This window comes from Quercus robur, chromosome 12, assembly GCF_932294415.1.
Source record: "Quercus robur chromosome 12, dhQueRobu3.1, whole genome shotgun sequence".
Taxonomy (NCBI): domain Eukaryota; kingdom Viridiplantae; phylum Streptophyta; class Magnoliopsida; order Fagales; family Fagaceae; genus Quercus; species Quercus robur.
In genome coordinates this window covers 12,960,933-13,196,467 of record NC_065545.1, presented here as the reverse complement: position 1 = coordinate 13,196,467, position 235,535 = coordinate 12,960,933, and the positions used below count along the sequence as shown (strand labels likewise).

General features: G+C 36.6%; 17 protein-coding genes, 1 non-coding gene and 4 pseudogenes across 28 annotated transcripts; 4 read left to right on the top strand and 18 right to left on the bottom strand.

Moving 5' to 3' along the window:
- Positions 1-17,708: 17,708 nt before the first annotated feature.
- LOC126710135 (desiccation-related protein PCC13-62-like) lies at positions 17,709-19,643 on the bottom strand. Its single transcript, XM_050410517.1, has 3 exons — positions 19,258-19,643; positions 18,894-19,119; positions 17,709-18,277 (listed from the first exon to the last, which is right to left on the bottom strand). The coding sequence occupies exons 1-3, from the start codon at positions 19,569-19,571 to the stop codon at positions 17,900-17,902; spliced, it is 918 nt and encodes a 305-aa protein (XP_050266474.1). The 5' UTR covers positions 19,572-19,643; the 3' UTR covers positions 17,709-17,899.
- A 14,970-nt stretch (positions 19,644-34,613) lies between these two features.
- On the bottom strand, positions 34,614-35,018 carry LOC126708150 (uncharacterized). Its single transcript, XM_050407960.1, has one exon. The coding sequence runs from the start codon at positions 35,016-35,018 to the stop codon at positions 34,614-34,616; it is 405 nt and encodes a 134-aa protein (XP_050263917.1).
- An 18,196-nt stretch (positions 35,019-53,214) lies between these two features.
- On the bottom strand, positions 53,215-54,736 carry LOC126709737 (heavy metal-associated isoprenylated plant protein 36-like). Its single transcript, XM_050410069.1, has 3 exons — positions 54,630-54,736; positions 54,441-54,516; positions 53,215-54,256 (listed from the first exon to the last, which is right to left on the bottom strand). The coding sequence occupies exons 1-3, from the start codon at positions 54,678-54,680 to the stop codon at positions 53,496-53,498; spliced, it is 888 nt and encodes a 295-aa protein (XP_050266026.1). The 5' UTR covers positions 54,681-54,736; the 3' UTR covers positions 53,215-53,495.
- Positions 54,737-61,812: 7,076 nt separating this feature from the next.
- On the bottom strand, positions 61,813-73,124 carry LOC126710445 (dephospho-CoA kinase). The gene is made up of 3 exons (XM_050410903.1): positions 72,957-73,124; positions 72,628-72,773; positions 61,813-62,520 (listed from the first exon to the last, which is right to left on the bottom strand). The coding sequence occupies exons 1-3, from the start codon at positions 73,062-73,064 to the stop codon at positions 62,061-62,063; spliced, it is 714 nt and encodes a 237-aa protein (XP_050266860.1). The 5' UTR covers positions 73,065-73,124; the 3' UTR covers positions 61,813-62,060.
- A 74-nt stretch (positions 73,125-73,198) lies between these two features.
- Positions 73,199-73,269, top strand: TRNAG-CCC (transfer RNA glycine (anticodon CCC)). The gene has a single exon. It is a non-coding gene; the product is annotated as a tRNA-Gly (tRNA).
- Positions 73,270-73,301: 32 nt separating this feature from the next.
- Positions 73,302-115,540, top strand: LOC126710443 (pentatricopeptide repeat-containing protein At5g56310-like). 3 transcript variants are annotated; one of them, XM_050410902.1, is made up of 3 exons: positions 73,302-74,854; positions 74,958-75,130; positions 75,218-75,510. In XM_050410902.1, exon 1 carries the CDS (start codon positions 73,385-73,387, stop codon positions 74,780-74,782), a length of 1,398 nt encoding a protein of 465 aa, XP_050266859.1. In that variant the 5' UTR covers positions 73,302-73,384; the 3' UTR covers positions 74,783-74,854; positions 74,958-75,130; positions 75,218-75,510. The 3 variants fall into 3 exon arrangements, with proteins under 3 accessions (XP_050266859.1, XP_050266858.1, XP_050266857.1); XM_050410901.1 differs by lacking the exons at positions 74,958-75,130; positions 75,218-75,510 and adding an exon at positions 115,125-115,540; XM_050410900.1 differs by having other exon boundaries at positions 74,958-75,510.
- LOC126710448 (glutathione S-transferase-like) lies at positions 75,548-76,957 on the bottom strand. The gene is made up of 3 exons (XM_050410914.1): positions 76,613-76,957; positions 76,436-76,484; positions 75,548-76,302 (listed from the first exon to the last, which is right to left on the bottom strand). The coding sequence occupies exons 1-3, from the start codon at positions 76,760-76,762 to the stop codon at positions 75,854-75,856; spliced, it is 648 nt and encodes a 215-aa protein (XP_050266871.1). The 5' UTR covers positions 76,763-76,957; the 3' UTR covers positions 75,548-75,853.
- Positions 79,659-81,012, bottom strand: LOC126710449 (glutathione S-transferase-like). The gene is made up of 3 exons (XM_050410915.1): positions 80,727-81,012; positions 80,550-80,598; positions 79,659-80,416 (listed from the first exon to the last, which is right to left on the bottom strand). The coding sequence occupies exons 1-3, from the start codon at positions 80,874-80,876 to the stop codon at positions 79,968-79,970; spliced, it is 648 nt and encodes a 215-aa protein (XP_050266872.1). The 5' UTR covers positions 80,877-81,012; the 3' UTR covers positions 79,659-79,967.
- Positions 85,236-86,896, bottom strand: LOC126710447 (glutathione S-transferase APIC-like; annotated as a pseudogene).
- LOC126710446 (glutathione S-transferase-like) lies at positions 101,661-131,751 on the bottom strand. 9 transcript variants are annotated; one of them, XM_050410913.1, is made up of 4 exons: positions 131,530-131,751; positions 116,647-116,695; positions 116,286-116,515; positions 101,661-102,127 (listed from the first exon to the last, which is right to left on the bottom strand). In XM_050410913.1, exons 1-4 carry the CDS (start codon positions 131,677-131,679, stop codon positions 101,909-101,911), a joined length of 648 nt encoding a protein of 215 aa, XP_050266870.1. In that variant the 5' UTR covers positions 131,680-131,751; the 3' UTR covers positions 101,661-101,908. The 9 variants fall into 9 exon arrangements, with proteins under 9 accessions (XP_050266870.1, XP_050266866.1, XP_050266868.1 ...); XM_050410909.1 differs by lacking the exons at positions 116,286-116,515; positions 116,647-116,695 and adding exons at positions 130,636-131,057; positions 131,296-131,344 and having other exon boundaries at positions 101,661-101,935; positions 131,530-131,747; XM_050410911.1 differs by lacking the exons at positions 116,286-116,515; positions 116,647-116,695 and adding exons at positions 130,828-131,057; positions 131,296-131,344 and having other exon boundaries at positions 131,530-131,745.
- A 3,245-nt stretch (positions 131,752-134,996) lies between these two features.
- LOC126710451 (glutathione S-transferase-like) lies at positions 134,997-136,659 on the bottom strand (annotated as a pseudogene).
- A 1,608-nt stretch (positions 136,660-138,267) lies between these two features.
- On the bottom strand, positions 138,268-139,738 carry LOC126709496 (glutathione S-transferase-like; annotated as a pseudogene).
- Positions 139,739-143,941: 4,203 nt separating this feature from the next.
- Positions 143,942-144,679, top strand: LOC126708149 (uncharacterized). The gene has a single exon (XM_050407959.1). It carries the CDS (start codon positions 143,942-143,944, stop codon positions 144,677-144,679), a length of 738 nt encoding a protein of 245 aa, XP_050263916.1.
- An 888-nt stretch (positions 144,680-145,567) lies between these two features.
- LOC126708147 (uncharacterized) lies at positions 145,568-146,980 on the top strand. Its single transcript, XM_050407958.1, has 2 exons — positions 145,568-145,995; positions 146,548-146,980. The coding sequence occupies exons 1-2, from the start codon at positions 145,568-145,570 to the stop codon at positions 146,978-146,980; spliced, it is 861 nt and encodes a 286-aa protein (XP_050263915.1).
- A 19,146-nt stretch (positions 146,981-166,126) lies between these two features.
- On the bottom strand, positions 166,127-167,139 carry LOC126708146 (uncharacterized). The gene is made up of 2 exons (XM_050407957.1): positions 166,993-167,139; positions 166,127-166,849 (listed from the first exon to the last, which is right to left on the bottom strand). The coding sequence occupies exons 1-2, from the start codon at positions 167,137-167,139 to the stop codon at positions 166,127-166,129; spliced, it is 870 nt and encodes a 289-aa protein (XP_050263914.1).
- Positions 167,140-169,128: 1,989 nt separating this feature from the next.
- On the bottom strand, positions 169,129-170,543 carry LOC126710106 (glutathione S-transferase-like). Its single transcript, XM_050410484.1, has 3 exons — positions 170,311-170,543; positions 170,120-170,168; positions 169,129-169,760 (listed from the first exon to the last, which is right to left on the bottom strand). The coding sequence occupies exons 1-3, from the start codon at positions 170,458-170,460 to the stop codon at positions 169,306-169,308; spliced, it is 654 nt and encodes a 217-aa protein (XP_050266441.1). The 5' UTR covers positions 170,461-170,543; the 3' UTR covers positions 169,129-169,305.
- Positions 170,544-177,690: 7,147 nt separating this feature from the next.
- On the bottom strand, positions 177,691-179,485 carry LOC126710156 (glutathione S-transferase-like). Its single transcript, XM_050410533.1, has 3 exons — positions 179,270-179,485; positions 178,920-178,968; positions 177,691-178,285 (listed from the first exon to the last, which is right to left on the bottom strand). Exons 1-3 carry the CDS (start codon positions 179,417-179,419, stop codon positions 177,831-177,833), a joined length of 654 nt encoding a protein of 217 aa, XP_050266490.1. The 5' UTR covers positions 179,420-179,485; the 3' UTR covers positions 177,691-177,830.
- A 5,352-nt stretch (positions 179,486-184,837) lies between these two features.
- Positions 184,838-191,165, bottom strand: LOC126708145 (glutathione S-transferase-like). Its single transcript, XM_050407956.1, has 5 exons — positions 190,885-191,165; positions 190,728-190,788; positions 186,396-186,441; positions 185,217-185,414; positions 184,838-185,097 (listed from the first exon to the last, which is right to left on the bottom strand). Exons 1-5 carry the CDS (start codon positions 191,163-191,165, stop codon positions 184,838-184,840), a joined length of 846 nt encoding a protein of 281 aa, XP_050263913.1.
- Positions 191,166-200,897: 9,732 nt separating this feature from the next.
- On the bottom strand, positions 200,898-202,134 carry LOC126708144 (glutathione S-transferase F13-like). Its single transcript, XM_050407955.1, has 3 exons — positions 201,988-202,134; positions 201,765-201,813; positions 200,898-201,349 (listed from the first exon to the last, which is right to left on the bottom strand). The coding sequence occupies exons 1-3, from the start codon at positions 202,132-202,134 to the stop codon at positions 200,898-200,900; spliced, it is 648 nt and encodes a 215-aa protein (XP_050263912.1).
- A 471-nt stretch (positions 202,135-202,605) lies between these two features.
- On the bottom strand, positions 202,606-209,273 carry LOC126708143 (glutathione S-transferase PARB-like; annotated as a pseudogene).
- Positions 209,274-216,386: 7,113 nt separating this feature from the next.
- LOC126709628 (glutathione S-transferase F13) lies at positions 216,387-218,485 on the bottom strand. Its single transcript, XM_050409935.1, has 3 exons — positions 218,208-218,485; positions 218,015-218,063; positions 216,387-217,025 (listed from the first exon to the last, which is right to left on the bottom strand). The coding sequence occupies exons 1-3, from the start codon at positions 218,352-218,354 to the stop codon at positions 216,574-216,576; spliced, it is 648 nt and encodes a 215-aa protein (XP_050265892.1). The 5' UTR covers positions 218,355-218,485; the 3' UTR covers positions 216,387-216,573.
- Positions 218,486-223,703: 5,218 nt separating this feature from the next.
- On the bottom strand, positions 223,704-225,820 carry LOC126709627 (glutathione S-transferase F13). The gene is made up of 3 exons (XM_050409934.1): positions 225,510-225,820; positions 225,313-225,361; positions 223,704-224,332 (listed from the first exon to the last, which is right to left on the bottom strand). The coding sequence occupies exons 1-3, from the start codon at positions 225,654-225,656 to the stop codon at positions 223,872-223,874; spliced, it is 657 nt and encodes a 218-aa protein (XP_050265891.1). The 5' UTR covers positions 225,657-225,820; the 3' UTR covers positions 223,704-223,871.
- Between the last annotated feature and the right edge of the window lie 9,715 nt (positions 225,821-235,535).

The following is a 235,535-nucleotide window of genomic DNA, read 5'->3' as shown; positions in this document are numbered from 1 at the left end:
AGTAGTAGAGCTCTCGGACTCCGACGCCGATTTAGACCGTGCCTCAGCGGCTCCTGATACTGGTTTAGTCATCGCACAAGCTGATATCAGCGAAGAGACTGAAGAAGAAGGAATGGATTTGCAGCCAAGGACTGGCCTCAGGGGCCTTCTATCTAACAGGAGCAAGGGGCAGTCCTCCAAGGATGTCTCGAAGGGACAAACTGCCCCTAAGGCTCCTGCTCCTCCTCTCCCTCTCTCGTCGGATGCGGCGCTGCAGCCTATGCCTAACTTAAGGTGAAAAAGGCCTGTAGAAGAAACGGAGGAGGGAGAGATTGGCCGTGAAAAGGCCGGGCTTAAAAAGAAGGGCAAGGAGACGAAAGAGCCCCAAGAGAAGAGGACTAGGTCCACTGATAGCCGAGACGAGGCGGCCATTCTTAGGGAACAATGAACATGGTCACCTCGGATTGAATTAGACGGCGCCCCAATCCCTTGGGATGCGACCCTATGGGAATCCCAACGAGGGCAGGCATCATTCTTGGCTGAGGCCCTGCAGCAGCCTCTTCTCTTGCCTCGTGATATGGAGGGTCTCAGAAAGACTCGTCAACCAGACCTTTTCATGTCACTGAAGAGGGACATGGCCATGATAAGTGGAATCTTCTATCTCGTCTCTATATTGTGTACCCTCTTATCGTCATGTTTTAATAGGGTTTTTATTTCCTTTTGAGCGCAGGTCACTCAACAAATTTTTGTTGCTGAGGAATGGGCCAAGAAGGCTCGTGAGGACTTGCATAGGGAGGCTCAGTCCCGCTCTGCCGCTGAGAAGGCCGCTGGCGATCTCAAACGGGATTTTGATCGTCAGAATAACGAAATAAAGGAGGTGAAGAAGGCTCATACGAGTGCAGAAGCCGGCCTTAAGAATGCCAAAAAGCAAGTTGACGATTTGCGCGTACAGCTCCGCCAATCTGAGGAGAAACTTACAGCGGAGCAACAGGCGGTTTCAAAGCTCAAGGCTGAGCTTGCAAGGACCAAGGAGGAGGCCCGCTTGGGTAGGGAAGTTGCCGAGAAGGCTGTGGCGGCCTCATATGAATGTGGAGTCCATGATACTGAGGTTAGGCTGGCCGAGGAAGTTGCCACCGTCTGCAGGGAATACATCACCACGTCCTGGGGTGTAGCCCTTGATCGGGCAGCTGTCCCAGCAGATTCTGACCTCAGGAAAGCTGAGAACATCTTTTTCTCGGAGGACATACGCGAGGTTCCTGACGAGGTTGCCTCCACAGAGCCTCTTCCAACAGATTCCTCTATTCTCGAGGCTGGGGGCACGGAGCAGGCCACCCAGGGCAAGTCACCCGAGGACAGCCTTCGTATCAGCGAGATCCTTGCACAGGCCAAGGAGATTGCCCCGGAGAACCAAGCAGCAGATGATCAGCCCGCTCCGACTCAGGGCTCTTAGGAAAGTAGTATAGGAATTTATTTGTTTTACTTTTCGTGTTTTGTTCTGTTTTGCGTTGTTAATGTTTGTGAACAGAACCGCTTTTGGGCTTGAATGATAAAGGTTATTTCTTTTCAGATATCGTTGTTTTATTCCCTTTTGTCTTCATCATGAATGGATATCTGTTCTGCCATTTACTGTTGAAAGTTAAGTATGAATGAATGAATACGTGAAAACAACGATAGTTCAAATTTAGACAAAAACGGCTGCGAAATTAATTTCCTCCAAGTCTGTGGCCGAGAAGCCATGCAGGACTTGGGTTCTGTTTAATACTTAGTGAGAATAGTATTCACGGTTAATTTCCCTCAAGTTTGTGGTCCGAGGAGCCATGCAGGACTTGGGTTCTGTTTAACCCTTAGTGAGAATCGCTTCGCGGTTAATTTCCCCCAAGTCTGTGGCCGAGGAACCATGCAGGACTTGGGTTCTGTTTAACACTTATTGAGAATCGTGGCGTGGTTAATTTCCCCCAAGTCTGTGGTCCGAGGAGCTAGGCAGGACTTGGGTTCTGTTTAACACTTATTGAGAATCGTGGCGTGGTTAATTTCCCCCAAGTCTGTGGTCCGAGGAACCAGGCAGGACTTGGGTTCTGTTTAACACTTATCCCAAATAGCTGTATAGTAACACGGTAGCAAGCGTGGTGTCTTTCATTAATAACAATACATTTTCAGGTTATTTACATTCCACAGACGTGGCACTACATGTTCGTCCAAGTCTTCCAAAAAGTACACCCCAATGCCGGCTACGGATGTGATACGGTATGGGCCCTCCCAGTTTGGTCCAAGCTTTCCCCATGCAGGGTTCCTCGCGGTGCCCAGGACTTTCCTCAGCACTAGATCCCTGGGCATCAAGGGCCTTGACTTCACCTTGGCGTCGTAGCCCTGTTTGAGCTTTTGTTGATAATAAGCTAGGTGCACCATCGCACTTTCCCTTCTCTCTTCGAGGAGGTCCAGGCCTTTCTCTAGAAGGCCGTTGTTAGCAATGGGGTTGAATGCAGTAGTCCTCTGGGTGGGAAAGTTTATCTCTAGTGGGATGACAGCTTCGGCTCCGTAGGTCAATGAAAAGGGGGTTTCTCCCGTGGACCTGCGAGGCGTGGTGCGGTACGTCCACAAGACGTGGGCTAGCTCTTTAACCCACCTCCCTTTTGCGTCATCCAACCTCTTCTTCAGTCCATTCATTATGGTTTTGTTGATGGCTTTCGCCTGTTCGTTACCCTGCAGGTAGGCTGGTGTGGGGTATCGGTTGACAATCCCCAATTCATTGCAATATTCTCTAAAAGCCTTGCTGTCAAATTGGAGGCCGTTGTCCGAGATCAGGGTGTGCGGGGTCCCGAATCTAGTGATAATATTTTTCCAGATAAATTTCTTAACATCGACGTCCCTGATGTTTGCCAGCGCCTCAGCTTCGACCCATTTCGTGAAGTAATCGGTGCCGATGAGAAGAAACTTCTTGTTCTCGGCCGCTTTGGGGAACGGCCCTAGTATGTCTAGGCTCCATTGTGCGAATGGCCAAGGGCTGGACAACGGGTTAAGTACTCCGCCCGGCTGATGTATGTTCGGGGCGAACCTTTGGCATTGGTCACATTTCTTCACATATTCCAGAGCCTCTTTATGCATGCTCAGCCATCAGTAACCCAGCGTCATGGCACTGTGGGAGAGGGACCGGCCCCCCGTATGGCTTCCACAAATCCCTTCGTGTAACTCCTCTAGGATGCGTTCCGTAGCCCCTGGGTGCACACACAGCAAGTATGGCCCTGAGAACGAGCGTCTGTAGAGTTTGGAGTCCTCGGACAGCCAAAATCGAGAAGCTCTCCTCCTGATTTTGTCAGCCTCAACCTTATCGTCCGGTAAGGAGTCGTGCTTTAAGAACAACACCAGAGGGTCCATCCAGCTAGGTCCTGCCTCGACGTTGTGTACCCGAATACCGTTGGGCTCCTCTTCCGTTGGGCGGCGGAGGTCTTCAACTAAAATAACCCGCGGAAGGGGCTGAGCCGAGGAGGTGGCCAGTGTTGCGAGGGAATCAACATGGGTGTTGCCACTTCTGGGTATATGCGTTAAACGGAAGTCGTCGAAACGGGTTTGCAGGTGTTTGGCCTGGGCAAGGTACCTTCGCATTCTTTCATCCTTCGCCTCCAATTCCTCATTTACTTGTCCCACTATGAGTCTCGAATCCGAGAATATGCTCGCGCATTTCCCACCCAATTTCCGGATCATAGACATCCCCTCCAACAATGCCTCATACTCGGCTTCGTTATTCGTTGCCGAGAATCCGAGCCTCAACAACTTTTCTACGGTTATCCCTTCGGGAGAGACTAGAACGAGTCCCACCCCGGAGCCCCTTTGGTTTGCTGCACCATCGATGTATGCTCTCCACCTATCGTGCTCTTGCTGAGAGACCGTGCCGACTAGTTTCCCATTGGCACTTGGTGATCCTGACACTTCCACCCCTTCTAGGGTGGACTCCGCAAATTCAGCTACCAGATCGGCAAGGACCTGACCCTTTATGGCGGTGCGTGGCATGTATCTAATGTCGAAGGCACCCAGGATTGTTCCCCATTTAGCTATTCTTCCTGTGTAGTCGGTGCTACGGAGGACTGATTTCAGTGGAAGTTGGGTTAGCACAACTACTGTATGTGCCTGAAAATAGTGGGGGAGCTTCCGCGTGGCTTGTACGATGGCCAATATAGCCTTTTCGAGGGGGAGGTACCGGGTCTCTGCCTCCTGCAGCGATTTGCTTACGTAATACACGGGCTGCTGCGTGCCATTGTCCTCTCGGATTAGCACTAGGCTCACCGCATGAGGGGCGACTGCGATGTATGCGAACAACACCTCGTCGGCGTCGGGACTGGACATGATCGGTGGTTGGGCGAGGTATTCCTTGAGCTGTTGGAAGGATAAAGCACACTCTTCAGTCTACTCGAAACCCTTCCACTTGTGCAATAGGAGGAAAAAAGGCCTGCATCTGTCCGCTGAGCGGGAGATGAAATGGTTTAAAGCAGCTATCATGCCGGTAAGCTTCTGGACCTCTTTGGGATTCCGAGGAGGCTGCATGCTATGAATGGCTCTTATTTGGTCAGGGTTAACCTCGATTCCTCGGTGGGTTACCATATACCCCAAGAATTTTCCTGATCCCACCCCAAATGAACATTTGGATGCGTTCAGTCGCAGCTTGTACCTTTTCAAGATTTGAAACACTTCGCCGAGGTCTCTGATGTGGTCGGCCACCAATTTGCTCTTTACTACCATGTCGTCTATATACACTTCAACGGTTTTGCCCATCTGCTGTTCAAACATCCTAGTCATCATCCTCTGATAGGTCGACCCGGCATTCTTCAAGTCAAAGGGCATCACCTTATAATGATAGTTGCCAACTGGGGTGACGAAAGCAGTTTTTTCTTGGTCTTCGGCAGCCAGGGATATCTGATGGTAGCCCTGGAAAGCGTCCAAAAAACTCATTCAGGGATGTCCGACAGTCACATCTACTAGTCGGTCTATCCGCGGCATTGGGAAAGGATCCTTCGGGCAGGCCTTGTTTAAGTCCGTGAAGTCCACGCAGACCCGCCATTTCCCGCTCTTCTTCTTTACCACGACTGTGTTTGCCAACCATTCGGGGTAGAATACTTCCTTGATAGCCCCAGCTCTCTTCAATTTTGTGACCTCCTCTCTCACAACGTCTGCATGTTCCTTTGACGGGCGCCGAGGAGGTTGCTTCTTCGATGTTATAGCCGGATTAACATTAAGGTGATGGCGTATAAGGTCTGAGTCAACCCTGGGGGCTTCGTAAGGATCCCAGGCGAATACATCCTCATTCCGTCGAAGAAAATTAATTAGCACTGACTTCTCCTATGCTGGTAATTCCGAGCCGATCTGAAAAAACCTCTCAGGGTCTGATCCAACGAGCACTTTCTCCAGCTCCTTACAGCTCACCTCCATGGCAGGTCCTCCATTACTCGCAGTTGGGACCGGGGTCATTGATTGCTATAAGCTATTCCCGGCTGAAGTGGAAGGTTCGCTGCTTGATCGTCGTGAAATTGCTGACACCATGCATTGTCTGGCCATTCCTTAGTTCCCTACTATCTCTTTGATTCGACCTTCTGACGGATACTTCACTTTTTGGTGCAAGGTTGACGATACAGCCCCTAGTGCATGAAGTCATGGCCGGGCCACAATAGCTATGTAGGGGGAGTATGCATCTACGACGATGAAGTCCACTTCCACTACTTCTGAGTCTGTTTGCACAGACAGCCTAATCATGCCTTTCGGGATGACGATTTTTCCTTCAAAGCTAAGCAGGGGTGAATCGTATGGTGACAGGTCTTCCTGCTTCAAGTTCAGCCCCTTATACAAATCTGGGTACATTATCTCCACGACGCTTCCTTGATCAACTAACATCCTTTTCACGTCATAACCTCCTATTTTGAGCGTCACGACTAGGGCATCTTCATGGGGTTGAATAGTTCCTTACTTATCCTCCTCCGTGAACCCGATTAATGGCGAGGCACTCACTCTGGCTCTCTTGGATTCCCTTTCGCCTGGCTCTGTCGGGAACCTACCCACTGCCATTACTCTGAACGGGCTGGAACCGATTCTCCCAGGTGCGGCAAGAATGACGTTTATCGTGCCTATGGGTGGCCTCAATGCGCCTTGTCTAGTTTCGACATTCGACTACTCAGGGTGGTGCAATAGATGCCTTAGCTTCCCTTCTCGGACAAGCCGATCCAAATAGTTTTTCAGGTTCCTGCACTCGTTGGTGGTGTGACCGGGCTCTTGATGGTACATACAGTATAGATTCTGATTGCGTTTTGAGGGGTCGCCTGCCATCCTGTTCGGCCACTGAAAGAAAGGTTCGCACTTCACTTTCTCCAGGATCTCGTGCAATGGTTCTCGGAACACAGCGTGGACTACCTGAGCTCCAGTAGGTTCGGACTGTTCCATGTAATCTCTTCTCGACTTGTTACTGCTGCTAAAGCGGTCCGACCTGAAGTCCCTCCTCTCCTGAGGGACAACCTTCGCCTTTCCCTTCCCAATCTGCTGGTCCTTCTCGACCCTTTTGTACTTGTCTATTCTGTCCATGAGTTGTTGCACGTTGGTGACTGGCTTCCCAGTGAGAGACTTTCTCAAGCCATACTTTGTCGGTAGGCCCCTTTTGAATGTACTAATGGCGACATCATCGTAGTTTCCTTCTATCTCGTTGTATGTTTCCTAATATCTGTCTGAGTAGGCCTTCAGCGTTTCTCCTTCTCGAATGGATAAGGATAAGAGGGAGTCGAGGGGCCGAGGGACTCTAGTGCTAGTGATGAAGCGGGAACCAAAAGCCTACGTTAGCTGTTTAAAGGAATCTATGGAATTCGGCGGGAGGGCATCAAACCATCTCATTGCCAGGGGTCCCAAGCTGGATGGAAACACTTTACACATTAACGCCTCGTCCCTGGAGTGGACGGCCATCCTCTGGTTGAATTGGCTCACGTGCTCCACTGGGTCAGTTCGACCATTGTATATGGCAAACGTTGGCTGATTGAACTGTCGAGGAAGCACTGCCCTCTCTATTCTACGTATGAATGACAACTGGGAGATGCGATCCAGGGCCTTGCTCATGGCGTCATTGGCCAGGCCTTGGTAAGACGGGCTTTTGTGGCCGCGTTTGCGAGGCCGTTCTTCCTCATAGGAAAACGTCTCGCTCGGAGGGGTTCTTGACCTTCGTCTGTATTCACCATCCTCACCACTGCTAGTGTCCGAGCCGGGTGAAGGACGTTTTCGCTGGGCTCGACGAAGCTTCTTCTTCAAATCATCAATCTCTTGCTGTAGAGCCTTTCGCTCGTTGTGCTTGTGGGACGCGTGATCCTTCCCTTTTGAGCGGCTTCTATTCGTGTGAGAAGTGTTCACACTCCCCTCTCGTTGATTATCTTGGTCCTTCGCTCGTTTGAGATTTAGAAAGTTGTCCTGTCGTTGAGATTCTGCACGTCCGGTTTGGCGCGGACCTGATCCTCCCATCCCTTATTGTTTCACTTGTCGAGACACAAGTTCTCCCCACAGACGGAGCCAATTGTAAGGGCGGTTTTTGGGGCCCAGGCCCAGTAGGCAAGCGATTCTGGCCCAAAAGACCCTCAACAATGAATTTATAGAAAGTAGGTCACAGAACTAGATCTTGACAGAGTGAACGTAGTTATAAGCAAGCCATGCAACCATTTGAACGTGGGGATATTCCATTAAGCTTCCTGGGATAACAGTTTATGGGGTGGTATCTTATGCTTTGTTTACAGAACTCCTTTCTCTTTCTCTCTTTCTTCTCCTTTTTCCCTCTCTTTCTCCGATCCCCTGGCTATGGGGATTTTCTTCTCTTATATAGCATCCTTCGAACGATAATGACCCTACACTTGTTAATCATCTGGGCCTCTACTTGAGTGTTTGTCCCATAGGACATCCTTCTTCTTTTTTGTGAGTTGCACTGGCCAAGATAATTCTGTTCTCCTGTCCTTTCCACATTAATGCGGCTGGAAAAGTAGCTTCCTTGCATTTAATGCGGCAGTTGTGGTTGCCCCCTGAACGTCCTGCATTTTCCCTTGATTTTGGATGACCTTTCACCATGTAAAGGGTGTGAATCGGACTCCCATTTGGTGCGTCTGAGGAGGTACTCCTCCTCGGACGCCCCTTAAGCAAGCCCGGCCCAACGTGATTGGGCTAGGGGGTCCTCTGCCCGTGTCTTCGCTTCCTATTATGGTTGGGCTTAGTACGAGTACCATGGCCCAATGTTGACTGGCGAATTTTACCCCCACACAAGGTTTTTATTTTTGTGATTTAAAAAAAATATTAATTTTAATTGATATAATGTGATCTTAATCTACTCAATAGTTTTATAATTCAGGCCTAGTTCAGATGTTTTATGGGCTCCGGTTCTTGGGGAAAAAAAAAAGAATCAGGCCCGGACGTACTCATTTAATTAAGTCCATCACAAACTTGAGCCACTATTATCCAAGCCATGGCTATTTTTACTAAGGGGCTATGTTGGACAGTGGGCAATGGCCAGAAAAATAAGATCCACGGTGATAGGCTCTTCTAATAGGGAAAGAAAAAAAATTATTTTAGCTATTTAGATTTAGATATTATGAGTTTGAAATCTATATATATATTTTTAATAAATTTGGATCCGAAAGTGGACACAAATGGACATAGTACCAAAGTAGACCGAAGTGACCGCAAAAGACTAAATAGATTGAATAGGACTAAAGTGTACATAATGGACTAAATAGAACTGGAGTTGACAAAATAGGACCAAAGTAGACTGAACAGAACAGAATGGACCGAATTGGACCTAAGTAAACTGAATAGGACCAATGTAAACCGAATAGGACCAAATAAGACCGAAGTGGACCGCATAAGACCGTAGGGGTGTGCACAAAATCGAGAAATCGAAACAACTGCTTCAAACTGACTGAACCGTAGCCAAAATTTCAGTTCGGTTTTGATTTTATTATATTAAGAACTGAAATTTTTGGTTTGGTTTTGGTGGCAAGTTTGTATGCACTGAACTGACCAAAATTTTCAGTTTGGTTTCGGTGGCAAATTTGTATGCACCGAACCGACTGAAACCGAACTGAAACATATTATTATATATTTTATATTAAATATATAATATAGAGTTTGTAAATATTTGGGGCTGTGGGCCTCCGTTAGTTTATATATTCTTTGGCCTCGGGCCTCTTCATTTTATTTTAAAACATTTGAGCCTTTTTTTGTTTATAACTTTATATGATCCGGCCTTTTCATTTTATCTTTTTAAACATGGCTATTTAAAACCCATTAGATTAACAAACTATAATTAAACTAAGTAAATATCTAATTAAACTAAAACTAATTAAACTATAAAAACAAAAGTTAGAAAACCCTACACTTTTCACTCTCACACTTTTCACTCTCACATTCAGACAACCTCCACTTCACAGTCCCTCTCACAGTCTCATGAGTCATGTCGAATTTGCCTCTGCCGCCTCCTCCCCACGCCGGCCTCCTCATGCCGGCTTGATCATCAACCTCTCAGTTCTTAAAGTGACTGTTTCTCTTTTGAAAATCTCGATAAACCTCTCTTTGTTTTGTATTTTGGGTTTTTGTTTAATACTGAATCAATGCTATTTTTATAAGATTAAAGCTAATAGCCTATAAGTAACAACATAAGATGTTTATTTTTTCAAGTTTTATATGCAAATAAAGTTTGGGTTTTGAAAAAATCGATAACCCATGTGCTTGACTGCTTGTGTTGGTTGGTTTCTTTATTAAAGTTAGCTGCTTGCCTTTGTCTCATGTGCTTGTTGACTTCTGATATATAAAGTTAGCTGCTTTTTTATTTATCTATTGTTGGTATATTTGTTTATTGTTGTTGACATGCTGTGAATTTGTGATTGTGATGTTGAGTTGTTATTTTCTTATTGATGTTAGAGTTTTGAAAAAATCAATAACCCCATGTGGTTAACTGTGATGTTGGGGTATTTGTTTATTATTGTTTTGATGTTGATGTGTTTATTATTATCTTATTGACGTGTTTATTGTTGCTGTATACTAGAGTCCTTCTCATTCTTCTTCTTCTTCTCCTTCTTTTTTTTTTTTTTTTTTTTTTGGGTTTCTTTCTTGTTGACTTGTTGTGTTATTGTATACTAGAGTGAAGAGTCCTTTTCATTCTTTTTTTTTCTTTGTTGCTGACTTATTGTGTTATTGTTACTGCATTTATTTATTGTAAACTAGACTCATTTTGGTGTTAATTTTTTTTAATTTTTTATAGTTGCTATCTTATTGTGTTTATTGTTGTTTTATTTTATATTTTAGATGAATGACAAAAGAGAAATCCCAGAGGGTCAAGACAATGAAGTAGGTCAAGGGGCAACCAATGTGCATGAAGGCAAAGGCAAACCCCCACTCCCACCAAAAGCAGGTAATGTTGCTAAAAAAAGATCTTTTGTTTGGGGTCATTTTACTACTATTGAAGGGGGGGGGGGGTGGAACCTAGGGCAGCTTGTAACTACTGTGGCACAACTTATGCTTGTGATAGTAAGTTGAATGACGCTACAGCCATGAAAACTCACATACAATCACAATGTCTGAAATATCCTTATAGGAAAGAGGAAAAAAAACCAATCAACCCTAGCATTCAAACCTAATGAAGAAGGAGAAAGTGGTGGGAGACTTGTACCTTATGTGTTTAATTTTGAAGCATGTAAGAAAGCATTGGCAAAGATGATTATTCTAGATAAGCTGTCTTTTAGTTTTGTGGAGGGTCTTGGTTTTAGAAGGTTTATGTTTGTTGCCCAACCTAGGTTCCATCCAATCCCTTGCCGCACAAAAATGGCCAAAGCTTGCTTTAGGGTGTTTTTGTATGAGAAACAAAAGTTGAAAGAAGCCCTAAGAGAGTAGCGGGTTTGCCTTACCACAGATACATGGGCATCCATTCAAAATTTGAACTACATGTGTCTCACTGCCTATTTTATAGGTAGTGATTGGAAAATACACAAAAGGATTCTTAGTTTTCGTTTAGTGGAAAATCACAAGGGTGAAACACTTGGGAAGGCGGTTGAGATGTGTTTGCTTGATTGGGGGATAGACAAGATTCTAACAATTACGGTTGTTAATGCTACTTCTAATAGTGGGCTCATTTCTTTTATTCAAAAAAAGACTAAGCATAGGAAGGCAACAATTTTAGGACATAAATACTTGCATTTGAGGTGTAGTGCTCATATCTTGTACTTAATTGTTCGTGAAGGGTTAACTGAAATGGATGAGACAACAGTGAAGGTGAGGAAATCCGTGCGATATGTGTGAGATCATCTCCACAAAGACAAAGCACATTTAAGTTATGTGCGGAGAAGGAGAAAGTTGGCTTTAAAAGTCAATTGTGCTTAGATGTGCCCACTAGGTGGAACTACACCTATTTGATGTCGGAGAAGGCTGAGAAGTATCAAAAGGTTTTCGAGAGATTGGAGGAAGAAGATCCAAATTATCTTAGGACAATTAGAGAGGAGGCAAAGGAAGAATGAAATGATAGACATGAGGTTGCTTGGGGAATGGATGATGTGGATTGGGAAAAGATTAGGATCTTTTCGAAATTTCTTAAAATTTTCTATGATGCAACCTTGCAGTTTTTAGGTGCTAATTATGTCACTAGCAATTCTTTTTTCTTTTGGAGCTCATGTCAATTCATGACACAATTGACTTGGAGTATGAAAAAGATGGTTATTTGTTGAGAAAAATGGCTAATTACATAAAGAACAAATTTGAAAAGTATTGGGGGAATTTTGATAATATGAATCACTTGTTGTATGTAGGGTTAGTTCTTGATCCTCGATACAAGTTGCGGTATCTTGAGTATTGTTTTGGTACTTTGTATGAGAACCAAAAGGTTACTGATATGGTAGAAAGAGTAAATGTTGTTTTTGGTGAGTTTGTATGATGCTTATACTCAAAATCAAGTGGGAAGTAGTAGTGCTAGTGCTGCTGCACAAGCCCAAGGCCAAAAACCAAGTGGGTCAATGGAGAGAGATGATTCTAGTGTGGTTGTCTATGTGAAGGCAATGAGGATAATGAGATTTAAGAAGCACTTGAAGGGTATTGATTATTCAAATACCAAATCAGAGGTTGATAAATACTTGGCAGAGAGTTGTGAAGATGTCTTGGATGAGAAGTTTGATATTTTGGCTTGGTGGAAGGTTAATTCTCCACGATACCATGCTTTCAAGAATTTCACGACATGTTCTTGCAATTCCAGTATCCATTGTGGCCTCAGAATTTGCATTTAGTACAGCTGGTCGTGTTCTTGATCCCTTCCAAAGTTCATTGTGTCCACTTATGGTGGAAGCCCTCATTTGTGGTCAAAACTGGCTCCGTTCTTCATCGGCTTTGATTAGCCTTCAAGATGTTATGGATAATGTTGAAAAGTTTGAAAAGCTTGATGGGGGTATGACTATTATTTTTTATATTAAAAAAAATATGAATGTCTATTTCTTTCTTTATTTTAAAAAAATATATATGAATGTCTTGGATTCTTGGCATATTTATTGTTTTATGGTATATTCTGCATGTTTATTTCTTTCTTTATCAAAAAAAACTGAATGTCTTGGATTCTTGGCATATTTATTATTTTATTGTACAAGTGACTTTTATGCTTTTTTCATTTTTTGTTTGTAGAACTTGTGAGTGATGCTGCATTAACATCGAAACTAGACATGTCCACACCAACACCTATTGAAGTTGATGATTGAAGATTGCTCTTTACTCTTTGGATGGATGGTATTGATGATGATATATTGGGTTTTGTTAGTTTTTATTTTGACAACATATTGATGTGTGAACTTGACATATTGATATGTGGACTTTGTTAGGACATATGTGATTCAATGATAGGAACATATATCACTATTTTATGTAATTGGCTAATCCTTTGACAAAATGCACTTTACTTGTAATTGGGGTAGATCTAGGATGTGCTTAATGCTTCAAGAAATAAGGTTTTAAGTTCAAGTGTTAAAGTTATGCAAGTTTGTCCAAGAATTAAGTTAGAAAGTGTAGGATTTTAAAGTTCGACAACTAGCATCTATCGAGGTTTAAAGAGAGCTGTTTCAGCCCGAGGCTCAACAGCTGCTCAACAGATAGGGTATCTGTCGAGATTTATGAAGTTCTGATTTTCAGTTCTGATTTTCATCCAATCCGTGAATGTATGCTTAGGATTTCTTTTCTCACAACCCTAAACATATATAAGGATTATTTTAAGGGCCGTAAAAGGTGACACAAGTTGCACAAGAGCAAATTTCACAAGTGTGAAGAAGAGTGTGACCGGAAACCTAGTTTGCCCTAGTTCTTGAAGAAGCTGTTGTGTTTGTACACCATAGGGTTTTGTGACCAAGCAACTTCATGATCTTCATCGTGTGATGAACTGAAGAACTTTGCAACCAACATCCTTCTCAAGTTGGTGATCAAGTCGCGTACTGGGATCCGCGCAATTGGTTAGTCACGTATTGGGAGCCGTGCATTGAAAAGAGGGATTGTCACTACAGAACAAGTCCAATTAAGTATTGGGGTAAGGGTTCAACTGTAGGTTGGTAGAAGGTACTGAGATTCTTTTACTTGTAACTGCTTGTTATGATAATAGTGGATTCTCGGGAGTGGTGATCTTAAAATCACCCGGTGGGGTTTTTGCCGTGTAGGTTTTCCCCATTCATAAACAAATCATCGTGTCAATTTATTTTCCGCTGCATACTTTAGTTAATTGGTGATTTGTTTGTGCTACCACGCACTTTGCATGTTAATTTGATTAATTAATAAACTTGACTAATTAATCAATTAATTCATCACAAGGGGTTAATACGTTTTTGGCCTATCAGACTTTTTGCTATTAGACACTAATAGACAGTAGTCTACATATAGATATGGGCTTTTATTTATTTATTTATTTGGTGAAAGATATGGGTTTTTATTTTGAGCTTTGACAGTGGTCTATACATAGACAATATATGATATTAGGCAATAGGCAATGACATATGGCCAATTTATTTTGAGTCTTTGGCCAAATATTAAATATAGACAGTATATGTTGACATTGACATATGGCCAATTTATTTTGAGTCTTTGGCTATAATGCTGTTATGTAGGTATTGACATATGGACAATATGTGGACATTGACATATTACTAATGAAGTAATGAAATTTGCACTAGTTATTTTATTTTGACTTATACAAGTTATTCTTTAATCTTGTTTGTATTTGATGGGTACGTACCTGTAACAAGTTACAAATTAGTTTGAGCACTGGAGCAATTTTTTGCTCTAGATTATTTTTGGATTTATGAATTTGTGTTGACAAGTTGTGCAAATGTATTGTTGACAGATTATATGGTTATTTTTGGATTTATGAATTTGTGTTGACAGGTTGTGCAAATGTATTGTGGACAGGATATAAACTATTGACAGGTTATTTTTGGATTTTTGAATATGTGATATGTGTACTTTATGATAGAAGCTCTAAAGCAGGTTATGAATATATGACAGGTTATGATTTATGAATCTACTATAATGTGTATTTTTGGATTTTTGTTGTTGAGCAAAAGCAGGTTATGAAAAATGTAAAATGCAAAAGCAGGTTGTGATTTTTTCTTGTTTGTAAAATGCATTATGGATGTGTAAAAAGGCCTAAAACAGATTCCTAAAAATTTTTGGGCCAAAACAGATTCCTAAAAATGGCCCAAAAATGGCCAAAATAGAAAAGGCCTGAATCTGGGCCAAAAATGGTACCTAAAAAAGGCCTAAATCAGGTTTCTAAAAAAAGGCTTAATAACAAAGAGTATAAAAGGCCCAAAAAGGGTAAAAAAACAACTAGCTTGAATACTGCATTTTTTTTAAAAAACCCAAACAAAAAATTTTAGGAAAAAAAACCAAAGGCCCAACCAGCCCAAACTCAAGGCACAAAAAACCGACAACCGAACAAAACTGAAACAAAACCGAAAAAGATTAAGTTCCAACCATTTCAGTTGATTTCGGTTGAGAACTTCACAAACTGAAAATTTTGGTTTCAGTTGGCTAGCCCTAAAAAAACCAATTGAACCGAACCGATTATAGCCCTACAAGACCATGTGGACCAAATAGGACCAAAGTATTCATAATGGACTGAATAGGACCGAAGTGGACTAAATAGGACCAAATAGGACCAAATTAGGCCAAATAAGACTAATGTGGACCGAATAGGACCAAAGGGGACCGAATAGAACATAATGGACAAAATAGGACCAATGTGGACCGAATAAGACCAAAGTGGACAGAATGGACCGAAGAAGACCGAAGTGGACCAGACAAGACCGAATAGGATCAAAGTGTATATAGTGGACTAAATAAGACCGAAGTGGACAAAATATGACCAAATTGGACGGAATAAGACTGACATTGACCAAATAGGACCAAGTTAGACCCAATAGAACCAAAATTGGACTAAAGTAGACCAAATAGGACCAATGTTGACCGAATGGGACCAAAGTGGACATAAAAAACTGAATATGACTGAAGTGGACATAAATGGACATAGGACCAAAGTGGACTGAATAGGACCGTAGTGGACAAAATAGGACCAAAGTGGACTAAATAATACCGAATAGAACCAAATTGGACTGAATGGAACGAATAAGACCGAGACTGAATAAGATGAATGTAGACCGAATAGGACCAAAGTGGAACCAATAGAACCAAAGTGGACAGAATGGTCCGAATAGGACCAAATGGACAGAATATGACCAAAGTGGACCGAATAGGACCTAAGTGGACTGAGAGGACCGAATGGACTAAAATGTTAGGCTAATGTGGCTCAATAGGATCTTAGCAATAATAAGCAAGTATACCAATAGTTAGAGAAATATATGGTGCAATCAAACAAATGGTGGATTATTTAATTTGCAATTTTTACAATTTATAATCACATATAAAACGTGAAAACAAACAGATAAAGAATCAAAACGATTTCTAATGATGAAAAATATAGGAACCAATGATTGTTTAATACTCCTTTTGTTCCAGTTTGTTTGTCCTCTATTTCATTTTGGGATGTTCCAAAATATTGTCCTGTTTCTAAAAATCAAAGTCATTAATTTACTAATGTTCCTATTATATCCCTACTTTACTTTCAAAACTTTTTGAAAAGAAAACTAACAAATATTTAAAAAATCAATTTAATTGTGATACTTTTTTAGTTGCCTCATTAAGAATAACTCTTTTAAAAAAAAAAAAAACTGAAAAATTTATTTAAGGATGGTTTTGTAAACTTATACATTTTTATAAAGCAGATAAGATAAAAAATGATGTTCCTTTAAAAAGTTTGACTTTTCAAATAGGATAAACAAATTGGGATGGGGGAGTATAAAATTGTATATGTATTTTTTTTAATTTATTAATATGTATCAATTTTGGACTTCAAATTTAACTTGAAAATGTATAGCAATATTGTGAGGTCAAAGCCATCATTAGCCCTCCATCAATTCATAACATAACCTACAAGAAAAATTTTATTTTATTTTGCATAATATCTAAAATTGAGCATTGCGAAATTGCATATTAATTCAATATCTTAATCTATCAAAAGTCACAACATAAAATATTTAATTAGACTATCTTGCTTAATTTTAAAGGTTCACATTTTTTGGTAGTTCTATTGTTAAATGAAACTGTAATTGAAACTTTGATAAATTCGGGACATATTGAAGTGTAGGATTTTGGAAAAGTGATGGGATTAACATATTGAAGTGTTGATGCCATTCAAGGAATTGAAGTGTAGGATTTTGCCTAGCTTGGTCAATCAATTTGCCCATTAATGGGACGCATGACCCAATTCCAGCCAATATGTCTCTATTTAATAGGATTAACTCAGTTGTTGGTTTCCCATCAGAATTAAGAAGAAAGTGAGATGGACATAATTAGTTCGATCAAAAAAACCAATAAAATTATGAATTTTCAAAATAGGGAGGAGTTGGGCAATCCACAAATCATAGCTTGCTTGATCAACACAATGTGAGAGACGTTAAGAAATAAGGAACATGCCATAGTCGCAAGATTTAGGGAATTTGATACCATGAAAGCAAAACATAAAGGTTGTGACTTATGAGGTGGGTTTTCCAAACTTGCCCGTATACATATTTAATTATATACAAGTTATGTACAACACATGTACATCGCTTTAGCTTAAGTGGTTAATTACAACATATATTCAAATTTAAATTATACAATTAAGTTCTTCTCAAAAAAAAAAAAAATTATATATATATATATATATATAATTAAGCAAAGCTAGCTAGCTATGCATGACAGTGGACAAGGATTTGCATGATTCTTTTTCATGTTTTAAGGTTTCATGATCGATGGCTCATGGCGTCCAATATGTTACAAATTTTTTTTTTAATTAATTGATAAATTTTTGGCTTCAAGAGAAGAGAAGAAAATGGATATTCCAATTAGTGCCTTCCACTGCATGAGTTTTTACAATCTATAAATTATCATAAATATAACATTAGTCAAACCTAAGCCTCCTCCTTTACAAGAGAAGTATCATTAGTCTACTACCTAACTATTAGTATTACATTTATCTTAGTATTTGTTTGGATTTAAAAATAAAGATGGATAAGAGTCTATACATAAAAGAATTAATTAAATTGAGACTTTAAAATTTTAAATATAAACAAAATAAGATGGATAAGTTGGAAACAAAACTCTAACAAACGAATGAACAAACCAAATTCAAAACAGTCTAAGCTCCTCATTCTTATTCGATATAATAATTTGTTTTTCTTACAACACATGGTAGAGGGGATTCAAATTCAAAACATATGTTGTTTAGCATATATTTGAATGTTATTCCAAAAGCTTCATTCATTGGAAGCTTCTTAGTGTTATTCTTATTGTTATTAGATCTAATTAATGGAATCTCTTATGCTGGGCTAAGATATCGCCTTGCAATGTTCCCACCTGCACAATTAGGATAAAACCCACCAGGCTTGTTCTCACTACCAGTTCCATACACTATCCTTAAGATCTCAGGTGGTGTCCGAGCATACGAAAGGGAATCTGTATTAGCTGAAAGGATGTTATTGTTTGTACGATTCTCTGCACCAAGGGATTGAGGTACTATTATGCCTTCATCTTTGATACCACAATTGGCTAGCCTATTTTTAAGCTCAGCAGTACGGTTAACGAACTCGGCCACGGTTTTTCCATATGGCAGCACTATTTCGTTGACTCTCTCATAAAGTAATGCTCGTATAACTGCATCTTGTCCAGCCTCCACTCCTAGAAGCCCAGCAACCAACTACCAAAACAGATAAAAGGGATACATACGATAATTGATTAATATATATATATATATATATATAAAGTATATTTTATTTACTTTTTTTTTTTTTTTGAGAAACCAAAAAGGGTGGCTCACGTGTGTTATCACAGCCGACCACACCCCACAGATACATCGCCTGTGGGTACCACCAGCACATAATGGTGCCCGCGACTTGGACTCCACCCTTGTGCTTTGTTTTTTTTTAGAAACCAAAGTCCAAACCCCACACCTGTGGGGTATGAGGACTCGAACCCGCACCTGGCACAGCCATCAAGAAGGGGGCAACCACTAAGCCACACTAGCTGGTGGTTATATTTTATTTACTTGAAGGCGTATTTTATGTTTATTTTAAGTTTTTAAAATAAATAACAACTATCAAAATGGTTAAATATATATATATATTTAAAATCAAAGGAATTTTAAAATAAAAAGAATTATATCATAGGACGTGCATGTAAGAGTATTCTGTCTAACACAAAGATTAAGGGATTTTAAAGTGTCTGTACTTCTTAATACGTATATGTATATGTATATATATATATGTTCATAAAAGGAGTAATTTGACTTGTGGGAGGAAGTTGCGGGTTCTTACCCTTCGAAAATCACTGCTTGTAAGGTCTGGAATGGTGCCAACATAACCCACAAGCCCTACGTAAGGGATCAAATTGCTTGCTAACAAGTAATTGATTGTGTTAAGATAAGGGTCAAATGGAGGGGTCAATTTGAAACCAAAAGCTTGGTTAAAAATGTTTGCGAAAGTCTGAGTGCTGAGATCCAACAGAGGCCTTGGAATTCCACCTGTTGCGTTAATAATAGCCCTGAAAGTTATGTTAAGCGAGCATCAATGAGAGTGGGCTATATATGGAGTAATTTCTTTACTATGGAACAATTACAACAAGACGGAAAGGAAAAATTCCAATTATATATAAACATGATTGTATTATTTGTTTTAGTACCTAAGATGGCCAATTTCCTGATAACCAAATTCCTCGATGATCTTAGCAACAAGAGGGTCAAGATTGGCCTTCTTGGCACCAATGGGAGGCGGACCTCCCTTAGCAAAAGATGGAGCGAAACTGTCAAGTCCACGACCAAGTGCACCATTCAAGAAAAACTCAGCTTCTAGGAATTCAAGGTTCAGAGCAAATTCAATCCGATCAACATCAGTGGCTTGAATTGGTCCACAGTCGGGAGCAGCCATGACCTGGCTGGCATCTAGTTCTAGTGTAAGAATAAAGAGAAAGGCAGAGAAGAGAATTGGACTAGCCATTGTGTAAGTGTAGCTAATTAGCAAAATAACGAAGTGATTTGTGGTACGTACATGTGCATGAGGTTACGATTAATTACTACGTACCTTTTAGAGAGAGAGAGAGAGAGAGAGAGAGAGAGAGCATGTAAATAGATCACACATTTAAGGTTCGGGCGTCACATGCACACAAAAAGTCAATAATCTCAAATTACCTTCTCCTAAGGCTAAATACAGTAATCATCGCTGTCAACTTAAAGAACTCTTAATAAGAAGTAAATGTAGGAACATTTAATTCTCTGGGTTTTCTTGATCAGGTTTTATCTACAAGAGTACGGAATATTTCTCTTTTTAATTTTCAATATAATCTTTTTTTTTAAATAATATTAATAACAAAATCTATTGTACTGTTGGTGTTACACACAAAAATAAGAATTCTCTACTTTTTCCTTTCTAATGTTGCAAATTCCTTGTTTTCCTTTCTAGTTTGGAGGAAACTTTATTCTTAGTTTTTAATTAGACAAGGAATCCCTATCCTCCATAAGAGGTGATGAGATCGTGAAGGCAAACAAAGCTAAGGTGACCAACTAAATTATTCATGGAGCCAGGGAAATATGGTTATTCATGAAGGCAAGCAAAATTTAGGTCACTAACTAGAGCAATCCACAATTAATAATCGAGATGATCCAATCTTAATTACTTATCCGTATCCTTATCCATGAGGTAATATCTAGTGAAACCTTCCACTCATAGTACATGAGATTCAATTAGAATCACTTGCAGTAAGAGGGAGGTCTCATGAAATCATCTTATTAGATAATTTTCCTTCTCCTCTTTTGCCTTCTACCATATAACAGCAAAACATTCAAATAGTTTAGATGCACAAGATTTGTGTGTAATTTACCAATTAGGAAAATAGTTCCTACGCACAGAATATATGTTAGAAAATTTTGATTAATGTGGAGATTAATACAAGATTTATTTATTAATTGGACCTCCTAAGAAAAAAAAATTAATGAATGTCAAAGCTTAAGGCTGAGTTTCTATCAAAGTTCGAAATCACCAAAAAATTCTAATTGGGCTTTTCAATAGTTGAGATGGTTATGCCTAAGTATAATCTCAGTAGGCTTTTTGATAATTGTTACTCAAGTTTGCAGAGACGTATCTACAACCATGGCCCCCATCCGGCCATCCCCCCTATTTTTAGTAGTTATTACTAATACCAAAAATTATAAGTATTTTGGTACCCTTAAAAAATATGAGTGGGCCTACCAAAAAAATAGACTAGTAACAATTATATATATATATATATATATTTATAGATATAATACATAATTTTCAACACCACTCAAATTCATTATCTTTTTGAAACTTAATAATTCGTGACAGTTTTTTAGTCACTCTTATACAATTATATTTAAGTCACGTGGTTAAAGAAAATTCATTGTCAAAATTAGGGCTATAAACAAGATGAACTGAGCCGAGTATTAAAAGTTCAAATTGGTTCATTTAGTTTTGTTTTGAACTTGAGCCAAGCTTGAGTTTGTTACCAAATAAAATTACATATTCAAACTTGGTTCTTTTTCTTGTCGAACAAACTCGTGCTTATTTATAAGTTACTTGATTAACTTATTATTTTCCATTATGTAGTAAAACCATAACAAAAAGTTTTTACCCCTTTACAAATTTATGAATTTTTATTACAAATGGATTGTTTATATTATCAATAAGATACAAATAATATCCAAAATTGTTTATATTATCATATGCACCTATTTATAAAATTGTACAATCCAATTTAAAGTCTATATAAGTATATTTTTAGACAAATATACATATAAAAATGTAATATTATATATAGTTAAATCAATCCTTATGTTTAGGAACACATTATTATATTTGAACTTAGCTTGTTTAATAGTTGAGCATTAATTTACTTAAACTTAAGCTTGACTTATTTACTAAACACTTAAACATAACAAGACTTTTTTTTTTCAAATCGAGCCCAAGTTGTAATAATCAATTTGATTCATTAATAACCCTAGTTAAAACCAAAATAAAATTCTTTTTTGATAAGAGTGATAAAAGTTGTCTAAAATGTTTTATATTTTGTTTTATGTGCTGGATATGCTTAATTTTTGTAATTCTCTTGATTACTCTAAATATTTCCCCCCCTTATTTTATAGTGTTTTGCTGATCTTTGGGATAAGAAAGAGTTCAAGGTCCTATGAGATAAAAGATTTAATTTTTTTTTTTTTAAGAGAATGATTGGAATAATAGTTTCCTAAAAGGATTTTTATTTTATTTTATTTTATTGTTGTGTTACTTTGTTATTTGTGGGACAAATAATTGATATATATATATATATATATGTACGTATGTATGTATATATGTATATATATGCTAACTAGGCGCGGGAGTATTTTATAAGTTTGTACTGTGAGTGGTAACTAATTCAATTTTCTAAGAATGATAATATCTAATCAAATTGATAATGCTAAAAGTTTAAAAAAGAAATTGTCTAAAAAGTTTTTTTTTGGATAGAATCAAGGGATTAAAAAGTTCCTTTGTGACCTTAGTTTAATCATTTCTCATAAAGTACGAGAGTTTGGTCCCAAAAATAAAAATATCTGGTCTAGTGACTCTAGTTATAATGAAAAAGATGCGTGATTCAATTAACTTTGAAGAGACGCTGGCTATCATAATTTCTCTATTAAATAGTTATCAGGTCTAGTGACTAACACTTTCTTTATCACCAAATAAGTGAGTTGGTTTCTCCCAAAAAAAAAAAAAAAAGTGAGGGGACAAAGTACATGGTTCTAGGAGCGCCCGACCTATGGGCTATGGATAAATCGTATTGTACAAAAAATAAAGAATTAATTTTATAAATGGTTGCGTTTAATATTGCCTAAAAAAAAAAAGTGTGTTTTTTACTATTTAGTTTATTTTTATCCCAATTTAGCTTATTTTTGTTATTATTTATAGGTTCTATTGTACGTTTTGGTACTATTTATGGGTATTACTGTACTATTTTAGCTAACTTTTGACTTTATTTACAATTTTTTTAGCAAAAAATTTTCAATTTCAACTAAATAAGTTGTTTCCAAATAGATACATAGTTATTTGATCTTTTGGGGAAAAAAATTGTATGTAGTCTGCTCCATATAGCACCAATTTCCTTAATATTTTGGGAAAAATGCACTTTACTAGTTTAAATTATCCCAAATTACACTTTGTGTCATAAATTTTCAAAATATACAATTTGCACTATAAATTACAACTTATGTTACACTTTATACTTTGTTGTTTGTCGTTATCTTAAATGGTATCATGTGAAAAAATCCAATATATTGTCAATCTTTTTAATCTCTTAAAATAAAAGATAAATTACACTTTATTACTTTAAACTATACTTCCAATTACAATTTGTATCATAAACTTTAGTTTTTCATTCAAAATAACAGCAATGTGCAAAGTGTACATAATACATGTTATGGTTTAAGATGCTAACTGTATGTTCTAAAAATTTAAGGTGCAAAGTGTAATTTAAGATATAATTTAAGATGGTAAAATGTAATCACAGCTAATATTTTAGGACCAAAATATGATAATACACATTTCTGGTTTGATAGCAGACAGGGAAGGCCCATTATTTTAGACATTATCAACGTCTTTACTAGATTGTCTTTGCTTTCATAGATTAATACTGCTAGTACTTTCGCCGTCCTAAAATGTGGGTCTCAATTCTCAAATACATTAGACTTACGCACATTAAATTTTGAACAACCCCAACAATAATTACACAAAAAAAAAAAAAAAAAAAAAAAAACTCAACAATAATTTCTGAAACTATTGCACGAATTACAAGATGAACTGATATCAAATTCAGGTACAGAATCCAGATACAATATTATTTATTAACTGAATAAACGTATACATTAGGGTTACCATTTAACTTTATGAACATTGCTGACCGACTCTCATAACATAAAAATTCTTTATTTTCTTGTACCTATAAGTGAAATCCCAGCCAACACACACACACACGCACACACCCAAGCTTTCTTTTTAATTTAATAAAGACAACATTTTTAATAGGTAGTTCCTGATTCTTGATTGATACAACCATGTTGAATTTTCATTTATACATGAATTTTCTTCTTTTAACATAAATCAGCAGCTAATATAATACATATTGTAGACATATTTTTCTCGTGAATGTTTCAATCATCTTCCAAGCCAATATTACCCGAATTATTACATAGTAATAGATCAAAGCTTAAGTGTGACTCCAAGAACCCAAGAACATCAGAGTTTTAATTGGGTCTTCTGCATGGTAGTTCCACTTTCGTCTCTCAATTTCTTTGGAAATTGGAAGACTAGTACAACCACCATATTCCCAAGCTCCATTCTTGGCCATGGCTATTATAGCCACCTTATAAACCTGCCTGAACTTTTCTCCGACTGTTCTCTTCGATTCTTGAGCAAGAGAACCATCCTCAGAGAGGTGTTCAGGTTTCATCGTTATCCTTAATAATTGATGCTTCTTTTTTTGACCTCAAAAAGAAGCAAAAATATGGTGTTTGCTGCTTCTTAGGTTACACTAACATATTAGAATTTGAGAGAAGAGCTAGCAAGGGTACATATATAGAAATAGAACAGGCAAAAAAGTCATGAGTATAGGGCCCAAGTGTCCTGTAGAGATTGGTTTGATTCCTCATCTTTGTGGATGACAGTTCAGCCAAATAGTTGATGCGATGACCCAACTAGTGTAAAATATTCGCCACCTTGTCTGTTTATTTTATCCTCAGATTCGATTCGTCTGCTTCCTTCTTATTAATTTGTTTTCGAAATATTAAAAAAAAAAAGTTTTTCTTTTGCCTTTTCCATTCATAATGATAATTTTTTTATATGTAAACTTAGCAAAATTGAAATCCTACTCGTTAGTTCGGGGGAAAAAAAACATTGATAATTGGAATATAAAAATATATTCTTGTCCTACTCATACTTGATTTTGACCAAAAACAATTGGATTTAGATCCAAACTCGGTCCATTTACACATTCTCTTATTTAATTTTTAATTGAGGTATTTCAATATATGTTTGTTTGTTAATTAAATGAAAAAAAAATTATGATATTACTCTTCAATTTTACATGCAATTATCAAATATAAACATTTCTAGTAATAGATTTACAAATAATATTGTCTAATACATTTGTAAATTATAATATTGTCTTTCAAATTATTATTATTATTATTTTGTATCTAACATGTTATATTAGCTATAGATTTATTCATTCTCAAAAAAAAAAAAAAAAAAAAAAAGCTTTAGCTAGATTTATTGAGTTATTATTGGACAACAAACCATAAAAAAAGATTTCGCTTGTGTACTTGGGTGAGTTAATTTTCATTTATTTATTTTTCTTTGACATGCAAATAAACCTGATAAAAGTACGTATGATCACACTTAAAAAGTGAGACTTTAAAAATTTTCATATAAGCCAGTGGTGAATAGTAAACTCATTCACGAAAGGGTTTAAATGATGTTTTGAGAACAACAAGAGCTTGGTTTGGTTTGGAATATAGAATATTTCCTCTTCATTCTGATGAAATAAAATTTATACCCTACAAACAAAAAAAGGAAAAAAAAAAAATTGATAGCCGAAATTTTCACAATGATCACATGTTTTGCATGCCTAGAACTTGATGCAATTTGTATAGCATAATTCTGATTTTTGTGCATGCAATAGGTTAAAATCTTTTCATGTGCCTGGAATTTTCTAGGATCGATGCATGCCCACTTTCATTAACGAATTTACTTTTAGGAGATCAGATTCTAATTGAAGCACAATGAGGAATATGTCGATGGCATACACAAAGAGGGAACAATACCTTTTCTCATCCTTACAAACTAAGAATTAAGATGCTTCCACTCAACGATAATAATACTGGTCGAATGAATCACAAAAAGAAAAAAATGGATTCGATTAATAATGAGTATTCTATGTGTGTATATGTATATAAAATTAAAAAAATAAATATAAAAACAAGCATGAGTTTCGTTATGTTACTATCTCATGGGAGTTGCCATTTATTTATATATTTTTATACTTCGGAAGGGATGTTGCCATTAATGGTTGAGTAGTGTTATTTTCACAACCATTAATATAGGTCCATTATAATTGGAGAGAAATCACTTTCACCTAAGTTTTTAGTTGAGACAATTTTTATTATGCACCAATTAAAATTAATCATGTTATTTAGCAATTATAAAATATAATATTGTTTTAGTTTTAACATCAATACTTAGGGTTAGAGAGATTTGAACTTTGGATTTTTCCATTGGAAACACCAAGAGGTGTCGATTAACCTATGAGACTCTTGGTCCCTAAATTTATTATTATTATTGTTGTTGTTGTTGTTGTTGTTGTTGTTGTTGTTGTTGATGTTGTAAGGCTACAATTTGGTTCCTAAACCCTAAACCCAAAAGGTAATAGGATCTAGGCCCAAACTGCCCAATACAATGAATTTGTAGAGAGTGGGTTAGAAAACTAGGTTCTAATGAGTTGGATAACAATTATAGTGGATCCAGATGACAAGAAAGCAAAGAAAAACTAGTTTTACCCAAAAAAAAATCGTCCTCGGCACAATCCAAGAAGGTTAGTTCTTGTATATATTTCTTTTGGATTTGATTACAAGTCTAGTTCCTGTTGTTACAATGTTTTTCTCTCAATTCTCCAATCCCCTTCACCATAGGGCTTCTCTCTCTATTATATACCCCTCTCTTCTTCATCTCCACCGTCCACGTGTAGGTCAAGTTGTTGGCTTTGGTTCTTGTCCCATCAGTACATTCCTAAAGTCTTTGGGAGTAGCTGTAAGACTGTTTGCCACTGTTCAGGCATCACCTCCACATTAATGCAGCCAGAGGATTAGCTGCAGAGCATTCAATGCGGTGGTAGTAGCTCTCCTTTAGATATTTCTTAGCTTCCCTTTGTCCTATGTTTCCCTGATGTTTATTCTTATCAGTAGAACCTTTCGAAGTGTCACCCTTCAGGGCGGACCAATCCTTCTGACCTCTGCTTTGCTTAGTCGAGGAGGCATTCCTCCTCAGACTACCTTCCCAAACCTTCGCAGTCATAGTTTGTTCATAGCGCTCTAATTCTTACGTCTTCCCTATCATTTAGCTATTTTTGGACCACTAATCATCCTCAGACAAAGGCCCACAGCCCAATACATAATCTTGGCCCTTTTATCCTTACGATAGCCCCTCAAAATTTCCTTCTTTTGCTCCTCGGAAAAGAAAGAGATTTTGACCCCATAATCCCAATTTTGATTTTCCCTCATATCATTTCTGTTTGCGTAGGTCTTTTTAACTGCCTAGAAGCATGCTCCTGACGCTTCGGCATCTAGGGTATGCCTGCAATTAATTCTTGCGGCTCTATATTCCCCATGTTCTATGGTACGATGGGGATCCAAAGGTTAGGGATTTTTACAGGAATTCGAGCAGGAATTTTCCCGCTTGCTTTTATCTCTTATATATATATATATATATATATATACTGTTTAGAAGCTTCATCTACTTCACTTTTTGCACTCTTAAAAGTTCAAGAGCTAGTCCGAGGAGCCTTTCTTCCTTCCCGTAAGTTATTCTTAGCAATCTTTTATTTCTTTTCTCTTTTCGGTCCTTTCCTTTTTTCCGGTTTATTTATATCTCTCTTTTCCTCGGCCTATCCACTTTCACCTTGTCTCTTAAGTTTCTTTAATTTTCTTTGCATATGAGGAGATTCACTTACTTAGTAGACGCCCTAGAGGGTCTAGAGAGTTTCAAGACTCTATACCGAATCCCACCAGGGGTTGCTATTAGGTACTGTAAACAGGGAGAGTGGCACACCATGAGGCAGGAGGGAGAAGTCGTAATTCCTATGATTGCCTTTATAGAAGGAGGGATAAGAATCCCCATGGATAGAGTCATGAGGGATTACCTAATAGCTCATAGGCTTTCTCCCACCCAATGTGCCCCTAATATGTTTAGGATTTTAGGTAGTGTAGACGCCCTTAACGAGAGAATGCGCTTAAACCTCACCCATCACGATGTCAACTAGATTTACAACCTTCACCATTTAAAAGGGTAGGGATATTACCTAAAAACTAGGATTCTTGAGGTTAGGCTCATCTCATGCCTCCCTAAATCCAACAAAGGCATGAACAAAAACTTTCTAATCATCTCAAGGGAATGGCACGATGGCCTCCACTGCCCGACAAGAGATAGGGTACCAGGTGGGGTTTTTAGGTCTAGGTTTATTACTTTAAAGTCACCCCTTTTTCTCTTTGACATCTTTTGTACCCATTTCTTTCTCTTTCTATTTGTGTTTGTAATTGAATTTTTCTTTGATTTATGCTATTTTTCTGACAATGTTCTTTTTTTGTTTGTTTTCCTAATTGTTTTGTAGATAAGCACATTGTCATTTCGAACCTGAATCTTATCAACTAGCCAGACCTAAACAAAATACTTAAAGCTGAGGTCTTCGTTCACAATGACGGCTAGTTAAGAGCGGCCCACCTTATCCTCGGCTACAACCCCCTTTCATCTAGTTTCTAGGCGCCGAAGTGTGTGATCAAGGCGAAGGACCCGCACATGCAACAAATGAAAGTTCCCGCCCTAGGTTTCCTCAATCCAGGCCTTGTTCCAGAGGGGGTACTAGAAGTAAGCCTGCCGCTTCAGTATACAGCCGATGAGGCCACCCCTTTCCAGCTTACTATCAAAGAAGAGGACGAGGAAGAGATAGTTGAAGTCTCGGATTCTGAAGACTACTTCGAAGTTTTCAACTAACCTCCATCTCCAGAAATCCTAGCTAGTGACCTCAGCCACCTTCCCCCAGCCTAAGTAAGTCACAGCCAGGAAGGCCCTACCATCTTGGATGCCATGATGCTGTAGCACAAAACCCGATCAAGCCTTTGGGACTCAAGTAGGAAGCAATGTGGCAAAAAAGGTTGCCCAGAACAAACCTCTGACCCCTCCATCCACCCAAGCTCACCGACTTGGCTCTGCTGACCTTAAGAGGAAAAGGGATCAGAGAGGTAAAGAGGTGGTGAAGGGGGGGAAAAGCCACTCCTCCAAGGAGGCCGAGCCCTAAAAGGGGGCCAAACAAGCTAGAGTAACATAGACGGATGTGGATAAGAGAAGCGGTTTCCAAGTTGGGGTTCCAACCTGGACCCTTGCCATAGTGCTAGACAGAGCTCCATTGCCTGCTGACGCCTCTATTAGGGAGTTTTAGGAAGGAAGGGCTGGCTATGTGGCCAATGCCATTGAATAGGCTTTGCTGCTACTTGGGGACATGGTCGATCTGAGGTCAATGAGAAAGCTTGAGATATTCCTCAGCTTGAAGAGAGACCTCGCCTTGGTAAGTCCACTAACTAGCTTGTTTCCTTTTTTTTGTTTTTTTGTTTTTAGAACTATACTTGTTCTCTCTAACATTTGCACTTTTTCTTCCTTGAAAGAATGTCTAAGCTGCACACAGGGTCGAGGAAATAATGACCAATACCCACCAGCAGATGAAAGATGAGAAGGCCAGGCGTATAGCTGCTGTGGACACCTTCAAGGTGGCAGAGAAAAGGATCCAAGATCTAAATACCCACTCATTGAGGCTAACAGAGCTAGGAAGAGTGCTGAAGCTGTTTTGCAAAGGGCAGAGAACCAAGCAGAGACTTAACGCAAACAGCTCCGTCAGGCCGAGGTTGCCTCCAAGGAAAATATAAAGGCCCTGAAAAAGAAGCTGGAGGAGGCTGAGAAGGTCAAGGACCAAGTTGAGTAGGACGGGTATGATGTGGGAGTGGCAAAGACTGAGAAGTCCCTCAGGGTTGAAGTCTCGGAGGTGTGTAGGAGCTACTGCCTCCAGGTGTGGAATGAGGCCCTTAACCAAGCCGAGGTTGAGGCCTCCTCTGCCTTTAGGAGAGCAGAGAGTGTATATTACCCTCCTCTCATCCGAGCATCAAGCTCTTCCGGCTCCAAGGCTGGAATTGCCTCTGAAGAGGTAGATACCGATAAGGATAGCCCGACCAAGGCCCTTCTCTCTCCTGATAGTCCTTCCAAAGAGGCTGAGCAGCCTGGAGTTGCTGAAAAGGAAACAAACACAACCAAGGGAGTGGCCCTTGATGATACCAAGCCTTCAGCTGCTACTGCTGCTACCAAGCCTCCAACTGCCCCCAAGGACTTCCCTAAAGAGAAAAAGGCCTCCCATAAGATGGAGATTGTCTTGGCAACTCTTCCTGTGCCTACCAAAGAGGACCTCAAAGGTAAAGGCCCAAAATCCTCAGCAGTAGCACCTGCCCAAACCACCAAGGCCCCAGCAAAAGACAAGCTTGTAATTGAAATGACGTAGTTTTTAGAGCAGGTTTTTTTTTTTTTTTTTTTTTAAATTTTTTTTAATTTTTTTATTACTATTGTCTCTATCTCCCAAATTTGTAATTAATTCGCCCTTTTGTAATCAATTTGCCTTTTTCTAAGGCTTAGCTTAATGATAATTATGAGCTTTTCCTTTACTCTTGTGATATTCATACAAATCCTAACATAGTTTCTATCGCATTTAACACTTAACCAATATGAAAATGAGACATGACTTCATTTAGTTATCTGCATGAATGATAATATGTTTACTACACCCACACAATCAGCAACAAGAGAGGATAAACCTTCCAAGTTTACAATCTCAACAAAGTATACCCTTCACCTCAAAGACATGCCTTAAGTAGAATTAGCTCATGAGCTGATCATGAATATACTTGCAAAGGCTTTATCTGATGCTCAAGAGTGTCCTTTTGACTAAGTCCCTACAATGAGAGTCTTTCCTACTCAGCATGGCAGGGCTGAGCACTAGTTTTCCTAAGGCATGTGATTCAAGGAACCTAGCATGGCCAAGGTACTGTTTAGTGTTCTCATAGTCAAAGAAATGTTGGCTTACCCTAGGTAAGTGGTCTGAGAAATCGGACAAAGCCATGGTTCTACTTTACACATAGTCAAATAATAGGAAAGATCAATTTACCTAAGGTATGTGGTCCGGGAAGCCAGACATGCCCAAGGATCTGTTTGATACTTAAGTAAGTAATAAGAAATATTAATTTACCCAAAGTATGTGGTCCAAGGAACTAGACATAACCAAAATTATGTTTAATACTTAAACAAATAGTAAGACATATGAATTTACTCAAGGTATGTGGTCCGAGGAGCCAGATATGACCAATGTTCTGTTTGATACTTAAATAAATAACAAGAAGTATTAATTTACCCAAAATATGTGGTCCGAGAAATCAGACATAACCAAAGTTCTGTTCAATACTTAAACAAATAATAAGACATATCAATTTACTCAAGGTATGTGGTCCAAGGAGCTAGGCATGACCAAGGTTTTGTTTGATACTTAAATAAATAATAAGAAGTGTTAATTTACCCAAAGTATGTGGTTTGAGGAACCAGACATAACCAAGATTCAGTTTAATATTTAAACAAATAATAGATGTAATGCATAATGTCATAAACAAAAATATGGTAGAAATGACTTTCATTAATAATAATATATTTGCAGGTTATTTACATTCCAGGGGCATGGTACAACATTTTCATCTAGATCTTCCAGGTAATATACACCTATTTCAGCCATTGAGGTGATATGATATGGCCCTTCCTAGTTGGGCCCTAACTTTCCCCATGCTGGGTTCTTTGCAGTATCCAAAACCTTTTTTAATACCAAGTCTCTAGATGTTAATGGCTTTAACCTCACATTTGAGTCATACCCCTGCTTGAGCTTGTGTTGATAATACACCAATTGAACCATGACATTTTTTCTTCACTTTTCAATTAAATCTAAACTTTTCTCTAACAGCCCATCATTGTTGCTCGGAGTGAAAGATTTCGTCCTCAGTGTTAGGAATTTGGTTTCCAGAGGAATTACAGTCTTGGCCCCATAAGTCATTGAAAAGGGTGTTTCCCCTGTTGACTTACGAGGTGTAATTTGATATGTCCAAAGGACATGTAGCAGCTCTTCCACCCATTTTCTCTTTGTATCATCCAGCCTCTTCTTAAGTCCATTCACTGTGACCTTATTGACAGCCTCAGCCTGTCCATTCCCCTATGGATAAGTTGGGGTGGAATACCTATTCTTAATGCCTAGGTCATAACAGTACTTTTTGAAGGCTTTGCTATCAAACTGAAGACCATTGTTCGAGATGAGGGTATAAGGGATCCCAAACCGAGTGACAATATTTTTCCAAACAAATCTCTTAGCATCCACATCCCTAATATTTGCTAGTGGTTCAACTTCAACCCACTTGGTGAAGTAATCCGTGCTGACCAGCAGCCATTTCTTATTCCCTGCTACCTTAGGGAAAGGCCCTACAATATCCAAGCTCCATTGAGCAAAACGCCAAGGGCTAGACAAAGGATTGAGGACACCCCCTGATTGATGAATATTCAGAGCAAATCTTTGACATTAGTCACACTTCTTCGCGTACTCTTGCACTTCCTTCTGCAAATTCTGCCACCAATATCCCTGAGTAAGGGCTCTGTGAGATAAGGATCTGTCTCATGTGTGGCTTCCATAAATTCCTTCATGTAACTCTTCTAGGAGTAGCTTTACTGTCTCGGGGTGTATGTATAGCAAATATGGCCCAGAAAAAGAAAAAGAGTATTTGTACAACTTTTGGTCGTTAGACAGCCATAATCGAGGAGCCTTTCTCTACATTTTATCAGCCTCGGCCTTCTCCTCGGGCAAGATATCCTCCTTAAGGAATAGTACAATAGAATCTATCCAGCTAGGTCTTACCCTAATTTGATGAATTTGGACCATCTTTCTCTTCATCTCAGTAGGTTTGCACAAGTTTTTAACAAGGATAACCCGTGGTAATCTCTGCGCCAAGGAGGTTGAGAGAGTGATAAGAGAATCAGCATGTGTATTCCTACTCCTAGGGATTTGCAATAAGGTGAAAGACTCTAACCCTAATTGCAAGTGCCTAACTTGATTCAAATACTCTTGCATTCTCACATCCCTGGCCTCCAACTCTCCCTCTACCTGGCCTACAACCAACCTTGAATATAAAAATATCTCAATTGTTTTTCCTCCCATTTTCTGGACCATAGTCGTCCCTACCAATAGAGCCTCATACTCAGACTCATTATTTGTGGCCAAGAAACCCAACCTTAAGGATTTTTCAATAATGATCTTCTCAGGAAAAATTACAACTAACCCCATTCTAGATTCTCTTTGATTTGCTGCACCATCAACATAACCCTCTAGGATAAAGGCTCTTGCAAAGAGACCAAGCCAACTGATTTTCCATCCATGTTCTGCTTCTCTACTTCCTCTTCCAATGGGGATTTAGCAAACTCGGCCACTAAATCTATGAGGATTTGGCCCTTGATAGAGGTGCGAGACATATACTTGATATCAAAAGCCCTAGGATTGTACCCCACTTGGCAATCCTTCCTGTGTAATTAGCACTCCGAAGTAGTGATTGAAGCAGAAGTTGGGTTAAAACAACAATTATGTGGGATTGGAAGTAATGGGGGAACTTACGCATAGCATGCACTACTGCCAAAATGGCCTTTTTCCAATAGTAGGTAACGAACCTCGGTCTTATGCAGTGACTTGCTCACATAATAAACTGGCCTTTGTACTCCATTATCAACTTGTATCAGTACTAAGCTTATCGCATGGAAGGCTACAACAACATAAGCAAACAAGACTTCCTATTTCTCGAGTTAGGACATAATAGGTGGCTGAAAAAGGTATTCCTTCAGTTGTTAGAAAGCCAGGGCACACTCCTCGGTCCACTCAAATCCCTTCCACTTATGCAACAACCAAAATAAAGGCCTACACTTGTTTGCTGACCGAGAAATGAATCGGTTTAGAGTAGCAGTCATCCCTGACAACTTTTGAACCTCTTTGGGATTCTGAGGAAGTTGCAAATTGTTAATTGCCTTAATCTGATCAGGGTTGACTTCAATTCCACGGTGAGTGACCATGTAGCCCAAAAATTTACCTAAGCCAATGCCTAAAGAACATTTGGAAGCATTGAGGCGTAGTTTGTGCCTCCTCAGTATTTCAAAAATATTCCTAAGGTCTCCCACATGCTTGGACGCCACCTTACTTTTCACCACCATATCATCTATATAAACCTCAATATGTTTGCCTAGTTATGGCTCGAACATCCTGGTCATCATCCTCTGACAAGTAGACCCTACATTCTTCAATCCAAAGAGCATCACCTTGTAATGGTAATTTCCAGTAGAAGTAACAAAAATTGTTTTCTCTTGATCACCCAAAGCCAATGGTATTTGATGGTATCCTTGAAATGCATCCAAGAAGCTCATCTGAGAATGGCTTACAGTTGTGATCTATCTGAGGCATAGGGAAGGGGTCTTTTGGGTAGGCCTTGTTTAAATTTGTGAAGTCCACACATACTCACCACTTTCCATTCTTTTTCTTCACCACCACAGTATTGGTCATCCTCTCAGGGTAAAACACCTCCTTAATAGCCCCAGCCCGCTTAAGCCTAACCACCTCTTCCTTGATAGCATTAGAATGGTCCTTAGATGAATGTCGAGGTAGTTGCTTTTTAGGGGATGATGGACGGATTGACATTCAAATGATGGCAGATGAAGTTTGGATCCAACCTCGAATTTTCGTAGGCGCTCCACGCAAACACATCAACATTCCTCATGAGAAACTCTATTAGCACTTCCTTCTTTTGGGGAGGTAACTGATCTCCGACCTGGAAAAACTTCTCCTCATCACTACCAATGATGACTTTTCTTAATTCCTTACATTTGGCCCCTTCCATCACCAAATCTGCAGATGACACTGCGATCCTTGATTGCTATAGACCTTGCTCACTATAGACCTTGCTCAACTGAGGTCGAAGACTCAACTTCACCCTGATGTCTGATTGCAGCTACCAATCATTATCTAGCCATAGACTGGCTCCCAACCAGCTCCTTGACTTGGTCCCTGGACGGATACTTCACCTTCAAGTGTAGGGTGGAGGAAACGGCCCCCAGGGCATGAAGCTAAGGTCATGCCATAATGGCCGTATAGAGAGAATAAGCACCCACCACAATGAAGTCCACCTTCACCACTTCTGAACTTACTTGCACAGGTAGTTTAATCTGGTCCTTTGGAATAACAACTTTCCCATCAAAACCCACTAAGGGTGAATCATAACTTGCCAAATCTTCAAGTTTCAATCTTAGCCCTTCATACAAATTAGGGTACATAATCTCTGCACTACTGCCTTGATCTACCAACACCCTCTTCATATCATACCCTCCTACCCTAAGGGTGACCACTAGGGCATCATCATGTGGCTGCACGGTTCCAACTTTGTCTTTATCAGAAAAACTCAATGCTGGTCGGACCTTCATCTTACCCCTCTTTGGCTTAGGGTTGGAGTCTTCGGTAGGTGGCTGAGCTACAGACATCACCCTAAAGGGATGAGAACTGGTCCTTCTTGGAGCAGCGAGGATAACATTAATTGTGCCCAAAGGTGGCCTTAAAGAAGTATCTTTTTGAGATCCCGATCCTACCTGGCCCCCTTGCCCGTTAAGCTAATATAGAAATTGTTTCAACTTTCCACTCCTGACTAGCTTCTCCAAATGACTCCATAAAGTTTTGCAATCCTCTGTGATGTGTCCTTGCTCTTGGTAATATTGGCAATGAAGGCTTTGGTTGAGTTTCGCGGGGTCTCCTCTCATCTTATTTGGCTATTTAAAGTATGGCTCATTCTTGATTTTTTCTAAGACTTGATGTACTGTCTCTCGGAACATCGTGCTAACCACTTGAGTAGTAGTAGATCCAGATTGTCCAGCAAAGTCTCTCCAAGGCCAGTTACTGTTATATCTATCCGACCTAAAATCCCTTCTATCTTGAGGGACCACCTTAGCCTTCCCCTTCCCTTACTGTTGGTCTTCCTCGACCCGCTTATACTCGTAAATACGGTTCATGAGCTAATGTACACTCCTAGCCGGCTTTAATGAGTTGGATAACAATTATAGTGGATCCAAATGACGAGAAAGAAAAGAAAAACTAGTTTACCCAAAGAAAATCGTCCTCGACACAATCTGAGGAGGTTAGTTCTTGTATATATATTTCTTTTGGATTTGATTACAAGTCTAGTTCCTGTTGTTACAGTGTTTTTCCCTCAATTCTCCGATCCCTTTCACCATATACTGTTATATCTATCCGACCTAAAATCCCTTCTATCTTGAGGGACCACCTTAGCCTTCCCCTTCCCTTACTGTTGGTCTTCCTCGACCCGCTTATACTCGTCAATACGGTTCATGAGCTAATGTACACTCCTAGCCGGCTTTAATGAGTTGGATAACAATTATAGTGGATCCAAATGACGAGAAAGAAAAGAAAAACTAGTTTACCCAAAGAAAATCGTCCTCGACACAATCTGAGGAGGTTAGTTCTTGTATATATTTCTTTTGGATTTGATTACAAGTCTAGTTCCTGTTGTTACAGTGTTTTTCCCTCAATTCTCCGATCCCTTTCACCATAGAGCTTCTTTCTCTATTAAGTACCCCTCTCTTCTTCATCTCCACCGTCCATGTGTAGGTCAAGTTGTTGGTTTTGGTTCTTGTCCCATTAACACCTTCCTGAAGTCTTTAAGAGTAGCTGTAAGGTTGTTTGCCATTGTTTAGGCATCACCTCCACACTAATGCGGCCAGAGGATTAGCTGCAGAGCATTCAATGCGGTGGTAGCAGCTTTCCCTTAGATATTTCTTAGCTTCCCTTTGTCCTATGTTTCCTTAATGTTTATCCTTATCAGTAGAACCTTTCGAAGTGTCACCCTTAAGGGCGGACCAATCCTTTTGACCTCTACTTTGCTTAGTCGAGGAGGCATTCCTCCTCAGACTACCTTCCCAAACCTTTGCAATCATAGTTTGTTCATGGCACTATGATTCTTACGCCTTCCCTATCGTCTAGCTGTCCTCGGACCACTAATCGTCCTCGGACAAGGCCCACAACCCAATACATACTCTTGAGCCTTTTATCCCTACAATTATTATTATTATTTGGAGATAATGAAAGCTAACTTGGACTGTTCATATTTCATACTTCATACTTCATGTAAAACTTTTTAGATATAGGCATATATGATATATCTATATTTTTAATTTTTTATATTGGTTTTTTAAATACAAAATAAAATAAGTTCACTAAAATTGGTTCCTCCAAAAACAGTCTAAATTGATTTATAAATTAAGGGTCATGCTAACGAGTGTCCTTAGGACATTGGTTAACCATCAATTTTAAGAAAGTTTTGACACAACTTTTATGGAAAATGAAAAATGCTGTCAAAATATTAATTGTTTTTTTTTTTTTTCCGTAAAATTTTTCTTTGAATGGATTATTAACCAATACCCTAACAATATTTGTTAGTATTTCCCCCATAAATTAATAAGGGCAATCCAAAGTTCCTAACAACTGTTAAGGGTTATGAACTAAAAACCAGAGCCAATTGGGCTAGAATTTTAACCACTTGGCCTAGAGGCCCTAGACCTGTACCATTCCTTAAAGTAATTTTTCTTTTTTGACGTAATTCTTTACAGTATTAATATTGTGTTTAATGGTGATAAAAAGAAAAGAGAACAAATAATAGAAATGAAGATTAGAAACAGATAAGAGAAATCATAGGAGGGGGAAATCCATATTAACTTTATAAGCATAGCTAGTTCTCAAAAAAAAAAAAAAAAAAAAAAAAAAAAAAAAATTCTGCTTTTTAGAACATTAACAGTGAGGTGGAGATCTACTTTACTTTTTTTTTTTTCTTTTTTCTTTTTTTTTTTAACTTGATACTTTTTAAAGATTATATTAGGATGACAATTTTAACTTGTTAAGAAATTGTAACAGACAGATCCTTAATTCAACTTTTTTTTTTTTTTTTTTGGGTTAAGAACAGCGTAGTTGTTTCACAAGGGAGGAGTAAAAAAAAAACGATGTAGGTGATTCTATGCGGGCCTCGTAGTGTCAAAATATATGGGCCAGGCCTAGTATATAATTCAGACATCTTCTTGTGGTCTAAATCCCAACTAAATTATCAGGCTCTGTATTCTGAAATGGATTTACAGGCCTTTGCAATTTGCTCAAACCCCAATGGGTGAAGAAAGTGTTCTTGGGCTGAGAGGCCCCAGAACTAGCAAAAAGTAGAAACGACATGAGCAGAAAAAAGGGTAGAGAAAACTTCTAGACCTGTCCATATTGTTTACCATTTTTCTTTTATAGGTAGACAATGAAAGAGGAGAGGTAGGGTTTGAGCTAGACGGGGCAAAACGGACGGGTCGGGTTTGGTCAATCGGGTTTGTGGGTCACGGGTTAAAATGGGTCATTTTTAAATGGGTCAATTGGGTTTCGAGTTTACCTGTATTTTTCAAACAATTTTTTTTTTTTCAATTACAAAAACAAATCAATGACAACCTGTTTAGAGAGAACGAATAAAATCAATTAAGCAAATGAATTGCACTTAATGCTACTTGTTAATATTCTTCAAATTCTGATAGTTTTGAGCATGACAAAAATTATTTATAGTCATAAATTCATGATGGAAAAAGTCTACAATGTTAATAGTTCACTGTCAAAATGCATATAATTACAAGTTTACATCTTCAAAAAGAGATGGATCTTAAAACAAACAAAATAAGTAAGCCAACAAAGTAGCAAGTTATCGGTCTTCAATAGTGCATATGTTCCTGTTGCATTCAAAATAATAGTAAAGTTAAATTACTTAGAAAGATAAACTAAACAAAAATAAATAAATAAATAAACATAACATATTAATTATTAAATAAAGAAGAATAAGTAAATATTTTATAAGAATTACACCTCAATCTCAATCTACTCAACGTTGGTAGCAGATTCAGCACTGCAAATATTCATACTTGCAAATTGTAACTCAAGTTGGCCAATTTCGTCAGCATCTTCATCTACAATACAATATTTTAATATAACTTAATGTACCATGAAAGCAAATCAATAAAGAATTAAAATTGTATAATTATGATTATAAAAAAAATTAAATTACTTTCAAATCCATATAGCCAACTTTTAGTATAAAACGTAGCTTCCACATTCTCAGGCAAAAGACGTGATTGATACGGAGTAAGAAATTTTTTTCCCAGTGCTAAAACTTGATTTTGAAGTAACAGTGGTTATCGAAATGCTCATGAGATCCCGTGTGCAAGAGAAAGACTGAAAGAGTAGAGAAACTGGGAAAGGAAGCTTTGTGGGTTTCACTGGTTTGGTTTCACTCAACTTTCAGCTTTGTCGTTTGTGGCTTTGTGGCTTTTGTCCTTTGGAGTTTGGACAATGCACTATAGCTCAGCTAAATCCTGAATGAGATATATATAAATATATATATATATATATATTTTTTTTAATGGTTGTCTTGACTGATGAGTGATGACTCTTGACAGCCTTGGCCCTTGTGTAACGCGTTGTAGGCAATTGGCATTGGCAAGCACAGAAGCTAGGCTAGCTAGCTCTTATTGGTACTTTTGATGATTTTTTTTTTTTTTTTTTTTGCTTGGTGATACTTTTGATTAATTAAATATTCATTCTCTATAATATATTAATTATTAGTTTTGATACTTTGTGCTTTATGCACCTAGTATTAGAACGTAATTAAAATATTTTTTTAGTGAATTTTTTAAATGGGTCGAGTTACGAGTTATCCGGGTCAGGTCGAGTTGACCTGCAAAAAATCGGGTTAGGTCACGGGTCAACCTGTTTTTGCTTTAGATAAAAAAAATTAGGTTCGGGTTAGGTATTTTTTGGGTCAGGTTGAGTCGGGTCAAAATTTTCTGACCCATATTGCCATATCTAGTTTGAACTACAAACATAGGACATTGCGCAAAGGATGTCATTGCTGCTGGACAATCACATGAAACCCTGTTCACCATATTTCACAGTCATTTGTTGCCACTTTTTAAAATGTTAGGCTCTAGTAAAGGGTATAGAAAAGTGCTCCATAGAATTTTGGTGTAAGACTTCAATGGTTGATTTGGATAAAAGGATCTAAAAAGAAGTGATAGGCCAATAATGTATTGACCCCTTGTGATAAATTAACCAATTAATTAGCAAAGTGAATTAATTAAGTTAATTAACATGCAATACACGTGGTAGCACAAAGAAATCACCAACTAAGTTAATATGCAGCAAAAAATAAAGTTGACACGGTGATTTGTTTAAGAATGGGAAAAACATCCAAGGCAAAAACCCCACTAGGTGATTTTAGGGTCACCACTTCCGAGAATTCACTATTATACCAACTTACAGTTGAATCTTTACTCTAATACCTAATTGGACTTGTTCTGTAGTGACAATCTGTCCTTTTAATGCACGGCTCCTAGTACGTAACTAACCAATCGATGTGCGGATCCTAATACGCGACTTACACAACAACTTGAGAAAGATGTTGGTTACAAAGTTCCTCAGTTCATCCACACAATGAAGATCACGAAGCTCCTTGGTTAAAAAACCCTACAACGAACAAATGCAGCAGCTTGCAGCTTTTTGAAGATAAAGATGAACTAGGGAAAATTGTCTCTAGTCACAATATGCTTGTGTAAAACATTTGCATCAAGTTGTAATCACTTACATCAGCTGTGACGGCCCTTAAAATTATTCTTATATATGTTTAGGGCTGTGAGAAAAGAAAGTCCAAACATGTATACACAGATTGAATGAAAATCAAAACTGAAAATCTGATTTTTATAAATCTCAATAAATAGGGTATTTATCGAACAACTGTTGAGCATTGGGCTAAACTACCTTTTAAACCTCGATAGATGCTATCTATCGAGCTAGCTGTTGAGATTTAAAATCTAGCACTTCTTCACTTGTTTCTTGGACAAACTTGCATGGTTTTAACACTTGGACTTGAAACCTTGTACCTTGAAGTATTAAACACATCCTAGATCTGCCCAATTACAAGTAAAGTGCATTTTATCAAAAGATTAGTCAATTCTATATTGACATATGTTCTTAACATGATTCACATATGTCCTAACAATCTCCCCCTTTGGCAATCCGTGACAAAACCATAACAAACAAATGAATATATGAGAGAAGTCATAAATCACTCAACTCATATTCACTTGTTGAATACAATAAAATCTATCCTAATACAAACTCTTGAAAATTTTTGCAAGAAGGGAGTTCATGGCAAGAAAGACTTTGACAACCTGTATTTTTGAAACATTTTAAACAAAACTCATCACGGCATCTTAGTATGAAATATAAATAAAAGATTGCAAGCAAATTATAAGAAGCATGTGCATAAAGAGAAGAGAGAAAAGAAACAACAAATGAAAAGATAGATGAATAACATACATCAACATATATATATATATATATATATATAACAAAAGATAAGTACAATGTATGACAAATGGTCATAAGATTGGTGTACATGAGGTAAAAGTAAAAGAAAGAAAAGAAAATACAAAATAACCTCACTACATCCCTCAAAATATAAACACTCCCCCTATCACAAAAATGTCCTATGTTAACTCTCTCCCTAAATACAAGACTACTCTTATCCCAAAACTACTCCCCCTTTTTGTCACCAATGACAAGGGGTAAATAACTCAAGCAGTCATCGTGTCATCACCAGAAGAGCTAGCATCCTCATCCTCATCATCATCATCATCGTCGTCAGAGTCACCATCATTGTCTTCGTCCTCAAATGCCTCTGGAGAAGGAGAGGGAGACTCTACAAAGCCACCAAGGTGAGCCTGCCGTCTAGGAATACGGCCGACATGGGTGTTCACTTGACACAACTCATCACTAAGTGTGTCAAGACAAGCATTCATGTGCTGAAACTACGCCATGACTGCCTCGAAGGTCACACCACCCGTCGATGAAGAAGGAGCGGATAAAGAGGGAATGGAGGAAGCCAAAGGAGTCGTTGTCTCTGTCCATGGCCACTTCAGTCGAAGCTGGGCCTCGCTTCGTTTAACGGTAGTAGCGTCTATGACACACATGATCGAAAAATGAGGAGACTTGGGATAGGAGACAGAAAAATGGCGAAGAAGTCTTATGATAGCCAAAGGAAAAATGAGTTTATCACAAGTCGTCGTATCCCTATAGACATCAATGAGGGATATAATGAAGTGAGAGGGAAAGTCAATAGTGAGTCCCTCAAGAAGGGATAACAAAAATCGGGCATGAGGCTCTATGATAGAGTTATAGTGAGACAATGCATGGAGAAAAAATGTCATCATCATGTTAAGGAACCTCGGATCTTTTGCAAACCTCGAGCAAGGGGTGTTTTGACGATCACCCCAAGAAGAATGTGTCTCACGGAAGTGAGACAAGAGATCATCTTTGGACACAGTCCTAAGATGCTTATAATTGGGGTAGTTAGCAAACTCTACCCTTGGTACGTGTAGTACCTTGGATATAAGATCCGGAGTGACTACTATGCGCGTACCTCGAACGCAAGTGACAAAATGAGGTATAGAATAGTCAAATCTGTGCATATTGGAGTAAAACTCCTGTATGATCATGGAGGGACAAGTGACCAGAATGCCACACAATGACAGTGGGAAGGTCAGTATCGGAAAAATCCGAAAGGATGACTTGGCGTTCAGAATGAATGCCGTGTCGAGAAAAGTTCTCGAAACCGGACGTGAGAAGGAGTAGAATCAACGGGGGAAGTGGAAGAAGATGCCCCGGAATGAAGAGGGTTCTGGGACGGAGTGGATTTTTGCTTAGGTGTCATAGAGCAACTAACGAAAGAAAGAGAGAGAGAAAGAAACACGTAGAAAAGCACCAACAAGATCAATATCATGATATAGAGAATTGAAGGTACGTATGTATGAAAAAATGCATGAACATGTGACATGCAAAAGTAAAAATATCATTGGCTCAGCTTAATCCAAACCTACCAACACACATCATTTCAACATATTAAGCACGCATCTAAATGCATGAATCATTGTTAAAATGCAAATGTGATGCAATGTATGATGATTTAAAATCATTTAAACAAAAACCAACCCAAAAATTTGTGAAAAATTCATCAATTTTGAAAAAACCCAAAATTTTCAAAAAAATCCCAAAAGTTAGGTAAAAAATCATGAAATGCATGATAAGAATAGAGAAAATAAGATCATAGCAGATGAAGAAATGATCTTGAGGCCGAAAAACTTCTGGGTTTGAGGTTTAGAGAGAGAGAGAGAGAGAGAGAGAGAGAGATGAGTTTGGGGAGGTGAAGAGATAAAAACTGTCAAGAGAAATCGGGGAGAAATGAAGAAAAATTGCATTGATACTATATATAGAAACATATGCAGCTTGATGGATCAGCAAGTGTCGAAAGGTGTCGAGAATTAAAAAGTGACAGACAGAGTTATTGAAGAGCTATCGAGAAGCTATTGAGAGGTGTCTAAAGCAATTTGACCTCGATGGATCGAGAAGTTATTGAGAATCTATCGAGCATACAGAAACTTCCTCGATGGATCGAGAAGCTGTTGAGTAGCTATCGAGCCTGATTCTTGAAAACCTCGATGGATTGAAATTGCAATAATAGCTATCGAGAAAAGAAGCTCAAGAGGCTTGATAGATAGCCTAGCTGTCGAGAGGTATCGAGAAGTTGTCGAGATTGCTTAAAAACAGTTTTTTAAAGAAGAGAAAAACACAGACATGAATGCAATCAAACATGATGCTCAACCAAAGATCCAAACAACATTTTAAGCTCTCAAAAACATTTCTCAACAAGAAAATGTCAAGCATTTAGATCAAAACACACACACACAACAAATCTAACAAATTTTATATTTCAAAAACAAGTCAAAACAGTTTAGTGAACATACATTAATACATGTATTTCTTGTGATGGTCAAATCACATTGTACTCACACATGTATCAAGAGTAGCAAAGAATATTTCATGTTGTGTGTAAAAAATATCGCAAGATTGCACAAGTGTCTATATGTTATGACGATTTGAGATATGAGAAAATCACTTTAACCCACACACAATCATAACTGCTTGATGGAGACTATCACTTTCGAGGTACATCCTATAACTCCGATATCCCCTAGAAGACATGTTTACAATCATACATAAAGCATTTTGATTCTTTTTGCTTTTATTTTTCTTTTCATATTTTCTTATAAGCAAATCATGCATGGGCATATAAGAGAGAAAAAAAAAACCCAATTATGTTAAGCTTTTGACACTGCACTTTTACTATGTCGAAGCATACAGATCTCATTTTATGATTGGTGGGCAACAACGGTGAGATGGTTATTTATACATTTCTCTTAGGATTTTATAGTCATTCCCATCAAAAAGAGCAATATGAGTGTTAAGTATAAGAGATTACTTAATCTTACTCATCACAAACCCGAGCCACAAAACTCACTTGCTTAGTTGTGCATAGAGATGCTCATTTAAATTACAAAAAATATGAAGTTTAGAAAATTTTGTTTCAATGGCCATTCAAGGTACACAAGTACCAATGTACACAAAACACACTGTTTTTGTATTTTTTTGATTTTTCCATTTTTTATTTTTTATTTTTATGAAACGCAAAATAAGCCAATACTAAAAATAAATAAACAAAAACAGGATAAACAAATCAATGCATAAAACAAGACTGACTCAAAAACAAGAAAGCAAAACACACAAGTAATGCATACTCAAAAACAAGAAAGGGGGGAGAGAGAAAAAGTGACTAAATCACTTGGAGCCTTTTTCCTTCCACACCTTGGAAGAACCTTTCCGTTTAGCAAACCCTTGATTCGACAGTGAGGGGGAAGAATTGAAACCGTTCAAGTTCGAAAGGAACATGAGGGCTTTGAGTAAATCTCCAAGAGGAGGAAAGGAGGATGGAAACTAATTTTGGTTTCCTGATGAGATCATATTGTTGCTCTGTTGAGTGGTTAACCACTTATAGCAATTAGGTCGAGTATGTCCAGCTGCTCCACAGTGATGACAGAGATGTTGCTGCTTCTTTTGTTTAGGCTTTTGAGTGTTTCCCTTTTTAGCCCTAGGTTTCTTAGTCTCTTTCTTATCCAGCTTAGGGGGTGCTCCTAAGATAGATTTTCCTTTGTCTATGTTTTCACTAGCTAAAACAGTTTTGACATCATTGTTCTCAGATTCAACATTATTAGTAGGAGAAACAAACACAGTAGTACTAGTAGAAGCAATACTAGAAGAAGAGAAATCATTCCCTAAATCAGTTCGATCGGAAGCAGATTCCTGAAGGCAGAGCATCTCGTCAAGCTTTGCACTTGAATCCCTCTCCAATTGAGATTTGACTTGAAACAGCTCTGCTTCAAGCTTCTTGGTCTTCTCAGCCAAGAAATTATTCTCAAATTTTAATGCTCCAATGGTCTGATTGGCTTCATCAAATTTCATGGAGATTTCTTCTCGTTCAAGCTCCAAATCACTAAGCTTCTTGGTGTCCAACCTATACAACTTCTTATGCTTTTCTGAGGCCTTATATAATTTTGCATAGGCTGTGTGGATGTCATCTTGTTCATCCATCTTCTAAAATTTAGACTCCACTAAGTTCTCTTTTTCATCCACATCTTCAACAATCCCCTCAGTAGGATTTACAGTGACAGTGAAAGCATTTAGGATTCCATCATCCTCATTATTAGAATCATCCTTAGGCTCAGTATTGCTTAAAGTAGCAGCAAGTGCCTTGCTTTTCCCAATGGCCTTGAGATATGTAAGGCACTCTTGTTTCATGTGATCGAAACCTTAACACCCAAAGCACTTTGGTCCTGAGAGAACAGTGTACTGACCTCTATCCCTAACATCCTTCTTTCCTTTGTCTTGGTTCTTGAACTGAGACGAACTGGACTGCTTGCAGTCTTTGTCAAATCCTTTGGCATTGGCATTCTTCACAAACTTTTTGAATTGCCTAGTGATATAGGATTTCATATTAGAATCTTCATCGTTTGAAGACTCATCAATATCACTGCTCTTAGCCTTCAATGTCATGCTCTTGCCCTTACTAGATTTCCCAATCCTTGTCAAACCCAACTCATAGGTTTGCAGATTACCAACCAGCTCTGTTATATCAATTGATTCCTCAATTGCGGTGATCTTGGCATGGAATCCCTCAGGTAGAGATCTAAGCACCTTTCTAAAAACCTTGGGTTCGGGAATGGTTTTCTTAAGATTAAAGGCTGAGTTCACTATGTCGTTGAGTTTGACATAGAACTCATCGAATGACTCATCCTCCTCTATCTTGATCTCTTCAAAACTTGTGGTAAGCCATTGAAACTTTGAGTCCTTGACAGCCTTGGTTCATTCATAGGTTGTTTGGAGGATGGTCCATGCTTCCTTTGCAATTTCAGTGGAGGATATCTTCTTAAACTCCTCATTCTTGACTGCACTGAATAAGGCATTCAATGCTTTGCTGTTGAAGTTAGCCACTTTGATCTTTGCATCATCCCAATCAGTCGATGCTTCCATAGGCTTGGCCTAGCCTATCTCCACAGCTTGCCACACTTTTTCATCTAATGACTGCAAGAAAGCTCTCATGCGTATTTTCTAGTATGCATAGTTAGTGCCATCAAATAAAGGAGGTATAATTAAGGATGATCCTCTATCCATGACAGCAGGGGTCGATGGATCACACAACAAAGATTAACCCTAATTAGAGTGTGCCTACTCTAATACCACTTGATAGGTCAATAATGTATTGACCCTTTGTGATAAATTAACCAATTAATTAGCAAAGGGAATTAATTAAATTAATTAACATGCAATACGCGTGGTAGTACAAACAAATCACCAACTAAGTTAATATATATATGTAGCAGAAAATAAAATTGACACGGTAATTTGTTTACGAATGGGGAAAAATTCTAAGGCAAAAACCTCACCGGGTGATTTTAAGGTCACCACTCCCAAGAATTCACTATTATCATAACAAGCGGTTACAAGTAAAGGAATCCCAGTACCTTATACCAACCTAAAGTTGAATCCTTACCCCAATACCTAATTGAACTTGTTCTGTAGTGACAATCTCTCATTTTAATGCACGGCTCCCAGTACGTGACTAACCAATCAATGTGCGGATCATAGTACGTGGCTTACACACCAACTTGAGAAAGATGTTGGCTGCAAAGTTCTTCAGTTCATCCGCACGATGAAAATCACAAAACTCTTTGGTTACAAAACCTTACGGCGTACAAACGCAACATCTTCTTGAAGATAAAGATGAATTAGGGCAAATTGTCTCCGGTCACAATATGCTTGTGCAATACTTTTGCATCAAGTTGTAATCACTTGCATTAGTTGTGACAACCCTTAAAATAATCCTTATATATGTTTAGGGTTGTGAGAAAAGAGAGCCCAAACATGTATATACGGATTGGATGAAAATTAGAACTAAAAATCTGATTTTCATAAATCTCAATAGATAAGGTATCTATCGTTTTGCTGTCGAGTATCGGGCTAAACTACCTTTTAAACCTTGATAGATGCTATTTGTTGAGTTAGCTGTCGAGATTTAAAATCTAGCACTTTTTCACTTGTTTGTTGGACATACTTGCATGGGTTTAACACTTGGACTTGAAACTTTATTTCTTGAAGTATTAAACACATCCTAAATCTACCAAATTACAAGTAAAATGTGTTTTGTCAAAGGATTAGCCAATTTTATATTGACATATGTTCCTAACATGATTCACATATGTCCTCATAAAAAGGATTTTGATTTCAATCTTTCATTTAAATGACTTGAATAGGGTATGAAATAATAACTCTTGTTTATTGATAAAATTTATGGAGAAATTTGAGATTTATTAATATGTGAATTTTAAATAATTAGGAATAAGATGTGATTTCAAATCCATTAAATCACAAATAATTTTTTTCGAGTAAAATCTTTTAAGCCAATATCATTATGTGTTGTTAAATTTATATCAAACAATATATTCTAGTAATTATTTTATAAATCTCGGGATTTGAAATCCTCAGATCTAAAGGTAGAGCTTGAGCTATTTCATATTCATTTGACCCTTTTAGTACAAATCACGAAAGACATTTCATTTATAAATTTCCTTCGAGAGTGTTTAACGAATATCTTCTTATTGTCCTATTAAACACACAAAACAAAAGGGGAACAATGGGCAAAAAAAAAACAAAAGGGGAACAAATATTTATGCGGTTGTATCTATTGAGGTACTTGGTGCATTCTTTCTGATTTTGGGGAAAAGAAAAGAAAAGAGGGACTCAAAAGATACCTACTTTGGAAATCTAAAAAAGGAGTGGCATGGTATAAGGTAAAAATATTTCACTATTCTTTTTCTTTCTTTGTCTTTTCCCAAGATTTTGATAAACAAACAACTTTCAGCAGCAGTTTGGCTGCATTTGATTGGTAACTCTAAAAGATTTTCCAGGAAAAATTCAGTGGTAGAACAAAGTTTTTATTGATTTAGACACATGTAGATAGAGTCCTAGAAAAGACAAAGGGTGTGGATCATTTGGTTTCCACTTTCCCTCTTCTTCCAAAACAAATCACTTGGGGTGTGGATCATATGAACCCCGACTTAGCTTAAAATTGAGTTAGGTACATACTGCTTGTAACAAGGGGCTCAGTCAATTGGTGCACTTTATGGCCGGTGTGGTTCATTCAAGATCCACCACTCAAGTGGGCTAGTGGTGCAAAAGTACTTGCTTGTGACCATCTATGATAAGGCCTAGCCTAGGGTCCCCCCACTTACTGACATTTAACATGATCATAACCTACCAACACACAGTAATTGTTAGGTAAGTGATTAAGTGCCAATGACAAGATTTATCCACCAAGTGCGCCACCATTTCTTACGAAATTAATGTTGTACTATCGTTTTCTTCTCTTCTACGCCAATGAATCTTGTTAATAGGTGCCTCAAAGAAATTGTTAATAAATAATTTGTTTATGAAAATTTTAACAATACTTTCATAAAGAATATATAAAGCAATTAAAAATTAACTATTTTTTTTCTCATAAATAATTTTTAAAAAAGGAAAATGCTAACGAGTGTCTTAAGGGCACTGGTTAAGAATTCAATTAAAGAAAATTTTTATGGAAAAAGAAAAAAAAAACAATTAATGTTTTGACAGTTTTTTTCATTTCTCATAAAAGTGATGTCAAAATTTTTCTAAAGGAGATTCTTAACCAGTGCCCTTAAGGCACTCGTTAGTATAACCCTTTAAAAAATAATCCATAAACTAATATACTTAGAGTATTCATTAACTTTTCCTGTCTTTAATCTTCATCAATAACAACAATCATTATTACAGTTAAGACAATTATTATTTTTTAATAAATGAGAGATTTTATTTGCAAACAAGAATTATAATTTTAGACACCATAAACTATAGTAGATATCCATGTATCTTTCTTAAATGAGAGATGCTACGTCTACAACATTTTTACAACAAATCACATGTGGTTAATTGTTATTAGTTCAAATTTGAACTTAACACTAAGATTACATTTTTGTCCCAACAATAACTAAGAGTCTTGTTAACGGGTGCCTTGAAGGCATTTGTTAATAGAATTTTAAAAAAGTTTTAATACTACTTTCATAAGAAATATAAAAGATTATAAAAAAAAAATAATTTTTTTTCTTTTCTCATAAAAATTTCTAAAAATATTTACTAAATCAATGCCCTTAGGCATCTGTTAATTTTTCTCAATAGCTAATGCCTTTATTTTAGATTGAGTTCTATTGATTTTGCCAAAAGAATCTAAATCATCTATTGTCAACTGGATAATATCTCGTTAAGACATTGTTTTTATTTAAATTTGGAATGTCTCTAATGTGTATTATCTTGTAGTTAGCATATAAAGAGTAGGAAAATATTAACGGCCCTAAGGGCATCATTATTGAACTATTTTAGGAAAAATTTTATGAGAAAATAACAAAAACAATAATATTTTGACAATTTTTTTTATATTTTTTGTAATATCAAAACTTTCTTAAAATAGTTTATTATTAACGATTGTCTTAAGAACACTATTTAACAATGAGAAATACTACCGAATGTCCTTAGGACAATAGTTAATAATCCATTCAAAAAAAAAATTTATGGGGAAAAAAAAAAATTAATGTTTTGACAACTTTTTATATTTCTCATAAAAGTAGTATTAAAACTTTCCTAAAACATATTGTTAATCATTACTCTAAGAATACCCGTCAGCATGACCCAGTATCAAACCCAATCCCAAAAGTATATTGGATTAATTAAGGCACTCTTTCTATCCAGGCATCGCTATTGTTTTCCCAGTGTGGCAATTATAAACAAAGTATTTAAGGATCGAGGCAGTCTAGAGGTAGGAACCACTAGGATACCATCTTTATAGTCTAGACTCTAGAAGTCATTACCAATCATGTACCTTAAGATCTTATTTCAATTATTTTATAGGTCACAGACTGAACATATTAGAAGTTGCATTCTACTTTTGGAATAAGATTCTCTCTTCAATCTTTTCATTATAATGAATAGTGCAACATAAGTCGTCCCAATTCATTTCACCTGAACACCAACAATACCAAATTAAAATATCTGCATTTTGTCCCAAAGTTTTGCGACCCACCATTTTTTTCTTCATCTTCTATATATCATCAAATTATGAGAATAACACAAGAACTAATACTAGAACTTATGGTCCTAGGCTCATTTCAGAATTACATTGGAACCATTATCTTGTTTAATTTTGTCCCTATCATTTAATAACTGAAACTGGTAAAAGTAAACCCGAACTCGTCAATGTCCAAATCCAAAGGGAAAAGAAGTTGGTTTTTAGCTAAGAGAATGTTTGACATGTGAAAAGCAGTCAACTCGAAAACGATGCATGAAAACGGGCTGGGTATGGGTTTGGCTAGGGCCGGAAGTAAATTGTGATGTCCCAATTTGATTAATTGTGTGATGTGTGTGGATGTGTGATGAGTCTCACATCGGGTATTTATTGGATTGAGTTAGGCTTTATTAACAACTACAAGGAGGCTCAATTGCGACTAGTTCTTTTGAGGTATAGCGCAGATGTGGCTAGCGCTTTTCCTTGGGTCGTTACATATGGTATCAGAGCCGGCCCGGTAATCTCGAATGGGTTCAGAGACACTATCCCACATAGTGGGCCCTAATGAGGACGTTAGGGATTTAAGTGGGGGAGATTGTGATACCTCAATTTGATTGATTGCGTGATGTGTGTGGGTGTGTGATGAGTCCCACATTGGGTATTTACTGGGTTGAGTTGGGCTATATTAACAACTACAAGGAGCCTCAATTGCGACTAGTCCTTTTAAGGTATAACGCAGATGTGGCTAGCGCTTTTCTTTGGGTCGTTACATAGATATTTTTGCTTAAGGGCAACTCCTATTTTTATAGGTTATATTTAATAGATATTTTTACTTGAGGGACAACTGCTATTTTTATAGGTTATATTTAATAATAATAAAAATGTTTAATAGTTATAAGTATTATAAAAAAAATTTAATAATTTGGAGGGTCATGGCCCCCATACCCTTGGCTGCAGTTTCGCCCATGGATGTGACCCATTAATCCGACGAGTTAAAATATAATTCTACCATAAATCTATTAAAAAGTAAGTTAGCAAAAACTCCCTCATTTTTTTTGAGAATGTTTAGTACTATCTTCTTATTTTTATTGTAATTGTTAAAGTTATGTGATATATGAATGGTAGTATATTGTATTAATCTTGTGATAGGTGACCTATTAATAGGAATTTTTATTTGTGTTTGCATGGTGAGCATCTTACAATTTGTACAAAAACTGTTCAACCGAAACACAATTCAGTGTCACAAATTTGATTTTATATATCATAAATATATTTTCTAAATTACTTACATAATTTGTTAGATTTGTTAAATTTTATATACATAATTGTGTAATTGAGTATATCCTAAGTATGTAATATATATACCTTATAGGTATTTATGCTTTTTTAAAGTCTTCATTTATCATATAATTCAAAACAATATACGACATATCAAAAAAAAAAAAAAAAAAAATCATTTCACGATATGATTCACCTTTTAGGATTATGTTTTAATAAATATGAAACATATTATTCTCATTTTGATTGTAATTTGTTGAGGTGATTAAACTTTAATGATCATGAATTAACTAGAGACTTCAGCACTTTTAGTACAAATTAAAAAAGTTGGTGCTTACTAGATTCTATAAATCCAAACGCCATCAGGGACCCAAGAAATCATATCATTTCAACTTTGCATCTAAAGGGTACGTGCATGAGAATATCTTTTAATCATTATGTTTCAGGCTTTCAGCATTATGATCAATTGAAAAGAGTTTATTCAGTTTATGCTAATCTTATATATACCTCCTTAAATGATTATAGCAACCATGTTGTATTGGAATCAAATCTTTGACCCGTCCTTGAATCAAAATCGATAGATCTTTCTCGAATTCAAAAAAGATGGTCTCTTGGTGAGCTAGAGAGTTGGTAAGTTTCAGGGCATAAGATTTATATTTTTGATGAAGAATATGTGAGGGTATAAAGCATGCAAATAATCATTCATTGTTGAGAAAGTGGTATAATCCATTGTGAATATTCTAGTCCGGATAAAAGGTAAGGTTAATGGTCGAAAGTCCATTTGATTCTATAAAGATGATTGAGATTGAAGGGTTCTACTTTTTCTATTTGAAGCAAAACGGAAGCAGGCTCATTTTCTAGTAGTTAATGAAAGCTGCTTTTCAGCTTGGTTCATATTCCTTAAATAAGTTTAATTAGGTGCATACTTAATTTGTGTAACCAAAATGATACTTTCTCATTACTCAACAACAGCAACAACAATCAAGACTTAATGTCAGAATTTTGAAATAGGCTATCAATCATATACCGATTAATTAGGGTTGGCAACATCAAATGATAACTCATATATCTCTTAAAACAGAAGTGCATAGAAGACAAAATCGAGGAAATTTTGTAACATGACATGATCAATGTGGGCATAGGACTAAGCAAAAACTCTATCAATTCACAACTTCACACCCAAGTCCTGAAGTATCACAATCGACATATTGAATATGACTTCTTTCTCATCCTCACCAGATTTAATTTTCAACTGAAAAATCTGACCTAATAGAAAATGAAAGAATGAAATTAAAAGTGAGCAACTGAGAAAAGCACTTCTTATGTACGTACGTATAGGTTGGTTGGTCCCCATTATAGAGATTAGCTAAAAGAGAAAAGGGGGGGGGGGGGGGGGGGGGGTGGTGGCAAAAAACAACCACAGACTAGCTTTCAAGGCAGAGTGGGATACTACTATTACTCACATTGAAAGCAAAAGACATCCACAAAGATGTTTTAGTTTGCTTTCTTAAAGATGCCTTTAAGCATTTCCCAAAGGAAAATACCAATTTTCATGAAATTCTCAACCATAATCATGCATGATATATGTATAATTTGCACATTTAATAATGAGAGATGTAATAGCATTTATATTTTAAAGCATTAAAAGAGAGGCTTCACTTAGGAACTTGAAGCTAATCCGACTAGTTGTATGACATTGAACTCTTTATTAATTATCATTTCCTTAAAGCCATTTTGTCATTACATTGAAAGAAAAAGAGATAGATTGCCATAAACAAAATTCTACTTTACACATAAGGTTGAGAGGGAAAGGAAGATTTTTTAAATGTCCAACAAACAACCAAATATTACAAACTATTAGCTTAATTACTTAAGCAATAACACAAAGAAATTAATAAAGCTAGATAAGGACAAACCACTAAAAACCTTCCAAACCTTTAACCATTTCTCATCTTATTGCTCACTACTTTTACACTAATCTCTCGTACCTTAGTGCATTTTTACAAAATTTAGTCGCTTCCTCATATACTCTTAAATTCTTAGGTACAACCCTAATTACCAACAACTCCTCACAATTTTGTCACATGATTGAGCAAGCACTCTCATCATCATCATCACTATGTGTATAAATTGGATTAGATGGTAGTGGTGGTGGGGCCGGTGGCCCATAGATACCATGGTGAGAGTACCTATTAGCATGCATGGGAGGTACATAATATGAAGCGTCACTAGCACTAGGGTATGCCATGTTGTAACTCATACTATATGGTACTTGCGGTGGATAATTCATTGGTGGATATGGGTACATATGTTGATGTGGAGGGCTAAGATTCATCGCGGCCATAGGAGGGGCCATGTCATGAGGTGACATAGGAGAACCACCGCCAGGTAGTACATCGCCGAAATTCTCACCGCTGTCACCGTCGCCGCCCCTGCCACCATCACCATTAAGAGAATTACTATTTTGTCCTTTCTTCTTCTTCTTCTTTTTCTTCTTTTTCCCTCCACCACCACCACCACCACCACCATTATTTCCTCCAACATTTTCTCCACCAACCTCCTCACTTTCTTCATCTTCTTTATCTGTGTCACCGCCATCAGTATCTTTACCAATACCACCATTGCTACCGTCTGTATTTTTTTGCTCACCATCACCATCTTCTTCAATATTTTTCTGGTCCTTGTTATTCTTTGATTTTCCAGACTTCTTTTCCTTTTTCTCAGGCCAAAGCTCAGCATGTTTGCCTGATCTCAAAAGCTTCTTGATAAGGGTATCTGCCTCCACGTTGCCAGTCACTGTAACCTTGTGCTGCTGTGAATCCACAGTGGTCTCATAAACACCTATTCAAACATTGAAGAATATAAAAAAATTGATGAGAATCACAGCCAAAATATACCAAACTTATCTTGTACGTGTTAGAATATTAACTAAGCCAGCTATTAAATTCACAATTTGCTATCAGTTTAAAAAAGTAACACATGTACGTACTATTATTATTAGAATTAATTAGGCCAATATCCATACCTTCTATGCTTTGAAGAACTTTCTTGACTTTCTTCTTGCAGCCTTCACAGTGGATTGAAACTCTCAAAACCCATGTCTGCAATATTATTTGGAGGAGTTAATTAAGTAACTCAATTTATGAGAGAGAAAGAAAGAAAGAGAAGAAAAGAATTATGTACTTGGACATAGAAATAGTATTTCTTTGTTTACCTGGTATTTCAGGGTGTCTGCGCCTTGATATTCAGGTGGTTTGTTTGCCATCTGAGAGAGAGAGAGAGAGAGAGAGATAGAGAGAGCCTTGAGTTTGTGTGAGTGTGAGCAATGTGATTCGAGAGGGAAGGAAATGAAGTAATATAGAACTTTTAAAGGCGGAGGTAAAGCAAGATTGTGGATGCCACGTCACCTTCACATCCCAAGTAACCACTGACCATTGTGACTAGGACACGTCATCAAAGTCACGTGATTAAGCCGTGACCACCATCTGACTAATTTTTTTTTTTACCAACATAGATAGAATAGAACAATAGAACATGTTCCTAAATTTTAAGGAAATTCATATTAAATACTTTTGTTACAAAACCGAACTTACAAAATTCTTATACCCAAAAAAAAAAAAAAAAAAAAAAAAACACATGCTTTCTTATCAAAATTAATATCGTACGTAAAGTCATGCATTTGATGTGTGGTACATATTCATTTTCCTTTTCATATAGTTCATATGAACTAGCTAGTTATCTTGGTGGGTGTCTGATTTAATGGTTTAAAATCTTATTTTTTAAATTACAATTTTCTAAAACCCTACCTCTCTTTTAAGATATACTATTAACTTTCTCGAACAGTTCCTTTTCAGAAAGCTATTATAAAATAAAAATATGTAAATTTGTACAGGCACTTTAGTGTGAAAAGAAGGGAATTATTGGGTTTTTTTTTTTGGTGCAGTTACTTTAGGTATGTCTTTGTAGCCTAAGATATATTATTTAAGATTTGTTTGGATATCGTTTATTTTGTTAAAAATTAAAAATTTATTATTAAAAATACTGTAATAAAATAATTTTTAAAATACAAAATACTGTAGCAAATGAGTGATTGCTGCATTTTTTTAATGGATTTAGTGGTTCATAAACAGTGACGTGAGACCATAAAAAACGGAAAAGGCGACTTAATTGCTGGGCAAACGCTTAAGGTCTCTGTCTGAGTTTCATTATTTTTTATTTTTAATTAAGTATTGGGGGCCACCAGCATTTTCTCTGGGCTGTTGATATATACTCCTTTAATTTTTATTTTGACAGAGAATGGTAATTCTATTGATATATTCTTGAAAGGACTAGAACATTCTAACTAGTAAACCTAACCCAGTTGATCTATCCGATTCCGAGGTTAATTCAGATTGTTTTAAAAGCAAAAGCAGTCATAATCCATCCTTGCTTTGTTTATATATGGTACGAGTACAAGCCAATATTATTTGTGCTACAAATAATATATAAAATACAAAAACTATACGGAGGCCTTAAAATCCATATTTTTCTGGTGTTTTCCTTGAAAAATAAACGATGAAAAAGATGACATTGTGATCAGCATGTTTGATTTCGAGTGTTCTTATTATGAGTAATAAATACATCCATTATTATTTATTGATTATGTTCATTATCAGGATGATGTGTACAGTGTACTAATGCTTGTTGTCTCGCATATATGACTAGTACTAGAGCTGGCAATTTATAGTTGAGCTTGAGTTATTGAACTGTTGGGGTTTGAGTACAACTACTGAGTATTAATAGAGACAATTAAATGCCCAAATTGAATAGGATTGAAGAAGCAACCTAATCCGATACCTATTATGTTGGTGCTTTTATTCTCTCTATACCAGCCATCACAATCAAAAATTTAATTTATACCATCCCAATATTTTTATTTCTAATAAGTTAAATGCATGTTTCAAAAGATCAAGTCATTAATCAAACTAGTAGTTCCTATCAAAAAACAAAAAAAAAAAAAAAAAAAGAATCAAACTAGCTAGTTAAGTTGCCCCCCGATATTTTAAAATTGCCCACTTCACCAATTAAAACACTTGCAAATATATAACTTTATATGCTTTTTGGAATGATACTTTATATACCCCTTTTTTTTTAGCATCAATCAATGACATTAGACCAAAATATTAATTAATTAGTTTTTGGTGTATGTGATGATTGAATTTCAGATCTTTTATTTGTTTAAAAAAAACTTTATTAGTTCAGTTAACTGAAACTTACATTTTTTATATGCTTTTTTCTTTATACTTTCAAAATGTAATTTGGGTGCAAAATTGACATTAACAAGTAATTTTCCATTAAATCCCAAAGGTAGTGCAACATACTCTATCCACTAGTGATCATGTTCAATCCCAAACACCACCTCACTCAAAAATGAAAGGAGAAAAATGAATGCAATAGAGAATGGTCTGGTGGTTGCCTTGCCTGAAGCTCTAACCATGTCCCTATTAACAGACACGTACATTGTTTGATGAGCAATTAGGTACATATATATGACAACATATTTTCCATTGTAGTACATTTTCATTAAAGCGTTACAGAAACTGAAGAAAGTGAAATCAGAATTTACTAGAACGTACGAATAATGTTCTCCCTCGTAATATTAATATACCACGTACCTACTGCCGCGTTAAAATCATGTGTGATGGTACATAATATAATTTCTAGTTGACACATATCTTTGTTTTGTTTTGTTTTGTTTTTGTTTTTGTTTTATTGACAAACAAGAGTATCCAGTACTTAATGTGCATTTATCACTTTGATACAACCAACTTCCATTAACTAAAAAATTTATGAGTTATTTCTTGGCCATAGCAAAATCTCACAACGTTTGTATTACAAGCTAAAGTTATATCAGAAATTCAGGATCTACTCAAATACTTTTAGGTATTGTAAAAATTTTGTAAGATTTTGTTATGCAAATAAGCTTTCCCCAAATTCTTTTTGCTATTTGAATATAGGTATCCTCAATGGGTTGACTTAGTGGTTCATAAGGTTTCATGATATTCATGAGATTCTGGGTTCGAAATCTTTTACTAGCATATTGTGGCCACTCCTATAGAATTCCTCCCTAGCTATTGTGTGTAGAACAAGAGGATTACATACACTCAAGAAAATAGTCAGATACTTAAAAAGCTCGGAATACCATCTTTTATTAAAAAAAAAAAATAGAGATGAATATAGGTTACTATCTATCTTCTCGAATACGTATATATAGATTTCAAAATAATAATTAGCACAATTTCAGCAATATATTGATTTAAAGTTTAAAGTTTAAACATCACAATCCAAATTCAATATGACATAAAAGAGTTACGATATTGAGATTGACTGAATTCTGTACGTGGACGCCCAATATTCCCAAAGAACAAAAAGTTTAACGTGGAACGCTGCAAAAGATATTCTATAATTTTTTTTTTTTTTTTTTTGAAACTATATTCTATAATTTTCTTTGGTTGATAGGCCGACGAAAAGATATTTTAGATCAACGTAAAATGTCGCCATGAGCAATTTACGCAGCAATGTATCTTTGGTGCCGGTTCAGGCCATTTGTGTAAATTCAAATACAAAGTCATAAGCATTTTAATGTGGGTTCCAGTTAGTTCAACTAGTAAAGTCTTTGATAGTTGTATAAAAGATTTGAGATTCAATCCCCGCCTATACCAAAAACTAATTGGTGTCTTGGCTTGATGATAAAGAGCTATCATCAGGAGCGGACGTCATAGGTTGAAATTCTCTAAAAAAAAAACTCTTTTTTAATAAGTGAGCTCAACTGGTAATGTGGGTTCCAGTTAGTTCAACTAGTAAAGTCTTTGATAGTTGTATAAAAGATTTGAGATTCAATCCCCGCCTATACCAAAAACTAATTGGTGTCTTGGCTTGATGATAAAGAGCTATCATCAGGAGCGGACGTCATAGGTTGAAATTCTCTAATTAAAAAAAAAACTCTTTTTTAATAAGTGAACTCAACGAAGTGAGGCCTAACACAATATTTTAAATGGGAAGTGGAGAAGAGACAGTTATAGAATTTAGGGTCTCTTGTTTTGATACTATAATAAATTACCGATTCTTCTAAAAGTTTAATCTATTATAAAATAACGAATTTGATTATTTAACTATCATTCTAACGTTGAGTTTAATCTTCCACTCAATTAATTTCACAAACTAAACTTAGAAAAGAAAGCAAATTTATATATCTTATTGGAGACCTTTTTTTCTCTTACGCAAGTCAATATAAGTAAACAATACTCTGGGGAGCTAGGCCCAAGTGGCCATGTCAGCCCACTTGAATAAAGCCCAGCGTGAAGCCCAAGGCCCATCAAGCGATTTAAGCTTGATATGCACAGGGGGAGTTAGCCTGAGGCCTTATCACAGTGGGCCTAACCCCGAAATAGGGACTATGGTTTAGGGGATGGCACTCGAGAGGTTCCTAAGGGGTTGACTAGACGTTGACTGATGACAAAGGTGGTCGAGGTGAGACGCGACCTTAGTGAGATCGGTAATTGAGGACTAATAGTTCTAGTAGGGATCCACTTTCGAACACTATTTGGTGTTTGGAACAATTTCCAAGAGAATCCTCTAAATTTGTGAGAATCCCTTGGGGTTCTGATGAATATAAGAATATGTGTATAAGTGGGGGGATAATGATGACAACCCCACTAAGAAGAGACTATAAGAAGTAGAAGAGGGCAGAGGAATAGGGGTTGAAAAAATTTAGGGGGGTAAGAGTGTTAGAGAGAGAGAGGGAAAACATTGAGAAACACTGGGGGAAACACAGAGAAATCAAGGCATGTTTCGGGCCTAAGTCATAGTATTGAGAGTGATCCCACATATAAATAAATTGTGACCCCATTACTTTGGTGAAGATCGTTTTGGGTGTACACAAATACTATTTGGGAATTACTAACATACACAAACTCAAAATAACTTCATCTAACTTAATATTATTCTATGAACAGATTTATATAATTTTAATTCAAAAGAAATTATTCTTCCATGTTTAAGAAAAAAAGTGATTTTTTTTTTATTAATTGATATTAGCTAAATTAAGCCAAAACAGTTGGTATAAACTAAAAGATTAGTGTTAGGTTTTAGTTTTAGGTTGGCAAACTATGAACAAAAATGTCTTGTATTGAGTTTTAGAAGTATGTATTCATAGACAAGAATAATGTCTAGATTCTGAAATTTGTTGTGCAAATATCAGGTTTAGTTTTGAGCTGTTTGATTGATCAAAAAAGATAAGTTTTCGATAGATCAAGCTTCAATTCAATTGATTGAAGTGCGGGATTTTAGAAATGTAAATTCAACCCATCCAACCCATCAAGTGTGTATACAAGCCAAAGGTATATAAGAAAACCTAATACAAGTGAAAAAGACTTTGAAGTTCTACTAAGTGTAAATTTGACGGCATTGTGCCTTTGGCTCTCAAAAGCCTCTACCAGTTGTTAAAGTGAAGCATATTTAGTACTAGTAGTGTTGAAGTTGTTGGAACGAGTACTTCGTATTATAAAATTTTTATTCAATTAGTGGATTTGTTTTTGTCTTGGGGTTAACTAGGTCCCCACCCCCCCCCCCCCCCCCCCCCCCCCCCCCCCGGCGTGCGATTGGTTTTGGGTCACCATAGTATTGTACTCTGTATTTTCTATTGTTTTTACTTTTTACTTTGCTCAATATTGGTGATTATTTTGCATAAGCAAGGACCATCCATAACAGTAACAACTTGGTTAACAGGGGTCTAAAAACCAACTTGGTTAACAGGCAATAGCTTAGCAAAAAACAAATAATAATAAAAAATAAAAAATAAATAAAAACCCGATATTGCAAATAAACTAATAAAGTATACTGAATTATTGTCCGGTATGACTATCCAGCCAGAATGAGATTGTATTTGTATAACTTTGCCATAAAGGCAAGCACAAACAATATAAAACCATTTCTATTACATATATTAATTAAAGCTAGTGCCGGTATTACTTGACTCCCCAACGGTAGTCTAACATTTCAATGAAACAGCAAATTTGTTAAGTGGTTCTGCATGCTAGATAATGAAAACAATGGACAAAAACAGCATGCTAGATCATGAAAACAATGGACAAAACCATGACAAACGTCAGAAGACAGACCAATTTCAAGCCAAGAAGAAGAGAACAAGAGGATTTGGAAATAAACAATGTTAGAACTTTTAGTGGAATGATTTAATTATATTGCAGATACCCATTTACAGCTTTGTTTATGCCTTGGATGAGATCAAGAGTAGAGATGGCATTTTTGTTTTGATATGAGTATAAAAACAATGTAGCCAATCCAACTTATCTCCCACTTTGTGTCAGCCTATATTGTCTGGCTTGTCAGGCCTTAAGAGTGACCTGTTAGAGCACTAGGCACTAATAATAGTTCTTGCTTTACATTGTTCCACAAAAATGATATAGATTATTAAATATATATCTGTAAAACAAGTCAATAGAATTTGATGGCTAGAATGATATTATTGCGGTACACAACCTCCATTAAATGGACCTGGCTGGCTTATCCAGAACATTTTTTTTTTTTTTTTTTTTGAGAAACACTTATCCAGAACTTGACCACCCTTGAGAGTTTTAAATGGTCAAGAATAAGGTACAAGTATGGTTAAATGTAATTTTCATATTGGGTTTGGCCAATTGAAGATAAGAGTAAAATTCATATGAAGATTTCAAAGTTCCCATATTCATGGATTAATGATTGCAGACTCGAAGTGGAACATCGTCTCAGATTATGCCCAATGAAAGCACTTGTCACTGGTCAGTGATAAGGCAATGGACATTACAGCACAAAATAAACTGAGATGATAACTAGACTACCCAGTGAATCAAAAAGACTAATAATAAAAAATTATGGGAACAGATTAGTGCTCAACTTTAAAAAGTATGAATAGTTCTAGAGGTGTATTATAATTACAGAGTAGATGCTATATTTTTCTACAACTACATGTAAATTTGCCTCGTGATCCAAGCATTAGGGGCATCAATTGTTTTCGTAAACTTTAAAGGATGAACAAAGCTTTGTAATAAAATTATGTAAGTACGATGTATCTTGGGTAGCCTTCCTTTTGAGCTTTTAGCTTCCTCAACAATCTCTTCCACCATGAGAATATAGATTTCTTTAGCTCCATTGAACATATTTCAGTTAAAGATGCAATAATACTAATTGTTTAGGATTTGGAATTTCAAATTAAACACTATCAACAGAGCACTTCTGTGCCCACCTCCAAAGTGGCTCTTGCTAACATCACAAAAAAGTATGTCCTGCTCTTTAAAGAGCACTTTGATTGGAAGAACTAAGAAATTATAAAATGAGAAATGATCAATAAAATTTGGAAGATCTAGTAGAAAATATATCAATATAAAGATTCACAAATAAGTCAAGTCTTCATTACATTCACTGTTAGACCCAACTGATGAGTACTTGAGAGGAAAGCAAAAATGCTTTTCTTTTATCTCAAGGCTGCGGCCTGTAAAATTGCAGGGTTGCTTGAAAACACAAAACAAACATTTTCCTTTCCAAGAACAGATGAACATGACTGTAAAGCACGGATACACTGGTGAATCTCAAGTGCAAGAGGTTTTGATAATTATGATGGTTCCAAACCATAACCACTAGAGACTTTTCGGCATATAAGAACACCTACAATAACAGAAACAAAGACTGACAACGCTCCCTGTCTAGAAAGCCCAAATTCAGTCCACGTCAAGGGCTTTTTGATCTCAAATAATACCTTCTTAAACTGTTCATTCAAGTCTTCTAGAGATCCTGTGTTATCGATCACTATGTCTGCCTTAGTCCTTTTCAAATCCAGAGACATCTGAGCACTTATCCTGTTTTGAGCATCTTCCTCACTTGCTCTGTCTCTTGCCATGAGTCGTCTAAGTTGTGTTTCAGGATCAACCCATACAACTATAATGGGTTTCGTCCACTGGTCCATCTTGGCTTCAAACAACAAGGGGATATCAAGAACAATTACCTTAAACCCTCTTATCCATAGCTTTGCAATTTCCCAAAAGATACCAGAGGATATATAAGGAGCCAATAGCCTACAAGAAGATCACTGCCCAAAACTCAGAACAGATTGATATGCAATTTCTTCGACAACGTAGTTCAACACAAATCTCTAATAATACATGACCAAGAATATTGTAGCAAAGGAAATGTTGATAATTGTAATAGGCGTAATTTATCCAGATATATAAAAGATTATATTTCTGAAACTTGAATTTTGCAAATGAGAAGTCATAGCAGGTACAACTTCAAGGATACCATTACATGATTGAAAGTTGCTAACGACCACTAAAAATTAAATGTGACCAGCTTGGCAATCATGAAATTACAGGTTATTTCAAATCAAGTTAGATAACCAAAGTTTGAAAGATAACAATTTTTTATAATCTACATTTTGAGAACCAAATTTCATCCATCAGAAATTTAATCAAGTGGTGTGGCTCAACTTGGAACAAAAGTTGATCTACTAGATATCAAGGAGGGAACTAATGTAAAATAAGAAGCCTACAAGGTAACAAAATCTCCTTGATGTAGTAGGTGATGATTTAGACCACCATAATGAGGAAAAAGAGCTTTTTCTAATTTTGGCTTGGAAAATCTGGACTCATCAGAATGATGTACAAAACAGGGAAACAATGAAGGAGGCTCAGTTATTGGCAAGACTAGCAGTAGAGTTTAAGAAAGAAATTGAGCTGAGCCAGGACAGGACAGAGGTTCTGACAGGGGAGAGAATTCACAAAGGGCAACGATCACCAGATGGTAGGTATGAAATTAACTTTGATGAGGTTTTAGGTCAGGACACAAGTTGACTGTTATTGGATTAGTCATTCAAGACAATCAGGGGAATGTAACTGCAGCTGCTAGCAAAAGAAGTAACATTGTGCATGAGCTGGGCGAAGCAAAAACAATATCTGCAAGACTGCAATGAGAGCTCAGTTTTGCAGAGAGCAGATAGAATAGGATTGCAGGAAGTTGTCATTGAGGGAGATTCCACTAGCATTATGGCGGCAATGAAAGTGATTAGACAACAATGATCCATTATGTGCCATCTCATAAAAGATGCTGATGAATATGCCAATTTAACAATAAGAATGATTGCATTAATTTAAAACCAATTTCCTATGGAAGTTCAGTTTGTCTATCATGTCTTTGTTATCATTTGATATGACAAATCCATACTATATCACAAAGCCGCAAAAGAAAGAAAGAACTATGACCATATATGATTTGAACGAATTGAAACAACACAATTGCATAAATGATAAATTCAATTCAAAATTCCATATTTAGGAGATAGACGAATAAAAATAAAGAAAGAAAGATGTGAAAAACCGAAAAGGAAGTTAGCACATGCCATATCCCAAAAGCATTGGATTTTTTTTTTTTTTTTTTTTTTTTTTTTTTTTTTTTTTTTTTTAAATAATTTAATTGTTCAAACAAGTATGGGAGGATGAAACAAAGAATACTTAAGCTCTAAAATTTATATATTAAAAATAAGCATGTTGGATGAATAAAAAATTGTGGGTTCTTCAAGGTAAATACATCAAAAAGGGATAGGAACTATTCTGATTTCATTGATATTATTGGTGCCTAAAGTTAGCCAATGAGCAATTTTAGTCCCTAAAGTTTAAAGCAATTACTTTAGTCCCTTAAAGATCGTAGCCAAACAAAAAAACTAACACATTATGACTCCATTAGAAACATTAGGGACTAAAAGGCTAAAAGCTATACCACCGAGAGAGGTGGCCTAGCAGTCTTGGTGTGAACGTAGGAGCACCATGTCCCATGTTTGATTCCCAACAGCCGAACTGTGGGATTTCTGCCTCCAACTAGCCCAAGCTTCTAGCTCTCTTGTGGGACTAGGGTGAGGTCTGTGGTCACAGTAGCTATAGCTTAATCCAACATTCTCTAGCAAGAGTGCCCTTATGGTCACACCCAGGGGGGTGAGTCACAATGGTCGCTCCCACCCCCCTTTAGTTCATTAAAAAAATAAAAATAAAAAGGCTAAAAGCTATCACTTTTTAAGTTTTTTTAGGACTAAAAGCAACCCCTTTTAAGTTTGTTAGGAATAAAAGCGAGTACAGTAAACTTTTGGAACCCAAAAAAAAAAAAAAAAAAAAAAATTCACTCACGGACTAAAGTTTAAGGACAAACAACGTACGTTGGCCAATTTAAAAAATCAAACTTTTTCACAGTATAGTGCTAAAAAATGAGTACCGATTAGTGTATTTGTTGTGAAAAAGTTCTCAGTGGGTTAAAGTTGGTCCCTCCAACTCTTGCCTAACTATAGTAGTTGGTTCCCTTTCTCCTCTGAGAAAGATGAGTGGTTTTCTTTGTTGGTTACGATTCTTTTAGTGTTGGTGTATTGCAAGTCTTGCTCTTAGGATGGATGATCTTACACACCGTTGGACTAAATTATCCCTTTCTAATAAGGAAGGTAAGAGAGTCATTCTGTCAAAGGGTAAGCAGTCTCAAGAATTTGGGTTGGCAGCGAAATCCTTTACCAAGAGGGCGGTGAATATTGATGCAGTAGCCAAGACTTTCAGGCCTTTATGGAGAACAAGACAGAGTTTTAATATCAGGGATGCTGGAAACAACTATTTGGTGTTTGCTTTTGAAATTGAGGCAGACGTGGAAAAGGTCCTACTGGGCGAGCCTTGGTCTTTCGATAGACACCTTGTTGTCTTTCAAAGGTATGAAGGAAAAATGCCAATGAAAGAAGTGGATTTTGGCTTCCCCAAATTCTGGGTCCAATTACACCACCTTCCTTTTAATCTCTTGACACCTGAGGTAGCAATGGATATTGCACAAACTTTAGGCATTGTGGTATTATTTGAGGATACCTCTGAGATGATGGGAGGAAATTTTATGCAAGCGAGGGTGCTTATTGACATCTCTCAACCTCTTTGTCAAGGCAGACAAGTTACTTTTGAAGATAGTTCAGAAGGTTGGATTGCTTTTAAATATGAGCGCCTGCCAAAAGTTTGTTATTGGTGTGGACAACTTTCCCCTGATGATAAAGACTGTACTTCGTGGTTACAAAGCAAGGGATCTCTGAAGACTGAGAATCAACAATTTGGGCAATGGCTTCGTGCATCTCAGTTCAATCCTTAGAAGAAGATGGTGATTGATGTCAAGGGATATGGTGAGGATTGGAGAGTGAGGCCTGAACCTGTATAGTTTGAGGAACAAAGAGCTCCTGCTCTGCCTAGCAATCTAATGATTCTTCAAGATGATTCTATTGGAAGCACTCAGGTGATTCTTCATGATGATGATATTGGTAGTTGGAGGAACCGTGAGCAATTGCTGGTTGAGGAGCCAACGGTGGATGCGAAAAATCAGTTCCAAATTTTGAGGAGACACTTCAGCAGTTAGATAAGGATATTTCCAAGGATTATGTACCTCCAAACAAGGATCTGAGATATTTGGTTTCTAAGGATGTTTTGTTGGGTAGTTCAAGTGCAGATAAAACTAAATGAATGCTTATTTCTAATTCCCAAAATTCTTTTGTTGGGGGAAGACAGATTCTTGACTCTGTTCTAATCGCAAATGAATGCTTGGATAGTAGATTAAAGAGTGGTGTTCCGGGTGTGATTATTAAATTGGATATTGAGAAGGCTTATGATCATGTGAGTTGGAGTGCCTTATTTTACCTTATGGAGAGGATGGGTTTTGGGGAGAAGTGGGGGAGATGGATGAAGATGTGTATTTCTACTGCCCGTTTTTCAGTGCTTGTTAATGGGTCTCCAGCTGGTTTCTTTGGCAGTTCTCGTGGTCTTCGCCAAGGGGATCCTTTATCTCCACTCCTATTCTTATTGGTAATGGAGGTGTTGAGTAGATTGTTGAAAAGGACAGAAGATGGAGGCTTTCTCAGTGGTTTCCAAGCAAGTCCCAATGCAAGTGGTGGTTTGCAAATCTCTCACCTTTTGTTTGCTGATGATACTATTTTCTTTTGTGATGCATCCGAGGAACAATTATTACATATTCGTATGGTTCTAATTTTCTTTGAAGCTATCACAGGACTGAAAGTAAATGTTGGCAAGAGTGAGATTGTGCCGGTTGGTGAGGTTGGGAATTTGGATGCCTTAGCTCGTATTTTATGTTGTAAGATAGGCTATTTACCCATGTCTTATTTGGGTATGCCTTTGGGGGCACATTATACGGATTCCTCAATATGGAACCCTATCATTGAACGGATGGAAAAAAGGCTTGCAGGTTGGAAGCAGTTATATTTGTCAAAAGGGGGTAGACTTACTTTATTGAAGAGTACCCTATCAAGTCTACCTACATACTATTTATCTTTGTTCACTATTCCACAACATGTGGCGGACAGATTAGAGAGGATTCAGAGGAATTTCCTTTGGGGGAGATCTAATGATGTTTTTAAATTCTCACTTGTTGCGTGGGAGAAAGTTGTGTGGCCCGTGGAGGTAGGGGGCTTGGGGATCCAGAAGATTGGGCTATTTAACCAAGCTTTGCTTGGGAAGTGGCTATGGCGATTTGGGAATGAGGTCACACATTTATGGAGGCAAGTTATAGCTTCCAAATATGGGGAGGCCAGTGGGGGATGGTGTACTAGAGTTGTTAGAGGGACGCATGGATGTGGTATGTGGAAGAACATTAGGAAGGGGGTTGAGAGCTTTTTTGGTCATGTGTTGTATGCAGCGGGTGAGGGTTTTCGTATCAGATTTTGGTATGACCCTTGGAGTAGCCCTATTGCCCTGAAGGATTTATATCCGGCTATGTTTGCTATTGCTATGGATAAGTCAGCTATGATTTCTGATATGGTTGACTATGCACCGGATGGGGGTGGTAGAAGTTGGAACTTACGTTTCCGTCGTGCTTTTCAGGATTGGGAGACAGGGATCTTTTATGATTTTTTTGCGCATATCTCATCCAAGCTACCTAGAGGGGGTGATAACACCATGATATGGCAATTGAATAGTAGTGGTGTTTTTGATGTGCGCTCTTTCTATTTCTCATTGCTAGCAGCCCCGTTGGTGTCTTTTCCTTGGAAGAGCATATGGTGTGTTAAGGTCCCTAAAAGGGTGGCTTTCTTTTTATGGACAGCTGCTAGGGGTGGGATTCTTACTATAGACAACCTTGTTAAGAAGCATTTACCTCTTGTTAATTGGTGCTGCCTTTGTCGATGTGAAGAGGAAACTGTGGATCACTTATTGATCCATTGTAAGTATGCTCATACCTTGTGGAGTGAAGTCCTTTGTTTGTTTGGGGTTCAGTGGGTGATGCCGAAGAACGTTGTTTCTCTTCTCTCTGCATGGTGGAATTGGTTAGGGAGTCACACTTCAAATGTGTGGAATATGGTTCCAGCATGTCTTATGTGGTTAATTTGGAAGGAGCGCAATGCCCGAACTTTTGAGGATATTGAGAGACTTGTAGATTGTGTGAAGTCTTTGTTGCTTAGGACTTTGTTTGAGTGGTCTCGTATTTGGGGGTTTACGCATTGTCATTCTTTGTTTGATTTTCTTAATTCTGCTAGTCTTTCTTTTTGATTGGTTTGTATTTTTTTCAGTGCAATGAGTTTACTATCGTAAATCCATTGTACTTCTATTATCAATAAATTTGTTATTACCTATCAAAAAAAAAAAAAGTGCAGATAAAACTAAAGATGATTTGGTTAATAATGCCGACTTGGATAAGTCCAAGGTGGATAAGTTTCCTCAGAATGTGGGAACTATGAGTAGGGATATACTGCATAAATATAATGTGGGCTTATCTGGGGTGAAGCCCAGACTTTGTACTTGGGTTAGAAAGTGTGGGAGGTCAGTGAAGTCTAAGTTGGGGAAATCTGAGTCTGAAACAGGTTTTAAGAGAAAGTCTCCAAGGAAAACTCCTGTTCTGAGTGTGGAAAAAAAAAAAAAGCAAAGCTTGAGGAGGACACAAAGAAGTTTGGTGTGCTCTTGGCTACACATCTGGGATCGGTGGAGGTTGCTAGGCAACCCTGCCGGGAACAATGAATCTTTTGAGTTGGAACTGTCGGAGGCTTGGGAACCCTCAATCAGTTAATGCCTTAAAAGAGGTTATTGGGATAGAGAAGCCCAAAATTGTCTTTCTAATGGAAACTAAATTGGATAGAGAATGGATGAAAAAGTTCATGATCAGTGTGGTTTTAAGCAAGGTTTAATTGTTCCTAGTAGAAATAGTAGTGGTGGTTTGGCTTTGTTGGGGAAAGATGATGTTAAAGTTAATCTCTTAAAGTATTCTTTATCTAATATTGATGTTGAAGTGTTTTGTGGTGAGGATGTTGGTTGGTGGCATTTAACTAGTTTTTATGGGAATCCAGTGACTGCAAAACGAGTTGAATCATGGTGCCTTCTTAAACTTTTAAGTGGTCTTTCTCAGTTACCCTGGTTAGTGATAGGGGATTTTAATGAAATAAAATGACAGTCTAAGAAGGAGGGTGGGCAGTACAATCTGCCCAACAGATGCAGGAGTTTGTGGATACAATTAATTGGTGTGGTTTAAGGGATTTGGGTTTTGTTGGTCCTAAATTTACTTGGCTATATCAGCATAGAGATGGGGTTCAAATCCGGAAGAGGCTTGACAGAGGGTTTGCTACAGTGGATTGGTTAGATAAATTTCCTATGGTGAGACTTTATCATTGCACATCTTCTATTTCAGATCATTGCCCTCTTTATTTACATCTCGAAGAGAGGAAAAAGACTCAGCGTTTTGGAAAAAGCTTTTGTTTTGAAGCGATGTGGCTCAAAGAAGCTAGCTGTGAAGAAGTGGTTACATCAGCATGGGAGGAAGCAACAATCAATGAATCAGATTTCCCTATGGTGGAATGTTTGAATAATTGTCGTATGAAATTGGAGGATTGGAATAAAAATGTGTTTGGCCATGTGGGGAATAATCTCGCTAGACTTCAGAAACACTTACAATGGCTAGAACTACAAAGTGCCACACCTGAAGTTATTGCTTCTTTGAGGGAGACTAGGGTGGAGTTGAATTGTTGGAGAGATAAGGCAGAAGCTATGTGGCATCAAAGGTCTAGATTAAGTTGGCTACAATCTGGAGATAAGAACACAACCTTTTTCCACTCCAAAGCTTCTTCACGGTTTCAAAAGAATTTCATTGAGGGGCTGCTAGATTCGAACGACAGATGGGTGGAAGATCAGCATGAGATAGAGAATGTGGTGCTCAACTACTATTCAGAATTATTCAAGTCATCTAACCCCACAGAATTTGCTAAGATTCTTTCCTCTGTTCATCCAAAATTTTCCACAATCATGAATGAGATGCTTACCAGGGATTTTCAAGAGAATGAGGTATGTAAAGCCCTTAAACAAACATATCCTCTAAAAGCACCAGGTCCAGACAGGATACCTCTATTTTTTCAACATTTTTGGCCTACTATTGGTCGAGTTGTCACTAAAAAAGTTTTGGACTTCCTTAATTCTGGTGTTTGTCCACCAAATTTTAATGATACCCAAATTGTTTTGATCCCCAAAATTAAGAACCTGTTACGTATTACTAATTATAGGCCCATAAGTCTTTGTAATGTTATTTATAAGCTCGCATCCAAGACGCTATCAAATAGACTGAAAAAGATTCTGCCTTCTATTATTGGGGATAGTCAAAGTGCCTTTGTTCATGGTAGACTCATCACTGATAATGTGTTGGTGGCTTTTGAGACTATGCATCACATAAGTCAAAAAAGAACTGGAAGGGTTGGAGAGTAGACATTGAAGTTAGACATGAGCAAAACTTATGATAGGGTGGAATGAATTTTCTTGGATAAAATTATGGAGAAGCTGGGTTTCAATTATAGGTGGTGGGGTCTTATGATGCAATGCATTTCTTCTGTTACTTATTCCATTTGTATTAATGGGAAGTTTCGTGGCTGCATTGTTCCATCAAGGGGTTTACCTCAAGGAGATCCTTTATCCCCATACTTGTTTCTGATTTGTGCTGAGGGTTTGTCTGCTGTAATAAAAAAGTCTGTGCAGCGTGGTTTTATGGAGGGTGTTGTTGTTTGCCGTGGTGGTCCTAGTATCTCGCACTTATTTTTTGCAGATGATAGCCTTATTTTTTGTAAGGCTAGCCTAGAGGAATGTGATGCGTTGCAGCATATTTTGAAAGTATATGAAGAGTCTTCAGGTCAACAATTGAATAGGGCTAAAACTTCACCTTCTTTTTTTTTTTTTAAGTTAGAATACAACGGATGATATTAGAGAAAAAATAAAGAATAGATTTGGTGCCCAGATTATTTGTCAGCATGAGAAATAACTTGGGCTTCCTTCTTTGGTTGGTAGGAATAGAAAGAATACTTTTAATGATATCAAAGAAAAATTAGCAAAGAAATTGGCGGGTTGAAAAGAAAAATTGCTTTCTAAGGCAGGAAAGGAGGTTCTAATTAAGGCAGTGGCTCAGGCAATCCCAACTTATTCCATGAGTTGTTTTAAAATTCCTGACTCCCTTTGTGATGAATTGGCTAGTATGATAAGGAATTTTTGGTGGGGACAAAAACAAGATGAAAGAAAAATGGCTTGGTTGAGTTGGGATAAAATGTGCATTCCTAAAGCTTGTGGGGGGATGGGTTTTAAACTCTTGAAACATTTTAATTTGGCACTTTTGGCAAAGCATGGTTGGCGGCTTCAAGTTGGTCAGAATTCTCTAGCATATCAGGTTTTCAGAGCTGAATATTTTCCTACCTGTGATTTTGTTCATGCTTCTTTGGGGGAAAAAACCATCTTATGTTTGGAGGAGTATTATGGCTGCACAAGGAATTGTTCAAAAAGGGCTTTGCTGGAGGGTGGGAAATGGTAGGCAGATCTGGGTTTGGGAGGATATCTGGGTACCTACCTCTTCCACTCATAAAGTAATTTCACGAAAAGGTATGCTTCCATTGGATTCTAGAATTTGTGATTTTATCGATGTGAATAATAAGTGCTGGGATTGGAACCTTTTGAATAGAACTTTTCTTCCTTTCGAGGCTGAGGCTATCGCTGGAATTCCCTTGAGTGTTAGAATGCCTGATGATAGGCAGGTATGGGCTGAAACTTCAAATGCCTTTTTCTCTGTAAGAAGTGCTTATAAGCTGGCTCTAGAATTAGAGACAAATAGGGAGATTGGCTCTTGTTCTGATGGGATTAATATACGCCGTTTTTGGAAGAGATTGTGGTCAATTCAAATTATCCATAAAGTCAGACATTTTGCTTGGAGAGCTGCCCATGACATCTTACCTACAAAAGAAAATCTGGTCTGTGGAAAGGTTCTGGTTGACAGTGTGTGAGGAGTGCGGCAATGCTTTGGAATCTTTCTTTCATCTGTTTTGGGAGTGCTCTAAGGCTCGAAACACATGGATTTCTTTGTCTCTCTTCTCCTCGCTGTCATTAATCCCTTTTTGGACCTTCTTTGAGTTCCTATGGTATATTTTGACGGATGCACAGCGGGTTATGGAAGATGCTGGCCTTGCTATCACTATTGCATGGGCTTTGTGGACTAATAGAAATGAGGTGATTCATGGCAAGCCAAGGAAGACAGGTCTGTTACTAGTCAACTGGTGTAGATCATACTTGAAAGAGTATTGGGCTGCAAACAATACCCCTCTGAAAATACAAACACAGGTGGATGTGAAGTGGTCTCCTCCTATTTTTCCATCATACAAGATCAATGTGCATGCTGCTATATTCTCAACTCAAAAGGCTGCTGGTGTTGGTGTTTTAATTCGTGACCATGAAGGGAATTTTATTGCAGGTTTGAGCAAGAAAATCCATGCTCCACTGGGGATTATTGAAGGTGAAGCAAAAGCATTTGAAACCGGTATTATTTTTGCAAAGGAAGTGGGCATCAGAGAGTTTGTTCTGGAAGGAGACTCCTTAACCATAACCATTGTTCAGGCTCTTACGGAATGTTCACTTGCTCCATCTTCTGTTTCTAATCTGGTTTATGGGATGTTAGCTGAATGTAATGAGTTTAGAAATGTGAGTTTTTCTCATGTTAGACGACAGGGCAATAGGCCGGCTCATTCACTTGATTGACTATTGTGCTTGAATGGAGGAATGTCCTTGTTTCTTAGAACAAGTCCTCATCCATGATGTTTCTTGTATTTGAATTTAATGAATAAAGTTTTAGTCTGTTCATCAAAAAAGAAACAAAGAAAAAAAAGAGAGTACCGATTAAGAATTTGGCGCTTAGCAGGATCAGAGAACACAATTTGGCCCAATTGAGCCCTATCAACTTCTCCATTAGCTTGTAAAATCTCCTTTCCAAATGCTGCGACTACCTTTTTCCACCCACCAGTGCCCTTCTTCAACACATCCTGGAAACACAATCCAGTTTTATATTTTTGTACAAAATCAAGCTCATTCATTAACTTGAAAATAAACAACTGTTAGACCTTTTAAACCAAATTGATATGAATAATCGATTAAAGGTACGCTAATTCGTATTGCAAATCTTTGACAGTTACTAAAGAAACAAAGAGAGAAAAAAAAGAACATACGCGAGCGACGAGGTCGGCGTCTACGACGGGGACACCATGGGACTTGAAAAGATTGGAGACGGTGCTCTTCCCCGATGAGATTCCACCTGTTAGTCCTACCATTCTCATCTTCTCTATTTTTTAACGCTCAACTCTGTCCCTGACTCTGACTCTGACCCAGATTGAGTTTCTTATTTTTGGTGAGCGACTTGGGTTATAGATTTATATTATACTATATTTCTGTTACATAGTAACACAAAGAGGCGCAACTGGTGTAGTGGTATCATAGTACCCTCCCACGGTACTGACCGGGGTTCGATTCCCCGGTTGCGCAACCCTTTTTTTTTATTTTTTTGGTTGGCTGAGATAGATTCTAGAAGAATAAAAAGCAACGAAGATACTTGTATAAATACTCACTCATCCTGGAAGTCAGTTTCGTTTTGCAACCAATGATGATGAATACTATTACAAGCAAGATTGTGTATCTACTAAGCAATTGCACGTCTCTTAAACACATACACCAAATTCAAGCCCAACTCATCCTCCAAGGCCTATACTCAAACACCACTATTGCCCACCACTTCATCACTGCGTCCCAATCATTAGGCGTGTTGGATTCGGCTCTTGCTCTCTTTACTCAACTACACAGACCCCATGTTTTCATTTGCAACACTCTCATTAGAGCCTTCTCTCACTCTCACATCCCCCACACCCCTCTCTATATATACACCCACATGCATAGAAACTGTATACTTGCTAATAATTATACCTTCCCTTTCCTCCTCAAGTCCTTGTCTGACTCCCATGATCTTAAACAAGCTCAATGCGTACATACCCATGTCGTGAAATTGGGTCATCTTTATGATATTTATGTCCAAAATTCATTGTTGGATGTGTACGCATCGTGTGGACAAATGGGGTTATGTCATAAAGTGTTTGACGAAATGACTCAGAGAGATGTTGTGTCGTGGACGGTTTTGATTATGGGGTATAAGAATGCTGGGAAATATGATGATGCTTTGATGGCTTTTGAGCAAATGCAATATGCAGGCGTGGTGCCAAATCATGTTACTATGGTCAATGCATTGGCGGCGTGTGCAAACTTTGGGGCCCTTGATATGGGGGTGTGGATTCATGATTTTATAAAGAGGAGTGGATGGGAATTGGATGTGATTTTGGGGACTGCTTTGATTGACATGTATGGAAAATGTGGGAGAATTGAAGAGGGGTTGTGTGTTTTCGAAAGCATGAAGGAGAAGAATGTGTTTACGTGGAATGCACTTATCAAAGGACTAGCACTTGCTAAAAGTGGTGAAGAGGCGGTTTTGTGGTTTAATAGAATGGAGCTAGAAGGGTTCAAGGCCGATGAAGTGACTTTGGTTGGAGTGCTTTGTGCTTGTAGTCACTCTGGATTTGTGGATACCGGAAGATGGATATTTAATTCCTTGATTGGTGGGAAGTATGGGTTTTCACCCGGTGTTAAACATTATGCATGTATGGTGGATCTGTTTGCGCGTGCTGGATATCTTGAAGACACTTTCAAATTCATAAGAGACATGCCTTTTGAGCCTACGAAAGCTATGTGGGGATCGTTGCTTGCTGGTTCTAGAGCTCGGGGGAATTTGAAATTCAGTGAGTTTGCAGCTTGGAAGCTTGTGGAACTGGAACCAGAGAATAGTGGTTACTATGTTGTGCTCTCTAATCTGTATGCAGAGATGGGAAGATGGAGTGATGTTGAGAAAGTGCGGATTATGATGAAAGAGAGAGGACTTATGAAGGACTTGGGTCGTAGTTCTGTGGAGCTTGAACCTCAGGAGCATGTTTATGAATTATTAGTAGCACATTAAGTCATATGCATGCGGAGAGATGATTATCCTGTTTGTTTAATAGATGTGCCTCTATGGTCTGATTTGACCCTGGTAATTTTACAACTTTTCTGAACACTCTGACTTAGCACAAATATTTGGCCTCAGTATTAATGATTTAATCAATTTGCATCTTCTTACTTAAATGGCCATACAGATGCTCTAAATAGCTTACTTAAGGGAAGGAATAAAAACATCCGCTTCAAAGCTGCGATCTTTTGGTTGTTGAATCACATTATTTGCTGTCAGTCGAAGCTACACTTTAATTGAACTTGATGTGCCTGTTTCAACCTTCTACCTCAGCATCCCAATTTTGATTTCAGTTCAAAGGTAAACACTACTCTATACTTTTTGTTGAGGATCTATAGCCAGCCCCACATATTTTGGGACTAAGATTTGATTGTTGTTGTTGTACAGTAGGGACTAATAATTCATTTATAGCATTGTATTGGGATTTTCAGCAACCAGAATAATTGGAAATGTTCAAATTAGCTCCCTGTTTTCACTTCTCAGTGAGTGAACAGGGCAGTGGGCAATTATTTCCACTTAGAGTTGAGGACAAGCTATTGCTTATCTAGAATTTTTTTATCTTAAGACTCCGGATATGTCAATTCCCTCTAGTTCCTAGTTCAACTAGTTACACTGTATAAGAAACTACAATTGTTGAATTGCAATTTTCGGCTTTTAAGAGAATAAGGATGAATTGTGCAGTCGGGATCGTATAATCTTTTGTTTGAAGCATATGAATTGGTGATCTCTAAATTGTGCAAGAGTAAACATTTAATATGATAAAGTAGTACACACTTTTTTTGATAGATATAGTACATAAACTTCATGCCTCCAACTTGAAGATTGAAGGCAAAACACCATAAACTTCATGCCTCCTACTTGACGACTGAAGGAAAAACACTAGTAACAACTCGTTAAGGCTCATAAAAACAGTCTCCCACATTGAAGTAGGAGATTGTAACACTGAACTCAAAACACACATAGGTCAAAGGGCATGCTTATTTAATAAAAATTAAAATAGAGTAGCAGGCTGCAGCTAACTCCTTAGTGCTTCTTTCGCATGGCTTGGACCTTCAACCAAGCTGGCCTTGCTGTGATATCAGCTACCCATGCACTGACATGGGGGCGTGAATCAAAGAGCTTTTGAGATTGTGTGCCCAACAAGTATTGAAGAGTTGGAAGGTGATGTAAATCTGCCAAGGTGAAGCAGTCACCTCCCAAGTATTTTGAATGAGCCAGTCGTTTCTCATAGACATCAAGAACCTTAGCCAGCTTAGCTTCATTTTCCTCCACAATTGCTTTGTCTGTAACCATGCCAACCAATGGCTTTATTCTCAGCTCCCAGACTAGCTTTGAAGCTACTGGGTCATACTGTTGGGCCTCCACCTCCATCCAAACCAATGTGATTGCCATCTTCTTGGAGTCTTGGTGTATCAGTTGGGTTCCCTTGTTAGCATACTCGCAGGCAACGAATTTGGTAATTGCCCTTGATTCTGCATTACAAAAGGCCGAAGCATGAGGATCATACTAATTATATGCATCCATTAAGAGTATGTTTGATGGTTGTAATATATGTATAATATTTTAGTAAAAAATTAATGTTTGCCTATTTCATGTAAACTTTACCAAAGAGCTTCAGATCTCCATGTTCTAAAGCTGGAACTTGACCAAATGGCTACATAAACAAGTGTATGTTAGATTAAAAAATATTATAATAATTATGTTAGGAAATACAAAGATTGGAAAGGCAATACTATACATAATCCTAAATTGTTGAGATACATGAATGTTTAGTTTCCTTACATTGAGGGACAGGAAATGATCTTTTTTATGTTCACCAGTACTCATATCTACAGAAACAAACTCAAATTCAAGCTCTTTCTCATAAAGGGTAACTAGAACTCGGTTTGTAGCTGTTGAGATAAGGCTTCCATGGGCTTTGATGGCTGCCATGACTGCTGAATTTGAATGATGAGAAACAAAGAGGAGATAGAGAAAGGAATAGATAGCTTATGGCAATGAGGGAAGTGGTATACTTTATACTATAATTTCCAAGTTGGGTAGGTTGCAAATAGCTTTTCTAGAATGCTCTATTTGAAAAGTCTTATCAAACTGTGAATTTTCAACCTAATCCTGAACAAAGTCGGGGAAGCAGAAATTTCGTGGCAGCTTATTACATACACAATGATTCAACCTGCCCCCTCCCGTCTATTTTATTTGGATAGAAAAAGAGAAAGGTACAACTTTATTAGTATGAATGGTCAAAGGTGTCTGAATCAGGCTCTCCGTGGCTTCTAGGGCATAATGGACACGTTTTCTTCAGCCTAGTGCAGAAGATAGTGTTAGAAAAGGACGACTTTGTAGACAGAAGCAGAGTAATACAGCCAAACAGATAGGCAATGACTTTATGTCCGTTTCATTAGAGAACCGAGAATATAATGCGACGGCAAAAGATTGGTTGGGTTTTGATCGGTTATTGGTCCACACTGCTGTTGACTCGTTTATCTTTTAGTCTTTTGGGGTGCTCCATCCATTCAATAAACTAATATAAAAAAGGATCAATAGCGAGAAATAGAGCATATTCGTAGCATTTTCTCAGGTGTATAGCATTATTCCTAGCAAAATATATTTATCCTACCATCAAAAAAAAAACGAAAAGACTGATTTAACCTTTTCTTGTCTACAACTTGATAATTTCATTAATCTTGTAGATAAACTTAGACACTTATTACCAATTCATCGAGGTTCTCTTGCTTTGAAAATGGTGCTATATTCGGTTATTAAAATCGTGTTATTAACCAGACTTTGTTTTCTCTGTTGACAAAGTTTGTATCTTATCATTCATTGGTTGGGATTTGGATCATATGGGGTAGGTATAAACCAAGGGTTATGTTAAAAATTCCATGTGGTTATTTGGCTGTTATGTAAGAAAATCATCATTATTATTTTTTTCTAAACCCTTTTTTTTCATTACTTTTATTAAAAATATGTTTTTCTTTTACTTTACTTACATTTTTTTCCCATTAAGAATGTGTTTTTTCTGGTACATGTTATTCACTTATGACATGTTATGTTAATGATAATATTAAGAACATAAATTATTTGATATTGAATTATTTTGAGAGAGAGAGAGAGAGATAAACTTTGTTGAAAAGTGGGACACGAACCTAATGAGCACATGTATGGTTTATTAGTGCAACAAGTGTTACAAGTCCCTTTGCATTGGAATGAAAGACTTGCTTTGTATGTTTTTAAGTTAAGCTGTCACAGTTGTTTTTTCTCCAATCTTCCAGTTTGAGGTATCAAGTTTATGCACTATTTTAAATTAGTGAGTGAAAGCAACTTAAAACATACAAGTAACAACTCGTAGAGCATTCATAGTAGATGTTGCAAAAATTATGTTATTTTACCACATCAAATGCCTACTTTATTATTTTACCACATCATTTTACAACATCCTATTTATCAGATGTTTTATCATTCAATTCTATATATTAAAATAATATTTACTACATATTAAAATAATATTTACAACTCATCAAACACAATCAACTGCCACCACATTGCTGCCAACAACCAACAACCACCACCACACAACCACCACATCCTCCACAACCAAAAACACAACTCAAAGAACACCTAAACAAATCCAGCCAAATTCCACAACAAACAACCATAACCCCAACCCAAACAACCCATCAAATCCCAGCCAAATCCTCCACGACCCAAACAAGTCCCAATCAAACCCTAACCCAAACAAATCCAGCCAAACCCCAGCCAAATCCTTCGCGACCCATCAACTGCCTCAACCAATCACCGACCCAAAACCTTCATCACCACCACCCATTGATACTATAACCAAAGCAAAAGCCCCAGCTTCAACTGAAAACCCAGCTTCAAACGAAAACCCATTCAACCAAAAACTCACCTTCAGTCGAAAGCCCCTTCCACTGAAAACCCACCTTCAACCGAAAACCCAACAAAGAAAACTCACCTTCAACTGAAAACCTAGCTTCAAACGAAAACCCATTCAACCAAAAACTCACCTTTAGCCGAAAGCCCCTTCCACCGAAAACTCACCTTCAATCGAAAACCCAACAAAAAACTTGTTGGTGTAGGTGTGTGTTCAAAACTCTTTTATTCTTATTTATTTTCTAGCCGTTGGAAATTTATGAGTAAAATAGCCGTTGGGCAATTATGAGACTCATTATAACACATTTTCTAAAAGGATCTTTTTACTACTCTATGTTTTAAATATACACAATTCTACTATTTTTCTCTTCCACATATTTTTCTACAAGAATATTTGTTCTAAGGAAAGACAATAGAGGGTTGTTCTTAAATCTTTTGTGAGTGGAAGTGCGTACATCACAAAGGTTGACGCTATAGTCTAATCCTGGGGGATTGTTTGGCCAAGAAAACCAATCGCATCAAGTTTTACTTTGGGTGGCACGAATCAATCTTTAAGAACAACGCTTTCACAGCGTGATTCTATAGCATTGTGAGATTATTCTAAATTCCTTTTTTTATTTTATGTTCTTGTTAATTATTTGGGATATTATTTTTGTATCAAAACTAGTTTATTCACTAAAATATTTCCAACAAAACTCACCTATCGAAACCCAGCTCTATCGAAACCCACCTCCGCCAACACCCAGCCCAACTGCCTCAACCAAATCCTCTGTGACCCATCAATTGCCTCAACCAGTCGGCGTTAGCGTCGGCGTCGGCGTGGAAGAGCAGTGAGGGTTGGGGTTTAGAGGAGAGGATTGGGGTGAGAGAGCGAGGAGAGGATTGGGTGGAGAGAGTGAGACTGGCGGAGAGACGAGAGAAAAAGAGGAATAAAAAATTAATAAAAGTATTTGCCACATCTGTTCGTACAGTGGCAAATATGTGATGATACTGTAGCATGTTGCAAAAATTATAACATTTGGAACATCTGATAAAGAGGGTTTTTTTGTGTTTGGTGTGGCAAATGTGCCAAATATTTGGCATTTGGCACATTTACCACATCTAGTGTGGACTCTTAAGGCTCCTAAAAACATAGTATCCCACATTGAAGTAGGAGATCGTAACACTGAACTCAAAACACATATGGGTCAAAGGGCATGCTTATTTAAGAAAAATTAAAATAGAGTAGCAGGCTGCAGCTAACTCCTTAGTGCTTCTTTCGCATGGCTTGGACCTTCAACCAAGCTGGCCTTGCTGTGATATCAGCTACCCATGCACTGACATGGGGGCGTGAATCAAAGAGCTTTTGAGATTGTGTGCCCAACAAGTATTGAAGAGTTGGAAGGTGATGTAAATCTGCCAAGGTGAAGCAGTCACCTCCCAAGTATTTTGAATGAGCCAGTCGTTTCTCATAGACATCAAGAACCTTAGCCAGCTTAGCTTCATTTTCCTCCACAACTGCTTTGTCTGTAACCATGCCAAGCAATGGCTTTATTCCCAGCTCCCCGACTAGCTTTGAAGCTACTGGGTCATACTGTTGGGCCTCCACCTCCATCCAAACCAATGTGATTGCCATCTTCTTGGAGTCTTGGTGTATCAGTTGGGTTCCCTTGTTAGCATACTCGCAGGCAACGAATTTGGTAATTGCCCTTGATTCTGCATTACAAAAGGCCGAAGCATGAGGATCATACTAATTATATGCATCCATTAAGAGTATGTTTGATGGTTGGAATATATATATAATATTTTAGTAAAAAATTAATGTTTGCCTATTTCATGTAAACTTTACCAAAGAGCTTCAGATCTCCATGTTCTAAAGCTGGAATTTGACCAAATGGCTGCATAAACAAGTATATGTTAGATTAAAAAATATTATAATAATTATGTTAGGAAATACAAAGATTGGAAAGGCAATACTATACATAATCCTAAGTAGTTGAGATACATGAATGTTTAGTTTCCTTACATTGAGGGACAGGAAATGATCTTTTTTATGTTCACCAGTACTCATATCTACAGAAACAAACTCAAATTCAAGCTCTTTCTCATAAAGGGTAACTAGAACTCGGTTTGTAGGTGTTGAGATAAGGTTTCCATGGGCTTTGATGGCTGCCATGACTGCTGAATTTGAATGATGAGAAACAAAGAGGAGATAGAGAAAGGAGTAGATGGCTTATGGCAATGAGGGAAGTGGTTATACTTTATACTATATTTTCCAAGTTGGGTGGGTTACAAATAGCTTTTCTAGAATGCTCCATTTGAAAAGTCTATCAAACTGTGAATTTGCAATCTAATCCTGGACAAAGTCGGGGAAACAGAAATTTCGTGACAGCTTATTACATACACAATGATTTAACCTGCCCCCTCCCGTCTATTTTATTTGGATAGAAAAAGAGAAAGGTACAACTTTATTAGTATGAATGGTCAAAGGTGTCTGAATCAGGCTCTCCGTGGCTTCTTCTAGGATGTTACATAAGCTCTTAAAGTCAGTCACAACCCCAATGTGAGAGACTTGAGTGTCCAGTTAAAGACTAAATATAAAGTCTAAATTTTGCCTATTCATATTAACTTTAGTTTAGTTTAATCACAATTAAATTATTTAAGCAGTTAAATTTTAAATGAATTGGCAAAGATTAGCATGAATTGATCAGAAAGGCTGAAAATAAGTTAGCTCGATTGGCTCCCTACCCTATAAAGCCGTTCAAAATTTTGCGATAAAGTAAAAAAATTGATATATAAAGCAATTTCTTAACCGGTAGTTACGGTGTCGACTATATATTTTACTTTGAATTACATGGACACTAGGATCCAAATCTAGTCGAGTCCTCACAGCCACAGGGCATAATGGACACGTTTTCTTCAGCCTAGTGCAGAAGATAATGTTAGAAAAGGACGACTTTGTAGGCAGAAGCAGTGTAATACAGCCAAATAGGCAATGACTTTAATCTTTTTGTCCATTTCATTAGAGAACCGAGAATATAATGCGAAGGTGAAAGATTGGTTGGGTTTTGATCGGTTAGTGGTCCACACTGCTGTTGACTCGTTTATCTTTTAGTCTTTTGGGGTGCTCCATCCATTCAGTAACATTCGTTCCTTTCTTGAATAAACTAATATAAAAAAGGATCAATAGCGAGAAATAGAGCATATTCGTAGCATTTTCTCAGGTGTACAGCATTATTCCTAGCAAAAATATATTTGTCCTACTATCCAAAAAAAAAAAAAAACGAAAAGACTGATTTAACCTTTTCTTGTCTACAACTTGATAATTTCATTAATCTTGTAGATAAACTTAGACACTTATTACCAATTCATCGAGATTCTCTTGCTTTGAAAATGGTGCTATATTCAGTTATTAAAATCGTGTTATTAACCAGACTTTGTTTTCTCTGTTGACAAAGTTTGTATCATATTATTCATTGGTTGGGATTTGGATCATATGGGGTAGGTATAAACCAAGGGTTATGTTAAAAATTCCATGTGGTTATTTGGCTGTTATGTAAGAAAATCATTATTATTATTTTTTTCTAAACCCTTTTTTTTTCATTACTTTTATTAAAAATATGTTTTTCTTTTACTTTACTTACATTTTTTTCCCATTAAGAATGTGTTTTTTTTGGTACATGTTATTCACTTATGACATGTTATGTTAATGATAATATTAAGAACATAAATTATTTGATGTTGAATTATTGAGAGAGAGAGAGAGAGAGAGATAAACTTTGTTTAAAAGTGGGACACGAACCTAATGAGCACATATATGGTTTATTAGTGCAACAAGTGTTACAAGTCCCATTGCATTGGAATGAAAGACTTGCTTTGTATGTTTTTAAGTTGCTTTCATAAGCTGTTACAGTTGTTTTTTCTCCAATCTTCCAGTTTGAGGTATCAAGTTTATGCACTATTTTAAATTAGTGAGTGAAAGCAACTTAAAACATACAAGTCTATGCATTGAAAATGGCATATTGTTAACATTAAATTCAATTTGAATCCAGTTAACGGTTGCCCTTATGATATTTGTTAATTCAAAATTTTAGAAAAGTTTCGATATCACTTTAATGGGGAATATAAAAAATTGTCAAAAATTAGTTGTTTTTTTTACTTTTCCCATAAAATGTTTCTAAAAATATTTTTTAAACCAATGCCCTTAGGGCATCTGTTAACATTTCACTATTTAATATACATAAAGTCAAAGCACACACACTCCATAAATGACCCGCTAGAGTAGAAGGGGCTATTTGTTGTGTCCATCCCATGGAGGACTTATGAGATATTTACCCTTTATTTTTTTGGCAAGGCAAGGACCTTCAACCAAGTTGTTTTTGTGGTTGATATCCACAAGGATCAAAATGAAAATTTGTTGAAAATTCAAGGACTAAATTGAATGTTTTCAATACATTAGGACCAAAATGAAACAAGGCCTAAAATATGAGGACCAAATAAGCGTTTTTGCCTTTAACTTTTTTGTAGTTAAAAACTTATAAAATTGGATTTAAACATAATAACCTGTTTGAATTTGAAGGAAAAAATATAAATATTGTTAGGAGTTTTTTAACTAGTGGAAAACGAGTCGATGCCTACCTAACCCATTGAAATGGTGGGTTGAGTTAACCCATGGGTCACACGGTTGATATATATATTGGTTGCTTTCTGACCTTGTTTAAAGTAATGTTCAAACTTACACTTATTGCTCCAATGCTCTTTTCTTTATTTCCTTTCTTTTTTATTGTTTTTTACTCACAGGTTCTTTCTTCATAATGTCAAGGCTTGAAATAAACTTAAGAATTTATATATTATTTAACTTTTATTTATATGTTTTTTTGTTTATTTATTCTTTTTATTTGTATTGAAAGGATGATAAAGACGATAACATTGAGTTTCTTTATAATAAAAAATACATCCGTTAACAAAATTTGTACTTTGTATTATTGTGATTGCCTTATTGGCTGGGAAGTGGATCACATGGAGTAGGTATAAATCTTGAAATGAACCTGAGGAGCATGCATATGGATTACTAGTGCAACAAGTCTCATTGCACTGGCATAGGAGTTTTAAATAGTGCATAAACTTGATGCTTTCAACTTGAAGATTGAAGGCACAACAACAACTTGTTGTTAAGAATCCAATCTATTGATTCTCAGTTTAGTAGTTCTTCGAGGGAACTAGGCCTCCATTGATTGATTCTTCAAGGGAATCTTCCTCCTATAGCAATTCAAGAATTAGCTATTCAATGTATTATTCTTCAATGCACTTCTTAGAGCATCCGCAGTGGGCTTTTCATATGCCAAATGTAAGATACATTTGGCATACAAGCCCAAGAAAGGCTCAGCAACTGAGAGGCCATATGCGAAAAGCCTTTTTTTTTTTTGAGATTTAGCTACAGTACCATCTCAAATGTAAGATGGTACTGTAGCTGAATGGTATAAAAAAAAATAATTTTTTAATACTCTTTTTACCCGGCAATTCCTCTCTCTCCTCTCATTTTTTCTCTTTCTTTTCTCTCTCTTCGTTTTCTCTATTTCTCATCCCCTCTCTCTCTCTCTCGGAGGTCACGCCGAATCCCCAACCCAGATCGGAGCTCACGCCGGATCGGATTTCTAGATCGGCGTGGTGGCGAGGCTGGTGGCGCGGCTGCCCTGGTGGCTGGAGGTCAACGCGGTGGAGATCGGCGTGGAGACCGATGTGGAGATCGGCATAGAGACCGGCGTTTGGTGGATTTGGTGGTGTTAACATGGTGGCCGGTTTTTGGGTTGGTGGACGGCATTTGGTTGGTTGAGTTGTTATGGATTTGCTGGGTTTGTAGTAGGTACTTGGTGAGTTTTGTTTTGTTTTTTTTATTTTGGGTTTTTGGTTCTGGTTTCCGGCGTTTGGGTCGGATTTGGGTGGCGTTTGGGTGGCGTTTGGGTGGTGTTCGGGTTGGCGTTGGGTGGTTGGATTTAGGTTCGGTGGTTGTGATTTTTTCCGATGGGTTTGATGGTGGGTTTCGGTGTTTACGGGGTTTGTTTGGGCAGAGGGTAGTGGTGGCGTGGTGGTGATCGTTTGTTTAGTTGTGGCCGGTGCTAGAGGTTGAGATTGTTTAGTTCTGGTGCTTGTTTGATTTGGGTGAATTTTTGTTGTGATTTGCTTCTTGTGATTTTGCTGGGTATGGGTTTGCTAGAGGTTGAGGCCGGTGCTAGAGGTTGAGGGTGAAAGAGAGGAAAAGGAGGAGAAAAAGAGAAATAATAAAAAAAGATTAAAAAATAATATTTTAATAAAATGGTAAAATAATAGAGTTTTGGAATGCTGGGTATATTGTAAATGGTATGGTATAATTGATAAAGTTGCTTTTTGAGATGGTAAAATAGGATGAGATATAAAAACCGGCTGCGGATGCCCTTACAATCTGAATTGTAGCTTATATCCTATTCTAACTAACTAGGTACAACTCTTCACAGCTTAACTAGCTAAGCTCAACTAACTAAGTACAACACAGCACAGCTTAACTAACTAAGCTCAACTAACTAAGTACAACACTTAATGCAATACAACGATAGTACAACAGTACAACACTTTAATGCTACTGGTTACAAGCCTCCCTTGCCACTCTGTCACAACAGCACATCCCAACACACTGCCCTGCACTCTGCACTGTCTAGTCACAAAGCCTCAATGCACCTTAGTAAGGGTCCTAACACTTGTGAAATCAAACTCTAGAAACATACAAGGCTCCACATTGAAAATGGCAGACTCTGAAATTTTTTTTTTTTGAAGGCTGCAGACTCTGAAATTTAAAATCAAAATACATGGAGTAAAAGCACACATACATATGGTCGATAGCAAAGAGTAGTCGCCAGGGTCAATAGCAGTCCATTCCTTACTGTTGGCTTTGCAAGGCAAGGGCCTTCAACCAAGCTGGCCTTGCTGTAATGTCTGCTATATCCAAGCACTCACATGGGGGCGTGAATCAAACAGCTTTAACTTGTGTCCCAAACAAGTAATGCAAAGTGGGCAAATGGTACAAATCCGCCAGGGTGAAGCAATCACCTCCCAAGTATTTTGACTGAGCTAGTCGACTCTCGTAGATATCAAGGACCTTAGCTAGCTTAGGTTCATTTTCCTCCACAAGTGCTTTGTCTGCACTCATGCCAAGCAGTAATGGCTTATATACCAGCTCCCAGGCTAGTTTGCAGCTATCTGTTCATACTGTTGGCCCTCCACTTCCATCCAAACAGACGCAATTGCCATCTTCTTAGAGTCTTGGTATATCAGCTGGGTTCCCTTGTCAGCATACTCACAAGCAATGTATCTAGTAATTGCCCTTGATTCTGAATTACAAAAGGTCAAAGCATGAGGATAATACTAATTAAATGCATCCATTATGCTTGAACGGATAGAGAGGAGAGTGACAAACTAACACTCGTCCCAAAAACTAATACTGCTAATGAAAGTTTCAATTTTACGAGTGAGAAAAGGGAAATTGATTGAGATATATTAATGTCTTTCTCCCCGGTCCAAACAGGAGCAAAACTATAACAAATGTCTACCAATTGCATATAGACTTACCAAAGAGCTTGAGATCTCCATCTTCAAAAGCTGGAACTTGACCAAATGGCTGCATAGCCATAGACAAGGAAATGTTAGCTAGACTCCAAAAGATTATAATAACAACAAAATAATTGAACCTATTTCATTGTTGTTTTTCTTGATGATTATAATGAATACTGGGCTTTTGGTACTTGATCCTAAAAAAGTTGATACATGAATGTTTTTAGTTTCCTTACATTGTGGGTCGACAGGAAATGTTCTTTTTTATGTTCACCAGCACTCATGTCTACAAGAACAAACTCATGGTCAAGATCTTTCTCATAAACGGTAGCGAGAACTCGCAGTGTATTTGTTGAGAGAGGGCTTCCATGGACTTTGATCGCTGCCATGATGGGGGAGAATGGTTATATGATCAAAAACAAAGAGGAGATAGAGCAAGCAATTAATGTACCACAGGCCTTATCTGATCCATTTATATATTGGTATTTGAAAGAATAATTTAAATTGGTATTTGGAAGGAAGGGTAAGATCATAGAATAGTCCCTTATTTATTTTGGCCGAATGAGAATTCTTAATCCTGGCAAAGGTCCATAGAAACAGAAAGTTGAAAGTGGCAGCTGACCAAAACAGAATTCTTTATTTTAGATGATTTGTTTTATCAACCACTATTATTGGTTTGGTGGCTTTTCAAGTACTATATTATGCCGACCAAAACAAGTATTACTATTTTACTGGTGAGCATGAGGACCAAATTAGTAATATTTTACTTACAAATTGATAAATTTTAGCCAAAGCTCCAGTGGCTTAAAAAATTCAACGCTCTACTTTGTGGAAAACGTTTATCTCCGTACTCTTTTTATATATTTTTATTAGATGTAAATTTTGAAAATTTAATAGTTAAATTACATATTTTTATTATATCCTTCATGTTTATAAAATTTCAAAAAGATAAAAAATTAATAACTATGTCATCAACCACTTGTTTAAATTTCAAGTTTTTGTAGTATAAATTTATGCATAAAAAATAAGTTTATTGATTGAATAGTAAATGATTTACAATTTAAACAAAATTTAACATGTATATTAAGAATATAAAAAATATGCAATCCAACGGTTAGATTTTTAATATATATATATATACATAAAGGATAAATTTGAAAGGTTTTTCTCCAAACAAGTTTAGAGAGAAACATTTTTCCCTATTCGTTACATACGCTCTAATATGATAGCAACAACCTCAACCCCCGAAGAAAATAATGTTAGGCTGATGGCGATGTAATCATCAAAGTAGCCTATAAGGGGGCCAAAACTGGCTAAGCCCACTTAGTATAGTGGAGTTAGGTTTAGAAGGCCCAAAACGATTAATTTGTTAGAGTATGGGCTTTCGAAGTTAATTTTAATGCACCTTTATGGTCAAATTGCCAAGTTAATAGCGAAAAAGCTGAATGAATCACAAAAAAGAGACTAAATTAGGGATTAACACTCCCTCAGATTTGGCCAAGGTACAGATGTTCATATAAAGTTCAAGTCTCAAATATAGGATTGTGTTACAAAGTTTATCTGTTTTCTTTCAATTTCTCATCCCTTAATCTGGAGGGGTTTCCTTTCCTTATATAGTCAATTGGATTGCATCACAGCCTTCCACTTGTATGATCATGGGCCTTCCTTTGGATGCTCTTTCCATCAGGGTTGTGCTGGAGGTAGTAAAGTGTGCTGCAAGCTGTGAGACCACTACTCAAGAGCCGTTCCTTCATTATTACGGCCAGCTGAGTTGGTACAGTGCATTAAATGTGGAGGTGATGGCTACTTTATCTGGATATTTCCCTTTTTCTTTTCTTACACGTCTCTACCATGTTCCTCGGTATATGGTCTCCTAGTGCAAGTGGCTTGCTCAATAATTCCCGAGGAGCGCTCGCTATTCGGGCTCATTGGAAGGTTTGCCTCTTCATCTTTCCTCCTCGGACTCTTATCCATGTGTTGGGTTAGGACTGATGTATAAGTGGGCCCTTCTCCCTTCTCGGATTGGGCCCACGAGCTCTATTCCATACTCGGGTCTTACCCCTCCCACACAGCCAATTGCTTACTATCCATTTATTATTGAAGAGAGAACAATTAGAAGACAAGAACCCACTTAATATAGGGCAATGACTTGGTTTGCATTCATTCTTCCAATGTAGTGAACCCGTACATCTATTACTCTTGTTCTCTGATCATGAAATGTTTTTACACTCTTTCCTTTAATTTAATTTAATTTTTTTTTTTATAAGTTGTAACTCGTACTTACACTTAGAAAAATATTTAATAATAATGGTGCTGAGATGGTATTCTTATTTAAGTGAGTGATATGGTCATTTTGACTTTCACACTAAGTAATGTGAATGGGTTACTTGGTACTAAAATTGAATAAATTAAATTAATTAGACTAGGTAGAGCAAAATTAGGAAAAAAAACTAGAAATTGAAAATTAAAACTAAAAATTAGAAAATTTTCTTTCAACAAAAAAAGGCAAAAATTAGAAATTAATTTGAATTCAATATAGATTCTAATTATGCTTTGACTTTAATAAAACTAGAATACAACCCTAGGAGTGGCAAAATTGGACACGATCCATGAACTCGACACGAAATTAGCAGGTTATGGGTTGAGGTTTAATGGGTTTGTGTCATATTCAGGTTGACATGACTGACCCGTTTAATAAATGGGTTGGGTTAGTGTTCAACATATGGAACTCATTTGACCTGTTTGACCCATTTAATTAAATGACATTTTACTAATATATAAATTAAACCCTAGGTACATAAACTTATTAGTTGTTGTGATTTATTATCTTTAACATATTGTGATTGATTATTTAAGATATTTAGATATGCTTTAGTTTTGAATGATTATTTGTGATGCAATTACTCGTTAGTTCTGAATTTTATATTAAAAATATTTTGTAGGGGCTAGGGCCCAAAATAATGTATTGGGCTTTAGGCTTGTCCAAGGACACTAACAAATCCGAGGAGGAGAAGATGACTTAAATGATACACATTACAAGTCTCATCAGTGGGGGATGAAGGGAAGAACGTTCGAGGAGGAACTCCTCCTCAGACACGACAACACAGACCAAGTGTGTACTTTAACAATTGGAATGCGCCTTATGAACATGTGAGAGGGAAGAAAACTCAAAATATCACAGGAAAAACTATCACCACCACATTAAATGCATTGCAGTTACTTTTTTTGCCGCATTAATGTGGAGAGGACCCCTGAACAATGCTGTCTTGGCTGCCACAACTCACAGAGGGCTAAAAAGGGTGTCTGATGGGATGGGTACTCAAGTGGGGATCCAGATAATCAACAAGTGTAAGGTCCAGATGATCAGAAATGAGCTATATAATGTGGAAGAGTCCCCATGAGGAATTGGCGAAGAAAAAGAAAGAAAGAGAGAATACTGTAGCATACTAAAAAATCTTAATATTGTAATCAGTATACATTAAATTTTGGTCTCCTCAGACTAACATCCATTGGCACTGATGTCTTTTATTTGTGCTTGATTGTCTCTTAACTCCATACTAGCCGTTGCCCAACTCATTAAGATCTAGTTTTTTAACTCATACTCTACAAAATTCATTGTATTGAGCTTATTAGACTAAGATTCCATACATTTAGGCTTGGGCTCCAAATCTTGCCCCTATGATTGGCGCTGTCTGTGAGGAAGAACTTATATGCTAGTGAGTGCAACAGTTAAACATGGAAGGATCAGGTTTACACCAGGATAACCCGTGCTAGGTAAGTCCCCAATGGACAGAACTCGTAGGGTCTCAATGACAGGATAATTCCCCTGACCCTGAACTTGAACAAAATCAGGAAAACGAAAGAAATCTAGAGGGGAGTGTGCATGTCACCTAGACAAATAGAAGCGCCTTTCAAGTGGGCAGTTGCATATCCCAAAGACAAAACAACCATCGAGCCATGCAGCAAGAGATAGATGACTTAAAAAAGAGACTGCACCATGCATAATAAAGGCGGTCCCCTTCCAGCTCTAACATATCCTCTAATGATGAAGAGGACGGAAATTACAGGTGGAGATCAAGAACTCCCCCAAGCAAGACCTTCTCTTATGAAGACGAGCACCGCCATAGACGGAAGCACAAGGGACCATCTAGTAAGGGCCTAGGTAATGATGCCATGAATAAAGCCCTGGATCAGGTCTCTAAGTCACCCTTCACAAGCAAGATAGAAGGGGCTAGACTACCTCAGCGTTTCCATCAACCTACGTTCACCATTTATAATGGTCGAACGGACCCCGTGGAGCATGTGAGCCAGTTTAATCAAAGAATGACCATCCACTCTTAGAATGAAGCTTTGATGTGCAAGGTTTTCCCGTCCAACCTAGGACCCGTGGCGATGAGGTGGTTCAATAGCTTGAAAACAGACTCCATAGATTCCTACAAGCAGTTCACCCAAGCTTTTGGCTCTCTTTCATTATGAACAGTAGGGTTCCTCTGCCTCTGAGTTCATTATTATCATTATCCATATGTGAGGGAGAAACTTTAAAAGCATACTCAGACAGATATTGGGAAATGTACAACGAGATGGATGACAACTATGACGATGTCACCATCAGCACTTTTAAAAGCGGTCTCCCCACCGAGCATGGTTTGAGGAAAACCTTGACTAGTAAGCCTGTCACTAGTGTTCGTCAACTTATGGACTAGATTGACAAATACAAAAGAGTGGAAGAGGACCAGTTGCAAGGGAAAGGAAAGGAGAAGATCATCCCTTAAAAGAGGAAAGATTTCAGGTCGGAACGATACAACAATAACCATCCAAGGAGAGATTTCATTAGGATCAGCCAACACGCAGATGGTTAAAGCCGTATTTAGAGAACCGGTACACCAGGTTTTAGAGAAAGTCAAGAATGAGTCATTCTTTAAGTGGCTGAATAAGATGGCTGGAGACTCCACAAAGCGCAATCAGAGTCTGTATTGTCAGTACCACCAAGATCACGGACATACTACAGAAGACTGCAGGAACCTATAGAACCATTTGGATCAGCTGGTCCGAGAAGGGAAATTGAGGCACCTTTTGCATCCTTCCAGTGGTCATCCGGGCTAGACAAACCAAGAACCCCAGAGAGATATATCTTTAAGACCTCCAATGGGCATGATAAATGTCATCCTTGCTGCTCCGAGAAGGGCCAGCTCTTGTCCCTCTCGAGTAATGTCTGTGGCTTAGCTCTCCACCGAGGACAACGATCGGGAGTCCAAAAAGTCCAAGAAAGAAGCCTCGCCTATGCTGGGATTCTCAGACGAGGATAAGATCGGAACCATCCAATCCTACGACGATGCTCTGGTAGTTACACTTAGGATTGTGGGGTTTGATGTGAAGAGAGTACTGGTAGACCAGGGCAATGCTGTGGAAGTAATGTACCCTGACCTGCATAGGGGGCTGAATCTAAAACCTGAAGACCTAACGACATATGATTCCCCTTAAGTAAGTTTTGAAGGGAAAACCGTTACACTAAGGGGCCAGATCAAACTGCCCATACAAACCGGTTCAGACGTGGTGGAGGTGGATTTCATTGTGGTCGACACCTATTCGCCTTACACAGCTATAGTGGCTAGACCTTAGCTCCATGCCCTAGGGGTCGTTTCTTCTACACTTCACCAGAAGGTGAAATACCCGTCAGAAGGCCAAGTCGAGGAGATTGTGGGAAATTAGGTCATAACTAGATAGTGCATGGTGGCTGCCATCTCATGCCAATCAAATGCAGAGTCCTCGACCTCTATTAGAAAGGACTTATAGCAATCAGCCACCACAATAATAGCCATTAATGAGCCATCCAAGGAGGTAAAATGTGAAAATCTAGAAAAGGTGATTGTTGACATTGATCCAAAGAAATTCTTTCAAGTTGGCTCAGAACTACCTCTCCGAGAGAAAGAAGAATTGGTTGGGTTTCTTAGAAAAAATGTGGACGTGTTTGCATGGGACGCCTACAAGGCCCTAGGGATCAATCCGAGCTTCATCTGCCACCACCTAAACGTTAACCTATCTGCCACTTTCAAAAAGCAACCACCCCGACCCTCGTCAAAAGAGCATGCCAACGCTGTTAGAGATGAAGTAACAAAGCTCAAAAAAGCAGGAGCTATTAAAGAAGTCTTCTACCCCGAGTGGTTAGCCAATACAATAGTGGTAAAAAAGAAGAGTGGAAAGTGGCAAGTTTGCGTAGATTTCACAGACTTGAATAGGGCATGCTCAAAAGACTCGTTCCCAATGCCTCGAATAGACCAGTTAGTGGATGCAACTGTAGGCCATCCTCGAATGAGCTTCTTGGATGCCTTTCAAGGCTATCATCAAATACCACTAACCCCAAGTGATCAAGGAAAAACGACATATGTGACTCCTATTGGAAACTACCACTACAAAGTGATGCCCTTCAGTTTGAAGAATGCAGGGTCTACCTACCAAAAGATGATGACTAGAATGTTTGAGCCGTAGCTGGGCAAGAGTATTGAAGTCTACATAGACGACATAGTAGTAAAGAGTAAAGTGGTGTTCGAGCATGTGGGAGATCTCGGAGTCATTTTTGGCATCTTAAGAAAACATAAACTGCGTCTCAATGCCTCTAAGTGCTCATTTGGTGTCGAGCCTGGCAAATTTTTGGGCTATATGGTAACTCACAGGGGAATTGAGGTAAGCCCAAATCAGATCAAAGCGATTCATAATTTGCAAGCTCCTCGGGACCCAAAAGAAATCCAGAAACTCACTGGAATGATCGCGGCCTTGAATTAGTTTATTTTCCGATCTGCAGACCGATGCCGGCCCTTCTACCTCTTGATGAAAAAATGGAAAGGATTTGAGTGGTCTGAGGACTGTGCCTTAGCCTTCCAGCAACTTAAAGAATACCTATCGCAGCCACCCATCATGTCTAGCCCTGAGACTGACGAGGTTTTGTTCGCCTACATCGCGGTGGCCTCTCACACTATAAGCTTGGTGTTAATACGGATTGATGGTGGCATACAACGGCTAGTTTACTATGTGAGTAAATCTTTACATGAGGCCGAGGTGCGTTACTTATCATTGGAGAAGGTGATTTTGGCAATAGTGCATGCTACGTGAAAACTCCCTCATTACTTCCAGGTGCACATGGTCGTTGTTCTAACTCAGCTTCCACTCAAGTCGGTACTCCGAAGTGTTGATTACATAAGAAGAATTACCATGTGGAGCACGCTTCTAGGGGCTTTCGATATTAAATACATGCCTCGGACCTCCGTCAAGGGCCAAGTCCTCATTGATTTGATAGTCAAATTTGCCGAGCGCCCAATAGAAGTAGTAGCAAAGGAGGAAAACATGGATGGAAAATCGATTGGCACAATCTTTGCACAAGGAGCCTCACGCTGGAAAGTGTACGTTGATGGTGTGGAAAACCAAAGGGGATCCAGGGTAGGTCTAGTTCTAATATTCCCTGAGAAGATTACCATAGAAAAGTCATTGAGACTAGGGTTCTCGGTCACGAATAACGAAGCTGAGTATGAAGCTTTATTGTAAGGAATAGCCATGGTGTAGAAAATGGGAAGGAAGGCATTAGAAGTGTTCTCAGATTCTAGATTGATTATAGGCCAAGTGAAGGGTGAGCTGGAAGTTAGAGATGTGAGAATGTAGGAGTACCTGAGTCAGGTCAGGTGCTTGCAATCGGACTTCGAATTCTTCAACTTGACACACGTCTCTAGGAGTGGGAACATGCATGCGGATTCATTGGCCACTCTTGCCACATCCTCGGAGTAGGGTTTACCTTGAATCATCCTCGTCGAGGACTTGTATAGGGCAGACGTAGTCAAAAAGGACATGGTTCGAATCCATCAAGTCAGAGTGAGTCCAAGCTGGATGGATTCCATAGTGAGCTTTCTTAAAGATGATGCACTACTAGAAGAGAAATCAGAAGCCGAGAAAATATTAAGAAAAGCTCATCGGTTCTGGCTGTCTAAGGATCACAAACTGTACAAGCGCTCCTATTCTGGGCTGTATCTGCTATGTGTACACCCCGAAGCGTCAGAGCTATTACTCGAAGAGTTGCATGAGGGAATTTGTGAGAGTCACACAGGAGGAAGATCGCTGGCACACAGAGCCCTCACTCAAGGATACTGGTAGCCGGGTATGTAGAAAGAAGCCCAAGAATACGCCAAGAAGTGCGATTAATGCTAGAGGTTTGCTCTAAATATCCACCAACCGTTAGGGGTCCTTAATCCCCTCTCCAGTCCTTGGCCGTTCGCTCAATGGGGCCTAGATATCGTAGGCCCTTTCCTTAAAGCAGCAGGAAATAAAAGATACCTGATGGTCAGCACAGATTATTTCACCAAATGGGTCAAAGCCAACCCCCTAGCCAACATCAGGGACGTGGATGCAAAGAAATTCATCTGGAGGAACATTGTTACTCAATTCGGAATCCCTCATGCCCTCATCTCGGACAATGGCCTTCAATTTAATAGTAAGACTTTCAGAAGATACTGTTGCAACCTAGGAATTACGAACCGATATTCCACTTCGGCCTACCCTAAAGGAAACGGGCAGGCCGAGGCTGTTAATAAAGTCATAGTCAATGGATTGAAGAAGAGATTGGATGATGCGAAAGGAAGATGAGTGGAAGAGCTGCCACACGTCCTATGGACCTATAGGACTACACAATGACGGTCAATGGGAGAGACTCCCTTCTCTATGACTTATGGGGCCGAAGTTGTCCTCCCCCTGGAGACTAGCTTTCCAACACTAAAAACGGGCACCTTCACTCCAAGCAACAACAACGAACTGCTAGGAAGAAGTTTGGATTTAATTGAAGAAAAAAGAGAAAAGACAATGATTCAATTGGCCTATTACCACCAAAAACTCAAGCAGGGGTATGATGCCAATGTAAAATTATGGCCGCTAGTGCCAGGAGACCTGGTTCTGAGGAAAATTTTGGGTAATGCCAAGAACTTGTCCTGGGGAAAGCTGGGGTCCAATTGGGAAGGTCTATATCTCATCACTTCAATAGCAGGAATAGGTGCAAATTATTTGGAAGACTTAGATGAGAAAGTTGTACCCCGCCCATGGAATGTAAATAACCTAAGAAGATATTATTATTAATAAAAATAGTTTTGCTTACATTATGTTTTATTGTAATTGCGCGTCATACGGTTCACTTCTATTTAAGTGTTAAATAGAACCTAAGTCCTGCATGGCTCCTCGGAGGGGAAATTAATAACTTATGGCATTTATCCAAGTGTTAAACAGAACCTAAGTCCTGTATGGCTCCTTAGACCATAGGCTTAGGGGAAATTAATAACTTATAACATCTATCCAAGTGTTAAACAAAACCTAAGTCCTGCATGGCTCCTCGGACCACAGGCTTAGGGGAAATTAATAACTTATGGCATCTATCCAAGTGTTAAACAGAACCTAAGTCCTGCATGGCTCCTCGGACCACAAGTTTAGGGGAAATTAATGACTTATGGCATCTATCCAAGTGTTAAAAAGAATATAAGTCCTGCATGGCTCCTTGGACCATAGGCTTAGGGGAAATTAATGACTTACGACATCTATCCAAGTGTTAAACAGAACCTAAGTCCTGCATGGCTCCTCGAACCACAGGCTTAGAGGAAATTAATAACTTATGACATCTATTCAGGCATTAAACAGTTCAAACGAGTCTTGAAGTGGGTGCATTTCATAATCTTAAACTGCATATAAGCAGATTTTTAAACAAGACTTAAAGTCTAAATAGACCCAAAGCAAATTTAAACCTATACTTACGCACAGTATACAGACTATCTGCATGTCAACCTTCATTACTTAAGATTCACTGCACAGTTTTACCCCTAACACTTAGTCATATTGGCAAAATATTATTGTAAACTCTAACTGAAGGCACAGTTATATTTATTCAGAACTATGCAATAAAATCCAAACAACATCAGACAAAAGAACAAAGGATGAAAGGAAGAGCATTCACATTAAGAGATAAAGATGGTACAATATGCTCGGATGAGATGTCTTTGAAAACAAAAACAAAATACACTTCTACTTCAAAATGATACTACCAAAAAAAAAAAAAAAAACCTAGGGGCTAAGCTTCAGCAGAAGGGTCTTCTTTTTGCTCTGGTTGAGAAGGAGGAACATCCTTGGCTTGGGGGTCAATCCCATGACCCTCGGCCTCTACAACCTTCTCCTTTGAGGGATCCTTTGATATGGCAGAGGGTTTTTTCCCTTTGTCCTTGCCTTTGCCCTTCTCTCTCTCGGCTTCCTGACCTTGGTCGGTAGCTTGGCTAGATCCCTTTGTAGTTTCAACTATCAGGATGACATCTGGGATAGTCACAGGTTGCTCGGAAGATTCTGGGGCATCAATAGAGACCTCCCGGATCTATGGGGGTAGAAGACGTTTTCAAGCAACCTCCAAACAGAATCTGTAAGGACACCCGCAACGCTAAGAGCCTTGTCCCATGTAACGCTGCAGTAGTCCCTGCATACTTCTGACAATTCCTCGGCAAGCCTTACTTGCGTCTCCTCCATGCCAAGTTGAAAGGCAGCCCTCTTCTCGACCTCGGCTGCTTTCTTGACCAGCTGAGTTTCCTCCTTGGCCTTCTGCTACACGACTTTGAGATCTAGGATAGCCTATTTCTTAGTGGCAAGATTGATCTTAGTCACGTGCAACTTCTGGCGTTGGTCCTCAGCTTGCTTCTCCGCATTTTTCAAGCCAGCCTCAGTGCTCAGACGACTTGATTGTGCCTCCTTCAGCTTCTCAGTTAGCTCATACCGCTTCTGCTTGATAGGCCCTAGTGTTTTCTCTATCTCGGCGTGCGAGATAGGGCTTTAGCATCAGCCAGCTTGCAAGCATCGTGATACCACTCCTTGGCCACAAAAACTTACTGAGTAATCTACCCAAAGATCACAAAACGACATGAGTTAGAACAAAATATGATTCAATATTTATGCTTGTAAAGGGATATGTTGCCTTACCATCGCAAGGTCCCTCTTTAGGGACAGGAAGAGTTTGTTTTGCGAGAAACGCCTGTAAGCGTCCATGTCCCTGGGATGGAGCATGGGCTGCTCCATGGCTTTAGCAATGTACCCTGCTCGGCCCCTCTAGTATTCCCGAACCGAGGCGTTCCAAGGAATTGGTGCCCCATCCACCTCGAGCTGAGGGCTCCAAGTACGTTGTGCCACGCGCACTTCAGCCCTATCCTGCTCATCGCGGCTCTCCACGGACGGGGCCCTCTTGTCTCGAGGTTCCTGGGTCACCTTTTGGTGTTTTACGCCATGCTGAGGGCCCTCGCCTTCCTCGAACGACTCAGCTGGCTTCTTCTTCTTCAAGTCAGGGTTAGCCTTTAGGCCGAGGTCGGCGGGGACCTGTGGAGGAGCAGGAGGAAGGTTAGAGGGAGCTTGAGACTTAGTGGGTGCCTTCGAGGTTGACCCTTTGCCCTTAGCAGCCATAAGCTTCCTTAAGCTCTTATTGCCTTTATTCGAGGTCATGTTATCTTCCTTTTCGTCAGAGGAATCGTCCGGGCAGGCGGTCACAAGGGTAGGAGCACGAATGCCGGAGTTTCTGTCTAGCTCACCCTCGACGTCCAAGAGGTTAATCAGAGGAGCCTTTGGATTGTCTTCTTCAAAATAAAACTCGTCTATCTCCTCATTTAATGAAAGGCGAGATGAGTCAATCCCTTCTTCAATAAATGTTGCGGGTCCGGGATGGTCTTGTGGAGGTGGCTGTGCAGTTGGTGGAAGGTTTTGTAGAATTGGCAAGGTAACTGGCGGAAGGTCCCTTCGAGCCAAAAATCCCGGCTTAGAGACGTCGATCCAAGATAACCTTGAATTACTAGCTCTTATTGATTGGCCAATGTCCTGAAAGATGCAGGACAGGGGCTTGTAACCCAAGATCAGATGAGCGGCATGCAATTGTCTGTCCTCGCTTACAAAAAATCTCTGACCTCAGGAGGTAGTTAAGGGCCTAAATGTTGGTATGGCTGAGCCGCGGAGCAATGTGGGCTTTATCTGCAAAACAGCTGAGAAGGAAATTATGGTCAGATCGCTAAAAGGATATTTTCTACCAAGAAAAAAAAATGAAGTGCCAAGCAAAAGGAATAAAGCTAAAAGGTTAAATCCCCTTCCAAAGGGACTGATCCTAAAGGTACCACACCTGGATCTCTTGCCCGAGTTGGACAATGAAGATCGTCACTCCATTCCCTTGAGGCAATCAGGTAGTCATCCTTCATACTCTTATTGGATTTAGGAAGACAGGATATTAGTCTAATGTCCTCGAACCGATATTTAAGGTAGTACCCCACACTGGCAAGCTTGTGGCACTCATACATGTGAACCACATTGTGCCACATGAGCCCTAAGCCCATTTGCTTGTTTAGGGCATCTACGCAGCCCAAGACCCTAAATAGGTTGGGGGTGCACTGATAAGGGGTCAACCTATGGTTAATCAAGTAGTCTCGGGTAATCCTACGCATGGGAAGCGTCATTCCTCCCTTTATGAAAGTAATCATGGGAATGACGACTTGACCCATATCTCTATCGGTCAGTACTCGGTCCGGAGGGCAATATTCTAAAACCACCCCCTGTGGAATACAATACCTAGCTCTAAAAGCCTCCATAGCAGCTGGTGTGTCTATTAAACGCTTGAATTTACCCATCTAGATGAACTGAAAGGCCGAGGAGGAAGGCCGAGAGGAAAAAGGGGTAATATAAATGAATGAGAACTTATGGATACCCGTATAATAATCTCTGAAACTTTCAGAGATCTTTTCAAAGAAAAGCTTCATACAGGAAATGACTACGGAAACTTAAGAGTTTGGTGCGTTTTATGAAGACTGGGCGCTGGAGTTCTCTGAAGTTCTTGAAGATTCGTAAAAAAGAAAGGCAAAGGGGGTTCCTTCAAGGCTTTATATAGCATGATAAAATGGAAAAGAGTACTCCCGCTCAAAATACTAGGAGAAACGCCAACCATTGGATCTGTGCTTCGCCGTTGGATGCGGGGGACACAAAGCCGCCTGGAGCAATTAATAGCGCCTCGTAAACTACAAAGCATCAGAAGTAACCACTCTCACACATGTGAACCAAAAATCAGCTGGTCTTATCTCTTAAAAATCAAAATCCTGCTTTTTCTCCTCGGATGGAAGGGAAAAATCGGAGTTTTGAGGGGTTATTGTAGAGGCTAGGGCCCAAAATAATGTATTGAGCCTTGAGCTTCTCCGAGGACACTAACAAGTCCGAGGAGGAGAAGATGACTTAAATGATCCACATTACAAGTCTCATCAGTGGGGGATGAAGGAAAGAAGGTCCAAGGAGGAACTCCTCCTCGGACACGACAAACGCAGACCAAATGTGTACTCTAGCAGTTGAAATGCGCCCCATGAACATGTGAGAGGGAAGAAAACTCAAAATATTTAAGGAAAAACTGTCACCACCACATTAAATACACTGCAGCTACTTTTCTGGCAGCATTAATGTGGAGAGGACCCCTGAACAGTGCTGCCTTGGCTGCCACAACTCACAGAGCGCTGAAAGGGGTGTCTGATGGGATGGGTACTCAAGTGGGGATCCAGATAATCAACAAGTGTAAGGTCCAGATGATTAGAAAGGAGCTATATAATGTGGAAGAGTCCCCATGAGGAAGTGGCGAAGAAAAAGAAAGAGAGAGAGAATACCGTAGCATACTAAACAATCTTAATATTGTAATCAGTATACATTAAATTTTGGTCTCCTCGAACTAACATCCATTGGCACTGATGTCTTTTATTTGTGCTTGATTATCTCTTAACTCCATACTAGCCATTGCCTAACTCATTAAGATCTAGTTTTTTGACTCATACTCTACAAAATTCATTGTATTGAGCTTATTAGACTAGAGTTCCATACATTTGGGCTTGAGCTCCAAATCTTGCCCCTAATTATTTATTTGTTTGTTTTTTCATAATTTTTTTTTTCATTTTAATAAAATCTGATAAACAGGTCGACACAACTAACCCGTTTAATAAATGGGTTGTGTTAGGGTTGAGGAATCTTGACCCGTTTAATAAACATGTTGGGTTAGTGTTGACCTATATATTCAGATACTCAAGAGTTAACACGACACGCAAACACGAATTGCCACCCCTATATAACCCGCACAGTGAGCAGCACTATGTGCAAGGTACCTTCTTTGTATATTCTTCAAGAATTTTACTATATCTATTTGATGTTTACAATAACTAATTTAATTTTATGGACAATTTAAATAGTAAAATTTGGTTATATTTTTCTAAAAAATAACTAAAAGATTACCTAATTCTATTGATGGAGTTTGTATCTTGAATTATAAATTTCCCAAGTTTTAGAACAACATAAATTGTACATTTGAAAAAAAAAAGATTAAATTATTTTTTAAAACTTGGAATTTTTGGTATATTTCACTTAGAACTTAAACTTTCAATTTTATTTTCATAAACTGTGTTGTTTTTTTTTTTTCCAATCTTCAAGTTTGAGGTATAAAGTAATACCCTATTTTAAATTAGTGAGTGAAAGTAAGGGAACGAACTTTAACCAAGTGGAAAACGACGCATACTTAACCCATTGAAATGGTGGGTTGAGTTAACCCATGGGTCACATGCATGGTTGATTTTTTTTTTTTTGGCTTTCTGATTTTGTTTTAAAGTAACGTTCAAACTATGTAAACTTAAAAATTTATATATTATTTAACTTTTATTTTTATTTGTTTTTTTTTCATTTCTTCTTTTTATTTGTATTAAAAGGATGACAAAGACAATGACATTGAATTTCTTTTTTTATTTTATATATATATATTTTTATTGTATGTAAAAAAGAAATACAAGTCGTACCAAGTTAATATGATACTTAAAAGACCAAGTAAAGTTCATAAACATTGCAAACTGTTTACGTTACCAGCACAAACACGATTTAACCTGAACTTGATTAGACTGAATCTAAATATAATCAACCCAATTTGTTTACTAAGTCCTCGTACCAAGTTCATTATTCTTGTGGATACGACCTCAAAGAAACTTTATGATTAGCCTCTGGCCTGGGGATTAAAATAAACTTGGGATTTTTTGACACTTCAATTCATCGAGATTCTCACTTGCACTTAATAAAAGTGCCAATTTTTCTGTTATTCATGTCATATTTTACCTTCTTATATCTGTTTCTTTGTATTATTGCTATTGCCTTATTGGCAGCTGGGATGAATCACATGGAGTAGGTATAAATCTTAAGAGTCCTTAACTTGTTTGAATTATGAATTTGCACGCACTATTGAACATTATGTTTGCATATCAATAATGCATAGTCCCTAGCTAGATCTATCTGATCTATATGGAGAGAGAGAAGGGGGGGGGGGGTGGGAGGGGATTAAACTCAGTTTGAGTAATGTGGGACATGAACCTCAGGAGCATGTCTATGGATTATTAATAGTGCATAAACTTGATGCCTTCAACTTGAAGATTGAAGACACAACAACGACAACTTGTGAAACCAAACTCTAGAAACATACAAGCCTCCACATTGGAAATGGCAGACTATGAACATTAAAATCAAAATACATGAAGTCAAAGCACACATGCTTATTGTAGACAAATGACCAGAGAGTAGTCGATAGCAATCCATTCCTTACTGTTGGCTTTGCAAGGCAAGGACCTTCAACCAAGCTGGCCTTGCTGTGATGTCTGCTACCCAAGCACTCACATGGGGGCGTGAATCAAAGAGCTTCTTAACTTGTGTCCCAAACAAGTAATGCAAAGTGGGCAAATGGTGCAAATCCGCCAGGGTGAAGCAATCACCTCCCAAGTATTTTGACTGAGCCAATCGACTCTCATAGACATCAAGAACCTTAGCTAGCTTAGCTTCATTTTCCTCCACAACTGCAGTGTCTGTACTCATGCCAAGCAGTGGCTTTATTGCCAATTCCAAGCCTAGCTTTGAAGCTGCTGGGTCGTACTGTTGGGCCTCCACTTCCATCCAGACAGATGTAATTGCCATCTTCTTAGAGTCTAGGTATATCAGCTGGGTTCCCTTGACAGCATACTCACAGGCAATGTATTTATTAATTGCCCTTGATTCTGAATTACAAAAGCTCAAAGCGTGAGGTTCATACTAATTAAATGTATATATTATGTTTGAAGGCAGAGAGAGGAGAGTAATAAACTAACACTTGTCGCAAAAACTTAAATTGCTAATGAAAATTTCAATTTAACGAGTGAGAAAAGGGAAATTGATTGAAATATATTAATGTCTTTCTCCCCCGTCCAAACAAGAGCTAAACTATAACTAATGTGTACCAATTGCATATAGACATACCAAAGAGCTTGAGATCTCCATCTTCAAGAGCTGGAACTTGACCAAATGGCTGCATAGACAAGAAAATGTTAGACTCAAAATGATTATAATAACAACAAAATAATGGAATCTATTTTATTGTTGTTTTCGTTCATGATTATAATGAATAATGGGCTTATAGGGAATAGAAGGATTGTATTTTTGTACTTGATCCCAAAAAAGTTTGAGACACGAGTGTTTTTAGTTTCCTTACATTAAGGGACAGGAAGTGTTCTTTCTTATGTTCACCAGCTCTCATGTCTACAAAAGCAAACTCATGGTCTATCTCTTTCTCATAGACGGTAGCGAGAACTCGCATTGAAGCTGTTGAGAGAGGGTTTCCATGGACTTTGATCGCTGCCATGACGGGGGAGGATGGTGATATGATCAAGAACAAAGAGGAGATAGAGCAAGCAATATACCACAGGCCTCATCTGATCCATTTATATATATACATATATATTGGCATTTGAAATAATAATTTATACTTTATATCGGTATTTGGAAGGTAGGTTAGTATTCTAGAAAAATCCTTATAAACTTTTATATATATATATATATATATATAAATATTTTTGGCTGAATGTGAAGGAAAAGTTTAGGATAACAAAAATTTTCACAATTTCTTGTCATAACCGTGATGTGGCAAAATGTAATTGGTGAAAAAAAAAATAATTAGTCCATATGTAAGTGATGATTAATCATTCTCAATTTGCTACATCAAAGTAAGTTCTCATTAACTTAACTGGTAAAGTTTCTAATGGTTGAATAAAAAAAAAAAAAAAAAATCTACTATATTAGAGTTGTAGCAAAAAAATTGTAAAATAATTTGTGATTCTATAAAGAATTCTTAATCAGTTGAAAGAGCGTGGCAGCTGATTACATATTCGATGATTTTTTTTATATCCTCCATTATTATTGCTCTGGGGACTTTTCAAGTACCATTTTATTCCCAACCAATTTGGTAGCAATTTACTAGTGACTATAATGACCATAGTAATATGCTATGTGCAAATTCATAAATTTTAGCCATTGAGCTCCCTGTGCTAGGCTGTCTGTGGCTTAAAAAATTCAACCACTAAGCTCCGGTTTTGTTACATGTGCTCTGATATGATATCACCAACCCCAGCCCCCGAAGAAAATAATGCTAGCTGATCGCTGCCACATGTGGTTTAAAAAAAATTCAACCACCGGTTTATTGTTGATAGTTGGTATTGATAAGGGTCAGAGATATAGGACATTTGTGTGTGGTTGTTCCTCTTGCAATGAAGGCTTCGTAAAATCGTAACAGTTGTCCTCTTAATGGACGACTGTTATATTCGTACTCGTCAGAATGTATTAAAATATATAAACTTGAATTTTTTTTTTTTTAACTCAAATTTTTTTTTTTTTTTTTGAAATTGGGCCGTCATATTATTAAACGTTTAGAGAAACAGAGTCCATGTACAATGCCTCAACAGCTGGAGGGGGAGACTCCTCCATCCAACAGATATCATCAGAAATCAAGCTAGCATACCGGGCTAAAGAGTGGGCGACACTATTAGCACTACGTTTAACACAACTAAAAGAAAGACTCCTGCAACCTGCTGCTAGTACCCAAATATCCCCATAAACATTACCCAGTCTGGACTTGATGGAGCGCAATGAAGCCAGAGCCCTTATAACCGTAGCATTGTCACCCTCAACCTCTAACTCTGTAAAGCCAGCGTCAACTGCAAACTCCAGCGCCCTCCGGCATGCGAGCACCTCCGCCTCTTCACTGTCCACAACTGTTGGTCCTTTCGCAGATAGCGCCGCCATAACCTCCCCCATGTTGTTACGGATAACCACCCCAAAACCTGTTGAGTTCGTATTGGTGAAGAGTGCAGCGTCGAAGTTCAGTTTGTAGAGCATCCCTACTGGAGGTCTCCACGACTTCACAGGAACTGTATTCACCGTAATCCCCAGCTGTACTTGAGCCGCCCTGACCTCCTCCAGATAGTTTTTAGCCCTTTGGTTCAGTCTACCCGGGTCTTGGATAGCACCCCCATGCAAGATGGAGTTCCGTTGGTTCCAAATTAACCAACATTGAACCCAAAACAGTTCGAGCTCCTCATTGGTCAATCTGCCATGCAAGTCTTCAACCAACTGTAACATATCAGCATGACCAACCGTGCCCTTTTGCAAGCAGCTCGTGCAACCAGCCCATATGTCCTGGGCCAACCCGCAACCCCACAGTGCATGGTACCCTGTTTTCGTGGCCAAAGAACAAACCCCACACCTAGCATCCTCAATAATCCTTCTCCGAGCCAGATTCTCTCGTGTAGGAAGAATATCAAGGCAGGCTCTCCATCCAAACACTTTTATTTTAGTTGGGATCTTGAGTTTCCATAACTTCACCCAAACCGAACCTCCAATCACCCCCCCTGAACTCTCTCCCTTATCAGCTTTTTGCTTGGAGATTAACCTTGCGGTGTGATATCCAAATTTCACCGTATATTCACCACTCTTTGTATGAAGCCAAAAAATTGCATCAGGAACCTGTCTACAGCTTAAGGGAATCTGAAGGATTGCCTCTGCATCTGACCTCTATAATTTAGACATTACCTCCTCACGGTCCCAAGAGTTGGTCCTGCAGTCAATGAGGTCTGAAACACGCCACTCCCATTCTTCCTCCACTGGTGGGTACAGTACACGATTTGTGACTTGATTTGGTATCCACTTATCAGAAAAGACCCTAATTGCAGACCCATCACCCACCCTCCAACAACTCCCCTTTTTCAAAATAGTTTGTGCTGCCATTAAACTCTTCCACACATAGGAGCTGTTAGGGACATCCAAAGCATCCAAAAAATTAAACCGTGGGAAATACCGTGCCTTAAAGCACCTGTGGAGCAGTGAGTCTTTTTCTTGAATCAATCTCCACCCCTGCTTAGCAAGCATAGCTAAATTGAAATCCTGCAAGTCCCGGAAACCCATTCCACCTTCACATTTAGGTAAACATAATGCCCCCCAATTTTTCCAGTGAATCTTCCTTTTATCTCCCGTTTGACCCCACCAAAAATTAGCACACATGGCATTAAGTTCATGGCAAAGCTTTGCAGGAATTAGGAATACACCCATTGTATATGTGGGGATTGATTGGGCTACAGCTTTAATCAATACTTCTTTGCCTGCTCTTGAAAGCAATTTCCCTTTCCACCCTTGCAACTTTTTCCAGACTCTATCTTTCAAAAAGGAAAAAGCTTAGTATTTTGATCGCCCTAAGAGCGTAGGCAATCCTAAGTAGGATTCAAATTTTTCCACCTCCTTAACTCCCAACATATTTTTTTATAAGTTCTCTTTGCCCCCCAAATGTATTGCTGCTGAAGAACATGGATGATTTTTCAAAGTTGATACACTGACCCAATGAGTCTGCATATAACTGAAGGATATCTGTAATACACTTCACTTCCTCCTGGGATGCCTGGCAGAAAAGCAATGAATCATCTGCAAATAGTAAGTGTGAAATACGAGGTGCACTCGTACAAACCGCCACCCCATTAAACCTCCCTTCATTTTCTGATTTTGCCAGCAAAGCTGTAAACCCCTCAGCACATAGCAAGAATAAATAAGGGGACAATGGGTCTCCTTGTCTGAGTCCTCTCGAAGGAATAATGTTCCCGTATGCTTTTCCATTAATGCAGACTGAAAATGAGGCAGTAGAAACACAGCTCATCACCCTCTCAATCCATGTCATAGGAAAACCCAAGCTGACCATTATACCTTTCAAAAACTCCCATTCAACCCGATCATAGGCCTTGCTAACATCCAGTTTTAGAGCTAGTGACCCCTTCTTCCCTGATTTCCTGTAGTGCATAGCATGCAGTGTTTCATATGCCACTAACACATTGTCAGTTATAAGTTTGCCTGGAACAAAAGCACTCTGAGTAGGGGCTATCAGCTGGGGAAGAATCTGTTTCAATATGTTTGTCAACACTTTTGAAATAATTTTATAAATGACATTACAAAAGCTAATAGGTCTATAATCAGAAATTTTTTCAGGAGACTTAACCTTTGGAATAAGAAAAATGTGAGTATATTAAACCTACCATTTCTAACATAATTATAATTCGGTGTACCAAACGTACATTTAATTTATTTTTTCCAAACGTTTGTTGCACTATTAATGAGTAAATTCTCACCGGGTGTGAATGGATCCAAAAGATAGTTGCGTCCATCAACTATTAAGGCCTCGTCGTAATTTCTAAGGGGGCATAGTTAATATAGATATACCTAGGGGAAATTATATATTTTTTTATTATAAATTATATCTCATTTTGTACTTTTTCCTTTAAACTATTGACATGTACAATTGACTTTTCAAAGTTATAACTCTATTTCAATATCCTCTATGCTGTCTATTTTCATGTTAAGTATAACATGATTAGATATTGAAAAACCAATTTACCCTTCTACAAAACAGTTGGTAGAGAGATAAATTGGAATTTTAATGCTAAATTTCGTAAAAACAAAATATATATTAGGGAATTAAATGTTACAAAGTTTTCGATTTGGAGGATTGATCATGCGTTTTGATAGTTCAGATGACAAAGTATGAATTGAGGTATAATTGAAGGTGGAAAAAATGTAATTTCCCTAATATACCAACTGATCTTAGACAAATATAGGTCAATTTCAAAGTATACTTTGGCAAAAAAAAATCCATATAGGAACACTAACAAAAAAATAATCCAGATAGGAACTTCAGCAACATTTGTTGTACTCTCAATAATCAAATCCTAAGGGCTAAGCCTAGTTATACACGTATGTTCAAAATTTGCAAGGTATCTCCTTTGTTTTTAAGAAAAATTACGGTAAATCCACTTATGCTTTAACCCGTTTTCACATTGCCTATCCGTGGTTTAAAACTTAACACTTTACCCACCTATGGTTAGCTCTGTTTGGTCTCCGTTATCCACCTTTGTTAAAAACAGAGGTAAATAAGCATTTTTACTTATATTTTATGTCTCTCACCTCCAAAAACATAACAATATACAAAGACACAAGATCAAATAAGAGATTTTGCAAAGAAACTAAATAGATACAGCTGAGTATCAATTTTCATATGCATGATCCTCTTTCTCAAAATCTCATTGTCTCTCAAACCCCCAACGGCTGAGTATCATTAGCTCTGTTTGGTCTCTGTTATCCACCTCTGTTAAAAACAGGGGTAAATAAGCCTTTTTACTTATATTTTATGTCTCTCACCTCCAAAAACATAAAAATAACAAAAATATACAAAGACACAAGATCAAATAAGAGATTTTGCAAAGAAACTAAATAGATACAGCTGAGTATCAATTTTCATATGCTTGATCCTCTCTCTCAAAATCTCATTGTCTTTCAAACTCCCATCTCACCATCTCTCTCTCTCTCTCTCTTTCTCTCTCTCTCTCTCTCCATGGCGTTAAGGAGACCTGTTTTCACATTGCCTATCCGTAGTTTAAAACTTGACACTTTACTCCCCTGTGTTTAGCTCTGTTTGGTCTCCGTTATCCACCTCTATTAAAAATAGGGGTAAATAAGCCTTTTTACTTATATTTTATGTCTCTCACCTCCAAAAACATAAAAATAACAAAAATATACAAAGACACAAGATCAAATAAGAGATTTTGCAAAGAAACTAAATAGATACAGTTGAGTATCAATTTTATGCTTGATCCTCTCTCTCAAAATCTCATTGTCTCTCAAACTCCCATCTCACCATCTCTCTCTCTCTCTCTCTCTCTCTCTCTCTAACTCATATCTCTGATTTCTCTCTCCATGGCGTTAAGGAGACTGATCGGGCACCACAGCGAAAACCCAGCTAACCCAACATTAAGGAAGCCAATCAGATGAAAATCCAACAACACCCAGAGTTAAGGAGGCCAATCGGATTGCACCACTTTGTGGGTTTCATTTTTTGTATTTTGTTTTGTTTTGCTTTTAGGCTGTGTGTTTGATCTGATTTTGGTGGTGTTGTGGCTTGTGGCTTGTGGTGGTTGTGGATTGTGGGGTGTTCGGTGGTGGTGGTGGGTTCTGATGGTGGTTGCATTGGATGTAGGTGGATGAGAGAGAAAGAGAGGGACAGCCACGAGAGGATGAGATTTGGGGGGCTTTGAATGTGATAAGCAATTGAAGTTGGGATTATATTGTCTTGTTTGATTTTTGATTTCATGTTTATGATGTCTGGGAAAGAACAATGGGCATGATATGTTGAAAGTTTCAAATCTGCACTCAAATACTAATAAGATGAACTCTACTAGAAAAAAAAGCCAAAATATGATGATGCTTTTGAGCAAATGCAATATGCAGGCGTGGTGCCAAATCATGTTACTATGGTCAATGCATTGGCGGCATGTGCAAACTTTGGGGCCCTTGATATTGGGGGTGTGGATTCATGATTTTATAAAGAGGAGTGGATGGGAATTGGATGTGATTTTGGGGACTGCTTTGATTGACATGTATGGAAAATGTGGGAGAATTGAAGTGGGGTTATGTGTTTTTGAAAGCATGAAGGAGAAGAATGTGTTTACATGGAATGCACTTATCAAAGGGCTAGCACTTGCTAAAAGTGGTGAAGAGTCGGTTTTGTGGTTTAATAGAATGGAGCTAGAAGGGTTCAAGGCTAATGAAGTGACTTTGGTTGGCGTGCTTTGTGCTTGAAGTCACTCTGGATTTGTGGATACCGGAAGATGGATATTTAATTCCTTGATTGGTGGGAAGTATGGGTTTTCACCCGATGTTAAACATTATGCATGTATGGTGGATCTGTTTGCGCGTACTGGATATCTTGAAGATGCTTTCAAATTCATAAGAGACATGCATTTTGAGCCTACGAAAGCTATGTGGGGATCGTTGCTTGCTGATTCTAGAGCTCGGGGGAATTTGAAATTCAATGAGTTTGCAGCTTGGAAGCTTGTGGAACTGGAACCGGAGAATAGTGGTTACTATGTTGTGCTCTCTAATCTGTATGCAGAGATAGGAAGATGGAGTGATGTTGAGAAAGTGCGGATTATGATGAAAGAGAGAGGACTTATGAAGGACTTGGGTTGTAGTTCTGTGGAGCTTGAACCTCAGGAGCATGTTTTTGAATTATTAGTAGCACATTAAGTTATATGCATGCGGAGAGATGATTATCCTGTTTGTTTAATAGATGTGCCTCTATGGTCTGATTTGACCCTGGTAATTTTACAACTTTTCTGAACACGAACACCCTTTCCAAATAACAATAATATTTTAACATTTTCGTTAGTTGCCCAGTTTTGAAAGAATCTGTAAAACTAGCATCTCGAGTTTTAGAAACTTGAGATTCAATTAGAACTCGAGTTTCTAAAGCTCGAGTTCATGTTTTTGTGCCACCCTTAGCTGGACAAAATTGCCACGTGGAGCCACATGGAAATCAAGTTTACAAGACTTAAAATCTGCGAAATATAAACACTTCCACAGTTTCAAACGGCTCATTACAAAATCTCAAAGTTCAAACACTCACTCACTCGAACACCCATTCGCACTGCCCTCTGAAACTCACTCTCAAACTCACTCACTCACTCACTCACTCATTCATAAAGCAAATCCGTAGCCCAGTGCTAAAGCAAATTCGTTGCCCACTGTCACGAAGGTACTCTCTCAAGCAATCGTAGCTCATTGTCGTCGTTCGTAGCCCACCATGCCAAAGGTACTCTCTGTTTCTTCTCAATACTTTGTCGTTTTTGCTTCTTAGATTCCTCTGTCTCTCTCTCTTTCTCCAATTTTAGATTTTGGAATTCCACCGTGACCTAGGTTTTTTCGGATCTTTTTGGGTTTTTTTTTGTGTGTTTTTTTTGTTGGTGTTCTGAGAATATGGTTTTGTTTTGGCAATGGCATTAGTTTTTATGTGATTGTTAGAATTGAAAAAAAAAATTTTAATGTGGTATTTCTTCTTCATCATCATCATCATCATCGAAATCTCCTTTACGGGCTCCTATATCATCATCAACTCCGTCTTCTCCTACACCACTAGATTCTCCAATCAGACGGTTGAAAATGACCCCTACTGAATGATTATAATAGTGGGATATCCTGCAATCTCTGCAATTACTTCTTCTTCTTTTTAAGAAAAAAAAAATTAAATCCCTTTTGGTCAAAACTGCAATTGTCTGTTATCTATAACGGTTTTTGTTGCATTACCTTTTTTTTTTTTTTTTCTCTTTTTGGGTGGGCGTTATTTGTTTTGTTTGTGCATATAAGGGGTGACTTCTGTTTTTACTAAAATATTGATATGATGATTTTACTGATTTACATTACTATATTAAGAACAATATCAGCCCTTTTAATTGATATTTTATGTTGGGTTGTGTTGAAATACATTGCTTAATGTTAATTTTTTTTTTATTGCAATTGATCAACCTCTGTGTTAATGGAACCAATTTCAAAATGGGCTAAAGAGAGGAGTAACTCTCTATTAAACTATTTTTTGATGTAATAAGACATATTTGATTGTTTTTAGAAATACTTTGGAACTTTGATTCACTTTTAAGGCAAATACTTTGCTGAAATATTGTTTACTAAGCTTATTGGGTGTGGATTACTTTGCTAAAATACTTTGCTGGAATTGATCTTACTAAAAGAAAATTTTCATTAATTTGATTGATAGCTTCATGAGTTTGCTTTGGCAGCAACGTTTATATGACTGGGCTTAATGGACAGGAGTTCCTTTGCCTCCCAGTGACCAAAAAAATTGTTACTTCTTGCACAGGATACGAAACACCCAGTTTAATAGTTATACATGAATTCTTTTAACTATTTGTTTTCAACCTGGTTCTTTGAAAATCTGTATTATCTTATCTTCACAAGAAAAATGAATTATTTGAAAGTTGGAATTTGAAACTCTGGATGATAAAATGGGGTATATCCAATTTTGTCTCCTAACAATGGACTTTGTTGATTCTGAACTTTATGCATTTTAGTAGAATATCTTTCAATGGAATTTCAATTATTGTCATAGTTTCATTTCGAGGTTGAAGATATTTTTGTTCTTTGTCATAAGAAAACATATTATGAAGTGAGAATAATGGCATAATATTAGAATACATAAATGTCTGTTCTTGTGGCCTATTTGGTTGCTTAGAAAGTATGGGTTAAGATAAAAATATTTTTGATAATTTTTCTTTAGTATATTTTTGTGTTTCTTAGGACTCCCTCTAGGCAGCAATATGGCATAGGGAATGACTATTTTTGCTACATGAACATTCGAATCCAAGCCAATGGTTTTACCGTGTCATCTTCACCGGTGGATGTGGTACAATAGAACACCTAGGTAGTCGGATCCTGATCAATATATGCCATTAGCAACTTTTGCAACCTTTGGTAAGACTCTTCCCAATTCCCAAACATCTTCTCAATCGCCTTTTGTTTCGCATCCCATACCTTGTAGTAAGAAGGCTTATGACCTTCATATTTTGACTCTATCATAGATCTGAGATGCTTAATTGGGGTAGTGTGATCCTCACATAACTTCTTAAGGATGTCATTTGCAATAAAATTACAACTTATCATTCTACCATCACTTCGGACCCCAATCCGTATACACGTGTGAGGACTCTTGTACACGGTGACCATCCATAGTCTGTGGAGATTGGGCTTCATGACTGCGCAGACATACCACTTGCATGACTCATCCATGCATTTCGCACAAAGTTTTGTTGTGGTTGACCTACTGAGCATAAAATGTTTGTTTTCCTTGAGGGCACACTTTGTTAATACGCGCTGCACCTCCGCTTTATTAGCAAAAATCAAGCCTTTGCACAAATTCATCCCCTCTCTCCAAGTAGACAGAAATGATGTCTCAATATGTGAAGGATCAACCATATTTTCCAAAGTATTTGCAGAAAATGACAAGGCTGGAGGTGAGTAGGTAGGGATTGTGTTCGTAATGTTTTGGACACTAAGAACATTGTCTACATCAAGTTCACTACCGTCCAATATCTCATCGTCATCAATGTCCCTCTTAAAGTCCCTAAAGTCCCCTTGTTCAATCCTGTCTTCAATCTCATCTCTATTGACAAAATCTTCACCGTCAATGGCAATACTCTCATCAACATAGTCATCATCATCATCCTCATCCTTATCGTCATCATCATCCTCATCCTCATCATCATCATCATCAGCATGAACATCATCATCGGCATGAACATCATCATGCTCTACATGTGTAAAATACTCATATTGAGCATCCGAAATTATAACTTGTAAACTTGTTTGTGTTTGTTGGATTTCCTCGATACTGACTTCTGCACGTGGCTCCAACTGTATGTACAACTCAATGTTAATTACTTCAGGTATTCTCTCCAACTTGTCAAACATGATCTTCACATGTTTGTCTGCTTCTATCGCCATATACTTGTAATTAATCTGGTGCTTCAGGATTTCATTTGGCATACAATAAGTAATTTGTATGTTGTGCACAGCAGGATTCTCACACAACTCTTCCATAACCACCATCTTCAATTCGTCAAGGGTCTTCAACCTACGATCAATTTGGGTATAATAGGTCTTTATACCCGGCCCTTCAAATGGCAATCCCTTGTTCGCATTGGCATTCTTCAACGGACTACCGTGGTATAGGATTATATCAATTTCAGCCATTGTGAACCTGTTAAAGTCAAGTTACTATGTTAGTTAAAAAACATTTTCAAGTTCCCTGATCTAAAAGAAACTTGAAGCAAGTCTTTAACTTTCTAATAAAAAGAAGCAGCCAAAGAATTTTTTTAATTTGATTTTCATGATACAAACTGAACATTTTTTTCTAAAATTTTTGCTGTAGTACAACTATATTTAAAAATTGGACATATACAAAACCATCTGTCCTTCCTATATACAAGAAGCTAATTACAGCAAGATGGTATGAAAGGCAAAGACATGTAAAGCAAAAGATAATTGCAAACACAATTTTTTGTAACACATACAAAATTGCAAAAGATAATGGGGGACTAAATTTTCTGTAACACATACAACCCACACCCCCCCCCCCCCCCAAACACACACACAAACAAAAAAAATCAAGACATTTTTAGTATTTCCAACATATTTCATGCTTAAGACATCAGTATCAACTGAAATCCCAGTCAACCATTTTATAAGATTCCAAGACTAGCTTTAATAACCACATCAGAGTGGACCTTTTAGCCTAATGAACACACGGTACACACTCATTAGAAATTAAATTTGCTTCAAGATTGTGACTGTTCTCAACAAAAGCCCCTTCGAAAAAGAATAAGAGAACCTCTGCTATTCTGTACAGAGCACTTTGGTAATGATTCTGTGAAAAGTCATTACAAGATTAAAGTTCCATAATATTTTTTTCACACATACACATCTATATTAACTTGTACTAGAAGTAGATAGCTTATTTTCTAACCTTTTATCAAAAAGAAGTAGAGAGCTTATTATTGAACAAAAGGAAGATACCAGAACCTTGATTACCTTAAAGTCTATTTTCTAACCTTGCTATTGGACAAATATTTACTTCTTACATGCTTGAAAGCAGGTTAAAGTTGATCTTAAGAGGAATTTCCAATATGCTAAGGGCTGACTCACTAAGAAAAAACAATCAAAAGTTTTCTAATACGCTAACCCAGTATATTTTGCACTTCATGTTGTTTTTTTAGCATCACTTCTCCAGCCCAAAAAGATTTAACAAAATTAAAATTTTAAAAATAAATAACGATAGCAAGTTTGCAACTGCTATGGAAAAGGCTTGCAGCATGTTTAACCCATTAATCAAATACAAAGAACCATTTGGTAGAAAACTACAACTAATACCCATGGACCGAAAGACACTAAGAACAATTGGAAAGTTTTCTTAGTGGCAAAACCCATAGACAACTAATACCCAACTACAATAACAATCAAATCAAAAAACCCTTACCTGAGATATGAAATTGTTGAGAGGGAAGAGCAGTGAGAGAGGCAATGTGGTGAGTGAGAGTGAGGGGTGTGAGAGTTAGTGAGGCTGAGTGTATGGGTGAGAGTTGAGGATGCTCTGTTTTTGGGTGAGAGGTTAGTGAGGCTGAGTGTAGGACTATATAAAATTCTGCAGAACGCGTGTTTTATTGATTCAGTTTCAGAAAAACTCGAGTCTTATAGACTCGAGTTCTATTCAAATTTTAATTAAGAAGTACGCGTGTGTTTAATTAAATCTCGAGTCTTAAAGACTCGGTTTTTGCTATGTAAAAATCGAGTCTTTAAGACTCGAGATCTACGTGGCCATTTTAAGCCAACTAAGCAATTCACAACAACTGCAAAGCGAGTTTATAAAACTCGATTTTTAATTGAATCTCGAGTTTTTAAAACTTGAGATGTTACTTTTCTTAAAACTTTCAAACGTTGCCTAACTTACTACTTTGAATCTCTATTAACAGCTAGTAACTCTGCAAATTCCCTCTCTGAACACTCTGACTTAGCACAAATATTTGGCCTCAGGATTAATGATTTAATCAATTTGCATCTTCTTACTTAAATGGCCATACAGATGCTCTAAATAGCTAACTTAAGGGAAGGAATAAAAACATCCGCTTCAAAGCTGCGATCTTTTGGTTGTTGAATCACATTATTTGCTGTCAGTCAAAGCTACACTTTAATTGAACTTGATGTGCCTGTTTCAACCTTCTACCTCAGCATCCCAATTTTGATTTCAGTTCAAAGGCAAACACTACTCTATACTTTTTGTTGAGGATCTATAGCCAGCCCCAAATATTTTGGGACTAAAATTTGATCGTTGTTGTTGTACAGTAGAGACTAATAATTCATTTATAGCATTGTATTGGGATTTTCTGCAACCAGAATAATTGGAAATGTTCAAATTAGCTCCCTGTTTTCACTTCTCAGTGAGTGAACAGGGCAGTGGGCAATTATTTCCACTTAGAGTTGAGGACAAGCTGTTGCTTATCTAGAATTTTTTTTATCTTAAGACTCCGGATATGTCAATTCCCGCTAGTTCCTAGTTCAACTAGTTACACTGTATAAGAAACTACAATTGTTGAATTGCAATTTTCGGCTGTTAAGAGAATAAGGATGAATTGTAGAGTCGGGATCGTATAATCTTTTGTTTGAAGCATATGAATTGGTGATCTCTAAATTGTGCAAGAGTAAACATTTAATATAATAAAGTAGTACACAAACTTTTTTTGATAGATAAAGTACATAAACTTCATGCCTCCAACTTGAAAATTGAAGGAAAAACACAATAAACTTCATGCCTCCAACTTGAAGATTGAAGGAAAAATACCATAAACTTCCTGCCTCCAACTTGATGATTGAAGGAAAAACACTAGTAACAACTCGTTAAGGCTCATAAAAACAGTCTCCCACATTGAAGTAGGAGATTGTAACACTGAACTCAAAACACACATAGGTCAAAGGGCATGCTTATTTAAGAAAAATTAAAATGGAGTAGCAGGCTGCAGCTAACTCCTTAGTGCTTGTTTCGCATGGCTTGGACCTTCAACCAAGCTGGCCTTGCTGTGTTATCAGCTACCCATGCACTGACATGGGAGCGGGAATCAAAGAGCTTTTGAGATTGTGTGCCCAACGAGTATTGAAGAGTTGGAAGGTGATGTAAATCTGCCAAGGTGAAGCAGTCACGTCCCAAGTATTTTGAATGAGCCAGTCGGTTCTCAAAGACATCAAGAACCTTAGCCAGCTTAGCTTCATTTTCCTCCACAATTGCTTTGTCTGTAACCATGCCAACCAATGGCTTTATTCCCAGCTCCCAGACTAGCTTTGAAGCTACTGGGTCATACTGTTGGGCCTCCACCTCCATCCCAACCAATGTGATTGCCATCTTCTTGGAGTCTTGGTGTATCAGTTGGGTTCCCTTGTTAGCAAACTCGTAGGCAGCGTATTTGGTAATTGCCCTTGATTCTGCATTACAAAAGGCCGAAGCATGAGGATCATACTAATTATATGCATCCATTAAGAGTATGTATGATGGTTGGAATAGATATAATATTTTAGTAAAAAATTAATGTTTGCCTATTTCATGTAAACTTTACCAAAGTGCTTCAGATCTCCATGTTCTAAAGCTGGAACTTGACCAAATGGCTGCATAAACAAGTATATGTTAGATTAAAAAATATTATAATAATTATGTTAGGAAATACAAAGATTGGAAAGGCAATACTATACATAATCCTAAGTAGTTGAGATACATGAAAGTTTAGTTTCCTTACATTGAGGGACAGTGAAAGCTCGAAAAGTGTGAAAACACTAGAGCTCGTTTAGACCCCCAATTCAAATTACGGCTTGATTGTTTTTACACTAACTTAATACTAAGTGCGGAACAGTGTAAACGCAAGCAAACATGCAAGAGAGTTACTCTAATCCATATTTAAAGCAACACAACAGTAAAATGAAATTAACAAGATTAGGGAAGAGAGATGCAAACACATCGAGACGTGTTATCAAAGAGGAAACCGAAGAACTTAGCGAAAAACCTCTCCGCCGCCCTCCAAGCAGTAATCGATCCACTAGACAATCAGTTGGGATACATGGGTAAGCAAGAGACCCTCCAAGTCTAATCTACCCTCTGTACCTAAGCCCTCCAAACTTCTACTCCAACAAGACTTCTCGGAACCGTGTCTTGTCTAGCTTTCCGAATCCCGCAACAAGCTCCATGTTGCATCTGTCATCCTTGGCTTCTTCCAATGTTTTTCAGCAGCACCAAAACCTCACTGGACACTCTCAAAAGGTGTAGTAAGTGTTTGGGCTATTAACCTCTCAATGGTTTGGAAATGGAGAGGTAGGAGATGAGGAAAATCCACAAACAAAGGTGTAGAGAATTGTTAGATTAACAATTTCTAACTCTCAAGTGTTTTAACTAAGGTTTTCTCTCAGAAGTTCTCTCTTACATTTGTGGGTAATGTGGGTATAAATAGTGTAGGCACAGAAAATGTGTATCAGACTGGACAGGTTGGCAGAACAGAATGTCTCGCGGGTGTCTCGCGGGAAGGCCTTACCCGCGAGATACTTGCGAGACACAACTGTCTCCATCTAGCCTGACTCTTCACATTCCAGCATGTGCAGGGCACATGAGTTACTTCGCAGGATACTAAGTCGCGAGCTACCTGCAAAAACACTTCATTTTTCAATAGCTTGAGTCTTTACACTCTCTCTCACTATCACACAACCCTTACAATAAATTCTCACAACAAATACAGGGTACAAAAGATTGAATAAAATTACAATCAAATTTGACACGGAATAAAAGCCAACACAATACAAATTTGTAAATCACAACTTTACAAACTGGAAATTATCTTTTTTATGTTCACCAGTACTCATATCTACAAAAACAAACTCAAATTCAAGCTCTTTCTCATAAAGGGTAACTAGAACTCGGTTTGTTGCTGTTGAGATAAGGCTTCCATAGGCTTTGATGGCTGCCATGACTGCTGAATTTGAATGATGAGAAACAAAGAGGAGATAGAGAAAGGAATAGATGGCTTATGGCAATGAGGGAAGTGGTTATAATTTATACCATATTTTCCAAGTTGGGTGGGTTACAAATAGCTTTTCTAGAATGCTCTATTTGAAAAGTCTATCAAACTGTGAATTTGCAATCTAATCCTGGACAAAGTCGGTGAAACAGAAATTTCGTGGCAGCTTATTATATGCACAACAAAGATTCAACCTGCCCCCTCCCTTCTATTTTATTTGGATAGAAAAAGAGAAAGGTACAACTTTATTATTATTTATTTATTTATTCCTGAATCAGGCTCTCAGTGGCTTCTAGGATGTTAAATAAGCTCTTAAAGTCAGTCACAACCCCAATGTGAGAGACTTGAGTGTCCAGTTAAAGATAAAATTAGAGCCATCCCTTTTCGGAATTGTGATGGGGCAGGTGATTTTATAATGTGGAAGTTTTCAAAAGATGGGGAATTCTCTGTAAAATCTGCCTATCAAGTGGCTAGACAGGAGGAAAATGATGGAATTTCATTTCAAGGTTCTTGGATTTGGAAATTGGATATTTTACCCAAAATCATACATTTCCTATGGCTGACTTTTCATTGTAGCATACCTGTACATGGTGTTTTGGCTTCAAGAGGGATAAATTGCGATAAGTGTTGCCCCCTGTGTAAATATAGTGAGGAAACTATTCCTCATCTGTTACGGGATTGCAATCTAACCCGTGAATTTTGGAGGAAGCTAGAACCACCACCAGCCCTTATTAGCACCTTTAATGACAATTTTGAGGAGTGGTTGAAAGTTAACAGTACAAGTACTATTTTGCACAAATCCAAAGTGCATTGGGGTACTGTGTTTCTTTTTGCTATTTGGTCTTTATGGAAGAACAGAAACAAGGTTGTATTTGAAAATTCTATTCCTAATCCTAATCTTCATAAGGCTTGTATCCACCAGGCAAGAGAATATTTTTATTGTGTAAGCAAAACTTGTCAAGCAGCCAGGAAAGTTGCTATTCAGGTTTGGTGGAATAAACCACCTGAAGGGTGGTTTAAACTCAATACTGATGGGGCATCTCAAGGAAATCCTGGGAAGGCAGGGGGTGGTGGAATCATTAGAAATAGCCATGGGTTGTGGATTAAAGGGTATTCAAGGTCAATAGGTTATACTACCAGTGTTGTTGCTGAATGGTGGGCTTTAAGGGATGGTCTTACTTTAGCTATCCAGTTAGGATGCCAGCATTTGGAGGTTGAATTAGATGCCAAGGTGATTGTGGAGCTTTTGAAGTCTAACAATACTTCTTATAGAAACTATTCTCCTCTTTTGCATGATTGTAGGATGTTGTTAGACCAACTGCAGCAAGTCAGAGTAGTGCACGTTTTTAGAGAGGCCAACATGTGTGCAGATTTTCTGGCTAGATGGGGCTGCTGTATGCAAGATGATTTTTTCATTTTTGATCAGCCTCCTACTGTAGAATTTCTTCCTATTTTGTATGCAGATATGTATGGTGTGTCATGTTGTAGGCTGACAAGCCCATCTTTTGTGTCTGTAAACAGTTAGTTGATTATAATATAACCCTTTTAACCAAAAAAAAAAAAAAAAAAAAAAGACTAAATATAGAGTCTAAATTTTGCCAATTCATATTAACTTTAATTTAGTTTAATCACAATTAAATTATTTAAGCAGTTAAATTTTAAATGAATTGGTAAAAATTAGCATGAATTGATCAGAAAGGCTGAAAATAAGTTAGCTTGATTGGCTCCCTACTCTATAAAGCTATTCAAAATTTTGTGATAAGTAAAAAAATTGATATAAAGCAATTTCTTAACCGGTAGTTACAGTGTCGACTATCTATTTTACCTTGAATTACATGGACACTAGGATCCAAATCTAGTCGAGTCCTCACAGCCACAGCCAGTACCGGCTGAATAGTGGAGCAAGAGAGGCGGTCGCTTAAGGCCTCAAGTAAAAAAAAGGCCCCCAAATTTTAACCAATATGGTTATTTATAATCAATAAATAAAATAATAATTTTTTACCAGATGAAAAAAAAAAAATAGAGAAAAATGCAACGTTCACAATATTTTTTACAACACTTTTACAATTATGCTTAGTAACAGGTTGTTACAACCTGTTATTGATGGCAAAAAAATAATTATAGTGATATTTTCAAAAAGAGAGAGAAAAAAAAAAAAAAAAAAAAAAAAAAAAAAAAAAAAAAAAAAAACAACAACAACAACAACAACTTAAAACCTAGGATTTGTTATAAAAAAATATTGTGAATGTTATACTTCTAAAAAAAATAAGAATAATAATAAGAGTTTAATTAGCAAACTTTTACTAGTTCTCGTCTAAGTCTACCACTAACACCACTCTTTTACTTACTATTATCAATCTACCATATCAATAAGTATGAAAAATTTTGTCAAATTTTTTTTGTTTATAAAATTTCTTAAAAAAAAAATTCTATGTAGTTTATATTAATTAATAGTAATTTTACATTTACAATAAGATAATTAATTTTCACTTTAGATTTCCAAATACATCAAGCCGCCTCTTGCCACAGCCACAGCCACAGCCACAGCCACAGGGCATAATGGACACGTTTTCTTCAGCCTAGTGCAGAAGATAATGTTAGTCTGTTAGAAAAGGACGACTTTGTAGACAGAAGCCGTGTAAATACAGCCAAATAGGCAATGACTTTATGTCCATTTCATTAGAGAACCGAGAATATAATGCGAAGGCAAAAGATTGGTTGGGTTTTGATCGGTTATTGGTCCACACTTCTGTTGACTCGTTTACCTTTTAGTCTTTTGGGGTGCTCCATCCATTCGTTCCTTTCTTGAATAAACTAATATAAAAAAGGATCAATAGCGAGAAATAGAGCATATTCGTAGCATTTTCTCAGGTGTAGTAGCATTATTCCTAGCAAAATATATTTGTCCTACTATCCAAAAAAAAAAACGAAAAGACTGATTTAACCTTTTCTTGTCTACAACTTGATAATTTCATTAATCTTGTAGATAAACTTAGACACTTATTACCAATTCACCGAGATTCTCTTGCTTTGAAAATGGTGCTATATTCAGTTATTAAAATCATGTTATTAACCAGACTTTTTTTTTTTTTTTTTTGAAGGGTCCAGACTTTGTTTTCTCTGTTGACAAAGTTTGTATCTTATTATTCGTTGGTTGGGATTTGGATCATATGGGGTAGGTATAAACCAAGGGTTATGTTAAAAATTCCATGTGGTTATTTGGCTGTTATGTAAGAAAATCATTATTATTTTTTTTTTCTAAACCCTTTTTTTTCATTACTTTTATTAAAAATATGTTTTTCTTTTACTTTACTTGAATTTTTTTCCCATTAAGAATGTGTTTTTTTTGGTACATGTTATTCACTTATGACATGTTATGTTAATGATAATATTAAGAACATAAATGATTTGATGTTGAATTATTGAGAGAGAGAGAGAGAGAGAGAGAGATAAACTTTGTTGAAAAGTGGGACACAAACCTAATGAGCACATGTATGGTTTATTAGTGCAACAAGGGACAAAATGGTCTTATGCCCTTTTCATCCAAATTATATAACCTTATGTGCCACTTTCCAAACTAATTAGGAAAATGTCTCTCTTTTGTAACTCAATTTTCTCAAAATTGAGCTTAAAAAAAAAAAAAAAAATTTTGGAGCCCTATAGTGACGTTTTAAGGACTTATAGTGACATTTTATAACTTGATATCCATGAAATCAAGTTATAGGCAATTTTATTGCCTATAACTCGATTTCATGGATATCAAGTTACAAAACGCCATAGGTCCTTGAAAACGTTACTATAGGTCCTTGAAAACGTCACTATAGGACTTAACTCGATTTTGAAAAAGTCGAGTTTCAAAAGAGGGGCATTTCCCTAATTAGTTTGGGAAGAATGACAAAAGGCTATATAATTTGGGTGAAAATGGCATAAGACAATTTTGTCCGTGCAACAAGTGTTACAAGTCCCATTGCATTGGAATGAAAGACTTGCTTTGTACGTTTTTAAGTTGCTTTCATAAGCTATCACAATTGTTTTTTTTCCAATCTTCCAATTTGAGGTATCAAGTTTATGCACTATTTTAAATTAGTGAGTGAAAGCAACTTAAACATACAAGTCTATGCATTGAAAATGGCAGATTGTTAACATTAAATTCAATTTGGATCCAGTTAACGATTGTCCTTATGGTATTTGTTAATTCAAAATTTTAGAAAAGTTTCGATACCACTTTACTAGGGAATATAAAAAATTGTCAAAAATTAGTTGTTTTTTTTTACTTTTCCCATAAAATATTTCTAAAAATATTTTTTAAACCAATGCCCTTAGTGCATCTGTTAACATTTCACAATTTAATATACATAAAGTCAAAAGCACGCACACTCCATAAATGACCCGCTAGAGTAGAAGGGGCTATTTGTTGTGTCCATCCCATGGAGCGACTTATGAGATATTTACCCTTTATGTTTTTGGCAAGGCAAGGACCTTCAACCAAGTTGTTTTTGTCATTGATAACCACAAGGATCAAAATGAAAATTTGTTGAAAATTCAAGGACTAAATTGAATGTTTTCAATACATTAGGACCAAAATGAAACAAGGCCTAAAATATGAGGACCAAATAAGTGTTTTTGCCTTTAACTAGTGGAAAACGAGTCGACGCCTACCTAACCCATTGAAATGGTGGGTTGAGTTAACCCATGGGTCACACGGTTGATATATATATATATATATATATATATATATATATTGGTTGCTTTCTGACCTTGTTTAAAGTAATTTTCAAACTTACACTTATTGCTCTAATGCTCTTTTCTTTATTTCCTTTCTTTTTTATTGATTTTTACTCACAGGTTCTTTCTTCATAATGTCAAGGCTTGAAATAAACTTAAGAATTTATATATTATTTAACTTTTATTTATATGTTTTTTTGTTTATTTATTCTTTTTATTTGTATTGAAAGGATGATAAAGACAATAACATTGAGTTTCTTTGCAATAAAAAATACATGTCTTACTAGACTAAGTTGATTTGATCCTCAAAAGATTAGATAAAGGTCAAGGGCATTGCAAATCGTTTAGATTACCAGCACAAACACGATTTAACGTGAACTTGATCAGATTGAATTAGAATATTATCAACCCAACTTGTTTTCTAAGTTCTCATGTGTGCGTGTGTGCGCATACATACATACATACATACATATATATATATATATATATATATTATATGATTAATAGTGAATCTATCAATTAAATTAGCCCGAGGCAAACCAACCATGCAATTTCATTATTCTTGTGGATAAGACTTCAAACTTTGTGATTTGCCTCCAGCCTGTAGTTTCAACTTTCAATGGGAATTAAGATAAACTTGGAGGGTTTGATACTTCAATTCATCTAAATTCTCACTTGCATTTAATAAAAGTTCCTTTTTCTTTTTTCTTTTTCAGTTATTCATGTCATTTTTCACCTTCTTTTATCCGTTAACAAAATTTGTACTTTGTATTATTGTGATTGCCTTATTGGCTGCGAAGTGGATCACATGGAGTAGGTATAAATCTTGAAATGAACCTGAGGAGCATGCATATGGATTACTAGTGCAACAAGTCTCATTGCACTGGCATAGGAGTTTTAAATAGTGCATAAACTTGATGCTTTCAACTTGAAGATTGAAGGCACAACAACAACAACAACTTCTTGTTAAGAATCCAATCTATTGATTCTCAGTTTAGTAGTTCTTCGAGGGAACTAGGTCTCTATCGATTGATTCTTCGAGGGAATCTTCCTCCTATAGCAATTCAAGAATTAGCTATTCAATGTATTATTCTTCAATGCCCTTCTTACAATCTGAATTGTAGCTTAGAGCACTCACAGCAGTGGTGCCATATAGGTATAATGCTAAAATTTAGCTCCACAAACACAAAAAGGTTGCTGCAACAGTGGAACTAAATCTATTTTTTTTAGCTCCACTGCTACAGTGCACATCTATCATCTATAGATAGATGTGCACTGTTCATGAGAGCTAAAAAAAATTATTATTTTATTGATTCCCGGTGATTAAAATATTATTTCATTCTCTCTCTCACTCCGTGCCTCTCTCTCTCTCTCTCTCTCTCTCTCTCAGTCACTCCATCTGAAGCTCTCATCCTCTCCCAAAACTCTCTCAAGCTCTCATCTTCTCTCAGTCACTCTCCTCTCTCACCGTCACTCTCTCAAGCTCCATCATTCACCGCCGCCGGCCCGACCCAACCGTCCAAAGCCGCTCTCAAAACTCACCGTCACTTTCCTCTCTCACCGTCACTCTCTCAAGCTCCTTCATTCATCACCGCCGACCTGACCCAGCCGTCCCAAGCCACCGATCACCTCAAACCCAAGCCGTCGATCGCCTCTCTGTCTCACCGGTGGTGGTGGTGGTGGTTGTGTGGGTAGATCGGCGTCGGTGGGTTCGTTGGCATTAGTGGGTGGCTCGGGTGGGTTTTGTGGTGGTGGGCGTGGGAGGTGTTGCTTGCTCGTGGGTGGTCAACCGAAGTGTCTCGTGGGTGGTCAATCGAAGTGCTTGGTGATTTGGTTTTTTTTTTTTTGCCTACTGTGGACTGGTGGTGGTGGTGGTGGTGGTTGTGGGTGTGGGTGTGGGTGTTGTGCTTGCTTGTGGGTGGTCGATCGGTGTGCTTGGTGATTTAGGTTTTTTTTTTTTTTTTTTTGCCTGCTGTGGACTGCTGCTAGTGGTGGTGGTGGTGGTGGTTGTGGGTGTGGGTGTTGTGCTTGCTCGTGGGTGGTCGATCGAAGTGCTTGGTGATTTGGGTTTTTTTTTTTTTTTTTTGCCTATTGTGGACTGCTGCTGTTGGTGGTGGTGGTGGCGGTGGTTGTGGGTGTGACTGATGCTAGAGATGGTTGTGGTCGGTGTTGTAGATGTTTTTTTTTATAGTGGGATATATTATTTTATTATAGTGATTATATTATTTTATTGTAATGTTTATATTATTTTATTGTATTGAAAGTTAAAATAGATCCACTGCTACAGTATATGTATAGGTAAAATAGATAAAGTAGCTTTTAGTGGAGCTAAAAAGCTAAATTTTTAACTCTAATGCTGTGGATGCTCTATATCCTGTTCTAACTAACTAGGTACAACTCTTCACAGCTTAACTAGCTAAGCTCAACTAAGTAAGTACAACACAGCACAGCTTAACTAACTAAGCTCAACTAAGTAAGTACAACACTTAATGCAATACAGCGATAGTACAACAGTACAACACTTTAATGCTACTGGTTACAAGCCTCCCTTGCCACTCTGTCACAACAGCACATCCCAACACCCTGCACTGCCCAACACACTGCCCTGCACTCTGCACTGTCTAGTCACAAAGCCTCAATGCACCTTAGTAAGGGTCCTAACACTTGTGAAATCAAACTCTAGAAACATACAAGGCTCCACATTGAAAATGGCAGACTCTGAAATTTAAAATCAAAATACATGGAGTAAAAGCACACATACATATAGTCGATAGCAAAGAGTAGTTGCCGGGGTCAATAGCAGTCCATTCCTTACTGTTGGCTTTGTAAGGCAAGGGCCTTCAACCAAGCTGGCCTTGCTGTAATGTCTGCTATCCCAGCACTCACATGGGGGCGTGAATCAAACAGCTTTTTAACTTGTGTCCCAAACAAGTAATGCAAAGTGGGCAAATGGTGCAAATCCGCCAGGGTGAAGCAATCACCTCCCAAGTATTTTGACTGAGCTAGTCGACTCTCATAGATATCAAGGACCTTAGCTAGCTTAGGTTCATTTTCCTCCACAATTGCTTTGTCTGCACTCATGCCAAGCAGTAATGGCTTATATACCAGCTCCCAGGCTAGTTTTGCAGCTATCTGTTCATACTGTTGGCCCTCCACTTCCATCCAAACAGACGTAATTGCCATCTTCTTAGAGTCTTGGTATATCAGCTGGGTTCCCTTGTCAGCATACTCACAGGCAATGTATCTAGTAATTGCCCTTGATTCTGAATTACAAAAGGTCAAAGCGTGAGGATAATACTAATTAAATGCATCCATTATGCTTGAACGGATAGAGAGGAGAGTGATAAACTAACACTCGTCCCAAAAACTAATACTGCTAATGAAAGTTTCAATTTTACGAGTGAGAAAAGGGAAATTGATTGAGATATATTAATATCTTTCTCCCCGGTCCAAACAGGAGCAAAACTATAACTAATGTCTACCAATTGCATATAGACTTACCAAAGAGCTTGAGATCTCCATCTTCAAAAGCTGGAACTTGACCAAATGGCTGCATAGCCATAGACAAGGAAATGTTAGCTAGACTCAAAAAGATTATAATAACAACGTTCAAAATAATTGAACCTATTTCATTGTTGTTTTTCTTGATGATTATAATGAATAATGGGCTTTTTGTACTTGATCCTAAAAAAGTTGATGCATGAATGTTTTTAGTTTCCTTACATTGTGGGTCGACAGGAAGTGTTCTTTTTTATGTTCACCAGCACTCATGTCTACAAGAACAAACTCATGGTCAAGCTCTTTCTCATAAACGGTAGCGAGAACTCGCAGTGTATTTGTTGAGAGAGGGCTTCCATGGACTTTGATCGCTGCCATGATGGGGGATAATGGTTATATGATCAAAAACAAAGAGGAGATAAGAGCAAGCAATGTACCACAGGCCTCATCTGATCCATTTATATATTGGTATTTGAAAGAATAGTTTAAATTAGTATCTGGAAGGAAGGGTAAGATCATAGGATAGTCCCTTATTTATTTTGGCCGAATGAGAATTCTTAATTCTGGCAAAGGTCCATAGAAACAGAAAGTTGAAAGTGGCAGCTGAGCAAAACAGAATTCTTTATTTTGGATGATTTGTTTTATCAACCATTATTATTGGTTTGGTGGCTTTTCAAGTACTATATTATGCCGACCAAAACAAGTGGTACTATTTTATTGGTGAGCATGAGGACCAAATTAGTAATATTTTACTTACAAATTGATAAAATTTAGCCAAAGCTACAGTGGCTTAAAAAATTCAACTCTCTATACTTTGTGGAAAACATTTATCACCGTACTCTTTTTATATAATTTTATTAGAGGTAAATTTTGAAAATTTAATCATTAACTATGTTATCAACCACATGTTTAAATTTCAAGTTTTTGTAGTATAAATTTATGCATAAAAAATAAGTTTATTGATCGAATAGTAAATTATTTACAATTTAAACAAAATTTGATATGCATGTTAAGAATATAAAAAATATGCAATCCAACGGTTAGATTTTTAATATAAATATATATATATATATATATATAAGATAAATTTGAAAGGTTTTTCTCCAAATAAGTTTAGAGATAAACATTTTTCCCAATTTGTTACATATGCTCTGATATGATAGCACCAACCTTAGCCCCCGAAGAAAATAATGTTAGGCTGATGGCGATGTAATCATCAAAGTAGCCTATAAGGGGCCAACATTGGCTAAGCCCACTTGGTATAGTGGAGTTAGGTTTAGAAGGCCCAAAATGATTAATTTGTTAAAGTATGAGCTTCTGAGGTTAATTTAATGTGCCTTTACAGTCAAATTGCCAAGTTAATAGCGAAAAAGCTGAATGAATCACAAAAAAGAGAGACTAAATTAGGGATGAACACTTCTTCGGATCTAGCCAAGGTGCAGATGTTCATATAAAGTTCAAGTCTCAAATATAGGATTGTGTTACACAGTTTATCTATTTTCTTTCAATTTCTCATCCCTTAATCTAGAGGGGTTTCCTTTCCTTATATAGTCAATCGGATTACATCCTAGCCCTCCACTTGTATAGTCATGGGTCTTCCTTTGGATGCTTGTCCCATCAGGGTTGTGCTGGAGGTGGTAAAGTGTGCTGCAAGCTGTGAGATCACTATTCAGGAGCCATTCCTTCATTATTATGGCCAACTGAGTTAGTACAGTACATTAAATGTGGAAGTGATGACTATTTTATCTGGATATTTCCCTTCTTCTTTGCCTACACGTCTCTACCATCTTCCTCGGTATCTAGTCTCCTGGTGCAAGTGGCTTGCTCAATAATTGACGAGGAGCGCTAGCTATTCAGGCTCCTTGGAAGGTTTGCCTCTTCATCTTTCCTCCTTGGACTCTTATCCACGTATTGGGTCAGGACTAATGTATAAGTGGGCCCTTCTCCCTCCTCGGACTAGGCCCACGAGCTCTATTCCGTACTCGGGTCTTACCCCTCCCACACAGCCAATTGCTTAATATCCATTTATTATTGAAGATAGAACAATTAGAAGACAAGAACCCACTTAATATAGGGCAATGACTTGGTTTATATTCATTCTTCCAATGTAGTGAATCCGTTCATCTCTTACTCTTGTTCTCCGATCATACAATGTTTTTACACTCTTTCCTTTAATTTAATTTAATTTTTTTATAAGTTGTAACTCGTACTTACACTCAGAAAAATATTTAATAATAATGGTGCTGAGGTGGTATTCTTATTTAAGTGAGTGATATGGTCATTTTGACTTTCACACTAAGTAATGTGAATGGGTTACTTGGTACTAAAATTGAATAAATTAGACTAGGTAGTGCAAAATTAGGAAAAAAATTTAGAAATTGAAAATTAAAACTAAAAATTAGAAAATTTTCTTTCAGCCAAAAAAATAAAAATAAAAATAAAAGAAGGAAAAAATTAATTTGAATTCAACATAGATTCTGATTATGCTTTGACTTTAATAAAACTAGCATACAACCCTAGGGTGGCAAAATTGGACATGGCCCATGAACCCGACACGACACGACACAACACGAAACTAGCAGATTATGAGTTGAGGCTTAATGGGTTCATGTCATATTCAGGTTGACACGACTGACCCATTTAATAAATTGGTTGAGTTAGTGTTCAACATATGGAACCCGTTTGACCTGTTTAACCCGTTTAATTAAATGACATTTTACTAATATACCCATCAAACCCTAGGTACATAAACTTATTAGTTGTTGTGGTTTATTTTCTTTAACATATTGTGATTGATTATTTGAAATATTTAGATATGCTTTAGTTTTGAATGATTATTTGTGATGCAATTATTTGTTAGTTCTGAATTTTATATTAAAAATATTTATTTGTTTGTTTTTTCATAAATTTTTTTTTCATTTTGATAAAATCTAATAAACAAATTGACACGACTGACCTGTTTAATAAATGGGCCGTGCTACGGTTGAGAAATTTTACTCGTTTAATAAACATGTCGGGTTAGTGTTAAGTTAAGGGGACATGAACCTAATGAGCACGTATATGGATTATTAGTGCAACAAGTCCCATTGCACTGGAGTGGGATACTTGCTTTGTATGATTTTAGTAAGTTACTTTCATAAACTGTGTTGTTTTTTCTCCAATCTTCAAGTTTGAGGTATAAAGTTTATGCATTATTTTAAATTAGTGAGTGAAAGCAAGGGAACGACCTTTAACCAAGTGGAAAACGACGCATACCTAACCCATTGAAATGGTGGGTTGAGTTAACCCATGGGTCACATGGTTGATCTTTTCTTTTCTTTTTCTTTTTTTTTTTTTTTTTTTTTTAAGTAACGTTCAAACTATGTAAACTTAAAATTTTTTATATTATTTAACTTTTATTTTTATGTGCTTTTGTTCATTTCTTCTTTTTATTTGTATTAAAAGGATGACAAAGACAATGATATTGAATTTATTTTTTATTTTGTATTTTTTTTATTGCATGTAAAAAAGAAATACAAGTCGTACCAAGTTGATATGATACTCAAAAGACCAAGTAAAGTTCATAAACATTGCAAACTGATTACGTTACCGGCACAAACACAATTTAACCTGAAATTGATTAGACTGAATCTAAATATAATCAACCCAATTTGTTTACTAAGTCCTCGTATCAAGTTCATTATTCTTGTGGATAAGACCTCAAAGACTCTTTTTGATTAGCCTCTAGCCTGGGGATTAAAATAAACCTGGATTGTTTGACACTTCAATTCATTGAGATTCTCACTTGCATATAAGTGCCAATTTTTCTGTTATTCATGTCATATTTTACCTTCTTTTGTCTGTTACTTTGTATTATTGTTATTGCCTTATTGGCTGGGATGAATCACATGGAGTAGGTATAAATCTTAGAGTCCTTGACTTGTATGTGAATTATGAATTTGCAAGCACTATTGAACATTAGGTTTGCATATCAATAGTGCATAGTCCCTAGCTACAACTATCTGATCTATATGGAGGGAGAGAGAGAGAGGATTAAACTCAGTTTGAGTAATGTGGGACATGAACCTGAGGAGCATGTCTATGGATTATTAATAGTGCATAAACTTGATGACTTCAACTTGAAGATTGAAGACACAACAGCATTAATGACAACTTGTTAAACCAAACTCTAGAAACATACAAGCCTCCACATTGGAAATGGCAGACTATGAACATTAAAATCAAAATACATGAAGTCAAAGCACACATGCTTATTAGAGACAAATGACCAGAGGGTAGTCGATAGCAATCCATTCCTTACTGTTGGCTTTGCAAGGAAAGGACCTTCAACCAAGCTGGCCTTGCTGTGATGTCTGCTGCCCAAGCACTCACATGGGGGCGTGAATCAAAGAGCTTTTTAACTTGTGTCCCAAACAAGTAATGCAAAGTGGGCAAATGGTGCAAATCCGCCAGGGAGAAGCAATCACCTCCCAAGTATTTTGACTGAGCCAATCGACTCTCATAGACATCAAGAACCTTAGCCAGCTTAGCTTCATTTTCCTCTGCAACTGCAGTGTCTGTACTCATGCCAAGCATTGGCTTTATTGCCAATTCCCAGCCTAGCTTTGAAGCTGCTGGATCGTACTGTTGGGCCTCCACTTCCATCCAGACAGATGTAATTGCCATCTTCTTAGAGTCTTGGTATAACAGCTGGGTTCCCTTGTCAGCATACTCACAGGCAATGTATTTATTAATTGCCCTTGATTCTGAATTACAAAAGCTCAAAGCGTGAGGATCATACTAATTAAATGCATCTATTATGTTTTAACGCAGAGAGAGGAGAATAATAAACTAACACTTGTTGCAAAAACATAAATTGCTAATGAAAATTTCAATTTAACGAGTGAGAAAAGGGAAATTGATTGAAATATATTAATGTCTTTCTCCCCCGTCCAAACAAGAGCTAAGCTATAACTAATGTCTACCAATTGCATATAGACATACCAAAGAGCTTGAGATCTCCATCTTCAAGAGCTGGAACTTGACCAAATGGCTGCATAGACAAGAATATGTTAGATTCAAAATGATTATAATAACAACAAAATAATTGAACCTATTTCATTTTTGTTTTCGTTCATGATTATAATGAATAATGGGCTTATAGGGAATAGAAGGATTGGATTTTTGTATTTGATCCCAAAAATGTTTGAGATACATGAATGTTTTTAGTTCCCTTACATTAAAGGACAGGAAGTTTTCTTTCTTATGTTCACCAGCTCTCATGTCTACAGAAACAAACTCATGGTCTATCTCTTTCTCATAGACGGTAGCAAGAACTCGCATTGAAGCTGTTGAGAGAGGGTTTCCATGGACTTTGATCGCTGCCATGATGGGGGAGGATGGTGATATGATCAAGAACAAAGAGGAGATAGAGCAAGCTATATACCAAAGGCCTCATCTGATCCAATTATTTATACATATATATTGGTATTTGAAATAAATTATTTCAAATACCTTCCAAATACCAATATAAACTATAATTGATATAAACTATTTTTTTTTTGGAAGGTAGGTCAGAATTCTAGAATAGTCCTTAACTTTTTTTTTTTTTCTTTTTTTTTGGGTGAATGAGAAGGAAAAGTCTATAACTATAAAATTTTTCACAACTTTTTGCTAAAACTATAATATAACAAAATGTGATTAATGAAAAAAATGGTAGGAAGTAATGATTAATCACTCTTAGTATGTTACATTAAAATTGAGGTAAAAAAATTATGAAATAATTTGATCTTAAAAGGCAAGAACTACTTGTACGAGAATTCTTAATCTTAGCAAAAGTACAAGAAAAATAACTCATGTGAGAGAAAAGATGTATATTTCCAAAATATTATAGATTTTCTCCAAAAGTACATGAAAACATAAAGTTGAAAGCGCTTGGCAAGCGATCACGTATTAGATGATTTTTTTATTCCGACCACTATTATTGCTTCGAGGACTTTTCAAGTACTATTTTATTCCCGACCAAAACAAGTGGTAGTAATTTACTAGTGAGCATATATAATGACCAAAGTAGTAATATTTTATGCGCAAATTCATAAATTTTAGCCATTGAGCTCCCTGTGTTAGGCTGTCTGTGGCTTAAAAAATTCAGCCACTAAGGCTCCAGTTTTGTTACACATGCTCTGATATGATATCACCAACTCCAACCCCCAAAGAAAATAATGCTAGCAGCTGATCGCTGCCACATGTGGCTTAAAAAAAATTTGAACCACTAATTCAACCACCGGTTTATTGTTGGTATTGATAGATAAGGGTCAATGATAGGAAAAAATATTTGTATACGGCCGCGTATAAAACTCATGTGAGACTGATATGTGAGCCACACAACATATAAGATAATTTCTTCATTGATAAAGGACCATTGTGTATGGTTGCTCCTCTTGCAATGAAGGCTTCATAAATCATAACAATTGTCCTCTTAATGGACGACCGTTATATTCATACTCATCAGAATGTGTTAAACTTGTCATTCTTAACGTAATTATCAATCAGTGTACCAAATGTACCTTTAATTTATCATTACCAAATTTTTAGTTGCATTATCGATTCTATCGAATTATCAAGTTATCAAAAAAAAAGTCTATGGACCCAGGATTCAAGATAGGGGGACCAGATGATAAATATTTAAAAAAAAAAATCTAAATAAGCATCCATATAGTATTAATAAACTATCAACTAAGATAAATACATAAAATTATTGTTTTTTAATACGTTAAAATGCATTTATCTATTAACAAAGACACAAAATACCATTGGTTTATTATTATTATTAAAATTTGTTATTTTTTGGGCTGAGGATTTACATGAAAAAAAAAATTATATATATACACACACCTATTGTTACTTTTTCATAAGGCTCGGGGGGCCGGGCCCTTTTAGGCCCCTCCTGGCTGCACTATATTAATGAATAAATTCTCACCAGGTGTGAATGGATCCAAATTCCAAAAGATAGTTGTTTCCAACAACTATTAAGACTCCATCTTAATTTCTAAGTGGCATAGATAATATATGATAGGCTCGATCATATTATCAACGTCCATTAAGCACGACTAAGGACGAAGGATCTATCCAAGTTCGTCCTGGCAACAATGGTCGTCAATCAAGGATGAGTGAATCCACCTCCACTCATCAATGAACCGTTACAGAACATTGATCGGCTTCCAGACCGTTGGAAGGGCAACTCACCATTAACACCCCGCAGGGGCGTTACCAGGGAAGAATAAAGTCTCCATCAAGGCTCCACCAACGGCTAGAAGAAATCACCCATGTGTGCGTGCATATAAATACATAGCAGTGAAATCCAAAAAAATAAAAGGAAGTAATTCTGAAACTCTAGCATATTATTTTCTTAACTTTTCTTTTGTCAATCTTTCTGACTTTGGCATCGGAGGCTTTTTGGCAGGCACCATGCCGGCAATTTACATCTTTTCTTTACTTCACTCGTTCTCGGAGATTGAGTTGGTCGAGGACGACATCAATCTGGACAATCATCTTTGGCTAACGATCTAAGCATCATCAATATAGATATATTAAGATTACATTTGTAGTATGGGAAAATTGTAATTTATAATGGGAAAAATTACATTTTTCCATTATAAATTATATCACTTTTTATACTTTTTTCTTTGAACTATTGAAATGTACAATTGACTCTCCAAAGTTATAACTATGTTTCAATATCCTCCGTGTTGTCTATTTTTGTGTTAAGTTTAAGAGGATTAGGTATTGAAAGACCAATTTACCCTCTCCAAAATAGTTGGTAGAGAGATAAATTGGTTTTTTAATGTTGAATTTTGTAAAAACAAAATATATGTGAGGAAATTAAATGTTATAAAGTTTTTGATTTGGATGGTCAATCATGTGTTTAGATAGTTCAGAGGACAAATTGTAAATTGAGGTATAATTTAATGTGAAAAAAATGTAATTTTTCTGATATACCAAACGATGTTAGCCAAATATAGGTCAATTTCAAAGTAGCCTCAATAATCCATATAGGAACACTAACAAAAAAATAATAATAATCCTGATAGGAACTTCGCCAACATATGCTGTACTCTCAATAATCAGATCCCAAGGGCTAAGGGTAGTTATACACGTTCAAAACGTGCAAGGTATCTCCTTTGTTTTTATCAAGCTTTTCTAGTTCAACACCCTTCAGGAAAACATTAACTTAAAAATTATACCATACGTGAGTTAGATTTCGGGATTATAACCTATGATTTGTTCCCAAAGGTTACTGGTATAAAGAGTGAAGAGGATTACTTTGTCTTTGATGAGTTTAAAGTTAAGGCACTAAAACCTTCGAGCAAGTCAGCATACAATGTATAAAAAATCGATTAGTGTCTTAATTTGATGATAAAGAGCTATTATTAGAAGCGGATGTTATACATTGAAACTCTAAAAAAAAAATTAAAAATAAATAAATATTAATTTTATTAACAAACCGCGTGATAATGAATTTGCACCCACTGTCGAACATTGTGCTTGCATAGAAATAGTGAATATTTCCTAGCTACTTCTTTTTTATCTATATTAGATGTGAAAATACAGTGTTGTTGAGAAAGCTAAGGGTATGAGAGAGAGAGAGAGAGAGAGAGAGAGAGAGAGAAGTATGTATAAGGATTATTAGTGCAACAACTCCCATATGCTTGATGCCTCCAACTTGAAGATTAAAGACAAAACAACAGTGACAGTTTATGAAACATACAAAGTAAGTCTCCCATTCCAGTGCAATGGGACTTATGAAAGCAACCTAGAAACATACAAGTCTCCCCATTGGAAATGGTAGACTGTTAACCTTAAAATCAAAATACATGAAGTAAAAGGACATATACTTATTAGAGACAAATGACATCCAGAGGGATCTACAGAGTAGTCGATAACAATCAATTCCTTACTATTTGCTTTGCAAGGCAAGGACCTTTAACCAAGATGGCCTTGCTGTGATGTCTGCTACCCAAGCACTCACATGGGGGCGCGAATCAAAGAGCTTTTTAATTTGTGTCCCCAACAAAAAATGCATAATGGGCATGTGGTGCAAATCCGCTAGGGTGAAGCAGTCACCTCCCAAGTATTTTGACTCAGCTAGTCGACTCTCATAGATATCAAGGACCTTAGCTAGCTTAGGTTCATTTTCCTCCACAACTGTTGCGTCTGGACTAATGCCAAGAACTACTGGCTTATATCCTAGCTCCATGCCTAGAGTTGTAGCTATTTTGTCGTACTGTAGGGCCTCAACCTCCATCCAAACCGATGTAATTGCCATCTTCTTAGGGTCTTGGTATATCAGTTGGGTTCCCTTGTCAGCATACTCATAGGCAATGTATTTAGTAATTGCCCTTGATTCTGAATTACGAAAGGTTAAAGCATAAGGATCATACTAATTATATCCATCCATAATTTTTTTTAATAGAAAAAAATTACTTGCAGGTGTGTTCACTATCCTGGGTCAACTTAAAACCCTATTATGCATGATGTGAGACCACCCGTGCAATAACAAAGCTTATTGCTTAAATCTATAACTACTAAACTTATAAGTATAATGAGTCACAAGAGTTTCCTGATTCTTACCACTGAGCCATATCCATGGATGATTTTAACAGATAGAGAGGAGAGTGATAAATTAACTTGGTCCCAAAAACTTAAATTGTTCGTAAAAGTATCAATTTAATGAGAGAATGGAAATTGATTGAAATATATAAATGTTTAAGATATATTCCAGTCACTTTCGCCTCTCATACCTTTGCCTCTCATCTCTCTCTCTCCCCATCCAAACATGAGGTAAACCATAACTAATATCAATGTCTACCAACTGCATATACACTTACCAAAGAGCTTGAGATCTCCACTTCAAAAGCTGGAACTTGACCAAATGGCTACATAGACAAGGAAATGTTAGATTTAAAAATATTATAAATATAATAAAAATAATTGAACCTATTCATTGTTGTTTCTTCTAGATGATTATAATGAACAATGGGCTTATGGGAAATGGAAGGGATTGGAAAAGGAATTTTTCTTTTACTTGATCCTAAAAAAGTTGAGATACATGAATGTTTTCAGTTTCCTTACATTGCGGGACAGGAAGTGTTCTTTTTTATGTTCACCAGCTCTCAAGTCTACAATAACAAACTCATGGTCTAGCTCTTTCTCATAGAGGGTAGTGAGAACTCGCATTGTAGCTGTTGAGAGAGGGTTTCCATGGACTTTGATCGCTGCCATGATGGTGGATGGTGATATAATCAATAACAAAGAGCAGATAGAGCAAGCAATATACCACAGGCCTCCGCTGATCCATTTATATATACATATATATTGGTTTTTGGAAGGAAGGAAAGTTTCAAGTTTCTTTCTAGAACGCTTACTTTGTAAGCCAATCAAACCAGGAACTCAGTTCCTAAACTTTTTTTTTCGGCTGAATGAGAATTCCTAATCCTGGAAAAAGTACGTGGCAGCTGATTACATATTGCCATGTTGGATGATTTTTTCCCCTCTATTATTGGTTTGGATGATTTCAATTACTATTCTATTCTGACCAAACAAGTCATACTATTTTACTAGTGAGCGTGATGAAGAAAGTTGTAATATTTTTTTTGTACAAATTGATAAATTTAAGCCAAAGCTCCCTGTGTGTCAGGCTACCAGTGGCTTCAAGAATTCAACCACGGCTGGGTTCCAGTTTGTTACGTATGTTCTGATATTATATCACGGTATCACCGACCCAGCCCAGCCCGAAGAAAATAATGTTGGGCTGATAGCAGTGTAATCATCAAAGCAGCCTACTCGTTGCTTAGTATATCCATTTATTATTGCAAATAGAAGGATGGGAAAACAAGAAACCATATAATAAAGAGCAAAGACTTGGTCTGGATTTGTTGTTCCAGTGTACTCTGGCGCTCGAATGTATTTACATCCTTTCCTTGAGTTTATTAATAAAATTGAGCCTATAGTTGGGACATGGGATGACCATACTCCTAGTATAAATTTTTTTTTTGAACTACTAATATAACTTTTATTATATATTTTCGATAGGGAATAAAATTCGTGTCATACCAAGTTGACCTGACCCTCAAAAGATCATGTAAAGGTTAAAGAGATTGCAAACCGTTTAGGATGACCTGTTACCAGCACAAACTCGATTTAACCCGAACTTGATTAGATTGAATTTAAATATTATATATAAAGTGAATCTATCAATTAAATTAGCCCATGGCAATCCAACTAGACAATTTTATTATTCTTGTGGATAAGGACCCGAAAGAAACTTTGTGACTTGCCTCCAATTAACCTGCAGTTTCAATGGAGATAAGATAAACTTGGAGGGTTTGACACTTCAATACATTGAGATTCTCATTTGCATTTAATAAAAGTGTCATTTTCAGTTATTCATGTCAACTTTCACCTTTTATCTGTTAACAAAACTTGTACTTCGTATTATTTTTATTGGCCGGGATGTGGATCACATGGAATGGGTATAAATCTTGAAGTCCATGACTTATGAGGATTATGAATTTTCACGCACTATAGAACATTATGCTTGCATAGCAAGAGTGCATAGTCCTGTCTAATCTGTAAGAGAGAGAGAGAGAGAGAGAGAGAGGATTAAACTCAGTTTGAGTAATGTGGGACATGAACCTGAGGAGCATGTATATGGATTATTAGTGCAACAATCCCATTGCCCTGGCATGGGAGAATTCACTCGTTTTAAATAATGCATAAACTTGATGCCTTCAACTTGAAGATTGAAGGCACAACAATAATGACAACTTGTGAAAGCAACCTATAGAAACATACAAGTCTCCACTCTTCACATTGAAAATGGCAGACTGTAAACATTAAAATCAAAATACATGAAGTTAAAGCACATATACTTATTGGAGACAAATGACCAGAGAGTAGTCGGTAACAGTCCATTCCTTACTGTCTGCTTTGCAAGGCAAGTATCTTTAACCAAGCTGGCCTTGCTGTGATGTTTGCTACCCTAGCACTCACATAGGGGCGAGAATCAAAGAGCTTTTTAGCTTGTGTCCTCAACAGGTAATGTATAGTGGGTAAATGGTGCAAATCCGCCGGGGTGAAGCAATCACCTCCCAAGTATTTTGACTGTGCCAATCGACTCTCATAGATATCAAGGACCTTAGCCAGCTTAGGTTCATTTTCCTCCACAATTGCTGCGTTTGTACTAATGCCATAAACTACTGGCTTGTACGCCAGCTCCATGCCTAGAGTTGTAGCTATTTGGTAGTACTGTAGAGCCTCAACCTCCATCCAAACTGATGCAATTGCCATCTCCTTAAGAGTCTTGGTATATCAGCTGGGTTCCCTTGTCGGTATACTCATAGGCAATGTATTTAGTAATTGCCCTTGATTCTGAATTACAAAAGGTGAGAAAGCATGAGGATCATACTAATTACCCATCCATTAATTTTTTTTAATGAAAAAAAAAAAAAAAAAAAAAAAAAAAGCAGATGTTGTCACTACCCCTGGCTTACTTAAACTTAAATCCTGTCATGTATGGTGTGAGCCACTTATGCAATAATAAGACTTGCCACTTAAATCCATAATACCAAACCCACAAAAGGACTTGCAAATTTGGTCATTACCCTTGGTTTACTTAAATTTAAACTTTATTATGAATGGTGTGGGACCATTTGCACAATATAAGTTTTGTCACTTAAATTCACAATTTTGAAACTTACAAGTGTAACGAGTCACAAGAGCTTCCTACCACCAAACTACCTCTATTAATGATTTAAATTGGCAGAAAATAGAGTGATAAACTACTGAATCAACTTAATGATAGAAAATGGAAGTTGATTGAAATATATTAATTTTTAGGATATATTCCAGTCACTTTTGCCTCGTCTCTTTCGCCTGTCCGAAAATGAGGTAAATTATAACAGTATAACTAATGTCTGCAAGCTGCATATACACTTAGAAGAGCTTGAGATCTTTATCTTCAAAAGCTGGAACTTGACCAAATGGCTGCATATATAGACAAGGAAATGTTTGATTCAAAATTATTATAATAATAATAAAAATAATTGAACCTATTCATTGTCGTTTCTTCTAGATTATAATAATGAACAATTGGCTTACAAGAAATGGAAGGATTGGAAAAGGCATTTTTTTGAAATGGAAGGATTGGAAAAGGCTTTTTTTTTTTCTTACTTGATCCTAAAAAAGTTGAGATACATGAACGTTTTTAGTTTTCTTACATTGCGGGACAGGATTTGTTCTTTTCTATATATATGTTCACCAGCTCTCAAGTATACAATAACAAACTCATGGTCTAGCTCTTTCTCATAGAGGGTAGAGAGAACTCGCATTGTAGTTGTTGAGACAGCGTTTTCATGGACTTTGATCGCTGCCATGATGGGGGAGGATGGTGATATGATCAAGAACAAGGAGGAGATAGAGCAAGCAATACTCCACAGGCCTCCTCTGATTCATTTATATATACATATATATTGGCATTTGAAAGAATAGTTCATATCGGCATTTGGAAGGAAGGTATGTCCCAATTTTCTTTCTAGAACGCTTATATTGTAAGCTAATCAAACCAGGAACTCCATTCCTAAACCATTTTTTTTGCGGCTGAATGAGAATTCTTAATCCTGGCAAAAGTCCATGGAAACAGAAAGTACAAAGTCCGTGGCAGCTGATTACATATTGGATGATTTTTCCTCCTCTATTATTGGTTTGGTGAGATTTTCAATTACCATCATATTCTGACCAAAGCAAGAAATACTATTTTACTGGTGAGCGTGATGATGAAAGTAGTAATTAATATTAGAGCACTAGCATTAGCACTCGATGGAATAGAAATAGTATTGCATTTTAGCCAATCAAGCCCACAATTTATCTATTTAGTTTTTTTAGCCAAAAATTCACCCATATTAAAACATGCAAAGTTTTACAAAAATTCATGGTTGTTATTTACATTGTCACTATTGGTTTTACATTTAGTTTTTTTTTTTTTTTTTTTTAATTGTATCTTGAGGAAGAATAAACAGAGTAGATAGCTATTGTTATGTTTAATTGTTTAAAGAAAAAGAAATAATTTAAAAAATCATAAAAATTTAATATTTTAATGAAATGTAGTAATATAGATAATTTAATGTGTAATGTTTTGAATCAGCTCCTGCTCTCTCTTACATAAAAATCCATTGAGGACAAAGTTTGATTATAAAATTGGTTGTATCTTAAGACTATAACTTTAATATCTTTTTATTGAATGTGAATTTTGACAAATTCACCATTGGATTACATTCTTCTTATATCCTCCACGCTTGCAAAATTTCTAAAAAATTAAAGATTAATAGCTATGTCATTAATCAATTGTTTAAATTGCAAGTTTTTGTTGTTTAAAATTATGCATAAAATATAATCTTATAGATCATATAGTAAATAATATCTGATATCACAAAATTTGACATATGTATTAAGAGTATAAAGAACATACAATTCAACGGTTAGATTTTTAAAATATGAAGTAATATTAATGATATTGAGTAAGGTTATAACCTTAAGCTACAACCAATTTTATACCTAAACTTTGCCCATTGATAAATATAAGCCTAAGCTCTCTATGTCAGGCTGCTAGTGGTTTCAAGAATTCAACCACTACTAGGTTCCAGTTTGTTACATATGGTTTGGTATGATATCACCTATCCCAGCCCAGCCCCTGAAGAAAACAATGTTAGGTTGGTAGCAGTGTAAAGAGCAAGGACTAGGTGTGGATTAGTTGTTCCAGTGTACTCTAGTGCTTGAATGCATTTACATTCTTTCTTTGAGTTAAAACACACACACACACACACACATATATATATATATATATATATATATATGGAGGGGGCTTAGGATGAGCATATTCCTAGTAACTTTTTTTTTTGGAAGTCGTAAGACTTTCATTATATATTTTTTATAGGGAAAAAACTTTTGCATATTTTCTATACCCATGTAGATCTCATAAGGTTTTTTTTTTTTTTTTTTTTTTTTTTTTTTTGTGAAAAGAAAGATCTCATAAGTTCAAAAGACAAAGTTCATTTGGGGAAGTGCAAGCACCTTGTCCAACATTGCCAAAGAGTGAAAGAGAATGTGTTGTGCATAGTATAACTTATCACACTCTCTCTTGTGATGCACTTTTGTATTAGAATCTTCCCCCCTTTGTGTGTGTATGTGTTTATTTCTCAAAAAATAAATAAATAATTTTGTTTTACGTTGTGTTTAATTAAAATAATTGATATTCTTATAGGAAATTGTATATGATGGGATTATAAACCCCAGTAAATAAAATCCTATCAATCAATATACGGATGGAACCAAAATTTCATCTTTTAAGGGGTCAAATCATGAATAAAAGATTTTTGTAATTTAGGAATTTAAAAAAATACTATAATTCAAGACTAAATTAATAATAATAAAAACTAGCATCAATTTAGTATTAACAAAATATAAATAAATGAAATGTGTTTGGTCTGTTTAGACCCATTTTTAAAACATATTAGTTTAAGCTAATGAATTAGCCAAGTAGTTACTTAGGTTAATTATGAGATTTAGGTTAAACACATGCAAACATATTACTTAGTGTGAAAAAGTAAAGAAGACAGTAATATGATGACTCAGGAAAACTAATGAAACCAACCGTTTTAAGGTAAAAAACCTGGAAATGATTTAACCTAACTATCCTCAAAGTAAACAAATTCACTATGATAGAATGGAAGTTTACAATAGATTTAAACCATAAATCTAAAGCTACCTCTTATAGAACTTACTAACACGACCACGTATAGCTCTAACTCCACGGACTCTTCTATCTTGAATTTGTTGAACAAAAACTCTCACGTTTGTGACTTTGAGATCCGACTCAAAAGTTTCAGATCATCATCAGTAATAGATCTTTATGCAACAACTTGTTTCCACCAGTTCTTGATTGTAGATATCGTTCCAGTAGACGCTTGTAGAGTTAGAAGGTATAGAAACCTCACAAATCTCACAGGAGTAACTCACAAGTCTTCCAAGAGCTTCTAAAACGTGATTAGGGTTTTCCTTTTATACCTAATAATGTTGGACTGAAATTCTAAATGTTTTCGCAGGCTTGGGCTTGATTTAAATTCTGCAGAACACAATTTTCGATCGGTCGAACCTATCTTTTGATCAGTCAAGCTTCATAGTTGATGGTGTTATAAAAATGCTCCAACTCAAATACTCATCCATATAGCTCGTTCTAAGGAAGTGATGGATGGCATATGGCTTACTCGTCGAAAGGTAAGCTCGTCCATCCATAAAGTTGGTCAGACGAGCTCACTGGTTTCAGAAGACGAATCCCAAAAGATATAACTTCCTTGGTAGTTATGGAAGTTACCTGCGGATTCCCCGAACTCTACAACGATTGGAGAGATAACTGCCTTTGATAAACACTATATAAGGGTTCTTCTTTAGAAAGGTATTCATTTGGACACTTTTTACAAAATACTTCCTTCTTACTTGGAATCACAAATCCACTGACTTTATCATCGGAGGACTTTTGGCCGACCTCCACCGGTCTCCTCTGACTTAGTATTTGTATTTTCAGGCTCAAGCTCTAAGATCATCAGCACTCGAGACTTTCGACCTACTGATTTCCAAGGAATCATCAGTTGGCGCCGTCTGTGGGAAAAGCGATTGTTTTGCAGTTTTCTTTTCTGTGACAAAAGGTTGAATGGTTCGGACCAGATCAAAAGCAACTAGCCCAAGCCATCAGGGAAGCAGAGATACTTCAAGCAACCCCCATCGCGATCGCCAATCTGCACCGGTCATGCAGACTTCATCTGTCCAACATGTGCAATCTATGGCGGAGTTGACTCGCCAAAATCAAGAATAAAGAATGGAGATTAATCTGAGAAGGCAGACACATGAAGAGTGCGAAGGAGGAGGACAAACACAGAGTCATGATGATAGAGAAAATACTGAAATTGGAAGCCAGTTAAGAGGCACCACTTCACGAACGGTACCACACTTGAAAGAAGAGATGGACCAAATGAAGAAAGTCATGGAGGAAATGAAAGAGAATATGATAAGGGCGAATCCTATAGAAGATTTGGTCCACAGAACTGACTCCCCCTTTACGGCTTGCATCAACGGTCACCCTCTATCATCAAAGTTCAAGTTGCCTTCTCTAGACTCGTATGATGGAACGCGTGACCCGTTTGATCACATTGCTACTTTCAAGACTACAATGCACCTTCAAGGGGTCCTTGATGAAATCATGTGTAGAGCCTTCCCTACCACCCTTAAAGGTCCGGCACAAGTCTGGTTCAGCAAAATACCCTTAAAGGAGTTGAGCAAGTTGTTTGTTAATAACTTCATTGGGAGACAGAGACACAAGCGTTCCTCATCCAGCTTGTTAACCATAGAACAAGGAGAGAATGAGAGCCTGCGGTCATTCATCACCCGTTTCAACAGAGAAGCCCTGAGCGTGGACGAGGTAGATGACAAGCTTTTGTTGGCGGCCATCCATAACGGGGTTAATTCTGATTTTTTCATACATAAACTCTATGAAAAATAGCCTCAGTCCATGGATGAACTCGTCCACTAGGCCCAAAATTTTATGAATGCAGAAGACGCGATCATAGCTAAGAAGAGGAAGAGATTTGAGAGAATAGAAGCAAACCCCAATCAACATCCTGAGCAAGGCTCTCTTCCAAAGAAGAGACGGACGGAAGAAAGGAAAGACCGAGATAATAAGAAGTCTGGCTCTTCAGCACGGAATCAACAATACACCCCTTTGAACATGCCACTAGAGCAGGTTCTTATGCAGATCAAGAATGATCCTTCCTTGAAGTGGCCGAAGAAAATGAAAGGAGATCCCAATAAACGCAATAGGAATAAGTATTGTCGCTTTCATAGGGATCATGGGTATGATACAGACGAGTATTTTGATTTAAAGCAGCAGATTGAGAATTTCATAAGGCAAGGGAAGTTGAGGAATTTCCTTGGACGAGACCACAAGGACGAGAAATTGAAAGGGAAGATAGAAGAATCATCGCAACCACTGCTTGGAGAGATAAGAGTCATCATAGGGGGAAGTTCGACAGGCCAGTCATCCAAGTCCAAGAAAGCATGCTTGAAGGTGGTGCAGAGCGTCCAACTTTCTAGACGATCACCAAGGGCAAGGTCCACGGACGAGCAAGCGATCACCTTCACGGACGAAGATGTTGAGAGAATTCATCACCCTCACGATGATGCTATCGTCATCACCTTGCTTATTGTTGACTACACAACCAAAAGAGTGCTAGTGGACAACGGAAGCTCGGCAGACATTTTATATTATCCAGTTTTTCAGTAGATGAGGTTAGGGTGAGACCAGCTCCATCTAGTAAACTCCCCCCTAGTAGGTTTTAGTGGAATAAAGGTACAGCCTTTGGGTACTATTTCATTATCAGTGGTAGTGGGGGCATACCCGCAACAAATTACCAAGGATGTGAACTTCCTTGTGGTAGATTGTTCATCCTCATACAACGCCATAATTGGAAGACCAACTTTAAATAGTTGGAAGGCTGTTACATCTACCTACCACTTATTAGTCAAGTTTCCAACAGAACACGGAGTAGGACAAGTACAAGGAGACCAACTAGCAGCAAGAGAATGTTACCTGGCCATGTTGGCCATGGAAGAACAAGTTTAGACCATGAATATTGAAGAAAAGAGAGTTGTAGCAGAGCCTACCGAAGCATTGGAAGATATTTCCTTGGATGAAAATAACCCTGAGAGGTGTACCAGGGTTGGAGTAAATCTTAACGAGAAGATTAAGAAGGATCTCGTCCAGTTTCTGAAGAAAAATATTGATGTGTTTGCTTGGAGTCATGAGGACATGCCGAGTATAGATCCTAGTGTCATTACCCACCGTCTGAATGTACACCCTTCGTCCAAGCCAGTACGACAAAAGAAGAAGGCGTTTGCCCTTGAGAGAGATAATGCTATCAAAGACGAAGTTCAAAAGTTAATTGTCGCGAAGTTTATCCGAGAAGTGTACTATCCGGATTGATTGGCCAATGTAGTAATGGTCAAGAAAGCAAACGGCAAATGGAGAATGTGTGTAGATTTCACCGATCTAAACAAGGCTTGCCCCAAGGATAGCTACCCGCTGCCACGCATTGACCAGTTGGTAGATTCCACTGCAGGGCACAAGTTGCTTAGTTTCATGGATGTTTTCTCAAGATACAATTAGATAAGGATGGATGAGGTAGACCAAGAGAATACATCCTTTGTCACCAGTCAAGGCTTGTTCTGTCATAAGATGATGCCCTTTGGTTTAAAGAATGCGAGGGCGATATATCAGAGATTTGTTAACCACATGTTTCGTCCGCAGATCAAGCGGAATGTGGAAGTCTATGTAGATGACATGCTGGTGAAGAGTCAGGACGAGAAAGGGCATCTGGACAACCTGCAGGAGACCTTTGACACACTTAGGCAGTACCACATGAAGTTGAACCCTAGCAAATGTGCTTTTGGAGTATCATCAGGAAAATTCCTTGGATTTATGGTCTCCCATAGGGGAATTGAAGCGAATCCTGACAAAATTCAAGCAATACTAGACATGAAGCCTCCACAAAATACTAAAGAAATTCAATCCCTCACCGGACGAGTTGCTGCACTTAACAGGTTTGTCTCTAAAGCCACTGACAAATATTTGTCATTTTTTAAGGTTCTTAAGAAAGCATTTGAATGGACCGATGAGTGTCAGAAAGCTTTCGAAGATTTGAAGGCATATCTCACCAGGGCTCCTTTGCTAAGCCCGTCCGTATTGGGAGAAGAGTTGTATTTGTACTTGGCAGTCACCCCGCATGCCGTAAGTTCAACATTGATAAGAGAAGAAGACAAAGTGCAAAGACCCGTATACTATACAAGTAAGGCATTAAGGGGAGCGAAAGGACGATATCCACAAATGGAAAAATTAGCCTTCGCATTGATAACAGCTTCTAGAAAGCTAAGGTATTATTTCCAAGCTCATGTTATTAATGTCATAACGGATCATCCGCTCAAGAAGGTAATGAATAGACTAGAAGCAACAGGACAATTGATCCAATGGGCTGTCGAGCTCAGTGAGTTTGACATTAGATATCAACCAAGGCATGCCATAAAAGCTTAAGCCCTAGCAGATTTCATTGCGGAGTTTATCCCAAATTATGATGATTTAGATGAGACGGAAAACAGTAAGAGATGGGTAGTTTATGTGGATGGTTCGTCTACACGACACGCAGGAGGAATTGGTGTGGTTCTACAATCCCCAGAAGGAGATAAACTGAAACACAAAGTTCGTTTGCAGTACCAAACAACTAATAATGAAGTAGAGTATGAAGCCCTCCTCAAGGGGCTAGAATTGGCTAAGACTATGGAAGCCAAGTCCATACTCATCTTGGGGGATTCTCAGTTGATTATGGGCCAAATGAATGGGATATATGAGGCTAAGGAAGAACGCATGAGGAAGTACCTTAATAGGGTGATGTGCCTTATGAAAAGATTTGAGGAAGCTGACTTCATTCAAATCCTAAGGGAGAAGAACGTGAAAGCTGATATCATAGCGAAAGAAGCCTCAGCAAATGAGTCCATGGATGAAGTTGATGGGTTCAATACATGCCAAGCATAGATATCCCAGAATTACAACAAGTAGAGAGAAGAGGAAATTGGATGACCCCGATTATATCATACCTGAAAGACGGATGACTTCCAAAAGAGAAAAACAAGGCCAGAAAGCTAAAAGTAAGATTGACCAAGTACGTTCTTATGGATGAAGTTCTATATAGAAGAGGTTTTTCTCAGCCTTATCTTAGATGCTTGGCTCCGGACGAGGCGAACTACGTGTTGAGAGAAGTTCATGAAGGAGCGTGTGGCAATCACTCAAGAGCCAGGTCACTCGTCCATAAGGCCATCCATGTAGGATATTATTGGCCAAATATGCAAGCTAATGCCAAAGCATATGTCAAGGTCTACGACCAATGCCAACGGTTTAGCAACGTCCCCAGACAACCATCAGAGTACCTCACCCCGATGATGGCACCGTGGCCCTTTGCACAATGGGGACTAGACATTTTAGGTCCCTTCCCATTGGGCACAAGGCAGATGAAGTTTCTAGTAGTGGGTATTGATTATTTCACCAAGTGGGTGGAAGCCAAACCTTTAGCAAATATCACACAACAGAATGTTAAAAATTTCATGTGGAAGAACATTGTGTGCAGGTTTGGAGTGCCCAGAGTATTGGTGTCTGACAACGGACGACAATTTGACAATGCACTTTTCAGGGACTTTTGTGCAAACTTCGGAATTCAAAATCATTATTCCTCGCCCGCCCATCCCCAAGCCAATGGTCAGGCTAAAGTTGCAAACCGATCCTTGTTGAAAATCATCAAGACTTGGCTTAAGGGGGTAAAGGGAGTATGACCAGATAAGTTACCAGGTGTTCTATGGGCGTACAGGACGACAGTGAGTACCCCTACGGGGGAAACTCCTTTCAAGCTAGTCTATAGAAGCGAAGCAGTCATACCTGCAGAAGTGCATATGGCCAATCACAGGATGATGATGTATCAAGATAAGAATAATGAGGAGTAACTCCGTTTGAACTTTGATCTAATAAACGAGGTAAGGACAGATGCAGAGTAGAGGACAGCAAAGTACAAAAACCTCATGACTAGGCAATATGACACAATTGTAAAACCAAGGCGGTTCAACATAGGAGATCTTGTCTTAAAGAGGGTTTCCTTAGCAACCAAGAACCCGGCTCATAGGAAACTAGGACCAAATTGGGAAGGCCCCTATAGAGTAATCAACTATAAAAGACAAGGATCTTACTACTTGGAGGCCCTAGAAGGGAGGAAATTGGGGCATCCTTGGAATGTTGAGCACCTGAGGAGGTACTACCAGCAAAATGTCAGCCTGGACGAGCATAATTCTGAAAAAGCTTGGAGACCATTTATCTACTTGTCTATCTACATAAGGAGCTTGTTTATATACATATTTTTAGTATTGCTTTGTTATTATTATGTTGAAGTTATGGACGAAGTTATGGTTTGGCTTGTATTTATTTCCCTATAAGGCATTAGCTTCTGTAGCGCATGCCTCGTCTATGAACAATATTTATGCTATGTACATAATGTTGTGTGAATTCCTGATTTCCATACTATTTTTGTTCGATTTAACCTATAAGAAGGCTGAAAAGCCCAAGACGAGAAAATTCTCTGGACGCGGAGATGTAATCTCAATAGCTTTCCTAAGGGTAAAGCAAAAGCAAGTTCGTCCAAGTAAAAGGACGAGGTAAAAGCCTTAGCCTCCCTGAGCAAAACAGCAAGTTCAGAGGATTTTCGTCTATATAACGGACGAGGCAAAGCATAATACATCCAACCCATGGATAAGGAAATGCATAAGCATGTGTGATTAAGACACCTACTAGAACAATCCAATCTATGGATGAGTGAAAAGTTGCGTCTTATCTTCATTAAAGGTGAAAATTAGCTAAGTTTAAGGACGAGTAATGCTGATAATCACCATTTCACAAAGACGAGTTATACTTGTGAAATTCAAAGTATGACAAGAAAATGTATGTACAACAAGGAATTACTTCTATGGATGAGTAAAAATTTAAAGCTAAAATCAAAAGAGCTCTCGTCCGTGCAATAGTAAAATAGAAAATAAAGCAATTGTTTAAGGGCGGACAACCAATGTCCAAACACCTTGACAAAAATAATTGTTCAGTAGCTCATCCTAAAACCATGGACGAGCTTAATGTACTTGAATTACATTTAAAAAAAAAAAAAAAAAAAAAAAAAAAAAAAAAAAAAAAAAAAAAAAGAGAGAAAAGTTGTAAAGTACAAGAAACTTCAACGCTTAAATTTCGTCTTTAGGCAGGAGGGGCATTTTCCATAGGTTCGTCCTGAAGAGGAAGGGTGCTAGCATCGTCTTCAATATTGACATCCTCTGAGCTCGTCTGGATGAGGGAACTTGTAGCAGCACCAAGGTTGAGCTTTATAGAGCTGAAGTCAAGGTTAGGGAAGTTCTCAATGGCGTCTAGCCTAAAGTCTTCAAACACAACTGCATAGTTCTTGTCCAGCAGATCAGTGAATTACTTGGACGCCTGAAACTCTGCAACTGCGTCTTCCTTGGCCTTTTCAAGAAGGGCGCTCATCTCGTTGTTCCTCTTCTGGAGATGGTCAAGACGAGTGTCCTTCTCGAGGGCATCAGTCCTTAGCTCTTCATTGAGGTTCCGTAGCTCCTTTACCTCGTCCTTAGCCTTAGTAACCAATTCAGCCCACTTCTTGCTCTCGTCCTTCACCTCCTTGATCCTCTTCTCCAACAGGATCCTTGTCTTGTCTAAATCAATTGCCTGCCTAGACGCAGCAATAAACTTGGACATTGCCTACAAGGATCAAGATTTGGTTAAAACCAAACGAATACATATTTCTGCATCGTTGACAAAGACGAGACATATATAAAAATTTTTAACTTACCTTGAAGAGATCATGAACACCAGAGTGCTCAAAATCCTTCAAGAACATATTGTAACAAGCTATCACATCCGCGTCCGTCACCGCCGTCGTGAACCTCTCCCAAGCCAGGTCCTCGTTCCCAAGAAGGTATTGAGGAACTTCTTTAGAGGGATGAGATGAGGTGGGGGCGTGGACTGTGGATGGGATCTTCTTGGACGAAGGGTCCTTAGGCTCCGAGTCAAGTATCTGCACTGGGGGCTCTTGGTCAGGGACGAGATGAATGGATTGGACGTCTTGAGGCTTGGACAACCTGTGTTTTTTTCTCCCTACCACGCCTACTTGGGAGATCACCCAAGTCAACCCTTGATGATATATTTTTTCATTTCTCGCCTGCTGGTGGATGAGACTGGGATTGCACCCCCTGCTTAACTACCTTGTCCATCACCTCCTTGTCTTTGCTTTCCTTCATCGTCGCCATTCCTAAAAGGAAGGACGTCAGTTATAATAATAAACAAATAGATAAATAAAAGGGATGGGGGAAAGAGAAAACTTACGTCTACGGATGGTGATCTTGTGTGCAAGAGCTTCAACAGAAGGCTCAAGGCCTAAACCCCAGGTGGCAAGACTCCAGAGGCTTACTAAAGAATGAAACGTCCTGTCGGTGTATAGATGAGCTTTTTGAACACGTTCAATATGAAATCTACTCAAATGGGGACGTCTAACACCTATAACAAAAAAAGAGACGAAGGAGGGGGCGTGGACTGTGGATGGGATGAGATGAGGTGGGGGCGTGGACTGTGGATGGGATCTTCTTGGACGAAGGGTCCTTAGGCTCCGAGTCAAGTATCTGCACTGGGGGATGAGATGAGGTGAGATGAGGTGATGAGATGAGGTGGGGGCGTGGACTGTGGATGGGATCTTCTTGGACGAAGGGTCCTTAGGCTCCGAGTCAAGTATCTGCACTGGGGGCTCTTGGTCAGGGACGAGATGAATGGATTGGACGTCTTGAGGTTTGGACAACCTGTGTTTTTTTCTCCCTACCACGCCTACTTGGGAGATCACCCAAGTCAACCCTTGATGATATATTTTTTCATTTCTCGCCTGCTGGTGGATGAGACTGGGATTGCACCCCCTGCTTAACTACCTTGTCCATCACCTCCTTGTCTTTGCTTTCCTTCATCGTCGCCATTCCTAAAAGGAAGGACGTCAGTTATAATAATAAACAAATAGATAAATAAAAGGGATGGGGGAAAGAGAAAACTTACGTCTACGGATGGTGATCTTGTGTGCAAGAGCTTCAACAGAAGGCTCAAGGCCTAAACCCCAGGTGGCAAGACTCCAGAGGCTTACTAAAGAATGAAACGTCCTATCGGTGTATAGATGAGCTTTTTGAACACGTTCAATATGAAATCTACTCAAATGGGGACGTCTAACACCTATAACAAAAAAAGAGACGAAGGAGAAAGAGTTAGAATTTTTAAACAACTACAAATGAGAATAAAGACAATAAATGGCAAAGTCAGGATGAGCATACCTTCAGGACGAAGGTTTCCTAACTCCCCTGTGTAAGGAGGAAATGGGTCTCTGTCAACCTCAATAAGGCGTCCAGCCCAGAAACCTGAGACGAAGAAGAACTCCGTCTTCCAGTTCCTATCTGAGGTGACTAAAGATTTGATTAATCTATAATCTTTCCCTCTAGCTGTAAACTGTTAAAAGCCAAGGGATTGGTTAATTTCGGAGGGTTTATAATAATAAAGGAACTCGTCCATGGTAAAAGGATAGTCCCCCTCAAACACCTCCCTCCACAAAACTTGCATAAAGACGACTAATCTCCATGCGTTGGGATTAAACTGACAAATTCCTAAACCTAGCCTAGTCAATAATTCTCTAGCAAAAGAGTTTAGAGGTAACCTAAGCCCCCCTAGAAGGTAGGCCTCATAAATACCTATCCCAAAACGAGGTTGACAACACTATTCTCCATGGGCGACTAACCTAGGGTTAAGCTCGTCGGGGATTTGATACCATTTCCTAAGTAAACCTAACCTCCTATCATCCGTTTTTGAGGCTACTCCTATGGCACAACTATCAACCACCTCAACCTTGTCTTGGCCAGTGGACGAGGGAGCACTTGTACCAGCCTTAGAGCTAGACTCGGATCTCGTCCTAAGCCCCTCCTAAACAACTTCCAAAGGAAGCCCAGGGATGCTAGACTCATACTCGTCCGTAGTGTTCCCCTCGCCACTACCATCACTATCGCTACCATTGCTATCGCTTGAACCACTAAAACTGCTAGGGTCATTGTACTCGTCTATAGCCTTATCCATACTATCGCTAGACGAAGACAACACAATCTTAGACATTTTTAAGAAAGCTTAAAAACTAAAGACAAGGACAAAGAAAATACTTGGATCTAGAACGAGGGAAGGCTATAGACGCAAGAAACTTCTAGACGAAGATCTAGGATGAGGGAAGACGAGGAAGGAAATTTTAAAAATGAGAAGGGTAACGGAGGAATTCTACTATTTATAGACAATGAACCCTAGCACCTAAAATGACACAACAAATCCACGGGAGATGCGTGGCATGCTCCTCGGTTAACTAAATCGACGTGATTTTTAACCAATGAGATCATAACACATGTCATACCAATTCACTAAAAATATACATGTCCGGAGAAAGGTCAAAGCCATACATTTCCCTGGACAACCCATGGACAAGGGGGCAACTGATGGTGTTATAAAAATGCTCCAACTCCAATACTTGTCCATATAGCTCGTCCTAAGGAAGTGATGGATGGCATACGGCTTACTCGTCGAAAGGTAAGCTCGTCCATCCATAAAGTAAGTCGGACAAGCTCACTGGTTTCAGAAGACGAATCCCAAAAGATATAACTTCCTTGCTAGTTATGGAAGTTACCTGCGGATTCCCCGAACTCTACAACGATTGGAGAGATAACTGCCTCTGATAAACACTATATAAGGGTTCTTCTTCAGAAAGGTATTCATTCGAACACTTTTTACAAAATACTTCCTTCTTACTTGGAATCACAAATCCACTGACTTTATCATCGGAGGACTTTTGGCCGGCCTCCACCAGTCTCCTCTGACTTAGTATTTGTATTTTCAGGCTCAAGCTCTAAGATCATCAGCGCCCGAGACTTTTGACCTACTGATTTCCAAGGAATCATCAATAGTAGCTTGTTTCTTCTCTCTGCAGCTTGACAGTTCTTGAAACTTAACTTGAACAATCTTGAGCAATGCCTAACACTTAATCTAGACATGTTTTTGTTCTCAGTTTGCCAACATACATAAATTTGGAAACTAAACATTTAATCCTATATATTTAGAACCTAACAAAAAGATTCAAATTATGTCTTTCATTACCTTCCAAAACAATCATCTACTAATGATAGTTGACATTCTTTTAAACATTGAAAATTATATGTGTTTGATTATGTACTAAATTTCATAGCATTTCCCTTTTTTGTACAAACTCTAAGAATCCCTTAGAAAATCTTTTTTATTTATTTTATGTTTTGGTAAAGTTTAATTTTGAGAATATCTCATGATCGAAAATGTTCATTCTGCAGTTGAAGTAGAAGCTAAAAGAAGTATGATTACTTTGTGATAAGTTGTTAGACTTTTGATCTTCTAGTCCTTACTAATTATTGACACAATTTAGGAAAAAATTATGGTGACTAAAAAACATATTTTTGCTTCGAATTTAATTATTATCATTTCCATTGAAATTTATTTTAAAAAAAAAAAAAAAAAAAAAAAAAAAAAAAAAAAAAACCCTAATAAGAAATATATCAATACAAAAAATGAAGTACAAATATAAATATCCAAAAGAAGGGAACTATATCCCTTAAATTATAATTATAAATAAAAGAGTCATTTTGTTTGAATTCCGTCTAAATTCTTAGTTCTCAATTTTCCCTTAATTTTATAATAATGAGGTTCTTGACTAAATGATTTTAATTGCATATAACATACACACACACACAAAATAAAACTGTTAGTAAGAGAAAAGATTGTGGATTTTGGTGAGTTTGGGCTTCTGGGTATTGTTGGGTAAGTGCCGAAGTTTGTGTTTTTGTGACTTCAAATTAGGGATTTTTCTGTTTAAATTTTGTTAAGTTTGGTTTCTGGGTATTGTTGGGTTTGTTTTAAACTTGGTGTTCTTGAGGCCCCAAATGGGTATCTTCTATGTTGGGTTGTTGGTTTGGTGATAGTTGGTGACCACTGACCTATGCAAGTGATCTTAAAAGTATTTCTGTAGTTGTTGGTTAACTGTGTTCTTTGTGTTGGTTTCAACTCCCGGTGGTTTTGGGGTTTTCTTCTTTGTCTGAAAGGGGTGGACGAAGAGTTAATGAAGATAGTGATGTATGGGAAGTAGAACAATTAGGGCTGGTGCAGAAGATGAGACGGGATCAACGTGATGCCGAGGTTCGATTCCCAGTTAGCTGTTTTAATAACAGTTTTTTCTTTTCTTTTAATTATGAAATTAAAAAAAAATTAAAAAAAAAAGTCTAAACTATATCGTTTTGACTCACTTAACGGTACCACTTAACTGATATTTAACGGAATACTATATTGACAAAAATTGAAACTTATAAGATTGAAATGACAAAACTAAAAGTTAGAAGACTAAAATGACAAAGGTTGAAAGTTAGTCAACTATTTATATTCTAAAAGGGGAGGTATATATCTCTAAAATGACATGGTCTTTCTTATTATTGAGTGCAACAAATAAACTTTTGCAACAAATAGACTTTTATAAGAGATATAAATATATATATATATATAATAAAATAAAATTTTAAAAACTCAATAATTGAGAGACAGAATTTGAATTCTAGCTAGACATCTTTGTTAGAAATATGAGGAGGTGTTTATTGAGTTTTGGTCATACTAATTGTAGGGACACGATTTATTTAACAGCCCAAGAATGACGTTGGGCTCGTATGCAAAGGGCCCCAACAATATGATTTGTAGAGAGTGGGCTTGAAAGGCATGACCTTGGGCACAGGTGGACGGTTTAATCGTGGCGTCTATGGAAGTCCTTATATGTGCGGGCTTGGCTTAACTAGCTAAGCCCTCCATTAGTACGGGTTGTAGGACTTAAGTCCTCGGACGCTGTCCAAGGAGCCATATATCCTTCCCTTCCTCCCTTTTTCCGGGGGGGGGGGGAGAGTCCTCACTTTTACTGGGGGGGTTTTTTCCTTTATACTAGTGTTTGTTTTCCCCTTTAGAGTCCACGTGTAAGTTTCACTTTTCTGGGGTGCAGACCTGTCCTGTCAACCCATACCTAGAGTGGTTTGGGGTCGTTGGGAAAGTTAAAGGGTATGGTTTAGAGTATGGACTTGTCAGATACAGGGTTTTGTATGATGTTGGCAGCTTTTTCCCTTACCCTGCCCCTACATTCAGTTTGCCCCTTTCTTCAGGCATTTCGTGAGGTGCCGAGCATGAGGTCGTCCTCGGCAATGGCTCTCCTCGGCTTCGACCCTAGGCCCTAATGTAGAGTGGGCTTGGACCACGAGTTCTCTGACCCCACAATAGCCCCTCAAAATCCTGCTGCTCGACTTTTAGTTGGGGAGGAGGGTTTTGGTAATGTTGGGCTTACATCATAGCTGGCTCAAAATCCGTACTCCTCTAATATCTATGTTTTTCCATTTACATGGAGGACGTGCCAAATCGAGAGGTGTTCCTTTACCCAATCACGTGAAGTCCTTTGACACTTCAATACTCGAGGCGCGTCTTCACGAGGATCTTCAGATCCTACGGTTGTGAATGGCGTTGGAAATTGAGCCAACTCTGCCTTGTCCGTAGCATTCCTTGGAAAGTTACACGAATTGAATGCCACCACCTTATCTTTTATATAAGTAGGATAGGAGGTTGTTTTCCTTACATACAAACCTTCCGATTCTCTTCTAAATCACAATCCTTCAGCAATAATCACAGTTTCGTATTCAGTGCTATCCGTCCTTTGTGCAATATGTTCGAGACACGGACAGGGGTAAAGGAACTCCATCCGCCACAGAGGCGCCGGGTCCTTCCAAGACTCAAGGTAGCGTGGTCTGGGCAAGGGAGGCACAGATTCAAGAAGATCTTCCGTTTTGACAAAGGGGGAAATGGTATTTCTCCTTTTTTTAGTCAAAATCCGAAGCAGGTACTGATCGCATCAGATTCTTGGTGCATCAGAAGTAAAGTTTTCCGCCATCAGTGCCGTCTGCTATATCGCAGGCGTGGTTACGTGGAGGCCCATCAACTTCCGGCTGCCTGCACCTTTTCTTCAACGGTGTTGGCCTCAAGCTGGGTTCCCTGCACCTTTTTTTCAGCTGCACCAGCCCGAAGTCGGGCTCTCTACGCCTTTTCTTCAACGGTGCAAGCCTCGAGTTGGGCTCTTTGGCTGCCTGAGTTATAGGCATGTAAAAGTGTTGAGGAATGGTTTTCCTTGAACAACGTCTTGGAACAGTAGCCAACCTCTCCTCTGCACTTCTTCCTCGGCTTTCTCTTTATTCTCTTGTATCTTTCTTTTCGCTTATGTAGTTAACTTTAGTATAAGCTCATTCCGGATTTTCATTGTACGCTGTACTATTTCTTTGTCTTAATAAAAGATGAATTTATTTCTTTGTAAATACTTTTCCTTTCGGCAGCAACTACTTTGTAAACAGGTGCGCTATGTATGTACCTTCCTTTAGTGATGCTTAAAGCAGGAAACCTTTAAACAGAACCTTACCAATTGAAATAACGGCTTAATGCCTCGCAATGTATGCGCGGCGACCGTCCGAGAACGATAAATACTAAATATTTTCATCCGAGATGGTAGCCGAGCAGTGAGGGACTTTAACTGTGTTTTGACAACGTATGGCCCTATATTGCAGTGGCACCAACTCCTTTGGTACCAAGAATCCGAGGGTAGGCTGGGGAATCCATGCATTCCTGGGACTAGCCCAACTATCAAATGGGGAATTCTTTCTCGGGGTAGATTTTAAAGGCCATCTAACGTCCAGGTTGTGTCCAAACCCCGTATTGTGTCTTCAAAGTAATTGGTTTCCCCAGAGTTGGTTCTATCCAAAACTTGTAATTTTTCTTCTAAGTAGTTGGTTTCCCCAAAGGCTTGAGTCCGAGGACCATACAAGGCCTTGATTCTGTCCAAAACTTGTAGTTTTTCTTTGAAGTAGTTGGTTTCCCCAGAGGCTTGAGTCCGAAGACCATACAAGGCCTTGGTTCTGTCCAAAACTTGTAGTTTTTCTTTGAAGTAGTTGGTTTCCCCAGAGGCTTGAGTCTGAGGACCATACAAGGCCTTAGTTCTGTCCAAAACTTGTAGTTTTTCTTTGAAGTAGTTCGTTTCCCCAGAGGCTTGAGTCCGAAGACCATACAAGGCCTTGGTTCTATCCAAAACTTGTAGTTTTTCTTTGAAGTAGTTGGTTTCCCCAGAGGCTTGAGTCCGAGGACCATATAAGGCCTTGGTTCTGTCCAAAACTTGTAGTTTTTCTTTGAAGCAGTTGGTTTCCCCAGAGGCTTGAGTCCGAAGACCATACAAGGCCTTGGTTCTATCCAAAACTTGTAGTTTTTCTTTGAAGTAGTTGGTTTCCCCAGAGGCTTGAGTCCGAGGACCATACAAGGCCTTGGTTCTGTCCAAAACTTGTAGTTTTTCTTTGAAGTAGTTGGTTTCCCCAGAGACTTGAGTCCGAAGACCATACAAGGCCTTGGTTCTGTCCAAAACTTGTACTTTTTCTTTGAAGTAGTTGGTTTCCCCAAAGGCTTGAGTCCGAGGACCATACAAGGCCTTGGTTCTGTCCAAAACTTGTAGTTTTTCTTTGAAGTAATTGGTTTCCCCAGAGGCTTGAGTCCGAAGACCATACAAGGCCTTGGTTCTGTCCAAAACTTGTAGTTTTTCTTTGAAGTAGTTGGTTTCCCCAGAGGCATGAGTCCGAGGACCATACAAGGCCTTGGTTCTGTCCAAAACTTGTAGTTTTTCTTTGAAGTAGTTGGTTTCCCCAGAGGCTTGAGTCCGAGGACCATACAAGGCCTTGGTTCTGTCCAAAACTTGTAGTTTTTCTTTGAAGTAGTTGGTTTCCCCAGAGGCTTGAGTCCGAGGACCATACAAGGCCTTGATTCTGTCCAAAACTTGTAGTTTTTCTTTGAAGTAGTTGGTTTCCCCAGAGGCTTGAGTCCGAAGACCATACAAGGCCTTGGTTCTGTCCAAAACTTGTAGTTTTTCTTTGAAGTAGTTGGTTTCCCTAGAGGCTTGAGTCCGAAGACCATACAAGGCCTTGGTTCTGTCCAAAACTTGTAGTTTTTCTTTGAAGTAGTTGGTTTCCCCAGCGGCTTGAGTCCAAGGACCATACAAGGCCTTGGTTCTGTCCAAAACTTGTAGTTTTTTTTTGAAGTAGTTGGTTTCCCCAGAGGCTTGAGTCCGAAGACCATACAGAGCCTTGGTTCTGTCCAAAACTTGTAGTTTTTCTTTGAAGTAGTTGGTTTCCCCAGAGGCTTGAGTCCAAGGACCATACAAGGCCTTGGTTCTGTCCAAAACTTGTAGTTTTTCTTTGAAGTAGTTGGTTTCCCTAGAGGCTTGAGTCCGAAGACCATACAAGGCCTTGGTTCTGTCCAAAACTTGTAGTTTTTCTTTGAAGTAGTTGGTTTCCCCAGAGGCTTGAGTCCGAAGACCATACAGGGCCTTGGTTCTGTCCAAAACTTGTAGTTTTTCTTTGAAGTAGTTGGTTTCCCCAAAGGCTTGAGTCCGAGGACCATACAAGGCCTTGGTTCTGTCCAAAACTTGTATTTTTTACTTATTTATTGATTTAATTTCCAAAGGTTAGCCCCTTGACCCAGGTGGGGAGGGGTTAGCTTGATGTTGGAAGCCCCTAGAATTGCCAGTGCCCTTGGCACTGCCCAGCATAGCTCCTAGTGGGAACTTATGTTGGGACAACAACAACATGTCGCTGGAATATGAAGGCACCCTCGCAGACCCTTGCTTGACAAAGGCTCAACTCCGCCGCCGCCTGAGCCAACGCGCAAGCCTTCCCCACAGACGGCACCAATTGTAGGGACACGATTTATTTAACGGCCCAAGAATGACGTTGGGCTCGTATACAAAGGGCCCCAACAATATGATTTGTAGAGAGTGGGCTTGAAAGGCATGACCTTGGGCACAGGTGGACGGTTTAATCGTGGCGTCTATGGAAGTCCTTATATGTGCGGGCTTGGCTTGACTAGCTAAGCCCTCCATTAGTACGGGTTGTAGGACTTAAGTCCTCGGACGCTGTCCAAGGAGCCATATATCCTTCCCTTCCTCCCTTTTTCCGGGGGGGGGGGGGGGGGGGGGGAGAGTCCTCACTTTTACTGGGTGGTTTTTTCCTTTATACTAGTGTTTGTTTTCCCCTTTAGAGTCCACGTGTAAGTTTCACTTTTCTGGGGTGCAGACCTGTCCTGTCAACCCATACCTAGAGTGGTTTGGGGTCGTTGGGAAAGTTAAAGGGTATGGTTTAGAGTATGGACTTGTCAGATACAGGGTTTTGTATGATGTTGGCAGCTTTTTCCCTTGCCCTGCCCCTACATTCAGTTTGCCCCTTTCTTCAGGCATTTCATGAGGTGCCGAGCATGAGGTCGTCCTCGGCAATGGCTCTCCTCGGCTTCGACCCTAGGCCCTAATGTAGAGTGGGCTTGGGCCACGAGTTCTCTGGCCCCACACTAATTAAAAAGGGAAGAAAAGAGAATATTCTAAAGTGTTAATATATATATATATATATATTTATTTATTTATTTATATATTTATATATTTCCATTGAAAAAAAGAGAATATTCCAAAAGTGACTAAAAATTATATTTTTGCTTTAAATTTAATTATTATCATTTCCATTGAAATTTTGTTAAAAGAAAAAAAAATAATATGAAATATATCAATACAAAAAAATGAAGTACAAATATAAATATCCAAAAGAAGGGAACTACCTTAAATTATAATTATAAATAAAAGAGTCATTTTGTTTGAAGGCAGTCTAAATTTGGGGAGGGGGCCACATCTCATAGGCCAGTCAACCATTTCCTTTTCTTTTTTTTTTAATAGTGGAATTTGGACAAACTAATTCTTACGGGGAGTATATTTTTGAGTGCCCAACATTGATTATTTATATAACTATTTATATTCTAAAAGGGGAGGTATATCTAAAATGACATGGCCTTTCTTCTTATTGAATGCAACAAATAGACTTTTATAAGATATATATAAATAAATATATATATATATATATATAATAAAATAAAATTTAAAAAACTCAATAATTAAGAGACGTCTTTGTTAGAACTGAGAAATATGAGGAGGTGTTTGTTAAGTTCTTAATGTAATTTGTACTTTACTTAGTTTGATTGGACTATTTTGATCACACTAATTAAAAAGGGGAAAAAAAGAGAATATTCCAAAAGTATTAAAAAAAAATTTGTTTTTCAAATAAGGTCAAGCTTCACTAGTATCGAATCATTTCTACATTTACTTCGCTAGACGGCTAGAGAACCAATCTTTTTTTCTTTTCTATTTTTGAGAGAGTTTCAATTTATGGCATCCGTTTCTAATAATAGCTTTTTATCATTAGATCAAGACACCAATCTAATCGTAAAAAGTGTTCCAAGGTTATATATATCATATGGACACTTTTAACTTTTTATACTTGGCTTCCAAAATCCAAACCACTGCTCCTAAATCCTGATCCCTTGTAGTACGTAGTATGTTATCAGACTGTGCAACCAGCCCATTTCATATCTTATGGGCTTTGATAACCCATTAATTAGTCTGTCCACATTTAGGGGTCCATTTAGAAATAGTTTGTTTAGTTGAAAGAGAGTAAACAATATTTCTGAATTACAAGACTTTTGAAATATAATTGTTGTTGGATAATATTTCTTGACAAAGAAAAAAATTCTATTATCACAAACTATTACACAACTGTGATGTGATATGGCAGAGTGTGAGTAATGAAGAAAAAAAAAACAGATGGGTTTATATGTAAATAAAAGACAATTACTTATGGGCCAAAGGCCTTGTAGCTGAATTAGCATCTTCTCATGCACAAAGTGTTTTGGGGTCTATGGAGGAAAGGGTTTGAGCTACGAGGTTAGCAACATATTGTAATTATCTCTAAAAAAAAAAAAATTACTCATGGTCTATCACGTAAGAATTATAGTATGAAGTAGTTTGTGATCCTAAAACTACTTCTAAAATTATGATCGTATTGCACCCGGTACAATTACCCCCTCCTCACTCACAAATTTTTTTCACTACTTTCACCTTTCAATTTTTTTCACTTTATTTATTCAATGGTTGAAATTAAAAGTTGTTTTTTTTTTCACCTCTCAATCTCAATCTTTGAGAATGATAGCATCACGTGCAATTCTGAATTCAATCCCCACTCTTGACAAAAAGATTCTTGTCGTTTGTCAGGAAAAAAAATTGTTCTCAACAATATGTCATCACTCATTAATTTTCATTAAAACACCTACACATGCAGTAAAGCAAATTGCACACCATTTTCTGAACTAGCCAATGCTATCACGAAATAAAAGAGATGAAAAAGTATGTATTCTCATTAATTAGCAAGAATGATTACAAAACTGTATATATACAAGTGTGAAACCAAGTAACTACCTAACAGTATTAACAACCATTCACACGTGCTAGCTACAGTACTAACAAACTCTCTCACGTGTTGTCACTTAAGTATATATTTAGTTAATCACTAAGCTACATGCCATATAGACAGTATATTACACTGTCGTTTTACTATGCTTTGATATTGGTTGATCTGACCTGCTATCCCTACTCTTGCTTCTGATCTTGCTAGCTTCATCTTGGCTCTGATACTCCCCCTCAAGAGTAGTTGGTGTATGTATATTAATTGTTCCCATCTTACAAGTAAGATTGGAGAATTGATTGTAACTCAAAGCCTTTGTAAGCAGATTAGCCAATTGACAATCTAGTCTAACATGATTCAGTTTAATCACCTTTTCCAAGACTTTATCTCTAATCACTTAACAGTTTATTTCTATGTGCTTTGTCCTCTCATGGAAGATTGGATTGGAGCCAATGTGCAGTGCTGCCTGACTATCACAAAACAACAAAGCCTCTTTATCATGATGCACTCCAATGTCCTTGAGAAAATATAAGATCCACACTATTTCACATGTTGCTACTGTCATGGATTTGTACTCAACTTCTGCTGAGGATCTTGAGACTGTGGATTGCTTCTTTGACTTCTAAGACACCAAAAAATCACCAATAAAGATACTATAGCTTGTTACAGATCTCCTAGTATCAGGGCATGCAGCCCAATTTGCATCTGCAAACCCTTTTAAGTGCAAATCTGTGCTAGAAGAAAACATAAGCCCTTTGCCTGGTTCACTCTTCAGATATTGCAGCACTCTATGTGCTGCATCCAGATGTGGCCTTCTTTGTTTGGACATAAATTGACTGAGTTTATGAACAACAAATGTAATGTCAGGTCTTGTAATTGTTAAGTACAAGAGTCTGCCCACCAGCCTTCTGTAATGACTAGGATCCTTGAGCTCTTCTCCCTCAAACTTGGTTAACCTTAGATTATGCTCTATAGGTGTTTTAGCACATTTACATCTAAGCAATCCAGCATCATTGAGTAACTCAAGTGTGTATTTCCTTTGGCAAAGAGCAATTCCTTTTTCTAATCTAGCAACCTCCAAGCCAAGGAATTACTTCAAGTCACCCAAGTCTTTTAACCTGAACTTATCATCCAACATGACCTTAAATCTATCTATTTCAACTTTGTCATTGCAAGCTATCAAAACATCATCCACATACACCAAAAGGATCATGAAAATGTCACCATGCACTCTGGTAAACAAGGAGTAATCAGCTTTGGACTGAATGAAGCCAAGCTGAATTAATGTACTTGAAAACTTGGCAAACTATTGCCTAGAAACTTGCTTAAGACCATAAGGAGACTTGTTGAGCTTACAAACAACCTCCCCCTGGCTGTGAAACCCTTTTGGAAGAGACATATACACCTCCTCATCCAAATCACCATGAAGGAAGGCATTATTGACATCTAATTGACTAAGAAACTAACCTTTAATGGCTGCCACAGCAAGAAGAACCTTGATAGAAACCATCTTAGCTATTGGGGAGAAAGTTTCAAAGTAATCAACACCTTCCTTTTGGGTAAACCCTTTAGCCACTAACCTAGCTTTGTACCTATCAATGGAACTATTTACTTTATATTTAATTTTGTAAACCCACTTGCAACCAATTGGCTTCTTACTAACAGGCAAAGGTGTCAAAGTTCAGGTATTATTAGCTTCAAGAGATGCTATTTCAACAGCCATGGCAGCTTGCCATTTGGGATCAGACACAGCTTGGTAATAGAATTGAGGTTCAACAATAGAAGAAATAGCACAACAGAAGGTCTTGTAGAAAGAAGAAAGGTGTTGATATGAAACATGTGAGGAAAGGGGATGAAAAGCACCTGAAAGGGAAGAAGACACAAGTTTGACAGAAGAAACTTGATTACAATGAAACTCCTGCAAATAAGAAGGTCTTTTAACAGCCCTAGAAGACCTTCTAAGGGGAATAGGATCTGCAATAGGATCAAGAGGCCAGAAATAGGATAAGGAGGTGCTTTTGGCACTTCATCAAGAAAATCATCATCAATAGTATGATGAACATGAATTATGGAATCATGAAAAAGAGCAGAAGAATTAGGCTTGGATAGAATAGGATCATCATGCAAGGATGGAACAAGAGGAGCACAAGGCAAAGGCAAAGGATTGGAAGAAGAAAGATCACTTGAAGAGGATGCATAAGGAAACACCACATCCCTTGAGACAAAGACAGAATGAGTGTCAAGATCAAAAAGCTTATACCCTTTGACATTACAAGGGTAACCAAGAAAAATACATTTTCTTGCTCTTGGTGAAACTTGTTCCTAGTGTGAGCAATGGTAGAAGCAAAACACAAACAGCCAAAAAGTTTGAGATGAGTGTAATCTGGTGCCTTATGAAACAAAAGCTCAAAAGGTGTTTTATCATGCAACAAAGGAGAGGGAAGTCTATTAATGAGATAGGCAGTAGTCAAAACACAATCACCCCAGAATTGAAGAGGAATTTGAGATTGAATCTGTTAGGACATATGTGAATCATGTTAGGAACATATGTCAATATAGAATTGGCTAATCCTTTGACAAAACGCACTTTACTTATAATTGGGTAGATCTAGGATGTGTTTAATGCTTCAAGGAATAAGGTTTCAAGTTCAAGTATTAAAGTCATGCAAGTCTGTCCAACAATCAAGTGAAGAAGTGCTGGATGTTAAAGCTTGACAGCTAGTATCTATCGAAATTTAAAAGGCTGTTTAAGCCTGATGCTCAACAACTACCCGATAGATAGGGTATTTGTCGAGGTTTATGAAAATCAGTTTTTCAGATCTGATTTCACTCCAATCCGTGAATAGATATTTGGGCTTTCTTTTCTCACAACCCTAAACATATATAAGGATTGTTTTAAGGGCCGTCACAACTGATACACCTCAATGCAAAAAATTTTCACAAGCATATTGTGAACCGGAGACATATGTCGTAGTTCATCTTTCAATTCAAGAAGCTGTTGTGTTTGTACACCGTAAGGTTTTGCAACCAAGGAGTTTTGTGGTCTTCATCGTGTGATGAAGTAAAGAACTTTGCAACCAACATCCTTCTTAAGTTGGTGAGTATGCCACGTACTGAGATCAACGCATCAAATTGCTTAGTCACATAATGGGAACCGTGCATTGAAATGAGAGATTTTCACTACAGAACAAGTCCAATTGGGTATTGGGGTAAGGGTTCAACTGTAGGTTGGTATAAGGTACTGGGATTCCTTTACTTGTAATCGTTTGTTGTGATAATAGTGAATTCTCAAGAGTGGTGACCTTAAATCCACCCGGTGGAGTTTTTGCCGTGTAAGTTTTCCCCATTCGTAAACAAATCACCATGTCAATTTATTTTCCACTGCATTTTAACTTAGTTGGTGATTTGTTTGTGCTACCACGCTTATTGCATGCTAATTGAATTAATTAATTAACTTGGATAATTAATTGGTTAATTCATCACAAGAGATCAATACATTCTTGGCCTATCAGAATCTATAAAGCCCTTGCAATGGAAAGAAGATGCTGATGTTTACTCTCCACAATAGAATTTTGTTGTGGAGTATAAACACAGTACCATGGGAATTAAGGAAATCAGACATGTCAAACTCTTTTGCATTATCAGATCTAATAGACTTAATGTTTTGACCAAATTGAGTAGTAACCATAGTATAAAAAGAATGAAACAAAGGCCTAACATTAGATTTAGACTTCATTAAGAATAACCAAGTGGCTCAGGTTGCATCATCAACAATTGTTAAGAAATATTTAAAACCATCCAAAGTAGGAATTGAATAAGGACCCCAAACATCCATATGAACCAAATCAAAAGCACAAGCACTGATCTTATTATTGAAAGGAAAAGGCAGTTTTTTAAGTTTGGCCATAGGACAAACTTGACAATCCTTATTACAAGAAGATTGCAAAGAAGGAATAGCATGACTTAAAACTCTAAGTTTGAGATCTGAAGGGTGACCTAATCTTGCATCCAAAGATAGGAAGATGGAGAACTTGTAGAAGTTGTTGCAGAGAAAGGAGGAAAAGCAGCATTGAACTTGTGATTGATCAAGTAATCAGCAAGTGAAGAAGGATTAATATGTTGGAGACTATCACACTACAACAAGTACAAGCCATCAACTACCTTGCCCACCCCAATCGTTTTCCAAGATAAAAGGTCCTGGATAAAACAATAAGTGGAGAGGAAAACAAGACAATAGGGTTGAGATAGTGTAAGAGTGCTAACAAATAGCAAATTAAAGCTAAAAGATGGAATATATAAAGAACATTAGTGAGAGTGAGAGAAGAAGAAAGAACAATAGTGCCAATGTGAGTAACTTGTACTGATTCCCCATTAGGCAATTGAACCAAGGACTGCATAGTAGCAGTAATTGAAGATAACAAATCAACTAAACATACAAAATGGTCAGTAGCTCTAATGTCCAACACCCAAGCCCATTTATCAAAAGCCCTTCTATTGATCACTTGTGCAAAGAAAACACTATGTGATAAATCAATACCTGACATTGGCACACTGGCAAAAGTAGAAGAAGATGCTACTTTGGCCATTGAAGCTGCTTTGACCTAAGGTGGCATTGCAAGAGATAAGGCTGAAGCTCCAAATAAAGCAAGAACTGTTGACAATGTTCAGAAGTAAAAGCAGAATTCTAGTGATGCATTGGAGATGCAAGAGGCAAGATTTCTGAAGAAACTTGATGAGCCATAGAGGGTTTGTTCTTGAACTTAAACCCTAGTGGAAATCCATGCAATTTATAGCATGTATCCACTGTGTGACCAGTCTTGCCACAATGGGTACAAGTTGGTCTGTCCTTGCCCTTGCTACCAGAATTAGAACTTACAAGATTTGTACCATGATGATTATTGGACAATTTAGCAGCCAGAACAGTGGAATTAACCTTAGCAACAGAAGCATTAGGAACCGGTCTTTGTGTTTCCTCTTGAATTAACAAAGAGTAAACCTTACTAAGAGATGGAATAGGATCCATAAGCAAGACTTGAGACCTAACTTGGGAGAAAGAATCATTCAATCTCATTAAGAATTTCATCATAGACTCTCTCAATTGCAAATCAGTTAGCCTCTTGTTAATATTGCAAACACATTTACCACAAGTACATGAAGGAAATGGACTAAGGTTTTGCAATTGATCCCAAAACACCTTCAACTGAGTAAAGAAATCAATTACAAACATCTCACCTTGATGAAGCTCTGCAATATCCTTTTGAAGATTGAACACTCTAGGACCATTAGTTTGAGCAAAACGATTCTTCAAGTCATTCCAGATTTCCAAGGCAATGTCTTCATAAATGATGCTTGCTTGAAGCTTTGGTGAGACAGAATTGGTTAGCCATGTGCCAACCATGTTGCACACCTGATCCAAGCTTGCACATTCGAGGGAGTAGACACCAATGGTGATGAGAGAGTCAAAGTCCCATCAATGAACCCTAACTTGTTCTTGGTAAGCAAAGCTTTTCTCATAGCACGAGCCCAAGTTGAATAATTTTCTCCACCTACCAAGGGCTGTGTGACAAGAACTAGACTTGGATTCTCTGCGTGATGCAAGAACAGAGGGTCATCCATTGGAGAATCTTGTGGAGAAGAAGATGGACTTGCAGATGTAAAAGCATCTATAGAACCATTTGTATTTGCTACAGAAGCCATTATTGGCAAATGAAGAAGAAATTTCTCAAGAACTGAGTTTTCTCAAGAACAGAGAGGAATTTTCTCGGGAAAATTGAAAAAGGAAAAACTGAAAGAAACGCATTGAAAGAAATGCAAAACCCTACAGGAATTTGGGAATTTGCTCTGATAGCATATCAAGAAATAAAAGAGATGAAAATTTGTGTATTCTCATTAATTAACAAGAATGATTACAAAACTATATATATACAAGTGTGAAACCAAGTAACTATCTAACAATACTAACAACCATTCACACGTGCTTGCTACAGTACTAACAAACTCTCTCACGTGTTGTCACTTAAGTATACATTTAGTTAATCACTAGGCTACATACTGTATAGACAGTATATTAGAGCAACCACATCAGTCCATGTATTTTACACATCCATTTTTACACTAAAAACCTACTTTTTCTATTTTACACCTTCACTTTTACAAAATACCCACATCAGTTCATCTATTTTAACACATCTTTTATTAAAATAATCAATATTCTCAATTTTTTTATTATTTCCTCAACCAACCTACGCGCGCGTTCTCTCATTTATCTGATAAAGCTCTCTCTCTCTCTCTCTCTCTCTCTCTTTGTGAACCCATTTTTCTTTCTCATTTTTTCTGTTAAAGCTCTCTCTCTCTCTCTCTGAATCCATTTTCTTTCTCATTTATCTGATAAAGCTCTCTCTCTCTCTCTCTCTGTGAACCCATTTTTCTTTCTCAATTTTTATGTTAAAGCTCTCTCTCTCTCTCTCTCTCTCTCTGAACCCATTTTCTTTCTCATTTATCTGATAAAGCTCTCTCTCTCTCTCTCTTTGTGAACCCATTTTTCTTTCTCATTTTTTCTGTTAAAGCTCTCTCTCTCTCTCTCTCTGAATCAACTCTCCCTCTCGGTCTATACCGATCCACAGCTCCGATCCATAGCTCCCTAGCTCTGATCATCTCTATACCGATCTCCCTAGCTCCGATCCACAGCTCCGATCCACGGCTCCGATCAGGCAAGCACCGATCTCCCTAGCTCCGATCCACAAGCACCGATCAGATCCGACCAGATCAGATTTGACCGAGATCTCCCTAGCTTTGATCCACAAGCACCGATCAGTTATTGTATCTTCCTAGCTCCGATCAAGCAAGACCTATACCCACGAGCTCCGATCAAGCAAGACCCACGAGCTCTGATCGTTCCAATCAAGTGTATCTCTGTTTTTTTTTTTTTTTTTTTTTCACTTTTGAGCAAGTGTTTCTCTATGTTGATTTGTCTGTGGATGTGTTTGGGTTAATTTTCAGTTGATTTTGGGGTTTCTGTTGATTTTGGGTTAATTTTCAGTTGAGTTTGGTTAATACTTTATGCTAGATTGCGGTGTTTGGTGGTGGCTCTGGGTTTGGTGGTTGGGTGGTTATTCTGGCGCGCTGGGTTGTTGTAATGGTTGGGGAAGGGAAGGTTTGACAGAGGAGAGAAAATAATATTAAAAAATTGTTTACACGGTGAACAGTAACCGTGTATATATGCACAGTTACTGTTCATTTTGCAAGACATCTTGTCTATTTAGACATTTTTACATGAACTGATGTGGAAGGATTTTGGGGTAAAATGTGTAAACTGGAGCATTTTTTGTATTTTAGATGAGTATCCACGAGCTGGTGTGGATGCTCTTACACTGTCGTATTACTATGCTCTAGTATTGGTTGATTTGCTCTGCTATCCTTGCTCTTGCTTCTGATCTTGCTAGCTTCATCTTGACTCTGATACATGCAGTGCTAGAGAAATTAAGAAAAACAAGACAAACTTTCTCGCCCTTATAGCTTTATTGAATGCACATCCTTGTGTAGTTATGTGAACTCTACTTCACTTATAAAGAGAAAGTATGTGGACCCAAACAAGAGAAAGTGACAATGTGAGCACAACTTTATGTCATAATTATTGTCACAATTTTATTGTGCGCAATTGTGAATGGTAGGAAAAAAAATGGTAAGTTTATATGAAAATGATAGTTAATTCATCGATTATAGCGATCCATATTATCAAATTGTGACAACCGATAAATTCGATTACATATTATCCGCATGTCGCAACCGAAAACTCTTTCTTTTATTTTCTTCATGAAGTGACTTATCGAATTATTTCATGTCTTAATCATGAGATTTTTCTGTTTACACCTTATCCTTCTCAACCATCTCCACCACCTTACTCCAACATGGGCGAGACAAAATGTCCTTGCACCATGTACTAACATTGGGTCGCTCTTCAAAGAGCTGCTTCACAGGTGTGCCCATTAGGTGGTACAAGTAAGGAAGGTGAGTAAGATCAGCAGAGGTAAACCTATCACCTCCCAAGTACTTAGAATCTGTAAGTCTCTCTTCATACACATCCAACACCTTAACCAGCTTAGCCTCTGCTTCTGCCACCACCTCTTTGTCCATTGGCAACCCCTTTTTGGCCTTGTCCACGAGCTCTTGCCTAAGTTTTTCAGCTGGGGGACTAAATTGGTGATCCTCAACGTCGATCCAAGTTGCCGCTATTCCTTGTAGCTTTGGCACCTCGTAGACTAGCTCAGTTCCAGGTTTTCGGTAATAATGCGATATAAACCTCATTATGGCCCTTGATTCTGGGGTAGAACACATCTGTTTATAACTTGTAACAGTATTGCTAAGAACACAACAATGTTTACAATATTGCTCACAACTGCTAATGTGAGATTGTGATTGGAACAAAATTATTTTCACATGGATTTACATCATTTTTAGTAGCACCAATCACAACATTTCACCAACAATTGTGACTTGTAATGACACTAAATAAAAATTAAACAACTTCATAGAATCATAACTTAACCTTCAAATTTGTAGTACTGTACAAAATGTATATATGTCATAACAAATATGATATATGATAAAATGATTTTCAAAAAAAAAAAAAAAAATGATATATGGTGAAATGAGACTTCATTATTTTTCTTAGCCTTACCAAATAGAGTCAAACCGTCGTCCTGATAGACTGGAACCAGACCAAAGGGCTAAAGCCAAGGAAGGAAATGGGAAAAAGATGAAATAAAAAAAAAAATATGTCAGTAAGCATTTGAAATAGCGAGACAGAGACATAAATACGATATTCTTTGGAAATATGAGTACTTGAGTGATAGGAGAGCTAGAAATTACACTTAAAGAGAGGAAAGATTCAGTTTTGTGCTCTCCAGCGTTGAGGTCAATTGGTATGAATTCAAAATCAAGCTCATGTTCAAAGATGGAAGCTAAGGCTCGGATTGTGTCTGGAGAACCAAGGGTTCCATAAAGTTTCCTAATAGCCATGACCCTGTTTTTGGGAGAGGAAGAGAGATTGGAAAGGACAAATCTTGGCGAGAGAGATGGAAAATTTTAGTATTATTATATTATGAGTGTCAAACGATTATACAATGCTCAGTTACCTCAGTATTTATAGTATCTTAAACCTAAGTTAACCTTCTCAGCAACAAAAAAGATAATAAACCTAACTTAACCTTAGAGATACAGTACTCATTAATGATACTGTAAAGAGTACAATAGTACCATACTGATGCTGTAAAGAATACAACAGTACCATAACTGTTGAAAAAATGGTTTATTAAGTCATGGACATTTACCCAAAACCATTAAAATGTGAATGAGAAATTAATTCTACAAATATTGGTCTAAGTGGGTTAAGCTTATTTTAATGTTTGTTTGTGCATGCTGAATTTAATTCCAAACCAATATGTTTATTCATTATTGCACATTTTCTAAACTAGTGCGAGTATGTAACAATATATCTATTCGCTGCTACTTCTATTATAAACTGGTGCTAGTGTGTGTTATTTCACTTTTGTTAGTTTTTGCATTCATTTATAAGAGTCTTTAGAGAGAGACACACAATCATGATCATTTTACACGAAAATTGTAATACTTCTTCTACGTGTTGTTAATTATTGTATCTTGGGAGACAAATGTTTAAGAGACTCAAAGCATCACTAAATAAATAGTGTGAAGTGCGAAATCTATCTAAAGGACATAGTGTCAGACACTAACCTTGATTAGTTTTGTATCAACCATTCTGCTTGGTCTGTAAATTTTACTTTATTTTCTCTTATATATTCACACATAGATTTGTGCATATATTGTTTATTAATCTTGTTCACAAAATCACAAAAGTAGATTAACTGTGCAAGAATTCCAACAAACAGAGCCTCTGAAATCTGAAAATGTATGACACTCCGGATAATAGGAAATCATACTTTGAAAAGAAAAGGAAGACTAGAGAGTTAAATTTGCTTTAGCTCAATATAAATAAAATAAAATTGCGTTTTGAACATTACTAAGAATTTGGGATTGAATTCCCTCTTGCTGGAAGAAAAAAGAAATTGTAAGAGTATATTCAGAAGGTTGAATGGGTGATACTACCTGTAAGCAATCACATCACATGCACCTAACTGGGAGTTCTACCTTGTTTGTTTGACAGGTAGATCACAAAAGTGGTTTGCTTATGAACCATATAGTATGATTTCTTTATACTAACGTACTAAGTTTGAGTTGTTCTTCGTTTTGACTGGAAGACAATTAATTTGCTTGAAATAAATCAATTTATTAACAAGTAACGTGGAAAACAATTTGCTCACTATTAAAAAAATAATAAAATTAATGTGCATTAAAATATGAGTAATTAACTAATTATAGAATTGTTAGGAGTACAATGTCAATAAGTGCATACGTATTTCTCCTCTTATGGTATAAAAATGACAATAACTAGGCAAAAACACCATTTTGGTCTTTATATTTTGGGGTTACAATCAATTTAGTCCCTACATTTTGGTAGCAGTCAATTTGGTCCTTACTATTTTCAACTTGCAACCAATTTGGTCCCTGCCATTATCTCACTAACAGAAAATGCCTACGTGACTAACGGATTGCATTGTTAGCATGTCTAATATTAAAAAATCAAATCTGACGCTGACGTGTTTATATTTTGTTGACCACATAAGCACTTAAATGACAAAAAATCCATGTCAGCATTTTCAAAATATAAATAACCATCCAAATAAAATTTCAAAATTTTATAACAACAATTTAAATAACAAAATTATCAATTTCTTATTTTTTTGGCATCCGTTTCTTAAAAGAATAAAAAAATTCTTGACATCCAAACACAATAACAAATACAAAAAGAAAATCTCAATACAGTGCCAAAAAATAAAGAAAATCCACATCCGTGCTAATGTCTCTGGGTGATTCCCTTTGCTGTGAATCACAAATCTAAGCCTTCCCGCCACCGCTACTCAAGACGCAACTAAAACATCAAACTTCAACCACAAATCCAAGACGCTCCAAGTCACCGCTGTTCACCCCTCACAGACTAACTACAACTCAATCGCCTAAAGTTTGGCAACCAACAACAACTCTAATTTCAATCAACCTACAAGCTGCCGACAACCGTAATAACAAAATTGAAGATATATACCCAGACAGGGCCGGCTCAAGGCCTAGGCAAGTTAGGCCTACGCCTAAGGCCCCACTAAAAAATAAAATTTTTCTTGAGAAAAAATGCCCCATTTTTTATAGTTAAAGGCCCAAATTTTTATAAAATTATATATATTTTTTAAAGGTTGTATTTTTTTCTTATTAGTGATGTACAAATTTTATTATTAGTTTACAAATTGTCATGTTATTAATCACAAAAAAAAATATGATATAAACATTCATTAGTTAAATTGATGAAGTTCATCAATGAGAAACAATATCACATTATATTTTGAACATTTTATAGTACTTTTAATTAGTGCATTTTTCTTTTTCATTTTTATTAACTCTCAAAGTACGAGACAACCTTAACTCAATTGAAACCCTAAAATATTTCAAAAAGATGTTGCAAATGTGTTAAATTATCAATTATAAATTAATCTCCCCCAATAGTTTGAGACTTTGATTTTTGTAAACTAATATCCTACAAAACCATACACCAAATAATATATATATATATATCTCACTCTCTCTCTTAAAATCAAAATATAAAATTAAAAATTAGATTACAACTTTATTTAACTATGCATAGTCTTATATCCAAAATAAAGTATATTTTTCAATCGCAATATATTTTTATTTCTTTTTATTAATATTTATAATTCAACTATGATTTTCAATTCTCTATATGAAATTAACATTAGTCTAGTTGGTATTATTTATGTATTTAATGTATCAAATTAACCTTAATTTAATTAGTATTAAATAATTTTGTTTAATTAATATTTACATATTAAAGGCCCCGCATAAATTTTTCGCCTTAGGCCCCAAATTATGTTGGGCCGCCCCTGTACCCAGATCACGTTCTGGACCAACAAGAGGCGACCCGAGTGTTGGAATCAACGTCTCCGGCTTTGACTTGGAGCAACCACACTCCTTGTGTAGCAAGACGATGACTCTCGCGACAGTGCCGTTATGCATCTTATTCTCAGTGTGGCGAGCTATACGGATGCCAGCCTAGGTGGGCTTGAGATGGAGGAGCCAAGAGAGAGGAATGAGATAAACTAGAAAGAGAGAGACTAGAGAAGATTTGAGTTCTGGATTGTCCGTTGATGAATGTTGAGAGAGAGAGAAGTGAAATTCCATAAGAAAAAAAAAAGGGAAAAAATTAGTAAACAAAAAGGAAAAAAATATTCTTAAATGTTGGCATGGCTTTTTTGCCATCTAATATCAAATTTAATTTTTTTAATGTTAGACATGCCAACAATGCAATCCGTTAGCCACGTAGACATTTTCCGTTAGTAAGATAACGGTAGGAACCAAATTGGTTGCAAGTTGAAAATAGTAAGGACTAAATTGACCGTGACTTAAAAATGTAAGGACCAAAATGGTGTTTTCGCCTTACATTTATGATGAGACCTATTATCCTATCAAAGAGGAGTGTATTTACGATTGGTCGATCTTAGAGGGTACTTGCCCCTAGCCCTACCAAAATTAAAAGAACCACCCCCCCCCCCCCCCCAACCCACCTTAAAAAAAAAAAACAAAAACAAAAACAAAACAAAACAAAAACAAAAAACATTCCTCTCATAGAAGATATGATCTAGATAGCCTGATTATTTTTCTTTTCCTTTGGTGAATTTTTTTATTGAGTAAATTACACTTTCCCCCCATTATCTACTGGGTGGTTCAAATTCCCTCTCTAAACTTTATAATTGAGCAATGTACCCCTTTAACAATTGAAATATAGGCGAATACCTTCTATCCATACTTTATTTATTCACACTTAATGAGATCTTTTGACTCTTGAAATATTACACAATTAATTTACTAAAATGCCTCGTATATTAATGTATTTAGGTATTAGAAATTTTTTCACATGAATGATCTTTTTTTCATTTTTTTTTTTTCAAAGTTGAATTTTCAGTTACAAATAGAATGAATTTTAATAGTTAAATAAAATACCAAGTGTAACTTAAGTAAATTCTATTATTTTGGTTAATACAAACTCATAAAATGTTCAAATGGTAATATTTTAAATACTATAAAAATCAATAAAAGAAAATATATATATATATATATATATGTTTACCTTTCAAAAGTTAAAAAAAATAATAATAATAAAAAAATACATACAAACATGAATTTTGAATTATGTGTTTATTAACATTTTAGTAAAAGAGTTAAATACATACAAACATACATACATATATATATATATATATATATATAGTGATAAGCCCAAAATGATATATTGGTATTAACAACTACTGAAATATTTTATTCCTTTAATCAAATTAAAATAGCCTTTGGTACCGTGTTAACAACTTTGCTTAACATCGTCAGTAAAAACAACCCTCTACCTCATTGTATGAGTGTACATTTTACTCAAGAATTAAAAGAGAGCTATTCAAAACATGCTATGTAAAACGGTTGGTGATGCTTTGTTTTAATTGGATAATAATTATGATCTTATGCATATGATATATACATATTCTCTTTTATAGTGTATAGTCCAACTCAATATAGTTTGTTGCCTAATGCAACAATTTTAAGTGGAGAAATTTTCGTTTAAAATTCATCATAATTTTTTCAATTAAAATCCATTCTTACATTTAATTGACAATATGACTAATTCACTTAATGTTCTTTTGACTTAATTAATTTAAAGCCAATTTGTAAACTACACTCTTAAAGTTTTGAGTGCTTGGATTTTAAATTTTGAAATTTCATAATTTGGATTTACCCCCTAAAATTCTATCTTGCTCGCATCAACAAACCTTCCATTTATATTTTTCGTTAAGTGATACATAAATTTACCACGCATGTTTAGTTAATCCAATAAAATGATGTCACATCATTTTATTATGACATGTCATTTTTAATTATTTAATTTTTTTTAGGCTACAAAAATAATGTGGCATCATTTTATTGGAAAAATTAAACACAAATAACAAATTTATGTGGCACTTAATAAAAAATATGGATGGAAGGGCTGCCGATGCAAACAGAATAGAACTTTAAGGAGTAAAAATCCAAATTTTGAATTTTCATGGTTTAAAATCCAAACACTTTCAAACACTAAGGGGTGTAGTCTACAATTTAATCTTAATTAGTAAAATGTAACAAAATTGTAACACCTTAATGCAAAATTGATCATCAATAATTCACTCATCAATTTTTCGTGAAAGAGCATAGGATTCCAATTGGATTGAATCTCTTTTTCGGACAAGAAACAGAGTGTCGGTCTACCGACCTTTTAATTTTTTAATTATTTTTCTCATAAAACTACCTAAAATTAAAATTTTCTTATGGGGACTCTAGACATTGACTTAATGGCCTAGCCTAACAGTCTACCCGAGTAGCGTGTAAACCACCTTATCTTCATTAATTTGGATCAACCACAACAACAACAACAACAACAACAACCACAACCACACCATTTTGGGTAGCTACTCATTCAGCCAAATAATAATAATAATTGTGGTAGTTCATGCTTGCACTCGAAGGAACAACTATCAGGCTCAGCGGTGGGAAAAAATGGGCAAATGCCCTTTTCTCCCAAACTAAGCAGCGTTTTACCTTCTTTTCCAAACTAATTAGAAAAATACTCCTCTTTTGTAACTCAATTTGAGATAAATCAACTCTAAAAAAAAAAAAAAAAATTCTAGAGCCCTATAGCAGCGTTTTTCAAGACCTATAGTGACATTTTAAGGACCTATAGTGGCGTTTTGTAACTCGACCTCTATAAAATCGAGTTATAGGCAATTTTTTTTTTTATTGTTTTTACCTATAACTCGATTTTATAGAGGTCTAGTTACAAAACGCCACTATAGATCCTGAAAACGTCACTATAGACTCCTTAAAAACGCCGTTATAGGACCTAACTTGATTTATCACAAATAGAGTTTCAAAAGAGGGACATTTCCCTAATTAGTTTGGGAAAGGAAGCAAAGAGCTACTATTTTTGCTCGAAAAGGGCATTTGGCAATTTTTTCCCTCACCGGTGCCTAAACAATCCAGGACCTCGTTGGCTTATGCTATTGTCCAAAGAAAAGTCCTCTCTAATTTCGAAAGAGCCATTTGATCAACTTGCCTGATACAATTTTAAATAACTCTTCTATAGGAAAGGAGTAAATAAAGAATGAAAAAAAGTTAACGGTGCCTTAAATATATTAGTTTGGAAATATTTTTTATCATTTTTTTTTTATGAAATAAGAAAAAAAAAAAAAAAAAAAAAAAAAAAACCAGCAGCTTTTATATTTCCTATAAAAATAATATAAAAATTTAAAATGATCAATTAATAAATATTTTAAGAGCACCCAATAAAGTTGACAGCCCAAGCCCAATGCCTAAAGCCCTACTATTAAATAAATTTTAATAAATCAGTATCTTACATTGTAGATTGTCAACATTAATTACCTATAATCTCTCAAATAACAACACACTAAACAATCTATCTCTCTCATAATTAACTCCAAAATATAAAAATTTAAGTTAGATTACAACTTTTTTTTTTTTTGAGAAAGTAGTTCGATTACAATTTAATTTAATTAACTATGCATTGTCTTATATCCAAAATAAAGTGAACTTTCATAAAAAATAAAAAATAAATGATTATATTTTATGCCTAAACTATGATAATTCTTTGTATAGAATCAACCTTGATTTTGTTAGTTTTAATTCATCAAATTAACCTTGATTTTGTTACTATTAAATAAATTTAATTAATATTTAAATATAGATAACTCACTTAAATTTATCATATTAAGCCTCAAACTATATCAAGGCGACCTTGCAAATTGGAAATATCCTTGAACTTATGTAGCTTATGATCAAGGTGATTTTGCGAGTTTTATTTATTTATTTTGTACCCAATTTCCGCTGATATATTTCACTGTATATAGAAGCTCCTTAATTACATCGGATTTGGTGCAAATCATCATTATATTGTAGAGCTAAATTAACTAAAATGTAAAATCTATAAATTTTTTCCCCTTAAATTTTCCATGTAAAATCTATAATAATATTACTCCATGTAAATTTCCAAAATAAATATTGGAAAATAAAATATAGAACGAAATTAATATCTCATTCATAATGGAGAATTACAAGCACTTCCAAGTTCCATCGATTATTCAAAGACATAGACTGAAGCGAGTAATATCCATGCACTTACATAGACAAAGGCATAGCTATAGCTAGCTAGAAGCCTAAGCTTGAGCCTTATGCTTCATCTCAAGCACCTTGGCCCATGCAGGTCGAGCTAGGATCTCAGCGCACCATGCTCTCACACGAGGTCGCGATTCAATGAGTTTCTCGGCTGGCGTTCCCATAAGACTTTGCAAATTTGGGAGGTGAAGTACATCAACGATGGTGTACTTGTCAGATGCCAAATACTTAAATTTTGCTAGCTGTGTCTCATACACATCAAGAATATTGCCTAATTTGGCTTCAGCTTCGGCCACTTCACCTTGGTCAGGAGCCAAGCCACTGTTTGGCTTAATGACCAACTCAAATATGAGTTTCATTGCTGGTGGCTCAAACCGGTGGTCCTCAACATCAACCCAATTGGCTACTATGGCTTGCTCCCTCGCATTCCAGTAAATTAGCTCTTCTCCTTTCTTGCCATTTTCATGGGCCATGCATCTTATTATTGCTCTTGATTCTACAATCAATAGGTTGCATTTGGCTGGTATCGGTGTCGTTGTTCGAGATTGGAGAGGTGACTTTGTTGGTGCAGTTTCTTCCCCAATGGTGCTGACTCATACGGTTGCTGAAATGGAAGCTCTAGCGTGCTGGAAAGCCATTGAATTCGCTGCAGAAATTGGGTTACAGAGAGTGATTGTTGAAGGGGACTCAGCTATGGTTATCAATGCTCTAAACCAAAACAGTGCTGGGTTCTCATCTTACGGTGTCGTTATAGAAGACATTCGCAGTCTAGCTTTGGTGTTTGAATCATGTGTTTTTGCTCATACCAGTCGAGTTTGTAATAGTGTGGCTGATGCTATGGCAAAAAAAGCAAAAGCTTATAGGAATGCTCAGGTCTGGTTGAATGACCCACCTGATGACTTAGTGTCTTTGCTTCTGTTTGATGTTCACTGAACTGTTGTTTCTTGTTTCCTTTCAATAATAGCCCAGACTTTTAGTCTGGTTTCTCAAAAAAAAAAAAAGGTTGCATTTTTGTTAGCCAGGGGTATATATATATATATATATATATATATATATAGCATGAAGTACAAATTGCTTTATATATATAATATATCTATAAAAGAAGTGAAAATTGCAATAATAGCGCTTACCGAATTGCTTGAGGTCACTGTCTTCGTACACTGGAACTTCACCAAATGGCTACAAAATATAGATGAACAACTTATGCTCCATGAGAGAACTTTATCACTTATCGCATGCTATTTCATTACTTTGATATCTTTGTAAATATTCTTTTGTAATGCTTAACCAACTACGTAAGTGCATATACTCATAAAAATGTGTATTTCATTCTTGTGCATTCCACGTACTATGTTAAAAAAGTAATGGAACAATGACAAGAACCAAGGAACAAAACAGAAAGTGCTCACTCTAGAGTCAGAACTTATTCAGGGGACTATTTGGAAACATTCATGGAAAGTGCAAATCCCAGACTACTTACATTCATGGAAAGAAAGGCTTTCTTCTTCTGCTCTCCAGCATCAAGATTGACCGGAACAAACTCAAAATCAAGATCATGCTCAAAGAGGCATGCCAGAACCTTCAATGTGGCCGGTGAGTTGAGGCTGCCATAGACTTTTCGGACCGCCATATACCTTATTGACTCACCTTACAACTACTAATTGATATTGACCGGAGGATGTAGACAAAATTAAAGCTTGAGTGTTGGACAAACATATATATATATATATATATATATATGGCAAATGTTAACAAGCACTTAGGTGCTTGTTAAGGTTGTACAAAAGTGGGTCTCATTTAATAAAAAAAATTAAATAAATAAATGAAAATGACATAAAACTAGTTATTTTGGTTATTTTAATATTTTTTCTCTTTACAAAGTTGACCCATACTGAAAAATATGACATAAAACTGCAGAAAAAGACAAAAAATTGTACAAAAAAAAAAAGTTAAAGGTTGCTATTAATAGACACCTTATAATGCCCGTTGTTAACACAATCCTATGAGAAATGTTAACGGACACCGATGTCAGTTAAAAATGATTTATTGTAAGGTCTACTTAATAAAAAATTGATATAAATTGATAAGATAACTGAAAATAGTATTAAATTGACAAATGAAACTAAACAAATTAATTTTATTGACTCTATACCCCATAAATATTTATTTATTTATTTAACATTAAATTATGTTATATATATATATATATATATATATTTATGTAGACTGATATCATATAGCTAGCCATTAAATAAGTGAATATGTGCCTTTATTATGTGTTGAACCACAGTTTTGGGAGCCTTATTGAGATAAGGAATAGATTCAATTTATCTTCTTCTTTTTTTCAAAAAATCTAATTATTTTCCTAAATTTTGGGTTTTAGTCCAACTCGACCCTAAGCAATGGATTTAATGTCCTAGCCTAAAAGCCTACCCGAATAGTCTGTGTACGAACTCACTATCATTTGGAATCATTTGAGCAACCACACCAATACCTACCCAAAAAAAAAAAAGGGTTGCTACTCATTCAGCCGAATAACACAAAAATGCTAAGAATAGTGTTAGTCAATGCCTGCACCCAAAGGAACAACTAGTAGGTACCTAAAACAATGAATTATCTTAGGGACATAACTTTTGGTACAATTTTGAACTACAACTTGTTACATAGTGAGTTGTAATTAGTAAGAATATATCTGTGGCCCATGTGAGGACACACCCTTACCAATTATAACTCACCTTGTGGCGAGTTGTGGTACAAAATTGTGCTAAAAGTTGTGTTCCTAACATAATTCCTAAAACAATACACACTTATTCCACGAGTTGTGTTAGGATCACAAAAAATGACACAACTTTGTGCCACAACTTACCACGTGGCGAGTTGTGACTAGTGAAGGAGTGTTTGTGAGTCATGTGGGGACACACCTTCACCAATTATAACTCACCACATAAAGAGTTGTGACACAAAATTGTGTCAGTTTCGGTGGTCTCAGCTAGGGGTGTGCATGGGTCGGGTTAAGGGGATTTTTTGCCCCAACCCACCATGGTGGGTCAAAAAAAAATCTAACCCAATCCAACCTACATAGGTCGGGTTGAACCCATGGATTGGACAAATTTTTTATTATTATTATTATTATTATTATTAAATTGAGTAAAAAAAATATAAATATAAATATATTAAAAAAAACTCAAAGATTAGTATGTAACTCTTTAAAGGTAAACAACACTAATGACTAAACAACAATAGTAATTTACTAGAATTTGTGTCAACTAATTAACTTTTATATAGGATAAAAAGAGCTAGTTATTTTAAAATTTTTATTAATTATATAATATATTTTAAACATATGGGTGGGTCGGGTTGGGTTTGGTGGGTTTGGAATTTTATGACCCAAATCCAACCCGTCCCGCTATTAAAAAAAATTGTAACCTAACTCAACCCAACCCATCAAGTCCTAAAAATCAATCCAATTCAACAAGTTGGGTTAAATCGAGTCAATTTTGACGAGTTAACGGATTGAGTGCACACCTCTAGTCTCAGCATTTTCCCTTGTTCCACCGAACACGACCATATTGCAGTAGTAGTAGTAATAAAGAACAGCCAAATCTGATCAAGTTGGTAGCCTAGCCCGAGGCCTAGCACATGTTAGCCTAGGCTTAAGGCCGCCACTGCAAAAAGGTCCCATCCATTTTTTATTAAAAAATAAAAGTCCCTCTTCCATTATAATAAGGGAATTTTATTTAACCCAAAAAAAGGGACTTTTATGATAATAATTTTTTTAATAAAAAAAAAAAAGTACACCAATAGAAACTCAGCTCAATTGAAATTAAATATTATTTGAAAAAGAAAAATGTTGTAAATGCAAAAGATCATAATGATGATTATTTTTCTAATAGAAATAGTATGAGGGCTTTAACTTTTGTAGACTGCCAATATCTTACATAATAGATTTTCAACATTAAATATCTAATTTTACACACAATCACGCATTAAAAAATCTCTCTCATTCTCTCTTAGAGTCCGTTTGGATATAGCTTATTTTGCTGAAAATTGAAAACACTGTAACAAAATAATTTATAAATATGTAAATAGTATCGTGGGACCTATTTTTAATATTTTTTTAATAAAATGGTTGTAATTCCCATGAACAGTGCTCAACAGTGTGTGAATAGTACTCAACAGTGCATTCTGTCAGGAGAAAGTCTAAAAAGCATGCAGCCAAAAAAAAAAAAAAAAAAAAAAAAAGGAAAATGCAAAATGCAAACGCTAAAGGAAACACCGAATCCAAACGCTATCTTAATGCTAAAATACAAATTTTAAAATTAGATTACAACCTTACTTAACCATGCATGTATCCAAGATAAAGTGAAACTCTTTTTAAATAATAATAATAATAATAAATTTTTGGTAGATTTTATACTTATATTTAATTCTTTATATGAAGCGAACCTTGATTTGATTAGTGTTAATTCATCAAATTATCCTTGGTTTGGTTAGTATTAATAAATTTCTAATATTAATATTTTAATATAGAAGGTCCACTTAAATTTATCATCTTAGGCCTCAAACTATATCAAGCTGGCCCAACAAATTGGAAACATCCTTGACCTCATGCATCTTATGATCAAGTTGAGTTTATTGGTTTTCGATTTTATGCAATTGAAGAGAAATGAGAAAATAAATTGCAATATATTTGAACACATATGGTGTTCATTCCATGATGAAAGTTCTTAATAATCTTGCTAGGACAATAATAAATTTTTGTTGTATACTGGATTTGAATACAAATCTCTTACTTGACAACAAAAGACTTAGGGTCATCTTAAGAGATTTCTCCCTGTAATTATTTGGTGTGTGGGGGATGAAGAGATTTCACACTCAACGAATAGTTATCTCAAAGAACCTTGGACACCTACGTTAGCGGGTAAAAAAATTGGAAAAAAGAAAAGAAAGAAAGACAATTGTTTGTCATTTATAATTGGGATAGACCCCCTCCCATTTTGAGTCTTTATTGCCAATGAAGGAGATGGGCCTGGCTACCTCCCTTATTTTACTCTAATAAAGTATCCTTAATTATTCATATAAGATTTAGTCAAAAAATAAATATCTAGAAAAGGGGAAGAAAACAAACAAACAAAATAATCTCCAATTTTTTTTTTGAGAAAGAGGTAAGTGAATTTTATTAAGCTAAATCCGATTGGAATACATCCTCCAAATCACTAAGTAGGAATTCTGCCCATACATCTGTGTCTGCAGATAAAACTACTCTTCTAGCTAATGCGTGAGCTAATCTATTCCCCTCCCTTCTAACATGATGAAACTTGCAAAACCTCAGAGAAGCGCTAACTCGCCTACATTCACGAGTCTCCAATTTTAATGGCCCATCCAATGCATTACACAAAAAGGACACATTATTTCTCATGCATTTAGTATTAGCATTGTCACCCACACACTAGTTTAATTTATTATATTGTTTAGGAATTATCAGTTTCTGATGTCTTTGTCAGGTTTTACATTGTGCTACAGTATATATGGCATTACCGGTTTGGCTCCGATACTATCTGTGATGACCTGAGGAATTATCACTTTCATTACGGTTTAATGCGGATTCATGTAGGTGGGTCTATTTGTGTTTCAAGTTGTTGTGCTCGCCAGTGACAGTTATTTTGTGGCACTTAGATGTTGTCCTTAAATATTTATAGTCATGCTCAAGCTCATATAACAAGAATGATTGTGACAACTTAAATTAAATCATGCTCAAGCTCATGTAACAAAAATGGGGAATTCTAGCCTTTTGCCCTTAATTTTTAAAAAATTTAGCAATATGCCCCTATTTCGAAACTATATAGGGATATACTCTTGTTTCAATACTCAATTACCTTAAAATCGAGTTTCAATGAAATACTCAATTCGTAGAAAATCGAGTTATGCCCAATAAAACTATAAAAAAAAAAAAAATGCATGGAACTCGATTTTAGGGAAGTCAAGTTCCAAAACGCTGTTATAGGGCTCTAAAACGTCACTATAGAGCTTAAAAACGCCACTATAGAGTTTCTTGAACCTGGGTATTGGGCGATCACACTTATAAAAAAAATTGCAGGAAAACGTCGCTATAGGGATTAAAAACGTCACTATAGGGTTTAAAAACACCACTATAGAGCTCCCTGAACATGGGGCAATCACACTAATAAATAATTTGCATGAAAATGCCGCTATAGGGATTTAAAACGTCACTATAGGGCTTGAAAATGCCACTATAAGGCTCCCTGAATATGCGGCAATCGCACTTATGAAAATTTTCTTGCATGGAACTCGATTTCCTGCATGCAAATTTTTTTTTTTTTTTTAAAGTTTGATCGGGCATAACTCGATTTTCTACGAATCAAGTATTTAATTGAACTTGATTTTAGGGTAATCGAGTATCGAAACAGGGGCACGCTCCTATATAGTTTGCAAACAGGGGCATATTGCCAATTTTTAAAAAAATTAAGGGTAAAATGCCAGAATCTCCAACAAAAATGATTGTAACAACTTAAATTTTCATAATTTTTTTTACAACTATTGATATGACTTGTTTTAATTAGTGTATCATATAAATGGATTCTCTCAATTTCCAAAGGTGTTCAATTCATCTATTTCAAGGTTCGGATTTTATTTTCTAGATCTAATAGTGTAAATATTGTCGTATGACTTAAAATTTTAAATGACATGATAGACTGTACACAAAGGTTTGTAAAATCTAATTGAGCCATGAAATTGACGAAATTGATAATATTTGAAATGGAAGAGTGATATCAAGGGTGAACTAAGGCAAAAATGATGTAACTACAATCAAAACATGTCATTTCAATAATTACAAAAAAAATTGTGAAAATTATTATATCTTTAGTAGAAAATTACAAGCACCTCCATTGATTATTCAAAGACAAACTGAAGTGAATAATATCCATGCACTAACATTGCACCCGATGATTATTTTAAGCATATTTTTAAGTAATTGTATATAAGATTCGCTTGAATAAAAAGTGGAACAAAAGATTTGTTTTCCTACCTAGACCTGAGCTTTATGCTTCATCTCAAGCACCTTGGCCCAAGCAGGTCGAGCTAGGATCTCATAGCACCATGCTCTCCCACGAGGTCGCGATTCAATGAGCTTCTTGGCTGGCGTTCCCATAAGGCTTTGCAAATTTGGGAGGTGAAGTAAATCAGCAATGGTGTACTTGTCAGTTGCCAAAGACATAAATTTTGCTAGCTGTGTCTCATACACATCAAGAACATTGCCTAATTTGGCTTCAGCCTCGGCCACCACACCTTTGTCAGGAGCCAAGCCATTGTTTGGCTTAATGACCATCTCAAATATAAGTTTCGCTGCTGTGTCTCATACACATCAAGAACATTGCCTAATTTGGCTTCAGCCTCGGCCACCACACCTTGGTCAGGAGCCAAGCAATTGTTTGGCTTAATGACCATCTTAAATATAAGTTTCGCTGCTGGTGGCTCAAACTGGTGGTCCTCAACATCAACCCAATTGGCTACTATGGCCTGCTCCCTGCCATCACAGTACACTAGCTCTTCTCCCTTCTTGCCATATTCATGGGCCATGCATCTTATTATTGCTCTTGATTCGACAATCAATTGGTTGCATTTTTGTTAGCCTGGAATAGCAAAATGTGCAAATTGCATAGGTGTCAGCTGGCGGGGTCAGGATTTTAGTTTAGGGGGGCAAGGTTAAAAAATAATAATAAAGAACCTAAAATTATTAATCGATATTAATAACAAAATTATAAACAAAATAATTGTCATACAATTAAAATTTAAACAATTGTAAAATATTCCTGATGATCAATCATCAAAGTATGAGATTAATCTATATATACATAAAGTTTAGACAATTAATTTGATTCTTCAAAATAATTGAGAAAATAAATTTTAACTTTTCTTTCTGTATTCTTCTAATTATTTAAAATTTGGATTTATGATAAAACTCAAATTTTGAACTATGAAAATGCAAGAAATGAAGGAGAAATAAATAATGGACATTTTACAACTTTAGTGTCATACAAGATATTTTATTATTATTTTGGGTAAAGTTTGAATTCCACTTGCTTAACCTGAAATGAAATGAAAGAAATTTGAATAAGTAAAAAAAAAAAAAAAAAAAAAAAATTGAATATTGGTCAAAAGTGAAATCAGGTTTGGTGGCATTTATTTCGTGTAGGCTCATTGTTTAAAGTGGGATGAGTTGTTTAAGTAACACCACAAAATTTCACAATATTTTTATAATAAATTGAAGTGCCAGTACATTATTGGTCAAAATAAAATATAATATATTTATTCTGGGATCTATTCCAACTAAAAATAAGATTATTGTGAAATTTTATTATGTCTCTAGACTTTCTCAAATAGAAATATGTATTTTATTTATTTTTCATTTCATGTCAAGAGTACGATTTGAGAGAAGATGTTTCTTTTCTATTCTAACTTTAGGAGTACAACTCAACTTTATAAATATATGAAGGACTTTTTTGGGAGGAGGAGGAGGAGGAGGAGGGGGGGGGTGGGGGGGGGGGAGCTACCCCCCCTAGCTCTGCCCCTGGGCAGCTTACCGAATTGCTTGATGCCACTATCCTCATATACCGGAACTTCACCAAATGGCTACAAAATATAGATGAACAACTTATTAGATATATACATGTAAGTAAAGTCTTATATTGAGCAAGAATGATAAAAGGGATGGTTAATATAATATAATTGGGTCAAATTTATAGGCTTAAACTCTTTTGAGTCAAGTGGTGTCCTTATATATTATAGTAACTACTCAATCTTCTTAATAAGTGGTATCAAAGCTCATGGTGGTGTGTGGCAAGGTGTTCAAGGTCCTTTACTTCAAAAAAAAAGAGAATGAGTACCAATGGTACTAGATAATGGTGCGATGTAAAGTTCCATGGACACGGAGGCCCATGTATGACGTGCTAGTGAAATATATATATATATATACACACACACACACACACACAAGAGAGAGCTAATATGACAGTAAGACTTTCTGATGGCCCACAAAGAGGCAAGAAGTAAATATAACGTCGTTTAGCTTAAACTCATAAGTTTAAACTTTTGAGTTAAGCGGTGTTTCTATATGTTATATTAATTACTCAATTGAAATCTCCTTAACATATGATCTCCCCAACATGACTTGTGTCCCATGAGAGTGTTGGAAAAATACATGTTTGTATTACATACAAAACATACGCAGTGGAAAATTAACAGATCTACTTCATTCGCAATTGAGAATATGTATTGTGTAAATTTCAGAATATAAGAACGAGAGAGTGTACCTTGGTGCAGTGAAATTCAAAACCAAATATTAGAAGTACTTGGAAACACTTTTAATCTTCACTCCAATTCCACTTGTGCCTAAGAAGTGTGGTCTTTCAATCAATTTATATGTATATGTTCAAGGGAGAATAAGAGAGTATCATACACTCACATACAAACCATTTCATTCTCTTACAAAATTTTGTATGTTTCTCTCCTTATAACTGATTATCTAATTGGGATAGTCTTTTGGGTCATTCCAATTGGGCTTTAGTATGTGACTTGGAGTGAGACCAAAAAAGAACAAATAAGACACTAGTTCCAATGGGCCTTGGGCTTTTCTGTCAACTCTTGATAAATCCAAAGTTACAATTAATTATATTTAATACCACTATATAAATATAATTACACTATAGGCCTTATTAATAAATTATATCTCAAAACCTTATTATACATTCAACCCCTTCATAAAATATTCGTAGTAATACAAAATTATGAATGTAGACTGCCACTTTGAAGATTACTACATCTTAATCCTTGAGTACCCGTTTTAATACTTTAAGTTATTCATCTGATATTTATGAAATCAAATTTTATAAATATATAATTTAATAATTTCTTACTAAAGTGATTAGGTCTAACACTCTGAATAACCGAATCCATTAAACTTATCTCAAGAGAATATTTTATATCTCCATTAAGAGAATATGAATTCCATCTTGAGAATATATGTTCCATCAACACTAAATGTGGCTGCCTAACATACTGAGATTTTGATCGTAACTTTAAATCTCACTCCTAATATATCAAAGCAACATACACTTCATGATCAGGTCTGTTATTCTCTCAGGATTAAGAGTTCATGTAAATAGAAATCGTGAGATTTATTATTCATTTGACAGTCATTAGGAGAATAATAAATTTTACAGTGGTCTAGTTCAATATGTCTTAACTCTTAAAACATATTAACATATCAACTAGAAGTCTTCACTTCCATGATCAAGACAAATCATCTTAGTTGATATGTTATAGTCTTCGCAGATGAAATGTCCAATTTCATCACCGACTACGAACTAAAATTTTGAGTTTACAAAGAACTTGTATTTTATATCTTCTGTGAAAAAATCACATAAATCACATACTATGCATCTCATGGACTAAATGATAATGTCCAAATATTCATGTTACCATTATTTTAGATAATAATAAAAAAAATTTATTAATTACAACATTAAGTCATACATAATGTCACACATAATATCATACATAACATCATACAATAAGATTTAAGGGGACTAATCCTAACAGAGAGAACTTTACCAATCATCACATGATATTTCATGATGTATATTTGATATATCAATAATCGAACATAAATCATGCCAATTATAGCACAAACTCAAACCAAATGTTACATTGATATCTTGTAAACTTTCTACTGTAAATTTGTAATGCTTAATTAACCAACTGCATATGCTTGCAATCTATTCTTGTGCATTCCATGTACCATATATATATATAAGCCATACTACAAATACAACAAATACACAACAAATTGTAATTTGTGGAGCATAAAGTAGAACGCAAAAATTGAGACAAAATATTTGTATTCTAGACACAAAAAAAAAAAAAAAAAAAAAAAAAAAAAAAAAAAAAATCAATTTTTTTCACAACCATTGAGTTGATAAAGCTTTTATTTTGTACTTGCTTTTAATATCAATTTTTTTTCTACCTATTATCAATAGTTTCCCACCTACCAGCCATAAGTGTGATTTTTTTTTTTTTTTGGAAATTATTTGTGTAAATTACACTCATTGGTTTTTTTTTTTTTTTTCAACAGAAAAGTATAGTATAACCATCATAGCGAATATAATTTTCCACAAAAATTGGATTCCAATTAACTCGGTTAGTAAAGTCTTTAATGGTTAAATAAGAGATCTAGGATTCAACCCTGCCTACATCGAAAAATTGATTGGTGTCTTGTTCTAATGATAAAATACTACCATTAAAAGCGAATGCCATAAGTTGAAACTCTCTCTCTCTCTCTCTCTCTCTCTCTCTCTCTCTCTCTCATCACACACGCTTTGCACATGCAATAATGTTCTTTTTTTATTTTATTTTTTTTTAGAGTTATAATACTTAAAAGTGATATATAAATAACCATGTGTATTTATTAAAAAAAATTAATATAAAAAAGGTAAGGTAAAGTAGAATAATGTTTACAAATGAGATAGAAATAGTGTCCTAAGTTTTAGGCTAAATTAAGAAAATAAAGGAAAAAACTTAAAACTTAGGCCTAAAACTTAGGAGTAGTAAATTATTCTATTAACCAGTTTATGCTTTTTAATTTAAAATTGTAAGGACCAAATTTGAATTCCTAGCCCAACACGTGGATGGACTTAGGCCCAAAAAACTCAAAACAATAAATTTGTAGAGAATGGGTTAGAAAACTGAGCTTGGGTTGATCGAACAACGAGTTAGATAGGTTTGATGACAAAAATATGAAAATAGACAACTATAATATGAAGAAAAAAAGTCATCAGCGAAGTCCGAGGACCCTGGTTCTTATGTATAATTCTTAGGTAACGTTACAAGTTTGATTGTAGATTGATAAAGTGTTTCTTTCCTGAATTTTCCAATCCCCTTGTCTCACTTCCTCTTTCTCATTTTATACTATCTTCTCCTTCCATTTCCACCTTCTACATGCACTCTAGATGGTTGATCTGGATACTTGTCCCATCAGCACTTCCTATAAGTCCTCATGTAGTAGCTGTAAGGCTGAAAACCATTGTTCAAGCATCACCTCCACATTAATGCAGAGGCAGCAGCTTTTTTCTAAGATATTTCGGGACTCCTCCTTATCTGATGCCTCTTCAATGCCTGTCTACTCCAACTGAATTTCTGGGATCGTCATCCTTGCTGATAAACCATCTTATAGGACCCCGGCTTTGTCTAGCCAAAGACTCTTTCATCCTTGGCGAGCTCTCTTGAGCTATCATGACCAAACCCCACCTTTTATTCATCAGCACAATCTCCTCTGACGAAGACTTCTCCTCCTCAGGCAGATCCTTGTTCTCAGCTATATGGGTAAACAATGAACTTCTGGGCCCAAGGGCCCTACAATAGCCCCTCGAGATTCTCCTTTCTGGCTCCTCAGGAAGAAAGGAGGATTTCAATGTCCCTAATTAGCTCCATGCCCATTTTGCCCTTCTTCTGCTTATGAAGACGCCCTTCTGACTGCCCCAAGACATGCTCCTAGTGCTGCAGCATTCAAGACACGTCCTCATTAAATTCTGGCGGCTCTTTGTCCCCCACGTTTTACGGCGTGATATGAATCGTAAGGTTGAGGGCTTCGTTGGGAATTGAGCGGGAACTTTCCCGCTCTCTGCTCTCTCCTTCGTATAAATATCTCTTAAATCAACTTCTTTTCTCACTTTAGCATTCATTTCATTCTAGCACACATACCTTAAACCTGCACACCTTTTCAACTCACTTGAGCCTTTACAAATACTAAAGACCTGTCCAAGGACACCTTTATTCTTTTCGTAAGTCTTCTTGAACTTTTACTCTTTAATTTTCTACACATTCCTCTTTGCATCATCCAGTCTCTTTTTAAGTCCACTTACTATGACTTTGTTGACAGTCTCGGCCAGCCCATTTCCCTGTGGATACGCCGGGGTGGAGTATCTATTCGTTATGCCCAAGTCACAGCAATATCTTCTGAAGGCTTTACTATCAAATTAAAGTCCATTGTCCGAGATGAGGGTTCAAGGGACTCCAAACCTGGTGACAATATTTTTCCAAAGGAATTTTTTGACATCCACATCCCTGATATTCGCCAGAGGTTCAGCTTCAACCCACTTAGTGAAATAATCTGTGCCGACCAACAAATACCTCTTATTCCCTACTGCCTTAGGGAAAGGCCCCACAATATTCAAGCCCCACTGAGCGAAAGGCCAAGGGCTAGTTAAGGGATTAAGGACTCCTCCAGGTTGGTGAATGTTTGGTGCAAATCTTTGGTATTGGTCACATTTCTTTACATAGTCTTGTGCTTCCCTCTGCATGTTTAGCCACCAGTAGCCTTGTGTTAGGGCCTTGTGAGACAGAGATTTGCCTCCTATGTGGCTTCCACAAATTCATTCGTGTTATTCTTCTAGGAGCAGCTCAACTACTTCAGGGTACACGCACAACAGATACGGGCTGGAAAAAGATCTCTTATGTGTAATAGTGGTACACTCATCCTTAGGCCAAAGGCTTATAAGGTATGAGTGGGATGCGTCTCTCCCCGATGTGGGATTGAACAAATCCTTGAGGACTAAGGCTCAACGCCATTTCCAAAGAGGACTATACCTGATTAGGGGCTGAGACGAAAGTCCTCCCACAAAAATTATTTAACTAAAAAATAGGAGTATTTAGAGAGGTTAAGAATATATGTGAGGATATTTTAGTCGTCAAAAGTTGAAGATGAAATGGGAAATATTTATATATATATATATATATATATATATATTTATATATATATAAAGTGGACACTTTTAGTACAAATATACATATGTATCTGATTCACATATTAAGGTTATATTTGATAACAGTTTTTGTTTTCTATTTTAAAAAACTTGTTTTTGGGAATATAAAGAGAAAACAATTTTCTTATATTTTTGAAATCAAAAACATGTTTGGTTAGTTGAAATTAAAAAAATAGTTTTTTGAAGAACAAAATAAAAAGATACTAAAATATGTTGTTATTAGGATTTGAACTATAATGCTAACTCATTAAATAAGACAGATTCATTAAATCAAATGCGTATTTTCTTTAACTTTTGAAAATTATAAATTGAAAACAGTCTTTTGCATGTTTTCAATTTCCTTCACAGATTGAGTTTTAAGAACAGTTTTTATTTTCTGTTCATTTTGAGTTACCAAACAAGTTTTTTATTTTCAAAAATAGAAAATTGCTATTAAAAAAAGGAAATAGGAGAAAAAATAGTTACCAAATATACCTTAATTTACTTCCCAATAAAACAAAATAGTTTTTTGTGTTCTTAAATGTTGGGTTAAAATGAATTAAACCCTTGCAAATTAATTAATTACCCAAGTTAATTAATTAGTCATATTACATGCAATAGGGTGATAGCACAAAAAAATCACCAAATAACTAAATGCAATGGAAATTAAATTTGATATAAGTGATTTGTTTACGAACGAGGAAAACCACCAAGATAAAACCCCACCAGGTGAATTTAAGGTCACCACTCCCGAGAATCCACTATTATTAATCACAAGCAATTACAAGTATAAGGAATCTTACCAAACCCTTTGGCCTATCCTAAAATACCAACCTACAATTGAACCCTTACCCCAATGTCCAATTAGACTTGTATTGTAGTAGTAATCTCTATGTTCAATGTACGAATCCCAATACATGACTAACCAATGGTCCACGGATCGTAGTACGTGACTAACTTACCAACTTGAAAAAGATGTTGGCTGCAAAGTTTTTCAGTTCATCAACAGTAAAGATCAAGAAGCTCATTGGTTACAAAACCCTTGACGTAAAGACGCAGTAGTTTTTACAGAGAGAATAATGAACTAGAGCAATTTCTGCCTCCAGTCACACAATGCATGTATTATTCTTTTTCAACACCTTGTGACGGCCCTTAAAATAATCCTTATATATGTTTAGAGTTGTGAGAAAAGAAATCCTACACAAATACATAAGAATATGTGTGTAATCAAATCTGAAAAATCTAATTTCATAATGCTCGACAAATACAACTTGTGTCGAGCTTCAATATTAAATCTTGATAGAACTCTTTCTGTCAAGATTGCTGTCGAGTTTTGAAGAACAGCACTTTCTTCACTTGTTTCTTGATTAGACTTGCATGGTTTCAATACTTAACTTGAACACTTGTTTTTTGAAGTACTAAACTCATCCTAAATCTACCTAATTACAAGTCAAGTGCGTTTTGTCAAAAGATTAGTCAATTACATAAAATAGTAATATATGTTCCTAACAGAGACGGTAGCTCCTCTAGCTTCTACTGCTTTATCCACCTCCGCTCCTTCGTCTTCAGCGAGTAGAGTTACACTTGAGGCCATCATGGCACAGCTTGTGCGCATGAATGCTCGTCTTGACACTCTCAGCGATGAGTTGTGTCAGGTGAACACCCGTGTTGGTCGTATCGCACAACGACAGGTTATATCGCACGACGACAGGCTGTCATGGGTGGTTTCACTGTGACTTCCTCTTCATCTTCATCGGCTTCTGAGGATGAGAGTGACGATGGCTCCAGCAGTGATGACACTGATGAGGATGATGATGCCGGCTCGCCTAGTGGTGATGAGATGTTTACTTGATGCATTTACCCCTTTGTCACTCGTGACAAAAAGGGAGAATAGTTTTGAGATGAGAGTAGTCATACTCATAGAGGGAGGGATAGTATAGGAGATGGAGGGAGTGTGCATGAGGGATGTAGTGAGGATTTTTGTATCTTTTCTTTTCTTTCTATTTTAGATACATTATTTCTCTTGTATATTGGTCTCGTGGCCATTTGACATACATTGTGCTTATATTTGGTTTATATATATTAATGTATGTTATTTCACCTATCTCTCCATGTGTTGTTTCTTTTCTTTCTTTATACACAGGTTTCTTATTTATTGTATGTAACCTATTATTTCTATTTCACACTAAGATTTCGTGATGAGTTTTGTTTAAAGTGTTTCAGAAATACAAGTTGTCAAAGTCTTCTTACCATAAACTCTTTTCTTACAAAGTTTTTCAAGAGTTTGTGTTAGGATAGATTTTATTGTATTCAACAAGGGAATATGAGTTGAGTGATTTATGACTTCTCTCATATTTTCATTTGTTTGCTGCGGTTTTGTCACAGATTGCCAAATGGGGAGATTGTTAGGACATATGTAATTCAATGTTAGGAACATATGTCACTATTTTATGTAATTGGTTAATCTTTTAACAAAATGCACTTTACTTGTAATTGGGTAGATCTAGGATGAGTTTAATACTGTTAAGACATATGTGATTCACTTGTTAGAAACATATGTCACTATTTTATGTAATTAGTTAATCCTTTGACAAAACGCACTTTACTTGTATTTTGGTAAATCTATGTTGTGTTTAATACTTCAAGAAACTGTGGGTGTGTTTGGATAGAACTTATTTTGCTGAAACTGAAAACTGAAAACACTGTAGCAAACTAATTTTTAAATGTGTGAATAGTACCGTGGGACCCATTTTTAATGAAAAAATTGATAAAAAATGAAATTTGTGGGTCCGTGAATAGTGCACGGATGCACTGTTCACGAAAAACTGGTCAAATGTTGCAGCTACTGTTCATGTACAGTACATGAATAGTAGCCGCTTGTGAGGGGGAAAACGCATGAAAAAAAAAAAAAAAAAAAAAAAAAAAAAAAAAAAGGAGAAAACGTAGAAACTGAAACGCAACGCAGCAAACGCCAACCCAAACACACACTGTGTTTCAAGATTAAGTGTTGAAGACATGCAAGTTTGTCCAAGATTCAAGCTGAAGAAGTGTTGTTCATTAAAGCTCGACATCTAGCTATCCATCGAGCTTAAGAAGCTGTTCCAACTCTGTGGCTCGACAGCTGCTCGACAGCATCTCTACAAACAGGTATCTGTCTAGCTTTATGAAAAACAGAATTACAGTTCTGTTTTGACTCTAATCCGTGATTATGTGTTTGGGCTTTCTTTTCTTCTAACCCTAGACATATAAAAGAATTATTTTAAGGGTCGTCAAAGGGTACACAAGTTGCACAAGTGTTGAGCAAAGTTTGTTCAAACAATTTGTAACCAAAGACAAAGTTTTGCCCTAGTTCATCATTCTTGTGAAGAAGTTGTTGTGTATGTGCACCGTAGGGTTTTGTGACCAAGCATTTTCTTGATCTTCATCGTTGGGATGAACTGAAGAACTTTGCAGCCAACAACCTTCTCTAGTTGGTAATTGAAGTCGTGTACTGGGATCCGCGCATTGGTTAGTCATGTACTTGGGAGCCGTGCATCAAAAGGGGAAATTGTCACTACAGAACAAGTCCAATTAGGTATTGGGATAAGGGTTCAACTGTAAGTTGGTATAAGGTACTGGGATTCCTTTACTTGTAACCGCTTGTTTTGATAATAGTGGAATTTCGGAAGTAGTGACCTGAAAATCACCCGGTGGAGTTTTTACTGTTAGGTTTTCCCCATTTGTAAACAAATCACCGTATCAAAATTTATTTTCCACTGCATAATTAGTTTATTGGTGATTTGTTTGTGCTACCACGTGTTTGCATGTTAATTTGATTAATTAATAAACTTGGCTAATTAATCACAAAGGGGTCAATTCGTTTTTGGCCTATCAAGTGGTATCAGAGCAGGCACACTCTGATTAGGGTTTAATCTTTGTTGTGTTGATCCATTGACCCCTGTTTGTCATGGATAGAGGACAGTCGTTAATCATACCTACTTTATTTGATGGCACTAACTATGCATACTGGAAAGTACGCATGAGAGCTTTCTTGCAATCTTTAGATGAGAAAGTGTGGCAAGCTGTGGAGATAGGCTGGACTAAGCCTAAAGAAGCGCTGGCCGACTGGGATGATGCCAAGATCAAGGCGGCAAACTTCAACAGCAGAGCGTTGAATGCCTTTTCAGAACTGTTTTTCATCCAATCCGTAAGTATGTGTTTGGGCTTTCTTTTTTCACAACCCTAAACATATATAAAGATTATTTTGAGAGCCGTTAAAGGTTATACAAGTTGCACAAGGGTGAAAAAAGTTTGTTCATGCAAATTGTGATCAAAGACAAAATTTGCCCTACTTCATCTTTCTCTTGAAAAAGCTGCTATGTTTTGTACACCGTAGGGTTTTTGACCAAGGAACTTTGTGATCTTCATCGTGTGATGAACTAAAGAATTTTACATCCAACATCTTTCTTAAGTTGGTGATTAAGTCACGTATTGGGATTCACACATCTATTGGTTAGTCACGTACTAGGAGTCGTGCATTGAAAATGAGAGATTGTCACTAAAGAACAAGTCCAATTGAGTATTGAGGTAAGGGTTCAACTGTAGGTCGGTAGAAGGTACTGGGATTCCTTTATTTGTAACCGCTTGTTTTGATAATAGTGGATTCTCAGGAGTGGTGACCTTAAAATCACCTGGTGGGGTTTTTGCCATGTAGGTTTTCCCCATTCGAAAACAAATCACCCATGTCAATTTAATTTCTGTTGCATTTAGTTTAATTGGTGTTTTGTTTGTGCTGCCACGCATATTGTATGTTAATCTGATTAATTAATCAACTTGGCTAATTAATTAGTTAATTTATTATAAGGGGTCAATACATTCTTGGCCTTTCAAGATGGTTATTTATGTCTTTCTCTTTGGATTTTCTAGTCCTTCCCATAAAAAAGAGTGATATGAGTATTTAGTATAAAAGATTACTTAATTGTACTCATCACAAACACGAGCCACAAAGTTCACTTGCTTAGATGTGCATTAAGATGTTCATCTAAGCTACAAGAGATACAAAATTTAGAAAATTTTGTTTCAATGGCCATCTAGGGTACACAAGTACCAATATACACAAACACACACTGTTTTTATATTTTTTTTTTTTTCTATTTTTTCAATATATATTTTTTATTTTTGTGAAAAACAAATAAAGCAAAAAACTGAAAAACAACCAAACAAAAACATAAAGAAACACACGAAGCATAAAACTTGACTGACTTAAAAGCTAGAAAGCAAAACAAACAAGTAATGCATAAACATAAAGGGAGAGAGAGAAAAAGTGACTGAATCACTTTAAGCCTTTTTTTTTCTTCCACACCTTGGAAGGACCTTTCCTTGTGCGAACCTTTGATCCTGAGGAGAGGGGGAAGAATTAAAACCGTTCAAGTTCGAAAGGAATATGAAGGCCTTGAGAATATTTCTCAAAAGAGCCAGAGAGGATGGAAACTGATTCTGATTTCCTGACGAGAGCGTACCATTACTTTGTTAAGTGGCTAACCACTTATAGCAATTTGGACGAGTAAGCCCTGAAACTCCACAGTGATGACAGAAATGCGGCTTCTTCGGTTGAGACTTTTTATTATTATCCTTCTTATTCCTAGAGTTTTTAGTCTCTTTCTTTTCAACCTTAGGGGATGCTCCTAGAATAGATTTGTCTTTATCTATATTCTCACTAGCTGTTTCAATTTTAGATTTATTGTTCTCTGAATTAACATTATCAGCAAGTGAAACAAACACAGTTATACTAGAGGAGGCAATATTAGGAGAAAAGAAATCATACCCCAAACCGGTTTTGTCAGAAGCAGCTTTCTAAAAACTAAACACCTCATCGAGTTTTGCACTAGAAGTCCTCTTCAATTGAGCTCTGACCTAGAATAGCTCCGCCTCAAGCTTCTTTGTCCCTTCAGCAAGGAAGTTATTCTTGAACCGCAATGCTCCAATGGTTTGATTGGCTCCATCAACCATGGTAGAAAGCTCCTCTCGATCTAGCTCCACATCGCTTAGCTTCTTGGTGACTAGCCTATACAGTTTCTCATACTTCTTAGAAACCTTGTACAACTTAGCATAGGCTGTATGGATGTCATCTTGATCTCCCATTTTCTCAAATTTGAATTCCACCAAGTCCTCTTCTTCATCCACTGCTTCTACGATCCCCTCAGTAGGATCCACTGTAACAGTGAAAGCACTCAAGATTCCCTCATCACCACTGTCATCTAACTCAGTCTCAAGCTCGGTATCACTCAAGGTAGCAACAAGAGCCTTGCTTTTCCCAATCGACTTGAGATATGTTGGACATTCTTGTTTCATGTGTCCAAAACCTTGACATCCGAAGCACTTTGATCTAGAGGGAATAGTATATAGACTGCCATCCTTATCAAATGATGAGTCTTCTTCCCTCTGTCTTGACTTTTGAATTGTGAAGAACTAGATTGCTTACGGTCCTTATCAAAACCCTTCACATTGGCATTCTTCATGAACTTCTTGAACTACCTAGTGATGTAGGACTTCATCTTGGAATCTTCATCATTTGAAGACTCATCAGTCTCATTACTTTTGTCCTTCAATGCCATACTCTTACTTTTGGTTCCTTTCCCAAGTCTAGTCAAACCCAATTCATAGGTTTGCAAGTTGCCAATTAGCTCCGTCAAAGGAATAGAGTCAATGTCCTTCGATTCTTCAATCGCTGTTATATTGGCATGAAATCTCTCAGGGAAAGATCTAAGCACCTTTCTCACAATCTTGGGTTTGGGAATAGTTTCCCCAAAATTGAAGGCTAAGTTAACTATGTCCTTGAATTTGGCATAGAACTTATCGAATGACTCATCCTCCTCAATCTTGATCTCCTCAAAGCTTGTAGTAAGCCTTTAAACCTTGGAATCTTTAACGGCCTTAGTTCCTTTATAGGTCGTTTATGGAGATTGGTCCATACTTCCTTTGCAATTTCAGTCTATAATATTTTCTTAAACTTTTCATTCGTGACGCAGTGAATATGGCGTTCAATGCTCTGCTGTTGAAGTTTGCCGCTTTGATCTTTGCATCATCACAATCAGTCTGCACTTCCTTTGGCTTAGTCCAGCCAATCTCCACAACTTGCCACACTTTCTCATCTAAATACTGCAAAAAAACTCTCATGCATACTTTCCAGTATGCATAGTTAGTGTCATCAAATAAAGGAGGTATAATAAGAGACTGTCCTCTATCCATGACAAACAAGGGTCAATAGATCATACAGCAAAGATTAAGACCTAATCAAAGTGTGTCTACTCTGATACCACTTATTGGATTAAAATGAATTGACCCATTGCAAATTAATTAATTACCCAAGTTAATTAATTGGTCAAATTACATGTAACAGCATGGTAGCACAAACAAATCACCAAATAACTAATGCAGCGGAAATTAAATTTGACATAGGTGATTTGTTTATGAATGGGAAAAACTACCGAGGTAAAACCCCACCGGATGAATTTAAGGTCACCACTTCTAAGAATCCACTATTATCAATCACAAGTGGTTACAAGTATAAGGAATCTTACCAAACCTTTGGTCTATCCCGAAATACCAACCTACAGTTGAACCCTTACCCCATTACCCAATTAGACTTGTATTGTAGTAGCAATCTCTCCGTTCAATGCACAAATCCCAATACATGACTAACTCACCAACTTGAAGAAGATGTTGACTGCAAAATTCTTCATTTCATCAACAATGAAGATCAAGAAGCTCCTTAGTTACAAAACCCTTGACGTAAAGACGCAGTAGCTTCTACAAAAAGAATGATGAACTAGAGCAATTTTTGCCTCCGATCACACAATGCATGTATTATTCTTTTTCATCATCTTGTGACGGCCCTTAAAATAATCCTTATATATATTTAGAGTTGTAAGAAAAGAAACCCTACACAAATACATAGAAATATGCGTGTAATTAGATCTAGAAAATCTTATTTCGTAATTCTCGACAGATATAGCTTGTGTCGAGTTTCTATCGAGCTTCAACATTAAATCTCAATAGAAGTCTAGTCGGACTTGCATAGCTTCAATAATTAACTTGAACACTTGTTGCTTGAAGTACTAAATTCATCCTAAATCTACCTAATTACAAATAAAGTACGTTTTGTTAAAGGATTAGCCAATTACATAAATATGTCTCTAACATTAAATGGTACTTCATATCATAAAACAAAAGGCAGAAAAATCATCAACTTTATAAATAACCAAAATAGAAAGTACCATTTTCTCTACTATGTTTTGATTAATTTTCTTTCCCTTACTACATTTTCCAAGTTTCATACAGTGGCTTTGTAATTTTTTTTTTTTTTTTCTTTCATAAAGTGGCTCAGTAATCTTATTTGCGAAGTGTATTTCATCTTACAAGATTTTTCTTCCATTCGTTTAGCTCATCTTTCCACGTTTACCATTCGTTTAGTTCATTTTTCTATGAAATAGAAAAAAGACCAAAATGGAGGTAGAATGTATTGGGCCTCTTTCGGACCAAGCGGCACATAAGAGCTTGTTAACTAATTTTTAGCCCAAATTTTTAAGGCTTCTATAAACTAAGTAATTGGACTTTTCTTTAACTAAGAAAATATACAAAAATGAGAGTAGAGAGCACAATATTACCGAGTTTCAAGAGAGAATTTTAATAATTTTCTCAAAAAGTGAGATAAGAATTTGGATGAGAATGTTTGGGTTTCTTTAAACAAGTTTGTAAAATTTAATTGAGTCGAAGTTTGGGTTTTGTAAAGCTGTTTGAGGAAATATTGTCTTTTTTTTAAAATTTGTTGTGTAAGCTCAAATTGTTTTATTAAACATGAGTAAGAGACCATGAAACTTGTTGATTTGATAGAGCTCAACTTGTGAATGTTGGCTTTGTTGTGAACCACAAGTAATAAGCGCATTAGGAGAAGTTACACCAACAAGTTGGTTTAGTGTGCATGGTTCCTAAGTCTCATGTAATCAATGAGTTCCTTGGTTCAAATCACCTAAATATGAGGTGGTTTTAGCATTAATTAGGTAAAGATAAAAGAGAAAGTAAAGGGAAAATCGTGAAAGTGCTAAGAGAGAGAGAGAGAGAGAGAGAGAGAGAGAGAGAGACTATTTTGAAATGGTAATAGAATATGTACAAACGAATAATCCCACAGATGAGAGAGAGAGAAAGAGAGAGAGAGATTTTTATTTACTAGATTCCACTGAGATAACCACCACATGATTTCATCAAGTTCTTCCAAAATGTTAAAAATAGAACCCTTAAAATTCTCATTTCCTCTTAACCAGAAGTGATAGCCTCAGCCATTTTCTTGTAAGAAGGCCTAGAAGAAATGTCCTCCCACCATGCCTTAACATGGGGACGGTCATTCACCAACGAGGCCCATGGTGTCGTCATGAAATAGTGAGTGTAAGGATAGTGGTGCAAGTCAGCCAGGCTATAGAAATCACCAGCCAAGTACTTGGTGCTACTCAGCCTAGACTCATACACATCAAGCACTTTTTCTAGCTTCACCAAGTTGGCATCGATGACCGCTTGGTCTGCAGTTTTGCCTTTCATAGGCGCTAAAACATATTCCAAGACAATGGGAGTGATTGCAGGGTCGAAACTCTGGGATTCCACCTGTATCCACACCTTAACCAAAGCAGCTTCTTTGAGGTTGTTGTGCCTAATGAGATCAGTTCCTGTTTCCTTGAATTTCTCAGCCACATATGCTGTAATTGCTCTAGATTCTGTAATACACATGAAAGGTCAATTATTTTTGCTTTAGCAGGGCACTCTCATTCTCATCTATAGGCCACTTGACCTGTTGCAGCAATGGTACGTGCCTCCAATGCAATCCGAGCTCAAGCACCAGTGCACCACTTTTGACACTTTTTAAGATTTCAACAGATACGGTACAGGTGTACAGATCAACTGATCAAGTGACCCATTCTATCACTCTTAGCAAAAATAAAAATAAAATTTTGACTCTAACAATATATATATATATATATATATATATAATTTTTTTTCATTTTAAATTGCATTCAAGCATTTATGCAGGAGCAATCATCACTATGACAGACAATATAGTCATAAGCATGAGTAAAATAATAAGGTAGCAGAAAAGGAAAAACATGTGAGAAAAATAAAAGGTGAACTTACCAAAAAGAGTGAGATCACCATCTTCCAGCGCTGGAATCTGACCAAAGGGCTGCAATAAATATATATATATATATATATATATATATTCCCAAAAAAAATATTATAAACCAATTTGAAAACTAAAAATTGTGTATCACTGTATCTACAAATTCGATAATATAAATCGAGTGCAAGGAGAAAAAAATACTATGACTCTATGAGATTAGATGTGGGTGATACATACATTCTTAGATAGAAAAGCAGGCTGTTTGTGTTCCCCTCCGAAAAAATTAACCGGAACAAGCTCAAAATCTACTCCTTTCTCATAGAGGCAGGCCGTCGCACGAGCAGTGCATGTGGAAATTGGAACTCCATAAATCTTGATAGTCATTTTCTCACAAACACAAGGATCCAAAGTGATAGAGAGAGAGATATGCTATCTGATGAGGTGAAGTAAACTATATGTTATTTAGAGTAAGACATAGAAGCAGGTGTTATCTATAGTAGTAGCCAGCTAGTCTTGGCCACCAAGAGTGATGAAATTTGACGATGGGTAAGGCTTAATTTCCAGATTCTCAATCAGATATGCAAGCCACCTAGGCCTTAGTTAAGACAGCAATATTTTTCAGATTTCACCATAAAATCACCTATTTTCTTGCTACCTTATCAAAATTGTACCCAGATTAGAATGAATATATTTTGACTATTTCCAACTGTTTGACATGATGAAGCATGTGATTATTTCATTACATATATAGACACCTATATTTATTGCAGTTTGATTGCATAGCCTCACAGAATATGAATTTAATTTTTTTCTTTTCAAGAAGTTCCTAACTCCTACGTTGCATGGCCAAGAATTTCACCATTTTAAAATTTCACCATCAAGAATAACATTGCTTAATTTGGCTTCAGCCTCGGCCACTACACCTTGGTCAGGAGCCAAGCCATTGTTTGGCTTAATGATAATCTCAAATGTTAGTTTCGTTGCTGGTGGCTCAAACTGGAGGTCCTCAACATCAACCCAATTAGCTACTATGGCCTGATCCCTGCCATCCCAGTAAACTAGCTCTTCTTCTTTCTCGTCATATTCATGGGCCATGCATCTTATTATTTCCCTTGATTTTACCATCAATTGGTTGCATTTTTGTTAGCCAGAGATAGCAAAATGTGCAAATTGCATAGGCCGATAGGCGTCAGGGTATTATATATTGCTTACCGAATTGCTTGATGCCACTGTCCTCGTATACTGGAGCCTGACCAAATGGCTACAAAATACAGATGAACAACTAGTTTGGTATATACATGTTAATAAAGATCTACATGAATGACAAGAGGGGTGATTAATATAACATAGTTAGGTCAAATTCATAGGCTTGAATCGTTTTGAGTTAATTGGTATCCTTATATTTTATATTCACTACTTAATTGAAGTCTCACCAAAAAGTGGAATCAAAACACATGATAGTATGTGTCAATGTGATCAAGGTCTAGTGGCGGCTCCAGGATTTTTTTCTAGGGGAGTCACTACAAAAAAAAGGGTCTAAAGCTGCGTTTGAAAAACGCAGCTTAAGACCCTAAAAACGCGGCTATAGGCTTTTAGCCGCGTTTTCTATGGCCGCGTTTGTAAACGCGGCCTAAAGCCCGCGGCACAAAGCCTATAGCCGCGTTTTTTGAAAACGCGGCTAAAACCGGACCTGGAGCCGCGTTTTCTAACCCCGGCTATAGGATTCGACCTATAGCCGCGTTTACTAAAAACGCGGCTCCAGGACAGCTTCGAGCGGCGTTTCAAACGCGGCTATGGTTGCGGACCTATAGCCGCGTTTTTAAAAACGCGGCTATAGGTATTCCAAACAAGCTGAATACGACGTCTGTAGCCGCGTTTGAAACGCAGCTGAAATGGAACCATAGAAACGCCACTATAGCTATTTCCCAGCAACATTTATCTTGCTATAGCCGCGTTTTTTAAAACGCGGCTATAGGTTTTTTTTTTTTTTTTAATTTTTTTTCTCTGCTTTCTGAACTTCCTGTTATACACACACCTTCCTGCTATACACACAACTCCCTTCTTTCACAACTTATTACGTCCCAAGAATCACATATTCCATAAACATCACAAGGGAATTAAACAACTTCCATTCCTACATCACAATTTCCATATACATCAAACAAAAAATAAACAAGTTCCATAAACGTCATTACATCACAAGGGAATTAAACGATCACCCATTCCTATATCACAAGTTCCATAAACATCACAAGGGATCTAAACAACTTCCCATTCCTACATCACAAGTTCCATATACATCAAAAAGAAAATAAACAAGTTCCATAAACGTCAATACATCCTTGGGGTCACAAGTTCCGTAAACATCACAAGGGAATTAAACAACTTCCCATTCCTACATCACAAGTTCCATATACATCAAAAAGAAAATAAACAAGTTGCATAAACGTCATTACATCCCGAGATCACAAGTTTCATGAAGATAACACATGGAATGGCCTGAGACACCTCAATTGAATGAATCTCAAGCAACCGCTTGTATATTCATTTTCTTTTTGAGTTAAAGGTAAGAGATCTCTTCGATCATCCATGTAAAATCACTGAAAAATATTCTCATCTCATGTGCTAATAAATCCAAATTTGTATCTTGACATGAACTTACATGCAAATAATGAGTCTAGATAAAAATAAGTAAATACTTGTTAATTTAATTATTGTAACAAATACTGTGAAGTTTTTTACGTGCTATACTAATATATTATATTCTAGTATATTACGTAATACATTTGAAAATTCTTACTTCGCTTCTACAAAAACAATGACACATCCTAGCTACAACCATTTTTTTCATAAGAGACAACCAGATGGGGAAAAGTTCAGCATCAGCTTTCCCCATATGCAATTATCAACAAAATAAAAGGAAAAAAGAAAACAAAAATAAGAGTTATTATTATTATTTTGAAATAAAATTTTATTTGTACATATTGTGTGTGTATATATATATATATATCTTTTATTTTTATTGTTAGCATATTGGTAGAGTTTAAAATTCAGTTTATCTTCTTTTATTATGTAAAGTTTTCTAAAGTTTCATTATTTTAGTAAGTTTCAGTTAGATTATATTAGAATCTAATATAATAAAAAAAGTTATTATTATACTAGCCAGTATAATAAAAAACAAAACAGATATAAAATAATCCTGCCTACATAAAAAATAATAATCCTGCCTACATAATAAAAAAAGTTATTATTATACTGGCCATGGCCTAATCCTGCCTACATAAAATAAAAAACAAAATTCATTAATATCTTGCCTTAATGATAAAGAAAAATTCCCACAAAACAGATATAATGGGCTTCAAATAATTATATTTGTAATTAAAAAAAGTTTTATTATTTTAGATATAGTTTATTCCTTGCTTCCTTACAAAAACAATAAAATGGATCCAATAATAAATAAATAAAACTTTAAAAACAAAAAAATTATTCATAAAATTAAAACTGTACCATTTCTACTTTCCACTTTCCATAATAGAGTGAAAAGGGAACTTTCCACATTAAAGGTCACAAATTGCAACAGCCACAATATCTCCAGTTGAATATTCTAGTGGCACTCCATCAAATCAAAAGCCATGTTCAATTGCATTTTCAGACTCCAGACACAATGGAAATCAAAACTACAAAACCTATTTTCTAAAATTGACCAAAATAACCAGCTGAGTTATGACTGGTGAGAAAGGTTTAAGTCCAGACACAGTCTTCAATATAAAGCAACAGAAAAATGAAAACATTGAACAAACACCACCTCAAAGTAAAATTTAATACTCACAATCAATGGAACTAATTAATAAAGCTTACCAATACAAGACACAGTCTTCTTTCTGACACTGGCTTGATTTGAATTCAACTGGGACAAAAGAGCACTTAAAAGCAGCCCATGGTCACATCACATAAAATATCAAGACATTCACATTTGATCTCAGTGCTTTTTCCCTAAAAAGATAGAAGCACAAAATTAGCAGGAAGCCTACAATTTATCAATGAAAATGATACAGAAAGAAATAAATAAAATACCAAAATGATAGCATAGGAGATATAACATAAAATCAATCATACATTGCCTTTGGGGAGCCATATTATATAACCAAACCAAACCAAAGAGATAGAAAATGGGGAAGCCAAGATGTTATCCCAATTCAATTTTCTCTTCATTTCAATGCTTTCAACTACTTTCCTTTTTCTGAGTTTTTAATGTTGGCATACTCTGTTCTATTGAGTAATGCATTCTTATCTTCTTTTCAAGTTACACTGTTTGTTAATACACACAAGATCTGCTGACCAACTAAGCACATTAAAATTATTTAAGTCTTTTCAGATGCATTCCTTTTTATTAGGTAAATAAATTCATTAAAAAAGAAGTGCAATCCCAATACAAAGGATGTGTACTAAAACAGCACAAGGATGCATTCCTTTTTCTGAGTTTGTAGTGTTGTCATACTCTTCTATGTTATTCCTGAGTAAAGTTATTTTCAAGTTTCACTAAGATAGTCTACTCTTCTATGTCATACACACACACACACAGCAGCACCACACACACACACACACAGATATCAAAAACCCACCAAGCAAAAATGACAAACATGAATAAACCCAATATGAATTCATCGATCAAACATCTCCAAAACCAAATATTCAAATATTGAAATATAAAACCAAATATTGAAATTGAACATTTATACCCAAAATCAAAACCCTAGATCGACGGCCGAAACCCTAAACCTAAAATCGAAACCGTAAAGCAAAAATAGGAACCCCAAAACAGGAATCAAAACAAAAAATTTTGAAAAACTTACCGCTAGTCGGCCTTGCGAGAATGGGTGTGTGCCAGCGATCGATGAGAAGGAAAGGAAGAGGAGGAAGAGCGGAGGGAGGAAGGGGATTCACATAGGGTGGAACTGATGTAGCTTGAGATCGGTGAGAGTGGGCTGAGATCGGTGAGGGGAGTGTGAGATCGGTGAGAGTTGTCTCAGATCGGTGAGGGGAGTGTGTTGGAGCGGTGAGAGTTGTCTGCAATCGGTGAGGGGATGTGCGAGCGGTGAGGGGACTGTGTTGGAGCGGTGAGGGGAGTGTGCGATCGGTGAGGGGAGTGTGGGCGATCGGTGAGGGTTTTGTGCGATCGGAGAGCCAGTTTTCTGTTTCGATGGTGAGGGGTTTCACGTTTCTGTTTTTTTGTTTTTATACTGAAACTTGAAGCTGCGTTTCAAACGCAGCTCCAGACTTGTACTGAAACTTCAAGCATTTCTGAAGCTGCGTTTTTTAAAAAAACGCAGCTCAAGCTACAATTAAAAAAAAAAAAAAAAAAAAAAAAAAATTAGCCGGACTGGCCTGAAGCCGCGTTTTGGAGCCGCGTTTTTGGAAAACGCGGCTCCAGCCTTTCCTTTGAGCCGCGTTCTCCAAAAACGCGGCTCCAGCCTTTCCTTTGAGCCGCGTTCTTGGAAAACGCGGCTCAAAGGAAAGGCTGTAGCCGCGTTTTCCAAAAACGCGGCTCCAAAACGCGGCTGCAGACCGCGTTTTTTGTAGTGAGTCATTAATGTCTTAAGTTAGGATTTTGTTGTGGATGAGTAAAAAATAAAATGATTAATTTTTTTTTATATAAATTTTTCATATAACATGCAATAATCTAACATAATATTCTAAATAGTATACAATGCAACTATACTATACAATAGTCTAAAAAAATTATTAATAGTTTAAAGATCGGTACGTAAGACAACAACAATTTAATGCATATATAAATTAAATATAATTAAATAAATAATCATAAAATTTGTCAAATTAATAATAATTCATTATAATCGTATGCAACACCAATTAAATAAAAATATATGATAAAGAAGAATAGTAACACATACAAGAGTAGGTATGGGAGTAAACGTGAAACTAAGAAAAAAAAAATAGTAACTAATATAAGATTTTGTTTTTGAAGTGTATGAATTTTTAACCACACAAGTGGTCATTCTCTTGAAATTGGAACAAGTACTAAAAGACTTTTTGGACTCAAAAAACTGTAAAACACTTATCAAACTACTTGATTAGACAAAAAGAAAATATAGAAATGAAAAAGAGAGAATGAGAAAAGAATCATATATTTAAATACAGAATAGTTGGTATGGTATAATTTTTTTGCTAATGAAGAAAAAAAGTGCAAGAAAAAACAGTTTTATTTTACCATCAAAGGTAAAGTAAGCTAGAGTTTGGAGAGAAGGTTTATTTATTAACAAATGAGCAATTTTAATAATAATGCTATTGACACAACATTTATGCAATAAAATCTAGGTGTCAAGTTGTTAAAGGCATGTAAAAAAGTGACATCAATTATGGGTTCAAATAAAAAGCCAATTACAACTTGTCACTAAACCTTTATTGTAAAAATATTATGAAAATAGCACTAAAATGATCATATTTCAAGTTTATTTCAATTGGATTTAAACAAAATTTAGAGTCAGAATGTTCAAAATTTTATTTTAGAAGTCAAAAAAAAAAAAAAAAAAACCTTCATATATAATTTTTTTTTTGGCCAGGCTGGGCTGGTTATAGAGCCGCCCTTATCAAGGTCCTTCTCTTCAAATGAAGAGTGGACTGGTACCCATGACATGCTAGTCCTTAAAAAAACCTATAGACAAAAGGGGGCTAGTAGGACCGTAGGACTTTCTTATGGCCCATAAAGAGGGCTTGAATCCTACAAAAAGACAAAGACTCACACATGAGGAAAAGATCATTGGATACGTACACGTAAATGAAATCCCACAATTGAATAAGAATAACAAAAGAGAGTTGGGCCCAAACTCATAAGCTTTAAGCTTTTGAGTTAAGTGGTGTCCTAGAATGTTATATTAACTACTCAATTGAAGTCTCTTTGATCAAGATGTGATCTCCCTAGCAAAAGCACAATTTAAGCCCCATGAGAGACCTTTATCAATTATCACATGCTATTTCATGATATAAATTTGATATATCAATAAGCAAACATATTTCATGTCAAGTGTATAGCACAAAACTAAAACCAAATGTTACATTGATATGCTTAGCAAAAAAAAATGTTACATTGATATATATCTTGTAAATTTTCTTTTGTAATGCCTAATTAACCAACTGCATCTGCTCATTAAAACGAGTGCAATCCATTCTTAAGCATTCCATGTACCATATTTTAAAAGCAATAGAACAACGATGAACCAGTGAACAGAACAAAAATTACTCACTGAAAACTCATTCAAAGTGTTCACTAAGAACTGGTTGGAAAAATTATTATTATCATTCTTTAGTGTAGTTCTGAATTATGGAGAAAGTTCACACCTAGTATATTAACTTACATTCATGGAAAGACATGCTTTCTTCTTCTTCTCTCCAGCATCAAGATTGACTGAAACAAACTCAAAATCAAGATCATTCTCAAAGAGGCATGCCAGAACCTTCAATGTGGCCTATGAGTTGAGGCTTCCATAGACTTTTCGGACTGCCATTTACGTTCAGCTCTCCTTACACCACTCCTAATTGATATTGACTGGAGGATGGAAACACAATTAAATTAAGCTTGAATGTTGGAAAAATTTACAGAATAGGGTACATATATATATAAGGTCAAAAGGTCAAAATTTGTGGACAGATAGGGTCATGATTGGGGTCATGATGAAATTGTTAGGTAGTGTGAAATGTACTTTCCTAGATCGAGGGTTTTACATGGAGTCGCTACTTATTTAATTTAAAAGGAAAAATAAGTAAATCTTCAATAAAAAATGCTTCTGTTGTATTAATGTATATGACAATTTACATCAAATTTTGTAATAAAAATTTACAATGCTTCTTTTTGTCCTAGATACAATCTAAGAAAAGTAAATTACATTGTTTTATTTTCTAGTTACATTCTAAAAAAATGAAAAATTACATATACAAGAGCATAGTCTAGAACCCTTGATCTTGGTTCGGAGGCTAATTTACGAGATGGGAAGGGATTAAGCACCCATCTCGTCCAGTAAAACCAGTCTTCTAGGTTAAGGTGACCAATGTCATATCATGTCAAACAAATACAAACAATATGTCATATAAACATGTTAATTTGCAGGAATTGTAAACAAATATGTGTTAGGAGAATTTGACATACAAAGAAACAAAAAGTGAAGCTTGTTAGATAACAATTTTAACGTAAAGAAAGCATGAAGGTAATGGCATGTTCATCCAAGAAATCAATGAAAACAAAGAATTCCTAGCCTAGACATGTTCATCTAAGCATGTGAAGAAAAAAAACAAAGTTGTCATGTTATTTGTCATCAACATAATTACAGAGAGAACAAAATAAAATAAAACATTTAAGCATATTTGATCATCCAAGCAATTATGAAAAAAAACAAAATAAAGGAAAAATCCCTTAGACATGTTCATCTAGAGAAAATCAAAATACTTAGACATGTTCGTTCAAGCATTTAAAAAAATAGAACAACTACCTAGACATGTTCATCTAAGCATTCAAGGGAAAGTTTTGCTTTAGCCTAGAAGTGTTCATCTAAGCATTCAAGAGAAAATTGTGCTTTAGCCTAGAAGTGTTCATCTAAGCATGTAAAATGAATATCAATGAGACATATAGGCATGTTCATCCAAGCATATCATGAAAGAAACAAATAACAACTTGTTAAGCATTTATTCAAGCATGTGTAGAAAGTTAAGAACATAATTAACTACTTACCAGCATAGAGCATAAATTAAAAAGGCGAAGTGATCACTTTAAGGGCTAGGGAGAAAGCAAGGAAGTACTAAACTACAACCAAAGTAGGAACAATGGTTGCACAATAGCTTTTCTTTTCTGCTTTCTCACTAACTCTCCAGAGGGAATTCGGGGTGCAAAAAATAGAAGAAGTCTTCTCTATTTATAGGGGAAGGGATGGCTTAGCTTTAAAGCTAAGTTATTAGCTTTCTTCTGAAGCTAAGGGAGTAGATAACCTGTTTAAATGAGCTAGAACGGATTTGGTGTTGATCCCCATTTGAATTTCGAAAGGAAGTTGAAGATGATGCTGCACCTACTTCGTATTTTGGCTCTAACTTTCCGCTCAAAATTCCAACTGATTCAAGATGGATGTTTTTTGAAAGGAAATTTAATTATCTACAACTTTTTCATAAATAGAGAAAACCAAATTTCAACCTTTTCCAGGCCAAAAATGCGTTTCAAATTGCTACTGAAGATAATAACGTTTTTTGAGCATATTTTAATTTTTTTCACAAGATGTATCTGTTTCTCTATCCAATTTATTTTTCAAAAATCTTTCTTCTGAAGCAAAGGGAAAGGATAAGTCTATTAGATAGGCTTGAACAGATTTCATGTTGATCCCCATTTGAAATTTTGAGAGAAAATTGAAGATAATGCTAACTTTGTGTTATCTTCTGCACCTGTTTCATATTTTGGCCATAACTTGCTGCTCAAAATTCCAATTGATTCGGGATTGATTTTTTTTTTAAAGGAAATTCAATTATCTACAACTTTTATAGAAATAGAGAAAATCAAATTTCAACATTTTCTAGGCCAAAAATGCGATTCAAGTTGCTGCTGAAGATAATGACGTTCTTGCTTTTTTTGAATTTTTCCTATCTCCAAATTTTTTCAAAAGAGCAGATAAGATGCCCTAAAGGAAAACTTTTTTTTTTTTTTCAAAAAAAATGAAATAAAAATGAAATCCAATCAAAAATCACACCTAATTAATTTTAAATTAATTCTTGTAAGAACCAATCAAAATTAAGTGTTTAAGATAGAACGTGATCAGGCCCATCGTGTAGGTGAGCCATGATCATTGAAAATTGTTTGTATGATAACTTTTGATCAGGTGGTCCAATCAAAACCCATGACATACCATTATGATCGTTAGAGCATCAAGATTTGTTTTGTATCACAAATTTGAAGATCTACCGGTTGGTTAAATGCAAGTTGTAAAATGGGGTGTCTACAGGTAGGAACTCCTACTTGTGGTGGATGTTAATAAAATTGGTATGTATAATGGATGAATGTAAAAATGATGTTTTATCGATTAGAACGTGGTACGTTAGCACTTATGAAAAAATTATTAAAATCTTATGTTATTTACATTACTCATTTTCGAAATGCAATTTACATGATAAAAAAGTGTTTTTCATTTTTTAATGAAGAGGATTTTATATATATATATATATATATATATAAGCCATGCTATAGATACAACGAATACTTGTGGTGGATGTTAATAAAATTAGTATGTATAATGGATGAATGTAAAAATGATGTTTTATCGATTAGAACTTGGTATGTTAGCACTTATGAAAAAATTATTAAAATCTTATGTTATTTACATTACTCATTTTCGAAATGCAATTTACATGATAAAAAAGTGTTTTTCATTTTTTAATGAAGAGGATTTTATATATATATATATATATATAAGCCATGCTATAGATACAACGAATACATATCAAATTGTAATTGATAGAGCATAAAGTAGAATGCAAAAAATGAGATAAAAGATTTGTATTTCAGAGACAACAATTTTCTTAATTTTTTTTCACAACCTCTGAGTTGATAAAGTTTTTATTAGTTCTCTTACTTTTAATATATATATATATATATATATATATATTTTACCTATTATTAATAGCTTGCCACTTACGTAGGTGTAGCTTTTTTTGTGAAATTATTTGTGTAAGTTAGACTCCATTTTAAAAAAAAAATCACATAACAGTTAAGTATAACCATCACCGCAAATATAACTTTCCACAAAAGTCTTTTTATATAAAAAAGTGGACACTTTCAATACAAATATACAAACGTATTTGATTCACACACAAATGTACATCACGATAAAACAAAACGGTTTATTGTATTCTTAAATGGTACTTCATATTTGTGAGGGTCCTTTTTCGGACAGTGTCCAGGCCCAAGTAGAGGTAAGGACCCTAGGCCTTTTAGTTGTCGTTTCAATAGACTGGGCTTAGTTTGCCGCAACTAAATGGGCTGATTACACACCAAGTGATGCACAAAGTAAGAATCCTACAATACATACATACTAGCAAAAAAGAAATATATATGTATGGAATAGCAAGAAACAGTAAAGGAGCAATGTAATAAAGAAAGACGCAAAATAAATGCTAGGGATCCTTAAAATTATTTGAGATATTTCATTACTTTTCTTAATTGTGAACTTCAATGTGCTCACTAAGAAGTGTTACAAGGTCCAAATAAGCTCAAAAATTACATATTTAGATGGCTCTCCAAGCCTCTAAGACTTACAAAATTTGAATCCCTTTGAATCCAAGTATGTTCTATAGTGGTTGTTTTTAGGATACCGGATGATATTTCTCTTTCTTTTACTACTTTCTTTGAGTTTTTTTACAAAGTTTTCTCAACGATTCTATTCTGATTCACTATTGCTAAATGGCGATTCTATTATAATAGTGTCATCCTAAGGTTCCAGGATACCACTGATTCCCCTACTTTGCTCTCCTAGGTACTAGAGCCCATGTTGTGCCAGCAACTTTGGTGGCTAGTCCCTTCTTTGTTTCTCATAGTTTTCTTCTTTTGGTGCTTTTTCCCCAAAAACCTCTTGCTGACTTTCCGTTTTGGGATGTCCCTAGAGAGCTAACCTCCAATCTCTCTTCCTTCAAGGTTTCTACACCTCACCTTTACAGATTCAGCTTTTTGGCTACCTTTCCTTTTGTCATTTTTCCCGAGTGAGCTGATTCCATCTCTACCAGGTTGAAAGTTTTCCCAACTACTTCCCTTCGTGGTTCTTCTTTCTGGGTTCCCCGAAGTACCAGTCCTTTGTTCATGAATTGTTATTCCCCAAGCTCTCTTATTACTTTCTGCATCATTGGGTGGCTGATAAGAACATATCTGTTCTTCGTTCCTTGTGTTTCTGAGCACTTCTTTTGAGCTGTCTTAATCTCATCCTAGTTTTGCTACATGTCCCAAGGACCCCGAGCTCCTAGCAATCCCTGGGTATCCGACCCAGTTCTTATTACTGGACTCTCTTTTGATTTTCTGATTGTGGCAGGCTAGGCTTCTTCCTTTCTTCCCTTCGTTTCTAAGACCCTTCCCTTCGTGGGTCTTGGGCTTAAATATTTTTTAATATATTTGGGCCTACCATCCTTTTTTTTTTTTCCTTGTTGTGAACTCAAGTCTTTTATTATTTTTTCCATGGAGTTTAGCTTACTGTGCCACTCTGGGCATTGGTACAATATTATAACTTTTTAGACCTCAATAATATTATAAAAGAAAAGACAGAAAAATCATCAATTTTATAAATAACAAAAAAAAAAAAAAAAAGGTACCAATCTCTCTTCTGTGTTTTGATTAATTTTCTTTCCTTTACTACATTTTCCAAGTTTCATACAGTGGCTCAGTATATATGTATATATTTCATAAAGTGGCTCAGTAATCTTATTTGCAAAAGTATATTTCATCTTACAAGATTCTTCTTACCATTTGTTTAGTTCATCTTTCCATGCAATAGAAAAAGACAATGCGGCCCATAAGAGCTTATTAACTTATTTTTGGCCCAACTTTTTAAGGCTTCTATAAACTAAGTAATTGGACTTTTCTTTAACTAAGAAAATATACAAAAATGATTATAGAGAGCATTATATCACCGTGATTTGAGAATATTTAATAATTTTCCCAAAAGTGAGACAAGAGTTTGGATAAGAGGTGTGAGCTTTTCTTTCTCCTACCATGGCCAGGAAACCTATTAAGTCAAGTGTCTCAAAGGTGTTTGGGTTTCATTAAACAAGTTTGTAAATTTTAATTGAGTTGAAGTTTGGGTTTTGTAAAGCTCTTTGAGGAAAAAAAAAAAAAAAATTTCCAAATTTTTTTTGTAAGCTCAAATTGTGTGATAAAACATGAGCAAGAGACCATGAAATTTGTTGATTTGGTAGAGCTCAACTTGTGAATGTAGGCTTTGGCACGAACCACATAAGTAATAAGCACATTAGGAAACATTACACCAACAATTTGGTTAATTTAGTGTGGTTCCTAAGCCTCATGTAATCAATGAGGTCCTTGTTTCAAATCACCTAAATATCATTGATCTTGTGGCCACCTTAAAGGGATTCTCAAGTCCACATCTCATTGCCTCTTCAAGGTGGGAAAAATTCTCTCAAAGAAGGTCAAGAGTGGGGCGGGTTGTAGGTATTTTACCATCCTAGTGAGGTGACTTTGGTATTAAAGAGATAGAGATAAAAGATACAAAGGTAGGTCTAGGGCAAGGTAGGTTGGAGGTATTTTACCCTCTCTAATGAGGTGGCTTCAACAACAATGAGGTAAAGATAGAAGAGAAAGTGGAGGGGTAATCATGAGAGAGAGAGAGAGAGAGAGGGAATAACTATTTTGGAATGGTAAATGAATAAATTAGAAATAGAATATATGCAAAAATATATATTAATTAAAAGCACATATATAACATAGTTGTTAGTATTATACAATACGTGATACATATCATACAATTGTATCATATTGTGTACACATGCAAAAAGTTCCGTATCGTAAGGATATATATCATAAATGCTCATAAATCGTCCGATACATTATTATGTATCGTATGAATCATATGGTATTGGTGTATTGTACAATACATAGACATTTGAATTTAAAATGAAGCTTTTTGTTAAAATTTGTGATTTTAATTCTATTTGATTTAAACAAGTTGTTAGACTTTTTTTTAAACACAAAATTATTGGGATGCTTAATTGAGTCTAATTAAATAACATTTCCATGAGTTTTTTTTTTTTTTTCCCTCTACTCTTTCTCCTACAAAACCATACACTTGACACTTTACTTTCATATTTGCAAATTAGTTCTTTTCTATGCTATGAATAATGTATTAAATGAAAATATAATTATTTTTTATGTTGTTATTATTGTTACAAAGTCTAAGAAGCTAGAATGCTAAGAAAAAATATAAAGAATTAAATATTAGAATTAAAAAATAAAAAAATTAAAAAATTAAAAAATTAAAAAATTAAAAATTAAAAAAAAAAAAAAAAAGAGAGAGAGATAGTAAATATTGATTATAATGACTAAAATGTCAATGAAAAAATAATTTTACAAGATAATGACAAATATGATAACATTAAAAATATGTTAATAAAAATATGTTATCAAATATGATAACATTAACTTAGATGAAGTTGATTAGGCAAGATAATGAAAAGAAATTATTATTTTGGTTTATATATCATGTATTATCACTTCTGAGTTTAATCAATTTGAATGTGTATGTAATAAAAATATGTTAATTTGATAACATATTTAATTAGCTTTGTTGAATATATTCCAGATTTATAATGAATATATCTTTTACATATGTATATCTATATTTTTTTTTTTAATTATTAGATATTTGTGTATCTTTATAATATTCAATACGATACGATTCACCTTATAAAAATATAAAAATTTGATTTATGATACTATTCATGATGACAATTATGGATATAAACATAAAAACATAAAAATTAATACACATTCAACAGCGGGGTGCAGAGAGACAACGTAAAGGAAGCAAAATTCATCACCACCCTGTCATCTCTGTGGGATGGAGAAAGCCCTCAAAAGTACACAGGGAAAATTATAGGTCAAACAAAACTGAAAATTTTTATTCCAAGTGTTCAAAAAGCTTTGAACGTTTACATTAGGTGATAAGAAAATCTCATATGAGAAAGAGAGAGCAATTATTTTATTTAATATAGACTATATATAGTCCGCTGAGATAACCACCATCTCATCAAGTTCTTCCAAAATGTTAACATTTCCTCTTAACCAAAAGTCATGGCCCCAGCCATTTTCTTGAAAGAAGGCCTAGAAGAAATGTCCTGCCACCATGCCATAACATGGGGACGGTCTTTAACCATCGAGGCACATGGTGTGGTCATGAAATAGTGCATGTAAGGAAGGTGATGCAGGTCAGCCATGCTATAGAAATCACCAGCCAAGTACTTGCACGTACTCAGCCTAGACTCATACACATCAAGCACTTTTCCTAGCTTCCCCGTGCAGGCATCGACGACTGCTTGTTCAGTTTTTTTGCCCATTGAAGGCCCAATAACATATTCCATGACAATGGGAGAGATTGCAGGGTTGAATGTCTGGGATTCCACCTCCATCCATACCTTAACCATAGCAGCTTCTTTGGGGTTTTTGTGCCTCATGAGATCAGTTCCAGTTTCCTTGCATTTCTCAGCCACATATGCTGTGATTGCCCTAGATTCTGTAAAACACATGAAAGGTCAATTATTTAAGGAATCCACTTAGATTGCTTGTGAAAGCAAGATATATAAGTATTGACTAATGAGCTCTTTATTTATTTATTTCAGGGAAAAGATTTGAAATTAAAAACCTTTCACAATTTGACTCCTGCACCACATGGTCATAAGAAAAAAAATATCGACAAACATTCAAATGATTAAAAGTATGTTATAATCAATCAGGATGAACTAAGAAGGAAACTAGTAGAATATGTAAGAAATCAAAGTGAATTTATTATGGAGAAAGAGAAAATAATTAACTCTTTTTTTTTTTTTATCTAGGATAAAATTTTACGTTAATCTAATTTCATTATTATCTTGAATTCCCTTTGTTTTTAAATTAATGTACACCGTTGATCTCATAAGGCAATATAAACCAACGATGGTTTGCTGGGCCCCATTGTCTTCGAGCCATGACAAGTTGACAACAACAGAGTACAGAAACAACAAGCTTAGCAATAAGATTTGGAGTTTGACACATGAATATCCAAATCCAATGTCATATATATATATTGTTAAACTTGGATCATTGATGCTTTGAACATCTCCAATACCAAGCTATCGTACATTCGTACCCTTTCATTTTTACTTTTGCAGGGCAGTTTTATCTCTAGGCCACTTGACATATTAAAGCATTGGTGCCTCTAATACAATCCGAGCTCAAGCACCGGTGCACCACTTTTGAGTTCAACAGGAACAGTACAGGTGTATAGAGTGACCTATTCTATCACTCTTTGATAAAAATTAAATTAAATAAAAAAAATTAAATATAAGTTTGGTTCAAACATTTTTTTTTTAATTGCATTAATTTAAGCATTTATGCAGGAGAAAGACCTTCTAATTTGGATCTAGAGCAATCATCACTATGATAGATAATATAGTCATAAGCATGAGAAAAATAATTAGGTAGCAGAAAACAAAAATATATGAAAAAAATATAAGGTGAACTTACCATAGAGAGTGAGATCACCATCTTCTAGCACTGGAATCTGACCAAAGGGCTGCAATGTTTTTTACCCAAAAAAATATTATAAACCAATTTGAAAACTAAAAATTTTGTATCTACAGATGCATGGAGATTCGATAATATAAAATCGAGTGCAAGGAGAAAAAATACTATTAGATTTGATGTGGATAATACATACATTCTTAGATAGAAAAGGAGGCTGTTTGTGTTCCCCAGTGCCAAGGTTAACCGGAACAAGCTCAAAATCTGCACCTTTCTCATGGAGGCAAGCCATCACACGACTGGTGCATGTGGACATGGGAACTCCATAAAGCTTCATAGCCATTTTCTCACTAACACAAGGATCCAATAAGTGATAGATAGAGAGAGGAAGAGAGAGATATGCTATGTGTTGAGGTGAAGTGAACTGTATGTTATATAGGGTAAAATATAGAGGAAGGTGTTATATATAGTTATGGGCCTTATGGCCCAGCTAGTCTTGGCCACCACTAGTATCGAAATTTGACTGTGGATGCGGATTGGAAGGGAGATAATCATGAGGTCTAAATTTAATTGCGTTACCATTTCAGATATCACCATACTTATCCGATTTCCCCGTCAAATTACCACTAATTTCTTGCTAACTTATCAAAATTGTAGCAGGATATATTTTGACTATTTCTTTTCTTTTTCTTTTTTGATAAGATATTTTGACTATTTCCAACGTCTATAAAAAAAATTTTGAATATTTCCAACAGCATGACATGCTGAAGCATGTGATCATTTCATTACATATTAATTTTGACTATTTCCAACAGCATGACATGATGAAGCATGTGTTCATTTCATTACATATTAATTTTGACTATTTCGAACGTTTATCAAAAAAAAAAAAATCTTTGACTATTTCCAACAGCATGACATGATGAAGCATGTGTTCATTACATATATAGACACCTATAAAGTGGCCCAGTAATTTATTCGCAAAAGCATATTTCATCTTACAAGATTTTTCCTACCATTCGTTTAGTTCATCGTTCTATGCAATAGAAAAGACCAAAGTGGAGGTAGAATATATTAGGCCTCTTTCGGCCCAAGCAGCCCATAAGAGCTTATTAAATTATTTTCGGCCCAACTTTTAAGACTTCTATAAACTAAGTAATATTGGACTTTTTTTTTTTTTTAATCTAAGAAAATATACAAAAATGAGAGTAGAGAGCTCCATATCACCGTAATATAAGAGTATTTAATAATTTTTCCAAAAATTAGATAAGAGTTTGGATGAGAGGTGCAAGCTTTTCTTTCTCCTACCATGATCATGAGGCCTATTAAGTCAAATGTGTCAAGGGTGTTTGGGTTTCTTTAAACAAGTTTGTAAATTTTAATTGAATTGAATTTTGGGCTTTGTAAAGCTCTTTGAGGTAATATTGTATTTTTCCAAATTTGTTTTGTAAGCTCAAATTGTGTGATAAAACATGAGTAAGAGACCATGAAATTTGTTGATTTGGTAGGGCCCAACTTGTGAATGTAGGCTTAGTCGAAAACCACATAAGTAATAAGTGCATTAGGAAAAGTTACACCAACAATTTGGTTTAGTGTGGTTCCCAAGCCTCATGTAATCAATGAGGTCACTGGTTCAAATCACCTAACCATCATCGATCTTGGGGCCATCTGAAGGGGATTCTCAAGTCCCCATCTCATTGCCTCTTTAGGGTGGGAAAAACTCTTGTAGAGCAGGTCTGGAATGGGGGGCAGGTTGTAGGTAGTGAGGTGACTTTGGTATTAAAGAGGCAGAGATAAAAGATACGAAAGTAGGTTAAGGGCAAGGTGGGTTGGAGGTATTTTACCCGCTATAATGAGGTGGCTTCAACATTAATAAGATAAAAATAAAAGAGAAAGTGGGGGGGGGGGGGGGGGTGGTGTAATAGATACAAATGAATAAGTTAGAAATAAAATATATGCAAAAATATATTTTAAATAAAAGCATTGATATAAGGCGAAAATATATTTTCTGTCCCTACATTTTGGGCCATTTTCCAATTTGGTCCACACTTTTTTGGAACTCCTATTTTGGTCTCTAAAGATCAAAAATCACTATCAATGTAGTCTCCACCATCATCTCACTAACCAAAACTGCTTATATGGTACACGGAATGCATAACTATCACGTTAAGCACAAACGTGACCATTAAAATAGTAATAAAAATGTCACATCAGCATTTGATTGTAATAAATTAATTTATCAAATTAACAAAATTAAAAATTAAAACAAAAAAATAAATGAATTCAAATCTAGGTTGATCTTGAACATGAAAATATAAGAACACAACCCAGAAACGAAAAGAAAAGAGATTACAACCAAGCATAACCCAAACCACAACCTCCAAAAATCAAACACCTTGCCTACACAAACCCGCAGCCAAACTCCAAAAATCAACCAAACCCACAGCCAAACTCCAAATATCAACCAAGAACACACAACAACCTCTACAAAACCCTAACACTTTGTGTGTGAAACTATTTCTCTCTGTCTCTTTCTCTCTCTCTCACATTTTTCACACATAAAAGGTTATCTCTCTCTCTCTCTCTCTCTCTCTCTCTCTCTCTCTCTCTCTTCATTTTTGGTGGATTTTTTTTATACTTTTCTTGCATCTTTACATTAGGTTCATGAATTTTTGTATTATTTCAAATTCCACTATGACCAAGTTTGGTGTTTTTAAGTTGTTATTTTTTTAATTCTCTTTGATTTCATAGATGTTATCATATTGCATTATAAAGATAATATATAAGAATATAATGTTATTTTATTACATAACATAACTTGGATAATTTTGTGCTTATTACTATAATTTTTTATTTTTACTTTTTTTTCTTCTCATATTATTTTCTATAAATTTCTTATTATCCTCTCTCACATTCTCTCTTGAAAAAGTGGTTATTCTCTTTTCTTTTCTTTTTTTTTCATTCTTTCTTGCAACTCTACTTTTTATTGATGAATTATTGTGATTTTTAAAACTTTATTTTGGGTTTATACGTTTTGGTGTTGTATTTTTTAGTTCCCCATCACAAGTAGTTATTGAGTTAAGGGGTGTCTCTATATGTTATATTAATTACTCAAGGAAACCCCCCAAGATGATTATCTCCCCCAACAAGTGGTATCGGAGCTCATGGTGGTGTGCAGCAAAGGTGGTGAGGTTTTCATAGTCCCTACCCAACGGGGACAGAATAAGCCTAAACGGCTCGCACATAAAGATCCTTGAGAAAAAAAACAAAAACAAAAAAAAAACAAAAAACAAAAAGCCCAACAAAGGAATGTTGCTAATGGTGCTAAATAATGGTGTGGCACGAGGTTCCCATGGACAAGGATGTGCAGGGTTCCCATGGATGTGCGTGCAAGGTTGACACGTGGTTCCCATGGATGCTGTAAGAGAGGTCCATGGATGACGCGTTGATGAAGTGAAAAAGCTCATTAGGTAAGGGGGAGTGAGTAGGACTTGTTCATGGCCCACGAAGAGGTCTTGTAGCCCACAAAGAAGCAGAGACTCACATGTAAGGGGGAGATTGTTAGGTTACACATGTGAGTGAAATCCCACATTGAATAGAGATAAGAAGAATAAGTGGTTAATATAACATAATTAAGAACATACCCATAGAGCTTAGGCCTTTTGGGTTAAAGTGTGTTTTTATATGTTATATTAATTACTTAAGAAAGCTCCCCAAGGTGTTTATCTCGCCAACAATACTCTCTCTCTCTCTCTCTCTCTCTCTCTCTCTCTCTCTCTCTCTCTCTCTCTCCAATAGAATTTAGAGAATAAATTATACTTATTCAGTATAAGTTTGATATGAGTTTTAATTGTCATGATAATCTCTTTTAAAAAATAAATAATTTAAATAATTTATTTAAATAAAAATTATGCATACCAACATATGTATATATTTATTTATTTTGCTTAAATGTATAATCAACCTCATGCAATTCATCTAAAAGAAATGATGTTAAAACAAATAAATAATTGCACTAGAGAATACATTTGTATATTTATAGATTTTATGTTTAGAAAGACTTACACTTAAATTTAGTCATACCGAAGTAAACTGAAATTCTACATTAATGTGGTTTAACAAAAACGTAGCAATAATAAATGTTATGCTTAAAATTTTAGATAATATGAGTTTGAAATTTTTATTATTAATAATAAATTTGGATTTAAATTAGGTGCTTTCAACCCAAACATGTATTTTTCCATTATTTAAGTGCACAAAAATAGATCGAAGTAAACTAAAATGAACCAAAATGATCTGAATAGACCGAATTGGACCAAATGGAACAATGTGGACCAAATGGAGATAAAAGGACCGAATAGACCAAATAGGACTAAAGTAGACTTGGAAAAAATAGACCAAATAGGACCGAAGAACAAACTGGACCAAAAGGGACCGAATAGGACTGAAGTAGACAGACTGGACCGAAGTGGACATACTCGACTGAAGTAGACTGAATAGGAGAAATGTGGACTGAATAGGATCGAAGTGTATAAAATGGACCGAGTAGAACCAAAGTGGAAAAATGGACTAAATAGGACTAAAAAGACCGAATGGACCGAATTGAAATGAAGTTTATCAAAGTAGACCGAATGGACCGAATAGAACCAAAGTAGACATAATGGACCGAATAGAACCAAAGTAAACTAAATGGACTGAATAAGACCGAAGAGGACAGAATAGGAGTAATGTACCCCGAATAAGGCCAATGTGATTAAATGGACCGAATTAGACCAAAGTGGACTGAATATGACCGAATTGGCCCATATAAACTTTAGCGGACCGAATAGGACCAATGTAGATCAAATAAGACTTTTGAATATTTATCATTTTTATTGCATTTTTAAGGCTCATTAATTTCTTTTTTTTTTAACTCAAAATTAAAGATTTTAACCCAAATATAATAAAATTACATACTTTTCAACCCAAAAATGAAGAAAAAATAATGAATTTTTAAGCTAAATTTGAAAAGAAAACCTTAAAAAAAAAAAAAATCAATTTAAGACCCAGTTAGTCTAGAATGGATTGAAGGGGAACCAAAATTGGCCTAGTAGACTAAATTGGATAGAATAGAAATTGGTTAATTTTTAGGGAGAATAAACTTTTAAAAGAAATTTACAAAAATATTTATACATTATATTACAATACAAAATAATTATTTATTCTCACACATCACGTGAATATGCAACTAGTTATTTTAATAGTCAAGTTTTCACTGAACACGACAGTTGTATAGTTATTTTAATATTTAGGTTCGCGCTGAACATGACAGTTGTACATTCCGTGTGTCACAAGTAATTTCCGTTAGTGAGATGATACATAAGTAATTTCCATTAGTGAGATAACAGAAATAACTAAATTAATATCGATTTTCGATGACCAAAATAGGAGCTCTAAAAAAAAAAAATGACGGAAAATGTAAGGAGCAAAAAAGACATTTTTGCCTTGATATAAACATAAAGTCATAAATATGCAGGATGAAAAGAGACTAGGTAAAGAACGCAAAATTCATCACCACCCTATCATCTCTTTGGAATAGTGAGGCCCATTTGGTAAGTGATTAATAACACTTGTTTAAGTGTTGTACAACGTTATTATAGAAATAAATATGAGTTAAAAAATGTTATAAAAAGTCTGAAAGGGAAAAGGATAGTTCAAGCGAAACTGAAATTTTTTAATCAAAGTGCTCAAAAAGCCTTGAACTAAGAAAGGGAAGCACAGGCACTACAAGTTACTTTTATTTAATATAGTCCATTCAGATAAACCACCACATGACGTCATCAAGTTCTTCCAGAATGTTAAAATCGAACCCTTAAAATTCTCATTTCCCCTCACCAAAAGTCATGGCCCCAACAATTTTCTTGAAAGCAGGCCTAGAAGAAATGTCCTCCCACCATGCCTTAACATGGGGACGGTCATTAACCAACGAGGCCCATGGTGTTGTCATGAAATAGTGAGTGTAAGGAAAGTGGTGCAGGTCAGCCAGGCTATAGAAATCACCAGCCAAGTACTTGGTGATACTTAGCTTGGACTCATACACATCAAGCACTTTTCCTAGCTTCTCCAAGTTGGCATCGATGACTGCTTGGTCAGCTGTTTTGCCCATTACAGGCCCCACAATATGTTCAAAGACAATGGGAGAGATTGCAGAGTTGAAATTCTGGGATTCCACCTCCACCCACACCTTAACCAAAGCAGCTTCTTTCGGGTTATTGTGCTTAATGAGATCAGTTCCAGTTTCCTTGAATTTCTCAGCCACATATGCTGTAATTGCCCTAGATTCTGTAATACGCATGAAAGGTCAATTATTTAGTTCTGAAAACAACCCCAACATATGAATTTTTATTTGCTTGTGAAAGCAAAATATATAAGTAATGAGTGATGAATAATGAGCTCTTTATTTATTTATTTCATTAGAAAGTCTGAAATTAAAAACCTTTCACAATTTGATTCCCACACCACACTGGAAATTAAGAAAATAAATCTAGACAATCATTCAGATGATTAAAGGCATGTTATAATTATTCAAGATAAACTAAGAAAGAAACTATCAGAATATGTAAGAAATCAAAGTGGATTTATTATGGAGAAAAGGAAAATTATAAACTCCCTTTTTTCCATTATTATCTTGAATTCCCTTTAAATTTAATTTAATGTATATTGATGATCTCATAAGGCAATATAAACCAATGATGGCTTGTTTGGCCCATCGTGTCTTCGAGCCATGGCAAGTTGGCAACAACTTAATACAAAACAGTAAGCTTAGCAATATGATTAGTATGACATACGAATATCCAAATCCAATGTCATATTCTTTTAAACTTGGATCATTGATGCTTTAAACAACTCCAATACCAAGCTATCGTACCCACTCATTTTTGCTTTTGCAGGGCACTCTCATCTACAGGCCACTTCATCTGTTACAGTAATGGTGCCTCCAATACAATCCGAGCTCAAGCAACAGTGCACCACTGTTGACACTTTTTATAAGAGTTCAACAGGAACAGTACAGGTGTATAGAGTGACCTATTCTATCACTCTTTGCCAAAAAAATTTTAAAATAAAATAAAAGTTTGGTTCAAACAAAAAAAATTTTTTTTTTTTTTTGGAATTTGCATTCAAGCATCTATGCAGGAGAAAGTCCTTCTAAGTTGGATCTAGAGCAACCATCACTATGATAGACAATATAGTCATAAGCCTGAGTAAAATAATAAGGTAGCAGAAAAGGAAAAATATGTGAGAAAAATAAAAGGTGAACTTACCAAAAAGAGTGAGATCACCATCTTCTAGCACTGGAATCTGACCAAAGGGCTGCAATTTTTTTTTTTTACCCAAAAAAATATTATAAACCAATTTGAAAACTAAAAATTGTGTATCTACAAATGCATGGAGATTCGATAATATAAAATCGAGTGCAAGGAGAAAAAACACTATTAGACTTGATGTGGATAATACATACATTCTTAGATAGAAAAGGAGGCTGTTTGTGTTCCCCACTGAAAAGGTCAACCGGAACAAGCTCAAAATCTACACCTTTCTCATGGAGGCAGGCCAACACACGAGTGGTGCATGTAGACATGGGAAGTCCATAAAGCTTGAGAGCCATTTTCTCACAAACACAAGGATGCAAAGTGATAGAGAGAGAGAGGGAGAGAGAGATATGCTTTGTGATGAGGGGAAGTAAACTATACGTTATGTAGGGTAAGATATAGAGGAAGGTGTTATATATAGTTGTGGCCAGCAAGAGTGGTGAAATTTGTGGGTGCGGATTGGAATGGACATAATGGGGTCTAAATTTAATTGGGTTACCAATATAAATGCATGGTCAAATTTATTACCAGATTCTAAACCAGATATGCAAGCCACCCAGGCCATAGTTAAGACAGCCATACTTTTCAGATTTCACCATCAAATCAAATCACCACTAGACTTTTGCTACCTTATCCAATTGCTACCTTATCAAAATTGTACTCACTTTGGACTTTTGAGTGATGGTTAGTAAGGGTCCGGGCTTAAATTTTTAGAAAAAAGCTTCATATATATATACTTAAATTATACTAAAGTAAAATTTATATCTTATATAAAAATTTAAAAAAAATTTATACCCAAATTTAGAATATATTTTGACTATTTCCAACCGCATGATATGATGAAGCAGGCCCCAGCTTCTACGTTGCTAGGCCAAGAATTTCACCATTTTAAAATGAAAGAAATGTCCATTTTTTTCATCGTATATTGGCACACTATTTTTTACCACAGAAGTGCAATTTTACACCACTTGTATACTCCAGCCAATTGTGGAATTGACAGGAAGAGACGGAGAGTCCCCACTACTTACACATAAAGCATTTTTCTTTGGCCTTAAAAGGAAGAGAGCTTTGTCATATAGTCACCTCTATATGGTATAATGGCAGTAGGTTTTGCCCAAGTAACATGAATTTCTATCCCTAAACCATTAAAATGATTTATTTATACATAGGAAAAGTAAACCAGCAGGTTTATTTAGAATCGTTTTTATTTGGATATATATTGACTTGGCCCTCTCAAAATTTCACAGCACCAGTATTCATTGAATCATGCACAATCAATATATTTTAACTTTTTCTCCTTCTGCGCTGCTGCTTCTTCTCGATGAATGATTCTTTTTCTTTTATGGTAAAAACCTGAAACATATACTTTTTATTTCCTCTACAAAGCGACAATAGCATTTTATTCATTTTGTGTCCTTCACATGGTTGAATACAAAGCCCTACGCTAATGCTGCAACTTCTTACCTCGTAATCAACATAGCTCGTAATCTAAATAAATAAATAAAAATTTCCACTGACTACTGTTAATATACTTTTTTTTTTTTTTTTTATTAGAGTTAATATACTATATTGTTTGATAAGAAAATATAAGGTACGACTTTGATTAGAACGATAATTAACACTGTACATGTAGTATGTAGCCAAAGCAACAGCATGATGTCACAATGACATGATTTTGCATGGGGTGTAGTGCCTTTCCCAAGGCATATCAGATATGGTCCAGTCAAACCACAATTTTTAGTGCACTCAATTTAAAATGTTTTCAATCTCGGTATGAGTAACGACTAATGAGTTCTCAATGTTTGACATAAAATTCCAATTTTTTACCATGAAATAGTTAATAGCAGCCAGATGAAGTGTAAGTTATTGTAAAGTGAGGAGAAGAGTTTGAGGTCAAGTCTTTATCGTGGTTTCATACATACATACATAAATATACATATACATATACATATACATATACATATACATATAGTAATATTAGATTTCTATCTCAAATAATAAAAAATAAACATAAAAAGTGAAATCTAATTACTAGTAAAGATTTTTCATTACCATTTCAGCCTAATGATATAAGGGTCTGTTTGGTGAGTGAGTTCAAACTCATATTTTCACATTTTAAACAATATTACATATATTTCCACACAATTTCCACCTACACGTATTTCAAAAAATTCTAAACAATAATTCTCAAACTACTCTACCAAACACCCCCTAAATTTTTTTTTTTTTTTTTTTAGAAACAAACACACACACACCATAACTCCACTCAAAAATCATAGTAACTTTTAAAGAAATGTGGGACAAATTATTCTACACTATTAAATAATAGTAAAGCATTAGTAAACTCTTTAAATAGACCCATATTGTAATAATAGCAAAATATAAAGCATTTAATTATTTTTACTTTTTTACTCCTTCCTATGCCAATTTTTGAAATTTGTAATCAAATCACATATATGTTGTATAGGTAAAATCAAAACAATTTAACTTTTTGTTGATCTTTTAAAGTTATGCCACATAAGTTTTAGAAGCCTAACAACTTTACAAGTTATTATTATAATATAAATTATAAATTTTTGAAATTTATAATCATATCACATATCTGTTGTACATATAAAATCAAAACAATTTAACTTTTGGTTGATCTTTTAAAGTTATGCCACACAAGTTTTGGAAGCCTCACAACTTTACAAGTTATTATTTATTATAATATGTATTTTTTTTTAGAAACATTATAATATGTATTTATAATTAAATTTTATATTTAAACACTTCATTAGAATCTTATCATATTTTATTTTATTTTATTTTGGTTGAATAGTAAAATAGATAGTTTTATATACAAATTACAAACACAATCAATAAATGAATTTTAATAATTACCATAATTATCAAGTTTTAGATTTAGAAAAAAAATAAAAGAGAGAAAATAAATCATATTTTGTTAAACTTTATCTTACCCTACACGAGTTACTAACTAGTCATATATAATATATTAAAGTTGAAATCTTTTTTCTGCTAAACATATTAAAGTTGAAATCTTGAAGCACAGTCAAAATCCAAATTGAATACAAATTAGCCTCTAATTGTAGTCTCTTTTTGCACCAAGTATCCATTTTAATTTTATTAATTTTGGTGTCATGTCACCTATTTGTAAAACTAGCACAAAAACCAAGATGATCACCTCATCATCACTACTATTGAACGTTTCTATGGATAAACATGATTTACAACCTAGTAAAATATTAAAGTGAAAACCCAATAAAAATTTAAATTAAATTCTAATTAAGGTGTATTTGAATACCGCTTATTTTGTTGAAAATTGAAAACAATAAAAAAATAATTTCCTGATTACTATTCACACCAAAAACACTGTTCATTTGCCTATTTGCACTGTTCATGTCTCATGAATAGTTTAGAAAAAAAAAATTTTGGTTGAAATGCAAAACGCTGGGGGAGAGACGCGCATCCAAACACTCACTTACACTTCAAATTTGAACCAAGTGTCTTTTTATAATTGCACTCCAATTTCATTTCATGTGTCTTTCCAAATATAATTGATTTTGTGTCAATTATATTTAACTTGCAGATTCATGCATCTAAACATAGAAAATATAACAAGAATCAATTCAAATTTATATTACTTCTATTTAACCATGGTTATGTACGATATGTTACTTATTATGTAGAATTTTTCACACTCACACACAGATATAAATAAATAAATATATATATATATATATATAGTATCTAGTTATTCTTAGTTAGATCCCTGTATATTATGCAGGGTTATGTGTGTGTAAAATCAATAAAAATACACCATTCTGTTGAATTAGAAAACAAAACACAAAAATAAATGATTTTATTTATGAAACAAAAATAAATGATTAGATTAAACTTGTATTACCTCAAAAAATTCTAATTAAACTATGCTTGTTGTAAGGACACAATTTGTAACGACCTATAATAATGTTGGGTTCGTACGTAAAAAAACCCAAACAATATCATTTATAGAGCGTGGGTTTGAAAGGCTAGGCCTTGGTCACAAGACAGTGGTTTTCCGTGGTGTTCATACATAATTAAATCGTGTTCGCTTTAGGAATCTTTCTCCTGGAAGCGGGCTAGGAGGCTCTGGTTTTTGGCCATTTTTCCCAGCCTCCTTTTCCAGACTGTTTGTTCCTCTTTTTATATTAGTCTGTATTCCTTATCCTTCGTCCACGTGTAAGATCAACTTTTCCAAGACTGATACTTGTCCCATCAGCTCATACCCAAAGTGGTTGGGGGTGATTGTAAAAGTTGATAAGCATGGCACTGTCAGGTACAGAATGCTTTATTGCAGTTCTAGCAGCCTTTTACTCGTGTTGTCCCGCACTATGATCACTCTTCCTTTTTAGGGGCATTTATGGCATGCCGAGCAGGAGCTCGTCCTCGGCCATTTCCTTAGATCGTCCTTGACTCTCATGGTGCGCCCTCTGTCCTGTATCCCCTCGGCGCAGGCCTTGGGCCTTAACATGAAATGGGCTGGGGTCACAAACTCTCTGGCCCCACAATAGCCCCTCAAAATCCTGCTGTCCGACCTCTTGGTCGGAGAGAAGGGTTTTGGATGATGTCACGCCTTTATTTGCAGTCTACTTAGTTTTGCCCTTCATCAATGTGAGTGTCTCTTCATCTATCCAGGAAACACACCGGATTACAAGACATTCCTCTGAATTCATTCACGCTACGTTCCTGCCGTTTCATTATCCAAAATGCGCCTTTAATGACTTCCCTTTACGAGACCATTTAAATTCAACAGTTACTGACGGCGTGGGGAAGTGGAACGGGTGTATTCTTGTTTACAGATTTCCTTGGAAATTTGGATAGATTAAATGCCGCCTATTTCGTCCTTCATATAAGAAGAAAGACAAGAGGTTACTTCTCTTACACAGAGACCTTTTAATCTTTTTAAGGTCTAAAACCCTTAGCCCCCCCAGAATTTCCTTTGCCCGCTAGTTTATACCTTGAATTGTGATACGTTCGAGATAGGAGCGAGAATGAAGGGACCATACCCTTCGCAAAAATGCCATGTTCTTCTGAAGATTAAAATGGCTCAGTCAGGGCAAGGATGGCGGAGACTCAAGATACCTCTCATCCTCCCTTCAACCAAAATCCGAAGTAGGGGCTCATCGCGTCAAACTCTTGGTGCGACTGAGCTGGGGTCACCCATTATCAGTACCAACCGCTCTCTTATGAGTATAACTAATATGGCACCAGCGTGTTAGGAGTCAGGGCTGACGCAGGGACTAAGTATCCCTGCTTCTTCCTCTCTTCCTTCACTGGTGCCTCCTTTTGCCTCCCTTCTTCTTCTTTTCCATCACCATATCCATCCTGGTGCTTTTCCTTCTTCCTCTTCTTCTCCTCTTCCACCAAGGGAGGTCCTCCTCTCAATATGGGTGCTATTGGGGCAAAATTTGGAAAGAATTTGGAGCAGAGCTTAAAAAGACTTCTGGTTTTTTTTTTTTTTTTTTTTTGCAACTAGTTTTCTGTATAGGCTTGTTTAAGCCCTTCATTGTACGCTGTAATACCTCTTTATATTAATAAAAGTCAACACTACTTTATTTTGTACATTCTACCTTCTTTTTTAAAAAAAATAGTTATGCCATGAATAGACGTACTACCATATGACTTCTTTTCTATCTTTGTATTCTGAACGATGCTTATGGCCGAAATCCCAATTAGTAAAAAGATGTTAAGAAAAAGATGTTACTACGAACTTATGAGAGCTGTTCGGCGTAATAATGCTGACTTGAACAAATAATACTTAGGGCCGAAACCCTTGCTAAGGAAAAGATATTATTATGAACTTAATAGAGTTGTTTGGCACAATAATGCCGACCTGAGAAAACGATACATACCCCAAAATAGCCGAGATGATAGCTGAATGCTCGGTGCGGTGTAGGAGGTAACCATCCGAGGATGGGTGGTTCAAAAGTGAACTGTCCGTGTGGGCCGCCAAGTACTTAGAGTGTTTCGCCGCCTTCCTAATAACTTTCGTAGCCTTGGTCCTTTTTTGGTATCCAGTCCGAGGACCGAGGTACGACCATGCCGAGTCCGAAACGCTCGTTTGCATCAATCCCTTTAGAGCTGAGGCTCTAAGGACAATCGGGATCTTCATTATGCCTAGGACTTAGATCGACTTTCAGTAAATGATCTTCCTGTAGGTCTGAGCAACCTAACATTCTTCTTAAATAGTTGGTTTCCCCATAGGTTTGAGTCCGAGGACCATGCAATACATTGGTTCTGTCCAAAACTTGATACTTAAGTAGTTGGTTTCCCCACAGGTTTAAGTCCGAGAACCATGCAATACCTTGGTTCTGTTCAAAACTTGATTTTTAAGTAGTTGGTTTCCCCATAGGTTTGAGTCCGAGGACCATGCAATACCTTGGTTCTATCCAAAACTTAATTTTTAAGTAGTTGGTTTCCCCACAGGTTTAAGTCCGAGAACCATGCAATACCTTGGTTCTGTTCAAAACTTGATTTTTAAGTAGTTGGTTTCCCCATAGGTTTGAGTCCGAGGACCATGCAATACCTTGGTTCTGTCCAAAACTTGATTTTTAAGTAGTTGGTTTCCCCATAGGTTTGAGTCCGAGGACCATGCAATACCTTGGTTCTGTCCAAAACTTAATATTTAAGTAGTTGGTTTCCCCATAGGTTTGAGTCCGAGGACCATGCAATACCTTGGTTCTGTCTAAAACTTGAGAGTCCGAGGACCATGCAATACCTTGATTCTGTCCAAAACTTGATTTTTAAGTAGTTGGTTTCATCATAGGTTTGAGTCCGAAGACCATGCAATACCTTGGTTCTGTCCAAAACTTGATATTTAAGTAGTTGGTTTCCCCATAGGTTTGAGTCCGAGGACCATGCAATACCTTGGTTCTGTCCAAAACTTGATTTTTAAGTAGCTGGGGGAATTAACCCCTCGGCTATGGCATGGGACCTTGGTTTAGGGGGATTAGCTCCTCGGCCAAGCCCCTAGAACCATCCGCGCTGCTGACGCTACGAAGCGTAGCCCCTAGTGAAGAAGCGTAGCCCTATTGAAGAAACGTAGCCCCTAGTGGGACTTTACGCTAAAACACTACACCCGGCTGTTGGAATTGTTGTGAGTGATTATCTCAACCCACCACCTGTGCCAAGACACAAGCCTTCCCACAGACGGCGCTAATTGTAAGGACACAATTTGTAACGACCCATAATAATGTTGTGTTCGTACGTAAAAAGACCCAAACAATATCATTTATAGAGCGTGGGTTTGAAAGGCTAGGCCTTGATCACAAGACAGTGGTTTTCCGTAGTGTTCATACATAATTAAATCGTGTTCACTTTAGGAATCTTTCTCTTGGAAGCGGGCTGGGAGGCTCTAGTTTTTGGCCATTTTTCCCAGCCTCCTTTTCCGGACTGTTTGTTCCTCTTTTTATATTAGTCTGTATTCCTTATCCTTCGTCCACGTGTAGGATCAACTTTTCCAAGACTGATACTTGTCCCATCAGCCCTACCCAAAGTGGTTGGGGGTGGTTATAAAAGTTGATAAGCATGGCTCTATCAGGTACAGAATGTTTTATTGCAGTTCTGGCAGCCTTTTACTCGTGCTGTCCCGCACTGTGATCACTCGTCCTTTTTAGGGGCATTTATGGCATGCCGAGCAAGAGCTCGTCCTCGACCATTTCCTTAGATCGTCCTTGACTCTCATGGTGCGCCCTCTGCCCTGTATCTCCTCGGCGCAAGCCTTGGGCTTTAACATGAAATGGGCTGGGGTCACAAACTCTCTGGCCCCATACTTGTTATTTCTCCAAATTTTATTATTTTCTTTTTTTATTTTGTAATATTTATTAATTAAATATGTATTGAATTTATTTATTAAAAAAAAAAAAGAGCTTTCCTATTCATCACACAAATTAACTAGTAGTGTAATAGTAAAATGGAAACATTAAAACTTTCTCTAGAACTTTCTTTGGTCCTACTATATTATTAGCTTTTGAAACTTCTGGTTTTTTTTTCTATGGTATCATTTTAATTTTTAGGGTTATAGGAAACTGTTACATGAATTATTCTTATTACACTCTAATTTTGTGTTATGTGTCCTTCTAATTGCACTTCATTTTTATGTCAAGTGTCCTAATTATAATTAATTTTGTGCAAACTTAATCCTCTCACAAACACAAACTAATCTAAGAATCCCATTACGCCCAAAAAAAACTTTCAATACCAACTTACAAGCACGAACAATGAGACACTCAGAATTCATACCTTCTATTATTTGAAAATTAAAATGCTAGTACCATGAAAAAATCAGAGCTTTTAAAAGCTGATATGCTAGCACAAGTGAAAATTCTAGAAAATCTTTTAATGTTTCTATTTTACTATTACACTACTAGTTGCTAATATGTGCAAGGAATTGGAAAGGTCTTCCTACTTTTTTATATTTGATACATATTTAATTAATAAATATTACTAAATAAAAAGAAAATTCATAAGATTTGGAGAAATAACAAGCAGAATTTATCAAAATTTGTTGAAAGAACTTCAATTGTAATTTAATCATTTATTTTTTTATGTTGCTTTGTTTTAGTAATATTTGTTAACATTCGTTTGTTTTTGGGTTTTTTTTTTTTTAATTATTATTATTGAAAAACAAGATTTATTGCAACAAAAGAAAGAACAACTAAGAAGCGGCCTCTCCAACGATAACTTCGGATAAACACAAGGGGGCGGATGATTCATAAAAAATAAAAATAAAAATAAAAAAACAGATACAGAGTTCTTTAAGAGTCCATCTAGCCAAAACACGAGCAGCCTTGTTACTATCACGATTTACCCAACTAACATCTAATAAACTAAAATGCACCGCAAGAGTTTGAACTTCATCTACAAAAATAAGCAGCCTCCAGGGGATACGCTGCTTGGGAGCTTTGACTGCATCAATGCAATTTGCAGAATCACTCTCCACTCCAACATTGTGTATATTCAATCGGCTTGCCAAAATGATTGCCCAGTGAATTGCTTCTGCCTCCACTTGGATTGGGATGTTGGTATTTACCCTTTTTACATTGGCAAACAACAAAGCCCCTCTCCAATCTCTAGCAACTACCGCAACCTATCTCGAGTTGTCACCCATAGCAGCATCACAGTTTAGTTTCAGGGTTCCCCTGACTAGGCTTCCTCCATCTCCTAGGCACACTACTTGAAGGCCTAAAGTTGGAATTACTTTGCAAGCACCAATGTTCCAAAAATATTTTTTGCAGCTTTCTACTCAAATCCAAAAATAATTTTTTGAGTTTTTTTTTTTTTTTTGATGAACAAAAAAGGCTTCATGCATGTGACCATTGACCCGACAAACTTGAATTCACAGAACTCATGGTGTGGGCCACCCCTAAGTGTGTTAGGGCTATTGACGTCGTGGTACAGCATTTTTGCGAAGCACACGACTCGAACTAGGCAATTCTTAATCCTGCTAATATGACCCAGTTTGAAACTTCTACTTCAGCCATTTTTGGAGTATGTTTTGTTTGTTAGTATATTTGATTGTGAATTGTTGTAATCTATATTGCTTAGTGTACTTTGGTAAGCATTTCCCTAGATGTAGACGTGAAGTTGTCCAAATCTCATTAAACTTTATTGTGATTTGTGCATGTTTTAGTTTTTTGTTTGTATGCATGCTCTTTTACCAGTCTTTAATTCCAACAACACATCTGGTCTTTAATTCCAACAACATATCTATTATATCCAACTAATTGCAATTTAATAAAAGGAAAAATTCACATAACCCCTTTGTAATTTCCGCCTAAAATATGGAATCCCTTTGAGGCTGAGAGTCTAACACTTTAGCTCCCTATGATATTGTTTATCTGTAAACCATAATTGCTTAACACTTAATCCCTTGAATTTTTTTTAGTACGACACATCTTTCATGGTTGTATTGTTTTATGAGAAAATACAGCTCCAATTATGAGCATGTGTTATTACACAAACAACTTACCTTTTTTTTTTTTTCATAGATAGTTTTAACACTTTACAAATAATTAGAATAATACCACTAGACATATTTCTTCCACTTTGGACATTGAATAAGACATATTCTAAGACCACACCATCTTTATTGCGCTATTTTCACATCGTTGTTTTATGTGCAAAATTCTGAT

Excerpts from the sequence above, each read along its gene's own strand:
- LOC126710448 (XM_050410914.1), bottom strand. The coding sequence starts at position 76,762 with ATGGCAGCCATCAAAGCCCATGGAAGCCTTATCTCAACAGCTACAAAC. Across the intron at positions 76,485-76,612 it reads ATCATTTCCTGTCCCTCAAT|CCATTTGGTCAAGTTCCAGC; the intron begins GTAAGGAAACTA and ends TTGTTTATGTAG. Across the intron at positions 76,303-76,435 it reads TGGAGATCTGAAGCTCTTTG|AATCAAGGGCAATTACCAAA; the intron begins GTAAAGTTTACA and ends TTTGTAATGCAG.
- LOC126710446 (XM_050410904.1), bottom strand. The coding sequence starts at position 126,690 with ATGGCAGCGATCAAAGTCCATGGAAGCCCTCTCTCAACAAATACACTG. Across the intron at positions 126,365-126,537 it reads ACTTCCTGTCGACCCACAAT|CCATTTGGTCAAGTTCCAGC; the intron begins GTAAGGAAACTA and ends ATGGCTATGCAG. Across the intron at positions 126,078-126,315 it reads TGGAGATCTCAAGCTCTTTG|AATCAAGGGCAATTACTAGA; the intron begins GTAAGTCTATAT and ends TTTGTAATTCAG.
- LOC126708146 (XM_050407957.1), bottom strand. The coding sequence starts at position 167,139 with ATGGCTTCTGTAGCAAATACAAATGGTTCTATAGATGCTTTTACATCT. Across the intron at positions 166,850-166,992 it reads TTCTTGTCACACAGCCCTTG|GTGTGCAACATGGTTGGCAC; the intron begins GTAGGTGGAGAA and ends AGCTTGGATCAG.
- LOC126709737 (XM_050410069.1), bottom strand. The coding sequence starts at position 54,680 with ATGGCAAACAAACCACCTGAATATCAAGGCGCAGACACCCTGAAATAC. Across the intron at positions 54,517-54,629 it reads CAGACACCCTGAAATACCAG|ACATGGGTTTTGAGAGTTTC; the intron begins GTAAACAAAGAA and ends ATAATATTGCAG. Across the intron at positions 54,257-54,440 it reads AGTTCTTCAAAGCATAGAAG|GTGTTTATGAGACCACTGTG; the intron begins GTATGGATATTG and ends ATGTTTGAATAG.
- LOC126710106 (XM_050410484.1), bottom strand. The coding sequence starts at position 170,460 with ATGGCTATTAGGAAACTTTATGGAACCCTTGGTTCTCCAGACACAATC. Across the intron at positions 170,169-170,310 it reads AATCTTTCCTCTCTTTAAGT|CCCTTTGGTCTGGTTCCAGT; the intron begins GTAATTTCTAGC and ends CCTTGGCTTTAG. Across the intron at positions 169,761-170,119 it reads CGACGGTTTGACTCTATTTG|AATCAAGGGCCATAATGAGG; the intron begins GTAAGGCTAAGA and ends GTTCTACCCCAG.
- LOC126710449 (XM_050410915.1), bottom strand. The coding sequence starts at position 80,876 with ATGGCAGCCATCAAAGCCCATGGAAACCTTATCTCAACACCTACAAAC. Across the intron at positions 80,599-80,726 it reads ATCATTTCCTGTCCCTCAAT|CCATTTGGTCAAATTCCAGC; the intron begins GTAAGGAAACTA and ends TTGTTTATGCAG. Across the intron at positions 80,417-80,549 it reads TGGAGATCTGAAGCTCTTTG|AATCAAGGGCAATTACCAAA; the intron begins GTAAAGTTTACA and ends TTTGTAATGCAG.
- LOC126708150 (XM_050407960.1), bottom strand. The coding sequence starts at position 35,018 with ATGTCTGTAGCTCAGCCACCTACCGAAGACTCCAACCCTAAGCCAAAG.
- LOC126708145 (XM_050407956.1), bottom strand. The coding sequence starts at position 191,165 with ATGCAGAGGGAAGCACAAGACTATGTAAAGAAATGTGACCAATACCAA. Across the intron at positions 185,415-186,395 it reads GGATAGTGGCATCAAGCAAT|TCGAATCAAGAGCAATAATA; the intron begins TCGGTAAGCTGC and ends ACCAATTGATTG. Across the intron at positions 185,098-185,216 it reads TTGCTTGGCTCCTGACCAAG|GTGTGGTGGCCGAGGCTGAA; the intron begins GTGTGGTGGCCG and ends CTCCTGACAAAG.
- LOC126710445 (XM_050410903.1), bottom strand. The coding sequence starts at position 73,064 with ATGAGAATGGTAGGACTAACAGGTGGAATCTCATCGGGGAAGAGCACC. Across the intron at positions 72,774-72,956 it reads ACGCCGACCTCGTCGCTCGC|GATGTGTTGAAGAAGGGCAC; the intron begins GTATGTTCTTTT and ends TTGTGTTTCCAG. Across the intron at positions 62,521-72,627 it reads AAGCGCCAAATTCTTAATCG|GCTATTGGCTCCTTATATAT; the intron begins GTACTCTCTTTT and ends ATCTTCTTGTAG.
- LOC126708147 (XM_050407958.1), top strand. The coding sequence starts at position 145,568 with ATGGATGAGGTAGACCAAGAGAATACATCCTTTGTCACCAGTCAAGGC. Across the intron at positions 145,996-146,547 it reads CGAGTTGCTGCACTTAACAG|TAAGAGATGGGTAGTTTATG; the intron begins GTTTGTCTCTAA and ends GACGGAAAACAG.
- LOC126710156 (XM_050410533.1), bottom strand. The coding sequence starts at position 179,419 with ATGGCGGTCCGAAAAGTCTATGGCAGCCTCAACTCACCGGCCACATTG. Across the intron at positions 178,969-179,269 it reads AAGCCTTTCTTTCCATGAAT|CCATTTGGTGAAGTTCCAGT; the intron begins GTAAGTAGTCTG and ends TATATTTTGTAG. Across the intron at positions 178,286-178,919 it reads CAGTGACCTCAAGCAATTCG|AATCAAGAGCAATAATAAGA; the intron begins GTAAGCGCTATT and ends TATTGATTGTAG.
- LOC126708144 (XM_050407955.1), bottom strand. The coding sequence starts at position 202,134 with ATGACTATCAAGATTTATGGAGTTCCAATTTCCACATGCACTGCTCGT. Across the intron at positions 201,814-201,987 it reads CTGCTTTTCTATCTAAGAAT|CCCTTTGGTCAGATTCCAGC; the intron begins GTATGTATCACC and ends TATTTATTGCAG. Across the intron at positions 201,350-201,764 it reads TGGTGATCTCACTCTTTTTG|AATCTAGAGCAATTACAGCA; the intron begins GTAAGTTCACCT and ends TGTGTATTACAG.
- LOC126708149 (XM_050407959.1), top strand. The coding sequence starts at position 143,942 with ATGAATGCAGAAGACGCGATCATAGCTAAGAAGAGGAAGAGATTTGAG.
- LOC126709627 (XM_050409934.1), bottom strand. The coding sequence starts at position 225,656 with ATGGCTCTCAAGCTTTATGGACTTCCCATGTCTACATGCACCACTCGT. Across the intron at positions 225,362-225,509 it reads CTCCTTTTCTATCTAAGAAT|CCCTTTGGTCAGATTCCAGT; the intron begins GTATGTATTATC and ends AAAAAATTGCAG. Across the intron at positions 224,333-225,312 it reads TGGTGATCTCACTCTTTTTG|AATCTAGGGCAATTACAGCA; the intron begins GTAAGTTCACCT and ends TGCGTATTACAG.
- LOC126709628 (XM_050409935.1), bottom strand. The coding sequence starts at position 218,354 with ATGGCTATGAAGCTTTATGGAGTTCCCATGTCCACATGCACCAGTCGT. Across the intron at positions 218,064-218,207 it reads CTCCTTTTCTATCTAAGAAT|CCCTTTGGTCAGATTCCAGT; the intron begins GTATGTATTATC and ends AAAACATTGCAG. Across the intron at positions 217,026-218,014 it reads TGGTGATCTCACTCTCTATG|AATCTAGGGCAATCACAGCA; the intron begins GTAAGTTCACCT and ends TGTGTTTTACAG.
- LOC126710135 (XM_050410517.1), bottom strand. The coding sequence starts at position 19,571 with ATGGCTAGTCCAATTCTCTTCTCTGCCTTTCTCTTTATTCTTACACTA. Across the intron at positions 19,120-19,257 it reads CAGGAAATTGGCCATCTTAG|GGCTATTATTAACGCAACAG; the intron begins GTACTAAAACAA and ends CATAACTTTCAG. Across the intron at positions 18,278-18,893 it reads CAAGCAGTGATTTTCGAAGG|TTGGTTGCTGGGCTTCTAGG; the intron begins GTAAGAACCCGC and ends CTGTTTTGGTAG.
- LOC126710443 (XM_050410901.1), top strand. The coding sequence starts at position 73,385 with ATGATGATGAATACTATTACAAGCAAGATTGTGTATCTACTAAGCAAT.